Here is a 275,619-nt window from a genome sequence, read left to right on the forward strand (position 1 = left end):
AGTCGGAGTCGGACAGTAGAAAAATAGAGGAGTTGGGGTCGAAGGTTTGGCGTACCAACTCCACAGCCCTGTATAGCACAGTGAGAAGGAGAGCCTGGCTGGGAGTCCAGAGTCTGTGAATACAAATCCCCGCTCATGTCTCCTGGGTCTCAGGGGCCAGCTAAAGATCACCCCCACAGTGAGTGGCTCACGGGTTACATGCCGTGCCACCTGTGCAGCTGTGGGCAAGCTGCATAGTCCCAAGGAGCCCAGTTGCCCCCCAGCTGGCAGTTGCAGACAAGGAAGGGCTGGCTTGTGCAGCTGTGGCAAGCTGAGCAGGCCCTAGCCAGCTGGAGAGGACTAGCCTCAGAGGGAGGCAGTGGTAAACCCTCTCTGAAAACTGCTTACCATGAAAATCCCTATTCACAGGGTCGCCATAAGTCAGGATTGACTTGAAGGCAGTCCATTTCCCAACAATATTAACATAGACCACATTCTCACCATACATTTATTTCACTACAGTTTTCAAAGAGATTTAATAATCAGTCCCTCTTCCCAGGGAACTGTGAAAATTGTAGCTCTACCAGGTGAAAGCGGGCTTCCTAGCAACTCTTAGCACCCTTCACAAACTACACTTCCCGGGATTCTTTGGGGGAAGACATGGCTGCTTAAAAAGGAGTAATAGTGGAATAACTGAATTGTGTGAATGTGGCCTTAGTGTCCAATCCTCCCTTCCCTTGTTGCTGTTTTTACTTTTGTTTCTATGGTATTGTTATGCGTTGGGGGTTGAGATAGACGATTTCTGTGACTCCCCTTCCAGCCTCTGATTTGGAGCCCTGCACCTGGGAATGAAATACCCACTCTGCTGGTCAGATGAGTTCCCTTGGTCAGTCTAATAGAGTGGCCAGGTGAGTTAGTGGGCCTATCAAATGCCCATTAACTGGGCCAGGGAGAACCTCTTGTTATTGAAACTCTTCAGGAGAGCCCCACACACACACTTCCTGAGGCCAAGGAGAGGTTTGTGTTTTGAGTAGAGTCTGAGGAAAGGCTGGGAGCTGGAGGCAGGCCGAGAAGCTGGCTCTCTGCACCATGGCTTTAGGGTGCCTCCTGTAAGCCTGATGGAAAAGCAAGATCTGTTGGACTGCTGATGCTTTGAACCCCTCCACCTTAAGCTCAGGTTGGAATGTGTGTAAATAAATAAACCATATATCATAAAGACACCACAATCTCCGCTGACCTTCTTTCCAAGGAAACCAAACCCCTGGGTAAGCGCAGGGACCCCTGGAAATCTCTCACCACTCAGAGATTGGGGTGGCGCACAACAGTATCATCAAGGTGCATGGTGTGTGCATGGGCCTGAGTGTTAGGGCAAATATCAAATTAATTCACTCAACACAATAAATGAGCACACACAACTTGCAAGTCAGTTGTCAAATGCATTTTATTCATATTTTGAATCTTTTTGCTTTTAAAGGAAGTCCATAAAGCCTGAAAGAGTGCAGAATGTATCCAGATAGGCCGCTTGTGTTTAGTTCCTGCTGTAACTTGGTGTTCTGAAAGAAAATAAACAGGCTGTTAAAAGGGAGGTTGGATGCGCCACCTGGTGTTTGAAATGTTAGCAAGCAACCCCTTGGAGAATGTCCCTTCTCTCTCTGGGCCTAACGATATGAAACAAAAGCAAATGCAGTAGTAGGTTTCCCAACTTTTTCTTTTCTCCTTTAAAAAAACACCCCTAAAATGCAGCCACAGATGGTAATCAATTTGATTGGGGAAGGAAGTGAGGGAAGCATGAGGAAAAGGATGCTTATTCCTTTCCACTCCCTTGGTTTCTCTGTTCAAAATTGCCTTCCTCAAGTTGCTTTTCTGACTGCAGTAAGAGAAAATTGGGTTCTTAAATCTTTCCCCCTGTATGGAAAAACTGCACTTGGGAAGACTATATTTGAGCAGAAAAATGCCCTACAGGGAAAGCTTTATGTACCCACTCAGTCACTGCACGTGAAGTGGGCTTTAAGACGCAAAATGTCTTGGGCCAGTCCTGCTCCTCACAAGGATATTTCCCATTATTAGCTCTTCCATGATCCAGGTAGAGTACATATGACCCTCCCAACCGAGGTTCCATTGACATGTGCAGGCAGGCAAGAAGGCTTGCAGTTCCCACGAAACAAGCTGTATCTGTCAGAGTCAGCTGGGTAAATGACACATGACACACAACAAACACCAGCAACTGCACATTCTTACCACTTTGCACAAAACAAGTTAAAATGAAATTATCTGTACTGTGGTAGTAAAGGTAAAGGTGTCGCCGCACTTGTAGTGCGAGTCGTTTCCGACTCTTAGGGTGACGTCTTGCAACGTTTACTAGGCAGACCGTATATATGGGGTGGGATTGCCAGTTCCTTCCCCGGCCTTTCTTTACCCCCCAGCATATGCTGGGTACTCATTTTACCGACCACGGATGGATGGAAGGCTGAGTGGACCTCGACCCCTTTTACTGGAGATTCGACTTCCTCCTTCCGTTGGAATCGAACTCCGGCCGTGAACAGAGCTTTCGGCTGCGTCACCACCGCTTACCACTCTGCGCCATGGAGGGTCTCTGCACCATGGAGGGTCTCTATTCTGTACAGTGGTATTCTGTATTAAATTAGGGCAGATCTCCCATGGTGCATGCTGGAATAGCAAACGTGGTGCCCTGCAGATATTGTTGGACTCCCAACTACGATCATCCCTAGACACCTACTGAGATTATGGGAGTTGTATTCCAACATATGGAGGGCACCACCTTGGCTACACCTGGCATGTTATTATTATACAAATTTACAGACTGCTAAATAGCATAAAGCCATCAAAGTAGTATACAAGTTAAAAACAATAAAACCCACAAACAAAAGCTCTAAAAACAATAAAACCATTTATACCAACTCCGAAAACAACAAAACAATTTCACCAGATATAAAACTGATCAGCAAGCCACTTCAGACTTTACATGACTGTGTACTAGCTCCATGGTAAACAGACAAATTGTGGCACATGTCCCCAAGCGCTAGGAAACACACAGAAGGTATACACAACAACAAGGTACAAATAGCTGCAGTGCCCTGGGATGTGCCCACTACGAATTTGTAGATACAGATATTCTCTTCATACTTCCTGTGTTTATCATACAAATACTGATCCGAAACCAGCATACCTGCAATGCCATGTAACGCATGATGTGGCTCATATTGTCAAACTGCACATTACCCTAAAGTTAAAGGTCTAAACAATTGGCTGCTGCCAAAATGGCAGTCACATGTTTAGCTCCCCGCCCCCACCATAATATCTAGTACGGGGATGGGGAACCTGGTGCCCTCCAGATGTTGCTGAACTACAACTCCCACTATCCCTCACCATTGTTCATACTGGCTTGGACTGATGGGAATTGTAGTTCGGCAACATCTGGAGGGTTACCGTTGCCTCTGCAGGGTTAGAATTATATATAGGGAGACTCCCTCAGTAGTTGTGTTAAAGTTAAACAACGTATCTATTAGGCTAGAGTTATGCTACTCTACAAGATCCTCCGTGGCGCAGAGTGGTAAGCAGCGGTAACGTAGCCAAAGCTCTGCTCACGGCCGGAGTTTGATTCCAACGGAAGGAGGAAGTTGAATCTCCGGTAAAAGGGGTCGAGGTCCACTCAGCCTTCCATCCATCCATGGTTGGTAAAATGAGTACCCAGCATATGCTGGGGGGTAAAGAAAGCCCGGGGACGGAACTGGCAATCCCACCCCATATATATGGTCTGCCTAGTAAACGTCGCAAGACGTCACCCTAAGAGTTGGAAACGACTCACACTATAAGTGCGGGGACATCTTTACCTTTTTATGCTACTCTAGGGGCCTGGCTCTATGCTCCTTTAGCTACAAAGTAACTTCCTGTCAGGTAATAACTCTTCTTTTATTGGTCAGATCTAACTAGCTTCCTGCAGTTAGTTTTTCCTTCCAAAACTTGCTTCAGTCTGTTTCATCCATCGGTGAAGCTGGTAGCAGGCCTTGTCGCTTCAGAGGACAACACTCCTTTTTTGCCTGTCTTTCTGCCACAAGCTCTCTCTCCTACTAAGCAATCTTAAAAGTTTTCTCTCTGAAAACCCATCTTTCTCAAAGGACTATTTCTCCCATTGAATCTACCTTCTCACTAATCTTACAGTTAACAATAGAATCGTCTGCCATCAAACTTCACCATTATCACCATCCTCAGTTTGCTATCCCCAGAGACTGTAAGCTTTCTTGGAGATTCTGTTTACCATTTGTTTATTTGGTTTAATAAAATAGTTCCTGATTAAAGAGAAAGATTGAGCTGACTGTCTGACAACGTGTTTCAGAACCATGGGGCTCAGAACTGGGTCACAAATTCCCCAGCCCTGATCTAGTAGAACTCATCATGATGCCACCACATTCACTTTCCCATCCCTCCATCCACATCATTGGCTGTTTGAAAGGTTGGGTGGGTAATGCACAATGTCATGAGGTCAGGGTATTAACAGATATTATTTGTGGGGGAAATTAGGCACATGGTTGCCAGTTCTGGTGGAAACCACATGGAGGTGAAACAAGCAGAAAAAACAATGCAGCATACTACTTACCAAAGATGGGGATTTGGAAGAGGCATCAGATTTTAAGACACATTATCCACGGGGGCACCTAGCTCTCCTGGTGGCCTGCGGAAGGGTCTTGCACACCTCATCCCACAGCGGGCAACTTGGCAGCACTTCAGATCACCTTGGCAATCTCCATCTCCTTCACATTTTGGAGTCTCACAGGGATTCAGAGGCCTCTTTTCCCATGAGCCTGAGGAGCCAGACTTCTCTGAAGAGGAACGACGGAACCTTCATTCTGAGGAGCCAGACTCCTCTGAAGAGGAACGACGGAACCTTCGTTCTGAGGAGCCAGACTCCTCTGAAGAGGATTTTTTCTTTAATTTCTTGCCTTTACGTTGATGCTTGTGATGAGATGGTTTCTTATTGCGATGGTGCCAAACGTCTGGGGGAGGACACCACCCAGGTTTCACGGGCACAGTAATGAACCCTGTTTAACAAATATGCACGTGTTAGCTGGAAGTTCATTCCTTTTGTTAAGCTGATGGCCCAAGAGGGATACTTGATGTTTTCTCAGTGGGTGTGAATGGTTGAGCAGTATCTGAAGATTTCTATTGTGTGCTTGGAAGGGAACAAACATTTCTGCAACCCATTAAGAGAAGGGAACTGGGATAAGGTGAAATTGGGGATGAAGGAACAAAAGAAGTAAGATCTTTCCTTCTTTCCTTCTTTAAATAAATAAATATTATTTTGAATTACCATTAAGAGGAAAACATTTCTATTTCACATATTACTGCATACTTTCCCACTGAAGGTTTCCTGCCTCAGGCACCAAAATATCTGTGGCCAGGAAGGAGGTTGTGCTAGAACCCCATTGCCCTCTTTGTTTGCCTTAAGGGGTACAACCCAAGAAGACCACGTGAGCCTTCCAACTGGGTTTCAAGCTCTATGCTATTCCTTACTGCTGCCCTTTCGTTTCAACATTGCCATGATGTGATATAAACGAAATGCGGGGACTCACCCGGTGTTCGCACAGTCACTTCAGTGTGGACAGGCGGCAGCGCTGTGGGTGTTTGGCTGTTACCAGCAACTGGCAAAAGTAAAGACATAAAATGGTATTCTATGGAGTTAAGCAGATTAATCTGGAATAGTCTTTTCAGGGACTATTCCCTTTAGGAGTGCCGTTCTTCCCCCAGTGAGATCACAGTGTCACGCTGTTCAGATCAACGACAGAGGCCCTCCTCATTTGCCAAGAACCTAGGTTAATGAAAGTGGTGGGCACGAGGGAGAGGCCTTTCCAGTGGCTCTGTCATGGAACCCAAGGCAGCGTACACGTGGGTCTCTGGCAGTCACCCATGCAGGCACACTGAACAGACCCAGACCTGTTTAGCTTCAGCAAGGTGGTGTCCTCAGTGTGTCTACAGACTATAGATACTGAGACGAGAGAGAACACTTATGGAATAGGCTTCCAATAATCTAGTTCTAAGTAGTTAAAGTACTCTAAAAAGCCCAACTATGGAATAGCTTGGTACCAAACACCTGATTGACTACATCAGTCTTAAACAGGCCTTACATCAGGTTAAGCATCATGGCTTCCCCCAAAGAATCCTGGGCTTTGTGATTTGGTGATGAAACTGAGAATGTGCAGTTAGTGATCCCTGGGCCTGCTGTCGTGGTCCCAGGCTTCCCAGAAAAGAGGGAAATTATTAGTGGAGGAAAAGTTTGAGTCAGACCTTTAGAAATTATGGGGTCCAATCACTGTACAGATACACTGTCAGAAAGAGGATCACCACGTTTCAGAATAATGTTTGCTGCTCCTGTGGGCTCAATATGTCCATTTAAAGAAGCAAAGCAAATATCAGCTGAGTGGGGGGCAGTTTGTCCATTGCGGAAATGCACTGAGGGAAAGAATTAGCCCTTTCCTCCCTAAGCATCATGCTGCTGATCCAGATCACAAGCATCCCCCCCCCACGTAACTGTTATTTGCCAAAATGTAAAAAGATGAGAGCTCCCATCACAGATCTATAGCATCTTACCTGGTTTGGCCCTCAGGACCAACTTAGGTGTTACTTGAGTCAGTCTCTCAATTTATTTATTTGTAAATGAAAAGCAGCCTTGGAAGCTTGAACTGGGGTAGAGAAAAGCTGAGAGAGGGGCTGCTTAATCTTTTCCCTATAAGCATTGGAGTTAAGTGCTGGCAGAAACCAAACTGTATCAGTATCCCTGTTGGAGGAGCACACTTTACCGTAGATACGATCACAATGAAACTCTGGCTTTAAGAAAACAAGAAAGCTGGCACTTATTAAAGGAACTACATCTTGATAAGAGAGATCCATAGTTCTGACTAAGAGGTCCACACCAGACATTTAATGCAAATCCAATGCTCATTTAAAGGATGTGACTTCTCAAAAAGAATCATGGGAAGTGTAGTTTGTTAGGGGTGGTAGGAATGAGGTTGGTAACCCCAAGAGTATCAGTCTAACGCTGGAAGAAGATCAACACAGGTTACAATGAGAAAGAACAGTCTAGGAAGCATGGAGATTCCTCTCTCTGTCAATATTTCCCATGCAGACACATCGGCCTTCAGCGCAAGCTGAGTTGCACCCCAACACTTCCAACATTCCCTTCCTACTGGCTGTGCACTCAAACCTGTCCTCACACCCAGCTGCTTTTCGACCCACCCACACAGAAAAAGATATGGGGTTTCTGACTCCCTTAAAAATGGATTTATGACACAGGAATCAGGCAGAGTTGCCAGGGCCAGGGCTTATAAAAAAACACAGATGTTGGCTTACTGGTTGTTTCGGCCGCTACAGTAGTTGCTGGTTCAGTACTGATAGCCTCTGGAGGAGAAGAAAAGGATGAGATCAACTTAGATGACACTTTCCTTAAAACTCCTAGAGCACTTTTTTCACAGCAGAGAGTTTATTAACAGATGTAGTTCATGGAAACTCCACCAACTTTGATTCTACTGAGAAGATCAGGGAGAGGATACGGAGGCTAAAAATAAACACTAGTTCTTCCCGGTTAAAAGGCTGAGTTACAAAGACAGCTTTGCCCATTGGTGCGTTTGCATATATCCCACTACCGGCACTTTCCAGGGATGTCGGGATGAGTGGCTCAGAGAGGCACATGTTACCACATTCTTCCAAGCTACACAGGAAGTGGATTGGACTGTGAAAGACCAACCCAAATTGTGTTTGCATTTTGACAAATTTGTAGGGCAGTACAATATCTCAGAGAGGAGGTCAGGTCTCCTGCTCCCCTGGTGCATTCTCTATAGCTGCCCAATTTTCCTGCTTTTTAAGTTTGTTAGAAATATCTGTTGGCTATAGGCATGTTCTTAAACTGCAAGGTTTTTTTTTGTCTATTAGTGAATTTCTCTGCTTTTTAATCTGGGAGGTAAGAAATTGGATCCTGTGCAAGTTTGCTGAGAATGGAGTGATTATTTGCATCCTTATTGAATTCAGTGAGGTTTACTCCCCTGAAATCATCCTTAGGATAGGTGAAATTGACCATGGGGGAGGAGGAGGGGGAGGGGAGAGTAGAGGGGAGGAGGAAGGGGGAGAGGTTAGCAGAAGGAGGGAAAGGGGGAGGGGGAAGGAGGAAATTAGAAGGGAGGAAGGAGGGAATTGGAAGGGGAGGGGTGAAGGAAGGTGGAGGGAAGGGGCAAAAGGGAGATGATGGGGAGGAGCAGGAGGGGAGGGCAGGTTTGATCATTTGTCTGCTTATTGAGTTCAATGATATTTACTCCCGTGCAATAATGCTTAGGGTAGGAAAAACTGACCATGGGGGAGGAGGGAATTGGAAGGGGATGGGGGAGGGGAAGGAGGAGGGAAAGGGCAAGAGGGAGGGGATAGGACAGAGGAGGAGGAGGGGAGGGCAGGTTTGATCATTTGCATGCTTTTTGAGTTCAGTGGGATTTACTTCTGTGCAATCATGCTTAGGATGGGTGAAACTGACCTGGGGGAGGGGCAGGGAGGGGATGGGGAGGAGATTGGATGGGTGGGCACTGGGCAAAGGGGAAGTCCCTTTCCTTTACAAAAGGAAAACATTGTGAACAGTATCATTGCTTTTCAGGGTTTCCTCCACCTTTTTATTCATGTAGGCACATGTAGCGTCCCACCCAAATTTAAACCAAGGCTGTCCGTGGCCACATCCACACCAGGCCTTTATTTCACTTTAGGCAGTCATGGCTTCTCCCAAAGAATCCTGGGAAGTGTAGTTAGCGAAGGGTGCTGAGAGTTGCTAGGAGATGCCCTGTTCCCCTCACAGAGCTTCAGTCAGAGCAGCTGACTGTTAAACCACTCTGGCCACTGGAGCTCTGTCAGGGGAATAAGAGTCTCCTCTTAGCACCCTTCACAAACTACACTTCCCAAGATACTTTGGGGGAAGCCATGAAATAAAGATCTGGGATGAGTGTGGCCCCCTGATTATTGAAAGGCAGTGGGGACGGAATGATACTCTGCAAGCGTCTTGTTGCACAGCCTCCAGGAGTTTGGATTAGCAAACCTTTTTTGAGATAATGCTGAGCAGCAGTAATCTGCTGGCTTCTGACTAATGCATGAAATGCAAGTTGTGGGAAGCGGTTGCTCCCTCAGCTTTGAATTTCTTTTTACAGGAGTCCAGAAATCTTTCGATCCACTAAGAGTGGGAAAACATAGGTAGGTATGCAAAAGAGGAATGGATGTGTATTGGTTGAATTGAATACTCTTGCTCCAAACTGACTTTGACAGAAATGAGATGCACCATCCAGAGAATCACGCAATATAATTCTCACTAGGCTGTACCACTGCAGTTTACATACTGAGGATCCTACTCCCCTCTATGTAAAAACAAAGAACACCGCTCAAACTAGCAGCTCTCTCAAGAAGAGCATTCCATCAACAAGGCCAACCCTAGTAATAAGGACCCTCCATGGCGCAGAGTAGTAAGCGGCGGTAATGCAGCCTAAGCTCTGCTCACGGCCGGAGTTCGATTCCAACAGAAGGAGGAAGTCGACTCTCCGGTAAAAGGGGTCGAGGTCCACTCTGCCTTCCATCCATCCGTGGTCGGTAAAATGAGTACCTGGCATATGCTGGGGGGTAAAGAAAGGCCGGGGAAGGAACTGGCAATCCCACCCCATATATACAGTCTGCCTAGTAAACGTTGCAAGATATCACCCTAAGAGTCGGAAACAACTTGCACTTTAAGTGCGGGGACACCTTTACCTTTAGTAATAAGCAGGGCAAGACAGCCTACCCTTAGGCAGATCACTTTGATCAGTGGAGGGCAACCTAGAAGTACCATCTCATCAGGAGGCCCATTCCACACACCATAGGAACTGGGCCTTTAGTGTTGTGATACCTACCCTCTGGAATTGCCTCCCTTTAAATATTAGACAGGGTCTGTCTCTGTTGTTTCTTCAGCACCTATTGAAGACCTTCCTCTTTCGCACAGATACCGCGATCGCAGAGTATATTGGAATTGTTTTTAAGATTTTCATTCTTAAGATGTTTTCAGGAAGCATTGTTTTTAAGACCTTTTAGGATGTTCTTACTGCTTTATCATTTGTTGTTTGCCACCCTGGGCTCCTTTTGGGAGGAAGGGCAGGATATAAATTTAAATAAATAAATATGAATTTGAATTACCATTAAGAGGAAAACATTTCTATTTCATGTATTACTGCATACTTTCCCACCGAAGGTTTCCTGCCTCAGGCACTAAAATATCTGTGGCCAGGAAGGAGGTTGTGCTAGAACCCCATTGCCCTCTTTGCCTGCCTTAAGGGGTACAACCCAAGAAGACCATGTGAGCCTTCCAACTGGGTTTCAAGCTCTAAGCCATTCCTTACTGCTGCCCTTTCGTTTCAACATTGCCATGATGTGATATAAACGAAATGCGGGGACTCACCCGGTGTTCGCACAGTCACTTCAGTGTGGACAGGCGGCAGTGCTGTGGGTGTTTGGCTGTTACCTGCATCTGGCAAAAGTAAAGAAATAAAATGATATTCTATGAAGTTAAGCAGATTAATCTGGAATAGTCTTTTCAGGGACTATTCCCTTTAGGAGTGCCGTTCTTCCCCCAGTGAGATCACAGTGTCACGCTGTTCAGATCAACGACAGAGGCTCTCCTCATTTGCCAAGAACCTAGGTTAATGAAAGTGGTGGGCACGAGGGAGAGGCCTTTCCAGTGGCTCTGTCATGGAACCCAAGGCAGCGTACACGTGGGTCTCTGGCAGTCACCCATGCAGGCAAACTGAACAGACCCAGACCTGTTTAGCTTCAGCAAGGTGGTGTCCTCAGTGTGTCTTCAGACTATAGATATTGAGAGGACACTTAGGAATAGGATCCCAGTAGTCTAGGTCTAGGTAGTTAAAGCACTATAAGAAGCTAAATTGTGGAATAGCTCAACACCAAAACCTAATGGGCTACATCAGTCTTAACCAGGTTTTGTAAAATGGAAATCGACTGCTTCAAGTCGATCCCGACTTATGGTGACTCTATGAATAGGGATTTCATGGTAAACGGTATTCAGAGGCGGTTTACCACTGCCTCCCTCTGAGGCTAATCCTCCCCAGTTGGCTAGGGTCTGCTCAGCTTGCCACAGCTGCACAAGCCAGCCCCTTCCTTGTCCGCAACTGCCAGCTGGGGGGCAACTGGGCTCCTTGGGACTATGCAGCTTGCCCACAGCTGTACAGATGGCAGGGCACGAAACTCCTGAGCCATTCACTGTGTGGGTCTTATATCAGTTTAATTGTCATAGTATCCCCCAAAGAATCCTAGGCTTTGTGATTTAGTGATGAAACTTAGAATTTGCTATTAGTGATCCCTGCACCTGCTGTCACGGTCTAGGGTTGCCAGGTTCTTGGCCTGAGACTGTTCCTGTATCTTTAGGAGAAGAGAAAGTCAGCCAAGTGCAGGTGTTCTTGCAACTCTGTAATGAGAAAAACCACAAGGTGGAATTTTCCCTCTTTCCCCCTCCACACCTTTTAAAGATACAGAAGACCTCTTGGTTGCCAGGCCCAGCCTCCAAGAGGTCTTCTGTATCTTTAAAAGTTGTGGAGGAGGAAGGGAGAATTCCACCTTGCGGTTTTTCTCATTACAGAGTTGCAAGAACACCTGCACTTGGCTGACTTTCTCTTCTCCTAAAGATACAGGAACAGTCTCAGGCCATGGACCTGGCAACCCTATCACAGTCCCAGGCTTCCCAGAAAAGGGAAATTATTAGTTGACTAAAAGTTTAGGGGCTCATCCAGACGACTGTAAAATGTGTGACATGATCGCTTTGTGTTTTCATTATTTTTCGGTTGTCCATATGACGCCGTGCGCTTTTGCGTGTTTTCGCGCGGTTAAATCCGCTCCTGCAATACCGCAAATCATGTGATTTGCTTTTTTAAACTGGGAATAATCTGCTGTACCTTCAGGCGCTCGGATGCAATACCGCGGACTTTACAGCTGTGGGCGTTTGATGGGCAGTTCTTGGGCGGTTCCCCATATCCCTTCCCTCATTCTCAGCCAATCATGTATTTCCACTGTTGTGCATGTGCGCGAATGTCCGGGGAAAGCCCAGGAAAAAGGAACCTATCAGAGCAATGGTGTGGTGTTGGGGGGGCTCCCTGCAACTTCTACTGCGCAGATGCAAAAAAGCACATTTGCGCAGAAGCAGCAACAGCGGTTAATTTTTAGCCAGCCTGTAAACTGGGCAGCAGCTTAGGGTGAGATCTGCAATTGTGGTTGTTTGTAAAAATTTTCAAAGGAAAAAATATTTATCTTTGCCTAACCTCCACCCCCCACCTCCCACATCCCACATCAAATGCCCTTCTTGAACATATTGGTCTTTGCTTCCAGGCATCCAGAGTCGAGGGAGGGGGGGGAAGAGAAATAGAGGCTTTCCTCTTGGATTACAGACACTCACAGCACCCTTAGTCAATTTCACTTTCCTCCCTGAATCTTGTCAATTTCAACCACAGCCTGCAGGCTCTCCCCAGCCCAGCTGAGCTGAAAAGCATACAGTAGCTTTTGCCAAATATCACAAATACAAGCAAAAAACCCACAGGAATTATTGGCATATAAGTGGTTTGCTAGAGGTCTCAGCCACCCACAACCATAGAGACTGGTGGTCTACCTTCCTAGACATGACACATCGTTACTTGCTGTTCTGAAGAAATAAGTGGAATTGCAAGCATGTGTATCTCCAGAAACGTTAAAGGTAGAAAAGCATACAGTTGGTTTTGCGAAATATCGCAAATACAAACAAACAAAAATACAGGAATTATAGGCATGTAAGTGGTTTGCATGTTTCTTTTATCAGAGGGAACACCGCAAAGCCCATGCTGGTCGTTTCAGCGCAGATTGACACAGCAGCACGCAGGGCTGTTTGCCCTCATTCCCTGCCCGAGCCAAGAGCGGCCACCCATGGGGGGGAGCTGTTTGCTTCCCTCAGGGGCAGCATTCCTGCCTCCGAGCTGCATAATGGTCCGGGGCTGAACTCTGCAATGAATGAGCCCAAGGGTTACGGGGGATTCACCCAGCGATTACAAGCGCTGATCCCTTGCACTGCCCACAATCCCCCTGGATGGTCAGGGGCACCTGGAGACACACCCCCTGCCGGTGCTGCTCCAGAGTGATGAGCGACAAGGAACTCCATTACAGCCACTACTACCAAACCATCAGGAAATTAAAACTTTCGCACTCGTACGTTCAAGCGCATGTGCCTTGTTGTGCTTTGTTGCAAAGGGGGAGAGGAGCATACATCATATTTTTGCGGACCAATTGGCTGATAGGGGGAGTGTTATGGGCGGAGCTGGGGAAAAGCGAGAAGAAGTACGGGTCCTCTCGCTGCGTGTGTGGGCACAAAAAAAGTAGGTTTTTTTATTGGGAAACAGCGAACAAACAGGCAAAGTGAGGACTGTCAGATGACAAACCGGATATGGAAACCGTGGATTATCCCGCTCCATTTGGATGAACCCTAGGTCAAGCCATGGAGATAGTCAATGGCACTGAAATCTTATAGAATGGTATTCAATGCTAATACTATGTAGAGTAAACCCATTGAATAGACAGGACTAACTTTGGTTCATTAATTTAAGTGAGTCTACTCTGAGTAAGACAGCTGAATACAACCCATAGAATTAACCAGTCTCATCACATCCTAAATAGCTAGGGAAAATCTCACTGTAGCCTCCTTAAAGTAATGCAAGACTTACCAAAACAAATGCCATCTTTTCTCTCACAATGAGAACTACCACTTTTTTAAAAAAGTAGGCAGAGGCTGTGAGCCTGTTAACAGCTGCAAAACATGCAAATCAGCACATGATGTTTTCCTCAGCATAGAGATGAACTGATGGAAACTGTGTCACCTGTTAACTTCTACAGACCCTGCAGCTGTTAAAATGCTTCCTACCTTTTTTTTTAAAGTGGTTTCCATTCCAAACATCTCCTTAGCCATGCATAAAGCTGCCAGGTTTGACGGTTCCCCCCCCCCCTTGCAGGTCAGCTGCCTGGCAAGTTTTCAGCAGTGAAGCTTTTCCCACGACTATCTTGATATTAGGAAATGCTTCACTTGTTTAAGTTCTATTGTTATAGGCACAATGCTCTTCCCAAAATAAGTTTGTTTGTTTGTTTGTTTGTTTATTAAATTTATACCCACTCTTCGTCCTAGAAGGAGCCCAGGGTAGCAAATCCCATGGCTGAAATTCTATGTGCACTTTCCTAGGACCATATCCTACTGAGTTGCGTAGGATCCAGATAATTCCTTATATCCCACACTGACACTTGTGTTTATGCTGCTGCTATGGGTGTAGCCAGTGTGGTGTATCGTCTAAAGCAGCCTTTCCCAATCAGTGTGCCTCCAGATGTTGTTGGACTACAACTCCCATCTTCCTGACCATTGGCAATGCTAGCTGAGGCTGATGGGAGTTGTGGTCCAACAACATCTGGAGGCACACTGGTTGGGAAAGGCTGTTCTAAAGTGTTGGACTAGGACCTGGGAGGGGTTCAAATCCCTTCTCAGCCATAAAGCTTATTGGGTCACCTTAGATCTGTGGTTTAACATAACTTACTCGCAGGATTGTTTTGTGAGGATAAAATGGGGAGGGGAAGAACTGTGTATGCCACTTTAAGCTCCTTAGAGGAAAGGTGGGGTAAATGTAATAATAAAATAAATAAATATTTTTAAAAGCTGCTAAACCAACGAGCTACGGCAAGCATCAATAGCAGATCCTCAGGATACAAGTCTTACTGCTGCCCTTGTAGGACATTCCAAATTAGAGCTATGCATGGCCTCACCTCTCAGCTGCCCCCCCTCTCCCCTATAAAATTTCAAACACTCCACCCTAATTTCAATTTCTAGGGGAAATGTGGGTGAAACCCATGCAAATGGAGATAATGTTAGACCTTAGCAATCTAAAACAAAGTTATTAGTTCCTTCCTCTTTGCCTTTCCCAGTTATTATTTTCTTACTGACTCCTGCTCTGCACAACATTCCAACAGCTCCTCCTTCCTTTTTTAAGCAACAGCTGTATTTCACACTGGTCTAGAAACACCGCTCCCTATTGCTGTTTTGGCTGATCCATTCATTATGAGAATGGTGGGTCTTAATTGGCTAGAAGGAGCCAATCATATAGCTGGGCAAGGGTGGGGTGGCCAATGGGAAGGATGGTGGTAAAACTCTGGGGTCATAAAAGAAGTAGGCAAGGCAGGTGGCAAAACTGGATGCTGTTGTAGGAGAGGAGGTAGGTAGGTAGGTAGGTAGGTAGGTAGGTAGGTAGGTAGGTAGGTAGGTAGGTAGGTAGGTAGGTAGGTAGGTAGGTAGGTAGGTAGGTAGGTAGGTAGGTAGGTAGGTAGGTAGGTAGGTAGGTAGGTGATTGTGCCTGTCTTGCAGAGGAATAAAATGGTATGGGCTTGGCTTATAAAGGGTGTGAAGAAAGAAAAAGACTTTGTTTTCCCTTTAAGGGTCTACATTCAGTTGAAGTTATGCTTTGTTGCCCTACAATGAAAGTGTATCTGGGGGTTGGTGAGGACAGTGTGCTATGAGGGAGGGATGGCTTCAAAGTGCGATGGGCTGTCTCTGCCAGGAATGGCCTTACCTTTGGGTAGTCTGAAGTGGCTGAATGGGGTAATGGGTGTGGGACTGAGCAGCTGATGAAATGTTTAGAGGGCAGAGTCGTGTGTACTCTGTGGTCTGTCCTGGACCCCTAAGTGGTCCTGCTGCCCTTGGGTGTAGGGCAGGGTGTTGACCTGGTGGCAGTATGGATATCAGGCTTGACTATCTGTCCATCTAGCTTCTTTAGGCTATGGGAAGAGGGGTAGCTCAGTAGCAGAGCATCTGCTCTGCATGCAGAAGGTTCTGGAATTAATCTGAGATAGAGCTGTGAGAGACCCCCTGGCTCTAATGACAACACTGTCAGATGGACCAAGGGTCTGACTTGGTATAAGGCAGCTTCCTAGGGGTGAGAGAAGGTGTGCCATCTTAGTCTTTTGCCTCTAGTGGCCAAAAGATTTCAGCTGCCCCTCTTCTGTCACTATGGTTTCTCGCAGGGCTTTTGCACCTCTTAATAGGTGAGTGAAAGGCAGAAATTCAGTAGATTGAACTTCTCCTAGGATGGAGGTAAGGGGGGGGGAGATCACCTGTTAAAAGGGTTTGTCTTCTGGCCGAGTTCCTAACCCTTTTAGCACCTGCATAATAGACAAACATTAACCCCATAGTTGCCTCTAAAAGGTAGAGGCTCTGTGCCTTTAACAGCTGAATGCCAAGGCAGAAATGGGCTGGTGGAACACTTTCCATTACAGCAAGCTTGGAAATCCTTCACCTGTGTTCTAGCTGTTTAAAAAAACAAGGACTTCTTCTTCCCCTTTAATGAAATGACAAACCCACATGGGAAAGAAAACAGTGTAATGGGGACTCAAAGTTCCTGCCTTCTGGCTGGGCCTTTAATAACACTGGTTGTACCTGGTGCTTTTTCTGCTGTACAGATGCAGTGTTGGAGAAGGATCCACCTGTCTGTGCTATGCAGCTGTGAAAGGCACAGGAAGCGGTGCCTCTAGAGGTTACTGTAAATATGGGGGTGGGCTGGGAAGAACTAGGCATGTTGGCCCCTGAACTGTAAAAACATTTTTGGAGTGGGGCTATCTAGAGTGGAGAGGTCCTTCAACCACAGGCAGGGTTAACAAGATTTGCTTGAAGTAAAAATGTCACTTCCTGTCTATCATCTTCCGCAGCGGATCCATGGCAAATCCATCAAAGACCCCCATCAAGACCCCTGGCCGCCATTCCTCCCTGACCTCGGAGGGGTCGCTGGGCCAGGTTTCCTGCAGCCATTGTCGCCCAGGTATCTGTCCCTCGAGGGGCTCCCTGCTTCGCAAACAGGTCTCTGGCACATCCCTCCACCCCGAGCGGCAAGCTCGTGCGGCCCAACCCGCCATGCCCCGGTGCCGCCGGTCAGAATCTGTTCCTGAACCGGACCCAGTACTGGTATTTCTGGTCCAGGCCATGGCCCAGACAGGCATCCCACTCTCTGAGGCAGAGTTCTTTGAGGGCATCGTCGTGCGTCCGTTGGGCGTTAGACAGTCACTTCCATCTGTTGTCCAGCTCCACGGGAATGTGCTTCCTGCCTTGGGCCGGCGCCATGAGTCTGCTCTACAGCATGCTGTCCGCAACCGTGATGCTTTTGTCTTCCTCCATGAGGCTACAGCAGGGGATGGGCGGGCTGCCCTTGGCATCTCCCTCCTGCCTCTTGATCGGGTTGGGCAGTCTCCCCTGCTGCTGGGGATAGAGTTCCTGAAGCAGCTGAGCCAAGCTTCAGTGGCCCGTGCTGTGGCCCATGTGCTGAACAAAGGGCATGTCTTGTTCCACAGGGTGCTGGCCGTGGTAACTCCTGGGAATGCCCACATGATCCAAGCCTTTGTCGACAGTGGGATTTTGGGCGCACTGTTACCAGCTGCCCTCCATGTGCCCTGTCTGTTGCATCAGCTGGAGCTGGTGATGGAGCTATGGCCAGCCAGGTTGGAAAAGATGGCGATGGTGCTGCGCCTTCTACAGGATGCATTTGGGCGGTGGGCTGCTCTCCGTCACCGTTATCAGCTCTTCCTGCAGGAGCGTGAGCTGGAGCTATCTTTGCCTCTGCCCAGCATGTGGACCGGCCCAGAGGCTTGGCTGGAGAAAGCAATCGGCCTTGCCAAACATCTTCCTGTTCTGATGGAGTTTGTAGCAGCTGGTGAAGAAGAGGGCGCTACAATGGCAATGCTGCAGAAGCTCCTTGGAGAGAGCAGTCAGGAGCTGGTGGCAGAAGCAACCTTTGTAGTGGAACATGGCATGGTTCTCTTGAGCATGGCACAGTTCCTCCACAAGACAGGCGAGCCACTGGCACACCGGGTCTATGCTGAGCTGGATGCCTTGCACATTGCTCTTTCCTACCATGTGGACATGGGGTTTGGCCCTAACACCAGAAGCCAATTAGCTCTGTGCCAGCCGCATCTTGCTGAGCAGTTCCATGGGATCCTGGCTTGTAGCCTGACCCGCCTGAAGCACTTGCTTAACTCCCATCCTGCAATGCCCACCTTGAGAGCAGTGCGGGCTCTCGATCCTAAGCAAGTGGGTGCTGTGGGCTGGGGCCGGCTGCAGCATGAGCAGGGGATCCCTGGGCTAGCAGAGGTGCCAGAGGTTGAATGGTTCCGATACCAACATCTGGCTGAGGCTGCTCCTGCTAATGTCTGCCTGCCCCAGTGGTGGGAGGCGCAAGCTGAGCAGCTCCCCATGCTGAGTACCCTGGCTCAGCGATACCTCTGGCTGCCAGTGTGTTTGCCCAGCTCCCCTTTCCTCCCAGGAGACATACTTAGCCTAACAGATGCTGAGGAGGGGCTTACAGATGAGAGTGTCCGGCTGTGGCGCATGCTTAGGTATAACCGCAATCTCTGTTAGCTGACAGCTTCAACTTTTGTCTAATTCTTGCTGGTGACCTTAAGTCCATTTTGAACGGCATTGAGGACTCGTGGCCTGCCAACTTCTTTGCAGTTTCACCTCTAGAATCTCACGCTCGCTGCATCTGCTTTCCTCCTTGTCCCTAGAGCGCTTAAGCTTGTTAACCAGATGGGAAGCCACAGTCTTGTTTGGGAATAAAATATTGGCATGAAAATGTTTCTTGTTCCTTGCTTTTAATAGTCATAAGACCCTATCAACCAATGGGGGGTTGTGACACAATAGAGAGAACTTGGAGTACTGTCACCAAGTTGTGGGTCTCTACTAATGGGGTGAGGGTGGGGCCATCCAGATCTCAGAGGCATGTTGTCCTGTGCTTGGTAACATCTAGAAGTTGTAAAGGCTTCCCAGATTTATCAAGTGCAGTCAAGAGTGCAGCTCCGCTTAATCCTGAATTTTCTTTATGTGGCTACAGCAGTTTGACATTGAGGTAGTTCTAGCTGCGACCCTATGGGGGGAGTAGGGTTGTTCCAGTATCAGTGTGGGGTTGAGACCATGGCTGCTGTGCTTTTTGATGATTTTTGGCAAGTGACACTTGTCATGCAAGCATTTTTTAAAAACTGCATCTGCTTGAAATTCTGCATAGCTATGAAAAGTATAAGCACTCTGTTCCGATTTCAGAATTGTTATTGATATTGTCATTTAGTAGTAAGACAACAAATCTCGCCAACTACAGGTGTCTTTACATAGGAAGCTGCCTTGATCAGAGTCAGACCAATTGGCCCGTCTAGCTCAGTGTCATCTACGCTGACTGGCAGTGGCTCTGAGCCCAGGCTTTCAGACGGGACATTTCCTGCCCAACCTGGAGACGCTGGAGATTGAACCTGGGACCTTTTGCATGCAAAGCAGATGCTCTGCCACGGTACTTCCCCTACAACCATACTGTGACAAGACAAAGTAGTTCAAGTAAGTTACAGGTTAGCAACTAGAGACCATGGGCCGAGGGCTGGCATACTTCCTTTCTCCTCTGCCCCCAGTTGGCAACCTAAAGGTAAAAGGTGTGTGTGTGTGGAGGTATTGGTGGCTGAACCAGCTCCTTGCTGCCAACCCCCACTTTAGGGAATAGGGAGGACTTTTGTAGGTGGGAGGGAGGGCAAATAGTGTGTGTATATGTTGACCTTGGATGCGACCAAGAAATAAGAGCTGATGTATGCTACGCATGCATACTGCTTCAAATTTCAAAAACAGTTGACAAAACACTTTGCTATATTCTTGTTCAAAAAGGGCAGAAACTCTGGAAGTGCGACTTCAAAAAAATATTCAGAACCCAGATCAAGATCAAACTATCTTCCCAAAGCCTGAAAGAATAGGACAGGGGTTTTGGAGGGTGGGGGGTTGGCCCGGTGCTTGAAAGGCAATAGAGATGAAGGCACCAGGTGGCTCTCCTGGGACAGAGTTTTAACCACAGAAAAGGCTTAATTTCTGCTCACCTGCTAAGACTTTCCTCTGCTAAAAGAATTGCATTTTGTTATGTTTTACAGAAAGCAGAACCCAAGCTAAGTCTCCTCAATGAGGGACACTTATGCAAATGCAGGATTTAAGAACCAAAAATCCGAGAGCTTTTTTTAAAATTAGAGTATTTCCATGCCTCGGTGTGTTTCCAGACTTAAGCTACTTCCAGACTGTTTCTATTTTCAAGTGGGATTCAGTCAAATCCCAGCAAACTCAGGGTGCATAATTAAAGTTGATTAGGGGCTCTTGGACAACAAACCCGATCCCACCCACCCCCCAAAAACCCTGACTTTTTGCGATAAGTGATGTGGGAAAAAGCACTGGAGAGTGTGGGTCTGTGGGATAATGATCACTTGATGCAACATTGTATAACCTCCCCGCAATCTGTGTGCAAACAAATTGGGACGAATGCTCAATAAACAGGTTATCTGGAAGTGACCTTCATTGAAATGTACATCTTGAATGGAATGGCTAAGAAAACCTGTTTTCCCAGAGGTACTAAAGCAGCAACAGCCTTAACCTTCATCCAATTTCTGTGTGAGCAAAAACCTACTCCTGCTATAGTTTTCATTTCATTTACACTTAAGTAGACCTCTAGGACACTGTCACAAATTGTCACCCATACAATATCTCCAAATTTCAGCCAGTTATTACCACCTGGGGCATAAAATGTCCCAGAAATGCATTGGGGTGTATTTACTACCCCAATCCATGTTAGTGGAATTGAGCAGCAAAACACCCTGTTTTTTCCATAGAAAGATGGTCAGGAACAGGTCAACAAACAGCAACAGTCTGCCTCCTCTGAATAAGTGTTTCCTGGCTCTAGGTGTTTGGGTATTGCCAAGCACATGTCTCATGACACTACAGGCACAAATGTTATTTGGGGTGGAGGTATCAGCCCACCATATGTTGGAAATCTCATTGGGGTAGAAAATACACTCCCAAAACTGTTAGTGTGATTTTTCTGTCCTCAGCATTGGATGACAGTTTAAAATGTTTTTTGGGTCATTCAACATGCTGAAACAGCGCCACCAATTTTTTCTTCCCCCTTCTGTTTTTATCAGCCAGAAAAGGAGTAGCTGGAGGGAGGTTGCTTCTTCTTTCCCCCTCCCCCAAATAATCTGGCTTCAATTGCCAGCTGACCTGGGCTTTCAACCACAACAGAAGCCCACTCTGATCACACCTATCCGGCAAAGGACTAAGCAGTGCATTTGTGTGTGTATCCCTGTGTGTGTAAATTCTATATTTTTTTCTATTACCTGTTCCTTGAAGACCTTGGTTATTATTTGATTGCAAGTTCGGGTATACATCTGCAAAATAGCATTTTATAAAGATCTTCATTTCAAGGGAAGAGGATTTATGCAGGGATTAATTCTGGAGCAAAACATGCTTTACAGAACAAGTTTTCAAGGAATCCCTTTTGAAAGCCACTGTCCTGTTGACAAAGATCTTCTAAAGGAGAGAGGAGGTGCACAGATGTATGGTGAAGGGTTCTGTACTGCTCTTGCCCTGTTGGGAAAGAACGCTCTGTGTCTATAGATTCTGGCAATATTGAGAAAAGGTGAAACTTCCTTTGAGATGAAGAATGCAGTGGGGGGACCATTTACAGAGTGGGGGACTCTTCACCTGCCATTTTTTCCTTGGAAATACCTCTCCTGACTTCTCTTGCTCCTCAACTAGGCTCCTTTCTGGTTTTGGAGGGGAAAGTATTTTAAGCAGCCTAGGAGAGCGCATTTGCGCAGGAGAATCTGTGGGTGGGGAAAGGATCAAGCACTCTCATATATATTTATATATATATATATATATATTATATATATTTAATTTCTTCGTCGCCTATCTGGCCAATGGCCACTCTAGGCGACTTACAAAATTGTTAAAATACAATTGATAAAATACAGTAATACAATATAAAAACAACACATCTGCAGCAACAATATTAAAACTGGGCAGGAGGCATTTCAGTTATAACAATTAACCCTCCCCAGATACCCCGAAGGCCTGCTGAAAGAGCCAGGTCTTTAAGGCTTTCCGAAACACATTTAAAGAAGAGGCGTGCCGGAGATCTTGTGGGAGGGAGTTCCAAAGAGTGGGGGCCGCCACTGAGAATGCCCTATCTCTTGTACCCGCCAATCTGGCTGTTTTTGTTGGCGGGATTGAGAGAAGGCCCTGTGTGGCCGATCTTGTCGGGCGGCATAATTGGTGGCGTTGAAGGCGCTCCGTGAGATAAACTGGGCCGGAACCGTGTAGGGATTTAAAGGTCAATACCAACACCTTGAATTGGGCTCGGAAAACAACTGGTAGCCAGTGTAGGTCGAACAACACTGGTGTGATGTGATCTCGGCGGCGACTATTCATAAGTAGTCGAGCCGCCGCATTTTGTATCAGTTGTAATTTCCGGACAGTTTTCAAGGGTATCCCCACGTAGAGCGCATTACAGTAGTCCAAACGAGAGGTGACCAGGGCGTGTACCACTAGTGGGAGCTGGTGAACAGGAAGGTAGGGTTGCAGCCTTCGTATGAGGTGTAGTTGGTACCAGGCTGCCCGGCTCACTGCCGAAATCTGAGCCTCCATGGACAGCCTGGAATCAAGCACAACCCCAAGGCTGAGGACCTGGTCCTTTAGGGGTAGACTCACCCCGTTGAACTTCAGGTCAATGTCGCCCAACCTTCTCTTGTCCCCCACAAGTAGTACCTCGGTCTTATCAGGGTTCAACTTCAGCTTGTTCCTTCCCATCCATCCACTCACAGATTCCAGGCACTTGGACAAGGTCTCCACAGCCAACTCTGGTGGAGATTTAAACGAGAGATAGAGCTGAGTGTCATCCGCATATTGATGACACTGCAGCCCAAATCTCCTGATGATTGCCCCCAGCGGCTTCATATAGATGTTAAATAGCATGGGAGAGAGGATAGAGCCCTGTGGCACACCACAATTGAGAGGCCAAGGGTCTGATACCTCCTCCCCCAACGCTACCTGTTGGTACCTATCGGAGAGAAAGGAATGGAACCACTGTAATACAGTGCCTCCAATTCCCAATCCCTCCCGGCGAAGCAGAAGGATACTGTGGTCGACAGTATCAAAAGCCGCTGAGAGATCGAGGAGGACAAGAAAGGTGGATTCTCCCCTATCTAATGCCCTCCTCAAATCATCTACCAGAGCGACCAAGGCTGTTTCAGTTCCGTGACCAGTCCTGAAACCCGATTGGTATGGATCCAAATAATCCGTTTCATCCAAGTGTGCTGACAACTGGTTGGCCACCACTCGCTCAATGACCTTGCCCAGAAATGGCAGATTCGAAATTGGGCGGAAGTTATCGAATACTTGGGGATCCAAGGAGGGCTTCTTTAAGATGGGCTTTACAATTGCCTCCTTGAAGGCTGATGGCATCACACCCTCTTTCAAGGATGCGTTTACCACCGCTTTGATCCCCTTGCCCAATTTTTCTCTGCAGCTCACAAGGAGCCACGAAGGGCAAGGATCAGTAAGACAAGTGGTTGGCTTCACAGATGAAAGCACCTTGTCCACTTCCTCAGAAGGGAGAAGCCAAAACCGATCCCAATTTACCGGCATGCAACTGGCCAACTCTGGTTCATCCACTGTGTCCACGGCGCACGGGATCGAGCTCCGTAAGTGTTCGATTTTATCGGCGAAGTGTTTTGCTAATAAGTCACAGGAGGCCTTTGACTGTTCCAAGGGTTCCTGAGCAACTGGACCGACCAGACTTCGGACCACCTGGAACAGCCTCCTGGGACAGCACTCCGCAGACGCAATAGAGGCAGCAAAGAAAGCCTTCTTTCCTACCTTTATTGCCACTTGGTAAGCAGCTACTGCTGCTCTAACCTGTGTTCGGACATCTTCGGAGCGGGATTTCCGCCACCGGCGCTCTAGTCGTCTCACCTCCTGTCTCAGACTACGCAACCGTGGTGTATACCATGGTGCTAGCTGAGTTCTATTCAGGGGGAGAGGACATTTCGGAGCCACCCGGTCTAATGCCCTGGTGATCCCCACGTTCCACTCCTTCACCAGGGTTTCGACCGGGCGACCTTCAGCAGGTTCCAATTCCCCAAGCGCAGTCAGGAATCCATCCGGATCCATCAGGCGTCTGGGGCGGACCATTTTAATAGGTCCTTCACCCCTGCGGAGGGGGCATGGCAACGAGAAGTCCATATTTACCAGGTAGTGGTCTGACCATGACACAGGAGTGGCAAGAATCACTCTCAACTTCAGACCACTTCTCTCCTCTCCCAGGACAAATACTAGGTCGAGAGCATGACCGGCTACATGGGTGGGCCCAGTATTACTTAGGTACAGTTCCCAGGAAGCCATGGTTTCCAGGAAATCCCGAGGGGCTCCTATGAGAGCGGCCTCGGCATGCACGTTAAAGTCACCCAGAACCAACAGCTCTGGGGACAATGCCCGTACAGCCGAGACCACCTCCAGCACCTCGGCCAGGGAATCTGCCGTGCAGCGGGGTGGGCGGTACACCAGCAAGATCCCTAAACTGCCCTTCGGGCCCAACCTCCAGTACATACAATCAACAAATTGAGTCCTATGGAGGGGAGGTCTGGCAAAAACCAAGGACTCTCGATAGATGACTGCCACACCCCCTCCCCGCCTTCCCACCCTCGGCTGCTGTGCGTAACGGAAACCTGGCGGACACATGACCTCAAGAATTGGAGCAGACGCTTCGTCCAGCCAAGTTTCCGTAATACATGCCAGGTCTGCGCGCCCATCCAAGATCATATCATGGATGAGCGAGGTTTTCTGAGCCACAGACCTGGCATTACATAACAGCAGTCGAAGGTCGGTAGGAACCTTGCGTCCCCCAGTTTTCGTCTGGTTCTGAGCAGACCCGGAACATGGGATGGATATAATGCATCTGTCCCGTGTTCCCCTATTCCGGCGTGGTCTGCTAGCAGCACCCTTCCGGCGCCTGCCGCCCAAACTTCCTATAACTTGGCCCCCCACCTCCCTCTCCGGCTTGCACATGCCTCTATCTTTATCTGCTTAACAGCAGGCCACCCACCCTAATAAAATTCGTCCGGAGACCCGCCTCCGTATCCTATAGCAGCAGTATTTACCAATTTAAAACAAATTAATTAAACCAATTAATTAATTAATTAAACCAATTAAATTACATCAAATTACGTTAATTAATCAATTAAACCAATCAATTTACATCAAATTAAGTTAATTAACTAAATCAATACAATTCAACTAAATCAATACATTTCAATCCAATTCACATTCATACACACACGCACATTCATACAACTATACATCCATACATACACCAATATAAAACAAGAACCGGGTTGTGATAGCCGGCCAGAATGGTAGTCGCAGCCGGCCGCAATGATAAATCAGAGTAGAAGCATTGAAGCTGTATTAACTGTGGAATACTTGGTCCGAGTCACGGCGATAAGGTCCTAGCCAACCTGGGCGGGCAAGTAATGGCAACGACGACAGCACGATGGCGATATAAACAGCGTCCCACCAACAGCGCACCCCAGGATCAGGATGGCCCACAGCTGCAACGATGGCGTCAGGCAACAGGCAAACGGCAAGCGGCACGGCGACAGCAACACAGCAACGCTGTGACTTTAACGCTGAAATCCATACATTTCCCTCTCCAAATGCCCTGATGTCAACATGGGGCAGGAACTTCCTGATGTCTTTAACTTATCCCTACAGGCCCATTCATACTTGCACATATATCAGCTGACTGCTCAACACTTGATGACAAACTGCAGAATTTGTTAACCAGCTCCCCTGAAAAGTGTTTTACTTGAGGCGATAACGGAAATTGTATCTATGGTGTTCTGATGTGTGATGGTTCATTCACACATCTAAGTCACCCCACTTCATGCTGTGACCATCAAGCTACTAACAAGCAGATGCAGACCGTAAGCACATCTTTAAACAGATGCTTGTTGCACAAGCATGTACAAGTGCTCTGTGATTACTATACTGTTGAAAACTATCTGCTGAATGTGTGAGCTGGCTCCACTCAAGGTGATACATGAATTTTCTATTGGTAGTGTTTGATCTGTGATGGCCCTTTTCATACATGCGAGGCATCACTTGCCATCAATAAGAATGTACAAGTGATAAACAAGTATGTCTGAACTAGCCCTCAGATCCCCTGAAGTGCTACTAATTCTATGGACTCACCTGCAGCCAAGAGCAGTAAGGATGCTAGGAGCAGAATCCGTGACATCTTGAAGAGGAGCTGGTGCTTCTCTAATTGCCTGTATGGTTTCCATTCCTTTTTATATGAACCTGATAATTGCAGCAGTACCCTCTGACATTAAGCATCTGCTTAATTGCATCATTTCAGGAAGGTCATCTCTTCGCATCACTGCATCTTGTCTATAATCCCTTGATGTCTGCTGATGTGATGGACAACGGTTTTAGGTGTTTCAACAGGTACAAGCTGTCCACTAAAACCAAATCATGGCAGTGTAATCAGCACTCTGGCAGAACTGTGCTTGATGGAAGTCCATTTAATTTGGATCAGGTTGTAGATTACCATTTGTTTTTCAGACATGCATGCAACCGATTAAGAACTCGACAGATCTCCAGGCCAGAGTAATTAACTGATGCCAATTCTAGCCCATATGTGTGGCAATGCCAGCTGCTGTGGCGCAGTAATTTAGTTGTAATTGCTCTTGCTTCTGCTTAGGCTTGGAACATGGGTTCAAATCCTCCTTCCCCTATGCAGTAGCAGGACAAATTGTAGCTCATAGGTAAGGTGCATGCATAATGTCCCTGGTATCTCCATTTGAAAGATCTGCATATGAAGTTGCATTGCAGGCCCACCTAAGCTCATCATTGTCCACCCTGACTGGCAGCAACACTCAAGATCTCTCAGGGGAGGCTTTCTCAGCCATGTTGTTCAAGACCTTTTTAATGCTCAGGGACTGAAATTTGGAACATCTGTGTGGAAAAAAAATGTGCAAACTCCCCTTCTCTAAACTACAACATTTCTAAGGTAGCGAGGCTGGAAAAGACTACCTTGGTTCATGAAGAGCTGCCACCAATCAGTTGAAATGGACAGTGGTGTATGGCAGGGGAAACCAATGTGGTGCCCTCCAAAAATTTTGGACTACAACTTCCATTATCCCTGATCATTGGATGGAAGTTGGAGTCCACAACCTGTGGTCTATGGCAGCTTCATACCTTCCTGAATACAAATGGACTATGGTGAAGATTAGCTTATGTGGTCTCCTGGCATGTCCCAGGGCCTAGTTCATATCAATAATTTTACATTTCGTAATGGGGAAAATCTGGTCACATTTCTTCCAGGTCTTCCTATGTTCATATTCACCAAACACTCTTGCCACAGAAGTTATTAAGGTGTGTAGTCTCAGTGGCCCCAGAACTGCCTTCCCACCTGAGGTTGGCCCAGTAGGGTTTTGCTGTCCCCCACTAGTCTTGTATGGCACACACAGATATTGTCTTCAATTCTTCTCCCCCAACCTCCTGTGCCTCGGAAATCTGGGTAGAGAATGGGTTCGTCTGGCACCTATCATGTGCTTACCTCCCAAGGTTATACTCTCTGCTCTGGCTTGCCTCCTGGACATCTCCTCCCTGGGCCCCAGTTATCTGGTCTTACACAAGCCGGCGCAAGCTATGCATGCTCCTTCCTTCGCAGGGAAATCCCACAAGACATCCAGAACCACTGAGGGGTTTGGAGTTGCTTTGTTACCCAAGTGATGGAGTTGTGCAGTCTGTTCCTCCGCTCCAGCCCTGACAAGGGGTTACTTGCCTCTTGCATGGTCACCCATGTCTCACCAGGGGGGCAATTCAATGTCCATATGGGGTGTGAGGTTTGGCAATCCCTTTACATAATGTTCCCACATTGTTACCCAGGTTTTGTCTTGTCTTTTTTTTACATGGCTTATAGCGCAAGCCATACAAGCTGGCTTTGATATTTTTTTTAAAAAAAGCTTGTGAGGTGGTCTAAAGGAGTGACTTGGGGCCCAAACTGGGATGACTTTCACTACAGCTATTTTTTAAAAAAAATTAAACCTAGTAGGAGTGGTTTTCAAAGGGACCCCAGCACATGGGGACTGGGAATTTAACCCTTTCCTCCCCAGCTTTAATCCCAGTGAATATTGGTCCTTCACACTGCAATCAGCATAGGAAAAAGAGCTCCCATTTGAATCTCATCTCAGCCAGAAACTCACTTGCTAGCTCCACACAAATCAGTATCTTTCAGCCTCAGCTTTCATGTCCTACCATTTGCAGTACAGGGCTAACAATACTGAACCATCATCGTACAAAGCTGTTGCAAAAAGATTACTTTTTGTTAATGTATGCGCAGAGCTGTGAAGGGGTATCTTGATATACGCCATTGAAAGACATTAATGCTGACTCACTGTGGTAAATTCTGGTGGACAGAATCTATGGTTTGGTTTAATAAGCCATCACCTAAGGAAAGCCACCTTGTTTTTCTCTCCACTCCTCCTCCTCCTCCTCCTCCTCTTGCTAATGGAAATTGTCCCTTGCACTATCCTTTCATGTTTGCCTGCACATAGGCAATGTGAACCTTTGCCATTTTTGCAAAGGGCCACCAGCTGGCTACAATCCTATCTTTTTAAATGTTAAAGATACATGCTTATTGAACCGAGATAGCTTAAACGATCCATTGCTACATGATTTAATGCTCTGGTGAACAGATCACTTTTATCTCAAGAAAAAAATATTTTAAAAATCAGCTATTGTGTATTCAGTAAAATGGGAGTGTCACAAAAAGAGTTTACAACACCTTGGGACTGCTGGTAGAAGGAAAGTGAAGTTTGATGGGGTCATGATGAGTCTGCCAAAGTTCCATCAAAGTTCAACACTTAGTCACTGTAAACATTACAGTATTTTTAGAGGCACTGTAAAACTTTCCACTCTAAGCTGGCATTCAATGGCCATGATTAACTAAGCTGGGTGGTAATTTTCATTTATTTCACTTGTTTTATTTTGTTTGGTTTTATTTTAACTTTATGGGCTGGGCAGACAGCTCTACTGTAGTTCCATACATGGGTTGGAGCCTTGGCCAATAGCAAGACATCAGTGCGTCAAACCTTATGGGTGATACAGAGATAGGGGAATAATCTTCCACTGCCTGTACAGGGGGAGACTATCATAGGCCAGAGTCCCCTTGGACCCCAAGATATGTTAGCCACAACTGGTGAATACTTACTCAAAGAGGAACTGCATGGGAAAGAATGTACTCACTCATGTTGTCTTCTGTCCCATAAGCCACCATATATTCTTTTTCTTGGTGGTACACATCTTGACAGTGGGAAAGGATCACACTGCCACATAAAGACAGGAAGTTCCTTGGGTGAAGGACTGTTACTATTTCTTATTGGCCCTGCGGAAAAGATGAGGGCAGAAGCCCAACCCCATGGTATTTTATAACAGGCCTGGTCAATCTAGAGCCTTCACACAGCCTGCCAATCACAGGATCAAGGCAGAATATATCTATTCCTTCTGTGCCTGAAGAAGGCTTTGAGAGTACATCTTGTACTTTTCCTAAGGTCGCAATATGTCTTCGGCCAGTGTTTCACACTGTGTCAGTTTCAGAGAAATATTTCTGTCATGTCCATGTACAATTGTTGCACACTTTCTCGTTCACTTACAGGCCACATTTCACACCATACTTTTATTCCATTATTATTGTATTTTAAACAGTCATGGTTTCCCCCAAAGAATCCTGGGAAAGATAGTTTATGAAGGGTGCTGAGAGTTGTTAGGAAAGCCCTGTTCCCCTTAGAGAGCTATAGTTGCCAGAATTCTCTGGGAAGAGGGATTGACTGTTAAACCTCTGGGGGAATTATAGCTCTTTAAAGGGAATAGGGCTCTCCTTACAACTCTCAGCACCCTTCACAAACTAAAACTCCCACGATCCTTTGAGGAAAGCCACAATTGTTTAAAGTGGAATAATAGTGGAAGAAATGTATGGTGTGAATGCAGCCACAGTGTCTCCTTTCACAGTGTCTCCTTTCAAGGCAAACCATACAGTGCTATTGATTAAAGCTGGGTAACTGGTAGCTCGGATTTGTAGTGTTATCATTTTTATTTCGAACACTGTTTGGTGCTATAGTACATGAGTTTTTGAGTTGCACAGAATTACTTCAGAATAGATATTTTAAACCATTGTTGTTGTTCACCCAGGGCAGGTTACAACTATTTTAAAAACATCCTTAAAAACAATTTAAAACAATTTTCAGTCACAAAAATTCAAAAATAGGGTGGATCCTAAAATGTGTATCTCTCACGTGTCAAAGGCCAGGATAAAAAGGCACATCTTCAGCATTTGCCAAAAACTATACAATTGAGTTGCCAGACTCATCTCTGTGGGGAAGGAATGCCCACAACTTAGGGGCTGCCAATTAAAGCGGGGGGGGGAGAAGAAATCTCTAAGCCTAGGCATCCTGTAAAGCCCTTGTCAGTAGCTAAGATAGTAATGGAGGATTAATTAGATTAGATCTGTGTCTTGGCTTTAAGATCTGAAATTGCAGAGAGGCATGCTGGGACAAAGAAATAATGGAGGAGCTCCCTAGAAGTATTAGTGGTTAGGTTAGTCTTGTGTGTCACCAAGGTAATTCCTATTGCTTGTTTTTATTTATTACATATTATTTATATATTTATATTTATGCCATCCATGTCCATGGCACTTGACAAAAACAGGTATGACAGGTTGCTACCCCAAGGGGCTTACAATCTAAAATAATTAATACTTTCAAAGTCTTTCAAACTTCCAAAACAGGGAATCCTTTTGCATCAGTTCTGCTGGAATGGAACCCCTTTTGTTGCTGACATTTTTGGGGTATATTTCAGTATTATTAGTCGTGGGAAGTGCCCAGCGTTGCTCGGGAATTCTGAAAAAAGAATTTAATAGTGAGATTTATGAATCAGTGCATTTCTGAAATGCTGAGTCTGCCATCTTGATTCAAAATGGCATTTGGTGATATCCAAACATAGATCAAAACCTGCTCTTTGGCTTCAGGCATCGTGCCAAATTTGGTTACAAGATCTTACGAGGTGTCCAAATCATTGCAGTTTTTAAAAGGGCAGTCCACCACATTCTTTCAAAATGGCATCCAGTGGTTTCCAAAAACAGACAAAACCTGATCCTCAGGAGCTATCATGCCAAATTTGGTTAAGCTATCTTAAGAAGTTCTGAATGTATGAGATTACAAACAATTTTTCAAAATATATAGTAGATGATGATTTCAATTTGTTACATGCCCTTCACCATAAGGTCACAAGGTGGGTTGCAACAATTTGAAATACAATGTTAAAACAGTATAAAGCAAACCACAGTCACAAGAGTAGGGTAGCAAATATCTAAAACAGTGTTTCTCAGCTGGTGGGTCGAAGACAACCACTGGACCTCAAGCCACATTTAGGTGGGCTTCAGTGCCAGAGCCAGTGGGGGCTAGTCCATTAGGGTGAGTGCAACATGGCCCCACAAACCTCAGTCTGCCCCTACCCACCTGCCTGCCTTCTTACTTACAACCAGTCAGGGGGTGGGTTTGCCTGTCATTGGCTTTGGCCCCACCTACTGTTGGTCTCCCTGCCTTCCACTCTACCAGTCTCAATAGGCCATGGCTGCTTTTCCCGCAGAATAAAAGTGACAGTGTTGAGGTTGCTTCTTTAAAAACGTGCTTAACACAAGGTGTAGCTTGACCCTGAATGGCATCTCAGAGATTGGGGCGGGGGGAGGGAGGGAGGGAGGATGGAGAGAAATTGAAATGCACCTATTGTACAAGTGTGTGTGAAAGAAAAAATAGATGGTATTTAGGTTTTTTTGAGAGCAGTAACTTGGGGTGTGAAGTAGTACACACGTGCACATGAAAGAAATGTCAGTGTGTGTATATTTATGATGGAAGATGATGAGTGTGTACTTGTGTACCTCAAAGGAACTATAGCTTTAAAAGAAAGGGCCTAAAGGTCAGGTTTAGAGCTTTTTGCATGTAGAAGGTTCCAGTATCTGGCCCTGACATCTCTCATTACAGGAGCTGAGGTAGCATGCCTGAAAAACATTGCTGCTGCTAGTCCTAGCACACATAACTGGGCTCAACGGCACATGGATCCTTAGACCGATAAGGCAGCTCCTTGTCAAATGAGCTGGTGGTACGGTGGGAGAGGACAGGCTCTGGAGGAGACCCATGTTTTCAGCCGCGTGCTTTTTGCCATGGATCACAACCCTTCTTTCAGTCTCAAGAATAGTCTCAAAAGGAAGTACTTCTTTACTCAGCGCATAGTTAAACTATGGAATTTGCTCCCACAAGATACAGTAATGGCCACCAGCTTGGACGGCTTTAAAAGAAGATTAGACAAATTCATGGAGGACAGGGCTATCAATGGCTACTAGCCGTGATGGCTGTGCTGTGCCACCCTAGTCAGAGGCAGCATGCTTCTGAAAACCAGTTGCCGGAAGCCTCAGGAGGGGAGAGTGTTCTTGCACTCAGGTCCTGCTTGTGGGCTTCCCCCAGGCACCTGGTTGGCCACTGTGAGAACAGGATGTTGGACTAGATGGGCCACTGGCCTGATCCAGCAAGCTCTTCTTATGTTCTTATGTTCTCTCCCTCTTTGGCAGCCCATAAAATGGCAAGGAGTTTTCTAGTGGTCTCCCCAAACCCTCCTCCCCAAATATTTAGATTCTCACACCAAAACCAACAGTAGACTGTACCCCTCACTAAGGGTCCCTCTAGACTTTTGTTCTGCTTTGTATTCTGCAACGTGTCAATGTCACTGGACCATCCACAGATCATGCCCCGTTATTAGTTGTTCTGTGATGCTTCCCTAATATTACTGCATTATTGCCATCTGAAGGGGCACTCCAGTGCTGTGCAACAACAAAAAATATAGCAGAACATTTGTAGTGTAAAAAGTTACAGGATTTCTGCAGGATGTTCTGATGAAGACAGTTCTTGAGTTAGATGGATTAATGGTCTGAATCAGTACAATGAAGCTTCCTATGTTCCTAAACTGCACTGATAGAAATAAAATCAATGAGCAATTTTCAAACTTTTTTTGGCATAGGGTTCCTATGGCTGGTACAGTAATGCACCACCCACCTTTGCCATTGCCATGAGACCGATATCGGAGGATTGTAATAGAGAATACAAAGCACAGTCTTAAGCACCATGTGGAACCACAGGAAGTGGGCTTTAGTCCATGAAAGCTTATGCCATAATAAAGATATCTGTAAGTCTTTCAGGTGCCTCCACAAGATAAGGTGAGCTTGTGGAACTGCAATGACAGATCCTCTTCCAGCTGGTGGAAGAAAAGGCCGTTGCTCATTGGTAGAGCATCTGCCTTTCATGTAGAAGGTCCCAGGTTCAACCCCTGGCCTCTCCAGGTAGAACTGGGAGAGACTCCTGCCTGAAATCTTGGAGAGCTGCTGCCAGTCAGTGTAAACACTGACCTAGATGGACCAATGGTCTGACTCAGCATAAGGCAGCTTCCTATGTTCTATGAGCAGTGCAACAGGGTCTGGGGTGCAGAAATGATTGTCAATTGCTTAGCGCCCAGCATGTGATGCTCCTAAAGTAGCCCTGTGGTCCATCATTTCCTCTTGTCTTTTGGCAAGCATGACCATTGGTCCATCGCCCAATATTGGCTGCATTCATTGACAGCTGCTCTCCAGGGTTTCAAACCAGAGTCTTTTTCAGCCTTACCTAGAGATGGCAAGGACTGAAGGTGCAAAGCATATGCTCTGCCACCACTGAGAGTTTTTCCCTGGCCTTTGTCAGGATACCACTAACTCCAATGCATGTTCAGGGATACATGCTGAAGACATACACACTTTCTAAGGGGCAGAGAATACATGTTCAAACCACATTCATTGCAGATGCATGTCAGCCTTCACCTTTAGGCTCAAAACAGGGTAGCAGCTGTATGATCAGCTTGTTTTCTGTCATTACCAATCAGTTTTTGCTGTAGAAAATCCAGATAACCACTTGTGAGACTGCAGGGCAAAGTCTGGAAATTGAAATGAATTAATAATGGATGCTGTAGTGGGGCTGCTTTGCTTATTGTGATGCAAGAGACCAACATGGGCTACTCCTGTGGGAATGGGTGCTGTGGAATGTCAGGGTGTCATTTGATCTTTGGCTACTAGGTGGAGCTACTGTGTCAAATTCAGTTTAGCTGCAGGAGGAGCACTGTTTGCATTCAAGAGAGTTTCGAAAGAAACATAGTGAAATCCCCATGCATCCAAAAAAGGAAAGTCCCCGCCTTGGGTATTGTGTAGATTGCTTTGTCATGGGAACAAATAACTAGCAATATATTTCCATTTGAAGGCATGTTGGGACAGCAGAGCTTTCTCCATGGCTGGTTTAGCTGGTGCCCTGTGTAGTGGCTAAGAGTGTGCAACCCATGAGCTTAGAAGCCAGCACTACTCTTCATCAGCCTCCCCACCACCACCTCTGCAATATAATATGCCCCTACCTAACAGTGTGCATGAAGTGCTTTGAATGCTCAAACAGCAGCTGGCTGAAACCATTTCTTCACTGGAAGCCCTTCTCATTTCAGCAGAATGGAATTGCACAGTGGTAAAGGAAAGGTCCTCTGCACATGCTCAGGAACGCTGTCTTAATGATTAATATTTTCCAGGACTAGTCCCAAGTGCTGAAACAAGATTTTGGGTTTATTTATTTATTTCAGATATTTCTATATGGCTTAATATTCAGATTTTCTAAATTAAAAAAAAAACACCATACAGAGAATAAGCACAATTAAAATTCATCATAAAACCAGAAAACTACCTGAAAATGCCTGCTGAAATAAGAAAATCTTTGCTGTGGGCACACAACACTGAAAGCACAGTTTCTAGTACTTATCAGCCATACATGTAAGCCATGGAGGAACCAGAAACAGAGAATCCCGTAAAGATCTCAGAGATCAGTCAAGGTTGTAAGGGATCAGGCAGTCCTTAAGATATCCTGGACCCACCCCCGCACCCAAACCCCCGGAATATTATTAGGGGGTTCAGAGTGGGGGGGAGGGGCTACTTACTTTTGTAAAGTTCACTTTTATCAGAGTAATTCTTATGTAGTTTGATTTAATAAAATATATTTTTTTAAAAAATAAGATATCCTGGACCCACGTTTGTTAATGGCCTTGTAATTTAACACAAGAACCTTGAACCTGGCCTGGTAATGTATGAGCCCTGGCTGAAAAAACAGGACAAGTGAGGTATGTGAGTTCCTTTGCACATGTTCAGCAGCATTACAGTATTTTACTGTGTTTCTGTTATTACTCTTTATCTGCCTGCTAATTTCTCTTTTATCTAGCAATGAAATCAGGTTCTCAAGTGAAGCCTCAGGTGAAGAAACTGGAGAGGGAGTGGTATTGTTGCACGCCACCCCAATCTCCGAGCAGTGAGATCTCCACGGGTCTCTGCGCTTGGGATCTCTCTGGCCCAGATAATGGGCACTTGAAGGACCCATTAGCTCTCCTGGCCACTCTGTTAGACTAACAAAAGAGACTCATCTGACCAGTGGAGCAGGTTTCTCACCTCCAGGCTGGAAGGGGCTAATAGAAATCATCTATCTCAACCCCAAATCCATAATACTATTCATACCTTTTACATGCGCAGAACAAAAACGTATTCAAATGCATGGGATACTGATGGTCATTCAGTGGTAAAAGTCATTCAGCGAGGAGGAGGAGGCACCTTGCACATGCCCAGAGGCACTCCCTTGTTGTTCTGGCTTCCACAGATAACAATTTTCTTCAAGCGACCCAAGGCGTTAAAAACAGGAGACCTCTGCTGGTTCAGCCAAAAGGTCCATCTAGTCTAGTATTCTGTTGCCAACAGCGGCCAGCCAGATGGCTCCGGAAGCCCACAAACAGGCAAAAGCCAAGAGCCAGCCCCTATTGTTCGCTCTAGCATCTGACATTGAAACAAATGCCGTTCCCAAACATGGAGGATCTATTTAGTTTCTTTTAGTTTTCCGTTTAAAACATTGATACGCTGCCTTTCCAACTGAGCAAACGGAGAAACAGCACACAAACATGGCTAATTGCCGCTTCGTAGCCATCGAAGCTAGCGGCCAGCACACGGTCTTCCACACGCTGATTACGCGATGTGCCAAAAACTGGCGTTTTTTGGTCTGCCCTGAACCTACTGCCACCCAGTTTCACTGGGTAATACTGAACTTAAAACAAACATAAAGTACAATCTCTCTCCACGCCAGTCGTTATTTGCTTGAGACGCATCGCGCTTCCAGGGGTGCGGGGGTGGAGTTTCCAGGGCAGGGCTGGGTCTTTCTCGTCCGTCTTAAGCCAGCGATTAAAGTCCCACCGTCAGCCCCGGGCAGCAGCCGCAGCCCCCGCATCCCTTCCAGCTCTCCCCACGATGTTGGCTCTGTGGTTCGCCCCGTCTTGCCTGCTCCTGCTGACCTGTTACTGCGGCGCATCCCTCGGCTTGCTGGACGCCGCGGCCCCCGCCGGCTGCCCGCCCTGCGTACCGACTGGGTGCCCCGCGCTGCCGGCCCGGGGCTGCCCGCTGGGCAAGGTGCGCGACGGCTGCGGCTGCTGCTGGCAGTGCGCACGCGGCGAGGGCGAAGCGTGCGGCGTCGGAGTCTCGGCAGGGACCGCCGTCGGGTGGGGACGCTGCGCGGCCGGGCTGGAGTGCCGCCGTCGGCGCCAAGGCCAGGCTGGCGTGTGCGTCTGCAAGAGCCGCTACCCGGTTTGTGGCAGCGACGGCCTAACCTACCCCAGCGCGTGTCAGCTGCGGGCGGCCAGCTTGCGCGCCGAGAGCCGTGGGGAGCGCCCCGTCGGGCAGCGCAACAAGGGGCCCTGTGAGCAAGGTAGGGCCCACGGGGGCGTCGTCCACACGGGGGCGGGGAGATTGAGGCTGGGAGGACGCAGATAATGAACAGCCTGGGATGGATATGGAGGTCTTGCCGTCCAGTGTTCGTACGAGCCCTGCTGGATTAGACCAAAGACCCATCTAGGCCACAGTTAGTGGCCAGCCAGATGCCTTTGAGAAGCCCGCAAACAGTACCTGAATGCAACAGCACCCTCCCCTCCTGCTGTTCCCACGCATACGGCTTTAGACCGTGGGAGGTAGACTCCATCATGACTAGTAGCCATTGCTAATAGCCTTGCTCACCATGAATTGGTCTAATCCTCCTTTAAAGTCATCCGACTTGGTGAATGGTGTACATCCGAGGTGTTCAGTCCTGCTGAGTTTAGTGGGTTTTCTTCTCAATAAACGTGTATAGGGTCAGGCAAATAGGCCTGGTTGAGCTGAGTAAGCAACCATTAGGATTCTGATTTGTAATCGCATCACCTTGTGCCCCACTCTTCCTCCACTGAACTCCAGGCAAAGGCTAGGTTGAGAGGAAATGACTTATCCAAGACCACCCGCTGAATTTCATGGCTGAGCAAGGAGCTTTGAACCAGGCAATAACCCTATAAACATAATTGGGAATAAGCTCATTGGTACTTTCTTCTGAGTAAAAGCCTGATGCCAGCCCACAGTATTCTCTGGTGGCTGCCAGCACCCCAGCAAGGTCCGTTGTGGATGGCTGTCCTGGGCTCCCCTTAAAAATAATCTGGTGACTGCCATTAAGTATCAGGCTCCAGCTACAAGGTATGGCCAGTTGAATTTCCCACAAAGCCCCAGCGTGATGCTGCATCAGGTGTATTGTGGGAAACTCAAATGGCATTACCTGATTGCTGATTCAGAATGCTGCACCAGCTGCTGCCTACCGCTGTCACCATCACCAGGCCCTGGAAATGAGAGGGAGCTCACCAGAAGGCTCTTTGCCAAGAGCCCCTTCCAAACTGGAGCCAGCCATGCCAGCATAAACATGCATAGGTTCAAACAAAAGAAAGTAGTTCTTCACATAGCGCATAGTTAACCTATGGAATCTGCTCCCACAAGATTCAGTGATGGCCACCGGCTTGAATGGATTTAAAAGAGGAATAAACAAATTCATGGAGGATAAGGCCATCAATGGCTATTCCCATAGTCAGAATGTATCTCCTGCCTTCTGCTTACCGCCCCAAGCTACCAGCTAAGCATGAGTCCAGTATCAGAGCTCAACTGAAGAGAAGAGTGCTTGAAGAGAGATGCTGGGGGGACGGGGGGGGGATTAAGCTGCAGGCAGGGTGAGGTTTCTGTAGTCCTTGCCTCTACAACTCTTTTGGCATTATATACAAGTGGGCCACCCCTCTTCCTATGTGATTAGGGCAGGTCTGTGTTTAAACCCACTGTCTGCCGTCACTTCCAGTCTGGCCCTCAGAACAGTGGTGGAAGGGAGCGGGTACGGGGTCAGATACAAAAGAACATAAACTCTACCACACGATCTTCTCAGAACACTGTCAAGGGAGAGTGCTTAATGTGTTTGTTCTTTCAAGGGTGGGCCTGGTCTTAGGCCTGTGTGGGAGTCCTGGAAAGGAGCCCTCTCTTCATTTCTAAGTGTCTGGTGACGGGCTGCAGTTGCTTGGCTATATGAGGGAAAGCTACAGATCCCTTTCTTTCTTAAGTAATGGGACTTTGTGTCTGTTTCCTTAAAGGAGAGCATGGCCATAGATGGGAGGGAGATTTAAAAAAAAGTATGGTTAAAGATGGAAGGGGGAGCACCGTGTGGCCAACCTGGCTGTGGTGATACATGCCTTAGTTACATCATGGCTGGATTACTGCAATGCTGTGTACAGGGAGCTAATTCTGAAGAGTCTTTGGAAGCCTCAGTTGGTCCAGAATGTGCACACTGGTGGGGTCATTTTATACCTAACATGTAGCTTCTGCACTGGTTGCCAGTTTGCTTCCAGGCGCAACTATGGGCCATGACCTTTTAAAGCAGAGGTGGGCAACCATTTTTAGCCTGAGGGTCACATTCCTGTCTGGGCAACTTTCTGGGGGCCACATGCCAGTGGTGGGTGGGGCCAGAGGCAAAAGTGGGTCGGGTAATGAATAGAAGTTTTACCTTGGTACAGTAGGCTAGGTTCTACACACACCCTTCTCTACCCTCCATCCAGGTCATGATCAGTGTTCAAGGGCACATTCCAGCCAGGCAAAAACCGTCAAGGAGGGTATGATGCAAAGCCAGTGAGGGGTGTGGCCTGGGAGAGTCCCAAGATAGAGAGGCCTGGAGGGCCGTATTTGGCCCTTGGGCCAAGGACTGCCTTCTCCCCTTCCACCCTGACCACTCCCTAAGAGAAAGGGAGCAAAGCCTTCTCTGTGTGTCCCCTCCTGGGCGGAGGGATAGCTGGTGGTGAAAAGAGACAGGGCTTTCTCAGTGGCTCACCAATACTGTGGAACGTCTTGCCCCACCCGGTTTGAATGCCCCGCTCTCTGATTGTCCCTTCTGGGTGTTAGTGAAGAAATGTTTCTTTCCTCAGGCTTTTGCCTGACCAGTTAGTTGATGGGTTTTAAAACATGGTTTTTGTTATTGTTATTCTTTTATTCTTTATTCATTTATAAACCGCTTAATGCCAAGATGTATCACTGAACACCAAAGTCAGGATCATTCAGACCATGGTATTCCTGATCTCTTGGATATGGATGTGAAAGTTGGACAGTGGAAAAAGTGGATAAGAGAAAAATCAAATCCTTTGAAATGTGGTGTTGGAGAGAGCTTTGGCATACCATGGACCACGAAAAAGACAAATAATTGGGTGTTAGAACAAATTAAACCAGAACTATCGCTAGAAGCTAAAAAGATGAAACTGAGGTTATCATACTTTGGACACATAATGAGAAGACATGATTCACTAGAAAAGACAATAATGCTGGGAAAAACAGAAGGGAGTAGAAAAAGAGGAAGGCCAAACAAGAGATGGATTGATGCCATCAAGGAAGCCACAGACCTGAACTTACAAGATCTGAACAGGATGGTTCATGACAGATACTACAGGTATTGGAGGTCACTGATTCATAGGGTTGCCATAAGTTGTAATCGACTTGAAGGCACATAACAACAACAACAAATGCCAAGACAGGCTTATAAGCAGTTTACAAATAATAAAAACAAAGGCTTTGCACATATCAACCATACATTTAAAGCAGGTTTCCTACCCTCACAAGAATCCTGGGAACTGTAGTTTGCTACGGGTGTTGGGAATTGTAGCTCTGTGGGGTAAACTACAGCTCCCAGGATTTTGTGGGATAGGGAAATGTGCTTTAAATGTATGGTGTCCATGCAGCACCAGTTACACAAACCATTAAAATATAAATATTCATAATTAAAACACAGAATAAAACAGTACCATTAAAACAACACAGCAACAGAAGACTTTTATCTGCTCTGTCTGTTGTATTTTGCATTGCGTTGTTATGATGTCCTGTTTTTTACTGTTAGAAGCCACCTTGAGTAATGTTATGTATTAGACATGCAGGGTAGAAATTCTTATTTATTTATTACATTTATACCCCACCCTTCTTTTCATGATAGAAACCCAAGGCGGCTTACATATGGTTCCCAGGTGGTCTCCCATCCAGGCACTGACCAGACCTGACCCTGCTTATGCTGGCCTCATGTGCCTTCAGACCATAGCCTGGGACCTGGGGTTCTTGTATAAATAAATAAAATAAATAATTCTTGCAACATTCCCCCCTCTCCCGACTTGGAGATATGCTGCCTTTGAACATGGAGGTTTGAATCGGCTGTTGTGATTACTAGCCGTTGATAAAAGCATCCAACATCAATTTATCTAATCCTTTTCAAAGCCCTGTAAGCTAGGGGCCATCACCACTTCTTGTGGTAGTGAATTTCCTAACTTTCTTATGCATTGTGTGAAAGAGCATTTCCTTTTGTCTGTCTTGAATTCCAGCTGTCCTAATTTTAAAATGTCAAAATAGCTCATGTTCTTCCCATGACTTGGCACTAATGAGGCTAGCAGCAAAATGTTAGCAAAACATTCACAATATCAGGGGGTTAGGTACTGCCAAATTTCCAGAACAGAAAGATGCTACTATTGAAAAGACTCTGCAAGAAGGCAAGTCAGCCTAAATTAGGTGCCATTGCTTCCCTGCGCAGAGCCTGATCTGACACCTCTTGTTTATCTTTGTATATAAACAGTCTTTTCCATTTCCTTGCCTGAGTTCAGCCTGCTTGCCTTACTCTTTCCAAAACTTGTTTTGAAGTCTTTAAGACTACTGGTGTTCCATTTATCCAATTATTTGGTAAGGAGGCAGATTAGAAATGAGAGTTGGCCAGTTCATTAATTTTAACAGTTGAGTTCTTTTTAGATTCCCTTGGATGAATATCATCAGCACTAATACTTTTTACTTGGACCAGTTTAATGGGATCAGTTTACTTGAAGGATCTTGCCTTATCCCATATATGGCCATGTAACTGCTTTGATCTGCAGAGTTTGTGCTTTTACCAGTGCTGTATAATGATTTTAGTGCAGCAGCACCTATTCCCTAGAACTCTCTGCCTATTAACATTAGGCAGGTGCCTTCATTGTTCTGTTTTAGATGCCTGCTAAAAATGTTTTTGTTTAGGCAAGCCTACACAGGCATGTAATGTTATGTTTTTTAAACTGTTGATTTTTTTTATATTTTGATAATTTTATTATAGCTACTGTTTTAAAGTCTGTTTTTATTGCTATTTTAAAATGAACATTTCATGCTATATTATGTCAACCACTTAGAGATATATTTTGATTGAGCTGAATACAAATCTTGCTTAATTAATTAATTAATGATTAATTCAGGGGTGTGAATCTTTAGACTTTTTTTTTTCCCTTGCGGTGCCCTCTTGCAATTTCCTCATAGCCTCTATTCATACGGTCTACCTCGCTTCGCCCAATCGCAGTGGGCTATGTTTGCAACACCAGACACTTACAAGTTGGAAGTGAATCCTGTTGCGGTCAATAGCAATTAGTTTGTAGTCATAAATATTCTTACTGGTGAGAAAGTTCCACTGAAATTAAGAGGTGCTTACTGTTGTGTTAATTTGTTTAGGATTGCACTATTAACCAACAATAAAATTTGTTTAGGAACAGAACTTAAAGGCAGTTGCTCATGGAGGAGCATGTCTTTGGGATTTGCAGGACAGCTGGCTATAGAACATGCAGTGGGGGGCTACTCTTTGCTCTTTGTAACTGAATCCAACAATTCATGTGTGCTGCTATGGTTATAATTCTCAAATCATGTACGAATAACCAGTGTGAGTAATGCACAGTTGTATTTTGCTTGGGGTGGCCTGTGCGACCCATGCAATGTGTCTCCAAGTCATGTGTTCTTCACCATTCTATTCCAAACCGGTGTTTTTTTTTTTTTTTTAAAAATTATTTATTTAATAGCCCACCTTTCCTCCAAGGAGCTCAAGGAGGTGTACATGGTTCCCCTCCCCTCCCCACAACAACCCGGTGAGGTAGGTTAGGCTGAGAGGCAGTGACTGGCCCAAGGTCGCCCAGTGAGCTTAACGGTTGAGAGAGGATTTGAACGCTGGTCTCCCAGATCTTAGTCCAGCACTCAAACTACTACTGTCTTTGTTTTTTGCTGCTTTAGGAGATTACCATGTAGTTTGATCCTCCGCAGTGGCAGGAGTCATTGGGAAAAGCCATCCACAGTTCATGCCAGGTTAGACACTGGTGTGCAGTGAAGCCATTAGGTCAAACAAAGCTCTCCTTTTAAGGACCCAGTTCATAAGATATTTTGGAACTTCTGTTGCTGTGCATATTTCCCACAGGAAGCGTGACAAATGGGACTTAGAATGCACAGGCCCTCTTTTTATAAGAGACAATTTGTTTGCTTTAAAAGATGCTTGTCATGCTATGAATTTGAAAAAGCAGTTCCCACTGGAAGTATGTCATTAAACTCTCAGAAAGCAGTCCTTGAGGAAGATGCCTTCTCTAGGACTGGCCACTATTACAGAATGTTTAGCCTAAGGTTGTATCCAGCCTGGAACATACAGATCAAAGGAAAGTGGGGAGGCAGGAGCACACGTGTCAGAGATATGTGCTGTAAGGCTGCTGTGGACAGGACCCAAAGGAAACAAAATACATAGCAGGGCCTTAGTTGACCGTCAGGTTTCGTTATTTTATTGATTTCACAAAATGTATATACCGCTTGCTTGTAAAAAAACAACCACCACCTCTAAATGGTTTACAAAAAAATTAAATTGTGGATAAAACAAAAACAAGTAATTCAAAACATTTTTTTAACAATTAAAACAGCAAGACATCTAGTGTCTGGATGGGCTTGCCTAAACAAAAGGTTTAAAGCAGGTGACAAAACAAATACAGCAAAGGCACCTGGCTGATGTCAATAAGCAGGGAGTTCCAAAGAGTAGGTGCTGCCACATTAAAAGAACGATTTCTTATAAGTGATGAAAACGTATTGTGTGGCACCTGTCATAGTGTCTGTTCCACAGATCAAAGTGCTCAAATTTGTACATATGGAGTAAGATGGTCAGCCATGGCTTTCCCCAAAAAATCCTGGGAACCGTAGTTTGTTAAGGGTGCTAAGAGTTGTTAAGAGATCCCTATTGCCCTCACAAAACTACAACTCCCAGAGTTCCCTGGGAAGAAGGGTTGATTGTTCAACTATGGGTTTAAACTAAATATAGTTAGGATTGCCCTGTAAACTAGTTTGACAGGATGGCGCTAGGGGCGATGGTTGCTGTGCAGACCTGTGTCTTCAAACACAGATGGTCAATGAACAGCAAACCAGCTGTGGGGGACTGGGGGTAAGGAATTTCTAGTAGGAAGTGGAAATTGTATGCTGCACCTACCCCTTACCCCTGCTCCTCCTCCACAGTCCCTTCCCCAGGCTATTTCCCCCCAAGCTAAGGGTGGATTTAGATATTATGATGCACATGATGTTGCCTCTGAAAGAATAACCCGACATTGAGTTCCCATTCCTCTCCCCATAATATGTAATTATGAAAACTCATGGCACCATGGTAATTTATTTGTATTTTTATTGATTGATTGACTACGTTTATATCCCACCTTTCCTCTGAGGAGCTCAAAGTGGTGTACGTCGTTTTCCTGCCCTCCATTTTATTCTCACAACAACTCGGTGAAGTAGGTTAGGCTGAGAGAAAGTGACTGGCCCAAGGTCACTCAGTGCACTTCATGGTCATGTGGAGATTTGAACCCCGGCCTTCCGGGTCCCAGTCCAACACTAACCATTAAACCACACTAGCTCTCTAAAATCTCTCTCACCACCTTCTGTGTTTTCCTGCCCCCCCCCCCACACACACATCCCACTAGCAGCCAACAATGTGAAGTGGGGCAGGGAAATATATTATGTAGTCATATTAGGATATGAGAGGAATGATGCTACAGATTACCAAGAGGGTCGGGGGTGAGGTTGGTACAGAATTGCTATTTCACAGAGTCCTTCTTCTTCTTCCTCATAACACTCAGTGGTTTTAGCCAAATGGAGGAGGGGTGAAGGAAATACATAACCTTTTAAAGATTTCCCATTGCTCCATAATGCTATTAATGCCTTGTCACTCAGGGCAACAAGGCTTCAGTTCCTATAATCCTCACAACATGTGCTTCAGTTCCAAATATTTTCAGGACAGCACGCATGTGACCTTTGCTGACTTTGGAAAGATGCCCATTGCACAAGCTCCTTGGGAGTTGTGCTTCCGTGATCCTTTCTTTTACCCACTTTACCCATGTTGTATTTTTGTTGAGACTAAACATCCGGCACAATAGAGAAAGGTATGAGAGAAAGGAAATTGACAGAATTTCTGCAAATCTAGCTGAAATTATTTCACACAGACAACTTTATAATCAGTTGCAGATGAAGAGGTCTCCCCACGGAATCCTCTTGTTTGCCTGACACGGGAAGGCTTTTTGATTGACTTGACCTCCCAAGTGCCATAGCACAACATAACAACAGTGGGGCCCTGCACATTAAATCCTGCTGCTTGTTATCCACGGCTCACATGATAACTTTTCATGCAGTAGGTGGGCGTGACTATGGAATGAAAACTATGAAGCGTTCCCATGGATTGCTTGTAGAATAAGCAAGCTGGGAACAGTCTGTCTGACTTCAGCAACCGGAAGTGCTTTATCAAACATTTCTACACTCCTTGTAGGAATTTGTAGCAAAGGACTTAGGGGAAGAAATTCTTTGAACTAAAGAGGAAGTTTGCAGCACCTGCCAATGATTTCTAGTAATGTCTGCTTGAAGTGGCAACTTTACAACCACAGAAGGTTTGGGCTGCATTAGGCCAATTCTACCTGCAGAACTTTGTTCAAGATGCACGTCCTTTTCATTAGCACATGCCATTGCTTGCACACTTTTCGTTAGGTTCTGCTAGGTACTCAACAAATTTTATTTCTCAATTCAAATTGGTGATTTTGGCATGGTAGAAGCTTCAAAATACTTAGAGCTATATTTATCATGGGCCCCAAAAAGAACATTTGGCAAGATTGGGAGGATGAAGAGTGGGGCACAGATGTTGGGCAGGGGGTTGCCAGTACTGATGAAAGGAATGAAGAAAGCAATGAGGGAATGCCTCTGGAAGGCTCTGGACCTGTTAATAGAATGATTGAGAAAAGCCCAGAAAACCCTCTTTCACCTGAACTGGCCAGTGGAGATTCTTCACTGGCATCCAGCCCATTTCTAGCTTTGGAACAGATAGACTTCCATGATGAGGGTAGTTTTTCTGAGCCTAAAATTACACTTTCGCCAAGGATGTGTAGATTAGATAAGAGATGCTTGCAGCTAAAGAAAGGGCTCTCTGCTCCTAGAAGAAGCACACACCTAAAAGCACATGCCAGAACTAACCCATAGAATACAAATGCCTGCCTCCTCTCTTATATAAAGGTGTAGTAAATCCTGTTTAGGTTCATTGCAACAATGTCTGTTGTTGTCTCCACCTTGCCTAATTGTTCCTGAGATATATCTAGTCTGTTACTGCTTTTGTATCCTGAGATATACCCAGTTTTTGTATCCTGATGCCAGCCTCAAGTGTGATGCTATGTTCCATTACTGGCTACTGGAATAAAGCTTCATAAAGCCAAGTCTTCCTGCTTCATGGTTGGGAGCCAGAACAGTATGAAATGATGCAACTCTGCTGGTGAAAGCGACTTCTGTGCACACCAGTGGAACTTCCTCTTCCTTTCCTGTCCCCTTCAGCCACCTGTCAAAATCAGCTCAGAGAACTGGGGAACCCTCTGGCACAGATTTGTAGGGGTAGGGGTAGGAGAGGAAATGGAAGTCTTGTGTCAGCAGAACCCCACCGGAGCAGCATTGGATACAACCCTTAGAAGGTGCAAACAGTCACCATTTTTAAACCAAATCAGCACCGTTGATTCCCTTAATTTTGATGCTTTGTCTAACACAATTGCTATAACAGAAGTCAATTGGGAGGGAAGGAAATCTAAGCAAGCTAACTTTTTGCAAGGGGCAACAAAAATAATCTGACACGGAGGACAGTTTTGGACTATGTTAAAGACATTTGTAAAAAACCAAACAAACAGCAGATAGTTTTGGCTGACTCTTGCCATTCACATTTAGCTTTCAGTTTGTGAAGGTTCAAAATTTATTTGAAGAGTCTGCTTCTGTCTTCCTAGTGAAATTTACAATCTGGGCTGAATTTTATGTAATGATGAAGGGAGCAGTAGGAGAAAGAAGAACACAGGACAATTGTGCATTCTTTGTCTTATCATTAATAAAATTGGGCGGGGGAGGACCATGTTTGTAGGCCACCTTGAGCTCCTTGGAGGAAAGGTGGGATATAACTGTAATTAATTAATTAATCCCTTCTGGGAACTATTACTAGAGAAAGAGGATATTTGGTAGGCTGCTTAAGCCTTTCTGGAAACAGAAATGGCAGATCCTGCTATATCCACCATTAATAGTCCTAACTGAGCAAGGAAAATATTCTTCTCTGTGATAGGTGCTAGCATCACAGACAACAAACTCATCAAAATGTGACTAAACCAACTACATCTTCTCATAGGGAATGGAATCCCTGTGCTACTGTACCATGCCAAGAAAAGTACCAGTCAGTAATTAAATCATCTTTGCACCTGCAAAAGCTATGTGGCTGGTCCAGATTAAACTATAGTTAAGCTTAACTCTGGTTAACTCAGTATGCTGGTGCATGGGGTAAAAATGACAGACACCGCTCTTTCCTCACTCTTGCTACTGTCACGCTGCTGGGAGCTACGCCATGGTTTGACTAAGTGATAAGTGCAAACTTAGACCTGATTTCTTTTTCTCCAAACGAACCACCATTGCTATTCAAGAGGTTTCTTTTTTGGTCTGGCTGGTTATGTTGTAGCTATTTTCCTTTGGTCAGGGCTTGGTTGTGGTACCCAAGCTTTAGTCCTGCCATTCAGAACCAATATACAAAAAAAATATATTGCACATTTTCTCCTGTTTTTAAAAAACTCCTGTTTTTTTAAAAAAAATTAGATTTTTTATTTAAATCAGATTTCAAAATTTTCTTAAAACAATTAGTAAAAAACAAGGCTAGGTCAAAGATAGCATCATGAATACCAATTATACAAGTTCTAATTGTATTCTGTGAATATGCTAACAGCAGTTTATGGTGATGGGAGATAAACTGGTCAGTCCTATTTTGCAGGTGGTGTACATGAAGTGCTGTCTCTCTCTCTCTCTCTCTCTCTGCCTTGCCTCTCTCTAAGTGCAAATATAGAGGAGGTCAATGAATAGAGAATTTGGGGAGATAGGGTAGATCCGAACAAGGAGGAGACCACTGAAGTGGCAATCCAGCTGTTAACAGCTGTAGCCTCTTCTGCAAGTATAGAGAGAATTATTTCTTCTTTGAACTAATTCATTCTGAATTGAGAAATAAGTTGGGAACTGAAAAAGCAGGAAAGGTTGTATTTCTTTTTTAGACAATGAACAAGGAAGACAAAGGTGAAGAAGACAAAGACTGAGTTAACTGTGCCACCCAATATTTTAAGTTTCTCATGTTGACTTGGTTGAAATTGCCTAAATTTTATTTTTTTAAAGAACTTTACATTTATCGAAAAATGGGAATAGTTAACCATTCAAAAATCCATGTGCATGTTTTGTTAATGTTGTTGATTGTTGAAGAAGAAAATTAACCTGAAGAATAAACAATCATATTAGTACAATTTAAAAGCCTGTTTCGGATAAGAGAAAAATCAACGCATTCGAAGTGTGGTGCTGGAGGAGAGCTTTGCGCATACCATGGACTGTGAAAAAGACAAATAATTGGGTGTTAGAACAAATTAAACCAGAACTGTCACTAGAAGCTAAAATGATAAAACTGAGGTTATCATACTTGGGACACATCATGAGAAGACATGATTCACTAGAAAAGACAATAATGCTGGGGAAAACAGCAGGGAGTAGAAAAAGAGGAAGGCCAAACAAGAGATGGATTGATTCCATAAAGGAAGCCCCAGACCTGAACTTACAAGATCTGAACAGGGTGGGTCACAACAGATGCTCTTGGAGGTCACTGATTCATAGGGTTGCCATAAGTCGTAATCGACTTGAAGGCACATAACAACAACAAAAAGCCTGTTTGGTGGTGGTGATTCTGGCATATCATGACAAAAATATCATGATGAATTGAACAGTTTGGAGTTGATTCATCTCTTGAATGGCTTCACAAGTTCATTCTGCTTTAGTACTAAAATGACCAAATTATCCCATTTTTCAATGAAAATTAATCTGAAAACATTTCAGAATAGTTACTAAGTGTGTACCTACCTTCTAATGAAACCTACATCTTGAATATGTAATAAGGTTATAATAAACAATAATGTACTATTAAAAATTATGATTAAATAGAATCTTCCTCATTAGTGATTTAAACTGTGATTTAAATAATTCAAATTTAATCCTTCAGAGAAGTGTTTTAAATCATGATTTAAATCAATTTTATTTAGATGAAATCAACCCTGCTTAAAAGTCAAGGCTTTCCAGGGAATGGAATTACAGTCTTTATAATGTCTGTCAGAGGTGGTTCACGTGCATGTACATCACTGATGATTTTCCGCTGATTGTGTGAACAAACTCCACTGAAGAGTAATGCATTTGAGACAGTGCGGGGCTATATGAAATTCATATAGGGAGGGGATAGGAGGGAGGAGGAATGGACAGGTGACTTAGGATAGGTGAAACTGACCTGGGGGAGGTCAGGGAGCGGGAGGAGGAGGAAGGGGGAGAGAAGGGGAAGAAGAATTTCAACAAATTATGAGAACTCTGACACAAAAAGCCCAACAGGGGATCTAGATTTTTTCTCTTTCTTTTTACACTTTGAACTCTCAATTCTCTCTGAGTGTTTTGTGTATCGCCATGAAAATGTAGAGGGTTGTTAAGCAAGCATTTCTGAGTTCAGGACTATAAGTTTTGTAAGGTTTTGTTTTGAAATGAGCTTATGGGAAACATCAGAATGGCATGGGGAGTATTTTTAATTTAACATTGCGGAATGTGAAAAATCCATGCTGACTATAGTATACAGCCGCTCTTGTGGCTGTATAATACCTGTCTGTGGTGTTAGATACTCATTCATACTGCAATTTGGCCTTTACAATCTCCGTGGTGCATTACGCACATGCAAATCACCCTTCAGTGTAGAATGACAGGCTGTTCTTGACCATTGACAAGCTGGCACACAGACACACATAGGATTTCTTCAGAAGCCAGCAAAGCAGACAGCCAATATGACAGGATGCATTTGATGTGCTGGATCCACTTTGCTGTGACACAGATCCCCCCTCCCCCTTTTAAAGCAGGTATGGGAAACCTTTGGCTCTCCAGATGTTGAACTACAACTCCCATCATACCTGACTGTTGGCCATGCTTGCTGGGGTTGATGGGAGTTGTAGTTCAGCAACATCCGAAGTTCACCATGTTGCACTGTGTGTAATTTGTGTGCTTAATTTCATTTAAAAGCAGCACCGCAGCAGCAGAAAGTAACAGCAGATGTTGAAATGCGAGTGTGCCAGCGTGTGCGTGCGTTTGCCTAAGAAAGCAGGCTTTTACCCTGCATCAGCATCACTGAGACTGGAGACTTAGTGAAATAAGAAAAGCTACTTTATTTATAGAAATACATTGTAGATAGAAAAGCAAACCTAGTTCTAACTAACTAACTAAGTTGGAGGCATAACGCCCAGGTGCAGGAGTTAGCTCCATGCTAGGAGAGACAGCAGAGACAAAGGGATGTCTCCTCTCTCCCGGACAGTTGAGGAAGGAAAGAAGTGGAAAGGGCAGAAGGAGGAGGGGCAGGTAAGCTTCCTTAAAGATGTAACAGTCTAGCGACAGAAGGAAGTCAGTCAGAGCATCACAGGTAAAGGTACACAAGCCTATCCATCTGGAGGACCCTAGCTCTATCTCCCTTCTGGAGCTTAAACAAAAGAACAAAAGAGGAGTTGCTCTTGCCCCACTTCCAACACACTACACCTGTTTTAAAGGAAAGCACCATCACAGTGGCAGCTAGGAAAGCTTTTTTCACTGCAGCCATAGTATCTTCAAATGTCCTAATCTGCAACACAGCTGCAGGTTGTGAATGGGTTTGTAAACTTTCTGCCTCTGCTGTTGGAATCAGAAGCAACTTATTTCCACTAATGATTGGTCTGTCACATATTTGACAGACAACTCAGTCATGTGCAGACTTAGGCCTAAGCCCAGTGAAATGAAAATCAATGCAGTTGGTATTACTGACGCACATTTTTGAGGTACATAGACTACTGCGATGCTCTCTGCTTCTCCTGTTCTGCATAGGATTGACCTTCTTCAAGTAGTATTGTCCCTAATGGATGTTGTGCTTGAGGAGATGCAGGTAGCCAATTCAAAGACAGACAGTAGCTCTCCTAGATGACGGAGGCTAGATGCGGAAACGTTGATGTGAGATGCTCTCTTGTAAGGCACAGGCAGCCACACTTACAAGCCAGTTGTCAGCAGGGCCAAAGAGTTTCTGTTTGCATTTCCTGTGTCCTGCAGCAGGGTAGGGTCTACATTTATAGAACAGTGTGGCCTTTCACAGTTGTGACTCCAAATACAATACAACAGGATGCAAGTGACCAAGTATCCTGCAGTTTGCGAAACTGTTCCATGGAAATACAAACTATAATTGGCATTTCCTGTCCCAAGAAGATGACAATATTGCTTTTAATCCATGGAAGAATAGCCCCAAATCACAGTATTTGCATTGTTACTATATGATTCCAGTGAGGTATTTAGCCTTCATTACATACTATGCATTTTGGTAACCAACCATACTTTTATTTATTTATTGCACTTGTATACTGCCCCATAGCCGAAGCTCTGTGGGCGGTTTACAGCAATTAAAAACATTAAAAACAAATATACAAATTTAAAAGACTTTTTTTTAAAAAGCAATTTAAAAACAGATGCTAAAATGCCGGGAGAAGAGGAAAGTGTTGACCTGGTGCTGAAAAGATAACAGTGTTGGTGCCAGGCACACCTCGTCGGCAGAATCATTCCATAATTTGGGGGCCACCACTGAGAAGGCCCTCTCCTTTGTTGCCAGACTCCCAGCTTCCCTCCGAGTAGGCACCCGGAGGAGGGCCTTAGATGTTGAGCGTAGTGTATGGGTGGGTTCTCGTCAGGAGAGGCGTTCCATCAGGTATTGTGGTCCTAAGCCGTGTAAGGCTTTTTATAGGTTAAAACCAGCACCTTGAATTGAGCTCGGAAACATACAGGCAGCCAGTGCAAGCGGATCCATTAGTCTCTGGGGCGGACCTACTTAAAATATCTATTTCCAACATGGCCTGTATATTTAATTGCAATTTCTCTACATAGGACTGCTGATCTAGATGTCCTGTGTCGCCTAAGGCAGTATAGCAGCAAATGACTGTGGGGTTTCTCCCTATTGATTATTTTTACTGAGAATGTGGAACATGCATCGACATAATCAAGAACAATACTTTCTCACTCTCTTCTGACTTTAATTTAAAAAAAATCTATTTCGTGCAAATATACATTTATAGCATCTGTATGTCCAGGTCATTCACTTTCTCTTCTTACAACGACAGAGCATTTGGCATTTACTGATGCACGTTGGTTTCTTTAGATGCATGAACTGTTGCAGCGTTCTTTACATGGGGCAGCCAGTATAAATTTTGAAAACTTCAGCTGGTCCAAAATGCAGTGGCCAGACTTTTGTTAGGAGCTTGCAGCTCACTTTAATCTTAAAATAACTTCATTGGCTACCTTATCTTTTTGTTTCTGGGCTGTTTAAAGTGCTGGCATTGGCGTTTGTAGCCCTAGAGCATCTCAGGTTACCTTGTCCCTGTATAGACCTGCCTGGCCCTTAAGATCAGCTTTAGAGGCCTTGCCCTTGGTGCCCTCATGGGCTATTCAAAGAGGACGCCCAAGAAATAGGACTTTTCCCGTGGCTGTTGGTGGCATGACTCTGTAGCACCCTTTCCAACTGAGCTGCATCATGCTTCCTCTCTAAGCCGTTTGCAACAGAAGCTGAAGAGATCTTCTTCCTTTTGACATGCTTTTAATAATTATTGCCTCAATTCTGGCAATAGCTTTACAGCACAATCCTGTACACGTCTACTCAGAAGTAAGCCCCATTGAGTTGAATGGGACTTTCTCCCAGGTAAGTGTGTATAGCAGAGGGGTGCCTACCTTTCTGAGCCTGCGGGCACATTTGGAAACTGGAGAAATTGTTGTGTGTATCCACACAAACGCCACAACAAAGGGCACACTGCAGTCTAGTCTTTTGGCTACAAAAGAATGCTTCTTTCAGGCCTAGTTTCAGCATGGGAGAGGGATCCTGTGGGAAGGCCTCTGCAGACACATGTGGATCCATGGGCTACGGCACCCCTGCGTGTGTAGGATTGCAGCAAATGTCTGTGTCTATCCTTAACTATGTGTTGTGGGCTGAATTGCTCTTATCGTAATAGCTGTTACAGTGTATTTTATTATTTGCATTTTTGTTGTCAGCTGCTCTACGTAAGAGCTCACTGCTGGATCAGAGCAAAGGTCCATCTATGACCTGGGAGACCAGGGTTCGAATCCCCACACAGCCATGAAGCTCACTGGGTGACCTTGGGGCAGTCACTGCCTCTCAGCCTCAGAGGAAGGCAATGGTAAAACCACCTCTGAATACCACCTACCATGAAAACCCTATTCATAGGGCCGCCATAAGTCAGAATCGACTTGAAGGCAATCCATTTCCATTTTCAAATCCAAACAACATATAACCTATGTAGTCAGGATTGATAAATTATATTGCTTTGATGATTTCCTGAGTATAGCAATAATGCCATCTAGAGGGGGAAAAGCTTTATAGCATAATCAAATGTTTAATGAAGAGAAATACTAAGATTTTATAATGATTTTAAAAGAGTTATATTTACAACTTTATAAGTGTGTTTTCATTAAGAAAAAGGTGGTGTTTTCATTAAGGAAAAGGGGTGGCCTGCCTCCTCTATATTTCTGAGGCTGAAAAATACTAGTTAGCCAGAGTCATCCAGTCTTTCCTTTGTCTGTGTGGTTTCACAATGTAGCTCATGGGTTTAAATAAAATCCCCTCTCTTGAGCTATGTATTTTATAAGTAAGGAAATGGGATTGCTGAGAAAGCATAGGGACATAAGAACTCCTATGGCAAAGGAATAGAACTGGGGTTGCTAATACATTCCCAAACACCCTGAGTTGAGGCAAACTTAACTCAGGGAACTTGTCCAAATATTTCCAGGCGTACCTGGATCAGCCTGACTGATCAGGAACAATGGCATATGGAATGTACCAAGTATACTTGAAAGCATATTCACAATAGTAACTGTTCCAACTAGTCCCAAAATTCATTAGTCTTTTAAGACAGTAGGACAATTGAGACATTAATGATATGGACAAGATCTTGGAATCGCCACTGGAGTTTCCTAGTGCTTTCTGATTGGTTTGGAATGATTGTAGAGAGGAGGAACTGTGATGTTGGGTGGGCAGGAACTCATGTGATTGGTGAAATCATTGTCACATGCTGTAACTATACTCTATAAAAGAGCTTGCACACAGTACCTCAGTGCAGTCTCTCCTGGATGTTTCTGGGGGGCTGACCATGCATGTGCATATGCATATGCTTGTAAAGAATAAAGTACTACCTTTTTGCTTCAAGCCTGTGTCCTCAAATATTTCTTTTTAAGGACCCCCAGCAAAAAGTTCCAGTGGAGAAAGAATTCTCCAACACTGGTTGGGTGTCCAGGGCAACTCTGATCTATAGGGAACACAGCAGAATAATTGGTTGACCAGGACCCAAGGAGGACAGGGCTTTTTTGCCTGGGATGCAAGCGTGCGGAACCTTTGGTCATCCAGATGCTGCTGAACTACAACTCCCATCAGCCCCAACAGTGGCCATGGAGGATGGCAGCTGTAGCTCAGCAACGTCTTGAGGGCCAAAGGTTCCCCACACCTGCTTTAACAGTTAGGCAAAAGAGCAAATCTCGGTGGACACATCTTTTCTCATGACAAACAGCATCTGCTGAAATTGCACCTTCTCACAGGCACAGGAGGTCTGCTGTCTGAATCTGGATCTAATCACCCTAGTTCTATATAAGTACTAACTTTCTCTCTTGTTATGTGCCTTCAAGTCAATTACAACTTGTGGCAACCCCATGAATCGGCAACCTCCAATAGCATCTGTTAGAAACCACCCTGTTCAGATCTTGTAAATTCAGGTCTGTGGCTTCCTTTATGGCATCAATCCATCTCTTGTTTGGCCTTCCTCTTTTTCTACTCCCTTCTGTTTTTCCCAGCATTATTTGTTTTTTCTAGTGAATCATGTCTTGTTATGTGTCCAAATATGGATAGTTCTGGTTTAATTTGTTCTAACACCCAATTATTTGTCTTTTTCACGATCCATGGTATGCGCAAAGCTCTCCTCCAACACCACATTTCAAATCAGTTGATTTTTCTCTTACCCGCTTTTTTTACTGTCCAAGTTTCTCATCCATCCATAAATATGTTTTTTTGTGTGTGTGTGTGTATCAAATGACCAAGCAGGATACACACAGCCCCAACATAGCCCTAACTGTATGTGGATTGTTACCACATGCCTTTGAGGTAGGACTGGAAGACCCAAAGGAGGACAGAACTCCTGTACCCTTAGTTGCATGGAAGTGGCAATTTCAGCAGATGCAGAATAAATGTGGCTTTTCTCGTCTCTGAATGATACAAGCACCCTGCCTTTCCATTATATCTAATCACCTTACTTTGCAGAGATGAAATGTTCCTTTATTTTTGCCTCAACCTGCCAGTAAATCATTTACTGTCAATAAAAGGAAGGTGTGGGGTTTTCTTCCTGCAAGTATTTGCAAACCAAAGTAGCTGTAGGCCCAGTTTAACAAACCATCATGCTGCTGTTCATCCGTCAGCAGTAGAAAGTTTTTAGCTCAAAATGTGTGCTGCATGAGAATCTATGGCTGAATAGTTGTGTACAGGAGAATGAGAAAAGAACATGAGATAGCTAGGGGGACAGAGAAGGCTCAGTGTTCATTGTTCACTTATTTCCACTGTAGAATCCTGAGAATTTCTCAGTTTCCCAGAGTTTGCATATTTGAATTTCCCAGAGGGTCCATTCAGGTCTAAATTCCTTTGTGCCTTGGGAAGGCTGTTCAGCATATTGTGGGCTTCCTCCTCATCGTACAAGGAACAGAGACAAAGGTCAGAGGTCTTTAAAGTAGTCTAAAGTATCCCAAAACTGACACAAGTTGCATTTAAACCAATGGTAACGGAAGGATACCGGAGGGCGTCCTTCTTCCGTAAGCAACTAGTCCGCATTTGTTAGAATTTGTTAGAAATAACACTTGGCTACAGCTCATGGTCCTCCATGGCGCAGAGTGGTAAGCGGCAGTAACGCAGCCGAAGCTCTGCTCACGGCCAGAGTTCGATTCCAACGGAAGGAGGAAGTCGAATCTCCGGTAAAAGCGGTCGAGGTCCACTCAGCCTTCCATCCATCCGTGGTCGGTAAAATGAGTACCCGGCATGTGCTGGGGGGTAAAGAAAGGCCGGGGAAGGAACTGGCAATCCCACCCCATATATACGGTCTGCCTAGTAAACATCGCAAGACGTCACCCTAAGAGTCGGAAACGACTCGCACTATAAGTGCGGGGATACCTTTACCTTTTTACAGCTCATGGTTACTGGAGAGAGAGCTTAACCATGATCCCAGTGTCAAATGACATGCTAAGCCAAACCCTGGCTTAGCTGCCATGTACTGTTGAATCAGCAAAGTGGTAGCAATCTCCTCCCCAGGAGCCTGCACATTTGTGCTAAGCCACAATTTGGCTTAGTGTAACATGCGGACATGGCCATTGTTTCTCCTAACAAACTCTCAACCTGGTCCCTGAATTTCTGTCTCAGCTCATTGCTTAGATCACAATGATGCCAACTTGTGTAGCATCTGACCATGGTCTCTGACCCGCACATGTCCTCTGAACTGTCACAGGGGTACCTTGTGTAGTGTCACATTGTTTCTTCTGCAATAAAGCTCACTTAACAGTTAACCCTGCTAGCTGCAGTGTGTGAATAGTAGTAGCCTGTGCACTACATGATGCATTAGTGCCAATGGGCATATATATACATGCATATATACTCAAGTCAAGGGTCATCCTCCCCCACTCACTGTCTCTAACTTCTAGAGACACTGGGGAGGAAGCTGATCCCTGAAGAACAGACAGTTCTAGCAACTCACCCTAACAAGATTTTAACAGAGCACAAGGGGCATGTCTCACAAACCAGGGTCGCCAGCAGTCAGGATCTGGCACCATAGTTTTGGCACTCAGTCTCCCCTGCAAAGCTGACAAACAGGAATATTTGTAACATTTCTCCTACAAGTTGCTGAGGGACACTGATGCACCTCACTAGGGAGGACATTCTACAAACAGGGAGCCACCACCGAGAAGGCCCTGTCATGGGTCATTACCAACCAGGCAACCTCCAGCGGTGGCACCACCAACAGGGCACCCTCCGCTGATCATAGGGCTCAAGACGGTTGATAATCAGGAAGGTACTCTTTTAGGCCCTCGTTTGGGTAAATGTGAACTTTTTTCAGCCAAAGGGCTACATTACCTCATGAGTAACCTTCCAGCGGCTGCATGCCATTTGGGGGGGGGGGAAGGGCAAAATTGAGCGAGTTCAGAAAAGCGGGCAGAGCAATGGGTGCAACTCGTACTTTTGTACAGAAGGCTACATTCCAGCCATGCAAAAACTAGAGGTTTCTAAACATGCACACATCTCTCCATCCAGGCAAATATTATTAAATCATAGTTCAAGGACACATTCTAATCAGACAAAAAAACTCATGGAGGAGTACGGCCTGGTGAGAGTATGAGGGGGGGGCTGCATTCAGTCCCCGGGGGCTTGAGGTTCCTCAACTCTGCTGTGTCTGAAATCTTAATATTAAAAGAATTATTAAAAGAGTCAGACTGTTGTCCTCTGAGGCCTTTCGACTGTCAGTAGCTTCCTCGGGTTTCAAGGAGAGGCTTTTCCCTGGCCTGCTTTCTGAGCTTCTTTGAGCTGGAGATCCAGGGATTGAACCTGGGACCTTATGCCCGTGATATGTGATTTCACAGGGTTTTGTGGGGTTATTTGTACACTACTTTGACCCTGTTGGGAAGATACGAACCCTAAATTAACTTTCACAAAGCAGAGTGTCAGTCTTCTCATACATATTTGTACACGTCTTACAGCTGGAATGGAAGCGAGGGACTAGTCTGCATCCCAAAGAGAGCCAGGGAAGTTGGAGCCAGCAGGGCAGTTGCCACAGAGGGCACAGCAGGAGGCAAGTGTCTCTGACCTGTGGGATATGGAATTCTCCTGTGCATTCCTCACTGAAATAAATGGGATCTGCACATGCACACCATCATGGCTTGTGCTCTGTATTAATTTGTGTTTGCATGGTGGTGTGGGGATCTATTTATGTTTTCCTGAGGCACTGAAATATCTCGGGCCAGCCCTGACTGCAGCATCAGATGAAGTCTAAGGTTAAGAAGGAAGGTCCTTTTCCAAGGAGAAGGATCTGACATGTCACTGTTGGGCCACTGCCCCTAAGATCATGCCAAGTAGACAAGACAGGCAAACATTTCAGACGCAGGCCATGTTATTTTTATGAAATTCTCATATCTTTCATTCAGCCTTTCAGTCCAGGGCTGTCTGACTCACGATTCTTGGATGCCTTGGGTTGGCAGTCCTTCCTCATGAAGATTTGCATCTGAAGGTCTGTCTCTTCCCATGGTGATTAGGCAATTATGTACCCCCAGGGACACACTTCCTCTCCAGCGTTGAAGCAGATGCAAGCAAAATAGAACAAAGGGTCGCAACCTATCCAACTTCGCTAGCCAAAGAAAGACGCTTGTAACTCTAGCTTGCGATCTCAAGCACAGCACAGTGTTCCATGCTACACAAAAACTTGGGAGCAGTTCAAGAACCATTTTTCTCCTAGGACTTGGTTATGTTTTTGACCGGGAATCCTCGGGCAATGTTCATACGTTAGCAGCATCACAGTAGCTTAGGGTGGGAAGAAACTCTTTTGCCCAGGCATACAATTTAAAATGTTTCTTAGGGGAAATTACCATATCTTTATTTTATTTTATTTAAAAATGCAACCTCTGTATTTGTTGATCTTTCTGAACGCCGAGGCCCTTCCCTTGTATTGAAAGTGATTGTGCACAGGGAGACTGTATGGCAGATTACAGCAATGGTATGGCAGTGCTGACACACAGGAAACAGCTGCTCCTCTTTGCTCTCCCAACTCTGCTGCTTGGATGAAGTTGACATTTCAGACTGGACACAGGAAGGATCCTCTCCCCCCGCCCCACTCTCAAAGACTATGTCGAAACTGATACGATCATTCCTCATAATGTGGCTGAATTCCTCTAAGAAGCTGGGTGTTGTCTTGCCACCCAGTGACAATCAGCCACCTGAGAGATGGTGCGTTAACAAGTCAGTGGCCTCTTTCAGGCATCCTTTTTATTGTGTTCATCCATGATGATTTGTGCTGATGATGGTATTGGGGTGGCGTGATCATGCTTTCAATCCTGTTTTCACGTGCAAATGTTTCAGGGAAGTCATACTGCTTCCCTTCCATTCAGTGCATGTCCCATAACCTCCTGCTAACATCCTGTACCTTTTTATATCACCAATGTTCCACTTTATTTTTTGTCCTGTTTTGGTGTGCGGTAGTGCCCCTCCAGAAGTCAAAAATGCAATAACGTTGGGGAAGGCATCGCAGAGTGACTATTAAAGCAGAATGATGTGTGGACAGTTCAGTGTACATTCACCACTACACTGTGATTGTGTCAATGACATGTCACAGAATATGCCCACAAAAAACACAGACCAGTTTGGAGGGGCCCTGTAATACGCTTAAGGTAAAGATTTCTATGAAGAGCACAGCAAGCTGGTTTTGACTTTGAAGCTTTATCGCACAAGGGAGAACAACAACTAAATGCTGGGAAATTTCCTGAGCAGTTGCTTGCTTTGAGAGGCTGATGCCTTAAAAAAGCACTTCTTCAGTCAAGGGCTGAAGGCTGTGTCTTTGCTGTTCAAATTATACAACAGAGCTTCCCGGAATGAATTGCAAGAACAAAAGTATTTGCATCTATTAAGATTCAGAACGCTGCTGAAAAGTCAACACTATACAAGAAAGCCTCTAAAATGAACGACCATTATATAGGAACTGTTCTCTGTCAATACACTGTGAGGAACTTATTGGTGCCTGGGTGCTGTTGGTGGGTGTGTAATAATTATATGCTCATTAATAAGACCATGGCATGAGCAAGTGGATTGGCCCTTTGTTAACCTGAGTGTTCAGCACACTGGAGAATTTTGGGTTTTAAAAAAGCTCATGCCAAAATGGGAATGTTGATTTTTTTTCTAGCACAATACCATGTGAATTTAGAAAATTATTTTGTATTGTGTCACCTGCCATTTAACTATCCCATCGTCTTGAATCCAAAAGGTCCCATCCGCCAAGAGAAAGCATTTCCAATCACACACACACACCTGGCTGCATCGCACTCAGTTCTGGAGGGTCCCTCCATTACTCAGGAGTTGCTTTTGAGGGTGTGCTCGAGGTTACAAGATCAAGGAGGGCGGGAAACTCCTTGTTCATGCATGGAGCCCCATACCAGTTCTTTGGATCCATCATCCTAGCCATTGTTTTGTAAGATTATTCTCACCTTTAAGTGCTTGATACTCATTCTGGGATCCAGAGGTGCCCACATTGTGCTTCCATATGCCCATAAGGGATGGGCACTTAATGCTGATTTCCCTTCTGAGGCAGCCACTTATACCTCATAGGGTGCTATTCTGAAGAGTCTCCTGACCACTGACGTTTCTGGGGTGCAAGTAGCCGCTGCCATAAAGGGCAAGCTGTAAAACTGCTGTGCATGTGTGGAAGGCCACAAACATATCTTTGGATCATAGCCTATGCTTATATCATCACTATGCGTGTTCCTTTTGTGTTTGTTGAAGAAACAGCGTTCCTTACAACCCCTCCTTTTTTAATCCGATGTAATTTGTGCAGGTTGATTTTGTACCTGCTTGCCTACCTGAGCCTCACAAAGGTACCTATGCACATTTGGGTAAAAGGCAGATGCTTTGTCAAATAAAGTATGTTTTTTTACAGGGTAGCTGTAGCGCTAGCTGTACCTACAGTGTCACAACCAGGAGGAACATAGGCATAGGTCAGAACCCAAAGACCTTCTTCAGCTGCACCCAAGGGATCAGGAATTGCACTCTGGGATATTTTTTTACATTTTTTTCTTTGAACAGCAAACCAGCACACACCCTGCACCCATATCCCAAACTGCTTCTGAAAGTCCTGTTCGTTTCAAAATGTGTGTGGCAAGTACTGTTTGAGAAATAATAGGCTACAGCTGCCCTGACCACATGGAATTAGTTGTGTGGTTCTTTGGCTTTTAGATATAGTAAATTTTTCTGACTTGAGGGAGACCATGTTTCTTGTTGGATTGATCAACAATGAAACAAAACCGCTAATATCTCAAGATTAACTAGATGGCATATTGTTTGTTAATTTTTTTAAAAAAACGCATCTTGATACTTTGCCCTGTAATTTACTGCATGCATCACCTATCTTTCTGACTTTCTCTTTTTTCTAGGACCATCCATTGTGACACCCCCAAAAGACATCTGGAACGTCACCAGGGCCCAGGTTTTCCTGAGTTGTGAGGTCATTGGAGTTCCAACCCCAGTACTTACCTGGAACAAGGTCAGTGATTTTTTATGTAATTTTTGAAAATGATCCACAAGGAAGTTCTCTTCTGCAAGCTCACTGAAGTATATAGGAGCTACACCAAAGCACTGGCAAGTTCTCCTGAGATCTGCACAAACGCACCACCAAGATCTCCTGCACAAGCTCTCACTGATTCATTACTTGTCATGCGGAACGTCTTGGTGGATTGTGTTATTTTTGTGCTAGCCTGATCGGTAATAATGATATGCAAAGGGACACAGAAGGGCAATAGGAGAATTTAGGCAATTGGGAAAATAATTTTTGAGCACTTACCCACAGCAAAAAGTTATCATAAAGGCGCTCCACAGGCAGAGAGGATGAGAACAAAATATGACAAAACAAGAATGAGGGCTGGAGAAGGGGAAATTCAAGTGCATTGCCAAGGCAAACACTCTCAGAGCTTTGCAAGTATAATTTAGATTACTGAAAGGGGAGGCTTTGAACAGCAGTAATTTGTAAATGTAAAGGTACCATCTCTAAAAGGGATTATGTAGTTTTGTGGATTAGAATAAGAGAAACTCCCAGCACCTTTTTTCAGTTACTTTTTCTGCAAGTTCTGGGTTTCATTTCTGTTTATCCTTCCAAAACCAGCTCCGTTGTACTTTACCATATTAGGGCCTTTGTAGGGAAGAGTCAGAAGTATTAAGGAATGTGTATGAGCTCGAGTGTGTTCTGGGGGCTTTGGAAACATGTAAATACTTGGTCTCTTGGATGAGACCAATTATCTGGATCCATTTCAGTCAGGTTTCAGGCCTGGTTTTGGCACGGAAACAGCCTTGGTCGCCCTGTATGATGACCTCTGCGGGGAGAGAGACAGGGGGAGTGTGACTCTGTTGATTCTCCTTGATCTCTCAGCGGCTTTCGATACCATCAACCATGGTATCCTTCTGGGAAGACTGGCTGAGTTGGGAGTGGGAGGTACCGCATTGAGGTGGTTCCGCTCCTACTTGGCAGGTCACCTCCAGAAGGTGGTGCTTGGGGAACATTGCTCGGCACCCTGGACTCTCCAGTATGGGGTTCCGCAGGGGTCAGTTCTGTCCCCCATGCTGTTCAACATCTACATGAAACCGTTGGGTGCGGTCATCCGGAGCTTTGGAGTGCATTGCCATCAGTATGCTGATGACACGCAGCTCTATTTCTCCTTTTCATCTTCTTCAGGTGAGGCTGTCAATGGGCTGAACCAGTGCCTGGCTGCCACCATGGACTGGATGAGGGCTAATAAACTGAGGCTCAATCCAGACAAGACTGAGATGCTGCTAGAGGGTGGTTCTTCTGACCAGATGGTGGATGTCCAACCTGTCCTGGATGCGGTCGCACTGCCCCTGAAGGAGCAGGTTCATAGCTTGGGGGTTCTCCTAGAACCATCTCTGTCACTTGAGGCTCAAGTAGCCTCGGTGGCACGGAGTGTCTTCTACCAACTTCGGTTGGTGGCCCAGCTACCCCCCTATCTGAACAGGGATAACCTGGCTTCAGTTGTCCACGCTCTGGTAACCTCCAAGCTAGATTACTGCAATGCGCTCTGTGTGGGGCTGCCTTTGAAGACGGTTCGGAAGCTGCAGCTTGTGCAAAATGCAGCGGCCAGATTGGTAACAGGGACCAGATGGTTTGAACATATAAAACCAATTCTGGCCCACTTGCATTGGCTGCCTGTACGTTTCCGAGCTTGATTCAAGGTGCTGGTTTTAACCTATAAAGCCTTACACGGCTTAGGACCACAATCCATGATGGACCACCTCTCCCGACATGAACCCACCCGTACACTACGTTCAACATCTAAGGCCCTCCTCCAGGTGCATACTCGGAGGGAAGCTGGGAGTCTGGCAACAAGGGAGAGGACCTTCTCAGTGGTGGCCTCCAAATTATGGAATGATCTCTTTTATGAGGTGCGCCTGGAGCCAACACTGTTATCTTTTCGGCTCCAGGTCAAGACTTTCCTCTTCTCCCAGACATTTTAGCATGTGTTTTTAAATTGTTTTTTGTGTTTTTAAATTTGTATATTTGTTTTTATTGTTTTTAATTGCTGTAAACCACCCAGAGAGCTTTGGCTATGGGGCGGTATATAAATGTAATAAAATAAATACTTTGTAAGGATTTTAGCAATCTTTTGCCATTCTGTTGTCTGCCATCATGTGGGAGCAGAAAGGAAGACAAAGAATCAGACAGAGGGAAGCTGCTGCTTTAATATAACAAAAGTGCCCTTGGTTTGGTTTGTTATGGCTGAGAGCCTGAGTGTTGTGTCAGAAATCCTTGGTTCCCAACCTTTCTTGTTTCCAGCAGACCCTTAGCCATGGAATAGGAATTATGCCTGTTTTGGATGGGGGAGCACTCCCCTTGACATCCAGCTGTGCTCCTATGTGCTCAGGTAGCAGCCGTGGCCAGGTGTGCTTTTGTATAGCTTAGGCTGGCATGCCAACCGTGCCCATTCATATGAAGTTCAGATCTGGCCACAATGAGATGTGCCCTAGTTACCTCTGGGCCAGATTGCTGCAATGAAATCTACATGGAACTGTCTTTGAAAAGTCATTGGATACTTCAGCTGGTCAAGAATGTGGCAGCAAGGATTTTGATGAATACTTGTCTTTGGGAGTTTGTGACACTTATTTTACAACAGCTCTACTGGATCCCAGTTCATTTTTGGGCACAATGCAAAATCCTAATTATTGCCTTTAAAGTCATAAATAGTTTGGACCTCGGATACCTAAAGGACCATCTCCTCCCACATTGCCTGAGACCTACAGAGGTGGGTTTTATCTTCCCAATAGCAATGCAGGTATGGCTGGTTGGGAAACAGGAGAAAGATAGGTGTATATAGGTAATGTCACACCGGCAGCTAGGCCATATTGTGCCACACCCTAGTCTTCTTGCCAACACAGGAAGAACCAATAAGACAAGTGACTGCACACAGACTGGTAAAGTCTTTACTTTGGAAACTCCCATTTGCTTGTTTGGGGAGGGAAATTAGGTACTTGGATAATCCAGAGATATTTTTTGGGGGGGGATCTCCCATTTAACCCTAACCTTTCCCTACCCTCCTATCTGCCAGATAATAAAGGGACAATATGGCGTCCAAAGAATGGAACTTCTTCCAGGAGATCGGGACAATTTAGCCATCCAGACTCGTGGTGGTCCTGAGAAACATGAAGTGACTGGTTGGGTATTGGTAAGTGCTAGTTCTCTCACCAACTGAGACAATTTGAATTATGTTGATTAAATTACAGTGTCTTTCAGGGAAGAAATAAGACTTTACAGCAGCCTTTCCCAACCAGTGTGCCTCCAGATGTTGTTGGACCACAACTCCCATCTTTCCTGACCATTGGCAATGCTGGCTGAGGCTGATGGGAGTTGTGGTCCAACAACATCTGGAGGCACACTGGTTGGGAAAGGCTGCTTTACAGACTCAGGGCTGGGATGAATCATGGCACCTTGAGAAAATGTATAGTGAGGGAATGAGATTATGCCTTTCTAGGGTGCCAAATGTCCATGAGCGTGCAACCTTTACCTGCTTGCTTGTAATAGAACAGTGGTTAATCTGTGCCCCCCCCCAGAAGTTGTTGGAATCCAGTTGTCACAAGTGACAGGAGTTTGTGGCCCAGCAACATGCAGAAGGGCTCAAGTTAGCCATCCCAGGTATGATAAACCTCTGACTTTTGCAAGCCTTGAACATAGCCGGCTGTACACAAGGTTAACCCACTTTTGCCTCTGGCCCCATCTACCACTGGCATTCAGTCCCTGGAGGGTTGCCCATGAGGGAACACATCCCCTGGACTGAAAAGGGCTCCCAACACTTGGTCTGCAATATAGGAGTATTTTGGAACGTGTCATCTGCAGAAAGAGAAGTTTGTAAATCACTTTTGCTGTTGTTTGAGTGAAGTTTGGCACTCTGGCAGCTTGCTGTTTTGGAGAATATCTTCATTCAAATGCATGCTCTGTATAATGGACAAACCACTTACAGACTTTTATGATTAAGCAGCATACAAATTGTTACATAAAATGAATAAACCAAATATATAAATAAAAGTATACTCCAGATCCTTTGTCTTCTGAAGTGGGTTTGACAACTTTAAGTAGGGAGCAAGGTGGGTTTTTTGCATGGTGGTACCTTTCCTGTTGGAATTGCCTCCAGAGACATTCAGAGAGCCAGCCCTGCTTAGGGGCCTTTAGACGATAGAACTTGCCATTTATGACAGCCTATTTTGAATGCCCGCTGTTAAAAAACAATTTACTGCTGATTGCAGATTTAATATGCATTAGATACTATAATTTCATTAGAAGTCTGGAGAGTGGAACGGTGGACTACAAATCATGGCTTGGATCCAAAGAACAATATGTAGCGCTATGCATGAATTCACTGGGACTTTCTTGTCCTTCTCGTCAAACGTGTGAGAGTTGGGATGGTGCAGAATGGTATGCAGGGTGTGCGTGCGGAGGGGTGGGTGGGTGAATTGCCTCTGCACAAGACGAAATGCCTGCTGCTCCCACAGGGGGACTTTGGATCCATACCATAAAACTAAGTTTGAGAACAGATTTTTCCATCTAGATGAGCGGCCTTCAAAGCTGCTTGCAGAGGCTTGCTGCAGGTCTTTTCAAGAAAGATACAAAACAAACACATATTTCCTCATCTAAAGACCCCATGTCCACTCTGTTCTCTCCCACCCCCACAAAAAAAAATGCATCAAGAAACGTAGGGCTGAACTTTGGGAGCTAGAAAGAGAAGTTCAAACATTAGCATCTGGATGCTTTCCATTCCTTATTCTAACAAGTGAGGTTGTTCAAATTGTTCATCTGGGAACTGACTTATGGTTAACCGATTTGGGGCTCGGCTATTTAAAAGTGTTCATGATGTGGCCAAGTGTCACGATTCTGTTTCAACAGATATCCCCTTTGACCAAAGACGATGCTGGAGAATATGAGTGCCATGCACTGAACTCAAAAGGAGAGGCTACAGCTTCTTCAAGAATTACTGTAGTTAATTCTTTACATGAAATACCTACAAAAAAAGGCAAGTGGGTGTGTGTGTGTGTGTGTGTGTGTGAGTGTGAGTGAGTGAGTGAGTGAGTGAGAGAGAGAGAGAGAGAGAGAGAGAGAGAGAGAGAGAGAGCGCGCCTTGCCATAGTAAGGCCAATAGCAAAAAGAAAGCAAACACGAGAGCGGATATAAAAGATGGGTCTGGTTGACTTTTGTAGTGTATCATGAATGGTTATGTTTAAAACTTCCTACAAAAATTAAGAAAAATATGAATAGGGTTTCAGTGGTGGTTCTTAAATGTCAAACATTTGTGAAACCATAGTCTTTAATAGACACAAGACAAAGCCATCAAGAGGGTGGGACAGTCTCCCACCCATTATGTCTGGATCCGTCTCCTTTCTTCCCATGCCAACTTAGTGAGGAAGACAAGAAGAGAGAGAAGCGGAAAAGTAGTTCTCACTGGTGATTGCAGTCCTGCAGGAGGTTGTAAAAAGAACCTGGTATGGAGAAGCATGCATGAGCAGTGGCTTCTTCAACGTTCAGTGTTGCTTGCAAGGGGTCCCAGGTAAAGACAAGCAATCATGCTCTTGCAGCTACAGCCTATATACCTTCTTTAGCTATTACTGGGGGCACTTTTACAGATACTCCTTAAATTAAGATTTTTTTATTGCTTCAAGGAAATGCACTGAACTTGTAGAGCTTCTCAGTTCTCTAATATACATTTCAAGGAAAACAATCTTCCTGAATGTATGGCATTTATTTCTTTGCAGGAGATAGTGCTGAACTGTGAAAAGTGAAGATTATATACTGCATATGAAGAGGTAGAGGGTCTCTCATCCATGCCAAGTATATGTTAATCGTCCAGAAAACTGACCCCTCTAGTTACTCATTCCTTGTATAATTTTTGCTAAAGTAATAAAATATTTTACAAGTGAATACCTAGCTGGAAAGCATTTATTTCTATTTACAAAAAAACAAAAGCTCTCACACATTAAACAGTTTGAAAATCCTCAGCCAACAAATACAGCAGAAGACTGAATTTTAAAAACATGTAACACATGCAACACAAAAACTCAGAAGGGTAAAAATCATATAGTTCCTAACAGAAGGGAGAATCTTTCAAAGGCTATGCACTCATCATTCGAGGTGCGATACTCATCGACATCAGTTCCTGGAAGAGAAGTTTGCATGCGTACGGCATTCTCACCAGAGAAATCTGGAAAAGAGGATTAACAAATATTAGCAAAAATATTTATTTTTCAATATTTATATGTCACCCTTTAATTTATAATTTCTAGGGCAGCTCTCACAATTAAAGCAGCAAATACAGTAAATGTTAAAATCCACAGAAAGCAACAGAAATTGAGTGACAAATACTAGCAGACCTGATAAAGCCATAAATTAAAACCAGCTTCAGTGACATGCTGGAAAGCATGGGCAAATAAAAAAGTATTTACCTGGTGCTGGAATGACCAAGTCAGCACCAGGCAAGCATTCCTTGTGACCAGGTTCTCTCTGTCCAGGAAGGGCTGCAAGTAGCACACCTGGCTTAGCTGGTATAAGGCACTGCATGCCATAGATTCCACTTGGACTTCCAGAGAGTACCAGAGCTATCAGCAGCCACAAACTGCAAGCCTGATCCTTTAGGGGAACACAAACCCATTTCTAAGAGGCTGAACACTATATTCTGCTATCAGAAGCTCCATCTTGCCTCAACTGGGTTTCAGTTGATTGGCCCTCAACTACTCGCTACTGATACGAAACACCAATTCAACAGCTCCATTGCTTTACCTGAATCTGTTGTGAAGTATAGCTGGATGTCACCAGCCATGAGTGAGGAAGCTGTTGTCCTCCAGATGTTGGACTACAACTCCCATCATCTCTGGCCTTGGCCATGCTGGCTGGGAATGATAGGAATTGGGAGTCCAACTTATACAAATTTTGTTCAATAAAATGGAGCTTGGAGCTCCCTATCTACTGACATCGGACAGGCACCTTTGTTGTGCTCTTTTTGGTGCCTGCTTAAAACATTTTTGTTTAGGCAAGCCTATTCCAACATGTAGATGTTGACATGTTCATTGCTTTAAACTTACTAATAATTTTAATTATCTTTTCAATGTTTTAAATTACTTGTTTTTAACGATTTTATTGATAGTTTTACTATTGTTGGTAATATTGTTAGAGGTTTTATTACAACAAAGCAGTATATAAATTTTGTTAATTAAACAAAAGTCTGGGGGGCCCGATGACTCTCTACCCCTGCATTAAGCAAACCTACCCAAATAAGTGTATCACAAACAAGGAAATATCAAAGCTAGGTTTTAAAACCTAACTGAGCATTTTAAGTGATAGTAATACTTTTTAATGTGTATAGCACTTTAGGGTCTTGAAAGTAAATGTTGACTGCTATTATTTTCCTTATACTGAAGATAGGTCTGTGACGGAGATGGTGACTTGCCCAAGGCCACCAGAGAGTTCATGGCTGCAGCAAGATTAAGCATCCTGCACATACTGGATTCACAGGGCATTATCTTAACCCCTACACTATGCAAGTTACATGATGCCTTAAAGCTAAGTGTAAGGCAATCAGCGTAAGGGAATCATACGGAACAGCGTAGTGAATAATGGGTGAGCAGGTAGCACACAGCAGACAATAGTCACTTGGGAAAGGTTTTGGCAGAAGCAATAGATTTTGCAGAGGATTTTAAACAGAAAGCACCATGGCAGGAAGCCTGACAGTGGGACTGAGATGGGAACCCAAAGGGTAAGAGAGGATCAACTAGCGCTGTATGCAGGCTCTAAGGAGAGTAAGAAAAAAACAGGTAGCACTTGCTTCATCTCTTTACATACCTGTGTCTTATTACGGCAGCCCCTGCACTCATAGGTATGTGTCCTGGTGTTTGCTATTGCCATTAAGCCACACAGATTGCACACGTGAACCTGATAGGGGTCCGATGCTTCAAACAATCTCTCTCTTAAGAACTGGGCTGCACCATGAGCAATCTGACAGTCTCGTTCCATTTCTCCAAAACGAAGGCCACCATCACTGGGAATAAGAAAATAGGTTTGCTTACTTCCAAATGTTTCCAAACCAGAAGGCTACCAGCTAAGCTGGTTCACACACACAACCTGCCCTAAATATAATAAACTACTGGAGCAGAATCCAGGTTAACTGCAGAAAAACAAAACAAAAAAACATAGAAATTAAAAAATGAGGACAATTTTTGCAGAAAACACTAAAAAGTTCCTCCTTCATGCTATTTGTGCTACATGTGAATATTGCCAATACAGGATCTAGCATGAGAGAGAATCACTCTGCAGCCTAGTTGTACTTTCAAATTATGGCTGTGAGTAATGCCAAAATTCTGGATTACAGAAAAGCTGCAGAACCCACCTTCCTAAGCATCTCTGTTTTCACTTTTCTTTGCATTAAAGGCAATGTTCTAGCCCTTATGACTGTGAAGATATGCTTGAAAATCTGTGGAGGAAGCCTGGGGAAATCTCAGGCACCAGAGGCATTGTTGAGTAAGATTTCCAGGGATGTGGGGTGGGACTTTAGTGGCCTAGAGATCTCCTTTTTTGCCTATGACTAGCAAAAGGAAAATAAATAATGCAAAGGAGCAAAAACTGCAAAATTAAAAGAATGCTAAATAACTTAAGTATGCATGCATAATTTAGAGGTTGCAAAATTCAGCTTTTCTTGGCACAGTGTTTGCATTACTTTGGTGCAGACTTTTTTTATTGCAAAGTACAAGTCAGGGTACTAGCTTGCTTTACATGTCGGACAATTTAAGATGTACATATAAACGTTCTGTGTCCACAGAAGATGACGATAAACAGCCAATGGATACAAGGCCCGCTTCTATAAGCCTACCTCTGCCTATGTCATTTGGGGTACCTTGATAGTCTGAAAGAACCAGTCTTCTTACATTTTACAGAATATTTCATGCCTGACCACCTGCAAATGATTCATGCACATCACAGGCAACTGAGAAAATGCTTCTCTCATAAGCCTGCCATTTCATTCTAGGAATACATTGATTCAGATAGTTAACATATCCCTTCTCAAAACCATTTGGGGTGGATGGGTAAACATTTTTTTTAAAAGGCAAGCATTCCAAATAGATCCTTTGTTCTCCAGAGAGCATTTATATGCACATGTATTTCTTACCGAGATCGACCTTCCATAGGTTGTCTATTAAGGATCTGAATCGGTCCTCTTGCACGGGAATGGATTTTATCATCTACCATGTGTTTTAACCGCTGATAGTAAGTAGGGCCGATAAAGATCTGTGATGTGATTTTGCGACCAGTGAAGCCATTGTACAAAACCTGGAGAAAAGGAAAAACTCAGTGAACACCAAATCATAAGCAGCACGCCAGCACAGAGAACAGGAACAATTGGGCTCCTACAACCGCTCTGACTATAACATACCTCATTTCCTCTCAGATGGTACCCATAGTCAGATAGCAAGTTAGAAATCTTTTGCACATTGACGGCATCATTGAAAGGTGTGGCATCGCCTATTTCTCCCTTATTTGCAGACACCTAAAAAGAGTGGAGAGGTGGTTTTACTGAGAAACACAAACATTTGCAAAATAATACAGAATAAGTACAGGGGCTCATAGGTTAACCACAAAATAAAAACTGCCCGATTGCAACAAATGATAAAGAGCAGGCAAGCTAACTAAATTGCAGCACAAAAACAGCCCATGGTGGATTCAAGCAAAGGACTCTTCTAGCCCAGCATCGCTCTCAAGGGGCATCTGGTTAGCCAGTGTTGAAGCAGACCAGCAGAACGAGACAGAGACACTATCCAAACAAGAAGCAACATGTTCTTACCTTCCCTTGCAGACATTCAATCAAGTGACCAATGGTCATACGGGAAGGGATGGCATGAGGATTGATGATTATATCAGGGGTGATACCTTCACAGGTGAAAGGCATATCCTAGACAGGAAAGGAAGTAACTATTTATGTATAGTATCTTTAATATATATACCATATATCTAATTTATATATATAATTTTGTTTATTACAGATTTGCTTGGTGTGAATCACCAAGTGCTTTAAGGATTCATGCTTCTTCAAAAGAAATATAGCCATCTATAAAATGACAGGGTAACGCCTAATCTTTATTTGTTAAATTTGTTATTTATTAAAGTTATATCCCGCCCTTCCTCCCAAAAGAACCCGGGGGGGGGGCAAATATACAAACAATAAAACAATTAAAGTCTCTAAAAACATCTAAAAACAATTCCAATACAGATGCAGACTGGGAAAGAAATCGAGCTGGTGAATAAAACTCCAAATATATTAATGTACTTTAGATTGCAATAAGTATTCAAACGCCTTTAAAAACCTTTTTTCTTACTTAGTATTTACATTTCCTTACACCAAGATTCAAAGAACCAATCTGCTTAGTCATTTAGAGAGCAATTTTCCTACTGCTATCTTTTTTTTAAAGATTACGTTTGAGAAGAGGTAGCACAATTCAAATCTGGCAGCTTCTCTCAGTACTTAACCACCAACAGCACCTAACTCTAGCATGGGGGGAGGGCTGTGATTTTCACTACGTTCATGGCAAGAAAGGCAAGGTTATATTTCCTTGTGTGCTGCAGTCCCAATAAAAATCAACCCCTACACCTGAAAATAAAAAATGAAGAAACACCACAACACTTCAGACTGCAAGCCCTGCCTACTTCAAGCACCGTGAACATGTTCACAAGTACTGAAAGCTTTTGCTTAGTCTGTTACCTTGACCTCTTTTTGGTACAGTGCAAGTCACCAAAGTTTTTAAGCAGGCTGTAAAAACGCTTTTGTTCTGAATTTCCCCTGCTATTTGTGTATTAATGATTCTGTTTTAATGTCCTCTGCTTTCATTGTAATTGTAAACAACACTCTCTGTGGGGTTGTCCTTGAATATGATCCAAACGTTTTCGTCTAGTTCAGAACTCTGCTTCCTGCCTCTTAAAAGTGACTTGTTGCAGGAAGCATATTAGATCCTCATTTTTCAACTGCACTGGCTTCCTGTGAATTTTGAAGAGCTCATTATACCCTTTGAAGCCACAAAATGGCCTAGGAATAACATCCCTGCTGCTGCGCCTCCTTCCTGACAAACGTTCCTGTCCCCAAAGGTTCTGAGCTATATAATACTCAGTGTAGGGGCTCCTCAATAGTGCCACAGTTACGAGACACTCTTCCCAGAGAGGCCCACAAAGCACTTCATTTGGCCACCTTTAGGCTGCTAGTTGAAGACCAACGTTTTGAAAATTATTATACATGTTGGAATGTATCATTGCTATTTTTTCATTGTTTTATAGTTAAGATTGCTTGACCACCACCTTGAGTACAGACGTTGGAAAGATAGTCAGTATATTTTAAACAACATAAAGGCTTGTGACTTCTTTCAAATACAGTTTCCTAAGCACGATTCTCTCTTGCATCACAAACAGAATTTGAGGCTTTTACCTCTTGCCTATACTGAATACCACAGGTACCTTTCTGACCATGTCTGCTGGCAAACTTATCTCCAATTTGTGGGATTCTCACAGAGCGCACCTGGAGATAAAGAAGACAAGTCAGTTACTCAAGAATGCTGGCTTTATCGTTACCAGTAAAATCACATGTACCTTCTACGCTTACCCTAATTTTACAAAACTTGTATCCTTCCTGGTTCAAGGTAACCATGACCTGATCAACAATGCCAGTTTCACTAGTCCGCAAGAAAGTGCTGCAATCTCTCTTGGTGTAATGGCGATTGGTGCTCTCCAGTTCATCTTCATTCTCGGGCAAAGTTACTGTCTTGCCAATGATGACATCATCTCCTGAGACACGCACACCGGGTGCGATCAACCCATCGTCGTCCAGTTTGTCATAGATGGCATGCCTCATCCCTGCGGAAAATAAATGGAAACCAGATCAGGCCTGCACAACTTGGAACCCACCAAGCTGAACACAACCATATCAGCCCACCGAAGGCTTAAGAACTCACCCACCCATTTTGGCTTCCTGCATGAGAACAATATACGGCTTATTGGCTGAATCACAAATAGTGAAAACCTGACCTAGATTCTCTGCTTTTCATATAAACCAGCAGAGTGGTTCTTGGGTTGTATTCAAGACCGCCACATTTTCTTAAGGTCACTGTGTGGAAGCCTTTAAATTCAAGGTCTTCTCTGCACTTGTCCTTCGTGGCCATGATCCAACAAGGCTAGATGAATTCATGGAAAAGAACCACGCCTACCACTGGGTGTTTGTCACTTCCATTGCAGCTACATTTGTTGCTGAACAGATATGCTAAGTTACATTTTTAACATTTAAATTAAAAAAAAAAAAGAGTTGTCTGTTTCACATGCAATACAAACCTCAAAGAAACCTTCCACCACACCAGTGTGATATGAACCCAGGTTAGCAAATTTAAAATTAATCTAATTGTAATAACGAGAGATAAACAAAAACCCAGTCATTTCTTTCCTTGCTAGAAAATGTGTGAGAAGAAAAAGGGACGTTAATTCTTTGTCAATTGAAATGAACAGTGCAAAGAATTAAACACTGAAGCCCTGTTAGTGTGCAGCAACCTTGCTGGCCCAGCCCTCAAGATGCCCTGCTGTGCAGGCTCTGTTCATTCTTACCTTGGCAAGTTTCACGAGTAGGCTTCTCAAATACTTCCTCTTGGTCAAATCCCTTCTTGGACTCTTGCTCTTTGTAAGAACGATAGAACACAGATCTGAAAGGAGAAAAATTGAAAAGGCCCTCAGTTCCAAACCCAAGAGCACTCTTCCAATTCAAGTGATGTTTCACATGGACATGATCCAGTGTGTGCCTCAGCAGAGACCAGAATGGGAATTAACAAGGAGTTAAACTGGGCTGCAGTATTCATATTAGGAGTCAGAAACTGGAAGCCCCTGGGCTAAATCCACCCCACAGTAAACCAAAGACTAAAGGTATGGAGAAAGTGGCATTTATGACAATAAAATTTATTGTTACTTGGTGTCTGGGGTGGGCAGAGGCTGCATCACTGGCCTACCATCCCTTACTGACTTCTCAAAGAGGATATTTTTAAAAAGCTAGCTGGAGACAAGGGTCCTACAAAGAACATAGTAAGACAAAGGCCCCTTTTGCATGCACCTGCAACAAGAGCCATGCCTGCCTGCTAAGAATTGTGAAGGCCAGATGCACTGGTAAAATTCAGTTTCCTCACAGTGAAGCAGCAAGTACATTTTTGACATAAACATTCTATAGAAAGATCTAGCTTACCTTGACATTTCCCCCTCACTCAATACTGCCTGAACAACAAGTCAAGGAGGTGAACATTACAACTTCACATACTTTTACTCTTTTGTTACCTGCCTAATACAGTGGTTTTTGAAATGTGATCTGGAACACTCTGGGCTTCTTCAGAAGTGTATGAGGGAAAAGCCACAGTAGCAGATAAGTTTTCCATGACAGACATCGTGTGTGCTGTTGCTGATTTACAGGAGAGAGTTGACTACTGTCTTCTGGGGGTTCTCTCTGTCTTAGCAATAAGGACCCAGAATAACAGACCCAGTCAGCAACCCACATGTACTGAGACTGCCTCTCAGAATATACCCTTGCTACATCTGCAACTTGGGGAGGGGGGGAGATTGGCAAGTGGTCCTTGGTAGGCCAGTGCAAAAAAATGTTTTCTGGAGATAGAAAGCTTGGAAGCCACTGTTCTTCTACAATTATACTTTCTTTGCAAGAAACTTCAGGTTAAAACTGGAGAAATAATTTGTTCTAAGAATTGCCATGTAGGAAGTTAACAGTTTAGTAGGCCAGACCTGAAAAAGCCTCTATCGACAGCAGAACGGTTCATGATGACAGAGTCCTCTTGATTATATCCAGTATATGAAGCTATGGCCACAATAGAGTTGATGCCTGTAAAAGATTATAGAACATGCCTCAGTCACCATACATATCTTCTGTATCTTCATATCTTGTATTGCTATATGTAATGCTTACTTGGCATTTCTATCATAAAATGTGCTACTTTCCACACACAGGAATGTCAGTACAGAACACAACATTGGGTCAAGCACATGGCAGTTATATTGAAGTGATTTTTTAAACATACCTAGCAACCCCTGGTGGAAAGTCCTGGCATTGTCACAAAATAGAACCTCTTCCTTTTGGTGCGGAACTAGCATTCCAGGCATAGATTTTGTTTGCAGCTACACTTTCCCCAGCTGCCTCTCAAACGTTCCCCAGCCCATCACCTCCAAATCCTGTTTCTGCTCACCACATCCAGAGCAAGTGACTGAACAACTATGTCTGTGTGCTCTTATGAGATGGTCCACTTTTGAGCCCAATAACCCATATTTTTGGTCTGATTAACAAGGAATTTGGTCTGGTTAACAAGGAAGGTTAGCTGGAATTCTAGAAGTACTTTGTATTTGCTAAAAGCTGAAAAACCACCAGCAACCTCTTGGTGGAATGCGATAAGGAAATGCACACCCGGCACAAGCAACAACTAATCCTCAGAAGACAGGCATGGACAAGATAAATAACCATGAGGAATGCTCCTAAGGAACACTGATACCAGTTGATATCATGGCTACGTGATAGTTGAATGCCAGAAGAGCACTCTGGCCCAACATGCATACTGGGTATCAAGCACACACCACATCTAGAGAACATGCCAAAAAATAGGCATTTTAGATATTCTGACTGTAGGTGAAGGTATAGATCTTGTGTCCAAACATAAGAACATAAGAACATAAGAAGAGCCTGCTGGATCAGGCCAGTGGCCCATCTAGTCCAGCATCCTGTTCTCACAGTGGCCAACCAGGTGCCTGGGAGAAGCCCACAAGCAGGACCCGAGTGCAAGAACACTCTCCCCTCCTGAGGCTTCCGGCAACTGGTTTTCAGAAGCATGCTGCCTCTGACTAGGGGGGCAGAGCACAGCCATCATGGCTAGTAGCCATTGATAGCCCTGTCCTCCATGAATTTGTCTAATCTTCTTTTAAAGCCGTCCAAGCTGGTGGCCATTACTGCATCTTGTGGGAGCAAATTCCATAGTTTAACTATGCGCTGAGTAAAGAAGTACTTCCTTTTGTCTGTCCTGAATCTTCCAACATTCTTTGAACGTCCACGAGTTCTAGTATTATGAGAGAGGGAGAAGAACTTTTCTCTATCCACTTTCTCAATGCCATGCATAATTTTATACACTTCTATCATGTCTCCTCTGACCCGCCTTTTCTCTAAACTAAAAAGCCCCAAATGCTCCAACCTTTCCTCGTAAGGGAGTCGCTCCATCCCCTTGATCATTCTGGTTGCCCTCTTCTGAACCTTTTCCAACTCTAGAATATCCTTTTTGAGATGAGGCGACCAGAACTGTACACAGTATTCCAAATGTGGCCGCACCATAGATTTATACAACGGCATTATGATATCAGCTGTTTTATTTTCAATACCTTTCCTAATTATCGCTAGCATGGAATTTGCCTTTTTCACAGCTGCCGCACACTGGGTCGACATTTTCATCGTGCTGTCCACTACAACCCCGAGGTCTCTCTCCTGGTCGGTCACCGCCAGTTCAGACCCCATGAGCGTATATGTGAAATTAAGATTTTTTGCTCCAATATGCATAATTTTACACTTGTTTATATTGAATTGCATTTGCCATTTTTCTGCCCATTCACTCAGTTTGGAGAGGTCTTTTTGGAGCTCTTCGCAATCCCTTTTTGTTTTAACAACCCTGAACAATTTAGTGTCATCAGCAAACTTGGCCACTTCACTGCTCACTCCTAATTCTAGGTCATTAATGAACAAGTTGAAAAGTACAGGTCCCAATACCGATCCTTGAGGGACTCCACTTTCTACAGCCCTCCATTGGGAGAACTGTCCGTTTATTCCTACTCTCTGCTTTCTGCTTCTTAACCAATTTCTTATCCACAAGAGGACCTCTCCTCTTATTCCATGACTGCTAAGCTTCCTCAGAAGCCTTTGGTGAGGTACCTTGTCAAACGCTTTTTGAAAGTCTAAGTACACTATGTCCACTGGATCACCTCTATCTATATGCTTGTTGACACTCTCAAAGAATTCTAATAGGTTACTGAGACAGGACTTTCCTTTGCAGAAGCCATGCTGGCTCTGCTTCAGCAAGGCTTGTTCTTCTATGTGCTTAGTTAATCTAGCTTTAATAATACTTTCTACCAGTTTTCAGGGACAGAAGTTAAGCTAACTGGCCTGTAATTTCCGGGATCCCCTCTGGATCCCTTTTTGAAGATTGGCGTTACATTTGCCACTTTCCAGTCCTCAGGCACGGAGGAGGACCTGAGGGACAAGTTACATATTTTAGTTAGCAGATCAGCAATTTCACATTTGAGTTCTTTGAGAACTCTCGGGTGGATGCCATCCGGGCCCGGTGATTTGTCAGTTTTTATATTGTCCATTAAGCTTAGAACTTCCTCTCTCGTTACCACTATTTGTCTCAGTTCCTCAGAATCCCTTCCTGCAAATGTTAGTTCAGGTTCAGGGATCTGCCCTATATCTTCCACTGTGAAGACAGATGCAAAGAATTCATTTAGCTTCTCTGCAATCTCCTTATCGTTCTTTAGGACACCTTTGACTCCCTTATCATCCAAGGGTCCAATTGTCTCCCTAGATGGTCTCCTGCTTTGAATGTATTTATAGAATTTTTTGTTGTTGGTTTTTATGTTCTTAGCAATGTGCTCCTCAAATTCTTTTTTAGCATCCCTTATTGTCTTCTTGCATTTCTTTTGCCAGAGTTTGTGTTCTTTTTTTATTTTCTTCATTTGGACAAGACTTCCATTTTTTGAAGGAAGACTTTTTGCCTCTGAGAGCTTCCTTGACTTTGCTCGTTAACCATGCTGGCATCTTCTTGGCCCTGGCGGTACCTTTTCTGATCTGCGGTATGCACTCCAGTTGAGCTTCTAATATAGTGTTTTTAAACAACTTCCAAGCATTTTCGAGTGATGTGACCCTCTGGACTTTGTTTTTCAGCTTTTCAGACTGACATGAAAGTATTGGAAAGTATTGGAAACATGTTGAGAAGCTTGGGGGGGGGATACCAACTCTTTGCAACACATTTCCTGAAGAACCATCCAGTCACACTGTGATTAGGCCCACAACCTGTGCATCGGGCCCCACAATCGCCAATCCAAAACTAAAGAGGTCCTGACAGAGAGGTGTGCATGCCAATAGATCTGTTTTCAGGCCACTTTAGGAGGTAGGGACTGAGGTGGTGGCTTATTTCTCAAAGTGGCCCTCCTGGTGATCATGGTTACTTCATTTCAGAAGCAGTAAACAGAACCTCGTAAGCATACCTGCTGGCAACTCTCTGAATCTCAGGTATTCCATAGAGCGTGTGGTCACAAGAGGCTTCTGAGGATAATATAGCACATGGGCAAGTGTATCCATCCGAACATGAAAGTTGGTGATATAAACTCCCATAGCCTGTTTGCCCATAGCAGACTGGTATGTATTCCTAGGAGACTATCAAGGTAGAAGAACAATGTTAGGAAGAAAAAATCATTGTAAGTTTTTAAATATGCACAAGCAAACATTACATCCTCAGCGACAGTCCAGTTATAAAGTTTTTATGTTGACCATAAAACATTCTACAAACCTGGTTGTGATCTGGAAATGGGATAATAGATGCACAAACTCCTAGGATCATGGATGGGTGAATCTCGCAGTGGGTGTAAGTTGAACAGTATGCAACGCCTTTCTCCTGCAAGTCATCTGGAGTCATGGCCAGCATGACGGTCTCCTCTTCTAGGGTGTCAATGTATTCTACGACACCACTGGCTACCAGATCCTGCCAACTAAACAAAATGCCCCAATTATTTTAGGTCCAGAAATCTGGTTTTATGTCAACCAGGTATTGTCAATTTGCAGCTGGTTAACTTACTGTTGTTTACAATTGATGCAAATGCTTCAGTGCTCCCAGAACAAATTGGACAGATAGTGGCGAATGCTAGATGCTGAGAATCTACATAATTTAGTTTTATAAAAACATTGAAAGGGAAGGAGAGATTGTGCATACATCATAACATGCATAAAGCATACACTGGTAAGACTATACATAATTTGCCACTTCTCTTCATCAGTTGTATTTAGGCGTGTAAGTTTTTTTTACATCTGTCTTACAGGTTACAAAGAGCAATCACCTATTTGAAAGGGAGGCGCACTGAATCCTCACAAACACGTGCATGCCTGCTGCTGTGAGAATCTGTGGGCTGGGCCACTAATCCAACCGTGCTGTCAGAGGACCAGGGCAGGGCATCTCAGATGCTCTCCTAAAACCAACCAGAGAATACACAAAGGGGAGGTGCCGCTGTATCCTGAAGTTCAGATAGGTTTCCTGACTCTTTGCAACTTCAGCCGTTAGCATGCAGCAGCTGCAACCCTGATTCCTCTGCTGCTAAGGAGAAGTCTGTCTCTGCCTGGTGCAAAATCCTCTTCCTCCCTAGAACCCTTCATTCCCACCCTCTTTCCAGGTGCCCTGCACCACCACCATCCTCAGCTCATGTTCTGAAAACTACTCGTGTAGCCTGAGAATTCTCCCCATGAAGCTAATCTGTCCACTGTAGGTAAATCAAACAGCAAGCAGGGCATCAGCACAACAGCAGCCATCCTGAATCCATTTCCCCTGTACTTGGGTTTTCCAGTGAGCCATGAATGCAAACATTTCATGCTAATGTAACCAGAAAAGGAGAAAGAAAATGGAACAAAAAACGCTGCCTTATACCAGGTCACACTTTTTGTCCCTTGAGCCCAGCAGCCTGTGTGCAGCAGCTCTCCAGGATCTTGGACAGAACAAGGTCTGTTCCCTCACTGGGTCCTTTTAACTGACAGGGCCATAGATTGAACCCCAGATCTTCTGCATGCAAAGCATGTGTTCTGTCACTAAGCTATGAAACCCTCCCATGAGGAAGCAGGGGGATAAACCTTCTCAAACAAAGCCACCAGTTTTACTCATCTAGCAAGTGGCTTGCATGTTTTTTCTGTGTTGTTTTTTGTCCGCAGGCACGGCCTGAGAAAGTGAGAGTTATTGTATGGGTTCCTTATAGCCTCTCTGAATAAGCTTTGTGGCACTGATTTCTCTATGAAACCTACCCTACCTGTCCTAGAAGTCCCAGATAAACCCCAACACCGAAAGAGTTTTTCGAAAGTAGAGAACAGATGCAGCTAAACAGTATAAATGGTATAGACTAAGAGTGTCTTTAGTGGATTTATCCCTGGAGTATCTGGATAAGGGACTGGTCATCCCAGAAAAAGAGCTCCAGAAATACTTTTGAGGTACTTAGTTTGCTTATAAACACAGTTATTATTGAATCAGTAAACTTTCAATTGCTTGGCTGTAACAAAGTTGGTGTGCTGTGTCCCAGCTGTTGTTTTAGATAAGAACAAAAGTGGTTAACGCAGCTTATGACAAAATGAAGGATCACTGGTATAGGCCAGGGCTAGCCTTACCTCCTGACCTTTCCACTGGTCTGAGATGCAAACACTACATCAACACAATTCCCTACTTGCCAGCCCCCTCCTCTGCTGCACACCTGGTCAGCCTCCTCTGCCATGAACACAGGGGAAGCAGCTCTTAAGATGGTGGCAGGAACTGCTCTAAGATATGCCGCCTTGAGAAAGTAGTAATCTGGCTATCCCATTTGAGACACTCTAGGAGCCTTGCACTCAACGGACATGGCCAATGGCATCCTGCAAAGATGTTTTGCTGCTGTTGTGAGACATAAGCTTTTCAGGTTAGACCTGTGGCAAAATGGTTAGGGATGAAAGTGTTTGCTACCCCTAATATCACTCTCTTAAACCAGGGCTCTTCAGCCTATTGTAACTAGACTCAGGGCTAGGCTGACCTTGGCTTAGACAACCAATGCCAATGCTATTTTGAAGATCTTGCCCATTTACACATAATACTGTAGCACACAATTGTCCCCATCAGAAGCACTCATCTGGTGATGCAAATAACCCTTTCAGTTTGTATCACATCAAATTGCCTCCTCTGCTATGAAGAGTACCTTCTCACTAATACTGATGGAGAAGTATGAGTCATGTACACATTCCCTTACGACAACGGGAACAAAAACTCTTTGTGAAGTTTCCTACCTGTAGTTGTTATATTCACGCTCTTTCAGCTGGTCAATATGCCTCTTCTTTAGCAGAAGCTTTTGTTTCTCCACTATTAGAAGTGGGCGGCAAATCCTACCAGCATCAGTATAAATGCGGATTTCTCGCTCCCTGATATCCCTGATCATGGACACCTATATGAATAAGCACCACTCTCAGAAACAATGGTCTCAACGGCAAACATTTAGCATAGCCTACTCCATCCTGACGCCCTCCAGATGCTTTTAACTGCAACTCCAATCAGCGTCAGCCAGATTGGCCTACGATTAGGGATGATGGAAGTTGTGGTCTAAAACATTTAGAGGGCACCATGTTGGGAAGAACTGATTTACGGCATACAAAAGGAAGTGCTTGAGTTGGCCATTTTAATTTTTACATAAATTCAGCAAGCCAAAATCAATCTCTGTAACAGTGTCTACCCCAAATACCGTACAAGTCAATGAATATTCCAGTTACTTCATTCCACCTTGTACAGCCAGAATCACAACCCAGTGTATACCTCTGACACAATGATGTCCATCTGACGCCGCAGTTTCCTTAGTGTGTTCATAAGCTGTTCCGGGTCCTTGTGTATCCCAACCCAACAACCGTTCACAAAGATCTTTGTAGCACTTCAGAAAAAAAAGAAAAGTGTTATGAGAATGTTATCCTAGACTGAATCATGTGGAAGCTACCAAAAGTGAACCTTCTTTTTATACTTACTCTGCAATGGCTGCTGGAGAGATTTCTTCTAGGTTTTCCATACTCCATTCTTCTAAAAATTCCAGAATTGGGGATGGCTGAGACCCCACAGAGATATATGCCATTAGTGCTAGGTTTTTCACAAGCCCCACAGCGTGACCCTAAGAACACACAGAATTGATTGTTTTTCACATCAGCATCTTTTTGTGACCATGCACAGGCTTCATGAGATTCCAAAGGCACAAAAGTTGTGGCAATGATCTAAATGAAAGCTTTAAACCTTTATGGACATGATCCCATCAACCTTTCTGATGAGCACATAAAACATTGTAGCACACAGGTATGCCAGAAGAGCTAAAACATTGAGGCTTGTTCCAGGATATGCACTCAATTCACATACAGTACTATCCAAACCTATTTGGCGTCATTGTCACCTTCCATAAACTAAGTCTATGCACCAAAGCCTGCCTAGCACTCCACTGCACACTGCAGGAGAAGACTAAACACGACACTGCCTTGGTAGGAGGCAGACCACTGGTCCATCTAGCACAGTATTGTCAATAGTGACTGGCAGCAGCTCTTGTTTTCAGACGGGATATTCAGAGCCTTATCTAGAGATGCCAGAGATTGAACCTGGGACCTTCTGCACACAAAGCATGTGTTCTACAACCAAGCATGATAGTGACAGACAAGATGTCTCAGGGGAGCTTGTCTACCATTACTGATGATCTTATGGAAGTATCCCGAAAAGCTTCTGAGAAACTCATTTCCCTAAACCACCGGTTTTCCAATTATCAAATTTCATTATGATTTCTGAAAATGAAACAAGCTAACACTGCAGAAAGAAAACGACACAGATGCAAAATACAGAAGCACACACATATACTGTATACTTTGTTTTCATCCTATCTCTGCATTACCTCTGGAGTTTCAGCAGGACACACCATTCCCCACAAGGTGTTGTGCAGTTGCCTGGGCTTTGCCAGTTTACCATCTCGACCAATAGGGGAATTCAAGCGACGTAAGTGGGAAAGTGTAGATGCAAAGGTGAGGCGGTTCAATACCTTTGAGATATGCAAAAAAGTACATTTTCTAGGCTTCCTCATGAGATCTGTAAATCTAGATCTTATCAATATTATCAAGGACTAAATATTCATTCACTTAAGGTAAATATTATTGTGCAGTTAATGTACATTCCAGTACAGCATTTATTATAACTTGAGGATAACCATTTACGAAAGTAACAGAGTTTCAATTCAGGCCTATTTAATGGCCAGTTAAGCAAGTATGGATCTGATTGATCCCTTGGATGGAACATCTTTAGGAGCAGAATGGAAGAGAGATTTTGAAAATGTCACTATTTAAAAGGACCCCACCCCCCCAAAAAAGAGTTCAATTCTCAATTATATTAGCTTTTTACTGTTTTATATTTGGGCTGGTGTATATTTATTATTGCTGGTTTTATTTAAACAGGAGATTTTGTACTGTATTCTATTTCAGTAGTTCCCAACCTTTTCTCCCACCCCCACGGACCGCTTGAAAACTGCTGAGGGTCTTGGCAGACCACTTAATGATTTTTCTGTCTATTGTAGCAATTGTAAAGCTCTGTGCTAGATGCTGTACAATTCCTAATTGTAATTTTACACATATGCCACAGACCATCTGAATGAAACTCACGGACCACAGTTTAGAAACCCTTGTTCTATTTTATTATAGTTGGAATTGTATTTTTATCTTTTAGTGTTAGCTGCCTTCCGTCAGTTTACTCATAAAAGTGACCTATAAATATTTTAAACAAAAGACAAGATTCATTCTACAGTCCTATTGTGATTGCAAACATTAAAGGAAAATTCTGAGCAAATTCCCTGCACATCATTAGAATAATCAAAATGAACTATTGTTCAGCATCATCAGCCTGGTAGCCTCAACACTATTATGAGACAAACTTCATTCTAATTTTTGACACGGGTAGTCTGTGCACAGAGTGGATGGCTGAAATTCCACTCGTGGGAAAACATATAAGCAGCCTGTGCCATATCAAAAAGCCAGGTGAAACACCTTGTCTGAAATGCTGCCTACGTGATAGCCCATCATTATCCCTGCAGTATGCCTATCCTGTGTCCCTAGATTCTGTACCCCTTCTTGGATTTTTTGTTGCAGTTACTGTTCATTTTTATTTTCCTATTGTTAGACCAGGAAGGGACAGGATTTTCAGTCAGGCTCTTACCTCTTAAACCTAGTTGTATAGACATCCTTACTTTGGCAAGACAGGAAATGAGGTTTTTATTCTTTAGTTTCATTTTAATCATTAAGCCCCCATCTGAGATATAAAAACAGTCGCTTTTTACTTTAGAAATTAGGAATCTTTTGAATCCCAAATGAGACCTTTTTTCCCTGCCCAGGGACCACCACCACCTCCCCACCACCACCACTGTCTATGCTGAAGTATTCACACATCCACCACAGTGAACCTCAGTCTTGCAAAAATATGGACAAATACTACTCTCCCTTTTTTTTCATTCTAAACTCTGTCATCCCAGTCTTTCAGAGGACTCAGCCAGTCTTTGCCCTCACTCTTTCCCCATCTTCTGTTTGCAAGGCCAATCAGGTCCCTCTTTTGGGGGGAGGGGGATGATCTGGTCCTTCTTTTCCCTTCCTGTGTTTTTTTCCCCTGGGCTCTCACGCTCATTCTCATATTCCCATTCCTCATTACCTATTGTTGTTGTTATATGCCTTCGAGTCGGTTACAACTTATAGGCATCCATTTTTGCTCACTTGCAGAAATGGAAGGGTTACTCTCAGCCCATCTTGTAGCAGTGCCCCAAAACCTCCTTATTGTTTCCTTTTAATTCCTAAATTCAAGGGGAAGAAGGACCAAAAAACTTCAAACAGGACAGATTCCAGTGAGACCATCAAAATATTCTGATCAAATTAGATGGTTTAAATAGAAATTTAAACACACAACTTCATGAGACTGACTGATCACTTACTTGAGATACTCCTGCTCTGGCCTGGTGAGCTTTCTTCTGGTCTCCCCAGTTCCCAGTAGCTAATGAGTATTTCAACCCATCTGATATAATCCTGGTTTTAATTGCCAGCTCCAAGTTAAAATCCTTCCCTCTGTCAATAAATTTCTGTGCATATATTCTAACTTCTTTCAGCAGGTTCTTAAACATTCTGTTGAATAAGTAATAAAAATATAGTTGTCGTGAGACAAGAGCAGCTTTCCCTCTTTCCCCATAAAACGTCTTGGAAAAAGTACCAACATGAAAAGGAGAAAACGTAGGCACTGGGACAAGAACTCTCAACCCAGTGTGAGGGCTGGCTCTTTTAAGCCCCTCCACCACAGATAGAAAGCATCAAACAAAGTGAACTGAGCCACATCTTTGTGAACACAGTATCATGCTGATCACCCAACAGGTCTGCTCAGCGCCTGGATGAGAGACTGTTCAGGTGGAAAGAAGGGGTGAGGATTCAATCAGGTAGCCCAGGACGTGTTCAAATTGATTACTTGAGGGTATCGTCTGAAGGCACACAAGAACACCACTAAAGCTAAGCCGCAGGTCTGTTCAGAGCCTGGATGGGAGACTGTTTAGGAACCACAAGTATGTTGCCTTGGGTTCCAGGATGGAAGAAGAGTGGGATAAATGCAAGGAAATAAAAGATGATAAAGCCAAGGTTATTAGATACTGAGAGGAAGATCTGTGAGCTTGAGAGTTTATTGAGCACAAAACTATTAAGTCCTGCACCACCACTAGAGAGAACTCCAAAGAATCAGAAGAGTTCATATCCTTTCTCGTACATTAAAATAAACGTAAATTAACACAAAATAGTTTAGGCAACCTGCTGGATTTCTGGCAACCCCGCCTCCCCCTCAACTCCCTGTACAACACCTCATGCTACTCAGAAAGGTCCTTGAGAGAGATGTGGGGGGAGGTGAGCTACCAGGGGGTTGGGGATTCCCCCCTCCCCGATTTCTTAACAGAGCGTTTAAATACGGGCACTGCTCAGAACGCAAGCTAGCACTGTCAGTGATAAGTGACTATAAGAACTTATTGCACTCACCCTCTGAACAAGAAAGCAAGCAATGGCCCTGCAAGGTCAAGCCGTTTGTTGCCATAGTGATCTCTGTCATCCAGCTCCCTTCGCCCTAAAGCAGCCAGCAGTAACCTATGAACCATGTACCTAACAAAAAATAGACAGGTTGTTTAGCAGCAGTGGGACATTTAAATTTCTAGGACATAACATAAATATGCATCTGTGAAATATCCCAAATGAAGGAAATCTGCCCAGCCATTCCCACCCTGGGAGGAAAAGCAGACTTTTTTGAGCATAAGGCTGCCATCACTCTCCATGAAATGCTGGTTCTACCAAAGTGTCATCCCAGTCACAACTTTCATCTCTGAAGGACCACTGCAGCCTCTGTTCCTGTCCCTCAGCATGACTGGCAACCTACTTCAGCCACTTAATTAACTCTTGGATTATTGCATTTCCCAGGAAAACATGTCAACCCCCCAGGTCTACTAGCCTCACCCTTGGCAGCAGATGTAGGAAAATTCTCACCTACAGCTTAGTCAGAGCAACTTACTCTTCCAAGCTTATCAGCCACATGCTAAGAAAAAAAATCATTTGGAGTGGGATGACGGCATTTCTGGCTGCATGACTGAAACTTTTCTGCTGCCCCCCACCTATATACATTCCCTGTGACATATAAAAAGGTAAAGGTGTCCCCGCACTTGTAGTGCGAGTCGTTTCCGACTCTTAGGGTGACATCTTGCAGCATTTACTAGGCAGACCATATATATGGGGTGGGATTGCCAGTTCCGTCCCCGGCCTTTCTGTACCCCCCAGCATATGCCGGGTACTCATTTTACCGACCACAGATGGATGGAAGGCTGAGTGGACCTCGACCCCTTTTACCGGAGATTCGACTTCCTCCTTCCGTTGGAATCAAACTCCGTCCGTGAGCAGAGCTTCGGCTGCATTACCGCCGCTTACCACTCTGCACCACGGAGGATCTTTCTCTGTGACATATAGCAACTATTTATACTAGTGTTCCACCCCCACATCTGCTCCAGAGGGTTGGGAGAACTCCGGGGCAGATTTTGGGGGCACACAGGGAGAAGTTCCGTTGCACTCATGGCAGTTATTCCATGTGTGCAATGAAGTAGGATACAAGTCTATTTTTAATGCATCACTTTGAGCAGGAAGAGGATAGGCAACCAAGTACATTATATAAATAAAAGTTAGGTATCACATACTTGTAAAAATGTTCCCTACAAACTTCAACAAATGGCAACTATTTTAATCAAGTTTGATTATGAGTTTGATGATGGCAACTATTTTATAATCAAGGGAACTACTACAAGCTTCTGGTGTCACATTTTAACCCTCATCTAAATAACAAGCAAATAAATTTCCACGTGCATAATAGTATGCATTTTTACATACCCAAGAAAGTAAGCTTTTTTGGTTTCACAAAAATCACTAACGCCAACGTGTGGAAGCATCTCCTTCTGCAAAACTTCTTTTGCGTACTTTATTCTTTTCTCTTTGGTGACACCAGGCTTTGCACCTCTTGAGCCAATGAAGTTCAATGCAACGTTTTGTTCCTGGATGACAAAGGCTTCATCCAAAGAAGGCTTCACCTATGACATATAAAAAGAAAAAGATGTTGTTATCAGGTTGAGGAGCTTCCTGAAAGCTTTAGAAGCTTTCTAAAAATACACATTGTTCTATGTCAAAAATCAATATAGAAAAATATACATTACCATTTCCATCATCTCAGGATCTTCAAAGTCATAAATGATATGCTCCAGAATGTCTCTGTCAGACACAAAGCCTAATGCACGGAAGACTATAATGATGGGCACTTCCTGCTTGATATATGGCAAAGTTGCCACAATACGTTGGCCTATAGCACTCTTTTTTGCACCCTAAAGATAGAGGAAAACATATCTGCTATACATTTGTTTTCAAACAGCAAATATTTATTAGTTTATTCATATTAAATATATTGTTTTTTAGCAAAGGTTACAGCCCATATAATCTAGAATAGATAACTTTAAAAAAAAGTATTTTCTCCAATGCTATCCATACAAACCACTGCTACAGTACTAATGTTTACATCATTTCCATTGATCTTTCTGCACTATAAACAAGCAACTCAGTATCTTTAAAGGTCCAAATTCAAAGAATCCTGCAACTGGTTCTGCAAGCCCAATAGGGCTTTGGATTTCTATTTCTTGAACAGTCCCTTACGCTGCATAGCAAACTGTTTTTGAAAGTCAGGCATTTCAAAAGCTATTTATGATAGGACATTTAAAAAACATTTCAAAGGAAAAGGAGCCAGAATCCCACTAGGCATGTACAACGGCTGTAAAAGAATTACAAAACTCCTTCTCATAAATGTGTCTCTAAATACAAAGTATTTGGGGGCAGATTAAGTTCGATAAAAATTTATTTTCATCACAATTAATGGGCCTCTCAGACTTTTTCCATAAAGATGCTGATCCTAACCAGAGATACCTGGAAAGCCCCAGCAATTTAAATGCTGTTTAATTCCAAGTAATCATGGCTTACTTGGCATTTTGCAAACTCAAATTCTTATCCCAGCTTCCCTCATTCCAAGGCAGAGGAGGAACCCCACTACTCTTCAGCCATTCTTCTCCCTCCCAATGAACAAACGTAAGTGTAAGACAATAGAAGTATACATACAGTACAGAAATGTTCAGAAAATTTAGCAGTAAAAATAAACACTGATCCAGGCAATCATTGGTTGCTAGTATTATACTGACAGTGAGGGAAATCAGAATGAGAGAAATCCACTGCCTTGTCGAATCAAGGTAAACACAACTGAGGATGAGAAAGGCATTCATACTTCACTTGATAGTTGCTTATGTCTTCTCAGGGGTCTCCCATTTTGGAATCACAGACATTAATCAGACTTCCTAGCCTCATATTTAAGCCACTGATTGAAAATGCTCACCTGTCCGCCTCTGGCCAACATGCTAACCCATATAGTACTTGTAGGCCGAGAAGAATTCTCCAGACAAGACCGGCACTCTCCTGTGTACGCATATTTAGAATCTTTCTTCGCAAACACATATACTGTATTTGTAGCCATCTTCTCCTGAGCAATAAGAACCTGTTTAGGAAATAAGCAAGCAGAAAGAGATGGCTTGTTTTAGAGTTCACTTTTATAACATAATAGACTTTTATGGTCTTGGTTCTTCTAAAATATAGCAAACAGGCCATCAGAGATCTCCGAGTTGGAGACTAGTGGAAGGAATTATGGTAAAGCAAATGTAATAAATGAACTTGGGCCAAGGAGACTTGGGCCCAAACTCCACTCAGTAATGTAGCACACACTGTGTGCCTTATGTAAATTACTATCTTTCAGAATAACCTCTTCTCCCAGGCTTGTTCCAAGCAAAAAAACAACAACTCTGTTAAAAAAACCCACCCTAGCCTCATGTAATCAACAGCTCAATATCCTGGACCATTAGACTAAAGCAAGAAAGGAGAACTATGGGACTTTACTCTTGGCATTTGCTTTTTTTAATGTGATGTAACCTTAAAGGTGATGATAGGCATACTAAGCAGACTGAAGCCACTGTGTACGAAATGCATGGAAAAGTCTGCGCAAGTCATTTTTCCTACGATTTCCTAATTCTTACCTTTTCTGATCCATTAATAATGAAATAGCCACCAGGATCAAGAGGGCATTCATTCAGTTCACAAAGATCACGATCAGTGTAACCGTTTAATAGGCAGTACGTGGATCGCAGCATGATAGGAATTTTTCCAATGAAAGTTTTTTGATGCTGTGTCTGCAATTGGTCCTCTCCTTCCTTAATAACTGTCTTAGTTATGTCCACATATAACGGAGCAGAATACCTTTGAAAGATGTTTCAGTGGAATAATTCAAGTTTTAATTAAAAAATAAACAAACATCTTTCTAAGTAATTGGCAATTTAAGCAATACCTAGACAACCTAGCCCAGGGTCTTGTGTACTTCAAACACTGCTAACAACAGTGCTTTCGCCATAAATCATAACTAATAATAGAAGCAAATATTTCTTACGTAAGGTTTCTCAGCCTGGCTTCTTTTGGCATCATAGGTGATGGGGCACCATCTCTTTCCCAATGTGTAGGCTTGGAGAGATAAATTTGTTCAAATTTCAAAAGATAGCGTGGCTGAAAATAATCCAAACACAAGGCTTCAATGAGAAATGGTATATAATGAGAAGTAACAGCTTATTCAGCACCCTCATTCCAGTTATTAGTAGGAGTGGGTATATGCCAAAATGTAACTATTGCCAAAAAGTCACAGATCGTGGTGTTCAGTGCAAAATTCAGTTGAGAGTTTCAGCTTTTGCAAGGACATATCTGAAAGTATTTGGACAATCTCTGCTTAACTCTCAAGAAGCCAGAGAGGAGGATGAATAAGATTTCCAACAGCTGAGTGTGGAACTTTGTTGACACTCCCTGGAGCATGAGTTTTTAAAATGATTTTTAATCTTAATTTCTTTTTTTTAATTGTTTAATTACTGCTGTTCATTTTATATATTGTTTCAAACAGCCTTGAGTGTATTTTTTAAATGGGAAGTAGGGGTATAAATAAATGAACTTCAGTGCTCTGCATCACATGCTCTCTATCATTGGCAATATCAAAACAAATTATGCAAGACGAGTTTTGCACATTTGTTCACACTGGATAATTCATAAAGATGGCAAAATTCACCTTTCCATAGGATTCCCCCACTTGCACCTTACTTTAAATTAACATGTCCCGATTTCTTGGATGAGTTTTAGTTGGTACAGCTTGAGGACGTTCACAAGGTACTTGGACAGGTTTGTGCAACCACTTCTGTCCTGGATCCTTGCCCTTCTTGCCTAATAAAAGCTAGCAGGGATGGAACAGCCGGCTGGGCCAGGGAAGTGATTAATGCCTCTCTGCGAGAGGGGGTGGTCCCTGGCTTCCTGAAACAGGCAGTAGTGAGACCACTCCTGAAGAGGCCCTCCCTGGACCCAGAAAATCTTAATAACTATAGGCCGGTAGCAAATGTTCCACTCCTGGGCAAGGTCCTTAACGAGTGGTTGCGGGCCAGTTCCAGACACTCTTGGATGAGACTGATTATCTGGATCCATTTCAGTCGGGTTTCAGGCCTGGTTTTGGCACGGAAATAGCCTTGGTCGCCCTGTATGATGACCTTTGTAGGAAAGAGACAGGGGGAGTGTGACTCTGTTGATTCTTCTTGATCTCTCAGCGGCTTTCAATACCATCGACCATGGTATCCTTCTGGGAAGACTAGCTGAGTTAGGAGTGGGAGGGACTGAATGGTGGTGGTTCCACTCCTACTTGGCAGGTCGCCTCCAGAAGGTGGTGCTTGGGAAACATTGCTCGGCACCCTGGATTCTCCAGTATGGGGTTCCGCAGGGGTCAGTTCTGTCCCCCATGCTGTTCAATATCCACATGAAACCGTTGGGTGCGGTCATCCGGAGCTTTGGAGTGCGTTGCCATCAGTATGCTGATGACACGCAGCTCTATTTCTCCTTTTCATCTTCTTCAGGTGAGGCTGTCAATGGGCTGAACCAGTGCCTGACTGTGACAACGGACTGGATGAGGGCTAATAAACTGAGGCTCAATCCAGACAAGACTGAGATGCTGCTAGTGGGTGGTTCTGACCAGATGGTGGATGTCCAACGTGTCCTGGATGGGGTTGCACTCCCCCTGAAGGAGCAGGTTCGTAGCTTGGGGGTTCTCCTAGAACCATCTCTGTCACTTGAGGCTCAGGTAGCCTCGGTGGCACGGAGTGCCTTCTACCAACTTTGGTTGGTGGTCTAGCTGTGCCCTTATCTGGACAGGGATAACCTGGCTTCAGTTGTCCATGCTCTGGTAACCTCCAAGTTAGATTACTGCAATGCACTCTACGTGGGGCTGCCTTTGAAGACAGTTCAGAAATGGCAGCTTGTGCAAAATGCAGAGGCCAGATTGGTAACAGGGACCAGACGGTCCGAACATACAAAACCAATTCTGGCCCGCTTGCATTGGCTGCCTGTATGTTTCCAAGCTTGATTCAAGGTGCTGGTTTTAACCTATAAAGCCTTACATGGCTTAGGACCACAATACCTGATGGAACGCCTCTCCCGATACGAACCCGCCCGTACACTATGCTCAACATCAAAGGCCCTCCTCCGGGTGCCTACTCCAAGGGAAGCTGGAAGTCTGGCAACAAGGGAGAGGGCCTTCTCAGTGGTGGCCCCCAAATTATGGAATGATCTCTTTGACAAGGTGCACCTGGTGCCAACACTGTTATCTTTTTGGTACCAGGTCAAGATTTTCCTCTTCTCCCAGGCATTTTAGCATGTGTTTTAAATTGTTCTAAACTTTTAAATTGTGTTTTAAATTGTTTTTAAAAGATGTGTTTTAAATTTGTATATCTGTTTTTAATGTTTTTAGTTACTGTAAACTGCCCAGAGAGCTTCAGCTATGAGGTGGTATATAAGTACAACAAATAAATAAATAAATGACAAGACTCTTACTGGCTCTTCCACTTCTCCTGTAGCATGTTGAGCTTCTGCTTGTAGATCAATTGGTGGGGCATCTTCAACAATTCTCTGCACAGACATCTGAATGAACTCATCAAAAGAATCCAGCTGCTGACGGACCAGGCCTTTTTCATCGAAATAGGAGCTTTGGAAGATCATTTAGGGTCAGTTAATTAATTAGAATTATTATTGCAAACTATGTTAATGCATTCAAAATAGTTACTTTAAAGATGATCACCCAACTAATCTTAAGAATGTTCATTGTTTGGCTGAATCTGCGTAAGAGTAAAACTAAGCATTTTTAGATTCCTGCGTGTATCATAGCATACATAACCTTAGAAGAACCATTCCCTCCTGTATGAGTCAGAGGGGAGAATGTATCCTCTAAGAAGATACTTGCTATCTAAAACTTTAAAGCAATTGTATCATTTTAAAAATCTGCTGACATTAGTCAATGAAGAAGTTTTTAATCAAATAATGTAACTGATTGATAAAACAGATAACTATCCCCAATATGAAAATACGCACTCTCTTGCCTTTAGTTCTTCTAGAAAAAACTCTGACACATTTCCTGAATGTACAATCACTACAGGACAGAATGAATTCTGTGCCTATAAATTGGGGGTAAGAGTGGAGGATCTTCATTAGAGAACTTGTAGTATAAGGAGGGTACAATAGGGAAAGCAGTTTTATATTGCATCATCCAGCCCCGTACTGTATACTCGACTGACCTGGGACCTTCTGCATACAGAGCATTCACTTCACATTCAACTACTGAGCTATGCGAAGAATGTGTTTTTACCCTTCAGTTGCTTCTGGCAGAATAAACCAAAATACGGAGGGGATAAGAATGTGACCACAGAGGCCCACTTGAAGAATTACACTAACAGGTGAAGGAACCCTCTGTGTGTTTTGGAAGTGGTTCTTGCCCATTTATACATTGTGGCAGTAATTAGTGTCATCTTACCTGGAAATAAGGATCAAGAGTTTTAGGCATAACTGCACTTGGCAAATACATGATAGGGGGGGAAATCAGTAGAACAAAAAGTATCAAGGTAACGAATGAAAAAAGTGAACAGACAGAGGTGCAAAATCAGGAAAGTCAACCATTAATCTTACAAGTTCTGCTACAAGCATCTGCAAAGTAATTGAGTACAGAAATATTCATGTCACATGGTAGGGCACATTTAACCTTTTACTGTAGGTTTTGTAATGAAGTAGTTTTCAGTTAACAGAATGAAGTAATTCTAAGCGTGTACACCATACTCGTTCACTGAAATTCAATGAGGCTATAAAAACGTTTAATTGGCTAAATCAGATCTATTGCACTTTCCATTTGAACAGTTACCTGATCACAATCCAGCACGCTTCCTGCCACAAGTCTGGAGTAATTTCATCATCATCCTCATCATATTGCATATCTGTAAAAAAAAAAAATCCCCCCAGTGATAGCTTCTTTTAGCAGTTATGCACAAATTTGCACAAGATCCATAGAGTCAATCCACTTCAAATGGCTCATTTCTGGTAAGTGATTATTCCTAAACTTCTTGGCTGGTAAACCCCAACTCTGACCTTGCTATGTGAGAGCCTTAGGAAGACTGAACTTGGACCTCCTGCTAGCAAAGGGTTTACCCTTGTGTTCTTCTAATGAGCTATGGCATGGGTTTGCTTTTTATATGAAGACATTTCATTATAAGCGATACCATCCCTCCTACAGGACAGGTGTGTGTGCCTAAGAGAGATTTGACAGAGACTGCCTGAGCGGTTCATGGCAGAGAAAATATGTTCTTCCACTGTCAGAGGCAGTATGATTGTGAATACCAGTTGCTGGAAACCGCAGAAGGAAGAGAGTGTTCTTGTGCTCATGTCCTGCTTGCGGGCTTCCCACAATGTCCTGCTTCTGGTTGGCCACTGTGAGAATAGGATGCTGAACTAGATGGCCCACTGGCCTCACCCTGCAGGGCACTTCTTAAAGACGACCGAGGTAATACAAGTGAATTACTTTAATCCCTCAGAAATACTGTTAGGTTTTTACTGTAATTTCGCAGCCTTAAGAGATTTCATAGCCTCGCTCTCCTTTCTCCAGGGCCACAAGTGGGGCTAACTTAAAGAGTCAAGAAAGACAATACACAAAACTACAGTAGCCAGATGAGGACAACCAAACTCCCTGTCTTGCTTTTCCCCAAGCGAGGCGGGGCTCACCTTCATCCGCGTCATACATCTTGGCGAAGGGGCCTCAGGGCAGGTCACTGACTGAGACGACGGAAACTGGCAGAGGCGACCGAGACCCACAAAGCGCGCAGGCTTCTTAGACACTACAAATGGAGAAAGTGCACCTACGGAACAGACCCGCTCGGTTAGAACAGCGCCTGCGCACAACTCACACTCTCCTCCCCCCCCCCCGGCACTTCCTTCGGTATCCAAAACGTCACTTCTCCTCACACTACGCTTGCGCAAAGACCGTAGTTTTCCTCATGGGTATCTCCGGCTGTGCGGAGTGACGCTTTTGCGTCTGCGCAGAGGGCTCAAAACGAGAGTTGTGTAGGTACATTAGATATAGTATGAGACCCAGGAAGTAACTGGAGAGCGTGTTACGCCACCACAATAGCACCCATATGCAGTTACAGACACACACATGTGTTTGTCGTGCACAGAGATAGAATTAGGAAGGGATGCCTCTTTGGCTTCCGTTTTTGTTTCTCATCTCCAGTTTACACTACTGGCTGGTAACAGCACAACATGTCTGTAAATGGGGTGCTGGCTTTTGGGGTTCCAATTTAGCTGGATTGACTTTTGCTACCTACAATCGGAAGTATGTTTTGTGCGATCTCTTTTGCTGTTATGATTTCAGCATCACACCATTGGCGAAATGATTTCATTTCATATAGCAGCATATCCTATGTAATTTTTCTATCGCATCTTAATAATAATGTCTTAATAATGACTTCATTTGACAAAGCAGCATACCCTATGTAATTGCTCTATTGCATCTGAATGATAATGTCTGTACAGTACTTACTAAGTAATACTGCACTGGGGACCTGTATCTGCAACGTTGTTTTCATTCACAAAAATCGAGTGGACGGCAGCTGATCAAGCCACTCTCCGCCCCAACTAAATTCTGGAGAACCTAAAATGGGTGTGTGTGGCAGCTACCACCTTAATCTTCAGTAGGGAGATACAACAGACTATATATTGCAGGGTTTGTATGTAAACCATTGTCTTTCCGCCCGCCCCGTTTGTAATACGTGAATGTTAACAACAAGCTAAACTGCATTTACAGTGTTGCCATAAATTACAGCCTCAGCTCTTCCCCAGCCCGCAATAAAACCGGGTTACTTTGCAGGGTTGTGCTCACTCTCAATCTCAGCTGTCTCTCTCTCTCTTCCCCCTCCCTTACTATAGAGGCATAATCTCTCATAATTTATGCAGTATGGGAATAATATAGGACAGTTCATTTCTCCTTTCCTTGTGTGAGAAGCCTTTCCGTTTACTTGTTTTTTGGGGGGAGGGGGAAATGATGTTGTCAAATCACTGCAACCATAAAATTGTTTGTTTCCTCTGATCATTTTCCCACTGGACCTAGAGAGATTTTAGTTATGGCCTCAAAAGTAACGTGGAATTTGAGTCTGCGAAGAAAGGATCTGTCCGTCTAGTAATTTCTTACAACGGTATGTTTATTAATACCAACCCTCTTTACCAATCTCCGTTAAAGGCATCTTATGCAGTCATCTACGTCTTAAAGAGTAGTTAACCGAATTGAATTTAGGAGGGTTTAGCATTGGGCTAGAAGACCTTTGCGCACCCGATTTGCAGTGCTAGACTTTCTCCGAAAGGGGGCGCGATGCCTGGAGGACCGTGAGTTCTGGTCCGCTCTGGTCGGTGTTGCTTTCTCTCCCCCAGTCGCGCGCCGTTTGCCTTTCTACTCTACGCGTCCGTTGGAGACGATGAACGGCTGCGGGCGAACTTTACTGCTGGCTTTACCTCGACTTTGGCGTCGGCCCTTTTCAGGGACTGCTTGGGGTAGTGGACCGCTGCCGTGGCACACCGCAGCCGCCGGACTCTCCCCCACTTACCCGAGCAGGGGGGAACCCGTCAGGCGCTGGGGAGCGGCGGTGAAAGCGCCACATGAGCCGCCGGAGGAGGAGGAAGAGTTTGTCTTCCCCGAGTACCTCCCTGAGGAGTTGCTGCTGGTGCCAAAGGAGGAAAACCATCAACAGCGAGGGGCTGAGGGGAAGTCTGAGCCGGAACTGGCTGGGAGCGACCCGCGGCGGCGGCAGCAGCAGCAGCCTCAAGAACGACGCGCAAAACCACCCCGGGAGGGCCACAGGGTCTGGGGGCGGCCGGACCCTTCGGTGCCCCCGAGCGGAGTGAACTGTTCGGGCTGCGGCGCGGAGCTGCAGTGCCGGGATCCTGTTGTGCCCGGCTACTTGCCCAGTGAGAAATACGTGGGCCTGGTGGGATCTAAAGAACTGCTGGAGGAGGAGGAGACGAAGAAGGAGAGAGTTGTGGAGGCCAAAGAAGGTCTGAAGGAGGCAACTCCTCAGCAGAAGGCGCTGGAGGGCACCATGTGCCAGCGTTGCTGGCTCATGGTGCATCATCAAAAGGCCCTGCAGGTGCAAATGTCCCGGGAGGAATACCGCAACGTGGTGAGCGCAGCCTTGCGCAGCCCTCCTCGTCATGGCCGCCCACCCCTGGTGCTCTGCATGGTGGATTTGCTGGACTTGCCGGAGTCGGTCCTGCCCGACTTACCCGAGCTGGTGGGGAGCCAGGCCCACATATTTGTACTGGGTAACAAGGTGGACCTGCTGCCTAGAGACTCGCCCAGCTACCTGAAGCGCCTCCGAGAACGCCTGCTGGAGACCTGCGCTAGTGCTGGCCTCATGGATTTGAGGCAGCCTAGTGGGGCCCAGAATAAGCCTGTGATTGATGTACACCTCATCAGTGCCAAAACGGGTTACGGAGTAGAAGAGCTGATCTCCAAGTTACAGCGCTCCTGGAAATTCAACGGGGATGTGTACCTCGTGGGAGCCACCAACACAGGAAAATCTACTCTCTTCAATACCCTCCTGCATTCAGACTACTGCAAGTCTAGAGCCTCAGACGTGATCAATAGGGCAACAATCTCACCTTGGCCAGGTCAGAGGAAACTGGGCAAATTTGCTAATTGCACTTTGACTTTTTTAGGCTGTGCTTGGTTAAGGTGTTGGACTATGTCCTGGGAGACCAGGGTTTGAATCCCCACAGAGCCATGAAGCTCACTGGGTGACCTTGGGCCAGTCACTGCCTCTCAGCCTCATGAAAGCCCTATTCATAGGGTCGCCATAAGTCGGAATTGACTTGAAGGCAGTACTACATTTACATTACATTGGGAAGCCCCCAAGTGGAGCTTCTGGGTATTTATGGTTGAGTGCTGTAATGGTCTTCTAGAAATATTGGAAATGATCCAGAAAGACCAGTACTTGTTCCAAACATCCATACATAAGGGTGGGAGCTGGCCATGCCAGTTATGCCTGTCAACATGGTCACATGGCACCTTAAAAGCCAACATAGTAATGGTTGTTAACTGCAGTAAGCTAAAAGTAAAAAAAGGAAAAGTAAGTAAAAAAAACTCATACCGTGCTAAACTTTTTAGGGTTTATTTGTTGTTAAAGTGCCAAATTAAATGCTCTTAATTTATAGCAAAAATAACAAACACAGTTCTAGAAGAGTAAACTGGTCACATGTTAGCCAGCTATCATGTGGACGAAGACTAATGGAAGCTAAAGCTCTGGGCACGTGGGATTTGGGGATCTGACATGAGCAAATTAAATAATATTTAACACTTTTATATAGCACTTCAGAAGCTGTGTTTGCTCAATATACTAAGCCAAACTTTGGCTTAGCAAACCTGTATGAGTTTGCAGTCACATTGCTTCTCCCCAATCCTTTTTGCTGGTGCACATGCTAACCTAAATCAAGATTTGACATAGCGTGTCATCCAAACCAGAACTCATGATTAAGCAGTCCTCTTACTATCCATGAGCTGTCATCAGGTGGTTGACAGGTGGCAGCCCCACCCACCTGTCAGAATGACCATGGAAGGTGGCCAGTTCTGGATCCAGCCCTCCAACCAGATGCACTTCCCCATCCCTGCTTAAGACATAACTCTTTTAAGTACTCTGGCAGTATCAATTAGATTTAAAATGTCTTTTGTATGGAGTGTATTCTGAATTTTCTAGGCCTACAACTTCACTCAGTATACTAATGGTCACACTAGAATTACTTTCTTTCTACAAATGCATTGGTTAATTCATCTAATTCATTCCTAAACATGTGCAAATTAGCCATTAATCAGAATGAGCGGACACTTTAATACTCTTTCTTTCAGTTCTTAAATTATTTTTAGTTTAACTAATATTGGCCAGATTCAGATGTAATGGTTTGTTAACTGCCAAAGCTTGTTGCATGGTGCATTAATGAATATTGCATGGTTTTTCATTATGTCCGAGTCTCACCAGTGGAAGGTAAGTCACATATTTTACCACTCTTAAAGAAGTTGCACTAGCTGCCAGTAAGCTGCCAGGACAGGCTTAAGACTTTGACCTATACAGCCCTAAACAGCTTAGCACCAGGATATCTGAAAGGGCCGGGGCCTTTCTCCTTGTCACCCTACATAATTATTACAATCAGTTGATGTGGCCCACTTGATCTCCAGCTGTACTGTAGAACCACCTTCCCTCTGAGCTTAGGTAAATGCCCGCATCCTTGAAGTTTAGGCATCTTTTAAAAACACATGTGGCCTTTGGTGGTGCTTGATCTCAGTATATTATACTTTTAATTCTGTCATAGTTTTTCAGTTGCATTTTTTCCAGTATTTTAATGTTTTGATTTTAATATTGTACACTGCCACAAGATTGATGTTAGAGGAGTATACCAAGGGTGGGGAACCTTTCTGGCTTCACAGGCCAGATCCTTGTCAGGTCTACCTCAACTACCTGCCAGTCATATGAAATCATTACGTGACATGATTGGCAGGTGGGCAAGGGTGGCCACCTGTTAAAAATCCCTTGCTTCAAAGGACGCTTTTCCCCATGGTTTTAATCCCTGCTTGTAAATGGGGATTAAATCCTGCTGCCTTGGCTGTGCCACCTTGTTTCCTTGCTGGGAGCAGGATCACACAGCAAATTAGGATTAAACCCATCCTTCTTTCTATCAGTGGGCACCATCAGTAATGTCAGCTGATGGATAGGTGGGCATCGTTTGGGAAAAATGGCCTTCTGGGCCAAATTGTACCTCCTGGTGGTCGCGGATTAATTCACAGGCCAGGAGTATAGGAATGCAGTATAGGAATGTTGTTGAATAGTAATAATAAACCAATGTTATATTTTAACTGCAAGTTGGAAATGAGTCAGATACATTGACTTACAGTCTCTTCATAAGGGCATGTACTGAGCTGATGTTTGACCTGAGAACCTCTTGCGTTATGATTTAACCTTTTGACAGTTATATGAGTTCTAGAGGAGATGGCTTGTCAGATATATTGGAACAAGTTATGGCCATCTATTTTCTGAGTTTTTCAACACATCACCAATCTGTTACGGTATATAACAGCTTTCTGGACTAAAGATTCTTGGGATGGTTTTGGATGCCTCATAATAGTTTGGGAGGCATGTCTATGTTGCTGATACTTGCCTAGAATCTTAATTGTTGTTTTTCTAGGAACTACTCTGAATCTCCTGAAATTTCCAATTATTAATCCTACGCCTTACAGAATATTCCGGAGGGAATCAAGACTAAAGGAAGATGCAGAGAAAATGGAAGAAGACCTCAGTGCTGATGAACAAAAACAGCTTTGTACCCTCAAAAAGCAAGGGTACTTAATAGGCGAGTACTGTCTAAGAACTGTGTAGCACATAAATGTTTGACTACTCTATATTTTATAAATTCATAGTTAGAAATTTCAGTATTGGAATCTACTATTGTCCCATGATACACACATTCAATCAAAAGTTCTTATAGATCACCAGATAGGATTTTCCAGGGAGGATTTCTGTGAATATTCTGGTGTTTGTGGCTAGTGTCAGTTACAATGATATCCAAATAGAGCACCATCAAAAATATCTGCAGCATTTTGTACAGTATACGAATTTCATTTACTGGTGTTGGTAGAAATTCCTAACATATCCAAGCCAACGTAAGAGTTTTACTACTACTGTGACATAAGTAAAATTCCCAAATGGTCTGTGTGCCCGTTCTTTGTATGCAGCACTGACCTGTATTGTTGTTGTGTGCCAGTGAGGGATAAAACACAGGCAGAGCAATCCAAACCCCCTTATGCTGGGCTGGGGAGCGTGTGGAGATGCCCCTCTGCCCAGCTCTTCTAGCTAAGCCAGCTTTCCATTGGTGCAGAGCATCCCCTTCCACCTGCCAAACATGCAGGCAGATGGAAGTGTGATACTGCCAGTGGAAGGGCCTGAAATGGGGTGTTCCAGAAGCAGGGAGGGGCTGAGCTGGCACGGGATCCATTGGATTCCATTGTTAGTGCTGTCGCATGCAAGCATCTGACTCAAATTGGGCCCAGTTATCATCCTCCCCCCATCTTCCATTGCAGTTGCCATGTGTGGTAGGTCTGCAGATGCAGTGGTGGTTCTGGTGCTCCACAAAACCCTGCAGGAGGGGAGGGTAGAATGCTGTCAACAGTGAGTTATACTGTCCAAAATCAATGGATTTGAAGCTGGCCATTACGAAGTCCATTTTTTAATGGATCTGCTCCAAGTATGGCTAATATTGGATATCCCCCTTAAGACTTTTTTGTTTAATACTATACCTGTATTAATTCGTACAATTTCCTTTGTGGAGTTCTAGGATTAAGATTTTCATTCTATACATGCTTACCTGGGAGTAAGTCCCACTGAACATAGTGGAGGAGAAATTTAGTTAAATAAGCAATAGAATTTACACTTTAAAAGAGGATACAATAAAGAAATCGGCTGTAAAGCAAACTCCTCCACTTCCCTAGCAATCCCTCCTCCCCAGTTCTGGGAGAACAGGTCATCCACCAGCCAAACACCAGCAAATTCCCATGCAGGTTAAAAATCCACATAGAATCACGGTATGCATCTGCAGGAGGCCCTCACTTGCAGAGAACAGTGATTGACTGGGTATATAAGGGATAAGACGGTCTCTCAGGTATCCTGGTCCCAAACTGTATAGGGCTTTGTACACCAAAGCCAGCACCTTGAACTTAGCCCAGTAGCTAATAGGTAGCCAGTGCAATTCTTTCAGCAACGGGATAACATATTGATGATACCCTGCCCCAGTAAACAGTCTCGCTGCTGCATTTTGCACCAGCTGCAGCTTCCAGACCTACCTCAAGGGCAGCCCCACATACAGGACATTACAGTAATCCAGCCTGGAGGTTACCAGTACATGGACAACAGTGATCAGGCTATCCTGGTACAGAAACAGCTGTCTTACCAGCCAAAGCTGGTAAAAGGCACTCCTAGCCACGGAGGTCACCTGGGCCTCTAGTGACAAAGATGGATCCAGGAGCACCCCCAGACTACAGACCTTCTCTTTCAGAGGAAGTATGACCCCATGCAAAGCAGGCAACTGACCAATTATCCAAACTCAGGAACCACCAACCCACAGCTCCTCCATTTTCCTAGGATTTAGACTCAGTTTATTGGCCCTCATCCATCCCACCACCGAGTCCAGGCAGCGGCTCAGGGCTTGCACGGCCTCTCCCAGTTCAGATGTTACAGAGAAATAGAGCTGGGTATCATCAGCATACTGCTGATACCTCGCCCCAAATCTCCAGATGACTGCTCCTAAGGGCTTCATATACATGTTAAACAACATGAGGGACAAGATGGTACCCTGCAGCACCCCACAGCACAACTGCCAGGGGCTGAAAGACAATCATCCAATGCTATTCTCTGAAAATGACCCTGGAGATAGGATGGGAACCGCTGTAAAACAGTGCCTTCCAATACCCAGCTCGCAAAGTCAGCTCAGAAAGATACCATGGCTAATAGTATCAAAAGCCACCAAGAGATCAAGCAAGAACAACAGGGTCGCACTCCCCCATCCTTCTCCCGATAAAGGTCATCCATCAGGGCGACCAAGGCTGATTCAGTCCCATAGCCGGGCCTGAACCCAGACTGGAATGGGTCACGGTAATCTGTTTCATACAAGAGTATTCGCAATTGCTGCTCCATAACCTTCTCAATCACCTTCCCTAAAAAGGGGGTATTTGCAACCAGGCGGTAGTTGTCACAAACCAGTAGGTCCAGGGTGGGCTTTTTCAGGAGTGGTCGGATCACCGCCACTTTCAGGGTAGCTGGAACCACTCCCTGGGTGGCTGGAACCACTCCCTCCTGCAACGACGCATTGACCACTCCCTGGATTCACTCAGCCAAGTCCCCTTGGCAAGCTTTAATAAGCCAAGAAGGGCAAGAGTCAAGAGGACACATTGCTGGCCACATCATTGCAAGCACCTTGTCCACGTCATCAGGTCGCATCAACTGAAACCAATCCCAAGAGGTTGCAGTAGACGTTGCACTGGACACCTCATTGGGGACTACAGTAGATGTGGATGAGCATCAAGATTGCTATGGAGGCGAGCAACTTTACCATCAAAGTGCCTTGCAAACAATTCACAGTGGGCCTCCCAAGAGTCTAAAACTCTATTTCCTGGAGTTGATGTCAGCAGATCTCTGACAATATGGAAAAGCTCCACTGGACGGCTATTTGGAGATGCGATGGTGGCAGAGAAGTGGGCCTTCTTCGCCACCCTCGCTATCATTTTGAGTTCCTCCAATGCCACAGTTGAGACAGATGCTGTCAGCTCGGTCAGAGAAGCTGCTGGGCAGCAGGGTGGACGGTACACCACCAGCAACCCTAGTTTACTGTCTCCTTGGCCTGACACCATGTGCAGACCCTCACAGCCAGCTCTAAGACAGAATGGTTTCTTGGTGACAGAGATGGAAGTTGTGTAGACCACAGCAACTCCTTCCCCCCCCCCCCCCCCGCCTGTGCTGGTGTTGCCCCAAGTATCTAGATGGGCAAAGCTAGGTCAGATCAACTCCTTCCAGCTTGCTCACCCAGGTCTTAGTAATGCACACCAAATTGGCACCTTCATCCATGACCAGATCATGGATGAGTGTGGTCTTATTGTATACCGATCTGGTGTTAAACAACAGCACTCATAGGACAGTGGGCACAACAGATGAGCAACGAGGAACCCATCCATGAGAGGAGTGGGAGAGAGGAACAAGGCGTAGATAGCCTTGCCCTCATCTTCTATGATAGTTCACCACCTCCTCAAGGCCAAACCTCCCTCTACCCATGATCACTGAAATTGAGGTGGCATCACCCATGTTTTTCTTTATAAAGAGTCCTCTTAAACACGTTATGGACACAACAAGAACCCACCAACAAAACATACCTGAACCAGTTATCCCAGCAGGCCTCTGAGAGAATTGGGAACAGTCAGACCCACACAATAACTTTCGCACATGGCACATTTATTCCCCCCGTCTCACACCGAGGTGAGATGTGTGTAAGGGACAAAATTACTAATTGAAGAAAACAAACATAATTTATTTTTTCTTTTGATGTAGGAAGAATTGGAAGAACATTTCAAGCACCTCAAAAGCTGAAAAAAAATTGTGAAATTGAGTTTGATGCTGAAGCATTGTCTTTTAGCATGGAGGAGGAACCTTATGTTAATCGTGTAGCTACTACTAAGAAAATTGAACTCCCATACAATGAAGTGAAAGATGCTCGCTGGTTTTATGACACTCCAGGGATTGTTAAAGATGGCTGTGTAAGTAAACTCTTCTACTTTTAAGAAGTCTGATGTATAGGACAGAGAAGAGGGAAAGTACCTGAATGACCACCTGTGACCTGAGGAGGTGGTCGTTTTTGTGCCAGGCATTGGCTTGGATCCAAAGATGTCCTTCATTCATGGAAGGGCTGTATTAACACCTTGCACTAGAACATTGTGTAAGAAAAGTGAAACCAAACCAAACAATGACCCTATTGCATAAAAGCTTGTGCCGGAGGTTATATAATCTAGAGTACAACTGTAGACCCTCAGTATTGTATTGTGTGAACTCTTGTGCAGGCTCTTGGACTAGCATTTTCAGAACCCTGACCAAGATGAAGGTGTGAAAATAGGAGGGTGAAATATCAATAATTTAAGATATGCAGACGATACCATACTACTAGCAGAAACCAGTAATGATTTGAAGCGAATGCTGATGAAAGTTAAAGAGGAAAGCAGAAAAGCAGGACTATAGCTGAACGTCAAAAAAGACTAAAGTAATGACAACAGAAGATTTATGTAACTTTAAAGATGACAATGAGGACATTGAACTTGTCCAGGATTATCAATGCCACCGCTCACCATATGTTACCAAATTCTTCGAAGCTACACAGGAAGTGGATTGGACTGTGAAAGACCAACCCAAATTGTGTTTGCATTTTGACCAATTTGTAGGGCAGTCCAATATCTCAGAGAGGAGGTCAGGTCTCCTGCTCCCCTGGTTCACTATAGCTGCCCAATTTCCCTGCTTTTTAAAGTTTGATAGAAATATCTCTTGGCTATAGGTACATTCTTAAACCGCAAGATTTTTTGCCTGTTAGTGAATTTCCCTGCTTTTTAATCTGGGAGGTTAGAAATGGGATCCTGTGCAAGTTTGCTGAGAGTGGATCGATCATTTGCATGCTTATTGAGTTCAGTGGGATTTATTCCCCTGCAATCATGCTTAGGATAGGTGAAACTGACCACGGGATGGGGGGGGAGGAGGAGGGAGGGGAGGAAATGCAGAGGAGAGGATTGGGATGGGAGCAGGGGGGAGGAGGACAGGTTTGATCATTTGCATGTTTATTGAATTCAGTGCGATTTACTCCCGTGCAACCATGCTTAGGATAGGTAAAAGTGACCGAGGGGGAGGGCTGGAGTGGGCAGGGGAGGAGAAAGAAGGAAGAGGGGAGGAGGAAGGAAGAGGAGATTGGAAAAGCAGGTCTGATCATTTGCATGCTTATTGAGTTCAATGGGATTTACTCCTATGCAATGATGGTTAGGATAGGAAAAACTGGCCATGGGGGAGGAGGGGGGGGGAAGGAACTTATTGGAGGGGGACAAAGGGAGGGGAGGGCAGGTTTGATCATTTTCATGCTTATAGAGTTCAATGGCATTTACTTCCCTGCAATCATGCTTAAGATAGGTAAAATACCATGGCGATGAGGAAGGGGAGCGGGAGGAGGGGGAAAGGGAAGGAGGGGATTGGAAAGGGATGGGGATGGGTAGGGAGGGGCAAAGGAAGGGGGAGGGAAGGGGCAAGAGGGGGGTTAGGAGGAAGAAGAAGGGAGGGTGGGTTTGATCGTTTGCATAGTTTTTGAGTTCAATGGGATTTATTTCTGTGCAATCATGTTTGAAAATGGAAAATGGAAATGCCTTCAAGTCAGTCCCGACTTATGTTGACCCTATGAATAGGGTTTTCATGGTAACAGTATTCAGAGGTAGTTTTACCATTGCCTTCCTCTGAGGCTGAGAGGCAGTGACTGTCCCAAGGTCACCCAGGGAGCTTCATGGCTGTGTGGGAATTCAAACCCTGGTCTCCCAGGTCGTAGTCCAACACTGACCTGGGGGAGGGGAGGGGAGGAGATCAGCCAGGCATTTTTTAAACATTTAAACTGCAGAAGATGAAGGTCAGAGTATGGGGCAAGGTCAGTATTAGGATTACAGGCACTCTGTGAACATGGCTGATTTTTAATGAATTTCAACAGATTATGAGAACTCTGAGAGAAAAAAGTCCAAAAGGGCTCTGGAGATTTTTCTCTCTTTTTACACTTTGAACTGTCTATTCTCTCTGACTATTTTGTGTATCACCATGAAAATTGAGAGGGTTGTTAAGCAAGCGCTTCTGAGTTCAGGACTATACGTTTTGTAAGGTTTTGTTTTGAAATGAGTTTATGGGAAGCATCAGAATGGCATGAAGGGTATTTTCAATTTAACATTACAGAATGTGAAAAATCCCTGCAGGCTATGGCTGTATAATATTCTAAGCTTTCTCTTGCTTGTTATTCATCTTACAGTACAACTTTTTAAGTAATGATATTTTGATGATGATTAGATATCATGATTGACTGGCTCTAAAACAATTTTCAGAATATGTGCAGATGGTCATTTTTCTCTCAGTCAGTAATGTCCTATTTCAGATGTAAACATCTGACAATGCAGGCTTCACAACAAAGCTATTCTGATTCACCCTCAGTGGGGTGTAATTTATGAATGGCAGTGCAGACTTCTGTGCCTAACTGGAAGAGGGGGGCGGTTGTTGACAATATTGAATGGCTTTTTTAAAAAACAAAACCTTTTTTAGGGGAAAAACTTTGGAATACCTTTTAGGAAATAGGTTCAAGCTATTTTATTTAAATCCTAATGTGAGAATTAAAACACATGAAATTACATCACTTTCTATTAATTTAACAGAAAGCTTGAAACAGGGTTGTTCCTTATCTACACTTTTATTTGTTCTAACACTAGAACCATAAGCAATTAAAATAAGAGAAAATAGGAAAGTAAGGGAGAAATATGGAGAAAATCAAACTATGCTGACAATATAGATTTAACCACCACAATATCTGTGCAATCTCTAACTAGAGAAACTAGTTTACCATTTATATATTTATCAGTTAATATGGCAACAGAACAGATTAATAAATGGCAGCTAATCATATCAAAATCTATCTGGAGCAATAAGACCAAGAATTGAAGGGGGGAAAATGATTTAAAAAAGATGGCCAGGCTATCGCTTCCAAATCTGAACTTTTATTATGTTGCAAATTCCATTAATTGGGTCACAGACTGGATAATAGTTCCACATTTTTCTATAACATTACATCTTTCTCAAAACATAAAAGCCCCTCTACAAACAAAAAATAAAATTGTTGAATGGCAGTGCAGATTTCTTATGCAGATTTCTTAATTTCAAAATTAAGGTTGAAATCTAACTGTGCCCCTCTGTTAGTAGAACAGCTTTTGATGTAGCAGGCACCTCTACGAACAGAAAGGTGAGGGAGGGAACGAGGTGATTTTCATGTATTTCCCATTGTTCAGCTGCCTCTGCCACCTGAAAATGTGCTCCAGAAAGTTGGTGACCTTCCAGAACAGCATGGCAGGCAATGCAGAGGGCTGCAGGGCAAAGGGTGAGCTGGCAGAAGTCACACACCCTCCTCTTCTGTTAGTGCTAGATCAAAGACTCTTTGACAAATGGAAGGACTCTGAATTATTTCAGTGTTTGAGCTCACTTGAAAGGACATTTGAGTTGTAAACCCAAACATTTTTGCAGTGTACAGTTGCTTATCTTTTCCTCTTTAATTCTCTAATTCATTTAAAAATTTTATATGCCACTTGTCTTTCAGAAATTCAAAGTAGCTATCAATAAATAAATCACAGAACCGGCCATCGCACACTGTCAGGGTTGTATCCAATGAAGTAATTTCATTGGTGCAAAGGCTTCCGCAACAAAACTTGCCCTCCCTCTCTTCTCCCCACATGTTGGGGGAAACCCAGAACAGACAGGGAGAGTACAGGACAGGAGGACAAGTATTGTGCAAGTGGAAGTCCGTGCACAAACAGAATGACTTGATTGGATACAACCCTCAGTATTTCATCTGTGAAGTTTTATCCATTTTCAATTTCTTGTTTCTTAACTGCCTAGAGCAGCCTTTCCCAACCAGTGTGCCTCCAGATGTTGTTGGACCACAACTCCCATCAGCCTCAACCAGCTTTGCCAATGGTCAGGAAGATGGGAGTTGTGGTCCAACAACATCTGGAGGCACACTGGTTGGGAAAGGCTGGCCTAGAGCCTTGGAGTATAGAATAGTTGAGAAATTTTAATAGTATTAAGGCATTTTGTTATTTTTTAAAATAGTATAAATATGTACTCTGGTATCGGGTGGATATAACTGAAACCATTTTAAATTTAATCCTATAATTTGTACTCCTAAAAAAAAGAAAAGAAAGCAGATGAAAGAGACCCAGAACTGGAAGAAAGTCAAGGCAGCTCTGGACAGTAATGCTTTATTAATAACTTTGTGTATGTGTGTTCCTGCATACACAGCCCAAAAATGCTGAAACACAAGTCATTTTGGAAAGCGAAATAATACAAGAAAATGGGGGAGGGTCCAAAATAAGAGTAGATTTTTTAATTAAGACAAGTTAATAAACTGCTCGTTAGTACAGAGCATCTGCTTGGTTCAAAGCTGGGTAACTGAAGAAGAATCTCACAGAATTTAGCAAAACCTTCCCACATCTCTGATGGATCTGGTAATGACTAATTAATTATTCCTCAATGCTCGCTGTGAAATAAATGGTTGTCTTTGAATTAGTTTGCAGTGAGTAGCCTTTAATTATGCTGAATTGATGCTTGAAGCCTTTAGAGAGGCCCAGGAGTTGATTGACAGCAGAATGGATCGATTTTGTTTCAGTTTCCAATAACTTTGCCTGTGGTACTGTATGATTAAGTTTGGAATGTGTGTTGAGCACAACAGCAATGGCATGCTGTTGCATCATGCTCTGGGTCCTTCAAAAAAGAAATGGCCTCTCATTTAAGTTTTGGGCTGTTTCTACTCTATCTGGTCTGTCCTGTGAGCAGGGCCATGTTCATATAAATGGTTGTGTCAGGTTGGCAGAAGAGATGGAATATTTGCAGAATATACTGTTTGTGGTAGTCTCCTGCTGCAAAATTTACTCAAGCTAATGAAGTAAAATGAGCCATGAAATATGTGGCAATCAACTGTCCAACAGTGCTTACTTCTTCCTCATATGTGATCTGGTCCTTGGAATATGAACATTCTGTAGGGCATAGCATCAGTGGGAATATATGCAGAATGCCATAGCACAATTGACCTTCAGAAAAGAAATCCCTTCTCATTTAAGTTTTGGGATGTTTCTACTCTATCTGCCCTGCCCTGTGAGGAGGACTGGTTCATATGAATGGTTGTGTCAGGTTAACAAACAAATGATATGTTGTTAATTGTTTTCAGCTCATGTACAGTTCATCTCAGTAGTTACTCTGTTTACATGTTTATCATATGGAGAGCACTAAAATGGCCTCCACATAATATTTTTTTCCCATGCCATGACTCTAAGATACAGTGTTGGTTATCATGGGATTCTTCTATCACAATGTGTTCCATGTCAGCACAAACAAAAAGTCATCTCAAGCTCAAACTGTTTGAGAGGAGGGAAAAACAAAATATGAAGACTTGATACTAAGCTTCATGAAAATTGCCATGCCATTTTGAATACTAGCCACAATCCAACGAGTTTTTTAGCTCCCCCCCTTTCTTATTCCTGACACTCCCCCAGTTTAAACTGCTGGCCAGACATTCTTCAAAGCTGCTGTTCAAGAAATGCAAATCCAAAGCTTTCTTGAGCATACTGAAGTAGCTATAGAGTATTTAGCAAGGAAATAGTTTTAAAGTTCTCTCTTTGGGGTAAACCTGTAGAGAGAGCTGCCACTCCTTTGCATGCACATACTTGGCTTCTTTGGTTTAAGGCCATTGTGGATTATGTTTCTCATTAATTCTGCCTTAACTAGCTAGGCATTCCTGCATCTGGATAGCACTTAGATGACAAGTGCTGTCTTGTTATCAGTGGCCTGACAAGTGTGATTTCTATCATTGCTTTTTTGATCAATAGTATATGAAATAATTTTAAACTGCCATATAGCTGTGCAAGATCTCAGGCTACCTATTCTGCTATAAAAAGAAATGAAAATATGTACATATGCCTTGGATCATCTATATAATGCCCTCTGTTTTGGTTTCAGATTTTAAGTCTTCTAAATGAGAAAGAAGTCAAGCTTGTCTTGCCAACTTCTGCAATTGTTCCAAGGACATTTGTGCTTAAACCTGGGATGGCACTATTTCTAGGTGCCTTGGGACGCATAGATTATTTACAGGTAAACGGGCTCTTCTGAGCTTGATATCAAGGTCTTGTTTGTAATACAGTATATGTTATAAAGTGTAGTAGAATAGGCTGTGTGTGTCCAGTTCAATTTGGAGAAGCGTGTTCCAGACAGAGAGTTCAAGGTACCAGCTCTCAAGGAGAATGTTCCCATTCCCTGTCCTGTTCCCTCAGAACTAATAATTTGTGCTTCACAGCCATTGCCACCAAAGGTGAATGGGGAGCTACTAGCTAAATGCCTCAAGTCATATAGCCGCTCCCTTCTTCAGGGCCGTTCAAACCTCTGCCTCTGGTATTCTCTCTGATGCTTTTTCTCTCCCCCTCCCCTCAAATTTATTATGGATAGATATCCAATTTCTGGGAGTCCCACTGGCCTAACAAATCACAATCACAAGTTATGCAGTCGAGTTTCCCACGTTTGGGGTAATTGCAGGGGTCAGCACACCTGCCATGCAGTGGATGAGCCTCACCCTGGGAAAACCTCCTTTATGATCTTTTAAACTTAGTAGAATTTATTTCAGACAATTAATTTTCAGCCTTATCACTCTCTAGGGAGACCAGCCGTCTTGGTTTTCTGTTCTGGCCTCTAATTTGTTGCCTGTGCACATCACTGTAGTAGAAAAAGCAGGTGCCATCTATCAAAAACATGCAGGTCAAACATTACTGAAGGTAAGCTAGTACTGTCTGCACCATTGGGGGATCTATGAGGACTAATGTCTTGTGATCTGTCTTATTGCACAGGCATTCATTATTGTGCCTCTTGGGCCTAGTACAAGGAAGGCTTTGTCCTGCTCTTAGCTAGCACCATGACTGCATTGTCTCAGATGAGTTCTCCCTATCTTGGTGGTCTTCTGCTTTATGCAAGAAAGAAATAATACTTCACATTGTTTTGCTTCTATCAAATCTCGGGAAAGCAGATAGCAGAATTAGAAAGCATTCTGTGAGTTCTAACGCAAAAAGATTGCTCCCTGTTAAAGCCGCACTAAGGGGTCACCTCCTTGCAAGGAGATGTGCTACCTCGGGAGCCAGAGATAGAATAGATTTTAATTTTACTGTTAGTTTATACGTATTTCTAACAAAGTACTTTACAATCTAGGTCAGGGGTGGGAACTACTGTTGCTGAACTATAATTCCCATCAGCCTCAGCAAATATAGCCAATGGCTAGGGATGATGGGAATGATAATTCAGCAACATCTGGAGAACCGAAGGACCCCCATCTAGATCTTATCTAGGTCTTATTTGGGGTAGAAATATCTGAGAAGTCATGCTGAGAAAATGGAATTTAGGCAAAGCCACCCGTTAGGTCCATATGAATCTAGGTCTTTTGTGTCAAAATCTAGATTTACTTGCTGTACTATAGAACTGATGCAGTCCATGAAATGCCACTGAGCCTTTTACATTGGTAAGTGGAAGTCCAATGAATTTTGGGCTTCTGTTGAAAAATTCTGGGTTGCACATCATGTTGAGACTGCCAGCCCTTAATAACAAGAAGACCTCTGCTGGATCAGACAAAAGTCCTATGTAATCCAGCATCCTGTTTCTCACAGGGCTCAACAAGCCACTGTTGTTCCCCAGTGACTGGCATTCAGAGTCATACTACCTCTGAATTCTGGAGGTAGTATATAGCTATCATAATTAGTAGCTATTGATACCATACCTTCCATGAATTTGTCTTATCCCACTTTAAAGGTACCTAAGTAGGTTGCAATCACCACACATCCTGTGGTAGCAAATTGCATGTCTGACTATGTGCTTTGTGAAGTACTTCCTCTTGTTCACCCTGAATCTTATAAGTCCTTTGTCTTGTGATTAACTTCCTTCTGTCTCAGAAGCATCGGTTATTTTTCTGTTTAAAATATAATTAGCATGTTAGAGCAGAACTGCATAGAAGTAAATTAATGCTTGTGCATTGAGGATCAGAGTCTAGGTAATCTCCCCATCACTCTGTCTAGGCAAGACATTGCTTTAAATTAAGGGTGAGGAACCTCAGACCCAGGGGCCAAATGCTGCCCTTAGGACACTCTCTAGGCCACACCCTTCACTGGTCCTGCTGTGTGCCCATCTCAAGGGCTTTTTGCCTTGCTGGAATGCCTCTTGCTTGCCTGGATGGAGAAATGGGTGTATAGAAACCTCGGACTACTGCATGGCTCAAATGTAGCCTATTGTACAGAGAGAAAAGTCAGATTTATTGCGCTGCCCACTTTGCCTCTGGACCTGCAAACCATTAGCATGTGGTCCCCAGAAGGCTGTCCTTCAAGATGAAAAAGGCATCCCACTCCTGCTTTAAATAGTTTAGACTACTGCAAAGCCACTTTTTCTTCTAATATGTGGTAGGCCCTACCAGGATTATCAGTCTTCTTTCATGTCTGGGTACTGCGATATTATTTTCATTGACTTGCCTGTTTATGTTCAGTTTCTTGTTTCCCTTGTTTAATCCTGTTTTCTCTTTACAGTTCCATTTTCAATTGTGGTAGTTTTCTCACGGATCAAGATGGCTTATAAGTAACAACAGTGGGGAAAAATCACAATTCAAATATTGAAACAAGTTATAAGGATCTGTCCCACAGGCAGTTGGTAATAGAAGGTCCTACATGGGCGGGGAGGGATAGTCCTGCTGGTGTAGGCTCTGAGGTGGTCGTTGCTTGCCTGCCTGCCTGCCTTGTGCTAAGTTAGTTTCTGCCAAACTGTTGAGTTTTACTTCCGCACAAACTCTCAGGTTGAGTTTCTAATCAAGATTGTAAATTTGTGGGCAGGGACTGTGTTTACATATAATACCTAACTGTTGTAGTCCTTAATAAATACTGTTATGAAAATAATTGTACTGCCATTTTTTTCAAGTCATGTTACCCTCAAGTCTTGAAGACAAATCTTCAAGTTGTCTTCATTCTTATTGTTTAAAGCTTGTGTCTCTGTAATACAAGGTTCCTATGGGAGGTGAAGAACGAATGAAAGATTTCCCATCCTTTGTTCCTCAGGATGTGATGTTGGAAGGAATTGGTAATGCCGAGGCCATGGCTGATATAAAGTTTTCATCTGCTGGTAATTTCTGCAAATGTTCTCTTGTGATGGGTAGAGAAGATAGATGTTCTGGCACTTCTTGTTTTACCACGATGATTAACCTAATCAGAGAGCTAGTTGAAGTATAATAACCTTTTTTTGGGGAAAAGTGTTCCCAGTTTCTCAGAACCTCTTAGCAAGTTCTATTGATTTTACTGAACATGGAAACTTTTGGACAGATGCTAAAGGGGAGCATTTCCTATTTATTATTATTTATTTATTATTTGATTGATATCCAGCCCTTCCCAGTAGGAGCCCAGGGCGGCATTTCCTAAAGATTTCTTTTGTCTTATTTTAACACTGAAAAATGAAGCTATTTTGAGATGGGCCAGCTTTGCCCAAGCAGAAGTTCACAGTAAGTCCAGTGTTGTGATTTCATTGTATTTTGATAGTACATGATGTAGTGTTTTTTCTCTACAGGTTGGGTTGCAGTAACAGCTCATTTAGACAACAAAATACACCTAAGATGCTATACCCCTGAAGGGACAGTACTGACAGTACGTAAACCTCCTCTGTTGCCATACATTGTTCACATCAAAGGAGATCGGCTGAAAAGAAGTTCAGCTTATCAGACTAAAAGACCACCTCCCCTTGTGGAAAACTTAAACACAAACGTAAATAAGAAAAAAAGAATGGGATCCAAAGGGTAAGAAGTTGTAGATAACGGAAACTCCCAATTCTCTCAAGGATGGCAGAGCCCTGCTTGCACAAAACATATCTTTATTTTAAGACTGTGTTTTTGTAAAGGGTTTCATAAAAAAAAGTAATAAATTGAGGATTTCAAAGTTTCAAAGGTAATGCAGCATTGAAAACTGCTATCTTCTGCTGTTTTGAGTTGCAGTCTGCAATATTGCGGTATACACTTCCCATGCCCTCTTTCAGCAGATTGTCTTGGAGTCCTTCAGACTGATTTTCTTAGTTTTGGTAAGGAAAACTAGGTAAGGAAATCACCAGAAAGGAAGGATAATCTCTGTTACAACTCCACATACAGAGTATTTGTAGAGTATCCTATCAGTGATTGTAAAACTTGTCTGCAGAATAACAGGCTATATTTAATTACCATGCAATTAGAAATAGCTTCTGGACAGTCTTGAGGAAATGATGTGTGCTGCAATTCTATAGTCTGTGAAAGTCTACTGAGACTCTATATGCTTTATACTTTCCCATTAAATATTGTCTGTGACAACTGAGACATCCGGCTAAAGCAATACATTTAAATACTATGGCTTGCAATTCAGTTGTAATGCAAGAACTCATTCCTTGCTGCCATCTGTAGAAATGAAGAGAACATGGCGGTCATGCAGAGTAAATGAGTGTCCAGGAAGCTGTGGAAGGAAATCTGGTGAGTGGACTAGAGGGGGAGAAATCCAAGGACAGGAAAGAGTACACCAGAAGGTTTCTGTTTTGTATTTAAATTAATTACATTAAAGCAATTTTGCTTGTGTGAGACCTTCAAATTGGATGGTGATCATCCATTTCTAGTGCAGTAAATACTGAGTGTGGATCAGTGTTGTCAATATTGTAGATTGTGAAAGGAAGGACTGTCAGAGTAAACTGTCATCACAGCGTTTATTTTCTTGATGAGTCAAAATAAAAAATTGAGCTGCTGTATTTTGCTTTCTTACTGAAAATGACTCCCTAATTAAAAACTGATGACTTCAAAAATAATGTATTCTGAATTTTCTTTTGAGAGTAAATTAATATTTAAACTTTTAAAAGCATTATGCATGGGTATAAATTTTAGCATATTGGAACTAGCTTCCAACATCACAAGGTAAATGGATCTCTCTCACACACACACAGACACACACAGAGTAAAAATAGACTGGAAGTATATAGTCCTCAACTAGGCAGATATAAGATGCCTAGAGAATTTTTCCCACCTGTTATTGACCCTGTTTTTCAAAGAAAAACAAGATTATACCCTCTATTATTTATTAGTTAAATTTATATTTTCCCTATGAGTCCGGCCATCACAACGGGTTAAAGCTCCACCTATCATGCGAAGGCAAGAATGTCTTTGAAGTCAAGACTAGGGGCGTCAGGCCCCTCCCACTCTCCAGTTCATTCTTGCCTTCGTACGAACAAGATTGGATCCATAGCGTAGCAAGAAGCATTTAGCTAAGTTTATTTGTCTTCAAGCCCTTCCTTTCCCTGTCTGTGTTTAACTTCCCATTTAAGTTTGAGGGTCCCCACAGAGACCGCGGCTGCGGTTCTCTAGGTTTTTGGCCAATTTTGAGCTTTTCTTTAAGCTTCTTTTTTCCCTTACTTGTTTGAGGCTTATTTGAGGGTTCCCACAGAGACCGCGGCTGCGGTCCTCTTCGTTTTTGGCTGCTTTTGAGCTTTCTCCCCTGGCTCTGTTGCATCCATCGGGAGCTCTTGGCTCTATTTTTTCCTGGGCCGGGCGGTCTCAAGCAGCGCTGTGAGGAGCTCTTGGAGAGACCTCTGCTGCGGTTCTCTCCCCTGCGGGAGCTTGCGGCTGCGGCTTCCTGCTCTCTTTTTTTGTTTTTCCCCCGCCACCCATCTTCAGCCTGCCGGTGTACTACCTCACCGGAGTGTGGTGCTGCGGCTCTCTTTCTCCCTCTCTCTCCGTGAATTTAATTTTCGCCGCAGAGAGCTTTGATCTTCGCCGTGGAGAGCTCTTCACTCGGCGGCGACAGCGGCTTGCCTTCTGCTGCCTCTTCCGACACAGGCTTCTCTAGGCAATCTTCTTGTTGGGGTTTTTTAGAGCCGCTAGTGCGGCTATCGACCCCGCGCCTCCCCCAGCGACCGCCATTGCTTCTTCTTCCTCCGCCATTTTTGGATCATTTTTTCCCGCTCTTTTTTCCGGGTGCCATTTTTCAAATTCAAATTTCCCGCCTTTTTTGTTACCCTTATTAACCATCGGATACCTCCCTTGCAGGCTATCTATCCGTATGTGTGTTGTATAAGTGCTGCAGACAGACTTACACAGGGCTGCTTTACACACAATTTTACTGTGGCTGTAATCCTAGTGGCTGGATTATATTATAAAGGCTGGAGCTCCAAGCCTAGTGGGCTGGATTATTTTATCAAGGCTGAAGCTTTAATCCTAGTGGCTGGATTGTATGATCAAGGCTGGAGCCTTACTCTTAGTGGCTGATTTGTACTAAATCTGATTTATATTGGTCCCGCCCCCTCTGAGGTCGTGAACCAAACCTGAAACCCAGCCTACAGCACTAATCTGAGTGTACCACTCTAAAACAGCCTATATTACATTAACGCTGATACCTCAGTGCATTCTGCCCCCTCTGTGGCAGTGCACTTCACCATCTGCCAGTGTATCCTACCCCCTCCGTGGTAGTACGCTGTGCCAGTTCGGGTCTTTACATTCTGCCCCCTCCGTGGCAGTGTACTGCACCCAAGTTAATATAAGATGGCAGAACAGCCAGGCATGTCGCCATCAACCCATATGGTGCCAGATCAGCCAGGCATGCCACAATCAGCCAAGCCACAACATTCTAACACGACTAAGACCAGACATACCAAAGCACTGGCTAAGACAAAACATCTTTCCAGCCATAGTAAACCAAAGCGCCCACGTTATGGCTCTGTGCCAACCACCACCACAGCACAGGCACACATAAGCGATATTCTCCATTCCCCTGCTGCTGCCTCTCACGAGGAAGAGTTTGTTGGCTTCCCCCCGTGTTCGCCTAACGAACCTCCCTCCGTTTTACCGCCCCAATCATCTGTTCCAATAGTTCCTCAGGCACATACATCTGCCACATCCGGTCTGCAGCTGTCTCCTGATTTCCTCTCCCAACTTCAAGCCATGCTGGCATTTTTCACTCAAATGCAGTCACTACCACAAGTTCCTGCCATACCTCCACTTAACATGGTCCAACGTGCGTGCCATGAAGCTCATTCTTCCGGTTCACCAGATCCCTTTGATGTAGCCAGAGGCAGATGTACAGACGAAGCCTCGTATGTGGAGGAGTCAACCTTCACTGACCATGTTGAAGGAGACGACTGGAGCGACTATTCAGATCATGAGGAGGATACATCGTATCGCTTGTTTCATACCTCAGACTATCAGCCGCTAGCACGCAGGGTAGTTAATACCCTTGGTCTCCAGACTGCGCCTTCAACTTCGCCCGCCCCAGCTATCAAAGGGGCCAAGGTCCTCAAATCCCCTGCACCTACTGAACACTACATCCCGGTGCCGGACCTAATTACCAAATTAGCCTCTGAAGAATGGGCCCATCCACTCAAAGCTCGACGATTCAAGAACCTGGCTGACAGACTTTACGCCCTAGCCCCGGACTTTGCCACCAAGTTAGATGTCCCTGGCATAGATGAACCAATCGCTCGCCTCGTTTCACGATCGCTTTTGCCCAGGGAAGGGGAATCCCACCTAAAAGACACTACTGAGCGACAAATAGACTTCGCCCTCCGCAAGAATCACGAGGCCACTGCCCTAGCCATGCGTGCCTCCGCTTCAGCCTCCATCTTCTCCAGAGCATCTATGATGTGGCTGGATGACCTCCTAGAGGATGCTAACCCTGATCCTGTCGCCCTCAGAAGAGCACTATTGAAATTGCGTAAGACAGCAGCTTTTGTGGCTGATGCCACTTTGGATGCCACTCAATTAGGGGCACGAGCCATGACGGCTCAAATAGTCGCTCGTCGCACCCTCTGGCTTCGCCACTGGCAAGCTGATTCAGCAGCCAGATTGAATCTGTCCAGGGCTCCTTACTCCGGATCTCTACTCTTCGGCGAGGAAGCTCTAAAGGCAGTGCTGGTTGATCCAAAAGACGCCCACAAACCGGTTCTGGCCACAGTCAAGAACAGCGACCACAGGCCTTTCAGGCGATTCCCTTCCTTCCGTTCTAACCAGCCCTTTCGAGGAACACGGCCAGGAGGACGAGGCCGCGACTTCAGACCCTATGACCCCAACGCATTCAGGGGCTCCTGGAGCCGACGCTTCCAGGGCAGAGGTCAGTACCAAGGGCGCAGGGGCAACTCATTGTCCTCATATAAGGGAGGCCCTCGCCTACACAAGTAGTCTTAACGCCCTCCCCATAGGTGGCAGATTACTTAATTTTGGAGGTCGATGGCTGCGCCTTACTAAGGTCTCCTGGATCAGGGACCTTTTCAGTTATGGTTATACCATAGAGTTCTGGGCAACCCCATCAGACAGATTCCACCCGTCTCCTTGCCCAAGGGCACCAGCCAGGCACAACATTATGCAGACAGCTATACACCACCTCTTGGACATAGCGGCGATAGAGCCAGTTCCCACATCTGAGAGGTCGGAAGGGGTGTACTCCCTCCTATTTGCTGTGCCAAAACGAGATTTATCATGGAGGGCGGTCTTGGACCTCAAGTTTGTCAACCGTTTTGTAACATATCGCAGGTTCAAAATGGAATCACTCCACTCCATTACGGAGAGTCTGCATGAAGGAGACTTCCTGGCTTCTATCGACCTTAAGGAAGCGTATCTCCATGTGCCCATTTGCATAGCCCACAGAAAGTTTCTTCGGTTTGCTTTTGGCCACCAGCATTTTCAATATAGAGCGATGCCATTCGGCCTCTCCTCTGCTCCAAGAGTGTTTACCAAGGTGCTACTCATCCTAGTGGCTTACCTCCGGACCCAAGGGGTTCATATCTACCCATATTTGGATGATTTGCTAATACGGGCCAAGTCGGAGGAACTGGCTCATCATCATTTAATGATCACCCTCAATGTTTTGCATGCCTACGGCTGGCTTGTCAACTTCGACAAAAGCCATCTCCAACCAACCCAACGCCTACTACATCTAGGGGCAATGTTGGACACCCTGCAGGCAATGGTCTTCTTGGCTCCAGATCGCATCACTGCCATCATAAGCATCGCAAGGTCCCTGATGCAACAAACATCCGCAGACGTCATGCTTCTCGCCAGAGCGCTCGGGATGTTTATATCTACAATCCACATTGTACCATGGGCTCGAGCCCACACTCGGCCCCTTCAATGGATTCTGTTGCCTTTTCAAAAAGACATTGCCAGCTCCAACCATCGCAAAGTTCGCTTGAGCCCCGCACTGCGCCTCTCCTTCCGCTGGTGGACCAAGGTTCAACACCTCTCCAAGGGCACGTCGTTCAGAGAACCCCGCAGAACCGTTGTAACCACAGATGCCAGCCTCATAGGTTGGGGAGCCCACTGCAACTCCCAGTACGTTCAGGGGGTTTGGTCCAACACAGAGCAATCCCAAAGCATCAACTGGCTGGAACTAAAGGCTGTCCACTTAGCTCTATGTCATTTTCAGTCTCTGTTCCCTTTGCATCATGTGCTCATTCGAACAGACAACACGTGTGTAAAATCACATTTGAACAGACAGGGGGGCACCAGGTCTCGTCCTCTGAAGGACTTAGCCTCCCTCATCTTTGTCTGGGCAGAACAACATCTACAATCCCTGAAAGCAGAGCACCTCAGAGGGATTTGGAATGTGACAGCAGACTGGCTCAGCAGACAACAGGTTTTTCCGGGAGAATGGAAACTTCATCCAGCCATTTTCCATCGTCTCCAGTGTCGGTTCGGCGCCCTATCAGTCGACCTGTTTGCCTCCAGTCGCAATTGCCAGCTTCCCAGGTACTTTGCCCGATACCTGGACTCAACAGCAGAAGCAGTGGATGCTCTGACAACACCGTGGCCAGACGGTCTACTGTACGCCTTTCCTCCCATACCATTGTTAGCCAAAACCTTGAGGAAGGCGCAAACCGAAAAGGCACAGCCGGTTCTGATAGCACCATTTTGGCCACGCCGACCGTGGTTTTCAGATCTTCTGGCAATGTCAATGATGGATCCTTGGACACTTCCAGTAAGGCCAGACCTTCTATCCCAGGGTCCAGTACTGCACCAGGACCCTACTTGGTTCAATCTAACAGCGTGGCGTTTGAACGGGGACATTTGAGGTCAGCTGGACTGTCTGAAGCTGTGATTGACATTATTTTGGCCTCGAGAAGACCATCTACCACCCGTATTTATCAACATACCTGGGTGGCTTTCTCCAAGTGGTGTCAGTCCCACCACCATGATCCATCCCAGGCCAATGTGCATCAGGTGCTCCATTTTCTCCATAGCGGCTTTATGATGGGACTTCGACCCAACACTCTACGTCGACATGCGTCCACTCTTTCGTCCATTCTCTCAGTGTCCTCTCCTGGAGATCATATTTCCTCACATCCGTTCATCAAACGTTTTTTGAGGGGAGTCGCCCTACGCTCTCCGGCCGTTGTCCATCGGTTTCCCTCATGGAGTTTGCCGAAGGTTCTGCAGGCTTTGCAACGCCCTCCATTTGAACCCATCAGGACTGTGCCTCTTCGTATACTGTCCTTCAAGGTCTTGTTCCTGATCGCAATCACATCTGCTAGACGAGTTTCGGAGTTGGGCGCATTGTCTTCCGCTCGCCATCTCTGCGTCTTCCATAAGGACTCTGTTGTACTGAAAACTGATCCTTCCTTCCGTCCCAAGGTTGATTCAGTGTTCCATTGCAACCAGGACATTGTTTTGCCTTCCTTTTGCCTGAATCCTACCCATCCTCTCAAGAAGGTTTGGCATTCGTTAGATGTCCGGAGGGCTCTCAAGACCTACCTGTCTAGGACCCAGGATATACGACGAACTGAGTCTCTGTTTGTATCCTTTCATCCAAGGTCTATGGGGCATAACGTTTCCAATCCTACCTTATCCCGTTGGTTAAGGGCATGTATTACTTTAGCATATGAGTCTCTTAAGCTGTCAGTTCCAGCTAGTATAATGGCTCATTCTACCAGGTCAGCTGCCACTTCGGCTGCTTTTGCCACTAATGCTCCTGTTGCCGATATTTGTAGGGCTGCAGTCTGGTCTACCCCACACTCGTTTATAAGGCATTATAAAATTGATCGCTATGCCTCTGCTGACGCTTCTTTTGGCAGACGAGTGTTGCAACAGGTTCTTAATGACGATTAACACGTGGGTGGTCCCTCCCTGTTTGGGCTGCTGGGGTACATCCCGTTGTGATGGCCGGACTCATAGGGAAAATGGACCATTGGTCTCACCTGAAGGGTGATTTTCCTATGAGGACGGACATCACGACCCTCCCAGTTGGAGGATGACTATATATTTTCTAATGTGTTCTATATTACTGTTAAGCTATTATATTTAAATTTAAAAGTGAAGTCAAGACTTCTAGTTCTGTTATACCGCTATGTTGGAGTCATGTTACTGTGCATGGTAATATTGTGTTATTTTCCTGCCTCCAGGCCTGCTGGCCTTGTTCTTGTATTTTTAGATATCTCTCCTTAGACTCGCTGCGAATGAACTGGAGAGTGGGAGAGGCCTGACGCCCCTAGTCTTGACTTCAAAGACATTCTTGCCTTCGCACGATAGGTGGAGCTTTAACCCGTTGTGATGTCCGTCCTCATAGGAAAATCACCCTTCAGGTGAGACCAATGGTCCATTCCGCTGTTCCTCCCAGTAAGAGCCCAGAGTGGCGCCTATAGCCCGGGTGGGGAACCTGAAGCCTTTGGATGTTGTTGGACTCCCAACAGACAGGAACCATGGGAGTTGTACAACATCTGGTGGGCCACAGGTTCTCTGCTTCTGCCTTATAGTCTTAAAGCCACAGATGGAAAGCTTGGACACCTGCTACATACAATGCTGTAGTCCTTTGTGTTTCTGATTGTAAAAGAATGGGACAAGCTGCTGCTGGCCTAAGACTTGTAACTCCTTCTGCCTTGAGAAATGAGAATCAAGGTGTGCCCATGTGCCTACAGCAGCTTGTGCAGTTGAAAACATGTACTTACTGGACCTGATGGCGGGGGGCGGGAGTTCTGAACCCATGTATTGTATCTGCGTACCTTTGACTTGTGTGCCACTTTAAACTCAGTTTCCTATATCACAAATGAGAATGCAGGATATGGTGAATTTAAAGCAGAGATGGGCAGCCTGTGGGCCACATGTATCCCCTCCCTTGTTCTGTCTGACCAGTACCCCCACATCTTCTGCCACTATCAGACACTAAACCACAAAGCAATGCTGTGCCAGGCTCTGTAACCTGGCCTCCCAGCTCTCATGTGTACCTGACTTCTCTTTATCTCTTTGTTCTCTGAAGATAGGAGGAGTGGAGCAGACTAGGTAGAAAATAGTGGAGGCTGGGTCTCCAGGAGAGAGGCAGGGCAGGCAGGCAAATTTGCTGGCTGGCTGACTAGTCAAAGTTGGGTAATCCCAGTAGGAGGCTGGCTGGCAGCAACCAGAGTCTCCTTTCCTGAGACGATGAAGTGTGGCATGTATGTGGGCAAGGGAGACGATGATGGATGAACAAAGAAGGAGAGGGACTGTAAAAGCACTTCCATTTTTGACTTCGGTCCTACCTGGTATGTGGTTCCCAGACTTTTCACTGATTGAATAGGGGCCTTAATCTCAAAAAGGTCTGTTTTAAAGCTTGAAAACATCAATACAGGACCTTCTGTTGCAGCCAGAATGTCTTCTGATCTGACTACTTAAGGACAGATTTGCAAATTCTCCCAAATTCCGTTTGAAAGGTCATTTTGATTCTCTAGAATACTTAACACTGATTGACCACCTACCCCTCAGGATCAGCCTCGGCAATGCTACTTGCAGAGTGCTGGCAACCCCCAGGGTTTAATAGTTCCACTACATGTCCTATGCAAAATGCTTCTATATTTTTAGGAATTTAAGTTTTCCCTTTGCTCAGGAACTATCTTTTTTTATGAAGCTTTTTCAAATTCAGAAAATCAATGAAAGCTAGACATTCAGAGGATTCAAAACAATGTTCAAGCTACAGAGCATTTGCGTGCTGAGCAGAAACTCAGCAAGAACGGTGGTAGTACCTAACTACCCAAAGACTTAAGCCCCCTTCATATAAGGAGCGCTGTATCAGTAAGGGCCTTGGGGCTCCACCTCCGGCCCTGCTGCCATTCAGTTCCTCCAATCCTCATGTCAATGTGAAAGCCTGAGGCACCATCTCGTACACGAACCCTACACAAGTTACAGTACACATGAAAGAAGCTACAGCACTTGTCTTCTGTGTTTTTAAAACCAGTGACTTTATTTACTGCAGTATGGGACTGGGGGTTTATGTCCCACTTACTTTGCAAAAAAAAATATCTTTTTTCAGAATTGCAATAAAACAAATCTGGAGCATACCCTGAAAGATAAGGTATTCAAAGAAACCACAAGCCAGCTTAAATCAGCAACTTGGGCTTTTCCCTGTTCTGGTCAAGTTGTTACAGGCTTGTTATAAAAATGGCCAAGTATGTCAATACTGAAAATGCTATGTAAAATGTTATGTTTTGTTAACATAAACAAGAGATAACAAGCCAGTTAACATTCTCTCATGTTCTAATGCAAGCAGAACCTGGAATAGGGGTTGTTCAGATATGTATGTGCTTGATTATCAATGGCTGTAATAGTCCCCAAGAGCCCTTTTCTTTTACTCTGTTACATGTGAATGTATTCACTCTTATGGGGTAAGGTAAAGTACTGTGTTTGAGCATACTGCTGCAGGAAGTGTAATATTGCACACCTGAGTGTGTGTGTGAGCCAGCCCTCACTGATGGGAGAGTAACCAGATCATCCCTGCACACACAAATCATAATAGCCATTTTATAGATACTTGGATTACTGCCCAATTTCTGTTCCACTCCAATATGACAAACAGTCCAGAAAGGGGCTATATAGATAGCTTGATCCTCTCTATGGGCAGAGAGCAGGGTTTAGCCCCAACATATCCCTGCGTGCAGTGCTTTACTTTTTACCCTTCCTAAAAAAGGTTGTCATTCACTCTTACAGGGCAGCATAACATGCTATGTGAGGATACTTGACAAGGGTGGGTCTTTCTCCACTTTGACATGCAGGGAATGCAGTTTTGAAGTTTCAGAACTCTCAAGGTTCTGCACACTTGATGCCCTTGCAGTATAAAAGGCCTCCAGAGCTTTTTTTAAAAAAAGTCAAGGTGCAACACAATTTAACCAAGAGGGGATGGTGGTTGCTGGGCCTATGGTGGTATGTATCCACGCATTACATAATGGTTCATTGTTCTAATGCAGTGAAGCATTGGCAGCAAAGAATTGCAAGAACGTCACAGTCAATAAATTATTGTGAAGTATGTATGGATACATAGGCCAGAACTAGTGCCTTACCATGAAGACTGTTAGAAGATACACAGTATTGTTGACTTGCACATTTATTCACTGTAAATAAATAGATCTTTCTATGTTCTGCCTGACAAAGCAAGAATTAAACTGAACACCCTGTGATTTTGCAGTATTCAACATTGCACACCAGCAGCTACGACATCAGGTCTCATATTTTAATTCCACAGGAACAGCACAATATTCAGCATATCTCAACTTTTTATGAGTTCTAAGAGACAAATCTTCAGTGCTGTCCATAGAGTCGTGTCCCATCTCATGATGACTAAAACCAGTATGAGTTAAGCAAAATATTATGTATATACTATGTTTTGTAATCTACAGATATACAGACTATAGAATAGTTATTTTCAAGTTTGGAATACACAGTACTGGATTTCAATAAGAAGTATTGATGAGAGGTTTCTTGAGGCACAAACTTGTTTGTACGTTCTTGAAATATTGGATATTCTAGCAACCACAAAATGTCTTCTGGCACCTTAAAGACAATAGATTTCTCCACTGGGCTGTAAGATACCTTCCAGTGGGTAATATGTTCCTCCTATTGCTTGATTCAGGAAAGATTTGACATATATACATAAGCTTTCATGGATACTTCATTTATCTTTTCAGGGATTGTATTTGTGTAGTAGCTCACTTTGGAGAAAGTTATACCTCATTCTTGGCTAACTATGTTTAGGCACAATGCTCACTTCCCCCCCCTACATATATGAAAATCTAAGCTTGCTCTGTCTTCGGTACAAGGAACAAGTATTTCTAGTAGGCAGTAATTCTCCTTGAAGACACCAAAGTCATCAGTGGTGAGGAGGGATTTGGAACCAAGTTCAAGGTGAAAAGGAAAGCTAGACTCCTAACTTAGGGAAGTGATGAGGGATGAGAAGGGCCCAGTGAGGAAATGAAAAAGAGATGTATAGTGCAGAAAATCAACAGCCTTTCACTTTTCATCAAAACATCTTCCATTCATTTATTGTTTTAGCTTCAGGGTTGCTGAAATCTTAGCTTTTTAACTAGTGGCACACTTTCTGGAATAGGTTTTTTGTGCAGTGCAGATATGACTGATTAAATGTCAAGGATATTATATAGGGTTACATTTTTACACAGGAGACGTCTATTCAAGTGTTAAATGTTCGTCATTTTAACTCCTGCTGTGATCACCAGCTTGCCGGACCAAAACAAATATGGCTTGATTTGTTAAACAGACACATTTTTATCTATGATATAGTCTGAACAGATCATCAAAATTATGTGTTTGCAGGTATCTGGCACCTTCTTCAGAGGTCATGAAAAACTGACCCAAAACATATTACTGTACAAGCCTCATGGATTTCAGTGAAACAACTGCATTTTGAAATGGGGATGTTTAGCCAGGCAATTGCTGACGCTGGCAACCATTGCTTTGTAACTGGTGTCATTGTAACATTTAGTGGAGGGCAAAGATCTTAAATACACATTCTATACTCGTGCTCACTGCCAGCTGTCTACCAAGAAATGCCAAGGATAGGAGAGTGGGACTATTCCATGAATTTGGAGAGATTATATATAGATCTAGCACAACTGTGTTTAGTTTGCTGCTTCAGATGTGACATTTTCTGCTACAAAAATGCTGCCCCATATTTCAGTACGTTGCATCTTCTCCTCTGTTAGATAATTAAGAGGGTAAAAGAGCCCCAAAGATCACCAAGTTCCTCTTGCATCAAGCTGGTACAGATATTTATGCATGCATCCAGTGGCCATGGCTCAGGGGAGGTCAGTCTTGATGCTTGTGGGAGCTACTTATTTTTTTACTATAGCCAGAAATTGGAGCCTCATTAATTCTGAAGCCAGGAATTTGTTTCAAATATCAGAACTGCACTGAGCTCAGCAGAGTTGTTCTACACACAAAATACTCCCATTTCAGCCATATAGTTTAGGGGGTCATTTTCTTGCCATTGTTAAATAATTGGGAGTAAGAATCCTTGCCAATCTATTTAATATCACCTAGAAATCTAATGATATATCTTGATCTGTGTTCTGCCCACACCCCTGCCATAGCTAATGCTATAATTTATGGAATATTAATAAAACATTAAAGCTACACATATTCCTTAATAAAGTTTATTGACATAACTATGGTTAGGAAAATACACTCAAGGGTTAATAATGCAATTTAGTTTAATAGTTTAACACCTTACATTTTTGACAAAGGCTTGTACATAGTTTAGGTAAATAAAAAACCCAGGATATGTGATCTGGTCTGATTTTACATCTATAACAAACGTACAAAAGCTCTTCATGCACTACAGTAGATAGAAAGCATGAAAAAAATTACCTTTGGTTTAAATTGACAGAATAATACAAGTATTGCACTGTAAAAAGCTTCAAACACGGTGCAACCAAACAAAATGTTTCAGTGCCAGCTTACAAAAAGTTATTTAGCTAGTGTGATTTTCTTTTTAGGGGAGGAAAAGGTGTATATACACAATTATTAAACAATTCCTTAAACTACCTGGATGAAATTAATATTGTATTTCAGCTTGTTAGCTACACAATCAAGATTCAATAAATCTAACTGAACCTGTCTTTACAACACATCAGAAAAACTTAACATACCGAAATCAAAAGCATTATGAGTTTTAACTGACCTGTCAGTTTGTTCTGTAAAAAGGATTTAAAGTTCCAGCCCTTACGTCAATCAACCCCTAAATAGCAGCAACATTAAGATGTGTTGCAAGATCCTAATTATCTATTCTTTAGGTTACTAGTAGCATTGAGTTTGTGTTTCCACAAACACTAAAAGTTCTACTAGCTATACTGCTCAACAACATGAGATAATGCAGGATGTATCAGTTTGGCATGCTATGACAGGTACTGCTGCTGAGAGAAGCCCTTTAATAAAGGAAGAAGCTGGAAAAGTGTATACAAAATTCCTGTGACAATCTCAGTGTTCAACTTAAGAAATATCTACTTAAGGCAGAAACACAGTGTTATCTATATTTTAATCCTAGCTTTGTTTATCCAATACCAATATCTAATATTAAGACAGGAGTGATGTTCCATCTTTTAGCGGTATATCTTGAAACGGTTCAACTGATATATGTAGCCCCTTCTTGTCTAACAAAACAACATGGTAAGAGCGTACAGGAATTTCAAGTCAATCACAATATGCAATATATCTCAGGACAACAATTACATCATTAGAAGATATTCTTTTAATACTTAACTGTTTTGCACTCATGCTCAAGAACACTGCCCAACATAGGCACTGACATTTACTGTCTTTTCTAGTGTGAAATCTTTATTCCTGAACATTTGCTAACGTATTCTGAGTAACAACAGCATCTTCATGTAATGTCAAGTCATCTAATGTCATTACCACTACTGACACCTGTTTGCCTCTATCTTTCAACCAACTTGGTTTAAAAAGATTCATTAAAAATGGCGCTTACAAAGGCGCTTACAATGTGGAAACATCTCTTTAAAAATAGGAAGAGCTCAACAAACTCTACACAATACTGGAGTTTCCAGCCTCTGTTCAAACCTTTTACAAAATGACAATATTTTACAAAATGACAATATTTTACATCCAACAATAAAGTTGTGTCTAATACTATTCCAACTAATTGGTTAGGAAGACAATTCAGCAGTGTTTAATGGTTCAACATAAATATAGTTGCAACTTGATTCTCAGTTGACAATGATTGTCACAGCCAAGTTAAGTATTGAACATAAGCTATTCACACACAAATAACTAATGTTATACAATTAATTTCTGCCCTAAAGGGATTTTTATCCCTCAGATCTTTGGCCTCCTATTAGAACACCACCACCCTCTCGCACAGAAGTATTAGGTTCCTGTATTCAGTCAAGTTACATTGAAATAGAACCACAAAAGACCAGCAGAAAGGAGGGAGGAGCAAAAGAGACTGAATACCTCTCAAACTAATGCAATCTTAGCAATCTCCAAGGTAAAAAATAAGTCTGCTTTCATATTTTTGTACCAGGTGATAAAACTATCTTGATAGCCATTTCTAGGCACATCTAGCAGGATATTCTCCTGCAGAAGCCCTAATAAGTGAACAAAAGCAGTGCCAGAGTACAGTCATGGGGTTTGTCCCAGAGAAATGTCCTGACAGATCAGCCTTCACCAACCTGGTGCCCTCCAGCTGTTGTAGTATAAAATCTGGAGGGAACCAGGTTGGCAGAGGCTGCTTGGATAGAATGTGCCCATTCACAGGGCAAGCTTCCACAACTGTTGCTTTGCACAATTACATTTATACCTACAAACATAGGGAAAAAACAAATTTGAAAGGGGGTGGATGCATGACGAAGGCTGCTTCCACAGTTTTGTGAAATATCTGCAGGTTTCTCATTGCTCACATAGTCCAAATAGATGAAGCCTCACTGATAATAAATCTGTTCTAAAGTTACTCTTGACTCTTCTCTGTGTCTGCAAATTTACAACTCAAATGCCAGATGATTTCTATTCCTTTTTATGTCAACTATAAAGGGTAATTAATTTCATAAAAACTTGATTGAATAAGGAACAGGAATTTCTACATCTTCCTTTATTCTAGGTTTGTTGCTTACCAGGATTTTCCTGATAGTATCAATACATAGAATTTTAAGTGATTATGTCAATGCAAACATTTGATTTTCTCAAGCAGATAAGGAGCACAACCCACCTGGAAATTCTCCAGCACAGGGCCTTCTGAATTAATGTGAGTTGGATAAAAGCATATGCAAATATTAAATTCATATGCATTTTTAAGGGAATTTTAAAAAACGACAATTCTGTGTTGTACTAATTTTGATATTCTATCTATAAAAGCTATTTAACGATGTCTTACAACTCAACAGACACAATCCCAGGAAACTTAACACACAAGCCCCTTTACTGGGAAATCTATTCATTTTAATGGGGTCTGTGAATTCCCCCCTCCAGCAGTAGCCTTCCAGAAGGAATAATAAACATACAGTAAAAGAGCAGAAGTATTGTCTGCATGAAAATACATACCATATAAATGTATTATCAAACTTATGTATTTAGAGATATGTATGACTAATCTTCTTGGGTACACAATCTGCTGAGAAGTTCCCCTTTCACAAACCCTATTGAAGTGAATGAGAGCTATGCAGGAACAGTACTTAGCTCTTGGCACAGCTCCCATTCAACTAAATGGGTTCTGTGTGGATAACATTCCTATAGATTGTTCACGGTATCATTTGTTCCGAAATCATATTAAAGCTACTCCAACAGTACACAAACCTTTAAAAATTACACAGAACCAGAAATTGTGGTCAAGGTAAACAGAGAATACTGGCCATGATAAGCAACAAACCTGGAAGTGTCAACATTAAGGGAAAGAAATCCATTAACAAAATCAAACATGCATATATAAAAGTGTACATATAAACACAAATACTAAACTCCTAAAGGCTTAAACTGCATAGGTAAAAATAAAAACAATTATGTGCAACATTTTTCCTCTTAAAGCACAAAAAGAAAGAACCTTGTCTTAAAGTAGTATTTACTAAAAAATGGATTTACCAATCAATAGAGAGAACTCCCAAGATTTTGGCTTGCTGATCATGATTGGCAGACCTGAAATGTATATGCAAATTAAATATACGATCATGCAATTAAGTTTTCTGCTAGCCAACCTCACCATTTTTCCAAAAGTGCTCTTTTTACAAAATAATCTGCCATAGTTTTTGTAGCTCAGCTAATGAGTTCTTTAAGCATTCACCATACTAAGAGGTGCAGGTAAACAAGACAGATTCTTCTGGAAGCCATTGGAGCAGTATCATTCCCAATTCTAAGATTCCATTTATATAACCCTTTGTTCAACAATCATAGAAAGTCAGGAGTGGGCCAAGCTGTGCTACATTTACTGAATTGTATTAGCTCCCTGACTACGCAATCTGTCTTCAGAAAGGCCCCATACAGCTGAGGATTCTGAATACCAGAACCACATGAGCAGGCCCAGTCACTCCATCCTTCCCAATTACTGGGTGGGAAGTCTTATCTATACTGCAATGGTTTAGAACTGCACAACAGGAAAGTGGTTCCACATTGTGGCAAGTGTGTATAAAAAAGATCAAAGAAAGGAGGTCTAGACTATGCAATCAGGAAGATACCACATTCAAATAAATCCTGACTCACATCTGACTTTTTCCTAGTAGTAAAGGGGAAAAGAGGAGCACAGCATGTCTTGAGACTCATACCAGGCTGAAATGTCTTCCCGGAATGTAATGAGTGGACAGACCCAAAGAGTGGGTTCAGTCAACTGGTAACATCTCCTGCTCCAGTCCTATGGAAATAAACAGGACTCTGCAAAACCACAACAGTGCTTTTGCACACTTCTATTAATTTTTACAGAGTTTGTGCAGGAGAAACTCTCAGTGGATTGTTCCCCAAGACTACATTCCTAAACCTACTAACTTGTGAATAGTTCTGTTGTAAGTCAACAGAAATACTCAAGTGATTCCAGGACTCTATCCCAAGGAGTTATGCCAATTTAACAAGCCACAGCGTTACATATCCTATTTGCCCTCTCTAATCAAAGAGATACTAACTTAATTAATTCAACATTTCACCAAATATCAGAAAAACACAACCAACTTTAAAAGTCTAAGCAAACTGAGCTTGAGCAAAGATTCTACAAGAACTGTACCTAAGCTCTAGATCTTACAGAGGAAGAATAAACTGTCATTAAACCAGTTTGGTTAATCTTGCCCCTTTGTTGCTTTCTCAAGATAGTACACATTTACCAAATGACGATTCAGGTGCTTACTGTATTCACCTTCTTTCTTAAATGAACGATCACAGAATATACACACATAGTTCTCCTTTGTGGCCTTGGCTTCTGCCACTTCTTGGGATGGTTTCTGATTTTTCTCCTGTGCTGTTCGAGCACCATTTAATCCAGAATCATCACTGCCTTCTGAAATGTTGTCACTGATATCACTGCCATCGTGACTGTGTATGCCTTCATCCTCCTCCATTTCCTGATTTTCATTTACTACTGTGCCATTGGGTGATGCTGAAACCAGGTCTACTTTAGTGCTCTGCTCAAGTTTTTCTGGCAACTGTGGTGGAAAAGCTTCTCTTGGGTCTTCAGTCTGCAATTCTTTTGTAGAATTGGCATCTTCTGGATGGGGATTATGCACAGTTCCTATCTCACACACTTGTATTGGCTCAATTTCTTGTACTGAATCAGGATTAGTCACCATTTCAATTGCACAAGTTTGTGTAGTTTGAATATTTTGGGACAAATCTGGTAAAGCATCTTTTAGTATACCTGTCTCTTTTTCCAAGGTAGTATTTGAGTTCTTAGAGCTGATCCCAGGCAAGACTAACAGTTCAATTCCAATTCTATTATGAGGAAGAGCTTTTTCAGTCTCCTCTTCTGCCCTGGGTATTTCTTGGTCTTTCACCTCTAGCTCCATGTCTATGGCCTCATGTTGTGTAGCCTGGGGCTCTTGATCTTGCATGTTCTCCACAGCAACAGACTGGGTCTCTCCAACACTGAGGTTATCAATAAATTCAAGTTCACTGCAAGGAGTATCAGTTGTCTTACTTTCCTCCTCTTGTATAAGAGTAGTTTCTTTAAGGAGAGGCTCCTCATCTATGATCTTCTCATTAGTGATCTTCTCACAATCAAGCTTTTTGTTGTTCTTTCCAGTCTTATTCTTCAGATATTTCTTTTTCTTGTTTTTCTTAAGGCCAAAATTTTGCTTTTTGGTGACTTCTAATTTGCTTTCACCCTTTTGAGAGTCCTGACATTTGGGGGACTTTTTCTCAGTTTTTGTTTTCTTTTTCTTTTTCACTATTACATCAGTGTCTGTTGCAAAACCTTTTGTCAAAGGAACAGAGTTGGCCTCTGCTTTTCTCTTTGCTTTCTTTATTTTACCAGTCATTTTCTCCATTTTTACATTTGCCTCCTTGCTTTCAGCAACTGTTTTGCGACTTCGGGTTTTCACATGGCCTTTACCAACACTGCCAGTTGCTTTCGTTTCTTTTGATAGGTTCTCTTCTTTTACAGCTCTCTCACTTTTCTTTTCCGTCAACTCCTTCTTTGCTTGTTCTTGTTCCACTTTATTATGATCACCATTAACATTTACAGAAGTATTCACTTCATTCTTTTTCGTCCGTAGTCTCACTTTTGAGACATCCATTGTGATGTCACAACAGTCAGGATGCCTGGATTTGATGTGATACTGCAAATTACATTTTTTGGATGCAGCATACTCACAGACTGGACAAAGGAACTGCCGTGGGCTGACATGGAGCTCAACATGTTTCTTGAAGTTGCTTCGGTCAGCTGTTTTGTAGTCACAGTGGGGGCAGGCCAGTGGTTTGGGCCCATCATGAACCTGCCTTGCATGCCGAGTTACTTCATGCTGATTTGATGCCACATAGCTGCACTGTTCACATTTAAATGGCTTCTCACCTGAAGCAAGGAAGGGAGAATTTACTAGTGGTTACATTACAAACAACTTATCTACATAGCTACAGATTTATAGTTGCACATGCTTATTTTTTATTTTAAAAACTGATTTTGCAATTACCACAGTCACAAAAGACAACAAAATACCAAAAGAAAGAAACAAAAACAAACATGCAAGCAATAACTAATCCACATATTCCATTTATGATAAATACATACCAGGAGAGATCACTCTATAGTAATATTAGCAATTGGAATCCAAACCAAACTGGTCCATTGAAGGCAGTGTAGAAAAATGGAAATTACATATGAATAGTAGTCTTACACAAATATTACACAATACCCACATAACCCAGAAGCAATTATCTTCTCAGAAAGATAACACATTTCTGCAGTGCTACCACTCCATCCCCCACCCCAGACATAATACATAGTTCCAGGACACTGTTTGGGTGATCACCAACCTCACTTGAACAGTAAATGTGGGTGTATACTAACAAAAACAGAAGTCAGCCATATTAATCTTTATTGCAGCAATCAACTTCACTTATGTTTTTAAATGCTTGCAGTATTATCTAGTTAAACTATTTAAGACCTATCCAAACAAGCAGCACCTGGTAAACATTTTTAGACTTAGTATTATTTTACTTTGTTAAAATGCTCCGCAAGCACAGTTTCCTAACTCACATTTGCTGAACTGACTTTGCAATGTTCACTAAATTTCAGAAAGAAAGACGAGTGGTATTATCCCAAGGCATATGTCTTTTTCATTTCAAGAACAAGGAAAAATGCTATGATCTTCTTTGTTGCCTTAATACCAGTTACTGAGCAAGTGCATCTCCTAATGAACAATCAAGGCTGAATTAGAGGTCTTAACATCTCATTGAAGATCAACAAATAAAACCAAATGGCAACAATAGGATACTAATTAGATTCACAGAGGTTTTAAAACTGAATAGCTGGTTCAAATGTTACTAAGGCCTTACACATGAAGGAAAAACATATAGAAGTCATGTGGACAAGTAGGCCCCAAAACAAAATGCTGCAGTGCGGAATCTTCCAATTCACCCATGCCCTCTTCCACTCTCCATTCCATCCCTAAACTGTTTTTCTGTTCTTCACCCACAACAGTACATCAGCATTCTGTGACCAATGAGTATGTTCAGTCTTCACCGGGCTACTTTTGGGGCTTCCCTACTTTTGGGTTTTTTAACCAAATAATGTTTATACTACTACAAAGTTTGGGTTTTCCCCAAGCCTGCCAATAGCTCCCTCTTTGCATGGATACTGCTGTTTTGGCTACATAAGCAGTAACACACCTGAACATAGGAAATAGAGAAAATATGCTAGACTGTTCATATCACCAAATGAAGAATCCAGTTTTATAGAATTTTAATAAAACACAATTTGATTGTTAAATTGAAATTTAATTTGCAAAATCCATTACTTATTCAAAAACCTATGCAACTTCATGTAACGTTCAGTTTGAAGAGCAAACCTCACATTACCCTACAGCTGCATTAACTGCAGCTCCAATAGCCTTTGTCCTTGGCCAAGCACCTACAGGAGGGGTGCTTTAAAGTAGGAAAAGAGCAGAGATTAAGGGAGTGCGTATTCCTTCCACTGACAGCCCTCTTCCTCCTGAACCTTTAAATGTGCAAGCCTAGTTGCTTTTCCACCATCACTGTTTTGGAACCATATTTACCCTTGCAGAACACAAGCCTGGAAGCCTGTGGGAATAAAATTGGCTTGGGTAAGGGCAATAGCAGCTGGTGAAGCAGCGTGGGTGGGGCACCGCAGCTCTCCCAGCTTCCAAACATGGCAGGAGGGGGCAAGCAGCAGAGAGCTCAGCACAGTGCAGTAGTGGCACCAATATGTTGCTCCTGCTGCTGCACTGTGCCAAGCTCCCCACGTATTTCCATACCCTCTCTGTTAGATGCAGTGCCCCATGTTCAGAAGCTGAGATAGCAACAGTGCTCCATCCACCACCTCACTGGCCGCTACTGGGAGATGTAGAAGCTTCAGAGAAAACAGGATGTTAAGGAAAAGGTTCTGTACTTGACTTCTTCTATGCCTCAAAATATCCACCTCTGTGGACTCTTTAGAAAGGAGAAGAGGCTACCAACACTTCATTACATGCAACTGCAGCATATGTGGTTTGCCCTAATAAGGCAAAAAGACCATATGTTTTTGTAAATAATCTCATAATTCCAATCTTATATTACTTCCGAATTTGTATGGTGATGGTGGTGGTGGGGAAGTAATTTGTTCCACAAGTTCAACTCCTAACACTGTAATCACTGCAGCTATTATATCTTTGGTTGAACAGCACTACCCTACACATACTGCAGTGACATTTAACTGTTTAATTCAAAACATAGGCCAGAATCAAAAGGAGCATGTACACAGGGCTCAAAAGAGCATGCACAGTTCTTTCCACATCCCCTAATTTTCCCCTCAAGTTTTCCTTACAGTAACTGCCCTCTCCTTCCAGTCTAAACTATTCTTTCAATCCCCAAGTTCAAAAAAGTTTGGAGACTGAACCAAGAGTCCTCAGAGCAAACAGTGAGGTTCATTGGCATTCTGTAATTTAGGTAGCTTGCTTCTAATATTTTGTAAGAAACCCGTATACAACAGTAGATTGCAAATGAAAGGCTATGCAGGTCCAATTGCAAAGGGTGAAAGACAAGCAATGAAGCAAGCAACTAGGTAAGATGATGTTACACCAGCAACTACTGCCTTTATACTGAAATCACTTTCAGGTGATCACAGCTTAGCTTAATAATACAAGATATGACTATACCTTTTGGTGTGTACATACTTTCCCATTTCGTCTAAATCATGAAGATATAGTTAATGACTATGGAACAACCAGGGTATTAAGCCAACTTCAAACCATGGCTTAATAACCTGCCTTGTTTCAAAACCACTAACCATAGCTTCCTGGTTTGGACAAAATGGGAAGCTATTGCTAACAGGAGACTTCCTGCTCTGTTTGCTTAGTCATGCAAAGGGGCTTGTGAGCATGGTCAAAAGACACATTCAAACTTCAATTCAATACGTTGAGATATGACTGTCCAAACCCACACACTGTCTTTCTAGTTGTTTTTAGGAAGCCTTTAAATAAGATGGTATCTTATGGGATCCATAAATTCCAGTTTCACACATACTCTTACAATCTGTACTTTTCAAACAGCTTAAAATAATCTGGGATATTTGAGGCTGAACTTTTTTTCTTTTGGGGGAGGGAAGAAAGCAGGATTGAGAGTTTATTTTAAATAATGGAGTTTGAAAATTCTAGGGGAATAGCTTCTAAATGGAAGGCTCAGGAATAATTTCAGGTGCAGGCATAGAATGTATACCTTCCCCCCACCCACTTTAGATGCTAGCCTCAGTTTTATCATCCAAAGAGGGGAAAATGCTTACCAAATATAAATATGTTTTAAGAAGGTGAATTAAGCAAGAACAGGGTTTGGGAAAACATCCTCCCACTTAGCACAGGTTGAATTTTATAATGTAATGGATGAGTTCTAACTTCTGCTAACTTGCACAAGAGGAACTCTGCTGGTGCAACTGAAGTTCCAGTTTCTCTTCTCCACCCTCTGTCCTTGCCCACCAAAATCTTCTCTTGAGGGTCTGCTAACCCTCCTGAGCAGATTTGAGGAGCACATGGGAGCTGGAAGGGAGGCCAGAAAAACCCTGTCAGCCAAAAAGACACCCACTTGCACTACTTTGGCTCTCACCCAATGAAAGTATGCTGGGTTTGCCTGATCAAGGTTCGCAAAAAAACCCTCAAGAATTACTAAAACCTACCTTACCTTCCTGGTAATACTAGTTGATGTGTAACTACCACTAAACTTATTTAATACATGTCATGGATTAGGAATACAAGGCATGCAGCCAACCAAGGCTTCTTTCTTGATCACTGTAGCCCCACACTGTTATCAACTAGCAACTCACTATCACAGAGTGAAACCTTTAAAGGCCATATATAGACTACAAATTTTATACTAGCTATCCCTGCACTGACATATTAGACATTTAACAAATAAGGCCACCATCTTAATCACTGTGGCTGACATGAATTGCCTTTTTACCAACCTGAGTGAGTACGCATGTGCCTGGTTAAATGAGTCTTCTGAGAGCTTGAATAAGGACACATGGAACATTGATAGGGACGTTCTCCTATGAAAAAACAAAACACAAAATAAGATGTTCATAGAAGATCACACTATGTGCATAGACAAGAACACAAAAAACCAAGCTGGACAATTTTATAAGAAGAGTGGCAGAAAAATATTGTTTCATGTTAGAACTGGACTAAGAACTTTTCTTTAAGCATTGTCTCCTACCAGTTTAATATTTCTGGATAAATACTTCAAATTAGCAATGGAAAGATCTGCCAATTTCAGTTCTCTCAATTTCTCATTTTTCCAATCTTAAATTTGGTTCTCCACATTTCTGCAGCAATTTGCAATTTTTTTAAAAAATCCTCATGAAAATCCTCAGCATTTTAGTGTGCTTTCCATATATTTCTGTATGCAGTTTTGACTAATCCAGACATTATTGCAAGCAATCTCATACTAGAAAGCATTTTTATATGTTATTTTCACTATTCATTTTATGCACATTTTCCCCTTAATGCATACATTTTTGTAAAAATTTAGATGGAGAACTACATTGCAAAATTTGAATAAGTACGAATTTTGAAGGATGGCTGTGTTTCGGTTCTATATAGTTTCAGAAAGTGCAAATTTGACACATTCTGCTTTTATTGCAAAAGGAATCTAATTTTCCCCCATCCCTACTTAAAATATAAATTGTCCCTAAAATACCGTATATTCCGGCATATAAGACGACTTTTTAACCCTGGAAAATCTTCTCCAAAGTCGGGGGTCGTCTTATACGCCGGGTGTGGTCTTATTAGGGTTGCCATATTGCCCGGCTAGCCGGGTTTTACCCGGATTCTAAGCATGCCACCCGGCGCCCGGCTAGCCCCTTAGGTGGCCCAGATTCTCAGCTTTCATTTTAAAAAAAAAAAAAGTTTCTAGGTGGTGCGGTTCTCGAGATATATATAAAAACGTCAGGTACCCCCCCCGGTTAAATCTTTTTTTAAACTACTGTATAGCACTTCGTAGCTTTAACCCCGCCCGTTCAGGATTGCAGCCAATCAGTGAAGTGTTTGTTTGGTGGCAGTGTCTGCAAAACCTCATTACGAGGCCAGAAAATGGTGGTTTCCCCTCCTGTTTATCTGAAAATCTCATAAATTGGGTAGGTATATACATTTCAGTTTTTCCCCCTGTTGTGTGTAGGAGTCAGATCCTGGGCAGTGTTTTGAAAACCTTCCCAATAGTTGCTTTTGGGGGTAAAAACAGTGCTAATCCCATATGTCCAGAGTAAATCCTATTGAATTCACCAGGAATTACTTTTGAGTAGACATGATTATGAATGTGCTGAAAATCAATGGGACTTTGGAGTGAATGTAAAAAAGAATTGTGTTTGTATTCTCTTTCTGCCCCCCCCAGTCCTATTTTAAAGTAAATAGGCAGGGCTTACTTAAGTATTGCAGTTTTTATTCTGTAGGAAACTAATACTGATTTTTAAAAAACTAATACTGATTTTTCTGCAATGACCAATTGGTTTGACAATAAACTATTATATGGGCTGCATGTATTTATACATCTGCAGTGTGTGCGTGTGTGTATGGAGTCTTTCCAACACCCCTGTGAGGTAGGGTTGCAAACCAAGGCAGCTCACAACAAGAAATAAAGCCATTTAAAATCCAATAACCATAAAAACAAGTATAAACAGTTGCAAAACAGTGTAAAGTGGCATGATTCGGAATTTTGGGTTGTGTGAATGAAGTTGCTTATCACTTGAGGTTGCATTTCTGTCCCTGTTTGAGTAAGCCCCATTGAATACGCTGGGACTTGCTTCTGAATAAATAAATTTAGGATTGCACTATAAATATCTTTACAGTTTGTGTAAATAATAAATATATTTGATAGTTATGCTTATATAAATATTTCTTCATTTATCATATTTTTGGTTTTTGGTTAGGAATCCTGACTGGTTGTGAGATGCTTAGTTTTTTGCCTTATAGGAATCTTGTTGTGGTTGGTATGGTATTACATTTAGGAAAGTGTTACTGCCTTCTGTATTTTTTTTTCCTATTTGCATTTCACTTATCTTTAACCTCACTCCATTACAGCCATAGAAGCAACAGCAGCATATGCAAGATTAACTCCCATTAGTGATAAGAACAAGAATTTATAATTATTATTTCAATTAAAACAAGAGGCTTATCAATACTTTGAAGAGGACCAGATATTTATTTTCTTTCTGAGCCCAGGACTGGGTCTTTCATGATGCCCGGTGTGTGTGTGTGGGGGGAGGAGCAGGAGAGTAGTCGATAAGACAGACATCCTGGCATTGATAATCGAATTAGCAAGGTATGTGTGGGGTTGTTGTACACTTCCAGGCTCAGTTTCATTTTGAGTATGGAGGTGGAACCTGTGTAGATGTGGTTATCAAAGGGAGAAGAAATTTTGAGTTAAGCAAAGCTCTGCTTTTTGTTTGATTAAGCAGGGGTAGTCTTATACGGCGAGTATATCCCAAACTCTATATTTTAACTGGAAAAGTTGGGGTCGTCTTATACGCCCAGTCGTCTTATACGCCGGAATATACGGTAGCTAGTATTTTTCCCCTAAAAATTAATCTGTGGGGATGTATGGATGTGTGGTTGTGGGGGAATTGTAATGACCTTTAATTTTAATTTTAATTTAATTTAGCAGTGTTAGAGGCGGGTCTCCGGCTTATTATTGTTTTAGGGTGGGTGGCCTGTCTGATTGGCAAACAGGGACAGGGGCATGTGCAAGTCAGGGGGGGATGTGACAGGGAGGGTGAGGGGCCAAACTATAGAAAGAGTGGGTGGCAGACGCTGGAATGGTACTGTTGGCAGACCATGCCAGATAAGGGGAACACGGGATAGATGTGTAATACCCATCCCATGTTCCGGGTCTGTTCAGAACCAGACGACAACTGGGGGATGCAGGATTCCTACCGACCTTCGATTGTTGTTGTGTAATGCCAGGTCTGTAGTACAAAAAACATCGCATATCCATGATATAATCTTGGATAGGCAAGCAGACCTGGCATGTATTACGGAGACCTGGCTGGATGAGGCCTCGGCTCCCATTCTTGAGGGCATGTGTCCGCCGGGTTTCCGTTATGCACAACCACCGAGGGCGGGAAGGGGGTGTGGCAGTCATCTATCGGGAGTCTCTAGTTTTTACCAGACCTCCTCTTCATAGGACTAAGTTTGTTGACTGCATGTATTGGAGGTTGGGCCCGAAGGGCAGTTTGGGGATCCTGCTTGTGTACCGCCCACCCCGCTGCACAGCAGACTCCCTGGCCGAGGTGCTAGAGGTGGTCTCGGCTGTACGTGCGTTGTCCCCAGAGCTGTTAATTCTCGGGGACTTCAACGTACATGCTGAGGCCACTCTCGCAGGAGCCCCTCAGGATTTCCTGGAAACCATGGCTTCCTGGGAACTGCACCTTAGTAATATTGGGCCCACCCATGTAGCCGGTCATGCTCTCGACCTTATATTTGTCCTGAGAGGGGAGGGAAGTGTTCTGAAGTTGGGGGTAGCTTCTTCCACCTCTGTGTCATGGTCAGACCACTATCTGGTAAATATAGACTTCTCGATACCACACACCCTCCGTAGGGGAAAAGGACCTATTAGAATGGTCCGCCCCAGACGCCTAATGGATCCTGACTGCGCTTGGGGAATTGGAACCTGCTGAAGGCCGCACGGTCGATACCCTGGTGATGGAGTGGAATGAGGGGATCACCAGGGCTCTGGACCGCGTGGCGCCGAAACGTCCTCTCCCCCTGAATAGAACTCAGTTAGCACCATGGTATACTCCACGGTTGTGAAATCTGAGACAGGAGGTGAGACGACTAGAATGCCGGTGGCAGAAATCCCGTTCCGAAGATGTCCGGACACAGGTTAGAGCAGCAGTAACTGCCTACCAAGTGGCAATAAAGGCAGAAAAGAAGAGGTTCTTTGCTGCCTCTATTGCGTCCGCAGAGTGCTGTCCCAGGAGGTTGTTCCAAGTGGTCCGAAGCCTGGTCGGTCCAGTTGCTCAGGAACCCTTGGAACAGTCTAAGGCCTCCTGTGACAAATTAGCAAAGCACTTTGCCGACAAAATCGAACATTTACGGAGCTCGATTCCGTACGCCGTGGATACAGTAAATGAAACAGAGTTGGCCAGTTGCAACCCGGTCAAATGGGATCGGTTTCGACCTCTTCCTTCTGAGGATGTGGACAAGGTGCTCTCGACTGTGAAGCCTACCACCTGTCTAACTGATCCTTGTCCATCGTGGCTCCTTGTGAGCTGCAAAGAGAAACTGGGCGAGGGGATTAAGGCGGTGGTCAATGCATCCTTGGAGGAGGGTGTAATGCCATTAGCACTCAAGGAGGCAATTGTAAAGCCCATCTTAAAGAAGTCCTCCTTGGATCCCCAAGTTTTGAATAACTTTCGCCCAATTTCGAATCTACCATTCCTGGGCAAGATCATTGAGCGAGTGGTGGCTAATCAGTTGTCGACACACTTAGATGAATTATTTGGATCCATACCAATCGGGTTTCAGGACTGGACATGGAACTGAAACAGCATTGGTCACTCTGGTTGATGATATGAGGAGGGCATTAGATAGGGGAGAATTCACCTTTCTTGTCCTCCTCGATCTCTAAGCGGCTTTTGATACTGTCGACCACAGTATCCTTTTACATCGCCTGGAGGAATCGGGAATAGGAGGCACTGTACTACGGTGGTTCCATTCCTTTCTTTCCGATAGGCATCAACAGGTAGCATTGGGGGAGGAAGTTTCAGACCCTTGGCCTCTCAATTGTGGTGTGCCACAGGGCTCTATCCTCTCTCCCATGCTATTTAATATCTATATGAAGCCACTGGGGACAATCATCAGGAGATTTGGGCTGCAGTGTCACCAATATACGGATGACACTCAGCTCTATCTCTCGTTTAAATCTTCACCAGAGTCAGCTGTGGAGACCATGTCCAAGTGCCTGGAATCTGTGAGTGGATGGATGGGAAGGAACAGCTGAAGTTGAATCCTGATAAGACTGAGGTGCTACTCGTGGGAGACAAGGGAAGGTTGGGAGATGTTGACCTGATGTTCGATGGGGTGAAATTGCCCCTGAAGGACCGGGTCCGCAGCCTTGGGGTTGTTCTTGATTCCAAGCTGTCCATGGAGGCTCAGATTTCGGCAGTGAGCCGGGCAGCTTGGTATCAATTACACCTCATTCATAGACTGCAGCCCTACCTTCCTGCTCATCAGCTCCCACTGGTGGTACATGCCCTGGTCACCTCTCGGTTGGATTACTGTAATGCGCTCTACGTGGGGTTACCCTTGAAAACGGTCCGGAAATTACAACTTATACAAAATGCTGCGGCTCGACTACTTACAAATTGTCGCCGCCGGGAACACATCACTCCAGTGTTGTTCGACCTACACTGGCTTCCAGTTATTTTCCGGGCCCAATTCAAGGTGTTGGTATTAACCTTTAAATCCCTATACGGTCTCGGCCCAGTTTACCTGATGGAGCGCCTCCAGCGCCACCAACAATGCCGCCCAACAAGATCAGCCACACAGGACCTTCTCTCAATCCCGCCAACTAAAACAGCTAGGTTGGCGGGGACAAGAGAGAGGGCATTTTCAGTGGCGGCCCCCACTCTCTGGAACTCCCTCCCGTATGACCTTCAGCATGCCCCTTCCCTGAATGTATTCCGCCAAGCTTTGAAGACCTGGCTCTTCAGACAGGCCTTTGGGACTTCCGGGGAGGGTTAAATTTTTACGACAAATAGCCTACTACTCTGTACTGGAATTGTTTTATTGTTTCATTGTTATATTGTATTTTATGATGTATTTTATTATGATGTAATGTATTGTTGTTAAATTGTACGTCGCCTAGAGTGGCCATTGGCCAGATAGGCGACCCACAAATTAAATTATTATTATTATTATTATTATTATTATTATTAATCCTCCTGCTCTCTAAAAATGGCTGCTGTCAGGTATATACTACCAAGTGAAACCAAGGTATTTTCTTTGCAGCTTTTTCCCTTTAACAAAAAAAAAGCCTGAGGGTTACTATCTTACTGTTTGCAGTGTCAAAGTGATTTACATGTATTACACCTGTAAACCTTATAAGAATCCTAGAAACAAAGCTATTTTTATTATTCCCATATTTCTGATATTGTTGTTGAGATATAGTGACTTGCCTAAAGCTGCCTTGTAATGCTGGCTGAGTCAAGATTTAAATCAGGGAATTCCTACTTCACATTCTTAACTAGACATCCACAAATCTAATCACCAGGAGCAAGAGCCCCGATCTTCCTGCAGAGACACCCCAGCAGTCTCCCATAGGCTCTCTTACTTGTGAGGCAGAAAATAAGAAACAGTAGAGTTCTCTCCCATTGTTTCCAGCATTCTCCAAACTGATGCATAAATTATAAAATAATAATAATAATAATAATAATAATAATAATAATAATAATAATAATAATAATAATAATTTAATTTATGTGTCGCCTATCTGGCCAATGGCCACTCTAGGCGACGTACAAATCAGTTGCAGTAAATGCAGCACAATAAAATACACATAAAATACAATATAACAAGGAAACTATAAATAGGAATGGTAACAGTTCAGAGTAATAGGCAGTTAGTCCTGAAAATTAACCCTCCCCAGAAGTCCCAAAGGCCTGTCTGAAAAGCCAGGTCTTCAAGGCTTTGCGGAATACATTCAGGGAAGGGGCATGCCGAAGATCGTACGGAAGGGAGTTCCAGAGAGTGGGGGCCACCACTGAAAATGCCCTCTCTCTAGTCCCCACCAACCTAGCTGTTTTAGTTGGTGGGACTGAGAGAAGGCCCTGAGTGGCTGATCTTGTCGGGCGGCATAATTGGTGACGCTGGAGGCGCTCCATCAGGTAAACTGAAAGTTTTCTTTCAAGTCCTCTAGCAAGGTCAAAGGGTTTAGAACAGTGGTTCTCAAACGTTTTTGGTTCGCAGCGCACTGTAAAACATATAAATATTTTCTGGCGCACTTCGTGTACGAAATTAAAAATATATTAATATATTTTAAACTATGAATAAAAATATACTATAGAAAACTATTACTTACCCTATACAAATGGGTTTCTTCTCATTTTTAAAATACACTTTCATAGTATTTGAGGCACACCTAGCCACCTCTTAGGGCGCACCAGTGTGTCTGGGTGCACCGTTTGAGAATCACTGGTTTAGAAGAAAGACTGAATTCTCTCTCACTTGTGCTGAAGCATGATAAAGGTAAGGTGGGGTTGCCAGTTTTTAGGCAAAAATTGCCTGGCCTTGGTGAACAAACCAAAACGTTTAGCCACCAGCTGCTCTCCTCTTCGGGTAAGCCCCTCCTTTCCCAAAGAAAGGCCAGCAGGGAGAGAAATGTGCCAGCTTAGGCATAACTGCCTGCAAGTACCTAACCCTCATCAACATTTGTCTTTCCTGCTTCAGAGGCCAGTAGTTTGGCCCTTCTTTGACAGCGATTCTCCAGGCACCCTGGCCACACACCTATCAAAAAATCCCCAGCCTTCCTTCCAACTTTGGAGCTACAATGCTTGCCCAACCTTTGCAGCTTTGAAATTGGAAGGAAGCCTGGTTGTTCATCACACTTGCCAGAGAATGGCACCACACTCACCATGGTGAACAGAATTTTAGAAGCCTGGTAAAAAAAAGATTAGGAGTGTCTCGTACTGTTTCTTACTTTCTCCAAACTTCAGTGCAAATGAGAGCAAACTGCTTTTTCTCCAAGCCCTCTACACATACCAAAGCACCCAGGACTGGGTTGGCGTGATGGGTGAGGACAAGAACAAATAGGGCCAGCTAGTAAGTCAAGCCAGTATTTGTAGACCCCTGTTCTTAGCCTCTATGCTAGCCATGTCCCGTTCACCCCAAACTATAAAGTCAACTAAGGTTATTCTGGAATATACAGATTCTAAATTTCAGTGTCCATCATAAAAGAGGTACTGAAAAGCAAGATTAATTTTGTAGCAGTTGACTGCAGGTAGGCTGCACTGCACTGAAAACTAAGGATACTATCTAGACAAACTTACAATTCCTATTTTCAATGGGAGACAGTTAAGCATGTACTTCAGACTAAAATGTAGTTACCTTTGGTTGGATTGTGCCCTGCCTAACTCAATGGTCTCCGAGTGGTGGGTCAGGGCCCACTACCAGGCTGCAGCCTAAGCTAAGATAGATCACAACAGCAGCACTAATTTATTGTAAAAATTGTAAACTGAAAATGTTATTTACTTTATATGAAAAAACAATAAAACTTTTTTTTAAAAATTAAGAAGCATGTCCCGAAATGAATTTTTGTGTTAAAGATGGGTCCCAGAGATTACTGCCCTCACTAGTTTAATTCTAGTTGCTTTTTCAAAGCACACAATATTCAGCATGCTTCAATATTCAGAGTAAATATATGACTACTTGAGGCTGCATACATAAAAAGTCATGTCAAAATCAAGAATGCTTTCCACTCCAGAAGCTGCTGCGGAACAACTAGACTGGAACAATTTTTGCTACTCAAATTAGAAATTTGAAACAAATTTTAAAGTGCCAGCAATTTAAAACAAATCACAAAACCTGAATTGTTCATGACTACTGTTTCCAATGTGAATTGAGCAGTATCCCCACACATATGCTCCATAGTATAAAAACACTCCTAAAAACCCACCAGGGTTACTTAAAAATCCCTTTTGCTAAAATACACTTTTTTATATACAGTCTGCATCAGTTTCATAACAGTAGCAAAGCAGCCAAGTGCCTATCCCTATTGTTTATGCCTGGGGTCTCCAACGTTTCTGAGCCTGAGGGCACAGTTGAAAATCTAAGAAACTGTTGAAAAAAATGGAAATGGACTACCTTCAAGTCGATCCCAATTTAGAGCGACCCTATGAATAGGCTTTTCATGGTAAGCGGTATTCAGAGGAGGTTTATGACTAGCCTGGCTCTTTGCCCTTAACAAATATTTTATACACAGAAATGTACAGGTGAAACTTTTCATGGCAACAACATCACCTCCTTATTTCTAAAATAACGGGGCAGCTATAGAATTCAAAAGCTATCAACTCTACTCTCCACTCCAAGCAAATCTTAGATGGGGAGGAAGATGGCTTTCCTGCAGCTCCCACTGAATTCTATCTGCCACTTCTCATAGCAAGATGGGCAGTTTCTCATCACATTAAATAATTTACTATAACTTCCTAACTGATAAAAATATAATTTGCTCCTTCTGTATATAAAACTGTCTGCCATCTTGAAAAGCCTCTCAGCCTGAATTATGACCATTTTGTCTGTTCTATTAATGCAAAGTCTGAACAAAAATGGTAAGGGAATGCAGGTTGACAGGGCATACAATATGAAGCTGAAATTCCTATGACCTGCAACTTGTTGTCTGTAACTTGTGCTGGCCTGAATTATCTTCTTCCACAGAACACTATTTCATCCAATAGTAGATAGAAATCCCTACCCACAAATTTTTCATACTCTACTGTTATATCCCAATTCTATAATTACACTTAAATTTGCCATGTCACAGTTGTTAGTATCAAAGCCCTATCCTCTGCTTGGCAAATGAAGCACAGCCACCCAGCTTCCTTACTTGCCATAAAGAACCTTCCTAAAAAGCACAGAGCTGCAGAAATAAAGAGTCAAACAGCCATTGGGTGCCACTTCTGTGAGCAAAGCTGGGCCAGTCACAACCAGTATCTGTGCCGTACTTTTATACCAATTTGGGGGAGGAAGTAATCACCAGCACAGCAGCACCAATGCATCAACATTGAGACTTTGCAAGAGAAACACCAGCTGTGTAGCAGTGATTATAATTTATATAATCAGTATATGTGGTACCAAGGAAGTTAAATGAAAATTTCAAGGGATGCAAATTTTCAAAGGATGCAAGGGCAATTTAGGTTTTGTTTCAGTTGGGGATGAGGACTAGGAGATTAGGCCAAAAGGCTTCATAGAAAAGATGAGGTTTGGGGGATGCTCTTCATATAGTGGTTAATGTGTAACTACCATTAACCACTAATGTTCCACCACTATTAGGGTCCCTTAAGCCCAGTCTCAAGAGCTGCAACAAATTTTAAATGATCCCAACTACCTTTGTCACCTTTTTCTCAGATAAATTGTTTCTGACTGCATTTCAAAATTAAAATTAGTTTTAAAAGCCAAGTCTACTTCTAGTGATTTCTGGCAATTTTATTTTTTCCTGTTCTGCATTTCTTAAAAAAAATAACTTTGACCCAAATGTTTATGAAGGTTTTATAAAAAAAGAGAAAAAGGCTGAGCACAGAGAAACAAATTAGCTGACTCTCTGCAAAGTATTTTCAAAAGCACAAATCATAATTGTTCCCTTATTAGGGCTAATTTTCAAAATATAAACATGTACTTGACTGGATAATTTTTTCAAGTTGAGGCTATCTGTAATGTAACAAAATGCAGCTGTACTTTCTAATGAGAGTGAACACTTGAGCAAAAATAAAACAGCACTAACTGGTAGAGCCTCCACATCTATTGTTCTAAGATGTCTATAGTGTTTGCATTACTACAATTACCACAAAATAAGCAAGATCCACAACAGAATGTTGTTATCAACCCTCAGTAACCATGCTCAGGTCTAAATTGTTTGTGTTAGTGTGAAAGGTAAAGAGGTGTTTCCTTTTATAAACACAAGTTAAAATTAGAGTTTAACTTTGCTATACACTCTAGTTAATTAAGGAGGAAAACCTATAAGAACATGAAATGCTTTGCTTAGACCAACCAAAGGCTCAACTAGTCAAGGATTCTTTTGCAAACACTAACTAGCTGGACACTTCTGAAAGCTCACAAACAGGGCACAATGGCAATAGTCAACCCACTATTTGTCTTCAGCATCTGGTACGCAAAATATGAACAGAAGGATCATATTTAGCTACCGTGGCTGTTGACAAATCTATCCTTCTCAAATAGGGCTCATTCTCTTTAAAAACCATCAAAATCTGCAAAACTCCCCTCCTCCACAGCAAATAAAATTCAATTAGTCCATATTAACAATAACATGCAACACAACACTGTCAGTACACACAAGCCAATCACTTATTTAAATTCAGAAAATGTTCGTTTAAAACATGGTTTGTAATACAATGGTGAACAAGTACAAATATAATCAAATCCAGCACAAGCAAGCCCACTGCTAGTCTAAAACAGCAAAGAAACAGACAGTACTCACCTGTATGAGTTCGAATATGTTGAACATAGTTGTTCTTCCTGTCTGAGAAGTAGGAGCATTGTGAGCATGTGTACACTTTACGTGGAAAATGGTTTCTTAAATGCTTCTTCCAGTGGTATTCGCTGACAGTTGTATATGTACAGATGGTGCATTTGTAGACCCTCTCATTTTCTCCAGCTTTGTTGTGGTGTTTCAAGTGAGCCAGATAGTGATCATACCTGTTAGTGTTGTAGCCACAGCGAACACATCTTATGGGTCCCTTGGAGAAATCAACCTCCTCTGTCGTGCCAGAGGCAGTTTCTTTAATCTGGCCATGCTTCTCAGCTTTTTCTTCTACAATGAATCTCTTGGCACTGTGTACCCGAATATGATTTACAAACTCCGTCTCTGACTCTGCCTCATACTGACATGGCTTACAACGAAATGGTTTGTTCTTCAAGCTCTTACATCTGTCATCTGCACTCTCTGGAGCATATGGCACTTCCAAGGGGAAGCCCTGGTCTTGGCTACAACTATAAGGAATAGAAGGCTCCGTCAGTCCTGCCATTTCCACATTACGTACCTCAGGAACTCTAAGGGATCCCAGATTCATATCTTCCAGACTTCTATGGTCAGTCTCCATGGCCTGTGCTTCATCTATTCCTTCTCCATCACTGTCTGAAAAGTTGGCATTGCCTACAGTTGTCAGTTCAGCCATCTGCCTCTCTTCACCAACCATATAATCACAACAGTTGCCATTAACTTCTCCTGTCAGGGCCACGTTTGCCAGCATAATAAGCTGCGGAGCTGCTAGCTCAGCTTTGGAAAGTTCAGGAAAGTCATACATGTCATTTGACAAAGCCATGCCAAGGTTGGTATTGCCAGGAAACAGGCCACTGCCACCAGACTGTCCCAGCACTTGCATTGCCATTATAAAATTTCTGTTAAAAGAAAAAGAAAATATTGTTTAACTGAGAACACAGCAGATAACAATGACAATTTAATCATCATGATACTAAACTTGATCAAGAGAAATTGTAGTCAAATACTGCCAAAATTCCACCAAGTTTGTTAGCTTTTTAACTGCATCATGAGTTCACATCTTATAGCAAAGGCAGAACTGGAGGCTCAATGCACCCTGATCTGCAAGAGTCAGTGTCCTTCTCTCCTAGGGGACTTCCAGGCAAGGACTTTATATTTCAAACAAGTTGTTCAGATCCAATTTTTCCTGTGTGTGTGATTGGCATGTTAGATTCCACACATTCCAATTTTCAGTTACACTGCTACTCCACTACTTGCTATCCACTGTTACCCTTATTTATCACGTTTCACAATTGGCAAAATGGAGGCTTGTGCTTTTGGGGATGGGGCCATGGGGGGGATATTGATTTCAATATTTGTTGTTTTAATACTTTAATACTTATATCTTGCAAATTATATTTAGCTTTATTGATCACTATTTGATTTGGCGGGGCAAATGGCAACATCCAAAAATATTAGGAATGTCTAATTCCTGTTAACAGTACAATCACACATTCCCTTGATTCCCCAAAACTTGCAGCAGTAATGAAATAGTGAAATTATGACAAAGATGTCTTGTGTAAGACTACAGTTGTTTTTTTAAAGAGCAATCTTGGAGGTAATCTCCCACATTTATTGTGAGATCTTGAGAGAATAGCTTCTTTGAACTTGGCTGTTGAAATTCAAACATGCCTTCAGCATGCAATAGGTGGAAACAGGTGCTTTTCATTTGGTATAGGGGGGCTGCTGGGAAAAAATGAGTATGGTTCTGCTCAACTGAGGAACAAATGGTGATAGAGACCATCCAATGAAACATCATCACACATGATAACCCTCCTAACAAAAAGTGTACTAATGAGCTTCCACACCAGTGGTGACTGTGGATACACAATGGCTTACTTTTACTTATTAGATTTCTTGCAGTAAGAGAAAATCTATACGTAAAAAATATATAGCTGCCGTTTCTATGAAAACAACATAATGCAGACACTGCAAAAACTTGCTTGAATGCACAAGCAGCACCAATTCCACTATAAACTCCATCCGGAAGCCACCCTACACCCAAGTGCACTTCAATACCCCATATCCTGTACTATAGCCATATTTTAATTCTATTAATTATCAGCAATTGGCTATAATTTATTTGGAATTTGTTTCATTAAAAAAGATGCAGGGCAGACAGATTGTAATCTATATTACAGAACCCTCTGTTACAATTCTTGAAATCGATGCTTTAAATAATTGGTAACTGAGTGACAAGTCAAATGACCAACCATAACAGCATTTTAAAATGTGCCTATGATATAAAGGATTAAATTATTTGAAAATCACACTATATATCTTGAAGTGAAAGACTGATACAAGAATATTTTAGTTAAATGTTAACAGTTGTAGGTGAAACAATACTTTGCCTTTTGAAGAATATTAAAAGTTTTAGATTTAGAATGTAAATGCCTCAGGAAGATATTCATAAATGAAATGAATGTTGCGATTAATCTGCATGGTCACAAATGGTTCAATAATGCAGTAGAAAGGCTGGTCACTCTCGATGCAGCAATAATTAGTTGCCACTGCTCCTTTTCTTAAGACCCACCCAATTTTCAGCACCCAATTCTGAGAAAAGGAGCAATTAATCAGTGGTGACCTGGATTAAAGATACTTTAACTGTCCAGTACACTTTATTTCTCAACATTAAGATCTTCGAAGCCACAGCACCAGACACTTGTTACAGTTAGTTATAATACAATGCTGCAGGACAGAGAAGCCCTTACCAAGCAAAGAGGTAAGTGGGCCTCTTACTACAATGTGCAGAAGGGTGGGGGAATGAACAGAGAACCCAAAAGGTCATGGCTGAGCAGAAGTTGCAAAGCAGGGCTGAGCATGTAGGTATATATCCACATACAAACAGGGGGCGTCACATAGAGAACATCTGCTGCTGGTGTCAAAGTGGTATCTCTGCACAGCTGGCTGTGTACATTAATGGAAATAAATTGCCAATTCCCAGATGACAGTCTCTCAATGCAAAAACTTCTCTCCCTAGTTTTAGCATCACAATTATCAATGTGGACAAATGTGGATTGCCTTTCATGAACATGCACTTATTCTTGGAAAAGGCATGCTTTTACCACAGACTACCCTCATTGCCCAAATAAAGAGATTATTAAAGTGCATTAAAGACTAAATAGTTTGTGTTAACTAATCAGGCATATATCATTGCAAGTCAAGATTCTTATGATGCTTCGTAAAGTTAAAAGCATTTAGAACTGCTCTGCAGTATCAGAACAAAGAGTTCATCTAAATCATGCATCCAACAGTGCCCAGGGAGAAATTTGTTGGAAGCTCAGAAGCAAGGTATGAAAGCAATAGCCAATAACTATTGACATTTCATTCCTGTTGATATTTATTTGTTCATTAATTCCAGTTATTTATTAGCTGCCTTTCAGGGCCAAGATGTCACAAAGCAATGTGCAGACTGAAAGAGAACCTCGGGAAGAATATGAAGCACTGAGAGGATTCAGACAAATAGATGCCTGAGAGATATGGAATTAGATCACCAAAATTCTCTTAAGGAAAGGCAATATTAAAAGGATACATTGTTAAGGCCTTCTTGAATGCCAGAATTGAAGGGGCCAAACAAATGCTATCTGGAAGAGAATTCCACTACTGTGGGGCCACCACAGAGAAGGTCCCATCTTGTGTGCTCACCGATCTATCCAATTTCGCTGGCAGGCACACAAGCAGGACCTCAGACAAAGATCTTCAATTACGAGAAGGGTCATAATCAGGTGCAGGCTGTTCTTTTTGTAATTCGGTCCTGAACCATTTAGGGCTTTAACAGCAGTGTTCTGAACTGGGCCTGGAAATGCACTAGTAGCCAGTCAATTAGTGCAAAAACTGTGTCACATGTTCAGATTTGAATAACCACTGCATAAAATCTGCTTGTAGTACACTATTCACAACACTGGCTTGGGCCTTACTTCCTGTTGTGGTACTTAACAGTTTAATCATTTAAAAAACCTTTTCAGAAGTCAAACCACTTAAAACCTATCCAGATGTTCTTATTCTGGAGTAGCTACCAACACCATTAAAGTAAAATGCAAAGCAGTGAAGTTCCTCAGGATAAGGTGTCATATAATCATACATGCTTTTTGAGTTATTTCAGAGTTTATACTTCCAGATCAGATATGATTCATAGCAAAATAGGAGTGATTGTCAGTGATATACATTATTGTGTTATCCAGGATTTATTTCAAATCTGAAAACACACACCATGACTTTCTCTGCTTTCTTCTCTTCAACTAAGGTACTGAAGAAAAGCTCAAACACACACAAGTTCCTCAATAAAATAAGTGCATTGGGCAGGTTATTTGGGCTTGAAATTAGTCAAACAGCAACGTGGGGGTTTTGCTTAAATAAAATGCTAGTCTCATTTTTTGTCCTAAACGCGAATAAGCTCAATAACCTACATACACACAGTTGAATTCCCAATCAAGGCGGAAAATAAAGAGAACTAGTTCAGTTTTAAAGTCTGGAAGCTTTCAAATGCCAAAGGAGGTCTTTTACTAAGCCAACAACCTTTTGATCCTATACACACGTTTACTCAGAAATTAAGTCCCTGAGTTCTTACTTCCAAGTAAGTATGCAAAGGAATTGCGATCCTGAGGCCACAGATTATCGCTGAAAAGCTTACAAAGGAAAAAGTCCGTTACTAAATGTGTGTGTACCATCAGCCCAACCACCATCGACTTCTCCTGCTGCTGTTGCATTCCAGAAATAGGCATTCGGCCATTTTCTCAAATACCAAGAAGCACAAAGCAGCTCTCTTTACAAAACTCTTTGCCTGCAGCACACACACACACAAACTCACCGAAGTCGGTGCTTCTGCTGCTCAAGGTCTTCGCCTCGTCAATCCACTTTGCCTCCCTTTTCTTCACCACCACCCCAAAAAAGTTACAACTCTCCAACATCTCCCCCCCCCAAAAAAGTTTCTTCCCAAGGGCGAAGATTTGCCCAACTTCCTCCCACATACACAGCCTCCCCCCCCCCGCCAAGGCGGCAGCGAAAGAGGGGTGGGACTTTTTGTTTCTCTCTTGAGACAGCTCCCCAATTCAGGAAAGCGCCGTGTGTGAGAGAGAGAAACTGCTGCCTGGCTGTTTCTGCAATCTCTCTTCTCGCCCCCCCCCCGCAATAATACACATAACCCTTCCCGCACATACACGCCTAGTTCGGAGCCATGAGTCTTCCTCAACCGTTCCCTTCCCCCTCGACACACACACAGGGGGTGGGGGCGGAGAAAGAGAAGGAAGCTGGTGGGCTCCCACTCACTAGGGAGAAGAATGGGTATGGGTGTTATCGAGGGGGGGGAGAAAGAGAAGAGTCTCCGAGTTTCCCCTTCCAAGGAAAAAGTGGTGGGGGAAGAGGGACTCGAGGCCCACTCACACCTCTGACCCGCTTGTAGGGAGTCGTCGGGAAATGCCTGAGCCTTGCTCAGCCCCATCCATCCATCCACCCACCCGTCGAGCCCAAGGTCACTACACACACACACAAAACCACTCTCCAACTCACGGCGATGGGGCCCAAAAGTGGGGAGGGCGAGAAATCGCTGTCCAGCTCCAACCAGGGCGGTTGCTGCTGCTGCTGCCGCCGCCACCGCCACCGCGGCCTCCTCTGCAGCTCTCAGCCCGGGCGACGGCGACGAAGGCGGCTCCTCCCCACCAAGCTTCCCGTCTTCCTTCCTGCCACAGAGGGCTAACGGCCGTTGATGGCGGGGAAGGAAGTGGGTCTCCCCGGCGAAAGGGCGACTTTTCCTCAGGGGCTCCTCCGGCGGCTTCCTTCCTGAGAGGCCCCTAAGCTAGCTAGCTAGCCAGCCCGCCCGCCGTCCCCGCCTGCCTGCCTGCCTGCCTTCCCCCACTCACTCACTCACTCACTCACTCCACCCCCTCCGCCGCCGTCCCATGCGCAGCAGCAGCAGCAGCAGCCGCCTTCAGATCAGCCCTGGACAGCGCCACAAGCTCGCTCGCTCGCGTTTCCCTCCCACCACCAAGACAGAACCCCGGCGCGGGACACTCACCCCCTCTCCTCCGAGGCCGCCCGCCCAGGGGCCCCTCGCACAACAGGAGTCAAGGGCTGGCGGGGAGACGACAACGAAGAGTCACTTCAGGGCGGCAGCGCGCGGCGGCGGCGGCGCACATTCCAGCGCTCCCCGAGCGCGTGGCAGCAGCAACGGCGAGAGAGCAGGGGGCCCGCCCTACCCAATCCAACGATTGCCCCGCCCTCTTTTCTTCATGGCGTCCCCTCCTCTCTTCCCCTCCCCCCCGGTAGGCCAAGTCGCGCTTAGTCTGGCTAACAAACAGGCCTGCCCAACTCGTGGCCCACCAACTATAAAAACACCGGCAGCCATATCTGGAAGCCTGCCAGGTGCTTGATAACCTTGCCCTCCCAGTCTCGTTTTTGTAGTCCCAGACAAGCAGCAGAAACTGGTTTATCAAGCCCCTGATGGGGGGGGGGCGTTAAGTCCCCGAGTTAAGCAACTTCCTCTTCTCTTCACCTGTTTTCCCTCGGAGGTATGCAGCCTCTGATTCTCTTCTTCCATTCCTTCCTCATTATCCACCACGTCAGAAGAACCGACATAATTCACACACACATCTGCACAGTGTTGTTGACTCCAGGAATCTTGGTACCCTCAGGTAAGAAATGCTTAGTGAGCCCCTAATTTGCAACGGAGGGCTGCAAATTAAAATTTATCTCATGACCTTGGACGTCCTCGGTAAAATGAGAAGAGCAACTGTGTTGAGATGATGGGCCTTTTGCTAGTTTTGGGGTCCTAGGAAATGCCTAGTCTCAACTCACTCTGAAACTGTCCCAGGCCCCACAAGTCGAAAATAACTATATACCTCCCCCCCCCCTCTGTTCCTCAACAGTAAGGAAGGGACTTTCCCTCCCAAACGTTACCTGGTCAGTTTCTGTTAAAATGCAATTTGTTGCCTACATGCCTGGGACGAAGCTCTGCTGAACATGGATCTAAGCAAACACCTAGGATTGCACAAAAATTAAGGCTACAGCTTTTGGAAGCAATATATCTCATTAGCACCAATGGAATCTTCTTTCCTAATGTAAATAACAAGGGGGCGAGAGCAGATTGGGACCATGCCCGCCACCCTCCATGCCACAGTCCTCATTCAGACTGCTCCTCCATCATCTCTAGTTTTGCCACTGTAATGTCTCTTGGGCACAGTTAATGGGGGAGGGAGGAGAATCTCATTAAACAACTCAAAGTAAGTTCTCTGCTATAGCCTTGTCTGTGTTTCCTGAGAAATCAGATTGAGTTTAATATAGGTTACTGCTAAGTAAATGTGCGTAAAATTGCAGTCCAAGACTGTGACTCAGGAAGGCTGTGGCTCATGGCTTCCATGGATGAACATAGGAAATCCAGACTGATGTCAATCATCATCCTGTCTCTCAGACTGCAGTATGGAAATATTATATCTTATTCTCTAGGTTTAAGAGCCAGTGTAGCATAGTGGTTAGACTTAGAGTGTTGGACTATGACCTGGGAGACCAGCGTTTGAATTCCCACACAGCCATGAAGCTCACTGGGTGACCTTGGGCCAGTCACTGCCTCTCAGCCTCAGAGGAAGGCAATGGAAAAACTACCTCTGAATACTGTTACCATGAAAACCCTATTCATAGGGTCGCCACAAGTCGGGATCGACTTGAAGGCAGTCCATTTCCATTTTCTCTAGGTTTGTTGTAAGGTACATTGAGATAATATGTGTAAATCACCAACAGCATTCTAAAGAGCTAGATAAATGCTAAGTGGTATAATAGAGAATTTTTCCAACTTTTTTTTTGAAGGTAACAGTTTTGAGATGCCATTGGCTCAGCTGCTTGGATCCTACAAGAGGGCTAGGCAGGCAAAATGTTGAGAGAAGGAGGAAGGGAAGCAGAAACCCAGCAGAAAGTGATGCAGCAGAGACTCAGGAAATGAAGGTAGGGATTTAGATATGATGGCCAAATCTCTCGAGGCTGAGACTGAGGGAACAGATCCTATGACCTCTGGGATGAGCTTTCATGTTTTTAAAAAATAGTTCACATCCGATTGCCAGTTCAGAATCACTGTCCTTTTTATGTTTTCAAAATAGATGGTTATAACTGTATTTACTATATTTGTGAAGGCTGTCCAATAACATAACATTCCCTGGGAGCCTCACAAAAAATAAAAGAACAAAATGCAATATCATAAAACAAAAGCAGCATTTATATATATATTTATTTCCAGCAGAGAAAGAAATAAAACCAGTTGGTAGCACAGCCAAAAATCATAAATTAAATAATGAGAGCTCAGATTTTAAAACCACAAGTTATTTAAAAGGCCTGGGTGGATAAAAAGGTTTATACCTAGTACTTAAAAGACCATAAAGAAGGTGCAAGACAAGCTTCTCTGGGGATGTTATTCCATAGCTGGGATGCCACCAAGTGTGTCTGCAGGGGGGCAAGGGGCACCCCCCCCCGAATTCTAAATGTAATGGTGGGTGGAGTGGGCTGCCAATGATCTGCAGTAACAATTCATAGACCTTGCCCTCTCCTAGAAATATTTCTGCAGACAATCTTGGATGGCACCACTGAGAAGGCCTCTTATTAATAGAGACCTCCCTCACTTCATTTGGAGGGGCACCTGGAGTAGGGTCTTTGAAGAGGATCTCAAAGTTTGGGTAGATATATGCAGGAGAAGACAATCTTTCACGTAGCCTGGCTCCAAGCTGGAAAAGGCTTTATTAAAGGTTAAGACCAGCACTTTAAATTGGTCTCACAAATGGACCTGAAGCCAATGCATCTGAGAAAGCACCGATGTAATATGGCTGAAACACCATCTCCATTAATAATCTTGCTCCAACTGCAGTTTCTGGACAATTTTGATACAACACATTGTAACAGTCTAAACAAGAGGTTACAAAAGGCCAAGCTATGTCCATCCAGGTATGGATACAGCTGATGTATCACCTCTCTTGCTGTTCCTCCACAGAAAGAGAAAATATTAATAGTAAAGAACAGGTTAGGAAAAGGAATGGTGGGTTAATCTCTAAAATGGATAGCGGTGGGGAGAGAAGGCTGAGAATGGGCCCTGTGGGAAATAGTTTGACCTCTTTCTCCATGAGATTTAACTCCTTCCCTAAGCTGAAGCTTTCTATAGTCTAAAAAGGAGGCTAAACCCCTGAAACTTCAGCTTAAACCCTGAGATCTGGCAACCATTCATTTAGGAAATGGGGAAAGAGGAGATGGCCAGAGTCAGGACTGAGAGGGAAAAGAAAATTTAGAAAGCAGAAAGAAGAGGGTCAAAAGCTGTAGAGATGAAAAATCAAATACTGATTTGAAATAACCAGTCAGATTTTGGGCTATGGGCCAAAAATATATAAAAGGGTCTATAAATAGTCTTGGGAAATGCTAAAAGGAAGCTCTCAGAAATTTGGCTCAAAGATGACTAATCATTTGGGCTAACATGGGAGAGTGTTAAAATCAGGATGGTCTGTTGTCATCCACTGAAATATGGGCCAAATTGTACATGATGATGACAGGACTGAAGCTTTAAGCGCAGGTTTTCTTCTGCCAAATCACATATAAAGTGGTAGTGGTTAGACAGACTGGGACCTGGAAGACCAGGGTTCCAATCCCTGCTCAGCCATTAAGCTCACTGGGTGGCCTTGGGCCAGTCACTATCTCTCAGCCTAACCTACCTCCCAGGGTTGTTGTGAGGATAAAATCAGGAGGGGGAAAACCATGCTTGTATGCCACCTTGAGCTCCTTGGAGGAAAGGTGGGATATAAATGTAATAATTAAATTAAATTAAATATAAAATGTGGGCTGGAGATCCAATTTTAAGAGCAAAAGTGTTCTGTGATTGAGATGCTAAATCATGGCCCCACCTGAGGTTTCCTCACTACAGTCTATCCCTCAGGCACATTTCTCCCACCCACCCTTCTGTTGTGCTTTTTAGCTTATTCTCTAGGTTTAAGAGCCAGCGTAGCATAGTGGTTAGACTTAGAGTGTTGGACTATGGCCTGGGAGACCAGGGTTCGAATCCCCACATAGCCATGAAGCTCACTGGGTGACCTTGGGCCAGTCACTGCCTCTCAGCCTCATGAAAACCCTATTCATAGGGTCGCCATAAGTCGGAATCGACTTGAAGGCAGTACATCTACACAGTCTACAGGATATTCTTCCACAGTGAAAATGAAGCCGCCTGTGGTGGGAATGAGGGGGAAAATACACTGTTGCTGGGTTAGCTTCAGCTGAAGATAATTTGACCAGCCCATTAGGCTGTGAGTAAAGTCTGCAATATTCAATGTCCCATCTCTCACATTTGGGCAGGGCTCACAGGCTCTTATATAATCGGCTTTCCTTGCAAGTGCAAAAGCTTTTGTTTTACATAACAGAGGGTCCTTTCAAAAAGTGTGTGATATGGCCTGAGGAGGGGTTCTATTCTTGAAAGAAAAAAAGCCAAAAATTCCAGAGAGCACTCCCAAGCCAAGCCTTTGGGCATATCTAAAGTAACTCTTTGGATCCCAGACAATTTGCTGTATTCTGAGATGTAGGTTTCAATTCATCTTAAAGGACATTCACTTTTATTCTACAAAAAGGCATCCATTTTACATCCTATGTTTTTTCATTTTTAAAATATGAAAACCGCTTATGATGATTATTTTTTATAAGGTTTGTTAGTCGCTTGTTATCCAAAGGTCTCCAAGCAACTTACAACACTGTTAAAAACACAAATAATTATAACATAAAAACAAAAACCACCCCCACAACAGCCACAGGAAGCTTTGGCAGCACACTAATAACAAACAGTATATTCTTAGTCTACCAGAAGCCTGCAGAAAAAAATAAGTCTTTACCTGGCACCAAAAAATTCAACAAAAGTGCTGGCTGGGCCTCACTAGGGAGTGCATTTCACAAATGAAGAGCCACAACTGAAAAGGCTGCTTAGGCAGTAGAAATTGCAATCTTTTATGTTTTTTCTTAATCTCAACTCTTCTTTTACAATCAACACCGAAGGGAGCAATCCAGCTTGCATTTATGCCAGGCTGAGGGAGTTGGATGCAGGGGAACTCTGGCTGAGCCAAGCTACACTGGAGCAAGTCCCTCAGTCCAGTGCCTGCTGCCCAGTAGTCTGCTGAGGACCCACCTGCTAGCTTCACTGTCAGACAGCCCCTCCAGCTGGGACTGTCCCCAGGCCGTGAGTTGCTCGTTGCTGCCAGCACCTGGGGGGGGGAACTTCCCTGCCATGCTGAGTCGGGGGTGCGTGCCTGTCTGACCCCAGGTGTTTCCTCCATTTGATGTTCTCCCCCCCCCCTGCAGGTTCCCTCGTGCTCAGAGGGGGCGATGCTGATGTGGCAGCTGCCACAGAAACCGCTGCTGCAGACTCTCCACATCACTTCTGTGCCAGCTCCCGCTGCCCCCAATCCACAGGAGGTGCCAGGCCCATCCGTGACACCCTTGGCACTGGTGCTCGAACCCCATGCACTGCCCTCCTACCTGCCAGCTTCTCCCCCAGTGAGTCCCTCTGGGTGGGATCGCCTGCAGCCCCAGCCCAAGCAACAAAGATCCAGAGCCTCCCCACAACCCCTGTGCCTGAGAGACAAGGGATGTTGGTGTGGGGAAGGACATGGTGGTGGAGGAGGAGGAGGAGGGTGCCTGACAAGAGGGGTGATGGCAAGCCAGATGGGGAATGGGTGCCTGTGGAAGAAGCTGGCCTGGATGAGGGGGAGAGATTGTGCCCACATGCCAGGGGCCCTCACCCTGCGCTGCTGCTTTCTTGAACATTGGCCGCGCTGTGGGCTCTCCTGGAGGATAGCTGTTGTGAGGCTTGGTGCCTTTGGCAGGCGGCAGTTGTGGTGCACACCATCCGCAAGGGCATTGGGGAGGTAGCCACACAGCTGTGGGTGGTGATGGTGTCCGTGCGGGGTGTGCAGGGCTCAGTGGATGTGGCCGTGCCAGCTGCCCAGGGTCAGTCAGAGGCCCTCCACCAGCACACACAGCAGATGCTGAATGACATAGCGGCGGCGGCAGAGATGTCTGCAATGACCTCTATCTCTGCCCCTTGCTGGAGGCTGTGCAGGGCGATGGGTCTGGTGATATCCGTGGCTGCAGGGTGCATGGAGGGCGGCAGTGGGTAGGCAGGTGGGTGGACAGGGGCATGCCGCTGCTGCTGAGGGGGAGGCAGGGGAGGAGGCATGGGGTGCCCATCCGCTGGGCCGCCCCAGCTTGAGACACCAGTGAGGATGTGCTATGGTGTCTCTGGGGCAGGCATGGCAGGGGGTTTCCTCCCTGGCTGCTTTCTGTGCTGGGGCTGCAGTGATGTCTCTGTGCTTGGGGCCTTTCAATAAACATTCTTTCTACATCTTCCCATGTGTAATGCGTGGTCTTTGGGGTGGCAGGTGGTTTTGTGTCAAGTAGAGGTGCTGAGGGGGTATGTGCTGGGGGTGCAAGGGAGATGTGTGCATGGTGGTGGCCTGCACGTGTGTTTGTTTACCAGTCGCACTGCCTTTACATGCATGTGATTGGTGGAGAGGGTGGTGGGCATGCATGCTGTGCTCTGCTGCCAGGATGGCTGCTGTTGTGGCTGCTACACAGCCACCCTGACTCCATGGTGTGTGTGCGCGCGTGCGCATTCCACTGCTGCTGATCCCAGGACGCTTCCCAGGAGCTGTGTGTGGAGTTTCTGGCTATTTGTGGTGGGCATTGGCAGGATGCCTGGGTTGTCCCCTGTGTTTCCCTGAGGGTGGCTATTGCTGCTGCTGCTGCCATAGCAACAGGCACTCCACTGGGAGCCTGTTGTTTCCTTGCCATTTTGGCGGCTAACTCCTATGTCTGTGTGCTGAGGACAAGCGGACTTGAATTTTGTGGTTGTTACTCCCCAGTAGGGGTATTTGGGAGCGCAGTCTTGTGCTCTCTGGTCCTTGCATGCAGCTCTGCTGGCTGAGCCAGCATTAAGCCGGCCCAGCAGCTCCCAAATGGCAATTGGATGCAGCAGACCTTTCCGCTGGCTCCACTTCCGCTGGCTTTCCTTGAGTTGGATTACAATCCATGAGTAATAAAAATTAGCAGAACATAATTTCACTTTACTAAATTCATATATCGTCTCACTCAGACCTTCAACTTAGACAGATTTAATAAGGTTTTCTTTCTAACGATGTTTATCATTAACTTAATTCAATAATTATTAAAATTAATAATAATTTAATAATTTTACATGATCCATAATAAATTCTATGGCTGCGCCTTATCCTGTGCCTTGTTAGTACAAAGTACAAAAAAGACTAGTTTTCAATAAAGCTTTTATTTCCCTATCTATGCTCTCACATCTTAATAATATTTGTTTTATCATATCATATATACCAAATCCCATACCCTCAACATCCATTCTCTTATTGAGGGAGGGTCTTTGTGTTTCAATTTATAGCTAATGGCTATTCTATCTGGTGTTAGTCAATGATTAATCATCTCTGTATCATCTTGAATACTCTCTAAATTTATATTACCAAATAAAATTATTACTGGGACAAATGTTAGGTTATATCCAGTTACGTCCTAATATTCTCCCAAATCATTTCCTGGAGAGTCAGGATACCTATAAATATGTGCTATATATTCCCTTACACTTCCATACCTCCAGTTTACATCTTCAATTCTTGAATATTTTTTTCAGTGCCAAGTGCTATCTAAGTATGAACTTGATGATGATGATCATCATCATCTTTGACACTGTCACAGGAGGAATTTTCCCTATATCTGTCTGCAAGAATCCTCCCTAATGCTTCCTCCTGCCTCTTTTCTGTTTATCGTGGTATGAACTGCGCTGCTGGCCTTTTTCCATAATGTTTGTTTAATACTCAAATTCAGAATAATTTTCCTAAATAATGCATTGAGATTGTGCCTACTTAGTAATGTTCTATTCTGTATCTCTTTATTATAAAATATTGCATTGTGGTAGCCTGTGGCTCTGAGCAATAAAGATTCATTTCATTTCATTTATAAAATATTGCTGTCATGATAAGTGATGATCATAGATATAATTTTCTTTTAATGCCTAACTATGAGGTATTATAAACAGTTTGTGATTGGGTTTACAGTAGTAAGAAGTGTTTTCTTGTGATGTACTAGTTAATATATTGTTGATCTAAGGCCAATACAGTATATTACCTCCAGTAAATCAAAAGTTCATATGACATAACAATTACATTATAATAATTTTTAATTTGAGGGGAATACAACCCATCTGTCTTTACAAAACCTTTTAGCTGTTATTTTAGATCTCCCTTTGCAGAAAATATCTCAAAACAATTTATGCTGGATATTTCAAAATTTTAATAGGAACCAGTAGGGGAATATTTAACAATAAAAATAGTAATCGCAGGAGAACATTTGGTTTTAAACACAGATATTGCTTTTAGCACACAAGTTTTTTTTTCTCCCTTAGAAACCAGTCTAACCTGACTTCTCAACTTTTGCACACAGGAAACAAATCAGCCCTTTACAACTGTTCGTGCCAATTATTTTAACATATTTATTTGTTTTAAGGGCTTTGAATAACTAGTGTGACTTATAGCACAATCCTAACTATGTCTACTCAGATGTAAGTCCTATGAAATTAAATGGGTCTTACTCCCAGGTAAGTGGGATTAGCATAGTGGAGGTGAGGCAGTCTTTATTTATTTAAATTTATATTTTGATGTATGTGCTCCCATCAAATACACTGAAGCCAATACTACCCTGCCTGGGAAAAGAGGGGCTAGAAACAATATTAAACATATGCATGGCTAATGTGAGGGTAATGGGAGTAAGGGCTTCTTTATCTCCTTATCTGAGTCTTTATCTGATTCTCATTCCAGTACTCTGTTGAGATGTTATAAGAAAAATAAAGAGTGCAGAATAAATAATAGCCCTTCCCTCAGGCATTGCACAGGCAGGACACACAATTTACATACACTTTTATACACACACATGTACCTGTTTAAATAAAAAAGTAGGCTGACTTTTAGAGGACAAAAAGCAAACTCTGGTTGTTAGGGTTTACGCTGGCTGTTGACAGCTATGGGGTGCCATCAGGATTTCCGGGACCCAGTACACTGTATATGGATTGGTCCCTCTGCCCCACCAGCAATCTATTGGCAAGAACTGCTGCTTATGTACATGTTAAAAAAGTAAGCCAAGCGCTTCTAGCCAAATTAAGACAGTGGTGGCCAGGGTCTCATCAGTACTATGTTTTGTAGCATAACTAGTCCTCTGTAAGAAAATATTTTTAAACTTTTTTTCAATGGGGGAAGGGCAAAGTTTCCAGGACTCATTGCAAAACACCAGAAGACCAATGTCACTGCCTTCTCCCCCCCCCACTTGTTCCTCTTGAACATATCCCCAGGTGTCTTTTTCCTCCTCCAGCCAGGGTCTGAAATCAGATGTAAATTTCTAGGATATCATCAGTGAAAGTAGGAGTGCTCAAGATCCCTTACTCCCATTTGCCAGTTCTCACAAATGTCCTCTCCCACCATACCTTAGCAAATGCAGTAAATTTGCATTACTTTAGCAAATGCAACTTTCAGAACACATATTTCCAAAAGATAACATGTAGTTCATCTCTGACATGTTAATCAGCAGAAAAAGTATTCTATCTCACCATACATCCTTTTGATTCAAACGGGGTCCATCTTGCCCTGAAAAACTCAGAAAATGTATCTGTGCTGGGAAATTGTGCATAAGAGTTTTCCAGCAGTTTGGTCAAAATTTACATAGCAGAAAAATTACCTGGCAAGATTTGATATTTTCAAAATACGGGAAGATTACCAGTGTTGTTTCTTTGTCTCTGCGGGTTCTTCATCTTGAAATAGTTTTGCATTGAGCAGCAAGTAATCCAATTAACAGCAAAAAGTCTTGCAGCACCTTAAAAGACAAACAAATTATAGCATAAATTCAAGTCCCATTATTCAGATGCATGAAGTATTATGAGTTGCAGGGTTATTAATTCACATATACACATGGGGGGAGGTACTAAGCAGTGGGATCAGAGGGAAATTAAATACAAAAAGTATAAACAGTGACAATTCAATTAGGGCTTGAATACATGCAAACTAAGCAGTGACCTTTCGCAAAAGCAGTGATTAGGTGATAACATTATAAACTTAGCAATGCTGAGTTAATTAACACCTGTAGTGAGCCAGGAAACCCACCATTACCTCTTTTCAGACCCAAATGAATAGAATTAAACTTCTTGATGAATTGCAATTGGGCAATTTCATACCAGTGGATCCCTTTGAAATTCCTTTGTTTTAGGACCAATAGCAAGAGTGTCCTGGTAAACAGAAATACTCTCAGACTGGTTTCAGACTAATGCCATCTGAAACTAGTAGGTAGGTGACTGTTTCTACTGATCTTAAAGTAAGATGTTATCTAAGTCTAGAAGTTAGAATGTGCTCCTCAGATTCTTTTTTAGCATATCTTATTGTCATCTTGTATTTCTTTTAACAGAATTTGTGTTCCTTTTTATTCTCATTCGAACAAGACTTCCATTTTTTGAAGGAAGCCTTCTTTCCTCTAATAGCTTATTTGACTGCTCATTAACCATCCCGGCAGCCACTTGGCCCTGGTGGTACCTTTCCTGATCTGCGGTATACACTCCAGCTGAGCTTTTAATATTGTGTTTTTAAACATCTCCCAAACATTTTCAAGTGATTTCATAGAATCATAGATGAGTTGGAAGGGGCCTATAAGGCCATCAAGTCCATCCCCCTGCTCAATGCAGGAATCTAAATTAAAGCATTCCCAACAGATGGCTGTCCAGCTGCCTCTTGAATGCCTCCAGTGTCGGAGAGCCCACTACCTCTCTAGGGAATTGGTTCCATTGTCGCATGGCTCTAACAGTTAGGAAGTTTTTCCTGATGTCCAGTCGAAATCTGGCTTCCTGCAACTTGAGCCCATTATTCCATGTCTTGCATTCTGGGACGATCGAGAAGAGATCCCAACCCTCCTCTATGTGACAACCTTTCAATTACTTGAAGAGTGCTATCATATCTCCCCTCAGTCTTCTCTTCACCAGGCTAAACATGCCCAGTTCTTTCAGTCTCTCCTCATAGGGCTTAGTTTCCAGTCCCCTGATCGTCCTTGTTGTCCTCCTCTGAACCTGTTCCAGTTTGTCTGCATCCTTCTTGAAGTGCGGAGACCAGAACTGGACGCAGTATTCAAGATGAGGCCTAACCAGTGCTGAACAGAGGGGAACTAGTACTTCACGCGATTTGGAAACTATACTTCTGTTAATGCAGCCTAATATAGCATTTCCCTTTTTTGCAGCCACATCACACTGTTGGCTCATATTCAGCTTGTGATCAATGACAATTCCAAGATCCTTCTCACATGTCGTACTGCTGAGCCAAGTATCCCCCATCTTATTTGATCCTCTTGACTCTGTCTTCCCACTTTATTTTTACCAATCCCCTCATTTTGGGGAAGTTTCCTCTTTTGAGGTCAAAAGTGTTGGATTTTCGTGGCAATTGGCCATTTACATGTATGGTTTGATTTAATAGTACTAAGGTCACTGCTCCCAATTGGTTCAACGACACTTACATCTTGCACCACTTCCTGGACACTATTTAAGATTAAGTCCAGGGTCGCCACCCCTGTTCTTCAATCTTGCATTGCCAGATGTTCTTGGACTACAACCCCTGTCATCCCCAGCCAGCCAGCTTAGCCACTGGTCAAGGGACCATGGGAGTTATAGTCCAACAACATCTGGGGACCCAGAGTTGAAGAACACTAATTTAGGGTACTGAATCTAGACATTTTACCTCTGGATGAAACAGATTATCTTGACCCATCCCAATCTGGGTTCAGGCCTGGATATGTAACTGAATCAGCCTTGGTCATCCTCATGGATGACCTTTATTGGGAGAAGGAGAGGGGAGGTCAACCGTGTTATTCTTACTTTATCTCTCAGAGGCTTGTGATAGTATGGACCATGGCATCCTTCTGAGCCAACTTGGTGACATGGGTATTAGGCAGCACTGTTCTATGAATTAGCATTTCAAAGCACTACTTGATCACTTGCTAAACTCTTGTCTTTCACAAAATATATAAAGAAATATTCCATTTTGTACATTTTGAGCCTCAGCGGAAGTAAGGGCTGGGAGAGAAGAAATAAAATTATTTGTGGTCATTGTTATTTTTATATACTAAGTTTTTCACATTACATACTCACAAAGATAAGTTCTGATTAGATGTACATATCATTGTTTCTGACACTTGGGATGCACATTATTGCTGAATTAAAATTACAGACATGCTTTACTTTTACACCCAAAACTTTCTTGCATACTGACATCAAATGTTGGAAATGTGGGTTGCAAAATTACTATTATTTAATTTGATAGTAGCCATGTAAAAAAATAAATGAAATTGTCAAGGTGCTTTATACATATTATTTAAGTAATCCTTACAATAGCTTGTGATGTTCCTATATATTAGTGTATATATGGTAAGTGCTGGTTGTTTAGAGTATACATGGTAAGTAGTGAAAGAGGAGGGGGAGTGAATGGGCAATAGAATGCTTGATGATTGGCTGAATGTTTAAAATGGCTGACAGTATAAATGAAAGGATGACAGGTAAATCTGGGTGAATGTGAGGTGGTGAATTGTGGAATCTGGGGGGAGAAGAGAAAGAGTGGATTGCTTGGTGGGGTTTGAGAGAGTTGTTTGCCAGGAGAGAGTGAAGAAGGAGGGGGGTGGAGTTCGGATTAGTATTGAGTAAAACCATATGCTTATGTGCCTTAAGAAGAAATGTTGTTAATTTTGTTAGCTTTGTTATCTGTAATAAATACTTAATTTGGTTTACCAAAGGCCTGATCCTTGGCTGGGGTTTCACAGACCAGAAGGGAGGGTAAGGTAATGACCAAGGCTGAAGGGGAACTGTAACAAATGGTGGCAGCGGTGAAGAGAATAACAATACCAGTATTCAGAGTCTCTGGGAATACTAGTATTGGGACGTTACTGGTGGTTGCCTAGCAGGGGGATCTGTTGAGATCTGTGCTAGAGCGGGGAGAGAAATCATAGGAGAGAGCGGTCCGGACTGGTGGAGTCCCTGGTGGTGCCTAGAGACAGGCAGTAACCACGAGCAGGTAGGAACCTGACAGGGAGAGCCAGGGAAGGACGCATCACATGTGGTAGCACAGCGGTGGGATACGAACCAAAGAGAGTCCCAAAGACACGTGGTGACAAAGGAGATTACGTCACATGTGGTGGCAGTAGCGGTGGGATACGAACAACAGAGAATCCAGATACGAATACTAGAGAATCCAGAACAGTGGTGTGGCAAACAGAAATAACAAAACAAGATTTCTTGTGAGAGTGACTGGCAAAGAGTGTGTGGCAAAGAGTGAGTGAACTCAAACACCATGGCTGAATACATAAAAATGAAAAGAGAGGAGCTGGTGGAGAAGTGCATAACATTCAATTTACCTCACGAGGGTAAAGGGGTAGATGAATTGAGGGTAGCACTTATAGGATTTGCTACTGCCCAGCAAAAACAACCTGTCAGGGAAGAGACCCCAGAAGGATATTTAAGCAATCCCGCTTATATAGAGTACTTGAGAGAGAAGTTAAGATGGGAGGCTGAGGAAAAAGACAAGCAGAGGGAGTTGGAAGCTGAGAGATTGAAGATGGAAGCTGAGAGATTGAAGATGGAAGCTGAGAGATTGAGGATGGAAGGTGTAGAGAAGGAAAAAGAGAGGGAGTTGGAAATTGAGAGAATGAGATTGGGGTTTGAGGAGAGGGAGAAGCAACGAACATTGGATGCTGAATTACAAGTAGAAAAGTTAAAATTTGATAGAGAGAAATTTCACTCTGAGGAGACAAGGCTAGAGAGAGACTCAGGCAAAGTCTCTGGGAGTATTGGTTATAGGATGTGACTGGTGGTGTTGCCTAGCAGTGGGATCTAGTGAGATCTGTGCTAGAGTGGAGTGAGAAATCATAAGAGAGAGCGGTCCGGACTGGTGGAGTCCCTGGTGGTGCCTAGAGACAGGCAGTAACCACGAGTAGGTAGGAACCTGACAGGGAGAGCCAGGGAAGGACGCCTCACATGTGGTAGCACAGCATACTCACAAAGATAAGTTCTGATTAGATGTACATATCATTGTTTCTGACACTTGGGATGCACATTATTGCTGAATTAAAATTACAGACATGCTTTACTTTTACACCCAAAACTTTCTTGCATACTGACATCAAATGTTGGAAATGTGGGTTGCAAAATTACTATTATTTAATTTGATAGTAGCCATGTAAAAAAATAAATGAAATTGTCAAGGTGCTTCATACATATTATTTAAGTAATCCTTACAATAGCTCTCTTAGACTATTATGATCCTCATATTATAGATGGGGGTCTGCTGCTGTGGGAGAATATTGGATCACCTAAGGCCACTTAGAGAGTTTACAGCAGCAGGGACAAGATTTGAACCAGGGACAACAGCCCTTAGGCCAGCCTTTCCCAAACTTTGGGTCCCCAGATGATGCTGGAATACAATTCCCATCAGCCCTAGCCACATGGCCAATGATCAGGAATTATGGAAACTAGTCCAGCAACATCTGGGCACCTAAAGGTAGAGAAAGGCTGCCTTAAGCCGTTGCCTGGGGAGTGCATGAGGTCCTGTCTGGCAGACTCCCATCTGAGCTGTACTTGCTTGAAGGCAGCAGCTAATTTTGTGTGAACACAGGTGATGTATGGGCGGCAATTACCATTTCCAAGGTGGCAGTAGCTGCACAGTGGAAGCCACCACAGTTGTATGTACAACAGGTCCATGCAGATGCCATTTGACAGCAATAGTGCCTCCATATGAGTGCAGTCAAGGCAATTGCATGGGGGCAGGCCACTGTCACAGGATGTGGGGAGGACAGCATATGCAACTGGAGATAGCTCTTAAGTTTCCATTGCAACCTCTTGCATGACTAAACAGGCAGGTTGTTTCTCAGTTTAAAATGGACTTGCTTGTTCAACTGGGTAAGCAGGTTCAGTAGCTACATTAATGGCACCTTTGGCTGCATTTGTGGTTTCCCCCCATTCATGCCCATAGTGTTTCTAAAAAGTCACCCTTTAGCTGCAACACTCCTAAGCACATGGACCGTCTGTTGGAGAAATCATTAACAAGGACCTCATTGTCAAGCCAGCAGCAAAAAAAGAAAAAAGAAAGAGGGGAATTGGGCATGGCTGTGACTATCATGAAGGGACCCTGCACTTCTGAATTTGCCACCACACTGCTGGTTATTAGGGAGTAAGGGTCAAACTAGGGACACAGTGAATGTGTCAATGCATTTAATGTGTCTTGTTGCTACTTTATAAATTATAGCTGTTGGAAGGCCCTGATCAGGATTGGGATAGTGCACAAACATGGAGGGTTTTTTAACCTTTCCTTCTGTGCTGAGGTCCTGGTGAAAATTGGAGCCTGAGTGGAGGTTCCCTCCCAGGGTGAACGGCAGCTCTGGGGAAAAGGGTTAACTAGCCTTCCTGTAACCTTTAAAGGAAAAATTGTCTTGTTTATCATTAATGAATGTATTTAGTTTAGTCTTAAATTTAACTAATCTCAGCAGATCTTAACTTCTGCATAAACAGAAAAGACAAGGCCACAGATCTGGTAAGGGGTCTCTACATTTTGATATTGTTGTATTCAGAAAGCAGATAACCCCACTGAGTGACGTGACCCCATACACACATAGATTGTGTTGAGTAAAACGTGTATGAAAACCAACCAAAATGTCACAAAATAGCATGCAAGCTTTCACGTTCTCCAGAACGCTCCATCAGGCTAGATGTTAAGCAAAATGGAGGTGGGAGAGAAAAAGCTGGGCCAAAAACATACAGTCCAAAAGTTTTCGCTTTGCAATCAGTCTTAAGGTGGATGGCAGGAGGTGTTAGACTTAATTAGATTAGCCTCTGCTAGGGATGCACCAAAGCCTGAGACTGATTTAATTAAGCTTGTGTGACACCTCCGGCCATCCATCTTCAGACTGCAGACTTTTGGACTCCAACATCAAACCCAGATCATCCCTCCCACCTCTTGCAACCAGTCTGAGGAAGAGAACTCAAAATCTTGCTTACTATTTTTTTGTTATACTTTTAGTGGTCTTAATGATGTGGTGCTTGGATTTTTTTTCTTTATTTAACGAAATTTATATACTGCTTGATTGTGAAAAAAACTCTAAGCAGTTTACAAAATACATTACAATTATTGATAAAACAGTTAAAAGCAAATAATTAAAACATTTTTTCAGACAATTAAAACAGCAACAGACTAAAACATATCAACCCTTGTTTTTTATAATCTCACATACACACAAAAGAAATACAAAGAGATCACACAATGATCAAAATGAACAGCTCATACATAAATATAAGCAAAATAAAATCAGTCATGCATACTGGCCAGTTTTTAAACAACATAATAAAACAAAAACAAAAAAATAACAAAAACAAAGCAGAACATAAAACAAAGACAAACAGGTAAGCAAATAACCATATAAATCTATCAGCATTTCATCACACAGATCATTATCTTAATCCAAATTCTCATAAGTCTTTTCTGTCATCTTCCTGTATATTACAGCATGTTACCAACTTATTATCACAATATACCCAACAGTATCTGTGGCTCTGCCTGTTCCTGTACTTTATTAGACCAATATATCACAAAGGATGCCCACCTTTCTATAATTACTTTTGTGCCCATCTCTCACTCTGTTGGTTAATTTCCACATCAAAACATGTTCCCATAGCTTTACAGTCCGTTATCTAATGTTGGGGGAGTCATCTTCTAATGTAAGGTAATTGTATGTCAAGCCCCTGTCAACAGATTTTTTTTTCTAATGGGCTATTACTATGGCTACCTAGGTTTTTCATGCATTGGACTGCCTTCAAGTCGATCCTGACTATGGCGACCCTATGAATAGAGTTTTCATGGTAAGCGGTATTCAGAGGGGGTTTACCATTGCTTCCCTCTGAGGCTAGTCCTCCCCAGCTGGCTAGGGCCTGCTCAGCTTGCCACAGCTGCACAAGCCAGCCCCTTCCTTGTCCGCAACTGCCAGCTGGGGGGCAACTGGGCTCCTTGGGACTATGCAGCTTGTTGACGGCTGCACAGGTGGCAGGGCACGTAACCCCTGAGCCACTCACTGGGGGGGGTGATCTTTAGCTGACCCTTGACACCCAGGAGACATGAGCGGGGATTTGAACTCACAGACTCTGGACTCCCAGCCAGGGTCTCCTCCCCACTGTGCTATACCAGCTGTAGTTTTCATGCATTAAGTAGTGAATTGCATGTTTTTGAATGGGACCAAACAACTGCTAGTGTTGGTTGTAAAAATGCCTGGAAGAAAAGAAAAAATTCTCATGCAAGTTATAGGGAGGAAGGCTGTGCTGGTGACTTCTGTCCAAGTCCTCCTCCATGTGAATATGCTCCTACATCAATTGCATTTTTAAATAATTAACTTCTTTGTATCCATATATGTTACTCAATGCACTAAATAACTTCAAACATGTAAGACTACTTGTATTTATGTTTCTGGTGTTCCGCATCAGCTTATGATACCCAACCCAGCATGTACCCCTGATCCATCTGGCCCCATACGGCACTCCCACTGAGCTCTTCAAGGACTTGGGTGCAATTATTTCCAAATATCATGTCCCTTTTAAGCAAAATCAGCTGGGACTGAGTATGGGACTTTCTATATATAAAGCATGTGCCATGTTACTTAGCTGTGGCTGTGCAAGAGATAATGTGTCTGTTTCAGGAAATGATGATAGGTTGGCATCCTTGGGGTGGGGAAATTTTCTCATGCAAAAGTAATCTTTTCAAGGTTGCATGCCACTGGTGGGCATGACCAAACCCCCAAATGGGTAGGATCTGCTATCCTTTCTCTCTCTGTCACCCATTTTTTCTCTACCCCCCATAATCCTGTCACCCATTTATCCCTTCTTTCTCACACATCTGTCCTCACCCCTCATTCATATATAATCCATTCATTGCTTTTGCTCACTCTCTCTCACATAACATCCCTTCCAATCCTGACATTGCCCTTTTAAGAAATCAATGTGTTGCCCTTTTAAGAAGCCTGGGTGCTGCAGTTTGTTTTTAATTGTTGATTACCAGCCTCTGCCCGGCTGAGGAACTGAAGGCAGTTTTGGTTATTTGGATGGTTGTTGCTAGTTTCCTTATGCTTGCACCTCAAGAGCCAGCTAGCCCTGTAATAAGTGAAAGGCAGCTTCCTTGGACAGCTTCTTGAAAGTTCGAAGCGGATTCAGTGCTCCACTGACATTGGGGCCACCAGTCTCCACTGTGCACATGGATTTTTAAAGTTGTGCCATCCTAGGCATACTTGCTCAGAACGACATTCCCCTGGTTTCAATGGGCCATACACCCCCAGTAAGGCTGCTTAATACTGCAGCCTTGGATTCTGCAGCAAAGATTGACTCAAAACACGTTGGTGCCTGGCTGAGACAGAAAATCCATATAGCATCTCATATACCAATTAACTTGAGATACAATTCCCTAGAAAGTTCTCTTGCACAACCACTATTTAAATAAGCAGCAGTTTGAACTGGGGCAATCTCTCCTCCCTCACCCTCCAGAGAGACTTTGAGGGGTGCAAGTGGCTCCATGGGGGAGGAGGGGACAGGAAACTTTGCCCCCATGAACTTCCTGCCAGTTACTTATCTTAGGATCTAAGCAACTGTTTGTTTTGGCTAGACTGGTTTATTAAAACAGGGCCCAAAGGCAGACCAGTCCAGAGGAAGGAAAGAGAAGACATTCCTTGCATTCTCTTCCTATTACTTAATTAGAAAATAATACTAGAATGAGCTCTCATCAAATACAAAGTGTAGAATGACGCAGCTCTTTTGGTACCAATGTACACAAGTGCTATAGCAAAGGGAAACTTGCATGGCCTCATCATAGTAGATATGGCTATACATATGAAGCTGCCTTTCACAGAGACAGACCTGTTAGTCCAATGCTGCCCATTGTGAAAAATAATGGCACTTTTCATCACTATGTTGCTCTTTGCCTTATTAATTTGCCCATAACTTTGGTTAATCACTGTGACATTGAAGAGTATTGTAGGTCATGTCCCAGTAAGTGCACTCAGCTCCCATAGGCTAAGAGGGGCTAGTTGTCAGCCCATGTGAACCGAGAGTGCACCTTAGAGCTCTTCCCTGAGACTATGCACTGCTGGGAAAGAGGGCATGTTTGCCATTAAGGAACCCTTTATATTCTAGGAACATCAGGATTTCCACGAACAGCTTAAACAAACTGCTGTATAATAGTAAAGGCAATCCCAGTTTAGAGATTACAACCTAAACAGCAACTAGATATTCAGTAGTGCCGGTCTTGCCTGTACTTCCAATGTGTAAGGTAGGGAGAAGGGCGTTTGCGGGACAGCAGCAGGTGGAAGAGGGTGCACTTAATCCCCTGCTTTCCCTCTGCAAGCATCTCTCTTTGGACTGGGAAATTTGCTCCACAGCCACATTTCTCCATGACCATGCCAGTTCCACACCGAGTCTAAGTGAGGGACATTTTTCAAAAAAATGCACTTCTAAAAGTTATTCTGCTACAGGCACACAAAATTATACATGCCAATTTAAGCAAAGTGTAGAATAAAACACATTTTAAAATGTCAATTGCCAACATAATAGCCCTGCTGGATCAGGCCAAAGGCCCATCTAGTCCAACGTCTTGTTGTCAGAGCGGCCAACCTATGGGAAAGCCCGCAAGCTGGAACTGAGTGCAACAGCAGTCTGCTCATCTGTGGCTCCCAGCAATGGGCATCCAGCAGTGGAGGTAAAACATAGCCCATGTGGCTAGTAGCCATTGATGGCCATATCCTTAATGAATTTGTCTAAATCATCTTTTAAAGCTATCCAAGTTAGGGGCCATCACTACATTTGTGGGAGCGAATTCCATTGTTTACATGCTGTTCAAAGAAGTACTTCCTTTTGTCTATCATGAATCTTCCAATGTTGAGCTTCATTGGGTGTCCCCAAGTTTTAGTATTAGGAGAGGGAGGAAAAACTCCCTATCCCATTTTCTCGACACCATGTATAATTTTATACACTTCTATCAACCCTCTTCAGCTTTTCTCTAAACAAAAAGCCCCCGAAATTGTAACCTTTTCATATATGGGTGTTGTTCCTGCCCCTTGGATCATTTTTGTTGTTCTTTTCTGAACCTTTTCCAGCTCTAGAAGATCCTTCTTGAGGTGAGGAGAGGCAACAAGAACTGTACACAGTAATCCGAGGGTGATCTCACCATAGATTTGTATAATGATGTTATGATATTGGTAGTTTTGTCTTTCTCTTTCCCAATGAACCTTAGGATTGTTCTTAGCTGCCACACTGAACTGATATCTTCATCAAGCTACCCATTGCAACTTCAAGAACTTGTTCCTGATCAATCACCATGACATATTTATTTATTTCATTTAATGAGATTAATATACTGCTTGATTGTAGAAAACCTCTAAGCGATTTACAAACAACTTTAAAACTATCACTAAAAGTTAAAAGCAAGTAATTAAAAGCAATATTAAAAAACAGTTAAAACAGCAACAGACTAAAAAGATTAAACATCTGTGTTTCTGGATAGGACACATAGGACAGTAGTAAAAGGAGAGCATGCGAGGGCCTGGTTGCCTCACAGGGGCTCTAAGCTCTCTCCCTGAATGTTCAAAATCCTTGTGAAAAAGGATTATTTCTATTACTCAGTTTCAGCTATGCACATAGTAATATTAGTTCTGCATTTTGTTGTAATATTTGCTGCTTAAAATTGGTGTATCAGTTGTGCTTGTGTGCTGTTTTGAACACAGTAAGAAGGGGAAAACTGCTGAATAAAAGGCAGCAACAAAAGGCTCAGTTCCAAACCAGTTCTCTTCATTGTTATGTTTGTTAGAATAGATGTTTGACTGATGGACAAATCTCAGACCGTAGTCCGGCTTCCATGTACCTTAGCTTTGGGGAGTGCAGCAGCAGCAGGTCTGGGGAAGAAGCAAAACAATTGTGATTTTTGCCCTGTATGTCTGCATGTATGTTCATTCATACTAGGACATAATCTGGTTTAGTATTATGTACAAACCAAGTATGTTTTACTGCTTTGCTGTAACACACTGTTCTTCGCCAGAGGAAAAGCAGATAAACAACCCTCCAGAACATCACAAGATCTATAGTATTACCTTAGAAATGGCTGTTAATGTAGTAGACACTGGATTTTTCAATTAAAATAACCCAGTTGCTCCAGTTTTTGTACAACTATCCCATTTGCCATTGTTTCAAGTGTTAAAGGAGTTACTACATGAAGAAATCACACTTGCTTAGACAGCCTTAAAGGTATAAAATTTATCTTAGAACTTTTAAAATGCAAACATGTTGGGATAAGTGTCTCCGCCCCGCCTGCCCACAGGAAGGAAGGGAAGCCAAGACAACAGTCATAGTTTTCAATATGAGTAAAAGGTTGTGTGAAAGAAGCTGGTACCACATGCATATTTACATTTGAACAGAACGAAGGACAGGAAGGAAGATACTAATGAACACATGTCCAAAGACCCAGAGTAGGCATGACTAATTTGGATTCCTTCATTTCAATGGGTCTGAGTAGGACTGAGTTGAATACAAACCTGTATTCCCTGTGTCACCAATATTTTGCCATGCCAAAAAAGTAACCCTCCAATCCAACAAGGGAGATCCTTGTAGGGAAGCTGCATTCTGCCCAAATACCTAATGTAGTTATGCATATGGGTGTGATCCACATCACTGGGCTCATCTAGGTCTACTGAATTGGCTGTATTGGTATTTTGGTTATGATTAGTATGTAGCGCTAGTGGCCAATGCCCAGCGCTGGTTAAGTCCCCTGATTTCAGTGGGTATACCGAGAGTATGATTTAGTTGAATACAACCCAAATGAGACTTACTTTAGAAATGCATAGGGTTTTTAAAACATCTCAGTTTTTCCAGTGTTGTTTTTTTTAACCAAATAAAAATAATTTTCAAAGATGTAGATTTGTAATCTGTTAGTTGCTATACCCAATAAAACAAAAATGAAATTTCAGGAGAACTCCTGGCTTTCCCTTCAGCTTATTATTATACACACATACACACACACAGGCTTCTCTATCCCTTCCTCCACCCCCCACCCCTCACAAAAGCCAATGCTACAATAGAGGTCACTTCGGAAGCTCTCCTTCTTTCAAGGTTGATTGATGGGGAAACTTCTGTCACAAGCTTGTCAGAAGTGCAGGTTTTTGTCACAAAGAAGTGGATTTTGAGACTCTGGCACAGAGTCTCTGGTTTGGGGAGAAAGGGTTTTACCCCTAGAGTAAAGCCCACTGATTTCAACAGGACATACCTCTGAGTATATGTGTGCCCAAAACATTTATTGCCAAATTTCAATTATGTTTTACCCAGAAATGTCCCACTGCTTTCACTGTGACTTAATGGTTTCAGACTGAATTTCTGCATCTGCTTTCTCTCTATTTTCTTTTCCCAGCAATTATCCAGAAGAGCATTTCTTGAAACCTAAAACTAGATTATTTTAAACTTAACAGCTAATACACAATTATGTCCAACTGAATCCCAAACTGAACTTTTACAAAGCCATCGGGCTTAAAACAGGTTTCAAAGTCGCTGGAAAGTTGCTTTTATTCACATGCTCAAGAAGATCAGGAACTTTATCTCCTTTTTGTGCCTCCAAAACCTAAGAGAAAGAAATATTATTGGTCAACAGCTAATACTTTTGAGAACAGACTTAGGAATCAGCTAACATGGTAGATCAATTTTAATCACTAAGAAGAAAAAAATTAAGGCTGCAGTCCTAACCATAACTACTCAGAAATAAGTCCCACTGAATTCCGTGGGGCTTACTCCCAGGTAAGTTTTTAGGGTTGCAGCCTGGTAGAGCAATCCAAACTACTGGAAGCCAGCGTAATTGTCTAAACTAAGCTGGAGTAAGTTATCCCTATTTAAACTAGTCTCAGAAGCAGGGCTACTGCTGGCTGAGGTAGTCCCTGAGCCTAGCAGAAGAAAAACAAGCCTTTAAAATAAGGTTTGATGTATGCCACCCTTTTTGCCAGTGTAACTTCCGCTAGGTTGCAATGAAGAGTCTGAAATAGGGGTATGTCTCCTCTACCCTGTCCTGTCCCCACTACACCCCCAGAATGCCCCTTTTTGGGGTCTTACCCTGGCAGAGCCAGGATGCAGGGCCTATACCGGTGTATCTCTGGCTGAGTTGGGATGGGGGACTTTAGCCCAGGATGTGCCAGAGAGCCATCTATTCCAAACCCCCTCATCCTAGCAGATCTTCGGTTTGAATTGCTCCCTGTACATAATTGGTTTAAAAAGAAAGTTTCTTACATTGTTCTAAGCATTGATTATGATACACATTTGTTCAGGAAAATACATAAGTTACAAGTAAAATGTATTACTTTGCAACTAAATAGAACCATTATTACTGTGCAGTAAAATTATAAGCTCTTGCTTCTGGGGAGTTCTGCACTGAGGCCTAAATGTCTAGAACTCTCCAGAAGCAAGAGATTTTAACTGGACAGAAGAGTGAGTCTCCATGAAATGGAAGGTAAATGTCTATGCTATGTAGTCTATTTAGTTTGGTTCATAGTCAGAAATATGATTTGCCACAATACATGACCTATTTTTGTTAGATTTACAATGCTTGGCCTCAAAACTCAGATTCTGCCCCATGGTTCTTTTCTTTTATAGAGAAGCGCAGGCTTTAGTGCAGTATATTTGACAGACCCATAAATCAAATGTTAGGACTTCAACATGTTTTTGTTAAATTAAGGAGTTATCGTAACATTATTTTTAAAGAGAAATGAGACAGATGTTTGATTTAAAAAAAGAACAATTGATTTATTCTATTCTACCTGTTGTTAGATTGTTGCTATTGTTTTAAGTTTTGCTGCCTCAGCTTGCTGTGTATACCCACAATACCTACTCAACCAATGTGGGCTGGCTAGTCTAAGCTTATCCAAAGAAAAAACTGTATTACAGTACATGAGGCAGATCTCAAAACGACAGTGACATAGGGATACATGTAGTGTGTGCGTGTTGTGTGTGTGTGTGTACTGCCTTCAAGTCGATTCTGACTTATGGCAACCCTATGAATAGGGTTTTCAGGGTAAGCGGTATTCAGAGGTGGTTTTACCATTGCCTTCCTCTGAGGCTGAGAGGCAGTGACTGGCCCAAGGTCACCCAGTGAGCTGCATGGCTGTGTGGGGAATCGAACCCTGGTCTCCCAGGTCGTAGTCCAGCACCTTAACCACTACACCACACTGGCTCTACATGTAGTATAACAGGTCACAAAAAAGTTCAGCAGCAAGGGCAAGAAAGATCGCAATCACATCACCCAATCTTTTTTTTTTCAGAAGGAAGTCACAATGTTCAATAGAGCTTTATTTGAGTAAATACACATAGGATAAGAGCTTTTGAAATAGGTGGAAATCAGTTCTACCCATGCCTTCTCTCTGACATACTAATTGTCTATGGGTTGTATTCAACTAAGCCCTGCTCCAAGTAGACCCATTTAAATGAATGAACCCAAGTTAGTCATATCCATTAACTTCAGTCTACTTTGAGGAGGACTAGCACTGAACACCAACCTATATGCCAGAGGAGAGCTTTAAATAATGCAGGCTCTTGCCTGCATTATGAAATTGTACAGCCCAGACACAGATTTACCACCTTGGTGAGACCTAAGCCTAAGTCTTATTGAAAACTGAGACAGATCACTTACCTTCCCCCTCCCCATTGATTTCAACAGGAATTAAATGCAATTATAATTAATGTCTCTAGACTGCAGTGATAAAGGTCAGAGTTTCTGAAATTACCCAGGGAAATAAAGGTAACATGGCATATAACTTACCGGAAGTGGACTTTGTCCCTGAACTAGAAGGTGTTGTAGAGCTGTTTGAGGCTCCAAACGTAGAAGGTGGAGCTGCTGGACCAGTCCATGTATTGTAGTAGGGTGAATGTGGGTGATGTGAAGGTGACCTATGGTGGGTGGAAATGGTTTAAACTATTTTACTGATAAATGTCATTTCCCCCCCTGTGCAGTAGTTGTACTAATACAAATGTTTAAAGAGACAGATAACTTAGAAAGGTAGTGGAAGATAATTTAATGTGAAACTCTTCACCAGCCATAAGTCCCAGAGGACTCCCCCCCTCAAAAAAAACCCAAACCATTCCAGGAAAAACACATTTAGATATGCCCACGGATATTCAGTAATTTGGGGAAGGGCCTTATCTCAGGGGTACAGCATCTGTTTTGCATGTAGAAAGTCCAAGGGCCTGACTTTTTAAGGCAGCTTTTTATGTTCCTAGTGGCAACAAATTGCAGGTAAGCCCTCTTGTAGTTCCATTAAAATAGTACATTCCAACTTAACAAAGAACACTATCGCCAAGGATGATGCTGAGCTGTTTATAATTAATGGATGCATAATGATTAGGGACAAATCATATCAAGAATGTCTAACACGGGAAGTTGATCAAGACCCCAAATCCACCAGTTTAACTCTTAAGAAAAATTCTGCCCCTGTGGGCAGTGAAGCTTTGCTTCAGCTTAGAGGAGCCTGTTGCCTGCGCAGAACATGATTAATCTTGTCAGAAGGGAGCCATCCAAGCTGCATAAGTAGCTTTGGGATTTTACCTGGTCTCTAACAAGTTAATTAAGGTAGCGCAACTGTAACAGTTTGTAGAAACAAACAGTAGCATCTCTAATACTCAGAAGTCTTTTAAATGTACAAAGAAATTCAGTACAAAACCAAGGTCACACAGCCAGTGTAAATAATAATATTTACAAAGAACCTTAAAAAAATAAAATAAAGGGTCTGTATAAACACACAGTCAAAGGCTATGCTCAATGAGCTCTCAGCAAATGCCAAAAATAAAACTAAAAACTGGAGGAAAATGTCAGAACAAATTGATGTAAATAAACTAGCTGAAATGAATGAGACTCAAGGCTTTTTTTTAGAGAATTAATTGAAAAAACATTAGCTGGTAGTTCCATAAATAAGGAGCAATAAGTAAAAACATTGCTGCACATAGCCAGAGGCCTTTATAAACCTCATCCATTCATATCATGAGTATCTTACTAAATAAAATGCATTAAAATGAAATGGTTGCATACATAAAAATCTCTCATAAATAAAATGCATCATAGTGACTGTACATAAAATTTAACTCAGCTACAATAATTGAGAAAATTGATTAAAAAGTGTGCAGAGAATTTCCTGGTAACTATGGCAAATAACCCCACCATACAAGTAATACAAGACTGGTTATCTTAATAATAACTCTGTCATAATTTGTTGAAGTTATGTATCCATCCAGATACTGGAAACTATTTTTTTTTAAATCCTCTGAGTTTCCTGGATGCAGCTTTCAAGTTATATATTCAATTCCTCCTCCAAAAGTTGAAGGTTTGGGACAATGAAAATTATATCATCAGTCAAGAGCAGGCTGGCCTTGGAGTGGGAGTATGAAAAATCAGTGTTATGCATTGCATCCTTTAATTTCTAAATGTGTCAAGAAACCAAAAAGATTTTCTTTGTAGCGTTATTGTTTTTAAATTAGCCTTCTATCTAGGAAAACGCCTGGTTCTGGCACAAACTGGCCACAATTAATACTGATAAAAGGTGACTATCACTTATATGCAGATTACATCACAATAATGCCATGATGGTAAGAGTTGGTCCTAATGGTGTTTTAACGCTAACTATTTTAATAATGAGACAGGTAATACCAAGATTGCATTTTGTCCCTTTCACTTTTTAATTTCTTTAATGTAAACAATATGGTTATTGAGTTGTCATTGCCTTTTTCCTATCCTGGACTGGGGAAGTGAAAGATCTTGGCTGTTTTACACTGATAATCTAGACTTCAGGAATGTTACTTACATTTGGTTCCCTTTGAAGCAGCAGTTAATCAACTATACTACAGAACAATGGGGCAGGGCAAGGATAAAGAGAAAGGAAGAGAAAAGGGAAATTGAGGCTTGATAAGCAAAAGGAGCCAAAGAACCCAGAGTCTGGGGAGGAGTAAATAAAGTAATCTGGAATGAAAAATGAGGTAACAGGAGCTAGAGGCTGAGTAAGGAATAAACTGAATAATAATTGAATGTGGAACGGGAAAGTAAATAGTTAACAGACACTGAATAGTTAACAGACACTGAAAGTGGGGAAACATTACTGTATTTGTATACAAGAAGAAAAAAAAACAGGAGGCAGGCAGCAAGAATGCAAAACAAACACTGGAAGCTAAAGTTAGGAATAGGGGCAACTAGTTCCAAGAGCATTACCATAGTTATTTATTTATTATTAAATTTATATCCTGCCCTTCCTCCCAAAAGGAGCCCAGGGTGGCAAACATAATGAAATAATCAACTTTTATTTTATTTTATATTCACTTATTTTAAAAAGGTACACTTCTCCTTTTGTTCTTCAAGGACTCACCAAAACAGAAGATAATATGGAACAAGCAAAACAGAACTGAGGCATTTTTAGTTTTCGAAACATTATATTGCAGTAGCCATTAGAAAGCAGACACTGCCATTTAACACCTCCTTTCTTTGGAAGCTGCAACTTATGCTTTCAATACTAAAAGGGTAGCAGGAATTTCTCCACTGAATGATGCAATGTTATGCAATTGCAAGGCAATGAGCATAATTAAAACAGCACTGCATATTTCAAGGATAGCCAATTTCTGTATTCTCCGGTAGCCAATGTACTTTCTGGACTATGGGCTTGAAGCATACTTTGCCATACAACCCAACTCCTTCCTGGTTGGTCAGCCATTAAAATTAAGTTTCCAAGTTACTATTGGTTGGATCACCATGTACAGAAATGTGCAGGATAAATATTTCTCACAATTCTAAGTTTTCCTTTTGTATAAAAGTGAATCTGTAGTCAGTTTAATACAATACTGCAAATCAAACCATTTCAAATGCTGGAAATGCAGTATAAATACTGCAGATTTTATAAATCTCTGGTAGAGATCTAATCCCAAGATAACAAGAACAGATTTTTTTATGTTTTTGGCCTTATTTTGGGATTTATTTTACTCTGGATTCCAGGATGCTCTTATTTTTTCAGGACTATAATTCATCTTTCTGTTAGATTATTGATTTTGAATATATTAATTGCAGCTAAGATTGTTTTAGCTATTCTTTAGAAAACTCCAATTATTCCACTGATTAGAATGATTAATCAAAGCTTTAGAAATTGCAAAAATAAAGAAATTAACAGATTTTGCATGTAGGCAATGTGGCTCTTTCATTTTGGTTTCATTAACAGACAAGCATGTACCATTTGTATTTATTGGAATACATAAGGTAATTTCATTGTGTGGACTAGAGGTGGTTTTGTTAATTGTATTAGAATACATTATAGAAATGTATGATGTCTGGTTTTGTTTTGTATCTTTTTCTCTTATTTGTTTCTATTTTAATTTTTTTAAGTGAATCTGGAAGCAAAATTCACCATGATTAAAACTGAGTAGTGCTGTCAGCAGCAAACAAAATCTATCTGGTCCTTGGGAACCCCATTCCTGTCACCTCCTACAAACGTTTTATGTAACTATATCACCCATCAGGTGCAGGAAGGATTACTGCCAAGAGAAAATAAGATGGATAGTCTTAGAGCTTACCTTTGAGTGCCAGCCAGGTATCCCAGTAGCCCTCCAGCGCCTAATCCAGTCCAGAAACCTGGCCCTGAATTTGAACTAGAATAGGCGCCACCAGTGTCACCTTAATCCAAATAAAATGATGATTTAGATCAAACAATATTGGAAACCCAAAGCACTTTTGCTATGTTTAAAAAAAAGTATAAGGGGACTAACTGCTTTGGTACATCACTCAAGATCATGACATGCTCTCCAATAACTTCAGACTTTGAATAAAGTCCTATTGAAGAACTCCAAGGAATGATTTGGCTGGCTAAATGCACTGATGACTGGTTCACATATATACATTAATATTTCAAAATTCATAGCTGAATGTGTGAATTGGCATTTAGGGTGAAAAGACGTGATACCAAAATTCTGTATGTGGTGATTAATCTGATGTTAATTCACACATGCAAATCATCACTTCATCCTATAGTTAACAAGAAAATTGACCCAAAAAATAAAAGCATCACTGCAGTGCCTGAAAAGATTGGATCTCCACTGCTATAAACCTAAGGACCTTTTAAAACCTGATATCAAGTATGTTTTTCAAAAGTAAAACCCAGTGAGGTCACTTAAGTTACTTCCCAATAAATTGCTTAGGAATATAGCACAAGGAGAATGGCAATGTTAGCTGAAAAGGTACATCTACAAACCTTTCCGTTTTCTTGATGCCTTCTTTTGACTGACTCCGGATCTGCTAATAAAACCCTGGTGTCAAGCCTAGCCCGGACCTAGTGCTAGACATTGAGTTCTTGAAGAATGAATCAAACACCCCTGTCAAGGACTTGGAAGAGCAGACAGGGGCCCCTGAATCCAATATTGAGGATCCTCTTGAGAGGCCCTCTGCGATATGCCTGATAAAGAACCCCTTGAACTGTCAGAGGAGGTGGTGGAACCGCCTCCCTTCCTCAGTCCTTGAGAACACTGGCACCAAAAACTTTGGGTCTAGGCCAAAGAGCAAATACACAGTCTATGTCTACAAACCCAGAGTTGCCAGTCTACCTGTGAGTAAGGGGTCTACTTGTGAGTACACAATCCCCCACCCCAACTCCTTCACTGCCAGCAGCTGTGGTGAAGGTGTGGTTTAGAGCCCAGAGTATATAAGGCCTTCTTGAGCCTTCCAGTTGCTGGAAACAACACAGGTCTTTGGCTCTTTGTCTTTAGTTCCCTAGTGACAGTGACTTTGGACTGTTCCCTGACCTTGTTTCTGTATCATGTTTTGAATCTAGACTTCACTCCATGCTTGACCTTGGCTTGGTGAGACTAAACTGTACCATGAATCCTGCTCTCTTGGACAAGTGCTTTGGAAAGAGGCTTTACCCTCCTTAGACTGACACCCTAGACTCTGAGGACACCCCCTGGAACATGACACCTATATTTATGTAATTCAAGATGCAGTGTAGACATTCTTTAAACTTCTGAAGTGACTGTTCTCCATTTAAGTGACTGAGATTTGAAAGACAGACAAATCTTATCAGTACAGTGACAACGTACACCTGCCCCATTGCCAATATTGCATCTTCCCACACAGAGTTATAGATAGAAATAACTCAGAGGATACAAAAGAGTTTCTCTACAGAAAGCAAGCCATGCCTACAAGCAGTGAAGCATCCTGCTGATCTTCTACCAATCTGCAGTGTAGAATGGGAAGATGGGAGCTCAGGGCCAGCATGGGTGGTGTACTCTACCATGCATCTTCTTACTCTCTTGGGATTACTATTGTCTGCACTTCTGGTTTAGAATAAGTGTCAAATCAGAAGCACAAGGAGCTCTAGTAAGATGTGCCCTTGAAGTTCTACAGGCTATAATAATGGCTTCTATAGATCTGAGCTGGGACTGACAAAGAATAACTATACAAAATTATGCAGAGCAGTTTCATTATCTGGTTTTGGATATCCCAATGCTTTTATGCTCCTGTTGCCACATTTAAGGGAGAACCTCACCTGTGAAGTTTGATTTAAATCCTGGTGGAGGTGGGCTTTGATGATCCTGCCCATAGGTTCCTGGATGTCCATCATTGTAAGAAAAACCATGTTGTGGACGGTTATCACAAAGAAATAGCTTGTAGACGCCAAAAACAAGTGCCACAAATAATAATATCAGGATTGCTCCAGCACCTGAACCTAATGAATCATGAGAAGTTGTGGAATAGTAACTCCCACCAAAAGAGTTAGCTTTTTGCTGTCCTTCCTTGGTTAATTCTAATGTGTACTCCAAGCCACATGATCCTTTCAATATGTAAGGATCATCCGGGTAATCATAGCCTTCACAGCTTACTTCAATTTTTCCAAAGCGGTATGAGATATCCATATGTGCTTTACACTCCCACTGCAAAAGAGAATAAAATTAAGTGGAATAAAATAAACCAGAGAGGGTGATATTCAATTGTGTTTGTCCACAAATGGAATGAACTTCCATAAGCAGAACATACTCCTCCTTCCTGTTCTCCCTGCTGCAGCCTCCTGCATGCCCCTCAATCTTCTTCAGAGCATCAGGGGACCTCCCAGAGCAGATTTGGGTGTGTGTGCAGGAAAAGAGGAGGAAGTCCTATCATGGGAGCAGATTTTGACCCAAAATATTCCTCAAAAATAGCATCAACATGGTATTTTTATATTCTGCAAATTGGAGTCCACTTCTCAAAAGGACTTTCACATGAAAATAACACTTAGTGTGTGTGTATATATTTACACACACACACATGTAATTGTGATTGACAAAGCAGAGGTTTTTATTGTTCTACCAAAACGTTTCGGCTTCTGCCTTCATCAGCTGCTACCAAGGTGGCAGTTATAGAGCTTTGAGAATGGAATGCTCAGAGGGGCTCCATTTGCAGAAACTAAATAATGCTTGTACTGTCCTCTAGGTTAAGGCCATGTATATATAATAAAGTATATATAAAATAAATATATATAAAAAGTAAGTGTGCTTATCCTCAAAATTTAAATGTTATAGGCTTACATATAACCTTAACATCTTAACACAGCAGGCCCTTAATATATATTTTTTAACAAAATAAGTTTTAATCAACACTGGAGTGCCTGGCAAAGGAAGTGTCAAACTTTGTTCAGAGTGAAGCAGCAGGCATTTCATACTTTTTGTGCCAGCTCCTCCACTGCCTGAAAAAAAATTAAGCCAGAAATGAGTATGGCTTTTAAAAGCATTGTGGGTATGACTCACCCCTTCTTTAAGTAAGGAACGACTTGCTTCCCAATTTCCTAATGGCCTAGCACTATGAAGTACCCTTACAAAGAACTATTTGAACTTATTATATGCCACAAGTAATATATTTTTGACCTAAAGATTTAAATGCGCCAGGAATTAAAATCAAATTATTTTTAAGATTGCAGTGCAAGAAGGAATTATCCATGTGGATTTACTCATCTAACTTTCAGATGAAAACCTCAGTTTATTTTGTTGTTGTTGAAGACTTGTGGTTGTGTTTCAGGAAGGCTGAAGCTGCCCTTTTTAGCAAGGACTGAGCTGACTCTCTCCCTGTATGTATCGGTGGAGTTTCCTTTTCCCCCTTCTCTCCGACTGGAATTTACCCTTGTTTACAGTGTCCCCTGAAGCTTTCCTGCTAGGGTGGTGTTGAAAACTAGCACCTGGTTGGCCACTGTGAGAACAGGATGCTGGACTAGATGGGCCACTGGCCTGATCCAGCAGGCTCTTCTTATGTTCTTATGTTCTTAAGACTTCAAAATATTCTACTAGTTTCTTCTTGTGCTGAGGAAGCAAATAATCAAAAGTCCTGTTCTAGGAAATTTTAATACAGTTCTTTTATTCTAAATGAGTTGTATTAGGCTGCAATCCAATACATGTCTACTCAGAAGTAAGCTCCATCAATCGGACTTACTCCCAGGTCAGTGTGTATTGGATTGAAGTCTCACAAATGAGGGAAGCTTGTCTTTACCCACCTAAAGCGACTTGCAGAATGGCTTGAGGAGGACCATCAGACAAGAGTACCCTTTAACAGCACTGGTACACTGGGTCTCCAAAGCTCTCTTGGAAGCAATATAGATTCACTCAGAAGAGAGTTAGTTTTTTACCCCTACATCTGGTTGAAGACAGAAGCATAAATGGCACACCCACCCTAAGATAACCCTTATGCAGCTATCAAGGGAACATTCCTCATCCTGGAGGCTAAGGTTAATTAATTCATACAAGTTTTCAAGTAACTATACCTGTACATCGTAGCCATCCCAGCCCTTGTTGTGACACTGGACAACCTCAGGGGTATATGCTCCACATCCAGCCGAGCCTCCAGTGCAGTGCAACTGAGGAACTGGAGAGGTCCGCCGATAATTTGTATATCTGCCTGGATAGAGTGTCAGGGCTTGGATTTCTCGCAACAAGATTTTCTCTGTAACAATATGTTTGAGTCTGAGTTACATAAACAGATTGAGGAACACTTATACAATTATGGGAATGCAGTTTTTTAAAAAAAATTCCTGAGAAAAGAACATTAAAAGCCAACAGAGGATCTCAGTAGAATAAGTCCTTTTACCATTTTGCAATATTTTCCAACTCCCTAAGGCAATCCTAAATGTTGATTTAACAAATAATACTGCAAACCCACCCACTGTCTGAAAACGTAGCACTGAAAGAAGAATTTATTTTTCATATGTTCTACATACATACTGCAGCATAGTTAGCCAGAAAATAAACACTGCTTTGCTGGATCAAGCCAATACCCCATGTAGTCAAGTATTCTGTTTCCAAGAGCTGTCAGCCAGATGCTTCTGAAATTTCCACAAATAAGGTATGGCTTGTTTATATTCCATTTGCCAACAAGTATATACACTGTGGAACATGGTGGTTCCATTTAGGTTACAATCCTAGCCACAGTTACATGGGAATAAAGCTCACTCAACTTCAGCACATTGGATCTTAATTCCAAACTCCAAGGCCATCACAACGTTGGTCTCTTACAGTAAAACCCACTTAGTCCACCATCTTTTATTTAATATGCCTCTGGAAGTTCCCAAGAGGCCATGAAAGCTACAGCCCTCCCTAGCCTGTCTACCAATGAGTACTCAGAAAAACACTGCCTCATGTAGTCACCATGGTTGCTGGGAATCTCAGGAGACCTACTGGATCACACCAAATGTTCACCTAGTAACCAGTGTGATAATTCTAAGACCCTTACATTCTTGTAAGGGCAAGAGCTCTCTCCTGTTTATTTCTCCCATCCAAGCCTCGTATTCAGAAAGAAACTGCCTGACCCTGGATGTTCCGTTTATTAAAATTTAGACAGTGCTCAGGCTTACAAGTTTTTTTTAAAAAAGACACAAAAGGAAACAGTGAGGGGGAGGCAAGAGGAAAATGAGGATGTTCACGCACCAGATTCTTAAATATGTAAATAGGTTCTTTCTACAGGCCAGCTTGGATGGAAAAGGGCTGCTCACATTTAGCTAACCAGACTATTAAGATCATAAGAAGAGCCCTTCTGATTTGGCGGAGGCAGCCCAGCATCCTCCCTCCCGCAATGACAATCCAAAGCCCACAAAAGCAGGGCACTAGGACAGCCCCTCTCCCACACAATTTGCTCCCTAACTGCCAGTATTTCAGGCGTCAGTTAACCTGAGGCTCCTATTTCGCCCTCATCTTGACGACCTGGGCCTTGGACGGGCCCCTCTAGTCGTTGGTGTTCATAACACAACAGCAGCCCCTTCCCCAGCCCAGCAACGGCGGAAAAGGAGTTGCAGAGGGAAACCGCTTCCCGGCCGATCCCTTAGGCTCATCCCCGACCCAGACTCACCTTGCTGGGCCCAGCCCCACACCAATCCGCTCCCCGTCAGCACCACCAACAGCGGCAGGAACAGCGGCCGCCTCAGCGGCGCCACCATCACGGCGCCTCCGCGGAGAACACGTCAAGCCCAGAACCTTCTTCCTCTCTCTGTAACAGCAGCAACAAGGTGCGCGCGTCAACGCTCGCGGAGTCTCTGACTGCTCCAGCGAATTCCTATTTCCTTCTTCTGGGGTCGAACCTTCTCGACGGCTGCCGAAGCGCTCTGACCCTAACCGCCTTCTAGTTGGGCGTGGGTTTTGTCGCCCGCCTTTCGTGTATGAGCCAATGAGCGGTTAGAAGTTCGTCCAATCGGGCAATGGAATTGTTAATATCTCACCCCCCCACTCCCCGTAGTTGTCCAGCAATTCTATTCGCTTGTTTTGACAAGCTCCTCTCCTCTCATTGGTGCTGCTTGCATGAAAGGCGGGACCAAAGCACCAATCTGCAAAATGGAACCAATGGGCTTGTGCTGCGTGTGCATAAAGCATATTGCCTCTTCCGGTGATTCAGTGTTAATAAACAGAGGCTAAAGAGTGGGTAATATCACCAGAGCTTTGTCGAACACGGGGGAAATACCCCAAGAATAATATTGGTCATTCGAATCTCAAACAACAAAGTCTTTTGGTACCTTACAGAAAAACACATTGGGGCATGAGTTTTCCTAGCCAGGAACCTACTTGCTCAAATGCATAAATGTGGCAATGAAGACGTTAGATGTATATGATGCAATATATCGTAGATCTATGCAATGTATGATCCAGTTAAGGCTGCCATCGAGGTAAAAACAGCCTGACCTGCTCCTGTACCTTTTAATAGCAGCTTGATCTGCAGATATTAATAGGTAAAGATGTTGTTAAAGCCAAACCAATTAAAAAGTTACCAACCCCAGGCCCAACGGGGCATGCTTTCAAGCAAGGCTGGCATACCAAGCATATTTTTAAAGTAAATACTACTGGGTGATATGCAACCTTAATAATTTTCAGAGTAATTCCATTGAAATCAATGGGCCTGCTCTAAATCATACTAAAGTTGGATGTATTCTATTAAAATTGGATTTACTAGTAAATTCAGTTGTGAATAGGACCAGATTGCACATTGTAGGCACCAGCCTAAAATACAGTTCTATGCTCCCTTGAGAGAAAGCCCCACTGAAGTCTGGGACCTTCTTCCAAGCAAATCTGCATGGTAAACCTACAGGGATTGTGTGGTAAACAACCCAGTTTACCTTGCCTATAACACAGTGGAACTTACTTCCAAATAAGGCTGAAATCTGAACCATATTTAGAAGGAAAATTATTCCTATTCAGAACCAGTGTGGTGTTGTGGTTAGAGTTTTGGACTAGGACCCTGGAAGACAGGGTTTAAATCCCCACTTGGCTATGAAGGTTACTTGGTGACCTTTGGCCAGTCACTGTCTCTTTGCCTACCCTACCTCTCAGGGTTATAAGAATATATTGGAGAGGGGGAGAACCATGTATGCCACCTTAGGCTCCTTGGAGGACAGGTGGGATATAAATGTAAAAATAGTTCAATAATATTGAAAACAGGGAGATTTACTTCTGAATAAATATGCTAGGAATCAGAATGTAAATTTGTATAGCTTTGCAACCCAGTTCTGTTCATGCGTGCTCATTTTGTTCAGTAGGATTTGCTTCTAAGAAAGCGTGTAAAATATGATGAAATTATAGTACTTATCAAGACGTTTGGGGCCCTTTATACTTCAGGAACTGCCTCAGAATGATTTTCCATTGCCATGGATATTTGCCACATTCAGTCCCCTGCCCATTCAATTATATTAATTCGCTTGCACTGATTTACAGCTCCCTGTGCTGTATTTCCTTTATTGATAGGGCATACACAATAATACCTTAAACTTTACAATAATTACACACATGTAATTATTGAAGACTGTTGTGCATGCGCCAGGGGAATCTGTACATATTCTGGATTTAGCGGATTGATAATTTTCCTGGAATGATGGTGTGATTTCCGAATATAGGCCCAGGTACTGATAAGAAGTGTTCATTCCACTTGACACAATTCTCATGGGTGATCAAGTCTTAAAGAAGGAAATAGTTTGTGCTGTTTGAAATATAGAAAATGGATTTTGCTAGTGTTGGAGTAGCCTTTTTAGGGAAACCTGCTCATCGTTAATTATGTTTGACTGGGAATGCTTGATAAGCTTTTGAGAAACTTCTGAATTCCCCAAAGCACGATATGAAAACTGCCAAGTTCTATGGTTTGCTTTTCGTTGGGGTATCTTAACGCTGTACCTAGACTGTTGGTGGGAACAGACTACTGCCAGTACATAACACTGTTGCTTCAAAGCTTGCACTGGCTGCCCATGTGCTACTGGATCAGGTTCAAGGTTGTTGTATTAATTTACAAGGTTGTTAAACCTGGGTCTGAGATACCTAGGACAGCTTACTTATGGCGACCCTATGAATCAGCGACCTCCAAGAGCTGTCATGAACCACCCTGTTCAGATCTTGTAAGTTCAGGTCTGTGGCTTCCTTTATGGAATCAATCCATCTCTTGTTTGGCCTTCCTCTTTTTCTACTTCCTTCTGTTTTTCCAAGCATTATTATCTTTTCTAATGAATCATGTCTTCTCATTATGTGTCCAAAGTAGGATAACCTCAGCTTCTAGTGATAGTTCTGGTTTAATTTGTTCTAACACCCATTATTTGTCTTTTTCGCAGTCCATGGTATCTGCAAAGTTCTTCTCCAACACCACATTTCAAATGAGTTGATTTTTCTCTTATCAGCTTTTTTCACTTTCCAACTTTCCATACATAGAGATTGGAAATACCATGGTCTGAATGATCCTGACTTTAGTGTTCAGTGATACATCTTTACATTTGAGGACCTTTTCTAGTTCTCTCACAGCTGCCCTCCCCAATCCTAGCCTTCTTCTGATTTCTTGACTATTGTCTCCATTTTGGTAAATGATTGTGCCAAGATATTGATAATCCTTGACAAATTCAATGTCCTCATTGTCCACTGTAAAGTTGCATAAATCTTCTGTTGTCATTACTTTAGTCTTTTTGACGTTCAGCTGTAGTCCTGTTTTTGTGCTTTCCTCTTTAACTTTCATCAGCATTCGTTTCAAATCATTACTGGCTTCCGCTAGTAGTATGGTATCGTCTGCATATCTTAAATTATTGATATGTCTCCCTCCAATTTGCACACCTCCTTCATCTTGGTCCAATTCTGCTTTCCGTATATGTTCTGCGTACAGATTAAATAAATAGGGTGATAAAATACACCCCTGTCTCACACCCTTTCCAATGGGGAACCAATCGGTTTCTCCATATTCTGTCCTTACAGTAGCCTCTTGTCCAGAGTATAGGTTGCGCAGCAGGACAATCAGATGCTGTGGCACCCCCATTTCTTTTAAAGCATTCCATAGTTTTTCATGATCTACACGGTCAAAGGCTTTGCTGTAATCTATAAAGCACAGGGTGATTTTCTTCTGAAATTCCTTGCTCCGTTCCATTATCCAATGTATGTTTGCAATATGATCTCTGGTACCTCTTCCCTTTCTAAATCCAGCTTGGACGTCTGGCATTTCTCGCTCCATATATAGCAAGAACCTTTGCTGTAGAATCTTGAGCATTACTTTCCTTGCATGGGATATTAAGGCAATAGTTGGATAATTACTGCATTCCCTGGAATCCCCTTTCTTTGGAATTGGGGATGTATATGAAACGCTTCCAGTCTGTGGGCCATTGTTTAGTTTTCCATATTTCTTGACAGATTTTAGTCAAAATTTGGACAGATTCAGTCTCAGTAGCTTGTAGCAACTCTGTTGGTATGCCATCTATTCCTGGTGATTTGTTTCTTCCCAGCATTTTAAGAGCAGCTTTCACCTCATATTATATAATTTCTGGTTCTTCATCATATGGTTCCTCCGTAAATGAATCTGTCATCCTGGCATCTCTTTTATAGAGTTCTTCAGTGTATTGCTTCCATCTTCCTTTTATTTCATCTCGGTCATTCAGTGTGTCCCCCTGTTGACTATTCAACATCCCTACTCTTGGTTTAAATTTCCCTTTCATTTCTCTAATCTTTTGGAACAGGGCTCTTGTTCTACCCTTTTTGTTGTCCACTTCTATTTCTATACAGTAACTATTGTAATAGTTCTCTTTGTCCCTACAAACTAGTTGCTGTATTGTTGCATTTAGGGTTCTGACTGTGTTTCTATCTCCTTTTGCTTTTGCTTTCCTTCTCTCTTTAACCATTTGAAGAGTTTCTTCAGTCATCCATTGGGGTCTTTCTCTCTTTTTATCTAGAGGTATTGTCTTTTTGCATTCTTCTCTGATAACGTCTCTGACTTCATTCCATAGTTCTTCTGGTTCTCTGTCAGCTAAGTTTAAAGCCTCAAACCTGTTCCTTATTTGATCTTTATATGCTTCTGGAATGTTATTTAAATTGTATTTTGGCATTATGATTGCTTTGTTGGTCTTCTTTAGCTTTACTCTGATTTTCGATACGACCAGTTCATGATCTGTATTGCAGTCTGCTCCTGGTCTTGTTTTCGCAGAAAGTATGGAACTTCTCCACCTTCTGCTACCAGTTATATAATCAACTTCATTCCTATATTGACCATTTGGTGATGTCCACATGTATAGTCGTCTTTTCCTTTGTTCAAAAAATGTGTTCGCAAGAAACAAATTATTGGCTTCACAGAATTCAGTAAGTCTTTCTCCTGCTTCATTTCTGTCTCCTAGGCCCCATTTCCCCACAATTCCTAATTCTTCTCTGTTCCCTACTTTTGCATTCCAATCCCCCATGATTATCAGCACATCTTGTTTTGGTGTGTGATCAATTTCTTCCTGTACTTCTGCATAAAATCTCTCCAATTCCTCTTCTTCTGCGTTTGCCGTCGGAGCATAGACTTGGATGATGGTTATGTTGATAGGTTTCCCATTTAATCTCATTGATATCACTCGCTCAGACCTTGCGTTGTAGCTCCTAATTGCTTTTGCTACATCACTATTAAAGCAACCCCGTTTCTTCTTAATTTCTCATTTCCTGCATAAAATATTTTGTACTTGCCGGATTGGAAATGTCCCATTCCAGTCCATTTTAGTTCGCTCACACCAAGTATTGTAATGTTGATGTGTTCCATTTCTAACTTTCCCGGATTCATGCTTCTCACATTCCATGTTCCTATTGTGTGTGTCGTACAACTCCGGACTCTCCTTTCGCATCTGTGCGCATCAGCCTCTGGGCTTCCTTTCGGCTTTGACCCAGCTGCATCATTAGTCACAGCGCTACTCATACTTGTCCTTTGTTCTTCCCCAGTAGCTCAGTGAGTGCCTTCTGACCTGGGGGGTCTCATCTTCCAGCACTATCTCATGTTGCATTTTGGATACTCTGTTCATAGGGTTTTTGTGTAAGAGATATTCAGAGGTGGTTTACCATTGCCTTCCTCCAACAGTGGTTTTAAGTAAGCTTTTTTTTAATGGTTAGTTTTAACTGATTTTATCTTTTGTTTCTTTTTCATAACTTCATTGTTCACTGTTTAGAAATTTCAGAATTAAGTAGTAAATATTGTTGAAATGAAAATAAACTCGGAAAAAGTTTATTTGCAAGTAGGTAGGTGAGGGAATAGGAAGTATTTTTACATGTTCTCAGAGAATGCTTGAACTATATCATAATTGTAAGAAGAATGCTGAGAGGAACCAGCCCATGAATATGTTGAATGGGGATTAGGCAAAGTAATGAGGCTCGAAAGGGGAACTGGGAGGTAGGTTCAAGGAAACATTGTGTGAATTCCTTTCACTTTTGTTGTTCCCTGCTCTTAGTAGATCCCTCAGGATGGTCCCTACCTATCCAATTCCCTGTTACAAGGTTTAGGAATTGCCCACCACCTCCACCTTCAAATATATATCTGTATTATCAATCACAGATATAAGAAAATAATATAGTGAACAACCTATTTCATTGTCTGGATAAGGAACTTCCAGGCTCATGGCTGAAGCCATTTTAAAATCTCCCTCAGGATGGAAGTGAGAGCTGCTGGTAGTACTCAATGGACAAATCTAGCATATTAGTGTAGCTGTGATTGGGCAACATTGGGTCCCTCCAAGAAACAAAATGAATCTTCCAAGGCAGAAGTGCACACTGTTTCTAACTCAGTTCTTATTTTGTGTGAAAATGGATGTCGCGACAGTTCTTTATCTCTATATTGATGGTTGGGGGCAGGACTGTGGTTTGGAAAGAGTGATGACAGCCTTACTAGATTAATTAACTGTTAATATCGAAAGTAAGAGATGGGCCTGAGGCCAGGAGTGTAGCAAGATAATTTTTATTGGAAGGACAGAGACAAAAATTAGGAGGCAGATGCTTTGGGGTATTGGTCACTATAAAACAGGTTTCTGGGGAAAAGTTTTCATAGGTAATGACAAAAAACAAAACCTCAATTCATGCATTTTAATTAGGAAGTATGACTTGTGAAATGTAAATCAATTTAAATACAATATTTCTCACATGCAAAATTTCATTTTTTTATTTATTGTTTTATTTATACTCCGCTCTTCCTTCCAGCAGGAGGCCAGGGCAGCACAAAATAGTTGTGTAAACTAAACAACAGTGACTAGGAAGTAAATGTATATCGTGCAAGTCATCCTGCCATAATGATCTGAACTGTTAATGAAGTTTAATGCACCATGATTTCTCTACAAACTTGCAGAGGAACTGTTCACTTGAAATTCCTTCAGATATGTTACTTTCAAAAGCCAGGATTACTAAATTTGCTTTTCTCTGATGAAGTATTGAACACTTGTATGGTGTCAGAACATGCATCGAAGTTGAGAATGAATTTTCACACACAGCTATAAATGCACCAAAGGTGAGTTAGTCCTGCAGCATACAAAGTGTACATGTGTGGAAAAGCTTCCTCGTCTAGGTACATTGTTTTAGTAAGCTCATGAACTGTGAGTTCAGTTCTCCTGAGGCAGCTAATTCACGGAAGTAACTACCCTGCTCTCTGTTGTCATACCAGGAAAGCAATTAAGAGAAGCCTGACTTAAAAAAATTAATTACCTATAAACATCACTTTTCATAAGGAAAAGCTTGACAGCATGTCACATAGAAACTATATGTCTCTCCGAAACACAGGCACTGGAATTAACTGTATAAGCACACAATCTCTTTTACAGCAAGGCTCTGGGCCAGCCAGCTAACACTGCTTCTGATGGCTCTACCAGCAAATGTCTCCTGCCCTATTTTGGTAGTACATAAGTTCACATGAGAAAAGCTAAATAAGGTGAATTATTTATAATGATTTGCACAGTTGGTTGGAGGTCTAAAACTGTTGCAGCTAAGGCTCTGGCCACATTATGCTCTTCAAAAGGATATCTTTTTCAATTTTTTAAACGAACCAGGGAAGAAATGCACCCCCAACATGCACGCATACACAATATTCCAGCTCCCCATTGCTTGGGCCAAGTAAGTAAGGTCTCATTAGGCTTCTTGGGCCTTGAAGAGCCAGCTCACTCACCTCTTTGCTTCTTGTCAGGTCCTGCCCTGGACTAGGCTAGGCTGCTGCACAGTCTAGGCCCCAAAAGCCACACCCACCAGATGCACTAATAGCACCCATCACCTACAGAGGCTGCCTGAGCACTACAGGGGAGGGGATATCAATGTTGCCAACTGTCATGCCAGCTTGCCCCTGGCATGCAACTAAAATGGCTGCAGAGCAAGGAATTGTGGGGTCTTTCTTTTTGATACTCTTTTGATAGCCTATAATCCTGAAAGGTTAACAACTGGTTTTGCTCACAGGCGTGAGTTGGCAGTTTTACAGCACAGCTGAGGATGATTACAAGGCCCAGCTAACACCTTGTTATCAGCAAAGGGGCCTGGTTCCGTCAAGGCCATAAACCTTGGGAAGTTTTGAGGAGGAGGCGCCTTGTGTCCTGAGAGAAAGGAGATTTTTCATCTCATCATAACATCCTTGATCGGTTAATTGCCTCTGGCTGTTGCTAGGGGTTTTTTGCCATAAGTATGGGGCAGAAAGCCTAGGTTTTTGTTCCACTTTTGGGAACCATCATGTCTACTTGATGCTGCTTAATTGCAGTTCCAACTTACCATTCTGACCCAAATCTCTCTGAGGGGTAAAGGCTATCCATCTACAAGCCTTTTAGTTCTGTAAGTATAGCATAGGCTAGATAGACTTTGTTATTTTTGTTTGTGACTGAACTCTCAAGTATTTTGCTGTACCTTGCCCTTTGGGTGTGGTCTTTAAGGAAATATTTTGCTGCTAAACCTTGTGCACCTCTTTTACCTTTTTACCTTCGTATTTGTATTCTTTTACTTTTTTATTCTTTAATAAACTTTAATTCTATTATCAGTGTGTGTTCATATCACGAGAAGACCAGTCCTAAATTCAGTCCTTACCATCGACCATAACTACCGTGTAAGTTTAAAGTGTTTACCTGAGGCTTTTAGGAGCAAGGAGTGTATTTTGGCTCTTTCCCTGTAAAAGCCAGGGTGGGTGACTGGGCTCTGGGTTCCCCTTCAGCACAGAGCGGCTAACCAGTAAGGAGGGTGGTGGCAGCTGACTACCTTGCAGGGCTGTTGTGAGTGTGCACAGCGTTGGCAAAGCAGGATATTTGCCAGGATCAATTACCCTGTGTTGGGGATTGACTCCTGGGACAAGGGAAGGCATGGGGGAGTACCCCAGCCAGCCTTTACACCAACAATAATTTTTTCCCCCACCAGACCAAATCCACCAAAATCTGACCTTTACCCATTAGACGCCATGTTTGGTACTATTTTTGAGTTATTGTGAAACACTGTTATGAAGAATTGCTTACAAGGTGGATAATAGGTGGGCCTTTGCCTGATCCAGCAGGCTCTTCCTGTGATTATTATAAGATGTACTATTAATACAAAGGATACCGGTTGTGGAAGCACCTTATTAAATACAAACAGAGGTTCCTCACTGGTGAGGCAGGTGCACTCTGTGCATGCTCAGGCCATTTATTTTTGAGGCTTACAGTTCCTAATCATCATGTCTCCTTTGGTGGTGCTTAGGTTGCATCATACTTTGATTAGGTACACTATTGCCTGCACATTTTCCTTCTCGGTCTGCCAATTAGCAACAACCTCCTTGTCTTTACACCTTTAAAAAAACAAGCACACCAGAGGATCTGGACACTTGACTTAAAAATCCTTCTCTGTCACTGGCTCAATGTTTTGTGTGGGGTAAGTTGTTCTGGTATGCTTTCAATCAAAGGGGTAGCCAACTAGAAATGGCTTACAGCAGAAATGAAACAATAGTCAAGTGACTGTACATAGGAACTGAAATGCAAACTATGAAAAATACAAGAAAATATCCTAATTTTTTTTTTAAAAAAGGCTAGATTTTGGCTAGCCAGTTTCATGAAATATATAATATCTGGTGTGTGTGTGAAATTGAAGTATCTGTAAACATTGCCAGATTCTGACCATAAAATGTTTGACATTCACTAGATTTCCCACTAGCCAGGAAAACTTGCCATCAGATATGCACCTAAAAACCCTAGATTTTAGTGGGAAAATAATTAAACTGGCAACAATGGGGTAGATGCTCTGTAATGCATAACAGTACTGTCCTTCCCACCTTGTCTTCCTCCAATTGCAAACCTTTAGGTTTGCCAGTTCCCTCCCCATCCATCAAAAATCCATCACCATTTATGTTCACTTCATTCACACTTTTAAATCTTATTTTTGCTGTGTTTGGTATCTACCCCCTTTTATCCATGAGACAAAGATAATCTTGAGGATAAATTTGTTGATCACATCCAGTCACATTCTTGGCCTAATTCCTCCTGCCCCTTTTCCCTCCCCTTCCCTCAAGTACTGGGACCTGCTCAAGACAAACTTCTTAAACTCAAACTTCTTATTCACAAAATACAACACTGTGTTTACATTCCCTGGGTAACTTTGCCCTGCCCCTCTCTTTAGATGCCTAAACTGTATTTCTAAAAGCTCAACTGAAATTTTAAGTTACTGCAAAGCTAGAAATTTGGGGACTGAAGGAAAATTTCATTTGGGGGGCAGAATTATCATTAGGGGGATGTAATGCCCTCATACCCCCCCATTGCTACACCCCTGGCTGAGGCTATTTTAGATCTGCAACAAAAAATCCCTCACTTCTGTATTTGCTACTACCTTTTGTTCCTGAATGGTCAATGTGAAATCTAGAATTGTAGAGTTGGAAGGGCCTGTAAGGCCATTGAGTCCAACCCCCTGCTCAATGCAGGAATCCAAATTAAAGCATACCCAACAGGTGCCTATCCAGCTGCCTCTTGAATAGGGTTGCCAGGTCAGAAGCATCCCAAAACCTGAAATTTTAGGGGCGGGCCTGAGTGATGTCATGGGCGGGCCTGAGTGATGTCATGGGGCGGGCCTGAGTGATGTCATTAAGCATGATACATTAAGCATCAATCACAGTTGCTTTGAGTATACAATTTAAAAAATCTGATTGGAAATTAAGCTAGAAATCTTAGCTAAAAGATGGAGCCTGGGTAGGGAACATTTAATCTAGCCTACTTGCTTTTGGTAAGAAGGATTTAAGTGCCTTCAGGCCAGGCCAGTCACCAGAAGGTTCAGAGCTTGGAAGATTACTTTTAAAAAGTAATAAATTACAGTTAGTTAAATGGCCCAAAAAGTAGTCATTACCATTACAATTGCTTTGAAAGTAACTGATTGCTTTTCCTCCAAAGTAATCACTACAATTACATTTCAGTTACTTAAAAAAAACCACCTACAAGGTGCTGGCCTTGGCTGCTGCACATCTAAGTAGCCTAAAACAACATTAAAAATAAACAAACACATACAGAGGCAGTAGAATAATTATTTTTATTCATAAGCTAGCAATGGTGGTCTCTCCACTGGTAAGGGTGGTGGGGAGGGAGGCTGAGGACACTACTCAGATCTTTGCATGTCAAACCAAGTGCAACCCCCTCCCTCAGCCAGCCAGCATAATCTCTCTCACTTAACCCCCTCCAGGACCCTGCCCTGCCACCAACTAAGGGACACTCACTCAAGCAAACATTTTCCCAACATGCAAAAAAGTTAAAATACTGCAAATGCAGCACAGTAGCCAGAGAGGGTGGTGGAGGCCACTTTGTGTGCCAAAACATGTTGTCATTTTTCATCTCCACAGTTCTTTATTTCCATTCTGCTGTTGCCTCCTTCTCCTCCTTTATCCATGTTCTTGACCTTCGGATCCTTTTTACCTCCACTCCATTCTTCACCACCACTATCCGTTTTTTAAAATAATTGTTTTCTCCACTCCACCCCGTCTCACTCTCTGCCTCCTCCCTCGTTGCCTCCTACCCACCCACAGAGCATGAGGGAAGAGCGACACTGTACAGAAGCCCAATTTGAGGCACATGATTTTCATCCACAAATCAGAGGAGCAGAAGACTTCCCCCTGCTCCCCCCCAGTAATGCCCAAAAGTAATTCTGGAAATGTTACAATTACTCCACAAAAGTAGTAAAATTACTCCTAGTTCTATTACAACCAAAATGTAAAGGAATTACCCACTCGTTACTCAAAAAGTAATGAATTACAAGTAATTCGTTACTTGTAACTAGTTACTTCCAAGCTCTGAGAAGGTCACTGTAGGAAGAAAGGAGCCTAGTGTTGTGGAGATGTTAGATGGCAGCATTTGGGAGTAAAGATGGATGCCCCTGAAAGCTGCAGTTCTAAACACATTTACTGAGGGACTAAGCCCCATAGAACTCAACAGGACTTACTTCTGAGTAGATATAGTTTGGATTGCGCTGTTGGTAAAGCTTGACTAGGGATCCTCTGCAAAGACATCCATATCTAAGCAGGGTTGGCAACCCCCTGCCTGGAATGCCCTGCCCTTATCTTTTAATGTGGCTGCTCCAAACTTCTTTACAGATTTGACCCTTCACTTCAGAAAGAGGTCTGAGAAATGAGTAAGAGTAAGAAGATTCTCTACCCTTTCTGTCTTCGCTGTGGGGTGCTATAAACTCACTTTGACAGCCATTCCAGTGAGTAATAATTGACAGAGAGAAAACACACATGGTTTGGTCTACCTTCACAGGCAGCAGCTTGGGAACAACAACTACAGCCACACTTTCAAATATGTGAATTCTCTTTTTACTACTATTGGGCAAGAAACAAACTGCCATGCAACCAACAAGGTGCATCATCAATGGGTTTTAGGGGGTTGAGCTGAGCACATGCAACCACTGCTGTTGCTTCTATGGATGTAAGGGAGTGAGGTTAAAGGTAAATGAAACGCAAACAGAAAATGAAAAACAAAATACAATGATGCTTACCTAAATGCAATACCATACCAACCACAACAAGATTCCTATGAGTAAGGCAGACAACTTAGCATCCCGCAACCAGTCAGGATTCATAACCGAAAACCAAAACTAAAAAAATCCTTGCAGCCAGTCAGTTAATGCAGAATGCTGCGGCATGACTGCTGACATGAGTGAGATCCTATCAGCACATAATACCTCTGCTCTGAAATCTGCATTGGTTGCTGATTTGCTACCAGGCTAAGTTCAAGCTGTGCTTTCCATGTTATGGATGCCACATAGTACTTGTTCTGCTTTTGTAAGAAATCAGTCCTGTAAAGTGGCAGCATTTTTGATACGCTGTTCATGGAGTTTTTGTGGTAAGAGGTATTCAGAGGTGGTTTACCATTGCCTTCCTCTGACTTTGGACACATCATACTTTGGACACAAAATGAGAAGACAGGATTCACTAGAAAAGACAACACAGAAAAACAGAAGGGAGTAGAAAAAGAGGAAGACCAAACAAGATTGATTCCATAAAGGAAGCCACAGACCTAAACTTCCAAGATCTGAGCAGGGTGGTTCATGACAGATGCTATTGGAGGTCACTGATTCATAGGGTCGTCATAAGTCAAAATTGACTTGAAGGCACATAACAACAACAACAAAGTGGCAGCACCTACGCTTTGGAACTCCTTACCTATTGACATTAGGCAGACACCTCTTTTCAGCACCTGCTAAAATAATTTTTGTTTAGGCAAGCCCATCCACGCATGTAGAAGCTATTGTGTTTTTAAATCTGTTTTTAATTCATTGTTGGTTTTATTAATTTGAATGTTTTTCAATACATGTCTTTAACTGTTTTTGACAATAATTTTATTGTTTTAATTCTTTCTGTAAACCGCTTAGATTTTTTTTTACAATAAAGCAGTATATAACTGTTTTAAATAAAATACATAAATTTTGGAGTCACAGCTTTTAAAAATGTTTTTAAAGATGTTATGTTTTAATATATTTTAAAGTCAGTTTTTATTATTTTTAAAGTGGTTTTAGTGCTTTTGTTTGCCGCCCTGGGTTCCTACTGCGAGGGAAGGCAGGATATAAATCAAACAATAAATAAAAATAAATAAATAAACTTTACTCACCCAACCCAAATTCAGAATCATGCCACTTTAAGCTGTTTTGCAACTGTTTATACTTGTTTTATGATTACTGGTTTTTAAAGGGATTTATTTCTTATTGTAAGCTGCCTTGGTTTCCAATCACCAACCCTACCTCACAGGGTTGTTGGAAAGAGTCCATACACACACACACACACACACACACTTGTAAAAGTACACCCCATATAATAGTTTATTGTCAAACCAGTTGGTCATTGCAGAAATTTTTTAAAAAATTAGTATTAGTTTCCTACATAATAAAAAATGTGATACCTAGGTAAATCCTGCCTAATTGCTTTAAAAATGGGATTGGAGAGGGAGGGAAAGACAATTCTTTGTTATGCTTACTCAAAAGTCCCATTAATTTACAGCACAATCCTAACCATGTCTGCTCAAAAGTAAGTCCTAATGAATTCAATGAGGTTTACTCCAGGTACATGGGATTAGCATGGCTTTACTCCCAGAAAAGCAAGTATTGGATTAAATACTTTCATGTTTCCAAGGTTTTCAAAGCACTGCCCTCCCCAACAGCCCAGGGTCTGACTCTTGCACACAAGACCAAAAAAAACGTTAAGCCTTACTCTTACTTACTCAAACTGTAGATATCAAAGCCACCATTTCCTGATGTTGCAATGAAGTCTGGGTCAACAAATCACAACCCTGGCTTCACTTATTGGCAGAGCTTGGAAAAGTTAGTTTTTTTGAACTACAACTCCCATCAGCCCCAGCCAGCACGGCCACTGGATTGGGCTGATGGGAGTTGTAGTTCAAAAAAGTAACTTTGCCAAGCTCTGCTTGTGGGCTACACTCCTGAAATGGCGGGATTAGAGCTAGGAGCTGAGAGTTGAATTGAAGCTGAGAGTCCAGAGATTAAGATGAGTTAGCCAGAGACTTGGAGGGGAGCCCCAGAAACTGGAAACTCCAGCTGAAACCCAGACACCTGGTAACCCTACTCTTGAATATGTCCAGTGTTGGAGAGCCCTCCACCTCCCTAGGTAATCGGTTCTATTGTCGTACCACTCTAACAGGAAGTTGTTCCTGATGTTCAGCCAAAATCTGGCTTCCTGCAATTTGAGCCCATTTTTAAGTGTCCTGTACTGTGGGATGATCAAGAAGAGAACCTGGCCCTCCTCTGTGTGGCAACCTTTCAAGTACAGTAGTGCCCAGCTTTTCGGCGTTCTGCTAATACGGTGGCTTTCAATTAGAGTAAGACCCCACTCATACAGCGCTTGTTCCGCTTTTATGGCATTTTTCGGGCACCGGGCACCATTCTATTGAATGAGTTCCGCTTTTTGGCGGGTTTCACTTTTCGGCGGAGGTCTGGAACGTAACCCGTCATATGAGTGGGGCCCTACTGTACTTAAAGAATGCTATAATATCTCCCCTCAGTCTTCTTTTCTCAAGGCTAAACTTTTAGTTTCTCCTCATAGGGCTTTGTTTCTAGTCCCCTGATCATCCTTGTTGCCCTCCTCTGAACCTGTTCCTGTTTGTCTGCATCCTTCTTAAAGTGCAGTGTCTAGAACTGGATGCAGTACTCAAGATGAGGCCTAATCAGCGCCAAATAGAGGGGAACCAATACTTCCAATAAATTTGAAAACTATACTTCTGTTAATGCAGCCTGAAATAGCATTTGCCTTTTTTACAGCCACTTCGCAGTTTGCTCATATTCAGTTTGTGATCAACAACAATTCCAAAATCCTTCTTGCATGTAGTATTGCTGAGCCAAGTATCCCCCATCTTATAACTGTGCCGTTGGTTTTTTTCCCCTAGGTGTAGAACTCTGCACTTATCCCTGTTAAATTTCATTCTGTTGTTTTCAGCCCAATGCTCCAGCCTATCAAGATCCTTTTGAATTTTGTTTATGTCTGTTAGGGTATTAGCTATCCCTCCCAGTTTTGTATCATCTGCATATTATTTTGATAAGCATTCCCTGCACCTCCTCCTTCAAGTCATTAATAAAAATGTTGAAGAATACTGGCCCCTGGACCCAGCCCTGCAGTACCCCACTTGTTACCTCCCCCCACTTTGAGAAGGAATCATTGATAAGCACTCTTTGAGTACTAACTGTGGGTCCACCTGATAGTTGTTCCATCCATTCCACATTTGCTAATCAGAATATAATGGGGCAACCTATCAAAACCGGAGCTTGGCAAAGTTACTTTTTTGAACTACAACTCCCATCAGTCCCAGCCAGCATGGCCACTGGATTGGGCTGATGGGAGCTGTAGTTCAAAAAAGTAACTTTTCCAAGCTCTTTGCTAAAGTTGAGATATATTATGTCCGCAGCATTCCCACAGTCTAAGAGGGAGGTTATGCGATCAAAAAACGAGATAAGATTTGTCTCACAGAATTTGTTCTTTATAAATCTTTGTTGGCTTCTAGTAATCACTGCATTGTTTTCAAGCTGCGCTAAAATCCTCCCCAGAGGAAAGATCAAAAATACTCTGAATGAACTCGAAGTTCAGACCTGTGTGTTAGTCTACCCAATAAGTCTATGGTATCAGCCACCTTCGGCTCCCCCCCCCTCAAATCTTATCTAGTCTTATAAGGCGCACTTCCGGGGTCTGTCTGCCTCTCTTCCTTCCACTTTGTGGTTGGCTGGGAGGGCTTGTGCGAGAATAATAGCAGCATCATGGCCGGCATCAAAGGTAGTATCGCTGTGGCGGTTCTGAGGGGTGGAACAGAACGGGCCATGGGTGGGCAGACGAGGGTCTTCCATGCCAGGCCCGGGAAGGAATGTCTCCCCGATACCCTGGCGATGACGTATTGCGACGGTGGGGGGGAAGTGCTTTGTTTCCATGGCAACAGGTCCTGCGATGATATGCTGGACAGTCAGAAAAACGTGCGGGCTGAGAGTGCCCTATTGTCTTCTCCCCAAATATCCAGACCCACTTTTAGTGGTCCGTGGGACACTTCCCCCCGTCGGTTCCGATATCTCTAGGCATGGGCTGGATTGAAAGCGATCCCAGAAATGTTGCTGGAAGCCAGGCCCATCTCTTAGGACTTAAACTTTGAAGGAAGTAGGCGTAAGGTTGCAGTACTAGAACCTGTGCAGAGATAGTATAACTCAGAGGCAGACAATAAGGAAAGGCTGATTCTTTAATGCTCGTCTTGTCAGCCTTCCAGAGAGATCACAATTAGCGGATGTTGGAAGCAGAATGAGATCCTGGGGCTGCAATCCGTTGCACTCGTGTGGGAACAAGCACAGCTAAACGCTCAGCGGAATCTTAACGTGCCTTAAAACACAAGCAGCGCAATTTTATGCCTGGCCGTGCAGGAGGAGGCCCCTCTGAGTTCAGTTGGGCTTGCTCCTAAGTAAGTGTGTATAGGATTGCAGCCACACTGATTTATTGTGACATGGACTTTTGCGCAAAAGATCTTGCCATGGTAAAACTGTTAGCTTAGACAAAACTCTTTTGCTGGTTTTGCTGCAAGAGACTATACGGCTTTCACTATAATTTGTCACTATTAAACTTGGTAGAGTTTTCTTCTGATTAAACATGCGTAAGGTTGGACTATTAGATTACCCTGTGGCCTCTTGAATCTTGAATAGAAGTTACCAGATGCAAAGGAGGAGGATGGGCTCCTGTGCATTTAAATAACTATATGTTTATTTTACACTTTTCTTTCTTGCCTCTCAGCTTAAAATGGCTTGCCTAGTTAATCTTGTAACTTAAAACACAACAGTATATATATACATGGAGGTAGGCTAGGGTACATATGATAAATAGACAGGAGCTTTTGATGCACTGCATGCAGGAGTGAAGGGAAGTGGAGTGGCTTCTTGAGAACTGACACTGAATATGCCATGGCAGTTTGATCATGTAGGGTCTGGAGCCTTCAGCCCCAAATGAATAAGGCTGTTTTAGCAGACTTGCTTTCACTAGACTTTTAACCATATGATTGTCACATATGGCTTGATTCCACAAAAAATGGGACCCCTGGAATTCAGCATTCTGTCTGAATTCTCATCCCTAATTGGCTTATGCAACGTTGCCAGTGAAGTGGTAGCATTTACATTTACAAACTGTTTTGATTTAAAGTCATCTCTACCAGGAAGATTGTTTAAACCAGAGCTTGGAAAAGTTACTTTTTTTGAACTACAACTCCCATCAGCCCAATCTAGTGGCCAGGCTGGCTGGGGCTGATGGGAGTTGTAGTTTAAAAAAGTAACTTTTCCAAGCTCTGGTTTAAACATAGGACCAGGGAGAATGAATAGCTACAGCACATTAGGGCAAAAGAGGAGATTAGTGAATTGATTGCCTGATGCATTCTGACAATATTTGGGATGGGGTGCTTTGTTTCCATGAAAACAGGCACCTGCCTGAGTGGTGAGGTTCTGCTCCACCAAAAAAGCACACAGGCTGAATGCCCTTTTGTTTTTCTCAACCCTCCCCTGTCACTTATCCAGACCCACTTTTCAGGGACTGTTGGTCTGCACTCCCACCTCCCCTATCTGTTTCATCTGCCCCATCTCTCAAAAGGCTACAGAAATTAGGATAAATTAAAGTTGTTATTGCTAGTAACTAGCAGTAGTGTAGCAGCAAATTTAGAAGTGAAGGGTCCCTTCATGATAGTCACAGCCAGACACACCTTTTTTGGTTACAGAGTTGTAGCCTTTTCCCACAACAGCAGATGTCCCTGGGACCCAATCATCATGAAAGGGGGGAGTGTTAGCTACTTAAAAGAATCTTCTCAGTGGCTGACTCACCTCCTTTCACTCTGATTGGCTCCAGTCAGCAGGAAAGGACAAGGAAGCATTAGAAGACTCTTCTCAGTGACCAATACACTCCCCTTTCATGCTGATTGGCTTGTAGGATGCTGGAAACATTGGGACCCTGCTCCCAAAAAATTAAAGGGTCTAAGACCCCCCCAAGACCCTGGACAACTACTTCCCTGGTAACTAGCTAGCGTGTAGCTAGTTAGTGCCAATTGAAGACCAGTTATGTATTGTATAACTGGACATAGCTATTCAAGTGTCTATACTAGAGGCTAAGAGACTAACAGCACAATCTTGTATACGCTTACACGGAAGTAAGTCTCTTGGAGTTCAGTATTGAGACTTACTCCCAGGTAAGTGTATAGGATCTCACTTCTGCCGTGAACTCACTGGGTGGACTTAAGTAAGCTACTTTGTCTCAGCCCTTGTCTGCAATATGGATAAAGTAATATTAACCTACCTTACAGGAATGTTATAAGAATGACTGATGTAATGTTTATGAAGCGCTTTGAAAAGTAAGAAAATGCTATATAAATGCAATATCATATAGTAAATTATTTACTGATTTCCTGCCTTTTCATTTGAATATCCAGAATAATAAAATGGCAGAAAACCAGGCTATCACCAGCAGTAAATATATATAACAAAACAGTCACAAGACTCCAATTCAGATTTCTAAAGTGTAAATTTGCACATAGAACTGTTTTTCATCTTACACAATGCATTACCTGTATTATTAACTTAATATTCTATTGGGAGCTGTCAAACAAGTTTACAGCTTAACTAAATGTTACTCTTGGAGAAGGGGCCATTTATACTATTTTGTATTTCCCCCTTCCTTCTTCCAAGATGGAGTTGCTATGCTAAAACCTGCATTCAGTGTTCTGCATCTTTGATATCTTACACTCAAAGTGGCTGAATGGGAAGGCTGTGGGTGAGGGGAATAGAAGCAGTACTCTGGCCTCCCTTCTACCTCTAGGTCTTATCAGTAGAGGCGGAAAACTGATCAAATATTTTGGACTGATACAGTTTTATGTCTGTCTTTACAGCTTTGATTAGCCTGTCCTTTGGGGGAGCTATTGGACTAATGTTCCTGATGCTTGGTTGTGCCCTTCCGCAGTACAAGTAATGCATTTTTTAAACATATCCTTGTTTGCCATTGTCTTGTTTTCCTTTTAATTTCTGATTCTCTTTCTTCCTCTGTAGCTAGTGGGTTGAAATAAACAAACAAAACCAACTCTGATTCTGGTAAATGGCTGGCAGCCCTTTGATACTTTTGATTGAGAAAAAGAAGCAAGCCAAGATAAATCTTATTTCAAGTTAGACCATTGGTCTTTCAAGTTAATATCATTGGCACTAGCTGGTGACTCTCCAGCATTTCAGACTGCCTTCCAGCCCAACTGCAAATGCCACGGATTGAACCTGGGACCTTCTGAATGCAAAGCAGATACTCTCCTACTGAGTTTTAACGCTTTCCAGTGCCTGCCCTTGACTGAGCACAGCCCCTTCTCAGCTATATGCATATAGAAGGTTCCAAGTTCAATCCCCAGCATCTCCAGGTAGGGTTGGGAGAGACTCCTGCATGAAACCCTGGAGAGCTGCTGCCAATCAGTGTACAGAATAGTTCAGGGGTAGCCCACATGGCATTTTCCAGATGTTGTTGGACTACAACCATGCCTATTGGCCATACTGGTGAATGGGAGTTGGAGTCCAACAACATCTGAGGAACACCACCTTGGTTGCATCTGGGAGCGAATATAGACTCAAAGACAGAAAGTTCCTCAGGTTGTAATCCAGAAAGTGTATACTGTACTTCTGAAGAAACCTAAAACAGTAAAACTGAATGATTTCAAAGCTTCAGTCTGCTCTGTAATATAGTTTGTGGCTTACAGCTTGATCCACAATTCAGCTAAATTGAAGTAAATTGTATTGCATTTTTGCCCCACTTTCTTCAGTGAATCAATTTTGCTATTATGACTAAAGGACCAAACACCCCAGAGGTCACACCTCTAATTTTTTTTTTCAAAAGCTACTGGCTTTGATGGGGAAGGGGATCATTAGTAGGACTTCTGATTAACTTCTACCTTTACAATCTAATCCCAGTGTACTGCACACATTTCCACACCTTAGCTACCAAAACCCCTTCACCGCTGCTGCCCTTGCCACTTCCTCCCAGCATGAACCTGCACACCTGATGTAACTCCCAGTGCCCCACTGTCTAAACTTTCTTACAGTGTACCTTTTGCTTGTCCTCAAAAATGGTCACTCTTGCCAAAAAGTGCATGAGTCAAGAAGTTTCAGTGCTAACTAAAGATCCATTTCTTCGCCCAAACCTCTGGTTAGCTGTTTTGTTGGGCTTGCATTTTCTTCAGCTGTCTGTGTCTGTGACTTTCATTTATTTTATTGCTATTAATTACACTGCTTATATGGATCTGGCTGTTTTATTGTGTTTTACTATGTAGCATCCCACTCCAGATGCTGCTGAATTACAACTCCCATCATCCCTGACTATTGGCCATGCTTGCTTGGGACTGATGGGAGTTGTAGTTCAGCATCATTTGGAAGCCCAAAGGTTTCCCACACCTGCTTTACATAAATAAAACAAAACAGGAGAATTCTCTAGTGCTCTGCTTACACAGTGCCCAGTGAAGGACTAGGAATGCTAATGAAAACATTTTGTAAATGTATTTGCATAAGGGTAGTGGTAGACTTTATCTGGAGAGAACTTAAGAGGAAGAATGCCTGTAAAATCTTTTTGTACACCGCCCAGAGAGCTATTCGCTATGGGCGGTTTAAAAATGAAACAAATAAATAAACAAATAAATAAATAAAATGTTGTTTGTTTTCTTTGATCCTAGCGAATATTGGCCTCTGTTTGTTCTGTTCTTCTACACTCTTTCTCCAATTCCATACTGCATAGCAAGAAGAGTAGTTGAAGACACAGATGCTACAAGTAATGCCTGCAAGGAACTTGCCATATTTCTTACGACAGGCATTGTTGTCTCAGCATTTGGACTTCCAATTGTGTTTGCCAGAGCACTACTGGTTAGTGTTTCCTTCTTTTGAGCATGTTTTTTCCCTATGGTGTTCCATGTTTGTTTCAAATAGAACAGGTAAAAAGATGCTGGTTGGTTTAAGAAACTCGTAGAATGGCATTTGTCATCTTGGAATGGGCATCCCCATGCAAGTTGACACTGAAGCTTCTGGATTGTTGCAGACAGCCCAGAGATCTCCCCATTCTCACCACAAACTAGCAGGGAGCTCAGATCTGAGCACTTCTTCCACAGTGGCTGACTTTTCATGTGAACTGCGCATGCCACACCCTGCTGCAATAGTGCAGAGGATTCTGGATCACAGTCATTGTATGCAGAGCGTCAGCCTTGTTGGGTGTAGCATGGTAACTTCCAGCATAGCAGTATGCTTGAATTGTCCTGCCTCATCGGTAGAGCCGATTCCTCCCTACACATATATTAGGCATAGGCCTTCAGAGCTGAAATTAACAAGGTTTTGTTATGTGTGCAGGCTGAAAGCCATCTCTGTGTGTGGTGAACTGTTATAATGTACTGGCTAAGAGTGAACTATATGCTGAGAATTCCCCAGACTTATCAGATTTACATTTCACCTCAGCTGTGCAGTTACTCAGATGACCTTAGGCAAGCCACAATCGGTCAATTTGCGATCCTCTTCTACAATATGACTTACCTTATAGGATTACTGGGTACATACTATATGTGAAATGTTTGGAACACTCAGAAGTGATTTTTTCTTCCTCTTGGGAAACAAAGGAAGCCAAAGTTATGTTTACAGTTAAGGTCTTGTGCAAGACATAATTCACAGTTAGATCTTGTCCAGGCGAGGATCCCAGTCCCAACTTGGGGGCAGGATCCAAAGGGCCACATGCAGAGATTGTGTGCCCACTAGGAATTGCTAAGGCTGCCTATAGGACTTCAGTCCCCTATAATGCTTCCACAAGTCTCTCCTAAACGTTGGGAACCACCCATACCCTCTGAGTGAGCTGTGATCCAGGAAGTCCCAGGGTCAAATGTCATGTGTTTACCAGGTAACCTTAGGCCAGCCATTGTTCTCTTAGTTTCAGTCACTGGGGGCTGAGCTGTCTAAGCGATATAGGGGTGATTATAATAATGAAGACTATGAAGTTATTATCTCAGGAGTTCTCAACAATAATTCTGTTAAGAAATTATTATGAGAGTTCCTGAAATGATAATTTGAAGCTCATTTGAACACTCAAAAAAAATTACTTAAATCATGGGTAAGGAACCTCCAGCCTGCGGGCCAATGCAAACATCAGTCAACTGACATCACCGAGTGATATCAGTGGAGGAGGGGAGGTTCAGTCATGCTGGGTACTGCTTCGCCAGCACATTTCCTGCAGGGAACGCTCTGGTGTAGCAGACCCCTGCAGAGAACAGGATTGAACCCTGCTGGTGAGTGGAGAGTTCAGCCCTGCTGGGTGCTGCTTTGCCAGCGTGTTCCTGTAAGAACACACTGACAAAGCAGACTCCTCCCCGACTCTACTGGACAACTTTGATGGGCGGGTGGGACTGCCCACCTATCAGTCACCTAATGTCATAGTGACAGGTGGGTGGCCCCAACTCACTGGTCAGAGTTGACCTGTAGAGTGGCAGGAAATAAAGATCTTGCCTGCCATGCCAGAAAGGTTACCCACCCCTGACCTAAAGGACTGGGCTTCCTTTGGAGGAACAGCAGGATATAAACTTAATAATGGTGGTGGTGGTGATCATAATAAATGCTGTCTTTGTTTCATGGGCCATGTTTGAAACAGACAAGACTTTTCTAATATTTTTCCCACTGTAAAATGTTAAGATGACTCATGTATGATAGAGCCAGGTAATGGTCTCAAGGCACATAAAACTGTTGAAACAAGTGGGATCTGCTCCTGAACAAAATCTGGTTAGGAGACCATCTAAGTTCCTAGGAACTGAGTTCTACATATAAACAAATAGTATAAATTTGAAAAGTAGGTTGCACACAATGTAATTGCTCTGTGAATAAAAGGAGCTAACTCCCTTCACAGAGCAGTTGCGTTGGTGGCAACCCAGTGAATAGAGTAACATGTATCTTCTTCGTATATGCAATGAAACTCTTTTTTTCCCTTTGACTATAGATTCGTTGGGGAGCCTGTGCACTTGTCCTCACAGGAAACACAGTCATATTTGCTACCATCCTAGGGTTTTTCTTGGTTTTTGGCAGCAATGACGACTTCAGCTGGCAACAGTGGTGAAAAGATTTGGAAAGAGAACTATCAACATCTTGTGTCATTCAGTGGCCATCCATACAACAGAAAGAACGGGCAATAAAGCGAATGTACTGTTTCCACAGAGGGACTCTAGGTGTAGGATACTCTGTAGTCACTCTTCCTCTCCTTTCACATTCAACTTTTAGCATTTTGCTTGATTTAAACATTGTTAATGTTTTAGTTTACTGCTTTATTTTAATGTGGGAATCAGAATAGTTAAATATGTTTTGTTTTTTCTTTGAAAAAACATCTCTGTTTTAACATAAAATTTATCATTTGACCATGGGTTATTTCTAAGCTATAATGTACAATCGTGTAACCAAACTGGCAACAAGCTGAGGTCACAATCCAGTTAGATGGAACTGGTTTTGAAGCCCTGTCCTACACATGTGTCTTTCAAAGTAAGTCCCACTGAGTTGAGTAGGGATTGCTCTCGAAGTAAGTGTGCAATGAATTGTGCACATGTCCTTTTGATCTCAGTAGGAGAGTTAAGCATGAGTTCAACACTCTCACTCCTTTTTGAAATAAATAGGAAGTGCTTAGATTTAGCTGGTTTGTGCCACTAATTAGCAAATGTGTACATGGTTATGGCACTTTGGAAGTGATATGTAAAGAGCTGATGGAAGAAGCCCTTAGTGGCTGATTAATGGGTTGTTTACTTCTATATGCAGCTGAAAATGTGATAATGCCCTTGGTATGGGAATAGCTTTTAATAAGGGGATTTCCAAGTTTTAATTATATTTTGACAGTTTATGTTCATTGTACAAATATTTTGCAAGTTTTTATTTGTTGATGCTATATAAATGGGGAGGGGGGAACTTAATTTCTCAATGGGAAGTGGAAGACATCTGTCATTTAAAAGCCACTTTAAAAACCCATTTTGAAGTCTTTCTATTTATAAGTATTGTACACTTTGAAATTCTATGATGTAAACTCTTTATGTTTTACCAAAGGGGAACACCCATGGAACTACTGATTATGGGCACAAGTCAGCAGGACATTCTCTTGCATAAGGCACATGGAAATGAATGGCAGGGCTCTTGTCCAGCTCACTTTCATTGTCACCATGGCATCTTCAGGAGAACTTCCCAGTGAATTGTACCCGTTATGTTTGCAAAGTATAAAAGGAGAATTTCTGCTTCCTGTTTTAATTTATTTTATATGTGGTAAAAAAGGCTTTTCAAATGTAAATTGAAACTTTTCACTATAGGTAATAACTTGCCCAATAGATTGGTTATTGTATTAATATACAGTCAAAGCTTAGCTACCTTGCAGATCTTTGACTGTGAAGGTTTTATAGTGATGCTGTCAATCTTTCAGTTTATGCATTCATGTATTGTTGATCATAATTGTAGTTTTGTTAGAAAATATCACATGTACCATGCAATATTTACATTTGTTGCATACCTCTTAATTGTCTTTTCCATTAACCACAAATTACCATATTTTGTAGACACAATTCTTTCGGTGTGATGCTTTGCTGGTGACTTGTTAGCAAGATACTCGGATGTCTCTGCCTGCGCTCACATTGTGCATTCATACAAACTAGTTAAGTCTGATGACTTGACATAGTCACCTAAACACGTTCCCCTTTTAAAGACAATTGCCAAATTATGGGCATGATACAGCTTGCTGTGGACAGAGATCAGTGGAGCCTTCTTCCTTCCCTGGCTTGTCCATAGGCATGCATGCTCCACAATGGACCTGCATATCCATCTAGGCATCACTCCCTTCTCCAGGATCTTTGGAATGTGAGGGACAGCTGGATAGGAAAAAGGGCAGTACACAGAGCCGGCGCCAAAGGGTGGCCAGGTTGGGCCCTAGCCGAGGGCCCCTCATTAGGATGGGAGAGTAGTGCTCCCGTGATCCATGGCAGGCCCCACCGTGGATCTCAGGGATGGAGCTTCCAGGCCACCTGCCTGTTTGCTCGCTCCACCTACTTCTCTCCTGTGTTCTGCTGCTGCGCACACTATGCGCGCAGGGCTGCCATCAACCAAGATGGCGGCGGAGGCTTCTTTAAGGGGCTGATGCCCCTATCGCCATCTTGGTTGATAGCAGACATGTGCGTGCATGTAGCGTACCATGCATGTGTGCCATCAACCGAGATGGCGGTGGGAGCATCAGCCTCTTTGAGAAGCCTTTGCCGCCATCTTGGTTGATGGAAGCCCTGTGTGTGCAGCATGCACAGCACTAGAACACAGGAGAGAGGTAGGTGGAACAGGCAGGAGCTGCGCGTCCAGGGCAGGCTGGTGCCCAAGGGTCCAGTCATGCCTGGCACCGGCCTTGGCGGTACGCTCTGGTCTGTTGCAAGTAATGCCTGGTGCAGTGCAGAGTGGAGCAGCTGGAGAGAGGGAGGGAAGAGAGCTCAACAGGAGCCCTTTTCTGAGCCCTTCCACTGACAGAACTCTGTTCACAGAAGGGAAGCTGGATCATGCCTTCCTTCGTTTGCAGGCATCATAAAACAAAGGAGTTGTTGAACAGATTGTAGTTAATAGTGCATCAGTATACAGAAGCATATATGAAGTAGGGGTTCTGTTCATTTCATTTAAAATAATGTGATACCAACTTAAAATACAAAACAATGTCTGACAGTGATTATGACAATTACATCCATGTTGTAACTTCAGATACATTTTTCCTGAGATTTAAGAGCAGAAAGTGGACATGTACAAGTGGGTGTTGAAGTACTTGTACACTTATCTGAATCCTAGTCCAAGTTCTAAATATCTGAATATTTTCCCTGCTCTGTCAAGCATGACTTTTACTGCATGACACAGAGATTTAGGCTCTCATATCCCTGAAACTCCTTTGGAAATTCTTTACACTGACAGTAGATCAGTCATAGCTATCATATAGATAAATGTTAACTCATTTAGTGATCCTTCTAATCATGTATTATAGCAGATGGCTTCTTCCCTGTTGTACTCTTGCTTTTCTTTGTGAAATTACTGGCTACTCAATTGGGCACCAACTCTATTATATTTAACAGTAGTGTATTTTCTGTGTATTAATTGTGTGGACAGCATTGTGGTGATGATCTTGCTTATTTTTAGACATAGTGAGGTCTCCTATTTCAGGTTAGAGACATTTGAGAGGTATGTCTTTTTCCCATGTAATATGCACTGAGCAGCATTGCCATCCTTCTACAAAGAAGAATTTTGATGAGAAAACAATAAAAAAAAGAAATATCAAATTGTTTGAGCTTTTAAATGAGCATTGATAGTGTTGCGCTGCAGCCAACTCAGAAGGGACAGGAAGGGGGGAGGCATGAGTTTCAGGCAGCTCCGCAGCCAGAAGCAGCAGAGTTGGGGATTGTTGTGTCTGAGCAGGATCGTGCAGGAGGGGGGCAGCCTGCTCTCCAGCCAGTTCCCACGAGTAACGCCCTTTCCGAGGAGCCGAGCGCACCACCCCCAGTTGATGCAGAGGACTTGTGGGGGGAAGCTTCAGAGTCAGTGCCAGCTCCTCCTTTACCAAGCAGTTCTCAGGAGGATTCCAGTGTGGCACCGCCCCCTGACCTCGAGCCCGTTGCTCGGGAGCAGGTGTCTTCAGATGAGCTGTTGGATGCGCGTCCCCTGTCTCCTCGTTCCCATTGCCGCGAGAAACGGACAGGGCAAAGACAGGAATTAAGAAGGAGTCAGAGATTACGTTCGAAAACATTTCCTATATAAGCCTGCCGCTCCCAGTGGGGGGTCTTTGAGTCAACTTCGTTCACACACTGCAGAGCATGTGTAGAGTATAGTTAGGGACTCTAGTGAGTTAGCGTAGGGTTCCCTATGAAGCGCAATGCCTTTGATGTATCCATTACTCTAATAAAATGAGATTTACTTGCACACACACTCCAGCCTCATTCTTTCGGCTCTGGATGGGACAGATAGATAGAAAACATGCTTCACTCCAGACAGTATTTTTTGTGTTCGAAGAGCAGCCTGCCAGTTATCTAGCCTTGGATATCTACTGGCCTGATGAAATTGGTTCAGACAGTCATTAATAGGTATATGGCCTAGCTCTCTTAAGACTTGTGGCATCAGCTGATATAACAGAATGGTTACAGACAGATGTAGACAAATCTGTGTGTACTCCCATGTTTCTTTTTAAATCATCCAATCCAAATTTGGCCACCTGTATGTTACCAATTGCTCTTCACCCAAAAAATGTTATCGGATCAGTAGCAAACAAGACAGTGCCTGCTTGCAAGCTTACAATCTAAAAGACATGACACAAAATGAGAAAAAGATGGTGTTTGAAGAGGAGAAAAAACAAACTCAGACACCAGTTCTTATAATGACCATCTTGAATAGAAACGAGAGGAGGAGGAGCGTGAACCAGGATCTCAGTAGAGCAAATGGAGTGGATCTTGTAGTTCATCTCTCACTCTGCAGCAGCTTGGTGGAATGGCAGCCAAAAATGAAGTGGGAGAGGAGCCAAATGGGCATCATTTTAATTCTGCATGTTTTATTCTGCAATGTTTACTATTTTGCTCAATAGTGGTCTTGCTAGCACAAGGGAGTAGCAAGGGACTCAACAAGTCACTGAACTCCTCTTCCCATCTTATTCAACATCTTGCTTCATTCTGAGATTTCTGTATTGCCTGCACTTTCAAATATATCTCCCCAGCCACAAGTTAGTTGTAGTAGCATACAAATATGTTAAGCTGTTTCAATAACAGAACTGGTGAACGACAGCCTTCAGCAACGTGTAATGGCAGATGACCTAAAGCAGTGATCTTCAGTGCAAAAATGTGTCACAAATTCACAAGACAGGGTCATATTGTTCATCTGCAAAATGTTGGAGGCTACGGAGCAGTAAAAAAGGTGCTCTGGTGGCACAGAGGAAGCGAGATTGGCAGCAGCAATGCTGCAGGTGAAGAGCTCTTGGCCTTGCTTGCTTATATGACCATAATAGCAAAAGAAACATGGCACCAAGGGGAGTAGGGTTGCAAGTAGCACCCGCCGCCTAGGACTAAGATCAGGTCTGGTTTGATGTTTCTGGGAGGGAAAAGGTGATGAATCTGCAGTTCTGTCGACCCGTTGAGGGTTGAGGGGAAGGAATTCTGCCTGTGCTGAGTGGCTTCCACAGACTCCGGTGGCAGAGTTTTTGTACGGAATGCGTGACAACCGTGCATCGCACGATCCCCAAACAGCTCGCGAGACAGCGATCTGAAAGCAAATCAAGCCTCTCTGTGCGCGCATGCGCTATCGGTATATGTTGTTTGGAAGGGCCGTCAGTCCGTCGTCCCTGATTGCGCCTGCGCAAGGGGTGTGGGGGTTGCTTTTGATTAGGCACTCACCAGGTCTGCTTGCATCATTAAGAGAGACGGTTTGTACACGGCAGCGCGCCGTAGACTTAATGCTACGTAGATTTACTTCCGGGTTGAAAGGCCATTGTCGGAGCTTTCCTCTGCCTCTTAGTTTCCCTTTCCCCCCATCTCCATTATTTCTCTACCTCTGCCAAGATGGCGGCGGGCGCGGGTAGCGGAAGTGGTGCCGGCGCAGCAGGGGCTGCGTCGGTAGCCTCGCTCTGGAGCGAAATGAATCGCTGTGGCCAGAACGGGGACTTCGGGCGTGCCTTGAAGTCGGTCAATAAAAGTGAGTGATGGAGAAAGAGGGAGTCACGTGTTTTTGCGCCTGGGTCCTCTCTCCCCTCCGCTTCTTTTTCTCTCTAGGGTGGGTAGCCTGAGTTTCCCTTCGCGGGCGAGGCTAGCCCGCAGCTTTTCCGTATTGTCCCCCTTCTCTCGTATTACGGTAGGTAGCTGTGCCACTATACTCACGCGCGTTATGTTCATTGGAGTCCTCACAGCAACCCTGCAGGGGGTGGGGGATAATGGCTTGTCTGAAAGAGAGTTCGTGGCTGAGGTGAGATCTGACCCGGGGTGACTAGCTTTGTGACTCGCGCTTAGCCGCTGCACTCAGCGCTCACCTGTGAGCCGGTGGCAGGCATTGCCTAGGTGCCCTTTTCATACCGATCGTGTGTTGTTCTTATTTCGATTTTAATGAGTGACAAGGCTTGATCACTTTGGGAATGCGTGTGTGTGACTCCAGGCAACCCCTAGTCTTTCAGCTTTAGCGCCATACCTCTTCTTGTAGTATGGGGGTGATATGTAAATACTGGCTTGCTGTGCAGGGTTGTTGTAAAGACTGCAGTGAGGTAATGCATGGGAAGCATTTTGAGTATTCCATAAACATAAGCAGTAATAATAGTGTATTTCCAACTGTATCTACTTGGAAGTAAATAAGCCCTATACAGGGGACCAGGATACCTTGAAAGATCAGCTTACCCCTTACATACCCACTACGCTCTGCAGGTGAAGGCCTCCTGCAGATACCATCTTATTAGGAGATCTGTTTCACACAACATAAAAAGCAGACCTTTAATGCAGTGGTACCTACCCTTTAGAAGTTCCTCCGCTTAAATGTTATTTTTTTGGTGCTTACTGAAAACCTTCCTCTTTCAACAAGACTTTTAAGTAGAGACCTTATTGCAGTCTGTGTCCGTGAACTGCTTTTTAAGATGTTTTAAAGCTTTTTTTCCAAAAAGATGCTTTTAAAGATGTTTTGTTTTAATATATTTTAAATTCTTTTTTTAATGATGTTTCAGAGTGCTTTTAGTGTTTCTGTTTGCTGCCTTGGGCTCCTACTAGGAGAAAGGCGGGATATAAATAAATAAATGTGCTATTGAATTCATTGGGCTTGTTCCTGGGTAAGTGAAGTTAGGACTGCAGCCTCTGTGTTATTTTTTTCTTCGTGGAAATGCTCCTGTGGTTTTAACAGCTGTGTGACAGACAGGAATACATGATGGGGTCCTTCAAAAGACTATACCTGCATGCTTGGGGGGAAAATAGTGTTCTGAATTATTGCTTGGTTGTGCTGCTGTTAAAGGCGCAGAAGACTTACCAGGGGGAAAAGCAAAGTGACAGCCCTTCATGGGAGCTCTCTCCCTCATATCAATGGGTTGTGCAGCTATGCATTTGTAAGTTATTGCAACAAGCTGTAATGCCTTTCCACGTACTGCTTTATGTTATAGCTGCACGTTTGGCTTATCTATTACAGAACTATGCTGCTGTTTTCCATTTTAAAAAAAATCTTATTTTCCCAAAATAGTGTTTGTCTGACACAGCCTTCTTCAGTCTAGTGCCCTCCAAACGTTTTGTTTACAATTTCCATGCGGCCCAACTAGCTGGCTCCGGCTGATGGAAGTTGGAGTCCAAAACATCTGTAGGGCAGAATGTTGGGGAAGCCTGGTCTTGCACCAAGGGCTGTGTCCCACATGACAAAAGTCCTAAATAGAAGGCTCTTCTAAGTGTGAAATAGCCTCCTTACTGATAAAGTTATCATTGCTGAAAATTGCACGTGTGGATTTTCAGTGTTTGTATGTGCATGCTGGACAGCTGTGTGAAATTGCTGCTTCCAAGCATATGTCTGCTCACCAAAAAGAATCACAATTAGAAAAGTTGTGTAGCATTCCAGTCTTATCCACGTGTACTCAGAAGACTACGTTCAGCAGAGTTCACACTCAAGTTATATGCATAGGTTTACACACTTGGGCTTTAATGGTTAGAATCTCCACTTTGAATTGAGCCAGAACACTAACCAGTGAAAGAGTGTAACAGCGTAATCTTATCATATTCCTTAGTAATGTCCTACTGTATTCAGAGGGACTTACTGCCTAGTGAGTATGTTTAGGCTTGCAGCAAAGTGCTGTCTGCTTCTCATCCTGGTGAACAGCTAGACCATTAATTCTTGGCCATTTTGGCTATTAAGCAGTATGTAAATATATAAAATATCTACCCATTAGTCTGCAGCAGAAAATCACCGGGTTCACATTAAACTCATAGCAAAAGCCAAGTCTTTTGGGCCTCACATTTGAACTAAGAAGGTGCCCCAGGATATATTCAGCATTCTTCTGCAGCTACACATTGCTGACTCACGGTTTATCTTACCCAGCAACCTATTTTTCTAGCAAGATGTAATCATAGAAGTTTGTCCACCATTAGTGATCTTCTCACTAAGGAGTCTTTAATAGTCTTCTGTAATATTCCTGGGGTCCCTGGATCACAGTTAGAGTAGTGAGATCATCTAAACAGGATGTTTTTAGAACTTAAACAATAGTGCCTAGGTTCCTGTGGTTCAGTGCACTGCATTTGTTTTTTAGTATTGCAGATCAGCAAGGATGATGTGACTGCTCTGCACTGCAAAGTGGTATGTCTTATCCAAAATGGAAGTTTTAAGGAAGCCCTGAGTGTAATTAATACTCATACCAAAGTATTAACAAGGTAAGTGTTGCATATTGGCTGGTTATGGAAAAACATACCTTTTAAAAGCTAGAGGGGGTTATTCAGTTTTTTCAAAATATGCATACCAAAGCAGAGCTACAAAACAAAAGAGAATACACTTTGAGGAAAACACTCTCTCCTTAGTAAATTAATACTGTTCTCAAATTATTGAAAGTTCTGACATTTTGTACTGGTTATAAACACATACAAACTTAGATACAATTGTAAGCACGATTTCTAAGGAAGAAGCCCCACTGAACACAGGGAACATCTTAAGTAAACATGAATAGGATTGCTTGTAGATCTCTTGTTCCTTAGTCTAAGCTATGTATTCTATCCTACTTATAGTGGATATAATACTAGTTTCAGAATCTAAGAGTCTGCCACATCTTAGCCAATACATCTATTGAAGGTGTTTTTCCTGAAGCCACTTTCTTCTTTACCTGTCCTCATTAGTGTTTTAGAATTCTTTTGAGTGTGTCAGCAGATATAGACCAGGGCTGGGGAACTGGATCCAGCCAGTGGGGCAGATCCTTATCTTCCTCAGTTCCTGCGGTCCAGGTTTGACAGGTGTGCAGAGCGACCCCATTAGCCACCTGATGACAGGGGACCGATTTTTGCTTGTGCGGTTTGAAATTAACCTATGGTGCTTCACAAACACCTGATGATCAGCTGATAATACAATAAAATCCTAGAAAGGCAAAATTTTGGTAGCACATTGAAAAAACATCTTAAGAGTCAGGGAAAGTCTGTCAGAACAGTTGAGTCTTCAGTTACTGTTTGAAGCTCATCAGATACTGCAAAAGAGAATGTGTTGTAGGAGGGCCTTACAGCCTTTCTTTATGGAGAGGGAGATTGAGGAAAGCTGAGAGATGGGGAGCTGTGTTGGTGCAGAGATGGAATAGAGACTGATGTGGGGATGCAGAAAGAGAAGCTGAGAGGTACACGTTTTGGCCTGGGATAGTGCAAAGAAAACACTCTAATAATTAGCACCTCCAATTTTAATTCATAGGAAGTGCAGGCTAAAATGCAATGTGCGTTTTGTAATAATTACAGGTGTATTTTGTAAAAATTACCTGCTGTTACATTACATTTCTTTGTATATTATTGTCATGTAATTGGAAGGCCTATACTTCATGCAGAGATGCAAGTGGCAGCCTCGCTAAGGATGGTTAGTATTGGTAGGTCTCTGCATCAGAGCAATTGAATCACACCTGCTATAGAGACACAACAGAATTACCTGCCCCCAATGGAAGAGAACTGGAAGGAGGCAAGATGTGAGAAGTAAACAATGCAGAGATGCATCCGGTAGTCTCCAGTGGTCTGTATGTGCTTTAGGTGCACAACAGTTTTTTGAGCCACACTGGAAGTTATTTTGCGGCACGCTAGTATGTCCGAGCACACAGCTGTGGAATCGCTGACTCACAGACACATAGGATTTACATATCAAAAAGAGGTTTTCCAGTTGCACTGGGGGGAAATTAAGCCAGAGGAAACTTTTCATTCAAAAACAGCTTATGGAATATCAAGAATAATATCAATCCAGTAAGGCATTGTATCAATCAATAAGCCTAAAAAAATATACTGGGAACATCCAAAAGCAAACAGATTAAGTGTGGCATATGAGGCGTGTGTGACAGAATATAGACACGCTTTTGTCTGCCATAGTAAGCATATGAGAGTGGAAAGTGTTAGTGTTGTGTTGTCATTCTGTGTTTGTTTTTTCAGTGCTGCTCCATACCCATTTTGTTAGAATATTGTTGCCATAATAGGTTCAGGCAGCGAGAAATTCATGAATATTACCTGATCTCTTGAAGCTTATCATATTATTTTATGTAATTACAGCACTGAGACATCTCCAAAAACATTTCTTTATGAATTTAAACTATTGGTTCCCCTTTCTTGTGTAGTTTTCAATATAATGCCAGTGCACCAATAGGATGAAGTCTTTAGTAATGCATCCAGCAAATATAAATGTTTTTTGGGGAATGGCTATGAGAAATAACATCCCACTTCTGGCTTGTGTGTTACAGTGATTTGATAGCCTTTGAAAAGGCATACTGTGAATACAGGTTGAACAGGATTGAAAATGCTCTGAAGACCATTCAAGGAGCCAGTCAGCAGACAGACAAGCTAAAGGAACTGTATGGACAAGTGGTAATTACTGCTTTGAAAACTCTTCTTATATGAAAGCCTGTTGTAAAGAACTGGATGAAAGGTTTCAGATGCTACAGTGGAGGATGGACCATAACTCTGGTAGAGCACATGCCAAGCATGCAGAAATCCCCAGGTTCAATCCCTAGCATCTCCAGTTGAAAGCAGTAGGGTTGGAGGAGACTTTTTGAGAACTGAAAAGCTACTGCCACTCGCTGTAAATGGTACTGGACCAGACAAACGATCTGATGCAGTAGGAGATCGCAGTCACTAAAACAGAGTTTTTATGAACTGCAGCTTTCCAGAGCTAAATGTGTGCTCTTTTTGGGCAGGTCAGCCATCTTGTAAATGGTTCAGTCACAGTATGATTCTGCGACCGCGGATACTGATGTGACTTTTCTACCAAGATTATGTTGAATAACAGAGATACTTTCCGCTGTCTTTCTTTTTCTCATGGACATGTGCTGTGAAATAGGAAACATTTCAAAATAGAAAATTCAGTTCAGTTTCATATTTTTCATTGTGTATAACTTTAACAAGGTCATAATTTAAGATATTTTACTGGTGCTTCACTTTACCTAAAGGGATAAGATTTTTTTTAAAAAACAGCATGTTTAAATGCTGAAATTGTCAATATGAGCAAGTGATCATAGTTTTCCATGTAGGGTGGCATTATGCATATGTACAAACCTATTGGACTTGCCATTTTTCCAAAAACGAAGCAAATAATAAAACCTGAATCTTCTGGTGCTTCTAAACGTCTTGTAGGTTGAGGGTTAAGGGGAATAACATGTATTAGATAACCTTCTTGTAGAAAATAGAATTGTCTGGGCTCACCAGTGGAAGTTAACCTTATTCCATCAATTAAGGAATGGCTTCTCAGTATTTTTAGTAACTGTTACAGTGTTTGCTCTTTCTGCTTTCTTGAAGAAAATTGATGCTTGCTTCCCAGGAAGCCATGGATGGGACGTGATCATTGTATAGTGTTTATTCTGTAATGCTGATGGGATGTGCATGCTTGTGATGTTACTACTTTGTGTGTGTGTGTGTTTGTGTGTGTATAAAAATATATATGGTTGGCTCCACCTTATTTGACTGCTCCAAGGGTTCTTCGGCAGGTTTTCCCCTAGAGGGTTCTTCAAGGGGATCTTTGGCACTTGTTCCAGGGGATCTGCCTGCTCCTCAAGGTCCTTGGGCTGTCTAGTGTCTGGTTCATCCTCTGAGGATTCTGTGGCTGGTACCAGGTCAGGGCTAGGCATGAAAATTGCAGACCATATCTAGGTTGTGTTGAATGGCTATCACAGTAATTTTAGATTGAGAAACCTGTACAGCACCGCAACTAGTTCTTTACTTGAGAAGTTTTAAAACTTGTTATTAAATGTTATAAAGAATATTTATATAGTTTCAACCCTACCCCAAATCTGTAATATGGATTACAGGCTTGGTATAAAGATTATTGAAATACTATGAATGGTTTTACATTTTGCAGTCCTAGTTTTGACTATTGTCTTGTCTATTGAGCTGCTATCCAGCTTTTCCCCTTCTAGTTGTACAGATTAGAGCGTTACGATGACTGCTTAGCTGTGTACCGGGACCTCATACGCAACTCACAAGATGATTATGAAGAAGAACGAAAAACAAATCTTTCTGCAGTTGTTGCTGCACAGAGCACTTGGGAAAAAGTGGTGCCAGTAAGTAAGTTTGTGGTGGAGTGTGTGTGTATGTGTGTGCAAGAGAGTCTTCTTTCTTCATCTCTCCTTGCTGTAACTCTGCAACAGATGAACTGCATAAGGGGCATAAAATAACAAGATTCTGTAATTTTCAATGTCAAAGTATGTTGCTTGTATCTCTGTTGTTCCCAAGACCACACTAGTGCAAATTATAAGGCAATCTTCACAATTATTGTAGCTGGCAAGGTAATAATAGAAGTCCTTGCTAACAGATTTCAGACTGTAAAAGCAACATTAGCACATCCAGATCAGGTGGTTGCCATTTACCAAAGGTAGGGAGCAGATAATTTAAGGTTGGTAGCAAATGAGGTTGCTTTTAAAAATAGTAAAAGAACTGATGTGGCTGTGATTATTTATCTTGATGCTGAAAAAGTGTTTGACAAAATGTATTGGTAGTTTATTTCTGTTACCTTGAAAAAATTGGATTTCCTCAGGAGTTTATGAATTGGATTAGAATCTTATATGCTTTGCCCCGATCACAGGTGAGGACGAACTGAATTATTTCAAGTTTGTTTAGTTAGAGAGATGAGGCAGGTTTTCAGGCTTTCTCCTTTGATATTTGATTGTTTGGAGCAGAATAGAGAGATTGATGGTTTTGTACATGAACGAATAGAAGTTAAAACACGTGTATATAGATGATTTCTTATTATTTATTAGTATGCCTGAATTATCTTTACTGCAGCTGAACTCCTTTGGGAGGAAGGATGGGAGATAAATTTTATAATAAATAAATTAAAATTGATTAATAATGTTGTTGTAATTCTTGGCTATATGATTAATTGGTTAAAATCTGAATTAAAGCCAGTGGCCACTATTAAGCTATCTAGCTTATACACTAATTGGTAATTTTGTTGGCGCTCAGAGGATATAACGTGTTGATGTATTCTGTTTCCTCTAGATATTTTTCAAATTATTAAATTAAATTTAAATAGATGACACAAATATCTCTCAATTTTCAAAGGCGGGCACTTTGACCATATGTTCGTGCTAAAAATCTGGTGTAACCTGGATTTGAAATAGAGAGACGCAGCCCTTTTTGTGAAGCAATTGGCTGATAGTGGGATTTATATGTTATATCAGTTAATAGGATCAGATGGAAGATTTTTGTCATTTTCAATTATGCAGTTTAGATACCAGTTACCTGCTAGTGCTAAATGTCAGCACCTTCAATTATCGTACCATTTGGTGTCTCTTTACAGACCATCAGCTTTGAGTGCTTCAGCATCTCCTACATTGCTGGAGGAAATAATGGGTTTTACAGAAATCTAAACCCATAATAGTTGTTTATAAACTTAAATTGGATGTAGAGGATCTTCAAGATAGAGTACAGAGTTAGGGTTGTATTCAACATGGCACTAAGGAGATTATTCTGTTAAATGCAAGCATTTTGCGCGCACGCGTGTGTGTGTATTCCACAGCAACTTCATAGGAAGGAATTGGTTAGTTCAGATTGATGCTGATGATATAACACTGATAATGCCTCTTTGAGGCATATGTTGTGGGTGTATCTTTAAATGATATGATGCAGACATATTCTATGGTTTCCTCTTACTTTCCAGAAAATATTGTTCATTTTAACTTGGTTTTGGGGGAAAAATCTTAATATTTGTGAATGTTCATGTATTTCTAAATTCCTGTGATGTGGGGACTTATAGATGGACAATGAAAGTGTATCCTGCAAGCCCTTATGGCTGCAAAGAGACTTCAAGACTAGAAGGATGAATGAGCACTATCTGCTATTCACCTGACCTCCAGCTGGTTGCATTGCTGTTGCTTACCAGGAGGTAGAGGCATTTGTGAGATTGGTGCAATGCAGACACATTGCTGGGAGCACTGGATTGGTTCTGCCAGTGCATTTGCACCGTGCTAACCTCACCACTGTTTCTTTCCTCCCTCTTCACTTCCCAGTAAGCCGCAGCTGGCCCCACCGCCCCACCACGCCATCCGCTACTAGTCCTGCTACCCCCAGAATAAACATACCATGATATATGCATACCATGAGAGGTACGACAGGTGGAGACAAAGGACAGGGCCTCTTCTGTAGTAGCACTAAGACAATTGCATGCCCTATCCAAAGAAGCTTGCTTAACCCTCTGGTTGCTCATGTTTTTGTGGACAGTTAAAAAATTGCCTCTATCAACAGGCTTTTGAAGATGTAAATTCTGATTGCTGTTTATATATTGATTGTTATATTGGTTGAGAATGTTATTGTGCTTTTAGTTTGATTATAAATTGTTAATTTTGGGGGTTTTAATGTTATGATACTTCTGTTTGTTACCTTGAATATGTGCATAACTCTTTATTTAGAAATTTTATTAAATCTCTTTATATATTCAAAAGAACCTTGAAGGTATTACAACATCTTGTTAAATGCTTCTGATGTGCACTTAGGAATAAAAGAACCTTTGTTGCAAATATTAAGAAATGAGTTTGGTCTTCTAGTTTTGATTGCTCTTTTGTGCTAGTATATAGTTAGGAGGAAGGGTGTTCATATAGCTTACCATTGGCATGTGTCCACTGCTTGCGGATTATGAGGCTTTTAAATTTACTGCATGCTAATTTAAGAACTCCTCATGTGTTGGAAGAATTGTTTGCTATATGTCTAGCTATCTTACCCAAAGGTTTACATTGTAATTCAAAACCAGGTATTTCTTCGTTAACTTAGCTATTGTTGCTTCATCCAGGAAGATCTTGGCCTTCAGGAAGCTACCTATGAACTGAGTTACAATGCTGCTTGTGCTTTGATCGGGCAAGGCAGGATGAATGAGGCAATGAAAAGCTTACAGAAAGCAGAAGGTAATGAATGATAGATTAAATTTGTTCTTTCCTTGTTACCCTTCCCTCTTCTTTGTGGAAAGAAGCTATGAGATCTAAATTGTTTAAAAAATGAAACTGAGAAAAGAGGAGACAGGATTCTTGTGTCTAGACATCTAGTGATGTATCAATATATTTTAAGAACGCTTTTACAGCTCAATAACCTGTAGTTCTTACAGACTGCATTGAGTTTTCTCCCTGCACTACTACTACCTTTATTTCCTTTAGGAGATCTCACAGCACACTCTTCTGACCAGCATTGCTTCCTCCAAAAGTACAATTTAATTGAGAAATATTTTGGCATCTGTTGATATCCCTACTTAGTATAAAGACTATTCAATAGAATCCCAAGTTAGAGCTGTGCTGTATTGGGGGCTACACATATTGATCATGGCTATATCTTTCAGATTAAAGTCTTTTTTATAAATAATGTTAATATCAGAATAGAGAATAACATGCAAAGTAAAAAGAGGTAGCATAGCAATGCCTTTTTAAAATTAGAAGTTCATTATCTCTTGTAATACTGTCTTGATAGGCTGACTAACTCTAAAGAGTGATTAAAATGCCCACCATTGCCTGTCCTCAATTAGCGTCCTTCTTAAGGATTGCTACCCTGAGAGATGGGTACTATGGAAGCCCTGGGCGATCACACTTAGAAAAAGAGGTGGTGCAATACATTTGACATAGCCCCTGGCTGCTACAGAAAAGGTCTTCTGCAGCAGAGTTCTAGAAATAGCTGTTTATAAAGCAAATGAGGAATATTCATCGATCTTAATGGTGTGGGGATGGAATTTTGTGGAAGAAAGGCTTGGTTTATTCATTAAGCATAATCAAGTAGTCAGGCTTATCCTGGACTATATGAGGGGAATCCATTTGGTGCCCTTGTACTCACAGAAGAGCTTTTGATCTAGCCGATACCTCTGCTAATGGAAGAAAAAAGGTTTTTTTCCTTCTGATTCCCTTCTCCACTGCAGGCTTTAGTACTACCTGAATATCAAGTCCAGAGAGTTGAGGAACTGTCCAGAATAGGGTGGAAGGTGACGAGGGGTGGGTGGGACAGCAGTGGAAAGAGTGAATCAGCAAAAAGCATCTACACTCTTGTATAGCAGCGCTTGCTGGATCAAAAGACTTTCCAGGAGTGCAGGGGTACCAGTTGGATTCCACCTTCTCACCAAGCTGCAGATGGAGAAAGGTTGCATGTCTGAATGCTGTCTCGGGGCGGGGGGACTTTTGCCCATAGGACAATAGAATATGAAGGAGATGGGTTTGCAGAACTCTTTGACTTCTAGTTTTAGGTGTGTCAAGAGATTTTTTCTAGATGGGGACATTCAGACATGCAGCAATCCAAAGTGATAACAGTCCAGAAAAAAACCCTCACAAGTTTGCTTAATATATAAATTGGCCCTTGGACAAGACAAGGAACAGGGGAAAGTATCATAATGAAATATAATTCTAACATAGAGAAATAGTGGGAGCAACCTTTATTCCCATATTGTAGATTCTGTTGTAGATCAATGATCAAATGCATATTTTCTTAATATGTATTAATTACTATTGTTAATTTGTATTCCTTTTGATAAGCAAAAGCAAGTTTTGTATATCCTTACTATAGCTTGAATTTCATTTGCAAAGCTTTGGAAAAGCAACCAAAAGCCGAGCAAAATATAATTAAAGGAAAAGTTTGGGAACAACTTGAGATGGTTAAATTGATGGCACTACTGCGAAATCCACAGAAGTATAAATATATCAATGAACAGTTGGAATCTTATGATATAAAGGCAAGTTAGGAATTAGAGACATGGAGAATGATTATGCTGTGAAATATTGAGAGGCTGAAAAAATATATAAGGATTATCTAAAATATATTAATGCCGTAATACCTCAGTTAACAATCCTCCAGGAACAAAGAGTCTTCTGATGAAGGATTTTTAAAAAGGTGAAACTGACCAGCTTTGCTTTGCTGTGGATAAACTGTCAAGCCTGTACCTTTGCTTTAAGTTGAAACTAACCGGACTGTGTCTGCTTTGCTATTGGTAAACTGATAAGCTATGCCTTTGCTTTAAGGTGAAACTGATAAAGAGAGTGTCTTTGCTTTGCTATGGATAAACTTTCAAGACTGTGCCTTTGCTTTAAAGTGAAACTGGCCAGCCTATGTCTTTGTTTTGCTATCAATAAACTAAGCTTGTGCCTTTGCTTGGTTAGGGTGAAACTGACCGGCCTGTGTGCTTTGCATTAAAGAGATCTCTTGCTTTCTCCCAGGGCTGGGGAGGGAAGGATCCGGTATGATTCAGGGGAAGTGGAGGCCCTGTTGAAGGTGTCCCCACCATCTATGTGGCTGTAGGAACCTGTCCCCATTCTTTCCATGTTATTCCTACTTCTGCTACTAACGTTTCTGTTAAAGAAGTAATTCCCAGGAATGCATCTACTTTGTTAACTGAGGTATTACTGTATGTTAATTTTGCACGTGTGGTTTTTTGGTATGCAAGTTTTATGTTGTCAACTATATTTGAAATTTTAAAATTAATATTTTGAAACATCATCATCCTTGCACTTCTGGGATATGAGTGAAGCTTCTATAGGCACATGTTAATCATGGGTGGAACCTCAATTGGTGGCTCATGGCTGTGACAAAATATGTGCTGCCTCCATGCTGGAGGCACTATGCCTCTGAATACTAGTTACCGGGAATCATAAGCAGGAAGAGCACTGTTGCACTCAGGTCCTGCTTTTGGCTTCCCGTAGGCATCTGGCTGGACACTGTGAGAACAGGATGCTGGGCTAGAGAGGCATTTGGTGTGATCCAGCAGGAATTTTCTTATGTTCTTAAGTTTAAAATTAATTTGCCACTCTTTCCTTCTAGATTTGTGTCGTCAGTCTCTTTCAGAAGATTCGGTGAGTCACTATTGTTAATTGAGGACTACACTTTCTGTGCTAAGCAAGTGTTCATATTTGCATTGTGTGTGTATAAACTAATCGTATAAATCTACTTGGATATGTATTATTTCCCTGTTCTCCTTTGTAACACTGGATTTAAAGTGCTCTCAAACAGCACTTTTTCCCTTGCATGCCTTTTAAAAAGCCGTGTACCTTGTTCCCATGAATGTCTTCACCAAGAAATGTTAGTGTAGAATCAAGCTATATGCACTTGGGAGCAAGGGCTATTGCTGATACTAACAATTTAAAAATCCAGAGCTTTTATTACGTACTTAAAACCATTAAAAATTATATTTGCTTTAAATGTAATAATGCCAAAGTGAAGCACCTTTATGTTCCATTGATTTCAGTGGGTGAGATTTAAGAGCTTGCATAACTAACCATTGAGATAAATTGTACCAACAGTGCAATCCTAAGCAAAATTATTCAGAAGTAAGAACTGCTGTAAGTAAGTGTGTATTATTAGTAAATATGTTAGTTACCAGTAATATACTTGCAGGTTTGGGGTGATACCCAGTTGTGGCATCCCACTTGTGCAGCACACTTCTACTAACACAAATTGGATTTACCATTCCTCTCCTCCCTACTAGCAGCTTTTGCACCCCTCCCCCAAAAAATCTGCTCTGGAGAATTGTGGGGGGACCCTTCAGAGCAGATTTGGGGGGGGGCTGCAGGGTGGAGGAGAACTGCTGTTTTGTCTGCTGGCTCAGCATTGGATCTTGCCTATTGATTTGTGACTAAAATATAACTGGTGCATTTAATTGTAAGCTTATGAATTAAAATATCAACCAGGCTGTGTTTCAAGGTAATGTGTTAACATTTTTTTTAAAAATGTTTTTCTTCAGGATGTAACCGAAGAAGACATTGAGTCTGAACTGGCCATTATTCATGGTCAGATGGCTTATATTTTGCAGCTGCAGGGTCACCCAGAGGACGCTTTGCAACTTTACAATCAGATAATCAAACTGAAGTAAGTGGCTTTCCTAAAATGTAGTGGTGATCTCAGCACCTTTTTAAAAAGAACATACATTTACAAATGCACATATATCCTGTTCTCTACAGGCCAACGGATGTCGGATTACTTGCTGTCATTGCCAACAACATCATTACTACTAACAAGGTATAGCATTATCCTAATAATTCCTCAGGTGTGTTTCTGAAATATTACTTCAGACTAATATTACTTCAGACATCTCTACCTCACATTGTACCTTTTGTTAAAAAATATGCAAAAGGAGTGTGGTGTCTCATAATAGTAGCAAAGGACCTCGGATATGTCACATTCATATTGACTGAGAAATGCATCTTGTTGTCCTGTATTGCATTTCATAGGACCAAAATGTCTTTGACTCAAAGAAAAAGGTGAAACTGACCAATGCTGAAGGTGTTGAGCACAAACTCTCAAAGAAACAGCTCCAAGCAATAGAATTTAATAAAGCTTTGCTGGCCATGTACACCAACCAGGTAATGTTATGTTACTGTTTTGATGCATCATTTACCTTAGAGTCAGATTGCTAATTTTTTTACATACAGTCTTCCTAAAAATATACTGCTTCAAAATGCAAATGAGTTCTTCCCCATATTAAAAAAAATCCAAGCTCATAGAAAATTAGCAGATTAAGAGAAGGCTAGACAGGAACTTTTCACCCCAACAGGCAAACATTCCACAGCAGAAACGTGTGTCATGATGGAACATTCACTCTTGAAATCCCCCCCCTTCTGAAGTAGTATAATCCTAAGAGAGCTGTACCATATGACTTTCTTAAACATGTCAGCCCTTATTTAAAACATTGTAAATCCAGTTCATCATGATCATACATGGGTTTATGTGGTCCCGCAAATTTGGCAAGTTTCGAAAGCTAATGTTTAAGAAAAGAAAGCTTTTATGGGGACCTGTTCTCCCTTTGATTTCTTAGACCCTCATTGATACCTCTCCACCAGTTTAGATTAAAAAATAAGCATATCTTCTGGGATGTCATAGCAATTTTCATCATAGTCAGGGTAACCATTTTTCTATTACCTTTCCCAAATACTCTTGTATGTTGGTTTGTTCCCAAAGGATTTTTTTCTAGAAATTGGTCTCTAAATCAAGTAGGGAAACAGCATGTGATATTTACCAAGAAATACTGTATTTACATTAACTTTTCTTTCATGGGATTGTGTGCCTTAGTTTTTTTAATCTAGTGGCTTTCAAACTTTCTACCACCAGGGAGTTTTTCCACATTGATGTGTCTGCCAAAGAGCCTCTGAGCATCTGCCATGGAATCTTTGTGCATTGCAGAAAGTTCTTGGGCATGTTGAAAGATACATACATAATTTACTCTGTTAGGTATCACCATTGCCCAGTATGAACTGAGTGTATTTCCTAGAAGATACCCAATACCTTCTTGCAGCTGTACATTGTACGGCAGGGGTGAGGAGCCTTTTTGGTTCTGTTGGCCAGATTCTTATCAGGATCTGCCTCAAAGGCCACCTGTTAATCACATGGCATCATTATGATGTCACATGATTGCTGGGCAGGGGCATCCATCTGCCAAAATCCCTTGTGTTTCCCTTAAGTCTTTGTGACCAGGGACTTAAAGGGAGAGGGGGATACTAGGAAAAAACTCTTTCAAGTCTCCCCCCTTCCCCTTTAAATCCCCAGTCATGGCGAATGAAAAGGGAAATGTGGGGAGACCTAGTAAAGGCTTTAAAACAGCCCCTGCTGTCCCATTTGTGGAACTGGGAGCACAGGAACTGTCTTAAAGTCTTTGCAAAAGCCTTTTTGAAGTAGCTTTCACGTGTGAGCTGCTCCAAAGGGTGCTTTGGCACACGGTTTTAATCCCCACTCAGCTGATGAACAGGGATTAAATCCTGCTGCCTTGGCTGTGCAGTCTTGTTCCTTGCCGAGAGCAGGATTGTGCAACCAAGGCAGAATTAAACTCTATCCTCCTGCCCATCCGTGGACCATCACTAGTGATATCAGTGGGTGGGTGACCATGATTTGGGGAAAATGGCTTAGGGGTCCAAACGGGACCCTCTGGGGGGCCATGATTGGCCCAGGGCTTCCCCACCTGTTATAAGGGAATGCCAGTAATAGTGAGCAAGCTTTCTTTCAGGGGGAAGCTTGTTTGCCATAACTGACCTTGTCACTGAGGAACTTCTGATAAGCTTCCCAAGAACCCCAGGTTTCCCTAGAACACATTTTGAAAGCCATTACTGTAGTAAATACAGTGTTTGGATGACAATTGTGATTGCACTATAGGCCATCTGAAGATTGACTGTTAACCTGCTGTCTTTGGAAATTATAACGAACCCCCCATATAGGTTGCCAAATTCTTTGCCACAATATCTGTCTGTATTCTGTTCCTGGGAAGGGCAGGGATGAGCTGCCGTAAGGTGAGACTGCTGTACTCTAGCACAACGATTTGTTGCCTTACACTTCTAAATCCTACTGCCTTTCTGTAGAATCAGCATTCCTAACTAGCTGATTTTTTCCCCTCTTGTTAGGCAGATCAATGTCGCAAACTGTCATCAAGTTTACAGTCACAGAGCCCTGAACATCTCCTCCCTGTGTTAATCCAGGCAGCTCAGTTGTGTCGAGAGAAGCAACATACCAAGGCAATTGAGCTGCTACAGGTAGGCTGTAGTTTCCTGCATGAGAAAGTAAATTGCAAGAGATGACAGAGCTCTGAATTGTCATTGTTCAGCTGAATGCATACCTCTAAAAACTGGATCCAGGTTGTTGATTTCAATTCTTTCCCTTTTCACTATAGCACCATGGGCACATGCACTATTTCATTATCTTATCCATCGACTCTCTGCAAACATGATTCTTAATCACAGTAATCACTAACCACCCTGTCTCTAACCTCCCCTTCTTGAGCAAACTTACTGAACATGTGGTGGGGTCCCAGCTGCAGCGGATCTTGGATGAAACGGATTATCATGACCCATGTCAGTCTGGTTTTCGCCTGGTTCATGGCATTGAAACTGTTTTGGTTGCCTTGATGGATGACTTATGCAGGAACTGGACAGGTGGAATGCATCCCTATTTGTTCTGCTGGACCTCTCAGCGGCTTTCGATTCCATCAACCATGGTATCCCTCTGGACTACCATAGAGGATTGGGGCTGGGACGACCTGTCTGATTGGTTCCAGTCCTGCCTTGAGGGTCATGTCGAGAAGGTGGTGTTGGGGGACTGTAGTTCATCCATTTGGCCTTTGGAGTTCTGCAAGGCTCCATTTTGTCCCCCTTGCTATTTAACATCTACATGAAACCATTGGGAGCAGTTGTCCAAGGAAGTGGGCTAGGCTGCCTGCAGTATGCTGATGATTCCCAGCTCTACATATTGGTCACATCAGATCCCAAGGCTGCAGTACAGGTGCTAGATTGGGGGCTCCAGGCTGTAATGGGCTGGATATGGGTGAACAAGCTGGAATTGAGTGTGGACAAGACAGAGGTGTTGGTGAGCAGAAATGCTAACCAGGATTTGGGTTGTTGGCCCACTCTGGATTTATTTGTTTATTTATTGCACTTGTATACCGCCTCATAGCCAAAGCTCTCTGGGCGGTTTACAGCAACCAAAAACATTAAAACAAATACACAATTTAATACACATACACATATTTTAAAAACAATTTAAAACATAATTGAAAAATTTAAAACAATTTAAAACGCATGCTAAAATGCCTGGGAGAAGAGGAAAGTCTTGACCTGGCACCGAAAAGATAACAGTGTTGGTGCCAGGCACACCTCATCAGAAAGATCATTCCATAATTTGGGGGCCAGCACTGAGAAGGCCCTCTCCCTTGTTGCCACCCTCCGAGCTTCCCTTGGAGTAGGCACCCGGAGGAGGACCTTTGATGTTGAGCGTAGTGTACTGGTGGGTTCATATCAGGAGAGGCGTTGACTCCCCATGAAGGAACAGGTTTGCAGTCTGGGAGTACTCTTGAATCCTGCCTTGCTGCTAGAAGATCAAGTAGTGGTGGTGGCCGGGGGGGCTTTCACTCAGCTTCAGATGTTGCACCACCTGCGCCCCTATCTTGGACGCTCAGATCTGACCACCCATGCCCAGTTTGGATTACTGTAATGCGCTTTATGTGGGGCTGCCTTTGAAGACTACTTGGAAGCTTCAGCTGGTTCAAAACCCAGCTGCCAGGATGTTAACTAGAAAGAGCCACTTTGAGCAAATTAAACCTGTGCTAAAAGAGCTACGTTGGCTCCCAGTTTGCTTCCGAACAAAATTTAAGATGCTGATTTTGACCTTTAAAGCACTAAATAGTTGGGGTCCTAGGTATCTGTCTGCCTGCCTTCTCATCAGTCATGCCCATCGCATGAGAGCTAGGGAAGAGGGCCTGTTGCAAGTGCCTACTATATCTGAAGCCTGATTGGCGAATACTTTCAACAGAGCCTTCTCTGTTGTGGTCCCCTAGACTATGGAATGCCCTCCCTTGTGAGAGGAGATCAGCCCCCTCTCCTCCCAGTTTTAGACTGCTGCTGAAGACCCATCTTTTATGCATGTATTTGGTTAAATTTCTACCCTTTATGCCATTATACTGAAGTTTTAAAGGATTTTAAGAATGTTATGGATTTGGTTATGTATGGTTTTTTGTATATTTTTGAATTTCTGTATGGTTTTATGTATGCTGTGTATTTTTGTGTTATGTGCCTTCAAGTCGATCACAACTTATGGCGACCCTATGAATCAGCGATCTCCAATAGCATCTGTTGTGAATCACCCTGTTCAGATCTTGTAAGTTCATGTCTGTGGCTTCCTTTATGGAATCAACCCATTTTTACTTTGGTCTTCCTCTTTTTCTACAGTAGGGCCCCACTCATATGGCAGGCTAGGTTCCAGACTCCTGCTGAAAAGTGAAAACTGCCGAAAAGCAGATCAGCTGTAGTGCAGGGGTCTGGAACCTAACCCACTGATCGCGCCAGAGGAGAAGATCAGCTGTAGTGCTTGGGTCTGATCAATCCCGAGAAGATCAGCTGCTCCCTACTTTTGCATTCCAATCCCCCATGATTATCAGCACATCTTGTTTTGGTGTGTGATCAATTTCTTCCTGTACTTCTGCATAAAATCTCTCCAATTCCTCTTGTTCTGCATTTGCCGTTGGACCGTAGACTTGGATGATGGTTATGTTAATAGGTTTCCCGTTAAATCTCATTTATATCACTCGCTCAGACCTTGCGTTATAGCTCTTAATTGTTTTTGCTACATCACTTCTCACTATTAAAGCAACCCCATTTCTTCTTGATTTCTCATTTCCTGCATAAAATATTTTGTAGTTGCCTGATTGAAAATGTCCCATTCCCGTCCATTTTAATTCACTCATGCCAAGTATTGTAATGGTAATACGTTCCATTTCTTGCTTGACAATTTCTAACTTTCCCTGGTTCATGCTTCTCACATTCCATGTTCCTATTGTGTAAGTTGTACAACTCTGGACTCCCCTTTTGCATCTGTGCGCATCAGCCTCTGGGCTTCCTTTTGGTTTTGACCCAGCTGCGTCATTAGTCACAGCGCTACTCGTACTTGTCCTTTGTTCTTCCCTACTAGCTCGCTGAGTGCCTTCTGACCTGGGGGTCGGATCTTCCAGCACTATCTCATGTTGCATTTTGGATACTCCGTTCACAGGGTTTTCGTGGCAAGAGGTATTCAGAGGTGGTTTACCATAGCCTTCCTCTGAGTTTGGATGCATCTTAGTCTGGTGTCTCAGCCTTGTGTGCCCCTGCTAGGAGTCTAGCCTCTTGGTCTAGACTCCTGACGGCATTGCTCTCAGCTTCTTCAACACTCTCAACCCCCCTCACCACGTTAAGGTGTGCATCCTAGAAGGGGTGTGTATTTTTAAATCTATGTAATCTGCCTCAGGACCCACATTCTAGGTGAGAGGCAGATAACAAATAAACTTATTATTATTATAAACCATGGTTTGTTGCCTTAATCCTGCTCGTGGTCCAAAAGGTCCAGTGCAGACATCATCCTGCTGGATCTCTCCCATGAACATTCATGCTCTTTTCCACTCATTATTCCTTCTCTCATATACAAATATCCCAATTCCAAAGAGAGGGGATCCCAGGGAATGCAGTCATTATCAAACTCTGGGCTTAATATCCCATGCAAGTAAAGTAACAGTCAAGATTCTACAACAAAGGCTCTTACCATATATGGAGCGAGAAATGCCAGACGTCCAAGCTGGATTTAGAAAGAGAAGAGGCACCAGAGATCATATCGCAAGCATACGTTGGATAATGGAACAGACCAAGGAATTTCAGAAGGAAATCACTCTGTGCTTTATAGACTACAGCAAAGCTTTGTTTGTGTAGATCATGAAAAACTATAGAATGCCTTAAAAGAAATGGGGGTGCCACAGCATCTGATTGTTTTGATGCACAACCTATACTCTGGACAAGAGGCTACTGTAAGGAGAGAATATGGAGAAACCAATCGGAAAGGGTGTGAGACAGCGGTATATTTTATCACTTGTTTAATCCATACACAGAACATATCATACAGAAAGCGGAATTGGACCAGGATGAAGGAAATGTGAAAATTGGAGGAAGAAATATCAATAATTTAAGATATGCAGACAATACCATACTGTTAGCAGAAACCAGTAATGATTTGAAACAAATGCTGATAAAAGTTAGAGGAAAGCACAAAAGCAGGACTGCAGCTGAACGTCAAGAAGACTAAAGTAATGACAACAGAAGATTTATGTAACTTTAAAGCTGACAACGAGGACATTGAATTTGTCAAGGATTATCAATACCTCGCCACAGTCATTAACCAAAATGGAGATAATAGTCAACAAATCAAAAGAAGCTAGGACTGGGGAGGGCAGCTATGAGAGAACTAGAAAAATTCCTCAAATGCAAAGATGCATCACTGAACACTAAAGTCAGGATCATTCAGACCATGGTATTCCTGATCTGTATGTATGGATGTGAAAGCTGGACAATGAAAAAAGTGGGTAAGAGAAACATCAACTCATTTGAAATGTGGTGTTGGAGGAGAGCTTTGTGCATACCATGGACTGCAAAAAAGACAAATAATTGGGTGTTAGGACAAATTAAACCAGAACTATCACTAGAAGCTAAAATAACGAAACAGGTTATCATACTTTGGACACATAATGAGAAGACATGATTCGCCAGGAAAGACAGTAATGCTGGGAAAACCAGAAGGGCGTAGAAAAAGAGGAAGGCCAAACAAGAGATGGATTGATTCCATAAAGGAAGCCACAGACCTGAGCTTACAAGATCTGAACAGGATGGTTCACGACAGATGCTATTGGAGGTCGCTGATTCTTAGGGTCGCCATAAGTCATAATCGACTTGAAGGCACATAACAACAATTCCTTCTCTCATGCTTGAATTCCTCTTTGCCTTTCAAAGCTAAGTATATCCAGCACTATTTCTGCAGTGACCTTTTTAAAGCCCTTGGTTAGATTTATTATAGTTGGAGGCTAGGGTTGTTAACAGCACCGGTATGGATAAAATGTTGCAGCTTGGTTAATCTTGCAAATGTGTGTGTGTGTGGGGGGAATTTGAGGAGAATGGAAATACTTGTCATATTGTAAGTAGCGAGCCTCTTGATTTGTGCTTCTTTTTCTGACCTATAGGAGTTTGCTGATCAGCACCCAGAGAAAGCAACAGAGATTAAGCTGACGATGGCACAATTGAAAGTTGCCCAAGGTACTGTAGCCCAGCTTCCTTTGGAAAGAATCTTGATGTGCAGATCAGTTTTATACTGTTTCCACATAATTGCTACTATTATGGCTGTCATTCTTAACTCATTTGTTTCTTGCATGGAGACTGCCTTTTGGGGGATGCTTAGGTTAATTAAAGGCAGGAAAGGACACGCTCGAAAATTCCCAAAACAGCTGAATTCTTCACTGTGTGTAAAGTTTGCAAGTTGAACAAATTTGTATAATTCACTTAAATTGTAGAACTATAAAAATAAGAGTACTTTGCATAATTTATTTTGGTTTTACTATGGGGAGGAGTAATTAACTGCGTGAAGCACTGAACCCCTAACTTGTGACCAGTAGAATTCTTATTTAAACATACCTTCGGCTTTTAAGACTTAAGAAAGCAGTTATTTACCACATGCTTTCAAGCATATTTTTCACTCATAAAGCTTAGAAACTTTTGCTTTTTAACTAAAAGGCTGAGTTTCTTGGGATGCTGGCTCTTGCAGAATTGTAGCATGCACACAGCCCTGATTGAATGTTTCTGCTTCTCCTTACTTGTCTAATAAAAAGAGGGTTCCTAGATTGAAAAATTGATGCCCTAGCAGAGGGCTACAGAAAATTATCGATAACTCTGTTCTGTGCTCTTTCTGTCTAAAGGCAGTGTCACCAAAGCATGTGTCATCCTGAGGTCTATAGAAGAGCTAAGGCACAAACCAGGCATGGTAAGTTGCAGCTAAATCTAAACACATGCAGAGCTTTCTGCTGACACTTCCCTTCCCCCTCCCCCACACACCTCAGTGTCATTCTCCTATCATGCCATTCTGGATCTTATAGTCTAGCCTTAAAAGGCACAAATAAATAGCTCTTGCTTTCATATTTTTTAGGTGGCTTATACATATAAGTTATGTTTGGACTCTTGATGAATAATGTGTTTAGCCCACATGAGTTAGCATTTACCAGCTTCTTGGTCTCTTCTGCCTTCGGTTGCTAGATGTGTGCAAGGCAACAAAACAAATATTTTCCAGTAATCTAGCAGTGGTTGTGAGCCTGGCTCTGACGCAAGGTTGTAAATAACCAAAATTCTGCACCATAATATCCTGAATGCTGTGATCTTATATAAATGGTTTCCTTGACTTGCTTCATTTCTAAGTTGGGTAAAAGATCCAGGCTCGTTCTGCCCATGTAATTATGGGAATAATAATAATATCCTGCTTTCTACTAAAAGTACTCAGATGTATATGGCATAAAGCCCTAACATGTAATTGTTTAAAAGTATAACTAACCACCAATTTCTAACATCAGTAACAAAGAGCAATTCATAACAACCAAAACAAAAACCTAACAGCAACAGTAAAAGATGTTGCATGTCAAAAGTGACAGCAACAAATTAAGGTGCTATACATTAAAAGCCTTTCAAAATAAGCGCCTTCAGCTTTTGGTGAAATAATTTCAGTTGGGAGAGCATTCCTCCAGAGTTGCAGCATCCCACCTCAGAAAAGACCCCTCTCGTTTGCTTGCTCACTGAATCTCCCAAGGTGACTCTAAGAGCAATGCCTCCAACATGGACCTTAATTCCAGTCCAGCCTATATAGGAGCAAGCAGTCTCTAAAGCTTTGATATGGCTTCCCTTACAGAGTAGTTGTAAGGAATATTAAGAAATGTAAGTGGACTGCTTGGGCACTTCGGAAAAGTGCTGTTGGTGGGAACAAAACACACAGCAATAAAGATGGTTATTTTTTTATAAAACTTGCACACTTTCTTGTAGTATTCAAGGCTGCTTTGTTTCAAGTGCTACCACTTCACTCCATTACTTTTGAACAGTCATAGTAAAAGTAAATATTGCTTCATCATCATGTTATTTTTAATTTGGTTACAAGATTCAACTTAATAAAGTAGTAAAGTTACAATTAGAATTTTTTAAAATGTTAAACTATCATACTTATTATTCTAGTATTTCGTTGCTAAATATCTTTCTGACTTTACTGTTGTGTTCTAAATGGCTATAGGTGTCCGCATTAGTGACAATGTACAGCCATGAAGAAGATATTGATAGTGCCATAGAGGTCTTGGCACAAGCGATTGAATGGTATCAAAAATTCCAGGCAAGTAGTACAGTCCAGTGAGATCCAAGTACATGAACTATCCAGGTTGTGTGTTCAATTTGTATTACTTTCCCAACAAAACAAAATAGTAGGAATATGTTCAGTACATCATTCTGTATCTTCATAATGTAAAAGGGCATTTATAATCCTCTGGATCTGCTGGTCTCTTGTTTCTTAAATGGTTTGTAACTGCTACTGGGCCACAAAAAATAAATAAAATCTCCCATGAGCCCAAAGTCTCCACCCACAAAGGAGGCTGCCTGTTGCATTTATGCATGATTTATTGTTCCTGGCCTTGTCTCCTTCCAGTCATCTTTCACTGGGGTAGGTTAATTCTGCCATTTGTCTACAGTGGATGTGATTGGGATCTTTCAGTTGCTCCTAATGCACAGAGACCACGAAATTATCTGGCCTCAGAGAGATGCATGCAGATATTCAGAGGGAGGGATCTTCTGGTGTGGGGTAGTTCTTACCTTTATACACCCTAAGTCAAGGGTTGTCAACATGGCAGGTGCACATACACTCCCAGAGCCCCCCCCCGGCACCTGCAGGGTCCCATCCTGCTGCTGAAATTAGGCTCAAAAGAAGAATGCAGTAGAATAGGTTGCTGTGTATGTATGGTGTCTGTGGCAGCTTCTTGGTTTGCAAATGAATCCATGGGCCCCAAAAGGTTGGCAACTTCTGCTCTTAGTTTAGACTGTGTGGTGTGTACAAGGTGAAGTATGCTTTTTAATTGAGGGAAAAAAGTGGGCTGTGCCTCAGCTGTTTAGAAGTCTGTGAAAAATGATTCTGCGGTCTACAATTTCCTGACTGAATCCTTATCTTGGGCTCCTGCTGGGAGGAAGGGCGGGATATAAATCAAATAATAAATAAATAAATAATATCTTGATGGAAGACTCGGTTATAACCTGGAGTAGTAATAATTGCACAGCTATTAAAAGGCAGTATTCTGAACTTCCTAGTGTGGTTGCAGTCTTGCGGCTCTAATAGACATACACACATAGGGCTGTATCCAGTGAAACTAGATTCATGCAAGGACTTCCAGTTGCACAATGGAATGTCCCCTCCCTCTCCTCTTCCTTTGTGTCCCCTCAAGCTGCTCCAGAGGCTTGGGATAAACCCAGACCAGATGGGGGGGCAAATGGGGGATGAGAAGGAGGGGAAGGTCTGTTATACATGCAGAAATCCTTGTGTGAATGGGTCAGCTTTTTGGGGTACACACCCCAGGGACTTAGGAGTCCCCTAGACTCTGAAGGCTCCAAGTGTGAATCTGTCTCTTCAACAGATTAAAAAAAAAAAGGATGATCACTCATGTCATTGTGTTAGCTGTTTTCAAATTTAACCTTAAGCAAACTTCTTCCCTCCACCCCCAGCCAAAGTCTCCAGTTCATTTGTCACTAATCAGGGAAGCTGCCAACTTCAAGCTAAAACACGGCCGGAAGAAGGAAGCCATCAGTGATCTGGAGGAGCTGTGGAAGTAAGTCACTTCCTAATAAGCGAGTCATATAGGCAAAGACAAGTGGGCTCACTAACTTTGGAAAGAGAAATTGACAGTTACTTCAGTAGTATTAAACAATATCTTCATGCAGCAAACAAGGGAAAGCATATTTACAAGCAAACAGGTTGTAGCAAATGTTGCACGAGTGGGATCCCACTTGGACAGTGGGATTTCCTCTTCCTCTCCTTTCCAGGTGTTCCTCCAATATCTGCTCTGGAGGATTGGGAAGACCCTCTGGAGCAGATTTGGAGAGCGTGCCGGGGGTGTACACCGCGGAAGAGGAGAAAGTTCTGTTGTGCAAGCAGAACAACAGCATTGGATACAACCCAAATATTCACTAACAGCTTTGAACATTGAACAAAGTTACACAGAAGCTGCAGTTTTACAGTGTATATGTTGGGGGTGGGTGGGCCAAAGCAATTTCCCCACCATTTCAGCTTTTCCAGAAAGCTTTTGACCAAAAGGTCCAGAGCAAAATGCATGTGTGCACTGGACATTTAAAAAACCCTCTTTGTATATGTGGGTTCGGTCCTTTTGGGGCTACTTGCATTCAGACATCCCAGTACATGTCCACTCTTACCACTGGTACTTGATCCATCTTAGCTGCTGCCCTCACCCAGATTCCAGAGCTTTCCCTCTTGTCTGTTCTCTTAAAGGTAATTTCATTCTCTCGTAAAGTCAGTCATGCTTGGCTCTTCCAATTCAGTTATCCACTTGGCCCTTCTCTCTTGTCCCTCCACTTCCTCTATTTGCAATCTTTTGAACTGTAAACCACTTGTGGCAGAGTTGAACTTCTGTAGGCACGCTAGCCACCCTGTGACTCTCTTGTTATGCCATTGCCTTTCTTGGGGTAGCTCTTTCATTGAAGGCGCTTCCTACTTCGTTGTTCAGCTGGAGCCAGTTGCTACACAGCCAGTGTGAGGGTTGTCTTTTATTTTGCTTTCTGTACCACAGAGAGCGTGCAGTGCCTTTCTGATGCATGTGGCACAAGACACTTGCACTGCACTTCACCCATCATTTCCTAGATGGAGATGATTTTGTAGTTTCATTTCATTTTTCATTTGTATACCGTCTTTCTACATTACTGTACTCAAGGTGATTTACAACCATAGAAATGGCACCTGGTTGGCCACTGTGAGAACAGGATGCTGGACTAGATGGGCCACTGGCCTGATCCAGCAGGCTCTTCTTATGTTCTTATGTTCTTAAATGACAAAATATACCACCCCCACCCCCACTGTCATCCTATAATAATTCAGAATGTAACTAAAAATAAACAATTGGCAAAATTCAAGGATCCATTTCACATATTATCATAGTGACAAAATATCCACAAATTACAACAAAACAAAAATACTTTCATCAATTACAATAAATCATTAAGGGTGCCATCTAACCCCCACCCCTTACACTGGCCTATAGTGAAAAGGCACGTGAAGAAGCCCCAATTGTAAGTGCTCTTTCAGGAGTACAATATATTTTTGATACTCTTGGAATTTTTCTGATAAGATTGTGTTCGTGTAACTCTACAATATTCATTATTTTGTTCTCATTTGGTCTGCTGCTGCTGCCGTTTCTTGGGGATGGGAGCTACTCCCATTTCCTCTGGCTTCACAGCAACCCTGTGAAGCAGGTCCCTACTGACCTTTTCTTGTCGATCTGGAACTGAGGCACTGGCTTCTAAAGCCACATAGTGGGATTTGTGGCTAAAAAAGGGCTTAAACCTGAGTCAGAGTCTAGCACTGTCTCCTGTGAAGGTATCCTTGATTATGGTGACTCCATCTGTGCTTTGGACAAACTTTTTACCTAACAAGCATCAAAATACTTGGATGCATCTGGTCTTTGGTAAGTATTGAAGTGAATAGGTGTTGCCCCAGTAAAAATATGAGTGCTGGAACATCCACAGAGTAAGTAACCTTCTTAGTCGTTGGATTCTCATGCCCCTTTCGCCTGGTAGACATGGTTACAGGAGTAGCTCTGACCTGCAGCTTTATCTTAAACAAGAAGTGCAGAGACTGTATGCTTCTTGAAAATATTGTTTGTTGCTCCTTTGGAAGGTGGAGGAAGGGTGTTTCATTTGGTTACTTATATGCAGGAGTCCTTCCTGTGATGTGCAATACCTGGCTGACTGTTTTCTCTAGAAATGGCTGTAACTCTTGCACTTCTGTACTTTGTAGGCAAAATCCAGATGATGTCCATACCCTGGCCCAGCTCATCTCTGCATACTCCCTGGTTGATGGTGAAAAAGCGAAAGTGTATCCTTCTTTGTGCTGCTGGGAAGTGAGACTAGGAAGCATTTTTGGCCACTTTCTCAAATGGGTGTAATTGCTACAGTGATGCTTGTCAAAGTTTCTACTTTTAGAGTATGATGCCATACTGACTTATCTCCTGAAGGACTCTTTCAAGCCTGTTAAAATACCGCTGTGCATTACAGAAGATTCTGGGGCATGCTTTGAGACTTTCACGTCCCACCAGACATCCTTTTGAGCCTCACTGTTGTCTCATAGTGCACATTCTCAGTTCATACATTGCACACTTCCAACTGGGCGTTGCAAAGGAAAGTCAGTACAGCTGAGTTGACAGTCTTTCCTTTCAACCCCATTTTCCCATAAAACAGATATGCAAAACACTATCCGACTGTTTTGACCCCAGAATGTATTTGCCAAGCACCTCCCTTCCTTTTTAGAAGCTTAGGTTCTTGTGGTCACTCTGCCCTTCCACTTCAGAAGATACAAAGAAATCTGTTACCCCATTCTATAATGTTCACTTTCCTACACAGCAAATAACTCTTCAGGTCTCCCACCTTCAACTCTTAGTCTCTGTTGTTACTGTATACATTAAACTACCTTGGATACCTTGAGAAGATTCTCTCTTTTGCTTAATGCATTCATATTGTTATTCCTTAATTCCTCCCTTACAATAGTCTTAGCAAACACTTGCCTTCTTCGGACACAATGTCTCTGAAAGTAGATGTGGATGCGCTTGAAAACTCACATGGGGCTACATACATTCGAAAGAAAGGAGGGAAACCCACAACGGAGAACCAGCAGAAAGAACAAGGGTAAAGAAGCCTTTTTTAAAAATCCTTGCTCCTCTCAATCAGTGTTGATATGAAAAAGTCCAGCTCGGCAACCAAAATAAGTATCTTCCAGTTACAAACTGCCTCATCTTTTCCTCTAAACTAGTGCCAGAGAGATGTCTCCCTTGGCATCTGTTAGCTCTGTTTTTTCTGCTGCATCTCAAGCAGGCTAATGTGTGCTCATGTGGTTCTTTTTTTTCCTAGCCAAGGGGACGTCAAGAAGAAGAAGAAGAAAAAGAAGGGTGAGTGCCTTGTTTACCAATGGCTCTCTAGTTCTTTGGAGTAAAAAAGTGCTGATGGGGAAGTCGTTTAGAAGGATCTAAACCAGGGCTGGAGGACCTGTGGCCTTCCAGGTGTTGTTGGATTCCCAGAAGGTCCCAGGTTCAGTCCTCAGCATCTCCAGGTAGGGCTGGAAAGACTCCTCTCTGAGACCTTAAAAGCAGCTTCTAGTCAGCGTAGACAGTACTGAACTAGAGGGCCTGATGGTAGGCCTCGGTATAAGGCAACTTTCTATGTTCCTATTATTTATTAAAATATTTTAAATGCTTAACATATTTATTACAATATTTATAAACAGTTAAATATTAAAACAGCATCGTCCCTGATTGTTAGCTGTGCTGATTGGGGCAGGTGGGAACTGGGATGCCAACAGCATATGGAGAGCTGCAGGTTCCCTATCTATACACTTGTCAGCCTAGGGTAGAACTTTCAAAAATGATTCAAGAAGTTTAGTTCAAACCAAGTTGGCTTCCAGCAGGACTTAGGAAATCCCAGTAATTGTGCAATATCAACGGTAGCTTTTCTTGGCATTGTTCTTGCTTTAGAGGTGATATGTTTCTGAATACCAGTTAAAAGGGAAAACATCACAGAAGGGCTTTGCCTTCATTTTCTGCTTGTGAACTCCCCAAAAGCATCTGACAGGCCACTGTTGGAGACAAGATGCTAGAGTAGATTAATGTTTGGGGATTGAACTAGAAAGACTTCTGTAATAGGTCTCAATGGTCTTGTGGGAAGTCAGTTCTCCATAGGATTTAACTCTAGGTATAGTATGTTAATTGCAACAACCAAATTGTTATTGCTGAAAGGAAAATGTAAAGCATGTATTTAAAATTTAAGACAGTATTTGTGGCTTGCACACAGTGGGAGGGTTGTCTGTCTCTGACCATGGGAATGATGTACAGCTTTGGCTAACATGAGTTTACCTGCAGTGTAGCTATTCTTAAATCAGAATCTGCAAGTGACTCTCCCATGCTGAATACTACTTAGGAAAACTACCAAAGAATTGTGATCCTAAAGTGACTCCTGACCCTGAGCGCTGGCTTCCAATGCGGGAACGTTCCTACTATCGGGGGAGGAAGAAGGGCAAGAAGAAGGACCAGATTGGTAAAGGAACGCAGGGAGCAACAACAGCAGCTTCCTCTGAATTGTGAGTAATGGGATCCAAGCTCACAAGCTATGGTTCCTATCCTGTCAGTGTCCCTGGGCAATGGGCAATCAAAGGAAGATGAATATTATGCACCATCTCTAGCACCAAATAGAGAATGAGATTCACAGTGAGGAAGTGGAGAAGAAGATCCCCTTCTGTAGTTACCATACACAAAGGACATAGAGGGAGAGAACAAGGCTCTTTGAAACTAGCTCTGATACTTGGCAGGGGACATCACGCTATAGAAGGATGAATGGGTCCAAGAAGATGGGCAGGCTGTGTGGGCAAAGAAAAGAAGGTAATTTTATTTATTTATTTTATTTATTATTTGATTTATATCCCGCCCCTCTTCCCAGCAGGAGCCCACATGGCTACTCAGGTCAGTCATCTAACATGCAGGAGCTGAACAACTCTTGGTGGCTGAAGATCTCAATCTCTCCTGGAGTCCTACCTGAATCAGGGCTCTGTGTGTGTGCACATGTGTGCATGTGTGCTCACGCGCCCACATACACTGGGAGGAGGAAGTAGCTAGCTCCTGGGAAGGAGTGATCCCCAGCTGCAGCTTGTCTTCACAACTCTGAAGGCTGTGGGTTGTTCCGTAGCCTTCAAAGTATCCTACCACATGCCCCATCTGGAGGTGTCTTGCCTTCCCTGAAGAGGACCCTATCCCATTATTTGCTTCAGTTCCATGGTTCTTAAACATTGGGAAGCAGTGTAAAACGTGTGGTGGTGGTGGTGGTTTTTAACTCATAGCCCTAGAAGCTTGTAGAAACGATGAGGAATGAAAGCTTGTAGCCATGCTTTACCACCATCTGCTGTGCTTTGCTTAGGAAGGTGCTGCTCAGGCTTAGCAGTTGCCAAGGCGTCTTGTCCTTGGAATACAGTGCCTTGCAAAAGCAGTCAGACCCCTACTGCTCTCATATTACTGAATTACAAATGGTACATTGTAATTTCGTTCTGTACGATATTTTATTTTGAAACACTGAAACTCAGAATCAATTATTGTAAGGTGACATTGGTTTTATGTTGGGAAATGTTTTGTGAGACATAAAAAACTGAAGCATGTTGCTTGCATAAGTATTCAGCCCCTGTGCTGTGGAAGCTCCCAGTTTACACAGATGAAAGAAATGGCCCTATCGAGGACACAGATACCTTACCATTGGCCTCCACTTGTGAACTATTAGCACAGGGTACAAAAAGCCAGGTTCCCTTAGAACATTTTCATCTTGTGGATGATTTTTAAGTATAAAACTTAAATGTCCCATATGTCTCCAGTTCCGTCTGTGTTTCTCTCTTCCACCTTCTCGTGAATTGCTTTTCCAGAGCTAGAAAGGGAAGTCTGCTTAGGAAACCTGCAATTTTCACCTGGGAGAGGACCCAACTGCCCCCCCCCGGAACTGCATTGGGAAATACCTTTGCTTTCCTCTGCTTTTAGGGATCCATTGGTGCCTTTGGTGACTTCAGCCTATGTGGAACTAATCTTCAGCTTAATCTCAAACCTATTTATATGCTTAGCAATCAACATACCTCACACTGGGATATGGGCAAAGACAGCCATGCTTAATTGGCCCAGAAGCAAAGTGCCAAAAATGAATCTGGCATAGAAAAGTGAGGAACAAACCATTACAGCTACTCCACATCCCTTCCCAACATTTAGTGGGAATTAGTCAATATCTTGCCAATATTTGCTGTCAGGTATAAACATTCCGACTTCTAAAGCCAAGCTAATTTGCAGGCTGCTTAATTTAGTCTTTGAAAACTCAAAGATACAAACTTTATCTGCCTTCGTTTATGAATGGCATGCACATATATATATATATTAGCACCTGCAGAATACTAGTTTGCAGTGGCTCAATTCTTATGCAGGCCTCTGTTTATTGACAACAAAAACTAGAATTCCTATGTAGTGTTCATATCTAAGATGTTCTTCACTGCAAACAGTAATAAAAATGATATGTACTGGGGTCTGTGTGTGGTATAACCTCCTTGTTTTGTTTCTGCTGCTGGTGGGATAACAGAAAATACATTGTATAGCTAATCTCTATGTGTGAAAGTAATTGTTGGCAGTTAGATCACTACTTAAGAGTTAAATTTCCATACGTGAGCTGCAAGGCCAGGAGAGCGAGGGTTGGAGGTGTTCGTGCCAAACAGCCGTCTGTTGCTCTTCACACGCCTGTCCTTTTTGCTTCTGTTCTGGTTTTTCTCTGGACATCTGTCTTTTCATCGAAACCATCAAAACCATCCTCTGCTACCAGTAATCCTGTTTATGTCTTTTTTCTACAGGGATGCTAGCAAGACTGCAAGTAGTCCACCTACATCCCCGAGGCCTGGCACCATAACAATAGTCCCATCTGCATCGACAAGCAGCATGATACCACCCAGGCATCAAAAGCCTGTTGGTGCAGCAGCAACAAAGAAGAAGCAACAGCAGAAGAAAAAGAAAGGTGGGAAAGGAGGCTGGTGACCAAGGCAAGCAGGGCTGTTGAAAATGAAATTGCCTGTCTTTTCCTTTTCCGATGGTGAATTCCAAGAACAGAATAAAGGTCAAACAAAAAGCACGGTGGATGTGTGTCTTCTTTCCCTTTTGAATTTGTTTGTTCTCTATGGTGATGTGGGGGATATTTGTACACCTCATCCCAGTATCTATGCATGGTGGCAGTATCATCATCTGCCCAGTCCAGACTTTGAGGAACTGTTTTCAGCATTGCATGGGTTGCCCTCCATGAGAACATCACCAAAGAGGGATCAGAAACTGTAGCTGGTGTAAAATGCAGAAGCCAGACTGTTATCAGGTATGTGCTTTATGGCACAGTATAACGCTAGTCTTACATCAACTATGCTGGCTTCCAGTCTGTTTCGAAGAACGGTTCAGGGTGCTGGTTCTTACCTGTAAAGTCCTAAAAGGTTTGGAGCCAGGATAACTGTAAGACCTCCTGTATGAAGCTGCTGAAAATTTATGATCCTAATCAGAGGCCCCGTTGTATGCCCCACTATTAAGAGAGGCCAGTTTGGTGGATACCTGAGGCAGGGCCTTTTCTGTAGCATTCCCAAATTGTGGGATTCCTCCCAAGGAAAGTCAGCATGGCCCCACCTTTGCCTGATTTTAAGTGGACTGTAACAACTGTTTTGTTCTGCCTGGCATTTGATGCAGTTTTAATTCTGCTCTGTGGTTTTGTTTTAATGATGGTTCTGTCCTGCTTTTAATTGGTGTTTTTGATATGTATCGTTTGTACTTGCTGTATATCACCTTGGGAACCCCTGTGGGCAAAAGGCAATTCATAAAAACTTTTAATAAATAATAATAAATAAGAGGCATTTCTCTTGGAGACTGAGGGTTGTTGTATCGATTTTTCTACAGAGAAAGCGAATAGCTTGCTTACTGTTCCATATGGGCAGGTTTCAGTGGGCAAGAATGTCATGCTCAAGGTCCTGTCTGATTGCCATCTGTAGGATCTGCAAGTAATTTCCTCTCACTAGAGTTTTGCTAAGGGAGAAAAAGTCTCTGCTTAGCATATAGCACACTTACTTTAGCCTTCTGGGCTGCTTTAGTGACCCGATCCTTGAATTGTGCAAACATCTGACACCTAGTAATAAATATTAGATATGTGCTAGGTAAAACTGAACTGAATTTTCACATACACTCCATGCTAAATTTTGCCACTCACAATTTCAATTAATTCTTTAGTTCTCAGTTTATAGCTCAAACAGGAGTTTCAATGGCCCTCTTGGGGTTTTTTTAAATAAAAAATTCTTTTTTAAAAATTTGCATCCCCCCCAAGCCATCCAGAGAATTCTTGTTACTAGGATCACATAAATGTCATAAACTCAGGTTCTCAATTGTCAAACTAAATAGAGTCACATACTACTTCTTGTACTGTCAAGTGTTAAATTGAGATCAAATTTTGTTGGGTGTTGAATATAGAGCCAAGGAATATTTGACAGCAACATTCCTTTTTTTTTTTTAATAATTTTTATTCAAATTTTTCAAAAGACAAACAAAACAAAGTCAAAAAACATAACAATACAACAACAAAAAATAAAAATAAAATAGTTGACTTCCGATTTGTCGCAGATCAGCTATAAGTATATAATATACATCAAACCTGTCCCTTAATGTATACATACAGGATCACTTTTCTCCATAGGCTGTCTTAGTTAATCGTCAAATCCCAATATCATCATTTTATTTTGATCTTTCAACAAAAAGTCTAAGAGAGGCTTCTATTCCTTAAGAAATGTATCTGTCGATTTTTCTCTAAGTAGCCATGTCAATTTATCCATTTCTACTAAGTCCATTAATTTCAATAGCCATTCTTCCGTTGTTGGTGTTGATTCCATTTTCCACTTTTGTGCATATAATAATCTTGCTGCTGTAATCATATATAATATTATTCTTCCATATTTCTTTTCTATTTGTTTATCCATAAAACCCAATAAAAAAAATTCTGGTTTTGACTGAATATTTATCTTTAGAATTTTTTGCATCTTCCTACCTATCTGTGCCCAAAATGATTTTGCCTTTTTACACAGCCACCACATATGATAAAATGATCCTTCTTGTTTACATTTCCAACAAACATTAGAAACATTACTATACATTTTTGACAACTTTTCTGGAGTCATGTACCAACGGTACATCATTTTATAGAAATTTTCTTTAAGATTATAGCATAGTGTAAATCTCAAGCCTTTTTTCCACATATTTTCCCATTGATCCATTTGTATGTTATAACCAAAATTTTTTGCCCACTTTATCATACACTCTTTTACTTGTTCTTCCTCCATATCCATTTTCAGTAAGAGTTTATACATTTTCGCAATTATATTTTCATCATTTGTACACAATCCTATTTCAAAATCAGATTTACTTATTTCAAACCCATACATTTTCTTGTCCATTTTATATCTTTCTAACAATTGTAAATAGGCAAACCATTGAAAACTATATCCTTCCTTTGTCAGTTGTTCTCTCTCTTTCATTATATATTCTCCATGTACATTTTCTAATAGTTCTTGATAAGTTAACCATTTCTCTTTTCCAGCCATTTCTCTTCTGTAAAACGCTTCTTGGCTTGAGACACATAATGGTATTTTCGAATAAAACCTTGATTTATATCTATTCCATATTTTCAACAGAGGACGTCTTATAAAATGATTGTTAAAGTCTACATTTACTTTTACTTTGTCATACCATAGATATCCATGCCATCCCCACTTCAAATTATGGCCCTCCAAATCCAATAGTCTTTTATTCCTCAATAAGATCCATTCCTTTATCCAGACTAGACAGCAGGCAGCAAAATAAAGTCTCAGATTTGGTAATCCCAGTCCTCCTCTTTCTTTGGCATCTTGTAGTAGTTTAAATTTAACTCTTGGTTTTTTTCCTTGCCATACAAATTTAGAGATATCTTTTTGCCATTGTTTAAAAGGTAAATCAGAGGATATTACAGGTATTGTTTGAAACAAAAACATCATTCTCGGTAATACATTCATTTTTATCACAGATATTCTACCCATTAATGACAATTGTAGTTTATCCCATCTTAGCAAATCTTTCTTAATCTCTGTCCATAATTTTTCATAATTATTATGAAACAACTTTGAATTTTTATTTGTCATAATGATACCTAAATATTTCAACTTTTTCTCTATTGTAAAATCTGTCTTGTCCATTAACTCTTTCTGTTCCCTTAAAGTTAAATTTTTCACCAACATCTTTGTTTTTTGATTGTTGATCTTAAATCCTGCTAACGGTCCAAATTCTTTTAATTTGTCCATCAATACATTAATTCCTTCCAAAGGGTTTTCTAGTACAATTATCAAATCATCAGCAAATGCTCTCAATTTATATTCTTCTTTTTTTATCTTTAATCCCGAAATCCTTTTATCTTGCCTTATATCTCTAAGCAGCACTTCTAAGACCAGAATAAATAAAAGGGGAGATAATGGACATCCCTGTCTTGTACCCTTTTGTATTTCACATGAATCCGTTAAATCTCCGTTAACAATTATCTGAGCCTTCTGAGATGTATAAATCGATCTAATCCATTTTATAGAATTGTCTCCAAAATCCATTTGCTCCAAAACCTGAAACATAAATTTCCAATTCAAATTATCAAATGCTTTTTCAGCATCTAAAAAAATCAAAGCTGCTTGTTTATCATTTCGTTGTTCTAAATATTCCAACACATTCAAGACATTCCTGACGTTGTCACGTAATTGTCTTTTAGGTAAAAACCCTGATTGATCTTCCTGGATAAATTGTTGCAATATTATTTTCAATCTTTCTGCCAAGATCATTGTAAAAATTTTATAGTCATTATTCAATAGAGATATTGGCCGATAATTTTTTGTTTTAGTTAAATCTTGCTCCTCTTTAGGTATTAATGTTATGTTAGCATTTTTCCAACTATCCGGTATCTTTCCCTCTTGCAGAATAAAATTCATTGTAGACTGTAAAGGTAGCAAGAGTTCTTCCTCCAAACATTTATAATACATTGCAGATAACCCATCTGGTCCTGGCACCTTTCCTAATTTAATTTTGTTTATAGCTTCAGATATCTCTCTTGACGTAATAGGGCCATTAATAGCTTGTCTCTGAAAGTCTGTAATTTTAGGCAAATTCTTGACAGCAACATTCCAAGGAGTTCTGTAAGGAACAAAACTGTTGTAGCTCTCACCTTGACCATATCAATCTTTGTACAAGTACAACACTTTCAAGAAATCTTTCCTAACCCTGTTTAACAAGTGCCTTTCATTGCCTTCCGTGCAATATTTTTTCAGTTTCTATGTTGTCTACTGCATCCATGTTGCTTTTTATACAGGTATCTGGACAAAAAAGGCAAAAATAACATATATGCTAATAGAGACTGAATTGTTGGTGACTGACCAGGAATGAGACCGTAGGCTCATAGTGGATAGGTCAATGAAGATATTGTGCGGTAGCTGTGAAAAAGGCAAATCACATGTTGGGGATCTTTAGGAAAGGGATTGAAAATACAACTGGCAATATAATGTTACACAAATCTATGGTGAGACCACACTTGGAATACTGTGTAGAGTTCTGGTTGTCTCACCTCAAAAAGGATATTGCAGAGCTGGAAAATGTTCAGAAAAGGACAACCAAAGTGATCAAGGGGTTGTAGTGACTCCTGTATGTGGAAAGCTTACAAAAGGGGCCTTTTAGGTTTAGGAAAAAAGGTGAATGAGTGGGGCATGAGAGGTATATAATATCCTTTCATGATGTGGATAGGGAGAATTTTTTCTTTCTCCTAATACTAGAACTTGAGGGGGGAGGGGGCATCCAGTGAAGCTGAATGTTGGAAGGTCAGGATGGACAAAAAGAAGCACTTCTTCACACAAGTGCATAGCTAAATGATAGAATTTGCTTCCACAAGAGAATGATGGCCACCAACTTGAACAGCTTTAAAAGAGGATTAGACAAATTCCTGGAGGCCATGTTCCACATCTGCTCTGAGGCAGTATGCCAGGCTCTACATAGCAGTTGCTGGGAATCACAAGTGGGGAATGCTGCTGTGGTTAGGTCCTGTATGTGGGCATTCCATAGGCCTCTGTGTGAACTGGATACTGGATTAAGATGGGCTTCCGGCCTGAGCCAGCAGGGGTCTTCTACATTAATCATCATATCATGATAGATTTTGCTCCTGACAAGTTCTACCTAGGAGTGTGTGTGAAGAAGCAGCAGGGTGGTCTTACTAGGTCACTTGCTAATTAGTAGCTACTGACAGGAAATAATGAAAACTTTCATCTCTTCAGTCCCCATAGTAAAGGGGGGGGGGAGACAGAGCAGTCATGACTTTATGCCTGCTCAGTGAGGAAATAGAAGTGCCAAGGATAAAGGAGAGGCGACCCCCCCGTCTCAGCCCCTTAACAATTGTGAATAAAAGAACACCCACTTAGCTTGTAGAGTTTAGCTTTGTGTTCAATGGGTAGGGAACCTATGGCCTTCCTGATGGTGGCCTAAAACACCCACCATCCTTAACCGCTGGTTATACGCTTCCTGGGGCTGTTGGGAGTTTTGTTCCAAAAAAAGTTTCCACCCTGGGTTATAGGGAAATGTTTATGGTCTGCTTTAGCGTTTCTTCGCCGGGCTCCGGAAGTGAGACAAAGGAGAAGACTTGTGAAAGGTCAAAGGGATGCCCAGCGTTCCCCATCATTGTGGATACTAGCCAAGTCAGAAAGTGTGCATTCATGCACTCTGCTGGAAGTACCTTTCGTTGGGGCAACTCTTCTACCCAGTCTTAACACGGTGAGGGAGCCACTCTTGCGAGGGATCATTACGGAAGGCAGGAACGCTGGTGAGAGAAAGAATCCGAATTGAGGCGGAGCAATGGGAGGACCCGACCTAGCTGGCTCTGGTCGCGCGCGCACACAGCTGGAGCGCCGGACATCTTTGCTTGCTTCCTTGCTGGTTTTCCCGGGCCATGCCTCCAGCCTCGCCCGGACTGCGGCGCGCTTTGTTGTCGGCTACGGCTACGCCTTGAACTCCCTTCCTCCTTGGCTATGGCGGGCAGCCTGCGGCAGATCGCGCTAGCGGGAGCTGCGGCTGTCGTCACCGGTGGGGTCGCCTATGCTGTTTGGAGGAGCTATTGCCCCCCTAAAGTTTCTCAGGGGCCCGAGGAGCAGCCGCCGCCCTTGCTCATCGCTGAAGGAAGGGCTGGCTGCACAAGGCCACCGGAAAGCCAGGTAATGGGGCGCGCGGGGGGGGGGTCGTTTTGAAATCTGCAGTCTGATGTAGGTGAGCCCCTTGGAATGTAGGCCCAGTTCTCAAAAACGAGGAGTTCAACCCGGTCTCTGGTTGTACTAATTTCAGGCTGTATGTGAGGATTCGCATGATCAAAGGCTTTTTAGCGAAAAATAAACCCCCGCACATAGAAAGCTAGGACTCCAGAAACAAGGACTGTAGTCTAGACTTCAGCTTGACGTGTTAGTTTTCAGGACCGGGGGCGGGCGAAAAGTGTAGGGTCATAGTTTTGAAATAATTTTGTGCTTTGGAGGGTGGGCTGTGGAATACTATGCTTTTTACTCTGCCTGCTGGGAAAGAGGAAATGCTAGCGACCAAATCTACACAGCGCGGGTTTGTTTTTGTTTTTTGGGAACGGGGAGAGGCAAAAGTTGTAGAAATTAGAGAGCACTTTGTGTAAAATTCGATGCTGAAATTGATTGCATGCGTTGGAGCAAGCCTCCCTGAAATCGGTGGGATTTACTTATGAGTAAGGATCAATCTACATGGTTGTAATTCTAAACATACTTTCCAAGGTTTATTCTAATGTGCAGCTAGACACATTTAGTGCAGTGTCAAAAATTTGTGCGGTGTGACACAAGTTTTTGTGCAGTTGAGCAAATGGGATTTAATAAGGAGCTAGGTAGTTTCTAAAAAAGAAACAAATGAGCAAAGATAAAGATAAAAACATAGAAAAAGATAAATACTGGTTCTTTTCAAATCTTAATAACCTTATACTACTAAAAATGTAAATGTACTTCAAGTCAATTCTGACTTACGACGACCTTATGAATAGGGTTTTCATGAGGCTGAGAGGCAGTGACTAGCCCAAGGTCACCCAGTGAGCTTCATGGCTGTGTGGAGATTCGAACCCTGGTCTCCAACACCTTAACCACTAGTCAGTCCTTTTTTTGGTTAAAAAATAAAGTGCCAGTACTCATATATTGATAAAAGTACTGTGGGTGCCAGCACAAAATGGCTGGCATGGGCAGCAAAAAAAGAGGTGCAGGTACTCCATAATGATGATGATGTTGTTATGTGCCCTCAAGGCAATTATGACTTATGATGACCCCATGAATCGGAGACCTCCAATAGCATCTGTTGTGAACCATCCTGTTCAGATCTTGTAAGTTCAGGTCTGGGGCTTCCTTTATGGATTCAATCCATCTCTGACCTTCCTCTTTTTCTACTCCCTTCTGTTTTTCCCAGCATTATTGTCTTTTCTAGTGAATCATGTCTTCTCATGATGTGTCCAAAGTATGATAACCTCAATTTCATCATTTTAGCTTCTTGGTGTTAGAACAAATTAAACCAGAACTATCACTGGAAGCTAAATGATGAAACTGAGGTTATCATACTTTGGACACATAATAATATGATTCACTAGAAAAGACAATGATGCTGGGAAAAACAAAGGAGTAGAAAAAGAGGAAGATCAAACAAGAGGTGGATTGATTCCACAAAGGAAGCCACAGATCTGAACATATAGATCTGAATAGGGTGGTTTATAACAGATGCTATCGGAGGTCACGGGTTCATAGGGTTGCCATAAGTCGTAATTGACTTGAAGGCACATAACAATGGTATATTACAGGACCAGGGGTTTGGTTATCTGGTGACTTGGGGGGTCTTAGACCCCTTATGTTTTGGGAAGCAGGGTCCCTATGTCTCCAGCATCCTATAAGCCAATCAGCATGAAAAGGGAGTGTGTTAGCCACTGAGAAGACTCTTCTAACATGCTATCTTGTCCTTTCCTGCTGATTGGAGCCAACCAGAGTGAAAGGAGGTGAGTCAGCCACTCTTCTCAGTAGCTAACACTCTTCCCTTTCATGATTATTGGCTCCTAGGGATGTCTGTTATTGTGAAAGAATGAATTAACAAGGACCTCATTCTCAACTCAGCAACAGGAAACAAAAAGTATGGGAGAGGGCATAGCCATGACTATCATGAAGGAACCTTGCACTTCTGAATTTGCCACTACACTACTATATGGGCCAAATTCCTTTACTAGTTTGGGTGTGGGCAGTGTGCTGGCTATTTGTGCAGTAGGAAAAAAGGTTAGAATAAACTGTGATGCTTTCTTGCAATTAATGCCAAGAAAAATGACTGCATCTGTGTGAGGGCTATATTGTATTTTATAAAATTAGTATACCAATGTGCAAGTCTCATGTGTAGATGTAGGTTCCTATGTACATATTAAAAACGTGTTAGTATGAGTGAGCATCCAATGGTATCGATTGAGGTGAGGTCATAATGAGGGCAATTGTGGAGGCACAAAAACTATTTTATAAATGGAACTTGTAAACAACCACTGGCCTGTGGCAGTAACAGCCACTTGAAGTGATCATGCATGAAAGCTTTTGTAAACTGGAAGAGAGTTTGTTTTTTTCAGGCTGTGAAAGTGACACAAGTGAGACCTGCAACGAAATGTTGCAATGTATCATCATCCCTTTACAGGAGTGCTCCTGTTCAGCATGCCAGCCAGCCAGCCCCTTCTCCAGAATGCTGTAAGTGAAAAATGGCTGAAGCAGGGAATTCCAACACACACACACACACACACGGTTCCAGTTTTTTGTTTATTTTTCTGACACTCAACATTCCATGACTACTAGACATGCTCGATCCTCATTGGCTATCTGGGGTTTGTACCCACTTAAGGTTTTTTTAAAAGAGTATTTAAAAAAAGTTTTGTGTTTTCCCAAGCATTCTGTTGGCACACACTGCATCATTTTGCTATTAGAGGGTGTGAGATAAAAAATACCTATTGATTAGTATGTTTTGTGGACATTAATTTCAAGTCTGTCATAAAGCCAACTTTATACATTTGGAATGGGGGAGACCCCAGCATTATAAAATTGAGGCCTAACTTCAAATTCTTGGTACTTTTTATAGTTATCTTCAGTTTCACTTTGGTACTGAGGCATAAATCTTGTGCTGTGCAGACACAAACAATACTTTGAGGCCAGGGACAGATTACACTAAAACCAGTAAGGTGGAATCCAATTAATGCCAGAATGGAAAGAGATTAGAATACCCCCTAAGGGTGGCCCTTCCACCTTTGTTTTACCTTGACAGGAATTGGTTCAAGGTGGGTAGAGCTGACTTCTTGGTGAGCTGTGTTCAGCCCTTTTGGTTCCTGGCAGATTGCATGCTCTCTTGTTCCCTTTTCTTCCTTTGGCAACTAATCTGGATTAAAGAGCTGCCCCAATGAACTCTTGGAAGATTAAACTTAGTTTAGTAACTTTGGAAGGGGGTTACCTAGTTATGGTGTGCTGTTGTGTTAGAATTTTACAAACCTCAAAAGATTTCCCTGCTACCTTACTGCCCTTTCAGATATTTTTTTTCTCACAGCTATATTTTACTAATTTTTCCCGTTTCAAAAATGTATTAGCTTCCCCATTCCAGTCTTTGACCATATTTCTTGGTTATGAGACTAAAACCTTATTATTACGGGCTCTGGTTGAAGAGATCAGAATGCTTAATAAAACTAGGTGCCCTATTGTTACTGACAGTTGCAAGGGCCAGAAGGCTTTCTGTAGCCTGATGTGGAAAAAGTTGATTTCCTTCTCTTCTCCCCTCTTCCAAGTGAACTTCATTTTGTGCTGCTTACCCCACTCCTGGTTTGCTGCCCTCTCTGGCAGCAGCAGAAGAGAAGGAATAGGGGCTCTAGAGCAGCACCATCTTGGACAAGGTGGTTTCCCCCTCAGAAACATACATCTAGCGGGGGCTATGCACACATTTGTATTTACATACAAACACACTTGCAACTTGGTGCCATGGCAAGATACAGCCAGTGAGATTAGAACAACATTTTGGGCAAAATACCAAGATAGCTTCTACTTCAAGAGCTAAACTCAGGCACGTAAATGGGCATTTACACCAGCACGAGCTATTCCCTCAGTTAGGTAGGCATGAAACAACTTTGTATCTATCCACATCTCATAGCTATATATATAATAAAGATTATGGTTTTCTTGGTGTGATGGTGGCAAGTCACACAATTTTCGTAGCAGACAGAACATTGCTGCAAAAGAAACAGGGATTTATTTTATTTATTTATTATTTGATTTATATCCTGCCCTTCCTCCCAGTATGAGCCCAGGGCGGCAAACAAAAGCACTAGAAACACTTTAAAACATCATAAAAACAGACTTTAAAATACATTAAAATAAAACATATTTAAAAACAGTTTTGAATATTTTTTTTAAAAAAAGTTTAAAAGCATATTAAAAAGCAATTCCAACACAGACACATCCTTAGGATGCATCCTTAGGGACTACGTCTTGCCTTATGAAATAATTAAATGTTAGCTGCTATCCTGAAATGTGGAAAGGAAAGGCCAGGTGATGATGACTAAGGGTACAAGAACCCCTGGTAAGTGATGGAGGTATGATGGGTGTTTATCAGGGAAGAGAACCACTTTTGTGGTGATGCTGCCCTGCCTTCAGAATGCTGTCCCCAGAGAGTCTAATCTGGCACCTGCACTGCCAGCCTGGAGATGGGCTGTGGCTCAATACTAAAGCACATGCTTTACATACAAAAAGTCTCAGGTTGAATCCTTAGCATCTCCAGTTTGGGTTGGGAAAGACTTTAATTTGAAATCCTGGAGAGCTGCTGCCAGTCAGGGTAGCCAATACTGAGTTAGATGGACCAAAGGTCTGACTCAGTATAAGGCTATTCCTGTGGTTCTAGGTACCAGGCCCACTAACAACTGTTAGCTTTGAAGTTAGCAGTTTTTATGCCTCTTGTATCTATTATTTTTAATTGTGTTATTGCATTTTTAAACAGTTGATAAATGATTGAGTTTTTGTTGGAAGGGTGAGATTTTAAATATATGAATAAGTAATAAGTATATAAGTGCAAAAGCACAACTGCTAATTTAAATTAAGGTCATTTTCAGTGTAATCCTAAACACATTTATTTGACACTAGGTCCCAATAGGCTTAGTGGGACTTGCTTCTGAATAAGCATGCATAGGGTTGGGCTGTTTATTAAATAATTTTAATAAATGAATCTTAAATGAACTTTAGGGAGTAATCCTAACACCACTATAAAGCCAGCTGATGACCCTTGAGAAGTAGTGTAAATGTTGTGCCCAGTGGAGATGGCGAGCAAGTGTGGAGGCATCAGCATTGTCCAGAAAGCATGGACTCATCCCAAAGCAAATTTCTTCAGGATCCAGAGTCCCTTTACAATGCATCTCACAGTTTCTGTTTTGTTAGAGTGAAAGGCTGCTTCATGTTATCTAAGCATTTGTGAATACTGATTTTTTTAAAATATCCAAAACTATGGTTCTCAGAGAGGAATTGGTCTATACCCATTTTGTGAAAGCAACTTGCCTGGCTTGGCAGTTCTTGATTTTTTTTAAAAAAGTCTAGAAAAAAAAGTTTGTTATGCCACCCTTAAACAGTGGCATGGCCTTTTCAGTTGCCCGCCCCAACCCCCACGGAATTCTGTCCTTGGGAAATACAAGTAGCCCCATATCTGAAGCTTTTAAGCATTTTTATTACCATCTGCTTTTTATTAATTGCTGTTGGTGTGCATATCTATTGTTACAGATCAATTGTAAGAGGGTGCAATATGGCTTTAACTGGATAATTATTTTATTATATTTTATGATATCTTGGAGAGGCAACTGCGACCTAAAAGGCAGTTTACAAATAAAGTCATAAAATAAACTAGAGGACTAGCTGCTGTGTACACTTGTCGCAGCATAAACAGTAATCTTGAGGCACTATAAAGACTAGTGGGCTAAGGCTGAAATCCTAATCCTGCTGACGTGGGAGGAAGCCCCCTTGAATTGATTAGGACTTACTTCTGAGTAGACATGGTTAGGATTGCACTGTAAGGGTGGTGTCCAGCTTAGTCATACTCAGAGCAGACTCATTAAAATCAAAGGACTTATGAATATCTGTCCATTTATTTCAATGGGTATATTCTGAGTAGAGTAAATCCCTTTTGCTGTCATCTTCTAAGCATGCAGTTCTATACTGAACTGGCAATTGAATCTGATGTAAAATTGGCAAGCTATCTCTAATATCTTTACCTACAGGACATCCACATAAGTAGTGAAGAAGAGCTTCCATCACTTCTTTCTATAGATGCAATGCCTCAACTCATAAGATGAAAATGATACTGCTTTGGTTTCTGTTAAAAGGGCTTTACACAAGTATGTATCTCTGCTACGACCTACATTCTGTCTTCATTGATCATTGTTCTGCCTTTTACCTTGTAGGATATACCACCAGGCAAGCAAATCTTGGTTCTGGGCTTGGATGGGGCTGGAAAAACCAGTGTGCTCCACTCAATAGCAACTAATCAAGTAAAGCGCAGCACAGCTCCCACGGAGGGCTTCAACGCAGTTTGTGTCAGCACAGAAAAAACCAAGATGGAATTCCTAGAAAGTAAGCATAGGTATCTAAGGAGAAACTTTTTTTTCCCCACTGTTTTATCTTTTGCATAAGGAGACTTCAGCGTTTGGAATCTCCTCCCTTGCTGCCCTCTGTCAAGATATGTGTGGTTGTAGTACAGTCCTTGAAGTAGCATTTAGATCAGGGATGGGGAACCTCAACTTGAGGGCCAAATGCAGCGCCCGAAGCATCTCTGAGTGACTCTCAGAACTCTCACCAGGCCTCACACCATTTTCTCAGGCCACATGCTTCACTGAGAATTGCATCCTCCTTGAGTGTTTTTGCCTGGCTGGAATGTCTCCTTGAACTCTGATGATGTGTCTTGCTTGTCTGGATTGACGATAGAGAAGTGCGAGTACGTATAGAAACTAGCCTATTGTACACAGGTAAAATTGACATTCATTGCTCACCCGACGTTTGCCTCTGTCCCCACTCATTACTAGCATGTGGCCCCCGGAAGGTTGCCCATAAAGGAATGCGGCCCTTGGACTGAAAAGGGTTCCCTAATCTTGATTTAGATAATATGAGCTTGAAGGGTTCATATTTTCCCCCAAAGAATATACGTGTTTTTCAGTTGGAAATACGCAGGTACAATCTCACTTATTGTTCAAACAGACTTGATTGCTTAGAGCCAAAGGAGGTCACAATCCAGGATTAAAATAAGAATAAAAACAAATCATAATAATGACAAAAATAAAACCAGATTAAAATATATGTAGATATATATAAGCAGGAAAGTTGTTTCCTCTACACATTTATTAAAAATAAAAAATAGATAAAAATGCCCTATACATGGACTGTTGTATAATGGGAATACATTAATTTGGGGAGGGAATATACTAGAGTGAATTTTACATAATCACTGGTATTTAACAGATGTAGATCATCCATCCAGCCAAAGTTAAGCACTTTCCAGATCTATTGATTCAGTAGGAAAATTAGCTATGTGCCTAGGTCATTTTTAAATCAGTGAGATTTAAAAGTTGGACTTAGAAAGGATTGCCAATTGCCAATGAAGATGTGTAGGGTTTTAATAATAAAAAAATTTTTGGCTGGATTGTAATCTCAGATGGCAAACTTGCATGTTATCAGGAAAAAAAGATATATGTTTCAGCTATCAGCAATAGTGGGCTGGTGAATAGTAAAAAATTAGAAATACAAACATTTCAGAAATCAATAGAAATGCCAAATAAATCATGGTTAAGGAAGGGTGCTGGGTTCATACATAATGCCACGCCATGATTAAAATAAATCAGAATTCATAAGCCAACAACAAACCATGGCTTCATGTAGTTTGTGGACAGTAAACAAAACACAGTTAACCCACTGGGCAGAGTTTAGAAGATCAAACAAACCATGGTTTGATAAACCTTAGTTTCATAAATTGTGGCTTTACACTGTTTGCGGATCAGGCCAATGTGTGCCGTATCCAGTATTTTCCTGCAGCTATATATACATATATTACAGGCATGATGCATGGTGATGGAAAGCTGTGTTTGGGAAAGCTTGTCTGTCATTACTGAGATTTTTCTTTTAAGTTTCCAAGGAATCCCTGAGTTCCTAGGGGAAGTTTGAAAACAGCCATTCCGGACTTGTAGACAAGAGGTATTGATGAACAACTAGGTACCTTGTTTGCAAGCTTTCTGATTGTCTTCATATGCTCTTGGCTTGCAGTCGGAGGCAGTGAGTCTTTACGGGACTATTGGAAGATGTACTTGCCAAGAATCCTGCTACTAATCTATGTTGTGGATTCAGCAGATCATGGACGCTTTCCTGTTGCAAAGAAGCTCCTTCATCAGTTGGTCCAGAGTAACTCTACTTTGCCTGTTATGATTCTAGCCAATAAGCAGGTAAATATGAACTCTAGAACTTGGAGTAGAATTTGTAGTTATGGCATTTGAAAGTGTGTTACTGTAAATCCCATCTGGATCCCTGAGGGGCAGTTCCTAAACTGATCTTTTCTAAGTTGTGCATCTCAGTTGCTAATAATAACTATCTGTTTCATTTTGGTGTTTTGACACAAGGAGAGTGATGTGACGCCCTTCCCTGGGTCTCCCTGTCAGGTTCCTACCTGCTCGTGGCTACTGCCTTTCACTAGGCACCACCAGGGACTCCACCAGTCCGGACTGTCCTTTTTTATGGTTTCTCTCTCCGCTCTAGCACAGATCTCAATAGATCCCCCTGCTAGGCAGCACCACCAGTCACGTTCTACAACCAATGTTCCCAGAGACCTTGCCTGAGTCTCTATCCAGTTACATTCGTGACTGCGTGCCTATGCTGTTCCCAACCCCCTTGTATCAATGCAGATAACTCATAACTCGGGGTTGCTCTGGATACTTATAATGTTATCTTCTCCTGTTCACCCCTGCCACCATTTGTTACTGTTTCCCTTCAGCCTTGGTTATTACCTTACCCTCCCTTCTGGTCTGTGAAACCCCAGCCAAGGATCAGGCCTTCGGTAAACCAAAATAGTATTTATTAAATAACATTAATAACAAGATAACTTTGATAATGATCTACAAGCTTATGGTTTCATCTATTACTGTGATATTTGACTTATTACTAATCCGAACTCCACCTCCCTCTTTCTCCACACTCTCCTGACATACACCAACTCACACTCACCTCCAAACTCCACCAAAACAACCCACTAACGTCCACCCCTCAAACAACCCACCAAACACCTCTCAAACAACCCACTAACGTCCACCAAACACCTCTCAAACAACCCACTCACGTCCCCCCAGATTCAACTGTCATCCTTCCATTTATACTCTCAGCCATCCAAACACTCAGCCAATCATCCAGCATTCTACTGCTCATTTACTCCCCCCTCCTCTTTCATTCCACTTACCACATATCTTCTATACAAACAGCACTTACCATATATACATTAATACAGGAACATCACAAGTGACACTCTAGTTTAGCAAGCGTCACCCTTCCTACTCACTCACTCACCCACCCACCCCACTTCGTCTTTATTTTTGTTGGTGGTTTGTGCTCCCTGCCAGATTCACTGCTGCACAATTGGGGAGAAAGGAAGGCATTCAGAGCGTGGCAACCCTGGAATGAGAAGGATCTCTGGCAACCTTCTATCAAGGAAGCCTTAAAATAATGTGACACAAACACCTCACGTACACACACCCCTGCCGTAGTACTCTGTCTACCTTGGAGAGTGTCAGACTCAGAGGGCCAAATTCTTCAGCCAGCATTCTGATCTGTAATTTTTCAGTCACCCATTTGTGCTACTGAAGGCCTGTGTTTTAAATTGTTTTTATATTGTTTTAAATTTTTAAATTGTGTTTTAAATTGTATATTTGTTTTAATGTTTTTGGTTGCTGTAAACCACCCAGAGGGCTTCAGCTATGGGGTGGTATACAAGTGCAATCAATCAATCATCACCTTTCAAGTTGTTGTTATTGTTTACCCTTCATCTAAGGAACATGGGGTGGCATGCATTGACTTGTATTATTTTTATGTGTACTTCAGTCCCTTGAGGTAGGTTAGGTTCCTAGTGAGCTTCATGACAGATCTAAGTCCAGCCACTGTATTACATTTCCCAAGAGCTGCCAGTGCCTGATACGTTTTGGCACCCGTCTACTAGTTAAGTACAGATATAAAATAATACTTGCAACTGGCTGACTGTATGCACTAAAATCAGCTTTAGTCTAATTAAAAACACTCTGACTTTATAAAACACAGGAGCTCACAGTGGTCTTGTAATGCAATAACGTTTACTAGGGTGTTTGTGAGACAATGCCATCTCTAGCCCAGCAACTGGCTTTTTACTAAATGCTCGTTCCAGAACTCCTCATCCTGGCTTTCTTTTTAGTAGTACTCCATTGTGATTGTGCCCCAATTTGCATGTGCTGATGCATTCTAAAATCATGTGAAATGTCACATACCACCTTTCTAATAATGCAGAAGGTGTGTCAAGTGATAAAAGGTTTTGGTTGAAGGTGTTCAGATCTGCGAATAATAAGTTCGTGGCCAATTTATCAATTGTGTGTGAGTTTGGAGGAGGATATGCTCCCTGAGACTTGATGAAACTGCACGTATAGAAGGCCCTCTTCTACACATACTTTCCTTCCATATGTGGACAGTCATGGTGGCTGGTAGGGATGCGATGGTAGCAGGGGGGCTGGCAAGCACAGTCCCATGCTCCCTATCCATGTGTTAATTGTAGAGAGCAGGGTGGTTGTTACAACATTCACTGACATTCTGCAACTGTGGGGGGGGGCAGCCACATCCCCTCTGTTGATACTTTTCCGAGCACCATCTAAGTTCTAAGAAGTGGGGAAATGCCTTTCTGAGATTGTGCCCTGTAATGTTGAATTTTGTAAGTAGCTGTATTTTAAAAAATCAGATGCCCTTTTCAATCTGGAGCATCTTTTTAACTGATCAGAAACATTTTAATTAATATGACCAAATATTGCAGCCCTGTGTTTTTCATGAACTTATTGTACATTTGGGTTTATACTTCTAAAACGCATCCCTTTTTAGTGCCTTTCTCTTAAATGTATTTACTTGTTTTATGGAACTACTTTATTTTGGGTTAAAATGCAGTGTTCCTTTCCAAGAAAAGATGCATTCACTCATTTCATTGGCGATCACTCGTGGCCAAGTAAGATTGTCTTCCAAGGTTTGGTTTGAAGATGCCTGTGCATGAATTTGTTTTATGTGGGGAAATCGGCACACAACGATCAACACACAATCTTGACAGAAAAAGGCTTTGATCCAATGGCATGGATACCACGATGATTGGAAGTCTTTTATCTGCTGCAGCCTTCATCCGCCTTCACAGTCGCTGTAACATACACATTGTTATCCTCCACCTGTTCTGCCATTGAGGACTTTCTTGGATTGTTCTTTGTCTGGTTCCTCTCCCTTGACCTTACCGCCGTGGGTGACCCTGCTGGGAGTACATGACTCCCGACGGCATCGCTCACAGGGTTCACTGGAACACACAAGCCAGGACATTAAGCTCCAAAACACATATTGGGTATTATTTTCTGATGGTGTCACAATGTATTCCTCATTTTGTAGCTCTTCAGGTGGTAATCCTACCCAGGAGGCTGGTGTTATTTTGAAAACAACAGCAATGAGTGTATTAAGGTATGACATAACATCTTTTCCGTTTTTCTTGGACAGGATCTTGAAGGTGCATACTGTATCACAGACATTCACGATGCTTTGGCATTATCTGAAATTGGAGATGAGAGAAAGATGTTCCTGATTGGTACACATGTGGCAGAAGATGGCTTGGAGATCTCTTCCAGCTTGAAAGACGCACAGGAACTGATTGCACAGCTGGTATCAGAAACTCTGTGATAGAACTGGACTTAGGGTATCACATTAGGAGATAGAGTTTTCCTGTCTTGCCAGCTTGCAAACCATAAATAGTGTTGTTTTAACGTTCACATCTTGTGGTGGTTATCTTCGGGAATGGAATTGCTGTGAAGGTGATCTTGGAACTTGTGAAGAACCTTTTGGTTTAGTTTTGTAAACTATAGTATATATGTGTTTGAACAGCAGCCCTCTTTAAAATACATGGAATAAAATGGAGGTTATTTGACACCCCAAGTTAAGAAGCCAAACACTGTGTGGGCAACTGCTGTTGACTTCAGTTGAGGCTGTATGGTAGTTTATGCTGGTTGAGAAGATGACTGATGGAAGAGAAGTATGCATCTACACTAGAGGGTGATTGTGCTCAGAATGTAGCTCCAAGATCCAAATAACTAGTGTGCTGGACCCTGACCCAGGGAGGCACCACTGGGTTTGCATTTCTCAAGAACTTCATGGATGTGTTCTTTTAGGCTTACTGCCTTAATCAGACTTTTCCTAATACTTACTCTTTCTTCTTCTTTCTAATGTTTAGAGAAGCCCACAGAAAGAGCCCAGATCAAGAGAGAGCTGATGGGCCTGGTCAGATGTTATTTTCCTCCTCGAATTTAGAGTGAGGAGAGTATAATAGGCTTTTTTAAAGAGAGGATTTTGTCTTTCAGGGACAGGAACTTCTGTATTCAGATAACAGTAGGACCTCTCAGTTCAGTCACTTATTTACTTTGCCATGGTAAAGGGGCAGAGAGAGAGAGAGAGAGAGAGCAACCCATTCCTGATCTCGCTGCAGAATAATTCCAGAGAGAAACAATGTCAGAAAAGGGTCACAGTTCTTAATTATTCTCCCAGTTGTATTAGCTCGCAATACTGGAAAATCTAGACCAAGGATAGGCAAAGTATGTTCAAGTTGCTCCTGTAGTCTGCATGACTTTTGTATGGCCCTTTGACCAGTTGGTCTGGGAGGAGATCGTGAGACAACTAAGTGGCTCATAGAGCATTTTTTCTTTACATTGATATCTAAAGAGTGACATTCTTTCTGCTTCATTAAGACTTGGAGGAAAATTTCTAACATTTCTAACATTTCTTTGTCTGGACTGTGGCAAGAGGGCAGAAAGAGGCATTTCAGAGGGAGCAAGGAGAATGGCAGATGCTTCCTCTATTTAAAGCTCCAGAGGCTGGGAATGGAGGAAGAAGAGTCACCAGCCAAGCTTGACCTCTCATTTTATTCTGGGTTACATTGGCTAGATAATGTAATACCTCTTACTTATTTACTAATCAAAGATCAGTGAAGCTTCATGCCCATATGATTCTAGGTTGAGGAGCAAAGTCAGACCCTCCTTTATTGTCTTCCTCAAACTAGTTGCTTGTCTGCCTTTTTGTTTCCTTTGACATTCTCTGAGTGGCTATTTTATATAATTACATATTTTTAAGAAGTTTACACTGTAGAGGCCAGGATAGTTGGTGCCTTACCCCCTCAGAATGTAGTCTTTTAAATTCACGACTATGGTTGCAGTTTCATGGTTTGCTGTGGCTCTGAGTCTTGATGTTTGGAGTATTAGCCCTGTCCTATAAGCCCACCTTTTTGCCTACTATGTTCCACCAACAGCCTGACACAAACTGGGGTGAGGGACTTTCATTTGTCAAAGAAAAGGGCTTGATTACCTTGTTCTAGGACAACTGCATACATGGAGACTAGGGATTTATCTGATAAACATGCATTTTAGAGTTGCCACAGACCAGATGTGAGCTTAGAGCCAGTTAAAATAGGAAGATTGGCTCACACAAAGCACATCCTCATGCATTAGTTTCACATGTTTGGCTGTTATGTCTAAAGGGTCATCAACCTTGCACACATTAGCAAGGCCAGTGGAGCTGTCATCCAGAATACGAAAAACATGCATGGGGGATGGGAAGCACATGGGTTAAGAGTCCTTTAAACATGATAGCATAACGTATGAAATCTTGCCCAGGTATGTGCCTTTTGCCCACTAGCACCATGTTTGAATCTGCCATTAGGGCAAAACTACATGTGATGAGGCAGACCTATGCCTTTTCAGATACATGTTGCTGCCAAACCCTGGTAGGTGGGGAGGATGATTTTTCAGATGGAAAAGGGGGCTGAGGTCCTTAAACCCTTCCTTTGTTTCTTCCCCCCCCCCAGCTGCTTGACACTCAGTTGTTTCAGAGACTAAAATTGAGTCTACCTATGTGAGGAAATGGCTGGTGGGGAGGGCTTCATCCTGCAAGAAAGGGTCAGGGAAGTAAAAGGTGGAAAAGGGATTCAACAGTGTCCTCCCATCCTCTCCTTCTCCTCTTGAAATCATAGCTATGCATGCATGCACACATTTTTACAACCAATCAGTGGCAGCTTCTTGCTTGAAATCATGCATCTGCTGCTATCGCATCTAATTCCACCCTTAAAATGGTAGCTGTCCCTGGAAGGTCTGAAACAATGTTATCAAATGCCAGCATCAATAAAACAAAATTCATGTCTGACTATCTCCTCATATCTTCCTCAGGTGATGTTACTAATGCAGACCAAATTGTATTGACAGTGACAAGATAAGGATAACTGTACTTTTAATTACACTGGAAAAAGCACTGTGTGTACATATATGCCTACATACCTTGCAATTTTTTTTAACAGTAGATATTTCTAGGAATGGTTTTTCCCACTTGTATGCTGAAGCAGTTCCTCTATATAAAGCCAGAATGTTTTTATCCTGCTTTGCTGTTTCGGTTAAATTTATAAACATGATGTGTGCTATTGCCCTTGTGATTTCCTGTGGTTTCCCACTAAGAGAAAAGTGTGTCCTCAAAAGTTAAGGAACAGGAAGTGATTGGTATGGCTTTTGCACAGGTCTCCAGGTGGTGGACCTCAGAGTTTTAGTTAAAAAAAAAAGTAGATCCCATAAGCCCGAAATCTGCCCATCCTGGAATACAACATGATTATGATAGTCAATGAATCTATTACTGTTACTGGCAACGAAACTAATGCTTATTAATGTTCCTACTTCATCAAAAGCAGAAAACACTGCTCCAGGCTTTTAAATATCCAATCTCTCTGTAGTCACTGCCATCAACATTCTTTTAAGCTCACAGGTCCCTGTCAGACGGGTTTGGTGGGGGAGTCATGGTTAATGTCATATTCTTTTAATTCACCACTCTTACCTAAAGTGTCCCCTGAGATATGTAGAAGCCACTACTTTATTTTTGGGTAGTCTCAATTTGTTTCCAAATTAATAGGAACCCAGCCACCTGAGTTAGAGGGTGGTATTGAGCCATCAACAAAATGTTGTAGAGTATCCTTCCTTGTAAAAGATGCTCCTGTTTAGGGCTCTGGGCCATTCCCTCAAAGGACATTCCACTACCCTCCCACCCCAGTCACTTTCCCTTCCCCTCCCAACTGTCCCTCTACATTCTGCAACTATTAAGCATGCTCAGTCAGTATTTTTGGTTCACCACCACTCTTAAGGGTCCCCCCCCAATACATTTACCTTGACAAGTTCAATGTCCTCATTGTCAACTTTAAAGTTACGTAAACCTTCTGTTGTCATTACTTTAGTCTTCTTGACGTTCAGCTGTAGTCCTGCTGTTGTGCTTTCCTCTTTAACTTTCATCAGCATTCGTTTCAAATCATTACTGGTTTCTGCTAGTAGTCTGGTATCGTCTGCATATCTTAAATTATTGATATGTCTCCCTCCAATTTTCACACCTCCTTCATCTTCGTCCAATCCCACTTTCTGTATGGTATCTTCTGCATATAGGTTAAACAATTAAGGTGATAAAATACACCCGTCTCACACCCTTTCCGATGGGGAACCAATCAGTTTCTCCATATTCTGTCCTTATAGTAGCCCCTTGTCCAGAGTATAGGTTGCACATCAGGACAATCAGATGCTGTGACACCCCCATTTCTTTTAAAGCATTCCATAGTTTTTCATGATCTACACAGTCAAAGGCTTTGCTGTAATCTATAAAACACAGGGTGATTTTCTTCTGAAATTCCTTGCTCCGTTCCATTATCCAATGTATGTTTGCGATATGATCTCTGGCGCCTCTTCCCTTTCTAAATCCAGCTTGGACGTCTGGCATTTCTCACTCCATATATGGTAAGAGCCTTTGTTGTAGAATCTTGAGCATTACTTTACTTGCATGGGATATTAAGGCAATAGTTCAAAATTACAGCATTCCCTGGGATCGCCTTTCTTTGGAATTGGGATGTATATTGAACTCTTCCAGTCTTTGGGCCATTGTTTAGTTTTCCATATTTCTTGACAAATTTTTCACAAAATTTGGACAGATTCAGTCTCAGTAGCTTGTAGCAACTCTATTGGTATGCCATCTGTTCCTGGTGATTTGTTTCTTCCAAGTATTTTAAGAGCAGCTTTTACCTCGCATTCTAAAATTTCTGGTTCTTCATCATATGGTTCCTCCGTGAATGAATCTGCCATCCTGGCATCTCTTTTATAGAGTTCTTCAGTATATTGCTTCCATCTTCCTTTTATTTCATCTCGGTCAGTCAGTGTGTTTCCCTGTTGATTATTCAACATCCCTACTCGTGGTTTAAATTTCCCTTTCATTTCTCTAATCTTTTGGAATAGGGCTCTTGTTCTTCCCTTTTTGTTGTCCTCTTCTATTTCTATACAATAACTGTAATAGTTCTCTTTGTCCCTACAAACAAGTCGCTGTATTGTTGCATTTAGGGTTCTGACTGTTTCTATCTCCTTTTTCTTTTTCTTTCCTTCTCTCTTTAACCACTTTAAGAGTTTCTTCAGTCATCCATTGAGGTCTTTCTCTCTTTTTAACTAGAGGTATTGTCTTTTTGCATTCTTCCCTGATAATGTCTCTGACTTCAATCCATAGTTCTTCTGGTTCTCTGTCAACTAGATTTAAAGCCTCAAATCTGTTCCTTATTTGGTCTTTATAATCTTCTGGGATGTTATTTAAATTATATTTTGGCATTATGATTGCTTTGTTCTTTAGCTTTACTCTGATTTTCGATATGACCAGTTCATGATCTCTACCACAGTCTGCTCCTGGTCTTGTTTTTGCCGAAAGTATGGAACTTCTTCATCTTCTGTTACCAATTATATAATCAATTTGATCCACATATTAACCATTTGGTGATGTCCACGTGTACAGTCGTCTTTTCGGCTGCTCAAAAAATGTGTTTGCAAGAAACAAATGATTGGCTTCACAGAATTCAATAAGTCCTGCTTCATTTCTGTCTCTTAATCCCCATTTTCCCATAATTCCTAGTTCTTCTCTGTTCCCTACTTTTGCATTCCAGTCCCCCATGATTATCAGAACATCTTGTTTTGGTGTGTGATCAACTTCCTCCTGTACTTCTGCGTAAAATTTCTCCAATTCTTCTTCTGTGTTTGCCGTTGGAGCGTAGTCTTGGATGATGGTTGTGTTAATAGGTTTCCCATTTAATCTCATTGATATCACTCGCTCAGACCTTGCATTGTAGCTCCTGCTACATCACTTCTCACTATTAAAGCAACCCCATTTCTTCTTTCCCCGATGAGGTGCGCCTGGCGCCAACGCTGCTATCCTTTCGGCGTCAGGTGAAAACCTTTTTATTCTCCCAGGCATTTTAAAGTGTATTTTAATCTGTTTTTAAAGTGTATTTTAACTGTACTTTTTATGTTGTATTATGATGCTGTTTGCTTTTTGTTATTTGTTTGTTTTTGGTTTTTGACTTTATTATATTTATTGTAATTATATATTGTGCTGTTTTTATCTCTTATGTACACCGCCCAGAGAGCCGTCAGGCTTAGGGCGGTATATAAATTAAATAAAATAAAATAAATAAATAAAAAATAATTTCTCATTTCCTGCATAAAATATTTTGTAGCTGCCTGATTGGAAATGTCCCATTCCCGTCCATTTTAATTCACTCAAGCCAAGTATTGTAATGGTAATCCGTTCCATTTCTTGCTTGACAATTTCTAACTTTCCCCGGTTCACGCTTCTCACATTCCATGTTCCTATTGTGTGCGTCGTACAACTCCGGACTCTCCTTTCGCATCTGTGTGCATCAGCCTCTGGGCTTCCTTTCAGCTTTGACCCAGCTGCGTCATTAGTCACAGCACTACTCGTACTTGTCCTTTGTTCTTCCCCAGTAGCTCAGTGAGTGCCTTCTGACCTGGGGATCTCATCTTCCAGCACTATCTCGTGTTGCATTTTGGATACTCTGTTCATAGGGTTTTCATGGTAAGAAGTTTTCAGAAGTGGTTTACCATTGCCTTCCTCTGAGTTCAGATGCATCTTAGTCTGGTGTCTCAACTTTGACCATTCCGCCTTGGGTGCCCCTGCTAGGAGTCTAGCCTCTTGGTTGAGACTCCTGACGGCTTTGCTCTCAGCTTCTTCAACACTCTCAAACCCCCTCACCACGTTAAGGTGTGCATCCTAAAGGGGGGTAACCATTTTACTTTTACATAATTACCACTTTCTCTTTTCTTTCTTGCGTTTTGTTTCCCTCTGACCTCACTCCTCTCAATTTCTCCACCACCTCCACAATAATATGCCTGCCAATAGAGGATTACAGTTCATACCTCTGATAAAGTAGACTCCATTACACAAAAGCTTATGCCACAAAAATTGGTTAGTCTTTAAGGTGCCACAAGGCTATTACTAGTTTTTGCCTTTAGTATAATCTCTCCTACTTTATATCTTCCGTACTGCTTCAGCTTCTTTTACTGTCTGTGTAGGATTAGAAAGCAGTTATCATAGCCCTTCATAGCTATGGTTACCAGTGCCCTGTAATAATAGCACAGGAGGCATATCAAATAGGGGATTGATGTATACCCAACTCTTATGATGACTATCTCATTTGAACCTAGTCCCTGTCACCTTGGGCGCAATTCACCACAGCCTTTTCTGTTCTTCTGCAGCTCGCCTTCATTTCAATGAGACTTGTGCAGGAGAATATCCTGGTGCAGCCTTCACCAGCCTGTTTTGACTATAACTTCCATCAGCCCCAACCAGTTGTAGGCCAAAACATCTGGAGTTCACTAAGTTAGCAAAGACTGCCCTAGTGGATTGTGGCTTGACCTAAGGGCCAGTTTATCAGCAGAATCAAGTGGTAGAAGACTTCAGGGTTGGTGTGTGTGATGGGGATTGAACTGAAAGCTTTGTGAGCCTGGGGGAGAGAAATTGCTATATCTAAAAAACCGCAAAAACTAGCATGGTGTGGAGCCTAGCATTCTCCTCAACGTGCTAGTTTTCTGTGCAGAGAGTTTTATCCACGAGGAAGGAAGCATTCAAATATGTACCTTCATGGGGGGGGGATTTTATTATTTAATGTAAAAAAGAAAACAACCACAAAACATAATACAACACAGTCAACTACCCCCTCCCCAACTAGACTTGGTCAGCATTACTTATCCCATATAGTGCCAGTGCATAAGGGGGGAAAGCACACACACATATCATCACGTAAGCCAGATCGTTTTCACAACAGCCAGTAAATTATCCTGCAAACCATGTCTGGATGCAAAATATGCACCTTCAGAATACATACATGCAGTAGTATAGTTCACAAAAAATTAAATATAAAAGTAAATATAAAACAAGAGCATCTTCCATGAAGTATCCTGCTAGCACTCAAACCTTCAATGTAGCATGCAAAATCGGCTAGACAAATGCAATACTGTGTGCAAGGCGAAGGCTTAGTTGCTACCTATTTGGCCAGATTGACCAAGGCTGCCATTAAAGAAGGGGGGGAGACAGAAAAGCAGTGCTGGCTCCAGGTTTTGCGGGGCCCATCGGCAAGTTGGCTTTAGTGTGTGGGGGTGGTGGGGGTTCTTCCCTTGACACTATCCTCTGCCTGTTTGCTTGCCCTCTCCTACTGTCCACACAACAGTCAAACATGGGGGGCGGAGAATTGGATGATGCTACACCATTTCCTTTTCACTGCTGCTTCCATCCTCTGTTCTGCTTACAGACCTACAATTCTGAGTTCTCTCTTGCACTGTTAAACCACTCTGGAAATTGTATCTCTGTAAGGAAAATAGGGATCTCCTAACAGCTCTCGGCACCCTTC

The 275,619-nt window shown here is 42.7% G+C and overlaps 9 protein-coding genes and 1 long non-coding RNA gene across 17 annotated transcripts; 6 read left to right on the forward strand and 4 right to left on the reverse strand.

The window, feature by feature from the left end:
• Nucleotides 1–1,413: 1,413 nt before the first annotated feature.
• LOC133388798 (uncharacterized) lies at nucleotides 1,414–13,821 on the reverse strand. The gene is made up of 6 exons (XR_009763938.1): nucleotides 13,734–13,821; nucleotides 10,439–10,507; nucleotides 7,342–7,389; nucleotides 5,568–5,636; nucleotides 4,595–5,036; nucleotides 1,414–1,532 (listed from the first exon to the last, which is right to left on the reverse strand). It is a non-coding gene; the product is annotated as an uncharacterized LOC133388798 (long non-coding RNA).
• Nucleotides 13,822–15,184: 1,363 nt separating this feature from the next.
• LOC133388781 (uncharacterized) lies at nucleotides 15,185–18,659 on the forward strand. Of its 3 annotated transcripts, none has more exons than XM_061635129.1 (2): nucleotides 15,185–15,260; nucleotides 16,747–18,659. In XM_061635129.1, exon 2 carries the CDS (start codon nucleotides 16,754–16,756, stop codon nucleotides 18,443–18,445), a length of 1,692 nt encoding a protein of 563 aa, XP_061491113.1. In that variant the 5' UTR covers nucleotides 15,185–15,260; nucleotides 16,747–16,753; the 3' UTR covers nucleotides 18,446–18,659. The 3 variants fall into 3 exon arrangements, with proteins under 3 accessions (XP_061491113.1, XP_061491104.1, XP_061491094.1); XM_061635120.1 differs by lacking the exon at nucleotides 15,185–15,260 and adding an exon at nucleotides 15,620–15,643; XM_061635110.1 differs by lacking the exon at nucleotides 15,185–15,260 and adding an exon at nucleotides 15,992–16,086.
• A 17,559-nt stretch (nucleotides 18,660–36,218) lies between these two features.
• IGFBP7 (insulin like growth factor binding protein 7) lies at nucleotides 36,219–67,036 on the forward strand. The gene is made up of 5 exons (XM_061635145.1): nucleotides 36,219–36,783; nucleotides 61,002–61,111; nucleotides 64,179–64,295; nucleotides 66,008–66,134; nucleotides 66,871–67,036. Exons 1-5 carry the CDS (start codon nucleotides 36,330–36,332, stop codon nucleotides 66,888–66,890), a joined length of 828 nt encoding a protein of 275 aa, XP_061491129.1. The 5' UTR covers nucleotides 36,219–36,329; the 3' UTR covers nucleotides 66,891–67,036.
• Nucleotides 67,037–94,919, reverse strand: POLR2B (RNA polymerase II subunit B). Its single transcript, XM_061635141.1, has 25 exons — nucleotides 94,668–94,919; nucleotides 93,814–93,886; nucleotides 92,460–92,610; nucleotides 89,998–90,110; nucleotides 89,591–89,810; nucleotides 88,900–89,058; nucleotides 87,683–87,847; nucleotides 87,363–87,559; nucleotides 85,977–86,096; nucleotides 84,902–85,088; nucleotides 82,832–82,975; nucleotides 81,933–82,072; nucleotides 81,730–81,841; nucleotides 81,210–81,364; nucleotides 78,715–78,913; nucleotides 78,413–78,581; nucleotides 74,906–75,002; nucleotides 73,736–73,830; nucleotides 72,747–72,997; nucleotides 72,573–72,662; nucleotides 70,944–71,051; nucleotides 70,536–70,649; nucleotides 70,272–70,432; nucleotides 68,951–69,146; nucleotides 67,037–67,316 (listed from the first exon to the last, which is right to left on the reverse strand). The coding sequence occupies exons 1-25, from the start codon at nucleotides 94,684–94,686 to the stop codon at nucleotides 67,227–67,229; spliced, it is 3,525 nt and encodes a 1,174-aa protein (XP_061491125.1). The 5' UTR covers nucleotides 94,687–94,919; the 3' UTR covers nucleotides 67,037–67,226.
• Nucleotides 94,920–96,281: 1,362 nt separating this feature from the next.
• On the forward strand, nucleotides 96,282–115,146 carry NOA1 (nitric oxide associated 1). The gene is made up of 7 exons (XM_061635165.1): nucleotides 96,282–97,604; nucleotides 100,167–100,331; nucleotides 104,072–104,277; nucleotides 110,297–110,428; nucleotides 110,986–111,102; nucleotides 113,356–113,473; nucleotides 113,912–115,146. The coding sequence occupies exons 1-7, from the start codon at nucleotides 96,413–96,415 to the stop codon at nucleotides 114,139–114,141; spliced, it is 2,160 nt and encodes a 719-aa protein (XP_061491149.1). The 5' UTR covers nucleotides 96,282–96,412; the 3' UTR covers nucleotides 114,142–115,146.
• Nucleotides 115,147–126,778: 11,632 nt separating this feature from the next.
• REST (RE1 silencing transcription factor) lies at nucleotides 126,779–154,672 on the reverse strand. 3 transcript variants are annotated; one of them, XM_061635178.1, is made up of 4 exons: nucleotides 154,483–154,672; nucleotides 148,413–149,332; nucleotides 137,176–137,259; nucleotides 126,779–133,077 (listed from the first exon to the last, which is right to left on the reverse strand). In XM_061635178.1, exons 2-4 carry the CDS (start codon nucleotides 149,320–149,322, stop codon nucleotides 131,351–131,353), a joined length of 2,721 nt encoding a protein of 906 aa, XP_061491162.1. In that variant the 5' UTR covers nucleotides 149,323–149,332; nucleotides 154,483–154,672; the 3' UTR covers nucleotides 126,779–131,350. The 3 variants fall into 3 exon arrangements, with proteins under 3 accessions (XP_061491162.1, XP_061491180.1, XP_061491171.1); XM_061635196.1 differs by lacking the exon at nucleotides 154,483–154,672 and adding an exon at nucleotides 153,978–154,244; XM_061635187.1 differs by lacking the exon at nucleotides 154,483–154,672 and adding an exon at nucleotides 153,280–153,375.
• A 20,210-nt stretch (nucleotides 154,673–174,882) lies between these two features.
• SARAF (store-operated calcium entry associated regulatory factor) lies at nucleotides 174,883–189,235 on the reverse strand. Of its 2 annotated transcripts, XM_061635216.1 has the most exons (7): nucleotides 188,918–189,235; nucleotides 187,341–187,519; nucleotides 185,103–185,487; nucleotides 183,139–183,238; nucleotides 179,360–179,487; nucleotides 177,131–177,178; nucleotides 174,883–175,466 (listed from the first exon to the last, which is right to left on the reverse strand). In XM_061635216.1, exons 1-6 carry the CDS (start codon nucleotides 189,003–189,005, stop codon nucleotides 177,153–177,155), a joined length of 906 nt encoding a protein of 301 aa, XP_061491200.1. In that variant the 5' UTR covers nucleotides 189,006–189,235; the 3' UTR covers nucleotides 174,883–175,466; nucleotides 177,131–177,152. The 2 variants fall into 2 exon arrangements, with proteins under 2 accessions (XP_061491200.1, XP_061491191.1); XM_061635207.1 differs by lacking the exon at nucleotides 174,883–175,466 and having other exon boundaries at nucleotides 175,810–177,178; nucleotides 188,918–189,234.
• Nucleotides 189,236–204,925: 15,690 nt separating this feature from the next.
• Nucleotides 204,926–215,576, forward strand: LEPROTL1 (leptin receptor overlapping transcript like 1). Its single transcript, XM_061635249.1, has 4 exons — nucleotides 204,926–205,033; nucleotides 208,155–208,230; nucleotides 209,964–210,150; nucleotides 212,252–215,576. Exons 1-4 carry the CDS (start codon nucleotides 205,018–205,020, stop codon nucleotides 212,366–212,368), a joined length of 396 nt encoding a protein of 131 aa, XP_061491233.1. The 5' UTR covers nucleotides 204,926–205,017; the 3' UTR covers nucleotides 212,369–215,576.
• Nucleotides 215,577–217,622: 2,046 nt separating this feature from the next.
• SRP72 (signal recognition particle 72) lies at nucleotides 217,623–249,628 on the forward strand. Its single transcript, XM_061635257.1, has 19 exons — nucleotides 217,623–217,968; nucleotides 220,532–220,652; nucleotides 222,686–222,809; nucleotides 224,354–224,497; nucleotides 227,221–227,332; nucleotides 230,211–230,242; nucleotides 231,130–231,254; nucleotides 231,347–231,404; nucleotides 231,617–231,748; nucleotides 233,774–233,902; nucleotides 238,894–238,966; nucleotides 239,623–239,687; nucleotides 240,972–241,067; nucleotides 242,441–242,544; nucleotides 244,743–244,820; nucleotides 245,489–245,626; nucleotides 245,849–245,886; nucleotides 246,911–247,070; nucleotides 249,354–249,628. The coding sequence occupies exons 1-19, from the start codon at nucleotides 217,836–217,838 to the stop codon at nucleotides 249,532–249,534; spliced, it is 2,043 nt and encodes a 680-aa protein (XP_061491241.1). The 5' UTR covers nucleotides 217,623–217,835; the 3' UTR covers nucleotides 249,535–249,628.
• A 5,597-nt stretch (nucleotides 249,629–255,225) lies between these two features.
• Nucleotides 255,226–270,333, forward strand: ARL9 (ADP ribosylation factor like GTPase 9). Of its 3 annotated transcripts, XM_061635279.1 has the most exons (5): nucleotides 255,688–255,776; nucleotides 258,206–258,320; nucleotides 262,049–262,217; nucleotides 263,898–264,073; nucleotides 267,378–270,333. In XM_061635279.1, the coding sequence occupies exons 2-5, from the start codon at nucleotides 258,249–258,251 to the stop codon at nucleotides 267,555–267,557; spliced, it is 597 nt and encodes a 198-aa protein (XP_061491263.1). In that variant the 5' UTR covers nucleotides 255,688–255,776; nucleotides 258,206–258,248; the 3' UTR covers nucleotides 267,558–270,333. The 3 variants fall into 3 exon arrangements, with proteins under 3 accessions (XP_061491255.1, XP_061491263.1, XP_061491272.1); XM_061635271.1 differs by lacking the exon at nucleotides 258,206–258,320 and having other exon boundaries at nucleotides 255,226–255,776; XM_061635288.1 differs by lacking the exons at nucleotides 255,688–255,776; nucleotides 258,206–258,320 and having other exon boundaries at nucleotides 262,138–262,227.
• Nucleotides 270,334–275,619: the final 5,286 nt, after the last annotated feature.

Source organism: Rhineura floridana, chromosome 1, assembly GCF_030035675.1.
Source record: "Rhineura floridana isolate rRhiFlo1 chromosome 1, rRhiFlo1.hap2, whole genome shotgun sequence".
Classification (NCBI taxonomy): Eukaryota; Metazoa; Chordata; class Lepidosauria; order Squamata; family Rhineuridae; genus Rhineura; species Rhineura floridana.

What these genes read in the sequence shown, in the direction of transcription:
- NOA1 (XM_061635165.1), top strand. Translation starts at nt 96,413, where the DNA reads ATGAACGGCTGCGGGCGAACTTTACTGCTGGCTTTACCTCGACTTTGG. An exon ending in GACGCATAGATTATTTACAG is followed by an intron (nt 110,429 to 110,985) that starts GTAAACGGGCTC and finishes ATCACTCTCTAG; the next exon opens with GGAGACCAGCCGTCTTGGTT. An exon ending in CAGGTCAAACATTACTGAAG is followed by an intron (nt 111,103 to 113,355) that starts GTAAGCTAGTAC and finishes CTGTAATACAAG; the next exon opens with GTTCCTATGGGAGGTGAAGA.
- LOC133388781 (XM_061635110.1), top strand. Translation starts at nt 16,052, where the DNA reads ATGGTTTCTCGCAGGGCTTTTGCACCTCTTAATAG. An exon ending in GCTTTTGCACCTCTTAATAG is followed by an intron (nt 16,087 to 16,746) that starts GTGAGTGAAAGG and finishes CATCTTCCGCAG; the next exon opens with CGGATCCATGGCAAATCCAT.
- SRP72 (XM_061635257.1), top strand. Translation starts at nt 217,836, where the DNA reads ATGGCGGCGGGCGCGGGTAGCGGAAGTGGTGCCGGCGCAGCAGGGGCT. An exon ending in CTTGAAGTCGGTCAATAAAA is followed by an intron (nt 217,969 to 220,531) that starts GTGAGTGATGGA and finishes TTTGTTTTTTAG; the next exon opens with TATTGCAGATCAGCAAGGAT. An exon ending in GATCTGGAGGAGCTGTGGAA is followed by an intron (nt 242,545 to 244,742) that starts GTAAGTCACTTC and finishes TGTACTTTGTAG; the next exon opens with GCAAAATCCAGATGATGTCC.
- IGFBP7 (XM_061635145.1), top strand. Translation starts at nt 36,330, where the DNA reads ATGTTGGCTCTGTGGTTCGCCCCGTCTTGCCTGCTCCTGCTGACCTGT. An exon ending in CAGTACTTACCTGGAACAAG is followed by an intron (nt 61,112 to 64,178) that starts GTCAGTGATTTT and finishes CCTATCTGCCAG; the next exon opens with ATAATAAAGGGACAATATGG. An exon ending in AAGTGACTGGTTGGGTATTG is followed by an intron (nt 64,296 to 66,007) that starts GTAAGTGCTAGT and finishes CTGTTTCAACAG; the next exon opens with ATATCCCCTTTGACCAAAGA.
- POLR2B (XM_061635141.1), bottom strand. An exon ending in CCAGAGCAGGAGTATCTCAA is followed by an intron (nt 82,976 to 84,901) that starts GTAAGTGATCAG and finishes CATATCTCAAAG; the next exon opens with GTATTGAACCGCCTCACCTT. An exon ending in CATTTCCAGATCACAACCAG is followed by an intron (nt 78,582 to 78,714) that starts GTTTGTAGAATG and finishes CTACCTTGATAG; the next exon opens with TCTCCTAGGAATACATACCA.
- REST (XM_061635178.1), bottom strand. Translation starts at nt 149,322, where the DNA reads ATGGCAATGCAAGTGCTGGGACAGTCTGGTGGCAGTGGCCTGTTTCCT. An exon ending in ACATATTCGAACTCATACAG is followed by an intron (nt 137,260 to 148,412) that starts GTGAGTACTGTC and finishes GTTTTTTCATAG; the next exon opens with GAGAACGTCCCTATCAATGT. An exon ending in GCACATGCGTACTCACTCAG is followed by an intron (nt 133,078 to 137,175) that starts GTTGGTAAAAAG and finishes TCCTTGCTTCAG; the next exon opens with GTGAGAAGCCATTTAAATGT.
- LEPROTL1 (XM_061635249.1), top strand. An exon ending in TGTGCCCTTCCGCAGTACAA is followed by an intron (nt 208,231 to 209,963) that starts GTAATGCATTTT and finishes CTTTGATCCTAG; the next exon opens with CGAATATTGGCCTCTGTTTG. An exon ending in TGTTTGCCAGAGCACTACTG is followed by an intron (nt 210,151 to 212,251) that starts GTTAGTGTTTCC and finishes CTTTGACTATAG; the next exon opens with ATTCGTTGGGGAGCCTGTGC.
- SARAF (XM_061635216.1), bottom strand. Translation starts at nt 189,005, where the DNA reads ATGGTGGCGCCGCTGAGGCGGCCGCTGTTCCTGCCGCTGTTGGTGGTG. An exon ending in GTGGGGCTGGGCCCAGCAAG is followed by an intron (nt 187,520 to 188,917) that starts GTGAGTCTGGGT and finishes ATATTGTTACAG; the next exon opens with AGAAAATCTTGTTGCGAGAA. An exon ending in TACCTGGCTGGCACTCAAAG is followed by an intron (nt 179,488 to 183,138) that starts GTAAGCTCTAAG and finishes CACCCACCATAG; the next exon opens with GTCACCTTCACATCACCCAC.
- ARL9 (XM_061635271.1), top strand. Translation starts at nt 255,594, where the DNA reads ATGGCGGGCAGCCTGCGGCAGATCGCGCTAGCGGGAGCTGCGGCTGTC. An exon ending in CAAGGCCACCGGAAAGCCAG is followed by an intron (nt 255,777 to 262,048) that starts GTAATGGGGCGC and finishes TTTACCTTGTAG; the next exon opens with GATATACCACCAGGCAAGCA. An exon ending in TGATTCTAGCCAATAAGCAG is followed by an intron (nt 264,074 to 267,377) that starts GTAAATATGAAC and finishes TTTCTTGGACAG; the next exon opens with GATCTTGAAGGTGCATACTG.